At 39.5% G+C, this 270,958-nt stretch overlaps 7 protein-coding genes and 1 long non-coding RNA gene across 13 annotated transcripts; 5 read left to right on the top strand and 3 right to left on the bottom strand.

Annotated features, from left to right (window-relative positions):
- Positions 1–15,178: 15,178 nt before the first annotated feature.
- Positions 15,179–173,644, bottom strand: tspan4a (tetraspanin 4a). 5 transcript variants are annotated; one of them, XM_019352761.2, is made up of 9 exons: positions 173,512–173,623; positions 167,328–167,352; positions 128,774–128,853; positions 70,735–70,926; positions 56,922–56,996; positions 35,456–35,557; positions 33,298–33,429; positions 21,003–21,086; positions 15,179–15,732 (listed from the first exon to the last, which is right to left on the bottom strand). In XM_019352761.2, exons 3-9 carry the CDS (start codon positions 128,834–128,836, stop codon positions 15,664–15,666), a joined length of 717 nt encoding a protein of 238 aa, XP_019208306.1. In that variant the 5' UTR covers positions 128,837–128,853; positions 167,328–167,352; positions 173,512–173,623; the 3' UTR covers positions 15,179–15,663. The 5 variants fall into 5 exon arrangements, with proteins under 5 accessions (XP_019208306.1, XP_019208282.1, XP_019208340.1 ...); XM_019352737.2 differs by lacking the exon at positions 167,328–167,352 and having other exon boundaries at positions 173,512–173,644; XM_019352795.2 differs by lacking the exons at positions 167,328–167,352; positions 173,512–173,623 and adding an exon at positions 130,821–130,950.
- Positions 173,645–177,742: 4,098 nt separating this feature from the next.
- taldo1 (transaldolase 1) lies at positions 177,743–186,994 on the top strand. The gene is made up of 8 exons (XM_003450789.5): positions 177,743–177,942; positions 182,075–182,198; positions 182,858–182,965; positions 183,549–183,680; positions 184,261–184,436; positions 185,484–185,681; positions 186,389–186,534; positions 186,654–186,994. Exons 1-8 carry the CDS (start codon positions 177,843–177,845, stop codon positions 186,684–186,686), a joined length of 1,017 nt encoding a protein of 338 aa, XP_003450837.1. The 5' UTR covers positions 177,743–177,842; the 3' UTR covers positions 186,687–186,994.
- Positions 186,995–187,324: 330 nt separating this feature from the next.
- Positions 187,325–204,091, top strand: LOC102083325 (uncharacterized). 2 transcript variants are annotated; one of them, XM_005455707.4, is made up of 16 exons: positions 187,325–187,511; positions 191,315–191,406; positions 191,854–192,017; positions 193,029–193,216; positions 193,787–193,891; positions 194,503–194,641; positions 196,831–196,978; positions 197,136–197,268; positions 198,118–198,270; positions 198,361–198,398; positions 198,499–198,528; positions 198,631–198,797; positions 199,873–200,348; positions 200,503–200,602; positions 202,009–202,426; positions 203,279–204,091. In XM_005455707.4, the coding sequence occupies exons 3-16, from the start codon at positions 191,886–191,888 to the stop codon at positions 203,359–203,361; spliced, it is 2,310 nt and encodes a 769-aa protein (XP_005455764.1). In that variant the 5' UTR covers positions 187,325–187,511; positions 191,315–191,406; positions 191,854–191,885; the 3' UTR covers positions 203,362–204,091. The 2 variants fall into 2 exon arrangements, with proteins under 2 accessions (XP_005455764.1, XP_013130199.1); XM_013274745.3 differs by having other exon boundaries at positions 191,338–191,406.
- A 676-nt stretch (positions 204,092–204,767) lies between these two features.
- On the top strand, positions 204,768–223,007 carry LOC100694434 (paired amphipathic helix protein Sin3a). Its single transcript, XM_013274744.3, has 21 exons — positions 204,768–204,992; positions 207,680–207,896; positions 208,114–208,299; positions 210,514–210,620; positions 210,763–211,084; positions 211,171–211,422; positions 211,600–211,752; positions 212,608–212,763; positions 213,138–213,224; positions 213,344–213,462; positions 213,778–214,003; positions 214,509–214,625; positions 214,926–215,164; positions 215,242–215,425; positions 215,676–216,255; positions 216,371–216,540; positions 216,853–217,026; positions 217,153–217,245; positions 217,679–217,773; positions 220,056–220,263; positions 220,848–223,007. The coding sequence occupies exons 2-21, from the start codon at positions 207,702–207,704 to the stop codon at positions 221,064–221,066; spliced, it is 3,882 nt and encodes a 1,293-aa protein (XP_013130198.1). The 5' UTR covers positions 204,768–204,992; positions 207,680–207,701; the 3' UTR covers positions 221,067–223,007.
- A 1,330-nt stretch (positions 223,008–224,337) lies between these two features.
- Positions 224,338–231,462, bottom strand: LOC100700844 (cellular retinoic acid-binding protein 1). Its single transcript, XM_003450788.5, has 4 exons — positions 231,236–231,462; positions 229,094–229,272; positions 228,747–228,860; positions 224,338–224,698 (listed from the first exon to the last, which is right to left on the bottom strand). The coding sequence occupies exons 1-4, from the start codon at positions 231,303–231,305 to the stop codon at positions 224,648–224,650; spliced, it is 414 nt and encodes a 137-aa protein (XP_003450836.1). The 5' UTR covers positions 231,306–231,462; the 3' UTR covers positions 224,338–224,647.
- A 1,901-nt stretch (positions 231,463–233,363) lies between these two features.
- Positions 233,364–240,101, bottom strand: slc25a44b (solute carrier family 25 member 44b). Its single transcript, XM_003450787.5, has 4 exons — positions 239,865–240,101; positions 238,451–239,119; positions 238,167–238,294; positions 233,364–235,203 (listed from the first exon to the last, which is right to left on the bottom strand). The coding sequence occupies exons 2-4, from the start codon at positions 239,076–239,078 to the stop codon at positions 235,012–235,014; spliced, it is 948 nt and encodes a 315-aa protein (XP_003450835.1). The 5' UTR covers positions 239,079–239,119; positions 239,865–240,101; the 3' UTR covers positions 233,364–235,011.
- Positions 239,878–250,421, top strand: LOC112843303 (uncharacterized). The gene is made up of 3 exons (XR_003215557.1): positions 239,878–240,010; positions 240,112–240,203; positions 250,308–250,421. It is a non-coding gene; the product is annotated as an uncharacterized LOC112843303 (long non-coding RNA).
- psma4 (proteasome 20S subunit alpha 4) lies at positions 241,102–245,255 on the top strand. Its single transcript, XM_019353115.1, has 9 exons — positions 241,102–241,250; positions 241,654–241,679; positions 241,775–241,817; positions 242,257–242,419; positions 242,508–242,585; positions 242,888–242,976; positions 244,304–244,434; positions 244,758–244,881; positions 244,991–245,255. The coding sequence occupies exons 2-9, from the start codon at positions 241,677–241,679 to the stop codon at positions 245,143–245,145; spliced, it is 786 nt and encodes a 261-aa protein (XP_019208660.1). The 5' UTR covers positions 241,102–241,250; positions 241,654–241,676; the 3' UTR covers positions 245,146–245,255.
- Positions 250,422–270,958: the final 20,537 nt, after the last annotated feature.

Here is a 270,958-nt window from a genome sequence, read left to right on the forward strand (position 1 = left end):
GTCAGCCCTCACTAAAAGTTTAAAACACACAAATATATTCTGAACTATTATGTCTGCTCTTAAATATTTTAAGCCTTTGCAAACTTGCTTTCACATGTTATGTTAAAATACATTTATAACATGAAATATTCAGGACTAAAAGAAATAATCAGCCCCGAGGTTCAAGCAAAAAAAAAACCCATCCCCATGCATTTTTCATTGAAAACTCAGCTAATCCCTTCAGACAACAGGGCAGAAAAACCCCTGAAACAACCAAGACTCTGACGCTCTAAGGTGGTTGTGTAGAGCCCCATGGCTCATTGTATTTAGTAACTGAATGGAATTTTTAATGATTTGTTTATGTCTAATATCTATTTCACTTTATCTCAGTTTGTATTAAATAATGGAGGCTTTAACCCCCAGCTGTTTCCACAAAGCCTGCGTAATTACTTGCTTAAAACACATTTAAGAGTTTTGGAAATATGTCACCATTAAACCATAAAACTACAAGCATGACTACGTACGATGGCTTTGCATGAGAGCAAGTTCACCCCGTTTCCACAGAAAGAAAGGACACACCCCTTCACTTCTAAGGTTTAATGTATCAGGGCACATTCAAACATAAATTATGTAAAAACAACCTCAGATGAACAACAGCACATGACATACCACACCATCCCATGACTTATTTAACAAAAATTCATCCAAAATTCAGAAGCAACGTGTGAGAAACCAAGTAAAGAAGGTCAGTAGGAGCTAGGTGCTGCTAATTAAATGTCTTTTATTAACTGATCATCAGCGAATGTGAGCGCCTTTAAGAAAGGAGAAGTTTTAGCAGTTTCCTGGATTGGAGTGTTCGGGTGTGTCTTAACGTAATGCCAAGAAGGAAAGACGGCAGCAGTGATCTTAGAGAAGCATGTGCTGCCGCCTATCAATCTGGGAAGGGTTATGAGGGCGCTTCTAAACAATTTGAAGTCCATCATTCTGCAGTGAGAAAGATTTTATTCACAAGTGGAAACCATTTAAGGCTGCTGCCAGTCTTCCCAGAAGTGCAAATTCACTCTAAGGTCAAACTGTGCAATGTTCAGAGGAACTGCAAAAACAAAACCCCTAAGAGCTGCATCTCAGACTCAGACCTCAGTTAGCCCGTTAAATGTTAAAATTCATGAGAATACAATTAGCGAAAGACTGAACAAGTAGCGGCTTTGTAGGGTTGCCAGAACAAAGCATTTTCTCTCAAAAAAATAATTGCATCTGAACAAACCATAAGACGCTTGGAACAGTGTCCGTTTGGACAAACAAGGTCAAATTGGAGACATTTGACCATGATGGACAGTGGCTAGTGTGGAGAAAACCAAACACAGCATATCAGCACAAACACTTCATATCAACTGTCAAGCACAGTGATGGAGGGGTGATGATTTGGGCTTGTTTGGAGCCACAGGACCTGGGTACTTTGCAGTCATTGAGCCAGCTATGAACTCGAAGTCCAACCTGATTAAAACACTTTGATTGAACTCTAAGAGAGCTGTGATTAAATGAATTCCTGCAAATCTTAACCAACTGAAGCAGCTTTGTAAGACTGAGCCAAAATTTCCCCACAATGATGTGAAAAACTGATAAAGTCATAAAGAAAATGGTTACGGCTGCTAAAGCTTGATCTAAGAGTTTGTTAAATAATTAATGACATGGTGCAATGTGTCATGTGTTGTTCTTCACCTGGGGTTGTATTTAAATATGATTACAACTTTGTACAGTCAATATTAACCTGCGCTGCTATCACTCAAACCTCTAGTGGAATTATTTTGTTAAAAAAAGAGATTTTTCTGTCATAAATTTGATTTGCATACATTTTTATGCAAATCTGAGACAGTCCAGCTGAAGCCTTGTGCTGGATTGAGGCTGATATGACCCTAATGCTATTAAGTGGGTCGGTGCTTTTTCTTCTATGGCATGTCTGCTGTGTCATATGCTGCACAAAACAACTGCTTACTTTGCCACCCGGCACCACTGCATCATGGTTAAACCAGAGGAGAATCAATAGGCTAACATCACTGTGTTGACCTCTGGCTTGTAAATCAAATACATTTGGATTTAGAGATGTCTTCTTAAAACCCAAAGGAAGAAATTTTTATCCTTTTCTAACATGCACGCTAAAATCAGCTCTTCAACTACAAAAGACACAAACCTTAAAGCGGCACTGATAAATATGTTATGTCAACAGGAGAAAAGATTAGCATACTGGTGTGTAACATAAAAAGAGCTGCTTGTGATGATTAACCCATGTGAGCAGGTTCTGGCGTCTTTCAGCTAATGGTTTTAGTTTTAGAACAACAGCAGCTGTTTTTCTTTTTCTGAGAAAAGTTCCGCTTCTTCTATTTTGAAGGCTCGTCTATGAACCCTGAACTCAAATTACTATAAATAACACCAAGCAACATGTAGCAGAAAAAACGACCAAAAGAAACGTGTATATACAGGGACCGATGTGGCTTGTTAGCCACTTCTACCTTCATGTACTCTTTCTAACCCCATGATGAGCATACAATGCCTCCTGCAAGGCACTGCCCATCACAGATGGGTGATATTCTTCCACGTATCACACTCTCCTTTAAATGGGTGAAGGTCAATCATGTAGAACCACCTCTGGCAACTGTCCATTACATCTGCACTCTCATATCATAAACTTGCAGCTTTGCTGGAGCAGCTGGGAGGCTCAAAGAGATAATTTCATTTCAGATTTTTTGACATGTGGTTATCTGCTGATTCTAAACAGGTGTACTCAGAGAGGAGCCCTGTAGCTCTGTTTCGGAGGGCTGACTGTTTTCACTGAGAAGTTTTTCGCACCTCCGCTTGGTCTGGCCCCCAGCTACATATGGCCTCTCTTAATCCCACTGAGCCAGAGCTAGAGAGCCCCCCCCGGCCATTCCCAGTGCCAAAAGCGACTGAGTCTTTGATGTCGGTGCCCCGGGCTTCAAAACATCCCTCCCAGAGAGCTTCAGCAGCCTCGCCGAGTGTCATACTTTGATTAAATTGCTAAAGCACATTTTTAGTGTTTATCTTATTACCTGGTGCTGGTTTTATGTTTAATGTGTTCCTGTCTGATCAGGTTCTGGCAGTTTGTGAATGTTGAATGTTAAAGAGTTTAACTGCATTGATTTATACATTATAAAGTCTGTCTCAAGGCCTAATTGTCTGACACAGACACTGAAATTTGGCTGGCGATGAAAGTTTTCAGGTTAGTGAACACTCTGCTCAGCACAGGCAGTGTTGACACCTGCCAATGATTTCCAGCTACTCAAGAAGGTTAAAGGAGAACACTTGCAATATATTTCTATATTTTACTTCCATAAAAAATCTACAAAAACCCAAACCAGCAGTGAATGAGAGTGTCTCACAGTACTTTCCAACTTTGCCAACTTGACTGAAGCTTTGACCCAAATCGATTTGTTCATACTGAAGATATAAACCATTAAAACTGAGTGACAGCAAGTGAAGCCTTGTTATGTACAATAGATACACACAAACAAAGCCTATCCTTACTCTTAGGTTACCCTTGCTGGTCTTTGTAGTTTTTAGTCAGGAACACATACTACATTTCTTGGATTAATATACATTTTGTTCATTAGGGAATCTTTAAAGTGTGATATATATGTGATTTTCCCAAACTGTGACTCTGTGTTAAAACAAAACAAAACAAAACAAAATCCCATCATCCAGCACCAACAGTGTGGCTTAGCGATCCATTTTTAATGGTTTTCTTGAGCAACAATGTTTCCACAAATGAAAAGTTCTATAATTCAACCTCTGAATGATATAAGAACCCTCTCCATAAAAATCCCTCCAGAGTATAGGCAGGAATAAAACTGGTGAATGTGTTGCACGCAAGTGAAGATTTCTAGCTCAGAGTGGGGGAAAAAATAAAATAAAAATCATAACTAATTCTTGAGATTTGCAGCCTAAGAATTATGAACAATACGCTGGAGCGCCAGGTCAGACACCATCGTGTTTAAGAATTCATATAGCGGCATATATCTTCAGGCGGTGTCTGAAGATTTTAAGGCACTGATGATGTTGCATTAGGCAGTAGACCTGATAACTGCCACTAATAGCTGGATGGAGAGTTATGTCTGGATTGTCTCTTGAAAGAAGGTGTGAGGTTTCTGTAGAAATGAGAGCAAATGTTCTACACAGACACTTCAGACCGATCATAAATCGCGCTTTATGATGCAGCAGTTCAATGATCTACAAAGTTTGGGTTCTCACAGAGAAAAGTTCTTTAAAAAATAGTAAGAAGTGATAATGGAGGTGTCCCTTCTTGTTAGTCAAACTTAAACATGTGAACCTTTTCATTCCCGCTGCCAATACCTCTCCGCCTACACTTTTCCAGCCTCAGGTTGGGAAACTCTGCACTGCACCTGAGTTTGAAACCCAGTTTGAAACCACCAAAACATTTTCATGTGATTTTCCTTTGACAGCTCTGCACATTTTTGCACCAGCTGCCTTTCATATTGTGGTTACTCGTGTCTCCAAAGAAAGCCTGATGTCTTTGTCACAGATTCAAGCAAGTGGGACTCCACACTGTCCCCAGATAAACGTGTTTCCCCCTCCAGCGCACAACTGGACTATTTTATGGACTCTAAACAGCATGGTTAATGCATTCGACCCTGGCAGGGAGCCCCTACTTTCTGGCACATAATTTATTACTGCCATTCCTGTCCTGCTGCAGCTGAAGGGCTGTCGTGCCCCGTTTGTTGTCTCCTTTCTGCAAGCTTGTGATCAGAGCTGTTTTGTTCTTTGTCCTTTCAGCATTTTCAGTCTTACATCCCAGTCCAGGCCCGAGGTATCTTGTTTGCCGGATGTGTTCATACGAAATGAATTTCTTCCAGGTGTAATTTTGAGAAATTTCAAATGTCAAAATACTGAAATAATTTCTCATTGTGTTGCTGGGAAGAAAAAAAAAGATGTGCACTAATACTTTGAGATTTTTAACACCCTGCAGAACTATTGTGGAATTGGATTACTAGAAGATTGCAGTGTTGCTTTCCTCTCTTGCCTTTCCAATACCACAATTATCCGTAATTGCGTAGGAAGATGGAGACGTGTGCGAACGCTGACAGGGTGATGTGAAGATTTCAGGCAAATGCACGGAACACATGATAGCCCAACTCAAAAGGAACGATGAGCGCTCCTCTGTGTACTAGTGATAAGAGCAGCCATCTCTTTCTTAAATTAGAGGCAGAAATGAGCACAGCTTACGCCGTGAAATTGCAGTGAAGATAAAATTTGATGGAAAACTGTTCTTGAGACCACTAATGCACGCCCTGCACAATCATTTCCGCCCGATTGTGTTAATAATGCAGCGCCTCTAATCGCGTTAACTTCAGATGGGACTGGTTTTGATGCTCGGGTGTACTGCATGAAATATTCAAATTGAGGTGCCCTACATTAGGCAGCAAATCTTTTTTTTTTCAGTTTATTTATTTATTTTTAGTTGACTGGAGGCAAGTGTCTGATAACACCGATTTTCTCTGATAACCATGCTGAGATTGTAATCTGGTAGTAGTCGTGCACTCGCTCAACAGCAGGGAGACAAACAAGAATCACACAGCTTCCTGTGGTGTTGGCTTTGTGTTCATGGCTGTGTCCAAATTGAACAACAACAACAACAACAACAACAAAAAGAAAAAAACTCCAGAAAACCCTAAGAAGGCTGAGTTTTCAGCAGCTTTAGCCCTCCACTGATTGACTGACTTTCTGATTTCTGCTTATAATTCAACCCGAGAAGGACACGACTGCTCATTCACATTTCAACATTTTTGTCAAGACATGTCAGCAAACTAGGGCATTAGGAGAAACGCTGTGGAAGCATCAAAGCTGGCATGACTTCTCCACCGGGAATCTTAAATGTCTGCACACATTTTCATTTTCGTCCATGCACTCATCGAGGTGCTGCAGTCTAAACAGCCCGGTGTAGACGGACCCTGCCTGCTCTGCAAATAAGACCACAATTCGAATGTCTATGAATTATTTTTTGTGACCCCTTCTCACTTAAGGGTATATAAAAGTTTAACATCTGCCTTAAATTGTGCATGTGAGCCTGCTTGCACGCAGCTCAAGGGTCTCCTTAAACGTTTGTATCAGGTGGAAGGTAGTACTCAAAAGCTCATCAGCTAAGTATGCCAAACCTTTATGTAAATGATCTGTAAACCACATCAGCCTAATATGTGAACATCAGGAAGTGAAGCTGAGACACATTTTAAGCCACAGAGCGACATGAAGAAAGTTTTAACCGCTTGCGACAGAGGAAAAGTTTGGTTTTGGTTCGTTTTATATTGATTCTGTTGTCTGACCTCACTGCAGGATTTCTTTGGTGGGCCACTGGCAGTCTGTGCCATCTCCAATTTATCTTCTGACACAGGTTAAAAATACATAACTAAAATAAAGAAGTGCTTCAGAGATGTGTGGTTCTGGAATGGAAATCTCTGCAAATTCTTTAAATTGGAAGCTAAATTATATTTGATCTTTCTGTTCAAAGATGATCATTTAGAGCTTTTGCCACTATGGCCGCCAGACTGTGGAACTCTCTTCCTCAGAACTTAAGATCTGCAGACTCATTGATTACTTTTAAAAAACAGCTAAAAACACATCTTTTTAGAATTGCATTTTGTTAACTTTGGACTGCTTCTGTTTTATACCTTGTGAAGCACTTTGTGATCTTTTATCTAGAAATGTGCTATATAAATAAAATTTTACTTACTTACTTACATTTAGACATTTCCAAGCTCCCTGCTGTCTGTAACATCCACTGTGTTCAAGGAACAAGAGAAAACTAGAAAATCCACTTATGTTAGTCAATCCATGCTCCTGTTACTGTACTTGTCACAAATTCAATTTCGTTCTATTTATATAGCACCAAATCACAACAGCAGTCAAGTCAAGGCACTTCATGTCATAAGATAAAGAGAGAAAAGCCCCAACAATCAGATGACCCCCAGAGAGCTTGCACTTTGCAATAGCAGGAAAGAAAAACTCCCTTTTAAGAGGAAGAACTAGGCTCAGGGTGGGGGATGGGTAAGAGGCGGGACAAAAAACACACTTGGGAAGCAGCAAACATCTAATGTTTAAGTGCGGAGTGCTGTGTGAACATATGAGAGTAGTAACAAGAGTAAAGAAGAAACACCCCCAGCAGCCATTGCAGAGTAACTGAGGGATAATTCAGCATCCAATCGTAAGTATAAGTTTTATCTAAAAGAAATGTTTCAACATTAATCCTAAAAGTAGAGAGGGTGTCTGTCTCCCCAATCCAAACTGGGAGCTATTTCCAAAGAAGAGGGGCCTGAAAGATGAAGGCTCTGCCTCCCATTTTACTTTTAAATACTCTGCCTCTGAGAGTGAAGTGCGCTGTTTGGATAATAAAATACTATGAGGCCATTAAGATATGACAGGGCATAATTATTCAAGACCTTGTATGTTAAGAGGTTTTTAAATTCAATTTTGGACTTAACAGGGAGCCAAATGAATAGAAATACTGTGCATTTCTTTGTAATCTAATATTATTTACCAAACACAAATGTCTGTTAATGAAATACGTAAATGAGTAAATGAAAACCCAAATTATTAAAACTGCTTTTTAAAAAATGACATTTTACAATTCTTCTGTGCAGAAAACCCCCAGCTCTTCATTTGTCGCCAGACTTCTGCCGTGTCCTTTTAATGCACCGGGACAGTATTATCAATGCTGGCATCACAATTCAGCATAAAGAGAGGAAGAGTGGTTCTGGATTGTAAACCAGAGCTTACACAAAGCCCGCATTGTGCAAAAGCAATTGGAACAGTATTAAAATAGTCAGCGCTGTGTGGTTCGTATTTTCTTGCGCTCAGCCTGAGAAATGTAAAGAAAAAAAAATTACTGAAGTCAAAGTTATTTTCTGCTGCTTACAAACTGTGCTGCAATTTGGTATGTCAGCTGATCAGTAGCCAGAGTTTGATTGATGACCACATGCAGGGGAGTTTGCCAGGTCGAACTTTTTACCTCACATGGCTGGTTTAAAGTCTGACCACACAGATGTTGTTCGCTGAAGCACAAGATGGGAATAAATACTTGAAATTATTTAGAATTTGAATCCTTTTTAAAGTTGTCTCAATGAGTTAGAAACCCTGTGTTACACAATAGGATAATGCATACTGTATGATCACAAATCACAATACACAGAAACACCACTACATGTGGAATGATGCAGATGTTAACATGCTCACAAAGTCAAGTGTATTCACTCATCAGCCACTTCATTAGGTACACCTTGCTTATACTAGGTTGCCTTCATGACTGCATTAATTCTTCATGACACGCATTCATCAAGGTCCTTCAAACATTCCTCTGAGATTTTGGCTCATGTTGACATGATAGCATCACACAGTTGCTGCAGATTTGATCTCGCACCACATCTGAAAAGTGCTCTGTTGGACTGAGATCTGATGAGTGTGGAGCCCATTTACAGGGAGTACAGGGAACTCACTGCCATGTTCAAGAAACCAGTTTGAGCATTGTGATAACATCCTGCTGGAATCAGAAGACGGATACACTTTAGTCATGAAGGGATGGACTTGATGAGCCGTGACGCTCAGTTAGGGTGAAATATTTAAACATTTAAAGGGCCATAACTTTGCCAAGGAAATGCCCTCACCATTACATCCCCCACCAGCCTGAACCATTGGTACAAGCCAGGATGGATCCACACTTTTATGATCTTTGCACTGGGTCAACTGACTCTTTTATCTGAATGTGGCAACAGAAATTGAGACTCATAGGCAACCTTTTTCCAACCTTCTGTTGCCCAGTTTTGGTCAGCCACAGCAAACTGAAGCATCAGTCACCTGTTCTTCGCTGACTCAGACCAGCCCAACACCAGCAAACATGCCATGTTCAGAGTCTCTTGCTTGATTTGAACTTCAGCACATTGGCCATGTCTGCGTGGCTAAATGCATTGAGTTGCTGCCATGTAACTGGCTTACTACATATCTGTTTCCCAATGAGCCATGACAGTGAGCCATGATGCACAATATCCAGATACAGTTATGAGCTTTCAGCGAATGCAGTTAAGTTGTTTTTATTAAATATAAGTCATCCCTTTCATGATAAGGGAAAATATCAGATACACGTAGTAGATTAAATCAGTAATTTTCAATGAAATACTATCATAAGTACCGTCTTTCCAGTGAATCAGTTAAATTTGTTATATTCGCCTTTTTCTTTCTTTCCTATGACAGCTATTTTCAATTGGGCCAGCTGGGAAAGCACAGGTGAACAAATTTCATTCATGGTGGATCAGTTCCATCAAGTGTCTCAGAGAGCTGTGACACAGAGCCAGCATACACAATACTAAGACCCTGGAACAGGCTCAACGAAATGAAATGCAGTCATTTTTAATATTATCAGTTACACCTGTGCTTTTGCTGTGATGAGATGCTGCTGTGGGGGAAAAAAAAGGTCTAGGCACCCTGGCCGACTGGGACTGCTGTCATAGTGAAGTGGAAATGTCTGGCAGGTATGAGGCTCAAATGTGAGGCAGGCAACATCACAGACAGCGAGAAGCACTTTAAAACGATAACACACACACACACAAATACACTAGACGAGTTAGCATCAATAATAAATGTTAGTAAGTAGTCGCTGAATTTCTAGCAAAGATGTGTAAATAAAAATCAACGATCAGAGAGCAGTATTAACAAATGAGGAAGGTTCTGATTTATTCATAAATATCTGTGACTCATCAAACTCACCACTTTCTTCATGAATCATGAACTGGCACAAAAATTATATAATAAGGACTTTTTTTCCATTAGTCGGTGCCTCAACATTACTTTTGTACCCCAGAGTCAAGTAATACATCACAGTGAGTTGACGCTAAGTGTTACCTAATTACTGCTCGATTATCTTACTATTATCATCCCCTGTAGGAATGTGGATGAACTGGAACATCAGCTGTGAGCCAGCGAGTGAAAGTGGGCCATGATTGGGCCAGAAGTAGCATATCCCCCTGCAGCCAGATTCTAAAATAGAAAAGCAAATGGAAAGCCTCCCAGAGGAGTGGAGGATGATGCAGCAGCAGGTTATTTCTTATGGTTTTGGAGCAAGATCATATGTAGGTGTAATGTTTGGGTGCATGAATGCCGATGTGGGATACAGAGGATCCTAATCAAATCACGTAATTGTGGAGGGTTTTTTTTTTTTTCACTTTGATGCAATACATTTTAACATCTGGTACGCAGAACATTTAATTCAATTCAGTTTTATTTATATAGCACCAGAGCACAACAAAAGTTGCCTCAACGTGCATTATATTGTTAAAAACAAAAAAACAAACAAACCCTAAAACAAAAAACGCCTGTCCATCCGCTGTTTTATTTTAATTATTAATTTTTTAAGCTTTAGTTTTTCACTCTTTCAGTTTTCTTTTAACCCCACCAGGGTTAGAATACTTTCTAGTTTCTGTATGATTGCAATTTTTGAGCCATTTTAGGCAAAAACTTTCAATAGTACAGAGAAAACCCCAACAGTCTTGCACTTGGTGACAGTGAGAAGGAAAAACTCCCTTTTAACAGGAAGAAACCTCCATCTGCAGCCGTCTGCTACCACCAGTTGGGAGTGAGGGGACAAAACACTGTACTGCATCATATCAGTCTGTTTTGGATTTGCATTTTTAAGAATTTAACAGCCTGAAGATAAACTTCATTTATCTTACTTTGTTCTCTGGTGATAGAATATTTTGGATTGTGCCTCCTCTTTTTTGGAGCAAACTTAGATAAAGGTTGGTTTCTCTAAGTGTGTAACAAATACAAGGACTTCCTTTCGCTAACCAAATTAGAGACGCAACTCACGCTGGTGAGAGATGGCCTGGATTGTAGTCATTTTCTCCCACTTTGAAAAGGCCATCCATCTATGCTGTTTTATCACCTCAGCGGGGACTCAAGGATTTCGCTCTGGGACCGAGACAAGAGGACTGAGGGGTGTAGGGAGCAAGCACACAGGTATGTTTTATTGATCAAGCACAAGATGGGAGAAAGTCCACGAACATGAGCGTGAATAATGCATGTGAAGGTTCCGTGGAGGGGGCAGAAGTGCTAAAATACTGAGGTGAATTTGTGAGGGAACAGAGGGACGTGGAGGCGAAGAGGCATTGGGGTTTGGAGAAGGCTTGCTGTGTTGTAAGCAACCACATTTCTCTGCTAATGGAACTGGCACGTCGCTCCACGCTTGTTTTAGCATTGCTACACACACCTGTGGGCTTTTTGCAGCTGCTGATTTGTCACTTTCTTTGTATCCAGACTATTCCAGTCTGACCATGGACAGGATGTGACACAATGGGCTTAACAAAAACCCTTGACTCTACTACACAGGTGCAAGACACTGAAAGAGACACACACACTAAAAAACAAGTGTTACAAGTTTTTCGTCTGTTTCTGTTTTCTGTCTTTTTGATCACATGTCCCTCGTCTGATCCTCTGACATGAATTTGTAGTCATTTTTCATTTATTTTTGTGGCTCATTGAGGTCTATTTGTGTGTTTTTTCCAAATGAAACCTGATTAAAAAGGCTGTTTTATTTTGTTTAAAGTTTTAAAGCTTTAGTTTTTGAAAGTTAAACCTAGCTCAGCATGAAACTTGCTTTTACACTTTACCAACACACTCTGTCTTTTCTTTTTCTTTGCGGTTTGAGGATAATGATCGCCACCAGGGTTAGAATATTTTCTGTTTTCTGTATGATTGCAGGTTCTGAGCCATTAGAGGCAGGGAGCAGGAATTTTAATATCCAAATTGTTTTTTGAAATAAGGTTTCACCCGTGGCTGCTTTCTTTCACCGAAGGACCGAGGACTATAATTTTCATGTATTGTTTTCATTCATTGTTGGTCCAGTAAAAACTCCAAAAACAAGGTAATAAAGGTCCAATGTTTGTAACTGACAAAGCTGAAATCAATATGTAAAAAATCTAGGGATATTTGTTTTGATATTAGTGAGCTGAGGAAATTCCCACACATGTCTTGCAAATTTAACAACATCTTCGCTCTTGTAAGAGCAAGTCAGGCAAAACAAAAAAGCTCAAATACAAGCCTAAGATATGAGATCTTACTGTGGTCCACTGTTTCCAAAACCGCTAAATTTTCAAAGTTTACTCTCACAGAATACCACCAGCTGTGTGCTGACACCATTCTGAGTCTCCTTGTATTCTCATATGCATTAAATTTTTTATTGAAATGTCACATTTGCGTGCCTTTGACGTTCTGTCAGTATTATCGGTGTCCTTGCTGGATGGTTAAGTTCAATTACATGTTCTAGAAAAATGGAAGTGCTTGTTGAAAATGTGCTTTGTATGAGATTTACTTGAAAATGCTTCAGTTTAACAGGAATATACCACATGAATAATAAATGTGTGAATGTGTGAGTGAAAGCTGCTTCTGTCTCTATGTGGGCCATGGGATTGACTTGTGATTGTTCCATCGTGTTTCCTGTCTTTCACACATTGCATGCTGGGATCCAACACTGCTACAGCAAAAAACTCTGGAGCGCGTACTTTTGACATAGTTCTCATGCACTATTTATGTGTGAAAAGCAAGCAGCAACCTCCAGGGCTGGAAAAACAAAAGCTGCAGTTCCTCTAATGGCCGCTTGAGGCTGACTCGAAAAAGCAAGTGAGTCAGTCATCATAGACTTGCATGCTGTTAAAGCATGCTACAGAAATAATTTTGGTCTCTGTGGCTAATTTTCTTCTTCATAATGACTAGCGATGGGGATTTTGTTAAGCCAGAAAGGTAGGATTATGTCTTAGGGCTCATCTCCCCTAATTAGAGACATTGAACTGAACCTCTAACATGGTGCTTATCACTCTTGCTATATATTATTGGGTCCAAAAGTCAACTGTGGTGATGGAGAAAATGCTAATCTTGAGGCTTCAATGTGAGGAGGAATTACTCAGTGAAATCCTAGCTAGTAATGTGTCAAACCCCATCTTTGTTTTCAGAACTGTCTATATGCTTTGTGGCATCTGTTCCACAAGATGCCGGAAACAATCCTCACCAGTCTGAAATGATGTGAGCTTTGTATCACGATACGTTATCCTGCTGGAAGCAGCCACCAGAAGATGGTACACTGTGGTCCTAAAGGTATGGCCATATTCAGCAATGAGATTTAGTCTTTGGTGTTTAAACACTGTTCAGTTACTAACCTGGGCCCAAAGTGTGCTAAAGGAAATATCCCCACCACCAATACACCAACAGCAGCCTGGATTGTGGATACAAAGCAGCATGGATTCCTGCTTTCATGTTGTTTAGACTAAAATTCATACCAGGCAACATTCCTGTTCTTAGCTGGCAGGAGTGGGACTCGGGGTGGTCCTCTGCTGCTGTAGCCAAGCTGCTTCAATGTTCTGTGTTCTGCATTCAGAGATGCTCTTCTGCATACCTTAGTTACAACTTGAGTTAGTTTAGCTTCTTAATGAGTTGGAAGCAGTCTGGCCATTCTCCTCTGACCTCTGACATCAACGAGGCATTTTTGCCCAGACGACTGCCTTTCACTGGATATTTTATCTTTTTCAGACCATCTCTCTAAACTCCAGAGAATGCTGTGCAGGACAAATCCCTGTATATCAGCAGCATCTAGCACCAAGAACCATGCCACGTTCAAAGTCACTTAAATCACCCTTTCCCCATTTTGATGGTCAGTTTGTATTTCAGCAGGTCACCTTGACCCTTTCTACGTGCCTAAATTTATTGCTGCCATGTGATTGGCCGGTGATATATGATATATACATATATACATATATATATATATATATATATGTATATTAGCAGTTGAACCGGTGCACTTAACAAAGTAATCAGTGAATATTGCTGTACAGTCATATCATTGGGTACTCTTACATTTCCTAATTGGTAAAATAGCAAGAATTGTAGTATTTCCATGCCATTTATGTGAACCAGTGATACATGCTCAGGTCCATTACATGGATGCAAATGGAAGAATGAAAAGCGAGCCATGACAGGACGCCCAGTTCTGACATGCATTAAAAGGTCCACAATATACATTTTTGTCGCCGTATTACTTAAAGATTTTATTTCTTCTCAGAGCCTTCATGCTATCTTTAAGTTCAGTTTCTTCCTCTCTGCAAAGTAGTGCCCGTTTATGCCTCTCAGGTCCAACCATTATCTGCAACTCTCTGGTGGGAAAGTGGTTTAACACTAAAAGCTGTTTTGAAGATATCTCCAGAATCGTTAAAGGCTCTGTCAGTTGCAGAAAAAAAAGAGCTTTTATTGCATTTCCTATTTCCAACATTCCCATAATCCTTTGGAGGGAACAATGCATATATGGTAGAAGAAACACTTATATATATGTCTGAAAATGGTCCATTTGGATTCATATGAAAACAGTAATGAGGCCTGTAGCTCTACCTAGCTAATGACTGTAATTTCTTGGGTTGATTTCAGGAGGGCTATTTCCACATATCTGATAATGTTAGAACTTTTGCCCTTTGAGGTCATGACTGTGTAATTAAAGAAAATAAAAAGAAGCAATGGACCAGAAATCACAATGAAAGCAAAAAAGACTTCTAGCACCTGCAGCACTTTAAATTACAGCTGAAAACAAGTCTTAAAGCTTTTTCCCCCATTGGGGTTATTTAATCAAAGGTTGTCTCTGGTGTACTCACTCAGTGTATTTCTTGTATTATAGTCGACGGTCCAAGGTGAGGAGAAAAAAGGAACTTAGGGAGACATAAAAGGGCGAGAGGAGACTTTAAAGATGAGTCTTTGTCATTGGTGCGCTGATTGGTGCTGGAAGGGAAATTGCCCCAGGGCAGTCTCAAGGCTCCTTCTACTGTATTGTTCATTTAAATTCCTCCTTTTATTCCCGTGTCCCATGAAAAAATCCAGCCAATAAAAAATAAAAAAGGCACATGCTTCAGACTTGGTCGCTGGTTTCATTAAAGTATCTAATTAATGCCTGATTAGTTAGGCGCTACAAAATGTTTTAATGACTGCAGTGTGCCGCGGCAGAGAGGCCAAATTAACAATTTTACGTGGCATTTTTTCCCTTTTTTCCATTATTGCTCCTGTTTTTTATCTAAGCATCCAGGATGCCAGGCAGAAATAAAGCTTGACTACACATTAAACCAGAATGGTGTTTTCTGTTAAGGAATGACAAGATAAGGTTGAGCCAAAACATTTAATACACATCATTGCAGGAGACATGCACTTAAAGCACTTTACACAGTGCACACTGCTCAACTGTAGCTCTCGTTTTGAAAACACATACAAACCATAAAATAATTTAAAACCGAAACACAGATTAAAAAAAGGGTTACACTGGATTTTGTTTTGTTTTCTTTTTTATACATGTTCGTAATACTGTTTCATAAAATGTATCACAGAAATTAGCTTTCAACACAGAGCAAACCATAGGAACTCAGGTATTACACTGACACTGTGCTTGTTGATAGTTAGCAAGAAAACTGACCGGTGACATCCGAGAGCGAATGTCACAGAGAGGACAACCGCTGGAAAGAAGAGGGGGAAGGGGGAGCAGGTGGAGAGGCAGGGAGAGAGGAACGAGGAGAAAAGGGTGGGTCTATGTCCGTTCCTCTCTGATGAGTAACAATCCAAGTGCGCCAAAGGGTGGAAGGGAAGGGTCGATCGCTAGGCGTAGAAGGTCTCCACTTTCACTGCCTGACAGAACATTGTCATGGAGAAGACCAGACCCAGGATCTGCACAAACACAACAAAAACAGGCCGGCCATTAAAGGGTTCAGCGATCTGGGAGTGAAATATAAAAGCTCACTTTCTGGATTGCTGTGTACCTGCTTAACCATACATGACAAAAAGATATTCTCCCACTGTTACAGGAACTCTTAGTGTAGCTAACTTAACTTATTTGACAAAGGACGGTGAAGATAGAGCTGCTAGGGAAGAGAGAAAGATCACAGTAGGATGAAGATGTATCCTACTGACAGAGAAGGATGCTACTAATAGGCTGAGGAGGCAGATGTGATGATTTGCTGAAAGAAGAGGAAGTGTATCTCTGATAATGATAAGGAGACAGTCCCAACACTCAAATAAGTGTAAGATATGTTGGCTAAATATTCTGCTTTATCTTTTTTAAGTAAGACAAAAACAGAGGTTGAAAGTCAATATCATGTATCAGTTATAATATTGAGTGTTGCTTCTTCAGTCACCTTTTCCACTCACTATGTGCTTTTACACCTCTCTACATTTAATCATTACTTATTATTAATCTCTGGCTCGCTTCCACAACATGTCTTTTGTCCTGTCTTCCTTCTCTCACCCCAACTGGTCACGTCCAGTGGCCGCCCCTCCCTGAGCCTGGTTCTGCTGGAGGTTTCTTCCTGTTAAAAGGGAGTTTTTCCTTCCCACTGTCGCCAAAGTGCTTGCTCATACAGGGGTCACATGATTGTTGGGGTTTTCTCTGTTATATTATTGTATAAAGTGCCTCGAGGCGACTGTTGTTATGATTTGGGGCTGTATAAATAAAATTGAATTGAATTAAATTAAAAATGACCACTTTTATTCTTCAACACAGTCTGAACTCTCTTAGTCATGTTTTGTCATTTCTTTAAGCAGTCTTCAGGATGTTGGTTGACTTTTTGTTCAGTTGTTTTTCAACACAATCCCACACTCCTTCAATAATGTTGAGTGTTGAGCTCTGGGGAGGCCAATCCATGACTGATAGTGTTCCACTGTGTTTTTTCTATCCAGCTATGTTTTACTGTAATGGCAGCGTGTTTGGGATCATTGTCATACTGAAAAATGAAGCTGCTGCCAGATTGCACAGTGGATGAAAATCTAACAGTACTTATCTGCAATCATAATTGTTTTGAAGAGATCCTCAACACTACTGGCTGAAATGCTTCAGAGAACAGTAGACAGATTAGTTGAAGGTCCAGATGCACGTGTCAGGTTTTTGCTGGATTTTTTCTTATTCGTTTAGGATTAATTATAAAGGACACACTGCACGCCATTCTAAGATATTTCAAGTTTTCAGCTAATAGCTATTTGGGAATCTCATTGTTGAGGTTGAAAACACTATTTCAAGTCTGTAAAACTATGCTATCTTTGGTATTTTTCATAGATTCAGCTAAAGAAATGAGAACAGATTATATTTTTTGTGACCTGCTGCTAGTAACAAAGTGCCCAAAGATACAATTTAAAATGAGTTGTCTGTTATTTGTAGACACAGCACCATCCCCTGAGTTAGATGACTTATTTATTCTTAAATGTTTGTATAACAAAAAACATTCCCCTGAAAATGGTCAGGTATAAGGACTGGACTCAAAATGAGTACGAAGAATAACTATAATAGAACAAGGACTAGAAAGTTTGGCTCCTTGTGGGCAAAATATAAAGAAATAAGAGGTTTGTACATGATATATAAAATCTTAAATGTTAGGTTGTGATGCAATACATCATACAATATGTATTCATACAGTCATTATTTTATACAATACAATCTACAATTATAGTAACACAAATGATACTAATAACAATGAAACATCGCAATAATTATGATGCGTTTGATACCAGTAAAAAGTAATGATCAATTTACAATTCACTGACACTGGTATTATAAAGTGTTATGTAACGTGAGATCACACACACATTATCCCACCCAGATTCATTATGATGCATTATAGATATGGCTGAACCTGTGTAGTCCTTTACACACCGATAAAGCCAGTCAGCTGAAAGTTATTCAGTGAATTTAGGCAGTGCATTTGTTCTCAGCCTTGAAAGAAACTTTGAAAAAAAACTTCTAAGTTTGGTTTGAAAACCTCTGAAGTGGTTCATTAATAAAGGAGATAGTTCTACTTCTGATGACTTTGTTCTTGTACCACTAAAATCAAACCTGTGCATCTCAATGGTTCTCCACATTTTTCAAGGTGCAACACATCACTTGAGGATGGAGTCTGTTAATTAAGTGGGAGTTGTCTTCTATAATGAATTCACTACGCGTGAAGAGGAGGTAACTTTAGAGCGGGGAACTTGTATCTAAAGTAAAATATCAGTGGATTCATTTGGTAAAAAACTCACTTTTGAATGAGACTGAGTTGTAAAGACTTGGTGATATTTGGGCACTGTTAGCGCTCGGTTTTTGTGCAGGTTTGCACAATTTTTCAAGAGTTGCTAAAGTGACAGTTGCCTCATGGGAGTTCATACAGAGCAATATTTCATGCACAACAACATACTTTTCTTCTATTAGAAAAATAAGGAAGTTTTTGAATCAATCACCTGGCAGTTATAGAGCCAGTATGCTGCTCATCTGCATGCTAATAAAAAAACTCGTTAAAGTAAACAAAGGTGCCTTAATTTAAAGTGTTAACTCGTTAAAAGACTAAAATAAATGCCCTTGTTTCCATGTAGGAGCACGTCCACATTAGGCCAGGTAAATTGTAAATGTGTCTCTTTCTCTCTGTTTCAGCTCTCTGCCCAGACATTCAGACTAAAAGAGCCTTTCTCTCCCCCGAAAACAGACCTTTTACTAAATTGGTCTCTGGAGTGTTTAAAGCTTAAAATGCCAGAGTAGTCGTTTCATTGTGCGCGGGGGACAAACAGAGATGTTGCAAAATGGTGGCATTCAGACATTTCACTGTGGACACAGAAATGACACCGCAATGCTAATGTGCGCACAAATCACTTTGGCACACACAAAAAAACCTGCTTTTCAGATTTAAATGGCTTAATGCAGATGCAATCCAAGTGTGCGTTTGCCTGACTGCGAGTGAATTAAATGACGCAGCTCCATTAATACAGTTCCAACTTTTTAGAATAATAAATCAACATTGTTTCATTATACAGAACTGGCCCTTATTGTTTCTGATTTGTGGGAGAGTCATAATTCAGTGAGCTTGCTTAATGGCTGCTGTTACCAGTATCTGTAACCCATTTTAAAACGTTCCTGTAGACCCTGCTGTGTCGCACGCACCGTAGGAAACCCTGATTAAAGACTTCTCTGGAGCCTTGACCATAAAACTTCCCTAAAGCTAACTTTTGTGCACAGCCAGGATGGATGAAAATATGGTTTTTACACTCCCTTGATTCAATTTTAGTCAACATGGTGTCTTAAAATATAAGTACCTTTTTTTAAATTTCAGTTGCCTGTGTTTATATGAACTACTATTATGATAATCCCTCATTTATCCGAACTGTCTAGTCACTGGTTTGTTGAATTTATGGATATATTTGGGTTTATGTATAAGCAGACTCTTACATGTAGGTTTGAAGTTGCTTTACTGTCACGATTCTCTGTCTCTAATGCTATGAGTAAAAAAAATCTTCTGGGGTTTATCTAAAACTCATCCACTCCTAAAATGCTTATTCCTAAAGTGCCTCCTAAAACACTCTGCACTTTAAGGGATTTTTAGACATCTCTCTCGAGCTGTGTGCAAGCTGTGTGTTGCTAAATAAAGAGATGTCTGCGAGCCTTTAAAAAAACTATGCAAATCTTGCCAAACAGCAGCCACTGATGTGAATAATATCCACTGATGATTAATGAAAAATCTTGTGTAACATAAGCACGCAAGCCTTTTGTTAGATCAAGCAGTAATATGAGCAGTATCGGCTGTGCTCCATCAGTTCATCTAATTCATCTAACATCAGCTATCGTAAATAATTATATGTACCCACAGACTGTAGATAAAAGATGGAGGTCTAAAAACATGGAGCCAGTGGAGATCTTCCTTTTGTGGTTGGTGAGAGCATGCAGTGCCTTCGGTTTCTCAAATCAATATGGTAACAGACAAAATGCTGTAGCAACATCCACTGTTTATATTAGACTGAGATCTGGTGAATGTGGATGCAGAGAAACCAGTTTGGAATTATCTGAGCTTTATCCTACTGGGAGGAGCCATCGGAAGATGGGTATGCTGTGGTCATTAAGGAAAATGAATGATCCTCATTTGGTTCGCAGGAGCCCAAAATCTGCTTTCATGATGTTTACAACAAATTCTGACCCTACCAAACTGAACCTTGTTCCAATCTTTTATTACACAATTTTGGTGAGTTTGTTTGTAAACTGCAGCCTGTGGTCTTCTGCACCTGAAGCTCATCTGCTTCAAGGTTTGATGTGTTGTGCATTCAGCGATGCCCTTCTGCATGTCTTGGATGTAATAAGTGGTTTTCTGAGCTACTGTTGCTTTCCTTTCAGCTTGAAGCAGTCCACCCATCCTCCTCTGACCTCGGACATCAATAAGGTTGTGTGGGAAAATCCCACAGGACTCACTGAAATCACCTTTCTTCCCCATTCAGATGCTCGATTTGAACCTCAGAATAGAATTTACTGAGTTGCAGCGATGTGATTGGTTGATTACATATCTGTGTTAACGAGCAGTTGAACAGGCGAGCGTGGAGTCTATGATTACACTACAAGTCTCTGCTCGTTCTGTTAGATATTCACTCGGTTTTTCACTTGTAAAATTCTTACTTGCACTTATTTAAACCATAAATAATTCCTTGTGTTGTACTGTACCACAGATTATTTACGACAAGACCGGAAGCTCTTCCTTCTTCGATCTAGTTTTCATTTTGCTCCGTGTAGGTTTATCACGTAGGATGTTGCATGCAGGGTTTTCAAGGGCACTGAGACTCTAATGGGTGACTAAAAATCAGCCTACAGCCACACAGGAGCCTCGTGTGATCGATGTTCTCAGGCAGAGCATATTTCTCCACCCAGATTGTGAAACCACATCACGTATCACTTGGCTGGAAAGGAGATAAAAGAATTTTATGGAAAGTCAAACCTCCCTATGTGGTCTTCAGCAGTAACACAAGAGGCTTATATAGGCTCAAGCTGTCCACAAAAATCCTGCGTTCCTACGCTTAATGCAAAGGAAACGGGCAGTATTAGATTTATTTATCTCAAAGTAGGAGCCTTTTTCTGAAGCAGTGCCATAGATAGCGAGGATGGAGCTAAAGGGTCTTGGGGGAAAAAAAAAAAAATCACACAGCATTCCAGCTGTAATTACCTGAGTAAGTGCTGTGCATAGTGCAAAGATCCAAAGTGCCACCAGGTTCTCATTAAGCCAGTCCTTTACCCGCTCGTAGCACGGCTGCGGAGACACACAGAGAAAAAAAATATGCACAAAGGATGAGCAAACATTAGCCCCCAAAAGTAAACTCACTATTAAGATGTCTTGTAGTAAATACATAGGCTAAGGAACCCTTACAATGACTCTTTTCCTCCTGTATAAAGAAACCATGATAGAAAATACTCCTAAGCTAAAGGATCCCATGTGGCAACATCCTTATCTACTAATCCTTTCTCTCTGACCTAATATTCTTTGGGAAAACTTTTCAAATTCGAAGCCCTGCTGTCTCTGTCTCCCTTCAGCAGTACAAACAGCAGTAATGTGAGTACAGGAGCAGCACATATGCTGGCTGTATCACTTAGACATGAGAAGGGCCTGAATTTTTCATGTCTGACATTGCTTGAATTTATTCTGAAGGCAAGTTGACAGAAAAAAAGAAAAAAAACTCTCTCTCCCCCCTCTCACTGCTTCGCCATTTTTTGTTTTTGTCTCCAAGACAGTTTCATCATCTAGACTAGATGTAAAAATCACTTTTAAATGTACAATCTTTGTGTACCTAAGAGGCAGGAAGAAAAGAAAGTTAATTATTAGTCTTAGTTATCCTGCTGCTCAGAAGTGTAAGCAAGTAAAGAAAAGGAGATGTATTATCAAAAGCAAAGGAAGTGGCTGTCTCTGTGCAGATGAAAGCGGACATCAGAAGTAATGGGAGTGGCATTTGCAATGAAAGCTATGTGACACATGGGCACCGCAGACATTTTAAAGCCGGGTGGCGAGCTCTGTGTGTGTCAATATGACAGATACACAGGAGAAAAGCCTGCCTGACACACTGTAGTAAAAGGGTAAGTGCTATCATAACAGGCTACAGTGCTGTTCTAATTTAATTATTCATTTCTGCAGACTTACCTTCCTGATTGTGCTATTTTATAAATCTCCTTACATCAAGGAGCTAATTCAGAGCCAGAGAAAGCAAACACAATCAACTCTGCATTTCACTTGTACTGAAAAATATATATATATATATTTTTTCCTTGGTGCGTGGCAAAATAGTTCTCGGCTGGATCAATATGGAAAGTCATGCAGTAAGCCAAAATTTCAGACATCTTCGGAGTTATTCATCAAAATGCTGCCCAAGTGTAAACCCCTTGGACCACAAAGCTGCATCTGAAAATATATAAATTCATATTTTTATTGTCTGACATTCACTGCAGACTCTCATAAAACCTAGGGGGTGGGGTTGGGGGGGGTGGAAACCCCACGTTAGTAAACCTGAACCTGCCATGCCAGACACTAAACCCATCAACAACGATCCAGAGCAAGCTAAAAAAAAATGTAAAAGAAAGTGCAATCAATGTCTTCACAACAATTCTTTGGCTGTTGTAGCCACTACTTAGTGGACTACACCACGAATTTCACTTTCCTTGCTCCTAATGTGGGATTTGGCAGCTTTTTGTGGCTGCTTAGTTGGCCAACACAGAGGAGGATTTAGCAGGTAAAGTTATTAGAATGGAAAACTATGAGCAGTTGTCTGCTCAGCTTAAAAAAAAAAGATGTATATGTCCAAAAATCCTTTATTGCAAATTTAAAGCCCCATTCAACACATTTAAGAAGCTTTCAACTACATGCTCAAGTGCAACACTGTGCATAACAAGCACAAGCACCACACTGTCTTAAGACAGGGATGATTAGTAACAGCAACAGTTTAGTTTAGAAAAATCCTTACAGTGGCACTGAACTGTAAGGCTGCGACCTGTGCAGTCATTACTACTCATGCTGTAGAGGCAGGCCTGTGATATTGCCTGTGGGGATGGATGAGTGTGCCTGTGAGAGGCTCTAATGAAGAGTCTATGGCTAGTGTGTGTGTGGGCAGGCGTGATACGGAGAGCATTGTGAGTAAAAAGAGCTGGACTGGAAAAGTGACGCGTGTGTGATCACAAGTCATCGCATGCAAGTCCTGCCAAGGTCCACGTCACCTGCATTTTCCACTCATCCTGGTTCATGAATATCATCCATTTCCAGCGAGCGCTGCAGCAGGTTTACGTTTGATGTTGACAGACAGTCTCTCTTTCAGAGCTCTGGCCTTTTCAAGAATTCTGTGGTGTTCAAGTGGTAGGTGTTAACTCTGAACTCTGTCTAAAAGTGCAGCGTGTGCCGAATTTGCACTTTCCGTCCTGGTCTCAGTGGATTCTCATGAATCTTGTTTTGGACTGTACTTTCCCCTGGACTGCCTCCACCTTCATCTATGCATCATTCTCCTCACTGTGAAAAGATGCTCTAACGTGTCAGTTAAAAAAGGGCTCAGCTCAAATAAGAACTAGATGATGTACAGCTGGGTTCAGACTTCAACTTCTGTCCTTAAAATAAAATAGACAGACTCTAACTGCCTTTAAAAAATTCTTTAACAGGGTAATATATATGTCAAAAAAAAAGAAATGCACATTTATGTTTTGATTGATTTTTCAGTACATCTCTCAGGAACCCAAACATACCCTATGAGTAGTTTTCAATTACAGTTGATTTTTAGTCAGTGGCAGGATTATTCATTTGTTTACCAAACACAAATGAACTCACTTGTACACCTCAGAAATGGTTCAATTTACCACATTCTCAAGCCGATCTAAGAATACAAAAACCAGTATATACACATTATCATGTGCCACCATGCTACGCCTGGCTGAAGTTAATCGAGGCCGGGCTATCGGCACGCTGGATGCTTGCATGCGTATCTGAGCTGTAGCTGCAGCCTTGCATGTCGATGAGAGCAGCATCTCTGATCTTATTGTTCTTGGTGGAAATCTTACTGGACTTAGGAACCGAGATGAGGTGCTTCAACCTGACCTTGTGCCACTCTTATGGTTGTGCAGCGATGTCATGGTAGCACAGGCCTTTTTGGATTTGGAGTATATCCAGACACCTCTGATCTATATAATGTAGTTGAAACACAATTTTTTGTTTCTTCATATATATAAATATGTATTCAGTTAAGGTTTCTTATGATCAAGAAAACTATTTGTGTGGTAAAAAATGGCAACTGTGGCAAGAACTTTTCTGTAAACTTTACTGTAAAACTTACTCTGCCTATGTATAAGACATTATGGTAGGCTATTATGCCTACCTTAAATATGACTATATATGATATATATGATATTTTTGTATTTTCAGCATAAACATGATAAAAAAAGTGATTTTCACAGTAAAAAAAAAAGATTTCTACATATTATGACAGTAAAAGTTAAATTTATGTATTGTTTCTTGATTTATGGCCATTAAATGTTTCTACAATGGAGCTATACCATTTTGCATTTTATGGTCTAACACCGTTCCCATTGAGTTTTCACCGTAACTTTTAGAAATACTCTTTACAGCAAACAGAGAACATTTGGCAGTTGCACAAACAAGTGCTGAAAAAGTTTGCTTGCTGTAATGCTTCCTCCCCTTTGTACTAGCAAAAGAATACACACACACACACACATACATATATATGGACTGTACATATGTATATATATATGTATATATACATATATATATATATATATGCACATGTATATGAATCCAGTGCTAGTGTAGAATCATAGATGTGCCAATAACAGGTCTTGGTGGTTACTCAAATATGGCTTCTACCTTCTTTTGGTTCCTTTGGCTATGAACTTAGTTAAAGCCTGTGCTACTTTTTTCCATTCAGTATTTTTATTCCGTTTGTGATTTTAGACCTGAGACCATCACATAAAACGTATTTCCTTTTCTGGGCTTCTATAATGATTGTCTGAAGTTCACAATTTGTTGAAATTGCACTCCGTTGCTGTTGTTTCCATTGCCATGTCTAATAACTTGGTGGTGGTGCAAACAGAATCTGTCTATGCCAGCGATTCATTTACTGGCGACGGCCTCTGGGCTGGCCTCTTGTTGTCCTTTCCTTACTTGCTGTGTCTTTCAATTTCTTACAGGAAATTGGTGGGTGGAGCTGACCTGGTTAGAGATACAGCACACCTAAGCAAGTTGGGCTCAAAAGATTTTAAAGCAACCCTACAGGGTCCTCTCCTGTACTCTGTATTCCCCTGGTTGACTGACTGGCAGAGCTACTCTCTCACTCAAACACTGCGCACACACCGACTTGCTGACAACCACACACTACTGTACGCATTATTTGCTCTGCATCATTAAAACACTGTGCAGTCTCCTTCATTTGTCACATGGGTTTGAGTCTAACAGTGACATTAAAGAATCTCTGAATCCATTCATCCACTGGCTTCGGATCAAGCTTCTGCCTGTGCGGCTGAGATATTTAAAAGATGACCCTGTGCCTTTGTAATTCTGACAAAAGCAGTTTATGCAACTTTTCGCCCTCACGCATAAACAGTTGCAGCTGTGATGTAGTTGTCTACAAAGGTTTTCATAGATCTTAAAACATTTTCAGGGCTTTTAAAATGGTGACTGCGTCTTCGTGTGTGAATGCTGTCGAGCCTTTGTTTGAACCTGTCATTCCGGCCTCGTTTCTGTTCGCCTGTCAGTGAATGCATAACGGGATTTTTTTGACACTGTTTGACACCGTGAACACTTAACCGCCAATGACAAGAGCCACAAAAATACAAACCAAGACAAAGCAGCAGACCTTTATTCCTCCAGTATAACATGCATTATTGAAATATTTACTGAACGGTACTATGAGGCATTTATAAAACTTGAATGTGGGAAAAGAAACACTCCCATCTGCTCCGAGACACTTGAGCAACGCAAACCTGCCGGTGGCCTTGAACAGCATCTGATTTCTACTTATCGCTTGGAACCCGACAGAGAAATTACTCGAGTATAAAATGTGTGACTTCAGACTGGGAAGCTGTTGAAACTGGATTCAGTTGGACAATACTAACACACCGAGGGCAACATCTGAGTACGTGTTCAATTGAAGCGAGGTATGCAACAGATATCCGCATTCAGTGCAGAAGTGAATGCAGGTATTATCGGAAGAGAGAGCTGCTATGCTTCACTGAGAACTACAGGGACTGAATCCTTGATCTGCAGACAAACATGAATCAAAATATAAAACAAGCCACATTAATTTATTGTCAAAATCTCTTTCAAGCCGCAGGCGCTAGTGGAATTCAGAAGGCCAACAAGCTGTCACCTGAAGGGCGTAAATATGCCTTATTTTGAAAAAGCTTTCAGTGGTTTATGCAAAAGCTGATTTCACAAAGAGAAATAGGAAAAGCTTTCAAAGGTTACACGTTTCATTTTGAAACGCGAAAACCATTGTCGTTTGTTGGCTTGGCCCTTTGTGCATAATGGCACTGAATTCAAATTCTGCAGTTTACGAGAGGAAACCAAGATTTATTGGTGATTGCTGAAGCTCATGTCTTCAGTTCAGTACCTGTTGTCTTCTGCAAGAGACTTTGTTTCATAGTTCACATTTGACAACTCCATCTGTAAATCCTCTTCCACTTATCCAATTCAGGGTTGCGAGGGGGGCTGGAGCCCAACCCAGCTGCCAAAGGTTAAACCATAGACAGGCTGCCAGTGTGTCACAGGCCTAACAGAGAGACAAGCAACTGTTCACACTCACCACCCATGTCTTTGGACTGTAGAAGGAAGCCAGAGAACCCAGAGAGAACCCACGCAGACACAGCGAGAACACACAAACTCCACAGAGAAAGGTCCCAGCAGCAGGTGGTGGAGTCAATCCCAGAACCTTCTTACTGTGAGGCAACAGTGCTAACCACCAACATTTGATAAATCATAGACCAATAAACATAAATGTAATCTTTCTTATTATAATGACTATATTCTGTAGAATGAGAACAAAAACTTTATCTGACCACAAGGTCCATTTAGTGGGAAATCAGGAGCATTCTGTGCATTCTGGCTGGATAATATCCATCAGCACATTCATCTAAAAATTGTGGAAATTCAGCATTTTCCAATTTTAAACAGTTCAGAAAATGCTGGTTTGAAAAGCAATCATTTTGAGCAGCTCTTATAAGTACTTTCAAGGGATAAAAGGTTTAGATCAGAATATCAAAATTATACTCCTGAATATGCAACACTAGCTTTAGATACAAAATAAAGTCACCTCACGAGCTTTGAAATGTTCAAGAGATTCACAGCACTTGTTCTACAGCAAGAGTGGGTAATTCATTTCCAGAGAAACTGGGACTGTTGCGGAGGGTCATGCAAAGAAGCTTAAAGGAGATAAAATTAATACTGAGCAGAACTGAGCCCTACCTCCACAATAGTCCCAGGTTCTCGTGTGGCCCCTTGGGAAAATTAATTGCCCACCTCTGATCTCGAACCATGCAATCTGTGGCTGTTTCTGCAGGCAGCATCTGGCACCCTTGATATGATTTCTGAAACGGCCCATTTGCTGTTTTGTTGCAATAACTTAATAACATCAGACGCCGAACGGAACAGAAATCGTTGCCATTACTGTTCATCGCCTTCACTCCTAATGATGTTGTATGACTGGCTTAGTGCTGCTGGACTGCAGGAGTCTCGGTGTGTGAGGTGACCGTGACGCTCTCTGTCCTTAATGATGACGATCAACTTCAAATCTTATTTTTATCTCCTCCATATAGGATGATAATAATCAGATGCTGCAGTTGGCACACCTGTTGTCTGCTGGGAGCCGCGTCTCTCTTTTCTTCTTTTTCATTAAACATAATAGCTTCATTACGCTTAAAGGCTCACATATTATACAGCCACTGAGATACTTTGCCAGTGCCAATTATTCCATTTATATTATTTGACATTTTCTTCCCATTAAAAGCTACTGAACCCTTTCTTTTGCAAAGAGCGGGTGCAACAATCACATTTGATGGATATTCCAGAGAACATCGTGTCCACCGTGGAACAGTCAGACCAAAGTTTGGATTTTCTAAACATGGAGATGAAACGCAAAGAAAATGGTGGGTATGAGAAACTTGAAAGCACTAGAAAGCGATGCCTGTTAATGCAGAAAGATTCAGTGGCAGCAAGTGCTGTACTAACAGCAGGGAGATTCAAGGCAGCCAGGCTGCAGGAGAGGGGCAGAGATCAGAGATGTTCTACAGAACAGAACAGGCACAGCGGCAGGCAGGTGAAGTTAAGTAACTAGCTTTGGGCATGTGTTAAGGCTGGGCTATTTATCACTCACCATCAATAATTAAATCCACAGTTTAGAAAAATTATGAAATCATATAAACCAGTGTGTTTCAAGTCTGCGGTGCTATACAGTGATCAAACATTTAAACCAATTTAAACCGCTGACAGGCTGATCAACAATGTAATGTTCTGCTTGGGTGGTGGCATGAATGTGGATTTTACTTTGACGTGCACCACTTCATAAATATTGCAGACCCCACCCTTCAGCAGGCCAGTGCACCCAGGCACACCACAAAAACATCTTGAAGATTGCAATAGAGAAGCCGGTGCACTGACCCTTCCAGTCAAACAAGATCCTCTGGAACACGTCTGATCCACAGAGGTATATGCTGACAACTGCAGGATCCAGGAGATCTGCTGCTGATGAGCTACATATTACTGGGCAGGGGGTTTTAACACTGAGGTCGATGGGCGTACATATATAAACATTCATGCTGTTTACTAAAGTCTAGCCATAATTGTTTTAATCTGTGCAATCCAAAGATCAATTTGGGTTACCAAAGGTTACCAAAACATTAGAGCATGTGTGAGAGGCTAATAATAAAGGCTAGCTGAAGGGGACAATTTGATGCATCATCCGCCAATAGGAACTCATTAGTCATCAAGATGTAGCCCGCTGAAAGACTACAATTTTGAAAATGGGGTCCTGAATGAGTAACGGCAGTAATTCAATAAAAACTGTTTGGAATCAGAGGCAATTCTGAAAATGAGTGCGCGGTTGTTCAGGGATGAAATTTCTTTAATGTAGGTGCACGACTGTTATGTATGTATGCATGTAAAAGAAAAGAGGCCAGCTGCTCTCGCCAATTCATTAAACCTCCAGATTGATTTAATGATTGAAGTGCTGAGACTAATTGCGTTCAAGAACTGTGTTCATGGCAAATCTAACTGAAGAATATCAAGAGAAGAGGTAGCTGCTTCAGTTCTGAACAATTATGTTGCAATGACACTGCAGTGATGTAATGATACTGTAGTAAAACATTCAGTGGAGCACAGTTTTACAGGGTGATGAACAGGCCACAAGTAGGTGGGGTAATTTTGGTTTTGAATGAATGTGCTATTAATACCGGCTGTCCCTCCATATTATCACAGCATACTCAATTACCTCTCCAGCAACAACATCCAGTCTTGCTAAATCATGTGAAGCTTTGCAAACTGTCCAGACAATAACACGTGTTCCATTTTTATTCAGACAAACCTGCAAAAATTAAGTATACTATATATACTACTACTACTATTTACTACTGCAATCCCACAGCTTCTTCACCTTACTCACCGGTGCATGGACAAGCATCCGTTTATCGCAGTTCTGGCCTTTTGAACCTTTTGGCTTTTTAAAATCCTTTTTGTGTGCGATTTTGCAGCAGCCGAACTGCAAAATAACACTAAATAACACTGACTTTTACCAACTTTTGCCACACAATGCAGCTGCGTCTCTGAAAACAGAATTAGGAGAAATCCTCACAGTCGCAGGCAAAAAAAGCTGGATCTCTGAAGATGAAAGAAACCCTGCTTTTTGAATGCTTCCAGAGATACACGAATCTATTGAAAATTCCCCTTTGATATCAGGCAAAGACAGCCTTATGAAGCCAGCAGTAAAATACATTGACTTTTTCATTAAACCTTTCTTATCTTTATTACCTGCTTTTGTTCAGGACGCTACCGGCGTGCTTAACAAGCTCAAACAACTGGAAAACACTCACACACATACAGACAATTTCAAAACCATGCACATTAAGTAATTGTACACAATTATAGATCATGTACAAGCCCAGCAGCACTCGGCTACTTTTTTGGTGGTCGCCATAATCCCATGAGAATTAGGAGTGATGGATGTTCATCCGAGGTAAGCACATTATTTTTCAAAGCAACGATAGACCTAATCTTAAGCTATCTTTAGATAACAGCAAGGAGCGAATACCATCGTTGTAGACATCTGTATTTAGAGTTTTCATCCAAAGTGGCTGGAGGAAAATGCCTCTTATGGTCAGTTCTATGGAAAATTTGTGCCTAGGACAAGCACTTTGACACTAAATCTTAGGAAATGGTGTCACCTTTTCAGCAACATGGGTACAGAAATAACAGAAACTAACCTTACTACAAAGAAAGAAACAGAGAGAACGTTAGAAATTGGCACAAAGTGGGGGTATGATTGAGAGAGATGATGTATTGATCCAGATCTTACCTGTCCCACCAGTTTTAGCAGGTCTTTGTCTCTACAAGATAAACAGCTACACAGCTATCATGATTGGGTCTAACACCTAGGGGAGGGGTCCTACAAGTGCAATCAATGCAGTCGTTGCACAAACAGATCTCGATCTGGCACAGATGAAGATCTGTTGTTTTCTCAAAAGGAGTTTACTATTAATCATTTCAGTTACTGTAAAACCTCATCGATCATCTATAGGCTACAATGTCCCAGCTGCAAAGTTGTTTACACGGGAAAAAAATGAGACATTTACAAGAGAGCAGAGCACAAACACTCCACATGCACAGGCAATATTAATTAGCCCATGGCTAGACACTACCTGGACCTCCATATTAGTAACCCATGTATACTGTAGGCCTTTGGAATTGATTACATCATTCTTTCCTTACAAAGATGTGACACGTAAAGGAGACTTAACCAAAAGGAAGCGTTCTGATTTTATAAATTACAGGCCTGGGTTAAATGACGACTTAGATTTTACTGTTTTATTCAATCTTATTCGAATCTTATTCAATTTTAAATAGTTAGATTGAATAAGATTCAAATTACATTTATAGTATTATAGCAGTATAATACAATTATACTAGTCATTTGCATTCATATTCTTCTGAGCTTCAACACCTGGCTTAGGTTTTTAAGTTTGCCATTGGTGAAATCCCCCCAAAAAGGAACTGTTTCCATGAAATCTGTTTAACTCCCTGATGAATGCCTGTATGCTGAAATGGAGAGGAGCTTTTTCAATCTGCATTAAACATGGCCAAGCCGTGAGAGTAAAAGTACTTTGAATGTTATTTAAAGATGAGAGTACCTTGAGGTGCTTTGATTTTTAAGCTAAATTGCACTGCTGGCTTTAACCTGGCCAGAATGTAAGATCCCGATAAAAGAAATGCATCTGAAATGCAGTTATTCTGTTTCATGCTTCTTTTCTTCTAATATGCTGAAATCCACAAGGAAAAAAAAACTCTCTGTACGGTCCAGCTGCTAAGAATTAAAAATATGACACTAATAATACATTAGAAAAACATTAGTAGCACCAGCAGTCAAGTCCTTCTGGAGAGAGGTGATTAATTCAATAAGCACTATAATGAATACAAAAATCTCTCAGGCCTCCTGTTTACTTGGTGAGGTGCCGGGCTGCTGAGGTTTAAGCTTCTCTCTTTTTTAAACTGCAAAATGACTGTTGACAATTTGTGAGTCAAACTGTTTTGAAGCAGATGAATTAGATGTTGATTGTGGTCCTGAATTGATCTCCGATTTGAGATCAAGCAAAGAATTGCCCGTTAACGTCACAAATTACAATTACTTACCAAGTACTTGGTATGCTTGGATAATCAAGCGTAGGTAAGATTTCTGATTGGATGTGTGTGTGCGCAATTTTTGCAAAAGCAGCTTTATATGGATTGAACTTTTAGACATTTTAGTAAAAGCTCAGATGCATCATGAAAGAGGCCTATTATGCTTATCCTTATTTTCTGTCACATATACTATATATACATACATGGGGGATGCTCAGGCTGCTCTAAACTCTCGGTTCCAGAAACTCTGTCTAGTCTTGGCTCTGTATGTCGGTGAGCAAAGAAGCCTGTTGTTCAAACCTTCTGTTTGGGAGGGGCAGCCAATTAGAAAACAGCCACTTTTAAGGTTGAATGAGAGAAGCTAAAGTAGTTTGTTTCAGAGAGCAGATGAACCGAGCCTTAGTATAAGGTCATTAATGATTACTTGGAACGATGAATCATGTAAATATAATCTAGTAGAGTCATTTTGTCTCAAATCAACCAAGCCTCCTGCTCGACAATCGCCGATTTGGATAACAATTTTACGTCAGAACATTTGAACATTTATGATGGTAGCTGTGAAATTTTAGTTTCATATATCAAATATTTTTCAAGATATATTTGGTTTGAAAAATGTCCGTCAACCCAATTTTTTTTTCTCCACACGTTGAAATCTAAGGCAATGTTTGAACATGAATGTATCGAAAACTATTAGAGATAAAAGCCTGAGATTTTCATTGGTCTTTTTTTACCATTAAAATGAATCAGAATTTGGGAGAGATGCATCCAAAAAAGTACTGGCTAGTTAAAATGTGAAGAAAAAGCCTGCACAGTCCTGCAAAGACTCAATTTTGAGCATGCACTATAAAAAACCCTGCAAATTCGGCATGGTGTATTACAAAATGCTGTAAAATAAAGCATGTAGAATCCTTTTCAATGTGAAATTCACAGTCACATAAATGAAGAAAAAGTCTATTTCAGTTATGCATGTTGCATGTTGGATTGAACAAATATGATAAGCTGTGCCACAAAAACAAAAGTATCAGTAGACTGCTCGGTCCAAATAGAGGAAAATGCTGGAGGTACTCTAAGTATAACTAAGAAAATTACACATTATGTATGCTTAATAACATTTTGATGTTAAGACTATTAGATATTTACCTGAATCAGAGAACTGCGACACGTAATTGCTCCTCTGAGTTAAGCAAAACCTCTATCATTAAGACCATCTCCTTCATTATCTAACAGTAGGCTGCAATGCTCTCAAGTTTTCCAATTTTCAAGTTTACAACACTACATTTAATTTGTCTTAAAATTTCCAAATTTTTCTCACGTGCAGTTGTGTTTATGATTTTGCAGGTGATTAAAATGATACGTGCCTGCGCTGACCCTTTACACACTAAATATGGCTTCAGCTTCCGCCCCCTTCACAGGTATTCACGGCCCTTCTGCACCCAGCTGCTACAAGGTGTGATTCGACAACTGCTGTTTGAGGAAGGGTTTAGCAACTAAATATATCCTCTGCAAAAGTAAAATTGTGGAAAAAAACACCACAAAAGAAGGAAGATCAGTAGCACAATTTGAAGTTGTTGTATACTTGGGTTTATATGTCTGAACTCACCGCTGTCCACCATGTTCCCGGGTTGTCCAGGCCACAGTTGTCGCTGTACTCCAGGCAGCAGGAGTCTGGCACGCGGCTGGCATTGTAAACCTCAAACCAGTCTGTGTGGTTGGTCACTCCACAGCAACGAAACTACGACGGGAGAAAAACAATGAGCCTTCAGAGTCTGACCTTTTGTTATCAACACACTGAAATCCTAATTCACGGGCAAGAAATATACATCCTCAAGTGATGGGCACGAAAGCTGTTTACCTCGCACAAATTAAGATTCCTTGGGTAAAATAACTGATATGTGCTGAGCATATAAAACCCCTCATCCTCCTGATATTGAGCTGCAGCCCTCTCAAAGCCTTAAAATAACTTTCTAACTCGCCCCGCTTTTCTTTTAAATAAATATTTCCCCGCTTTGAGATTGGTATAGATTTTTTTATATAAGGCATCGTGGCTTTCACCACAATTCATTTCATCAGTGTAGTTGAAAAGATTAAATGCCTCTGAAAGAGATATTTTTTTTCATCTGGTGGACTTAAATTCCACAGGGGAATAATGCTGTCCGAGCTGCGTGGGCACAGTTGGGGATTTTGTGTTAATTTAAAACTTACTCACTTCCTTAAACAATGGAAGCACTAACATGAGGAACTACAGAATTCAAATCACCAGAGAGAGCTGGGAAATAAAGATGTAAACTTTGGTCAGAACACACAGTTAGAATATTCAGATGTTATCACCTTGGAAAGTTTAAGACCAAATGTGCGCAGTCAGTACAGATTTATTATACCTAGGATTCATTTAGTGCCTTGTGGAGCTCTTTCCTGCTCCGTGTAAGGTATATCTGCGTCTACATGCATGCATACATAGCTCCATAGGTGGCCATTAATAATATTCAGGGTGAACTTTGCTCCAGGGACATCTGCTGCATTATCCATTCAGTGAGTCAGCATATATGTAAGAGGCTTGGGAGGGAGTGACAGAATGAGAGCTGCCGTATAATGATCTTCATCTCAGCCAGACTCTGTGGAGACCCATACATACACACAGCGGCACTGATCTGACAAGGGGGGGGGGGGGTGTGCACGTTCATGTTTGTGCGCCAGCATTTTCAGGCAGCGGTTCATTCAGGCAGATTCTTCTTATGGTTTGATCCAACGTGCAGGAAGAAAATCAACTGTGCGCATTTACACCTACACATACAAACACACCTGGATTTGCATACAGTATTTGCATAGCAATAGATTTCTTTGTCATCATTTATGTCTTATCAGTCACCATACGCACACACATACACAGGTAAACACGCACTAGACACAAGTATACACACCAACACAGAGCAGAGCCAAACAACCGGCATGTACCGCACATTTACTAATGGAACACAACTACAAGCCATAACACAGGATCTGTGAGGTAAAAAAAAGAAGGTCCAAAGAGCCCCGAAGTCTGCGATCTATCATTTGATGTCTCCCAGATGCATTTTCTAACAGCAGCATCCGTCCTCTGCAATCCTTAATTCCAAATCTGTGTTTTTCACATTGTGTTTTCTTTGCAGAGAAATATAGAGGAAAAAAACATATATATAAATATTGCAACAGGAAAATGCACATCAAAGTGAGAGCTGGAGACAAAGATTACCTCCGAGAGTCTATGATGTTTGCATTAATCTCTCTGAAAACATTTTACCAGAGCATTTAAACCAGGAATGCTTTAAGTGTTTATTACTGTCAGTAGAGTCATTTCAAGACATGTCTTCTGGTGCCATTTCTCAGATTGGTGGTGTTTCTTTTATTAGCCGACTTATAAATGTCCAGATCCTATTAACGGCTAAAAGGATTGCGATATTTTATTCGTATATTACCCTGAAAGGGGAAATGTAAAACGAAATGGTGTTTCCGCATTTCACTATTCACTTATAATTTAATGTGATCACAGTGGCACAAAAACCCCCCAAAACAAAACAAGAAAAAGAAACAGTGAAACTCTGCCAATAGCAAAGATAAGTACTATAACAATGAATAATGCAGTCAAAATGTCACAGATTCAAGTTTGTGTTGTTGTATTTACCATCATCGGCACAGTTTTATTATTTCTTTTAAAGCTGTTAAATCTGAAACGGGTGCATCCCAAAGCATCGCCTACTCCCTCCGGTGATCTCACAACTTACATCAGTTTGTACTATCATCCAGGCGTTGGTCAAACCCACGTTGCCCTCTGTGCCAAAGAGCTGCAGGCCCTTCTTCAGATCTCTTTGGGCGTAGTGATCAATCTGAGAACACAGGACAGGAAACGCGGTTATTTAAGGCAGGAAAATAGGACAATTTACTATAACAAAACTACTTTTTGCTACTGTGTGGGTGAGATGTTAGAAAGGACATCTTCTCTATACATTTCAGAGCAGCTTGTTTCCATTTTCATCAGCGGAGGACAAATGTGATTTAAACTCAAGTGGCAACAAATAACCACAGACTCTCAGTTCTCATTTGGGAAAAGCACAATCTGTCAGGAGTGAACCAGAACAGACTCAATGTGTTGTTGATACCATATATTTTGATTTTGACTTGACGAAAGACAGTACTGAAAGTTTTTTTATGAATATATATTGTTCTGTTGTTTATCGCAGGATTTCTATAATTAAACATACTTAAAATAGAGAAGAGAAGAAATTGCTCTGTTCTTTCATCAACGCACGAATGTGTCTTTGTCCCACTTATAAAGGCAACAAGTATAGTAAAATAACACAGCTATAATTAGCAATCCACCTACATACATACATACTGAAACCTTACAGCACGGAAATACTCAGTTCATCCTCAGCTACTGCGTATGTGAATGGTGTCGTAAAATTACACAGAAGGTGTCCTTTGGTATTGTAAAGTAAAACCCTTAATAAATGGGAAGGATTACTGGTGTGAAGTGATGCATTTTAACCTAAACCGCAATGTTTTTCCAAATGGTAAATGGATTGATTCTTATACAGTGCTTTTTTACTCTCCCTGAGTACTCAAAGCGCTGTATACAACATGCCACATTCACCCAATCACACCCATTCACACCAGCACTGTCTTCTAAATTTCTTAGTGCTTCATAACTACCATTCATACTCCGATGAACGCATCGGAGAGCATTTTGGGGTTAGTATCTTAGTACACTGTTAGTACACTGCTGAATTTTCTTCTTCACTGGTATTAGTTTAAGTCTGTTGAGCATTTGATGTGTCGAGGAGTTAAGCGCTAATGGAAAAGGTTTGAGGAGGACTCTAGTGTAGCAGGTGGACTCGGTGGGCTCTCAAATCTTTTGAGCATTTATCAAACACTTGCATCTCTGACATATCAAACAAACCAAACACCAGACCCACACTTAATCAGCTGATTAAAGCTAGATTTAGGTTTAGATTCTCAAAGAAGATAAGAATCATTGTTTTCTAGGTGATAAACCTGCAATGTCTGTCACTCCTACAACCTAATGTGGACTTAAGAAGGTCTCTGAAATGGGTTTATCATCTTATCCACCAGTATTTCCATGCCTGTACCTTCTGGCATCAGTGCCAACAAACACCTTGGAGCAAAAAAAAAGGTAATATTTAAAAGGATGAAAACACATTGTCTAAAACTACTTACTGGTACTACTGGTACTGACTGGGGGATTACTGGATGTCAAAAAATAGCTGTACTGTTTTAAAGAGTTTCATTTGAAGGCAAAAAGAGTGCTGTGCTCACAAGTTAAACATCTGCCTACGATGTAGCCTACACAACTGGCCAACAGTACGCCGTCACTGCCGTTGTCATGTTGTCATTTTGTGTAACATTTTGTGTAACTTCCATGTTTTTTTCTTTCCTTTATAATTATAATATTAAAGGTCTACAGTATATAGTGTGAGTGAGTGTAAAATTATGCTCACTGTCATGTGTGTGTACCAGACCATGAGTGGTGTGGTAACATGCAGCTTATGAATGACTGACTCTTAACTGATGACCACAGGTTACATTATGAGCCAAGATGGCTACCATCTGCGGAGGATTCATTCATATTTTCCTTGTCCCAACCTGTCACACCTGCGTAACTTGTGCCTTTTGCTTCTGTATGTCAGTTTGAAGTAGAAAGTAGGAGGTTAATTTGGTTAATTTTCTATATGGATCACCCCTGTTGTATTTTGGTATGCTTCCTTTGTTTCTTTGTTTTTTCATTAGCCCTTACTCTGGCATAAAAGTTAGATTTAGGCACTAAAAAGTACTTGTTTAATTTTAAGAAATCATCGTGATGTAGCTTCAAATTTGTCACAACATTAACTATTTGTGGAAAAAAAATGCCACGGCAACCATCCATCCATCCATCCATCATCTTAAGCCATGGTGCCAGCAGGCTAAGGAGGGTATTCCAGAAGTCGTTCTCCACAGCAATACTTTCTGAGGCATTCCCAGGCCAGCTGAGGCATATAATCATCTGGCCTGGAGGGAGGCACATCCAAAGGGAGACTGGGATTCTAGCACTTCACCTGAACTGGCTCCTTTTGACATGGATGAGCAGCACCTCGACTCTGAGGTCTCTCCGGATGTGCTTATCAACCTATCTCTAAGGCTAAGCCGAGTCACACTAGAGAATAATTTGCTCAAGATTTTTTTTCGGTGAGCATCAGACCGTTGATGACTGATAAATCAAGAGCTTTGTCTCTTAGCTTAGCTCCGTTTTTAGTCTGCATCAGTCTCTCTGTCCCAACCCAGATGGAGAACTCCACTTTTTTGCAGCAGAGAAAAACATTGGCATGCTACTGCAAGTGAAAACCACCGAACTAACGCTGTAACTTGATTATCTTGATATGAGAGGACAGCTGGTGCACATCTCTGAGACACCAGTGGCTGTAGTGGCTGTAGTATCTAAGACCGCTGGAATGATCCCACTTGTTTTCTACTCTTGTTTGTTCACTATATTGATTGGACTGGTTAAAGTGGTTAAACTGCTTCATGGTTAAAGGAAAAACATGATAGGAAATGATAGTTTATGGAAGACCAGTGTTGTATGCTTTGAAGGAATATCACCACTAAACATCGTTTGGATACATGAACTTTGAACACTGAGCTGCTGCAGTCAGATGCTCACTCTCAGGCTATATTCCACACTACAAGTCTTTGCACGTGATATTAAAAGTGATAAGCTGTGGTCAGCAGTGAGAGGACTAGATTGGATTTGGACGGCAGACCACTGAGCCGATGTTCGGTAAACAGGCTCCACGCGGGTTTAGTTTAGAAGGTCTGGCTTAGCAGAGTGAACCTAAACAAACAAGATAAAAACCCTGAACAAAATCAGCTTTTGCAGTGAGCTTTGAATCAAGAGAAAACAAACTGGGGGCGTGAACACAGTCACAGAGGTAAACATGATTAAATACCCTCAAGCCTTTGAAGTTCATAAAATCTAAAGAAAAAAAGAGAGCATGGGCGCTATACACACAGCGGGCAAACAAAAACTCCAAAGCCGCTCAGCCTTATTTACACATTTAGATGGTGGACCCCATCAAACATCAATCACATTGATCTCCACTGACCTCGCGCTTTCCTACACAGTAGCCTTTTAGCATCTGCTGTGCTCCAGACACATAACCCTTACATCAAGCCTGACTCAAAGCACTCAGATACTCAGTGAACACGGCCTTCATTTGACCAAACGACATTTAAATGCTCAATGTGCTTTGCTTCATAGCTCTTCTTGCTTTCTGCATGTTATTATATCAAATATGAGAACATTTTGCTCTCTCCAGTTTGACATTTCCACGAGAAGAAAGTTATTTTAAATTGATGGCAAAATAGATAAGGTCCATACTTCAGTCTTTTAACGCCGTGCCTTCATACGGCTGCGTTTAGTGGCTGGTTTTCTCCTTAAATACTGTCTGAAACTAATTTAATAAAGCTGAATGTCATCATAGTCAAATGCAGATCCTATATTCAAGGATTAATTAAAGGTCATTAATGCCTCCTTGGCTGAATGACTGTGTGAAGCTGTTTTATCAGACTAGTGGCTGTGGGGGAAAAATGTGCCACTACCTCTGGAGCAATGAACCGTGTGCTTTGCTTATAATCTCATCATTGTCGTTTACAGTCGCGCCTAACATCGACACAGATGCTATTTTCAGAATGTAGTAAAACACAAAGAGGCTAATGTTGTGGCCAAAAAATAAATAAATCAGCTCAAAGTGAAAGGACACTGTGCATAAACAGTAAAACATGGTTAATGGTGACAGCTTAATATATTCCTTCAAAGCAACAACAGCGAAATTTTGCTCAGTAAATCTGTCACACACAGCTTTGTGTGGGGGTGGTGAGTATATACCAAATCCCTGAGTGCCAACAAGATACTTTACCAAAAATAATTACTTTCATTTTTTAAAATTAATTTATTTTTTAATATTATTTTCAAGTGAGCGCTGCACTCACAAATAGTCCCAGCTGTTTCTTGGTGCATAGTATGATCTTTTGGACCCCTTAACACATAACCATTATCTGTTACCATGGGGACAACAATGACAATCACAAAAGTGCATTTTTATAATACTTATAATTGTGACATCTCCACAAATTAAATGGGGAAAGGCAGCCCATGCTTAGTTACTTGCTCCTGTCATGCAGTAAACTGCATCTTTTTTTTCTTTTTTTGGAGCCTGCATTATGTTGTGTGGCAGAACTTAACTGGAAACGTTTGGTTTCACAAGATGCGTTTTCCGTCTGGCCTCTCTCATTCAGCCAGCATTCGATGTGTCCTCATCAGACAAGTGAACTTTACTGCTGACCTCTCATACAAGTGGAAATCTCAGCAAACCAACAGAGAAAAACAGTAAACCGTTACATTTAACATTTTACCCCTGCAGAGCACAATGCTCACACTCAGGATGGCCTAGTTCTGAGAAGTAGTAACAGAAGACCTCAAAAAGACACTAGCAGAAAGGAACTGCTCCTTCTAACTCAATAAGCTAAGAATTGCTCTGAAAGTACAAAAGTATTAAAAGCGAAACAGGGACACTAGGAAGGAGAAAATCTGACAACAATCTGACAAACCTAAAGGCCTGGATTATTGTTGCCATTAATTAATTAATAATTCTGTTTCTAGGCCTCCTGATTTATTCTACTTTATCATTTATTTGGAAAGGACAGAGAAATGCCTGTTTCACTTAGTTCAAATGAATCAAATTTCTTCCTTTATTTTTTGCCCTGCTTTGGTCTCCTCCAAACCTCTATGTAACATGAGCATTTTGAGGCTACGATGTTTGACTTCCTGGTAGCAGATACCACACTGTTCTTTTGGATTTTTGCAGCATTTCTTGAAAACCACAGCTTTCAGTTGATGATAAGAAAATAACAGGATGATTCACACAGCAACAAAAAAGAAAAATGGAAACAGTTATAAGCAAAAGAAAAAGACATAAAATAACATTATAAAAAAAGGAATAAAAGGCTTATATTTCACAGGGATAAGGACATAAAAATACACAATGGATATCAGTCGCGCCTTCTTCGAGGTGTAGTACCAACAGTGCTGTCTTCACCTCCTCCAGTTGACACACAACTTTACACAGCACCACTGCAGACGACAGGCAGTAAAAAACATGTGGATCCAATGCAGAAAAATCTTAAACCTGCATTTTATCTTTAGACCACTAGATGGCGACTGCTATGATTCTAAAAAGACTTCCAGTTCTGTAGAAGTCTATGGAAAAGTCTATGGCTTTCTGTCTTGACCTAAGTAAAAGGCAATGGGAGAAATGCTACTCTTAAGTCTTCAAAACTGGGTGATATCACGATAGCAACATCGACTTTTGATACCATCTAGGCAGCTAGGCGGCAAACATTATCAGTCCTGCTAATCTGTAACAGACAATGTTTATTTATCAGGATAACAAAATAATTTGTGTCTAAAAACATCAGGATTCACTTAAAGTCCCAGTCTGGATCTGAGACAGGTCTGCCAGCAACTAGGCCTGTCTTACCCACTCTGTTTGATCAACAATAAAAAATATGAAGCCTGTTCACCAGAAGCACAGCACTACCTCTGACACGCTTACAATATTGTTGTCTATTCTGTTTTTCATTTCGTGTACTCTCTAAGAGAATACCTGCCATATATACTGTGTGTATATACACACCTTACAGTAATGTTACTGCATTTTTAGATAAAATACATCAAAATGACAAAAACAGCAACTCTAACTGTACCAAGTTGCTGACTTTAAATGCTCTGATAACCAGACGCGATGAAGTAAGAAAACATTAAGAATGTGAACAAAGCAGTTCAGTGAGATGTGCCATTTTAAACGACTGATTCTCTTATTACTGATTTAATTTTTTTGAACAGGCAATTTTTCTAATATTGTTCATTTGGGTGTTTCCTTAATAATTGGTGGCATCCTTCTCTGCAAATGACATTGCTCAGTCAAAATTAGACGCTGCATTAGGATCCGCAAACCGTAATTCGGATGCCTCAAAGATATGAAGATGAAAGAGAATTCTGAATGAAAAGAAAAATGACAACAGATGTAATTTCTTGCAACAATAAAGAAGCGCTGATTTCTAAATAAACTGGTGCCACGAGCTACAACATGACATCACAACAACAATGTCTAAAGTGATGTAAGAATCCAGCGCACGGGGCCTTTAAGTCCCATTTGAGTGGACTGAAGTGAGCTGTGAGTCATCTGAAGTGCTGCAAATTAAAATAAAAAGAGAGGGAAAAGAAAAAGTGAGAACTTTTTATTCAAATTAGCATTTTTTTTTCTAAGTAGGTCATTAGTAAAGAAGGACTCTGGTTAAAGTTAATCAAGCAGAGAGTGCACAAGCCACAGCTGCACTTTTAGCTTGGTATTGATGTTGTCCTCGGTACATGGGTCGCCCTTTGACTACACCAGTCGAGTCAAGGATGGGCCATCAATAATTTATATGGCAGCAATACAAGGAGAGATAAGAGATGTATATTGGGAGGAGAGCAGACACAAGATGAGACAGAAAGATGTGGATGTGAAAAAGAGAAGCGAGATGAAGGCAGAAGATAGTGGGTGCAGGAAAAAAGTCAACATGGGAAAAGAGGGGGAGAGAATGAGCCAAAAGGGCACAGCGCAGGTTAGAATGTGTGCAGCGCAAATACACTGTGGGGAAGATGAAGTGGTTATATGACTGCTGGACTCTGGATGACGCAGGCAATACAGCAAGCAAAGAAAAGAAGCTTTCCATCAGTGACAGCCCAGGAGAAAGAAATACAAGACAGGGATTTCAGAGGAGGGGAAATAATGAAAAGAAAAATGCCTCAATTCACTTGCTCCCTCCAAACAGTGGATATCCATTACCTGTGCTATGAGGGGGAAGACAGAGCCAGAATGCAAAAAAAAAAAATGATAAAGGAACTAATAAAAAAAGAGGAAAGATCAATGATAAAAGTCCCCAGGGATTTCCTATGGCCACGTTATTTCACTCTAAGATGCCAAACTGCATAAAAAATGCCCTACTTTTTCTTCCACAATGACATTACTTATTCTAAAAAAGAAGAATTTCAGCTTCACTGATCAAAGTATAAGCTGTGGACTTGAAATCTGGAAGTCATAGCGACTCTAGCAGCTTCATACCTCAGGACCATCCCAAATATAGGTTCTATTAGTTATGTTTCAGTTAAAAAGTCATGTTTCATTTGTTTCATATCGGTGTGATTTAGTAACCTGTTGGTCTCTGCATTGTTGGCATCTGCCTAAATATTCCACAGCACTTCTTCCTTCCTCACCTATCGACTCGCCCTAAACTCACTGGCAAAGGCTTGTTTACTCAAAATACTTCCATTTTATCCTTCTGAAAAGGGAGTCCAAATTACATTCCCAGGACATCCATCAAAAACGAGCCAAAGTCAGGTTTTCAAGGGCATTTCTTTTGACTCCAGAAGAACTTGCTTCCCCTGGAATATGAGCTTAAATCAAAGTGTTACACTGCATTTCGAAAAGGGTTTATAGGGAGATGCTGTCCTTCTGAAGAATCGGCTTACGTTTTGTCTGTGCCTCGGGACAGATTGCTCAATATTTGTTATTTTAGGCAACCTTCTTCTCAAGCTCGAAAGCCAGCAACCAGGACACGCAGGTCTCACATTTAAAGCTGCTGACGGAGTTTTTCTTGTGTCCAGGGAAGCAGTGATGACATATGTTAATTATTAAAGCGGGTGGCAAGCCCCTTTAAGTGACTAATCTCTGTCCTTAGCTGAGGCAAATCAATTACAGCCCCAGCTCTTTTCCATCCCCTGCTTCTAATCAGTTCCTGATTAACACTTGGCAAACTTGGAAAATGAGTAGACAATCAATGCCACTCTCAGAAAGCAGCGAAGCAGTGAAGCAGTGGAATCAAGGCTTTGAAGGATGATACTTTAACAGCTTCAATCATGGCATTAGGAGTTAATACAAGATGCTGCACAATGAAATTCAACTGATATATAGGCATTCCTCTGTTGCCTGGTTTCAGTGTTGATGTTCTAAAAAACCATGTGAAACTATTCTGATGTGCAGCTGAATATCTCTTAAAGTCTTTTGCCTGCAGCTATTGACAGCAAACAGAAGCATTTTTCTGAAGCTGTCATCCAGTGCCTTCAATCTGTCCTTAACAGTTTTACATCACAGATCTATTCTGATCCTTTTTCCTGAGGTCTTATCACCTTTTAGCTGCTGCATTTCCTTCACTCTAGTTCAGAAACCCTCCTGTGTCTAAACAGAGAGTGCACACAGCGTTCGCGCTGACGTCACGCCTTTGCCATTGTGACTCGTCACAATCAAACAGATAATGATGAAAAAATAATAACTTCTCAGCAGCACCGACTATGAGCCTTACAGGTGGATACTGAAGCTGAGGTCGGGTTATTGAAATGCTGCATGCACAGCACCAGCAGCATCAACAAGGAAAAGCTTTCAGGTCAGCATTGTGGCTGCAAAAGAGAGCAGCACAAAATGCCTTTTATATGTGCTTCAGTGAGAGGTGCATGTGCAGGCTGACTGCTGCGGCTATTATAAGTTGGTCTTGTTTGCTGAGGCTTTGACTCTTTTGTTTATCTAACAAAGCTATTAATTATTTAAATGAGAATAAAAAACGCAGCTAATTTAGCCACATCTGAATAATACTAAGCTTTGGCATCCCGGTAACTCTGGTACGTTGGATTGTTTATTCTAAAATTCAGCCGTAGGATAGCTCATTTCATGTGTGTTCCAGAGAGAAACAGCCAGTGACAGATTGCACAAGAATTTCAACAAAAAAAATAATAAAAAAAGAGGCAATGATTGATTATAAACCCCTGGTACAAATTGTGCTGAGAATTTTAAAATCTGAACACACCTATCTATCCATCCATCCATTTATCTAATACCTTTTGCTTCAAACTGCCTTATATCTGTGATCACACTGATTTAAAAAGGTGCTGGAAACGCATCACAGAGCTGCTGCAGATTTGTTGGCTTCACCTCCATAATACCAATCTGATGCGACTCCAAACCATCCCATTGAGATCTGGTGACAGTGGAGGCCATCTGAGTACAGTGAGCTCATTGTGATGTTCAAGAAACCAGTTTGAGATGATTTGAGCTTTGTGACATGCTGTGTTATCCTGCTGGAAGCAGCCATCGGAAAATGGGTACACTGTGGTCAGTAAGGACATGGTGAGCAATAATACTCAGGTAGGCTGTGGCATTTAAACGATGCTCAGTTGGTACTAAAGTGCTAAAGAAAATATCGCCTTCACAAACCTAATCCATTAATACAGGCAGGTTGAATTTTATGATTTCATGTTGTTTACAACAATTTCTGACCTTACCATTCGAAAGTTACAGCAGAAATCGAGATTCATCCAATTGCTGAATGTTTTTCTAATCTTCTGTTGTCAAGGTTTGTTGAGCCTGTGTGAATTGTGGCCTCAGTTTCCTGTTCTGATCTGACAGTTGTGACCGGGTGCTGCAGCCCAGTGGATCAGCAGTAAATCAGCAATTTGTGACATATTCACACCAGTCTTTCTAGCACCAACAACCATGCCGCATCCAAAGTTACTTTAATCACATTCTACCTCATTCTGATGCTCATGTTGAAATCCAGCTGTCTTCATCATGCCTACATGATTACCCAAATAAACATTGCTGCTGTCATGTGATTGGCTGAATAGATATTTACATTAACAATCTTTATTCATTAAAAAAAGGTAACATCTTCTAAATGGACAGATTCCTCCATACTCTAGTGCAGGGGTTGGCAACCTTTAACACCCAAAGAGCCATTTGGACCCAGTTTCCATGGAAAGAAAACACTGGGAGCCACACATACTTTTTGGCATGTAAAATGAAGATAACACTGTACATATATGTATGTTATCTTACTTTTCTCCATACTTGGCCTACCTGGGGTTGAAATGCTCAATAAATGGATGACGTTTTGGCGGCTTCTGCAAGTGTGACGCTTATTTTAAGTGATGAAAAATAATAAAATGTAATTTTATTTTAATATGTCAGATCACAGTAATCTCCCAATTTAGAACTACAAGTTAAAAAAAAAAGAACCAACACGAAAAGTACACTTTAGTTAAATATCTATAATTTATTTTCCCAAGCCACGCGAAGCCGCGGGTTGCAGACCCCTGCTCTAGGGGAATAAGCAGGAATCTTTAGTTCACCATCTTCAGCTACAAACTTTAAATGATACATCTTTTTATTTCATTGGGTCATTGAATACAACAGTGGATAAAACTGAGTATGGACTCTAAACTGTGAGTCTTTTGAACAGAACTCTTTTACATTGTGAGCTTTTCATTCCTACTGATGGATTTCCATTTCCATTATAATCACGTCTTGAAAAAGAGTTGTTTAGTGTGACTTTTGGGATTGATTGGGGGAGGTAAGCTGCACAAATTTGCACAAACTAATTTGCATCTTAAAAATATTTTTAATCTGACAACCAGCCAGATTGGGCAATTTTCATGTTTTTTCAGCACAACCCAAATGAGTTTTTCTAAACCAGCCTAGTAATGTCACACTTTACGCCACTGTGATTTTTCAAACAAAAGAAGCTCTCACACGATCAGAGTGCACACCCAGCTCTATATGTTGTCCTAAAGAGCCAGTGAAGCCTTTGCAATATCACAGATGTTCACCTGAGGCTAACAGTGCTCAGAGGGATTGTAAACCTTTGCAAGAAGCCTTTTTGGATTTTATGATAAAACCCCTCAACTGACACTGTTTTATCAGACATGAGGTGAAATACTCTCTACAGATAAGTAACCACACTTTTCAATCCATAACACCAGAACCACTGATGTAGGCATTGCATGTACCTAAAACATTAGGTGAGTTCTTACTGTGCTGCATCTTAAGGAAATAAATAAATAACCTGAGGTAATAAAAGATACCTTGGAGTCCAACTTCAAGTAGGCTTGAACTTGTTGAATTAACAGGAAGGAAAAATGTAGTTCAACTGAGAGGTGAAACTGAAATTAGAATCCCTTTGACATGCGGGCATGACTTGAAGCATAAAAATGATGCACCGATAGAGCAGAAAAAAACGAGGTTTAAAGTCGTAAAAACACATACGCAATCAGTCAACTTGAATAATCGGCCTGACTTTCAGATTCTTTTGCCCCGTCTTTTACCTCAGAGTAGAAACACGCTGTCCCGTTATGTAAATTCTGATGAAACCAGGTTTCTTCAGTGTAAAAAGAATTCTTGAGGAGACTAAGATGTAAGTTGTAGAATAATTTACTGCGTTAACTCTGTACCAAGCAGAACTGGGGCAATCACACGGCTTTCCACCTCATATTCTGAGACTATCCTTCCACTGGGAGCATTTGAACATAGTTCAGACAAATATTCTGTTCATCCTCTCATTCAGATAGGATACTTCCTAATCTTTTTCCTATGGCTCAGCTTTCTGACTTTCATCTGCCTGCAAACACAAGTAAACACACTCTAGGCAGGTGCCAGAGAAAGGGTTCAAGGTCACCAATACAGACAAGCGCCCTAAAGAGGTGTTGCTATAGAGCAGAGCCCCTAGACTTAACCCTAGACCTTTTGTAAAAATCCCCATCCTGCCATACTTTACTTGTGGATGCTGATAATGTTGGTAGTGGTTTATGAATGTAATACATGGAGACCCTATTTACAAATGAAAAAACACTTCATCTTGTTTGCATGTTTTTAGGAATAAAACTCTTCATTATGTTAATATTGTCCTTATTAGAATCCTCAATTATAAAGCACCGTGATATAAATGCAACATTCTTTATCATATCGGGTTTCAATTACAAGTTGACGAGATTTAAGTATATTTTTGCCTTTTGCCTGATTGCAATTCAAATTACCTATAATAACCATGTTTGCAATTCCTCAACATCATCTGCAGTAATCAAACTGCACATTCCCCCGCTGCACTTATTCCAGCACTCCACAAACAAATGTCTTGTCGGTTTGCCGATCATCTCAATTTGTCTCTCATATAAACATCGCCCTGACGTGGGTGTATTTTAGTAACTTGATTAGCCAGGGGTGTTTACTTAATTGCATTACTGCAGTCTGCATGAAATGAAAATTTCTCACGCTTGAAATGTATTCTGACAGCGGTGTGGCATTTTGATATCTTGACAAGCTAAAATGTTTTGATGGCTGATGCCAGAACAGTAATGATGTGGAAAAAGTGGAGCTATCACACTTTAAACAGGGTTTCAGTGGGTTTCATATGATGCCCGTACCGTAGATTCCTTTACTGCATGAGTGGTTGCTCTTTAGCTGTATTTGAAGTAGACTGTTTACAAGCGGATACATTTTCTCTCTCCCTCCCCTTATCAAGTTATTTCCCAATTTTTCACGTTAAGGCGAACAAAACTGGAACATGGCCAAGAAGACGAGACACTGATGTGAGAGCGCGCCTGACAGCAGAAACAGGTGCTGGATCTCATGAGAAATGATGCGTGTCAACAGAATTTACCACGATCCATTCTCTCGCTGGAAAAACTAGATATTAATTTCAAACCCAACCAACAAGATGAAAGGTGTTTCACTTCATTGTTCACAGAGGCATGAAAGTTCACTTAGGATTATTTAATAATGCTTTACTTTAACCCATCTATTTAGCACATGAATGATTTACAACACAATATATTGCAGCTATGGGTACATAGGAAATGTGTTCAGCAAATTTGTATGGACCATCTGTTCTCTGTAGTCTTTAGAGGCTTGTAAAACAACCCTTAACCGTAGGCCTCCCTCTTAATGACACATTGTGATGCTGATTTGTTCACCTATGCATTCATTCATTGAAAGAAGTATTTTTTAAGTTCCCTTTTTTATCTGAGTTGTTATAAACCATTCCAATAACATTCAATTAACTTCAGTACAAAAACACACCCTCTTTATTTTTTTAATAAGAGAAAGGTAGGACTGAGTAGCACTATAATTCCTTTTGCTTTGGATATGTATGAATAATGTAACTAATTATTTTCTTAATTTAAAATACACAGCTAACCAGTAGTTACATGGCATTGCTACTAATTGATTACACTGATGATTCTCTCCTGTATCTGTGCTAATATGAAGCTCAACCCAGCAACCCACTACACTCATGGTGTCACAGCTTTGCATTCTTAACAAAAACCAAAAACAAAGGAATTTCCATGATAAACTCTCTCTGGCATGATAAGAAACAACCATTTTATACTTTAAGTGGAGCCTGACGTGTTCCTAAAAAATAGTTCAATCAACTGAAAAAGGCCAGAAGTACAAAACCATCCTTTGAACTAAAACATAAAAACATAAACCAAAAGTACAAATTACATTTTGAAGCGTAAAAAAAGCAAACTTAACACATTACAGTCTGACAGTAACTGCCTATTTAGTCCATCACAGGCATGATATGAAATTAGGGCAGTTGCCACTGTCTACGTTTACTACTTTGCTTGGCTACTGTGACAAACTGCACCCCATTCACACACTGTCAGGGAATTTTTCTGGCAGCTTAATGGTTTTAATAAATAAATTATTGGTTTCCAGATTTTTTTTTTTTTTTTTTTTGATGTGTGCACTATTCCTCTGCAGGCCTCAACTATAGCCTGGTTCCCTAAATTGACACTCGTTCATGAAAACTTTGAGAATGTCTGACTTCCTCTGTCATCTGTTGTCTGATTAACTTCAGGATTTAAGTTTACAGGCCACGTTTACAACAATCGTTGAACTCTTTGGGATGACTTCATTTGGTAGTTAGTCCTGGGATCGATGGGAATAACACTGGCTTTTCAGATGTTTGATTGTAAACCAGTAATTATAGGAAAATTCTACCATCATTAGCAAACCATGGAAAATGTTTAAGACAATCCATCTCCTTACTGTTTTATCATCATATGCCAGCTTCTTTTAATGTCAAAATAAAATGAAATGTAAGTGTTTATGTACACATTTATAAAAGTAAACTTTCAGGATTCATTTTTGACAATGCATATCAAACTTTGACTGGAAACCAATCAGTCAAGATCAGTGACTGAATTTATTCCAGTGCCTTTAGTTATATCTCATAGTACCTCCATGCTCATTGCACAACTTTTGCACAACCTGTAAATACCAACTTGTCTTAAATTCTCTAAATATGTAATACTTTTTCTCTTTTTTCATCATCATTATTATTATTACTGCTATGTCCTGTTATTTTCTTCTTTATATAACAGCACACTCTCTATATGCTGATGTAAAGCTGAGGAGCACGAGCCAAAGAATTTCATTATAGGTAAATGTGGCTACACTGTTTATCCGTACATGACAATAAAACTTAAAACTTGAAACTTAACGTACCAAATTTTTTATTAGGTCTGATTGGATCTGTTTATTTGCATAAGGAAAAGGCATGAATAGGTTCTTTATTCATAAAGGATATTAAATATTACATGTTTTGTATATCAAGACTTCTTTTTATCTACATCAGTGGCTCATGATTTAAACAAACCACCTTTATTTGTCACATACACAATCATACAGAGTACAACATGTAGTGAAATGCTTGTGTCGGGGGGGGGGGGGGGGGGGGGGGTATTGCATGGGGGGTCTAGCCAGGACCCTTACTGGATACCAGGTGGAAACCAAGCTTGAGACTCCTGCTCCAAAGGTGTGTAGTCTTACCACTACACAATCCAGCAGTAATTTAGCTGTTTATGTCTGGACCATTAACTAATTGTTTGCACTAATTGTTTGTCTGAGATTAACAGTCTCAAAAACATGTGGCCAGTATTTCATATTAAGCTTTTCGGTGTTACAATACAACAAGAAACAGGGACACTATTATATTTTAATGTTGTATTTTAATGGCCAATATCCTTTTGGTGTAGTGGGTGAGGCCTGGCCATAGCTCTTTGTGACTTCCTTTTTACGATTGCATTACCTCACCTTGACGGGTCCCAAAGTGCACAAGCGTATATGTAATTAGTGCTACCCATGACAGACACCTACTGAGGAAATATCTCATCTTGCTCTTACCTCATAAGTACCAACGTGTAGAGCTGAGGACACAAATGATCCTGACAGGATGAGCTACACTCTAGAATGATGCTCATGTTATGATGAAGCCGCAGCAGAACAAAGCCCAAATCACTTGCTTTTTATGCCCACTTATCAGCGTTTTTGATTTTACGAGAAGGCTGAACAAAACTCCTAAGAAGAGGCTTCATGCAGTCACCAAACATTACGAATGAAAGCTTTGTGATTCTGACACAGCAGAAATATGTTTCTTAAATCCACTCGTGTTGTAGTTTTGTAATCAGGCATAATTACACAAGAACTTTGCTTGAATTCAATTTTTTTCCACAGATAACAGAAAAACAACTACATAAAGAATTATGAATGAGGAAAACAGTTCATATTAATGAAGTCTAAAAAAACCAATCTGTTTATACCGTAAACAACTTAAAAAGCAATGACTGGGATTGCATTTTTAGTAGTGCAATTTTTTCATTGCTGAACTGTGCAAATATCTAAATGCAGATTAGATTTGCATCATTTATATTTTTAGTGGCAACATAAAGGCTTTAGTTATTTAAGTTCAGAAGATTTTAATAGAACATTACTGAATAAACAATAGTAGCACTTGTACAGCTGTGTATCATATCATGGGTTTAGCTGTTCACCCAACTGCCTGTTTATTCCTCACCTTACTGAGAGATGTGAAATCTGTTGTTGTTTTTTTGTCTGAGCACCATAAGAACTTTCATTGTTAATCCCTCAAAGAGTATGGCTTCACAAGACAATTTGCCTTTAATGGTCTTAAGAGATATACTCTTGACTTAAAGTTCTCACTATTATGGCCATTTTTCTTTCTCTCAACCCCTCAATTTAAATCTAAACCTAATGTCACTATTGTAGCATTTTCTTAGCAGAAGCAGATGGAGCACGCCGAGGTGAAATCATTCCAGCTAAAAAGTGAATATGATAAGTGTTCCTAAAAAAAGAACATCACAGGCTGATGACACAGAGCAGTTTAAGAGTATCTGAGAGCAGAGTTCTTCTTTTCATTTTAACTCATATATGTCAAAATGAAACCTTTTTGCTACAGGCCCTTTATTGCAGACTGTGTTTGAACTCAAAAATCCCAGCAGATGCAGAAGTCTGCTGGGTATCAGTGTTGGTGTCAAGCAGATATTAGATTTGAATCTTAAATCAAAGAGCATTCTTGCTTCATAGATATGTCTATTTGATTGATTTCATTTCAGCCGCTCACACAGTAAAGGAGTCTGTGTGTGTCTCAGCACCCACAACCGAATATTGATATCTGGTGGTTTCATTCTGCAGTGGATGGCTGTAAAACCAATACAACTGTACAGTGCATCTACTGCAGTGTACAGGAAGCTAATGTAATAAGCTTTCTAAATCAGTGTACACAAACAGCTTTTTCATTATTGATTGGTTAGGACGAGAGGTCCTATCAACATAGTTGTGCAGCAGCTTTATATGGACCCCAGGGGTAACTTATCAAGAACCCGGAGGAGGAATGGCCAATAATTTGAATCACTTGTATTGACCTTTTCAGTGTTACCACTTTCCAGTGGTTGGCTGCCAAGTATTTACTCTATTACTTGCACTTTGGTTGAGACCTTTTAACACCCGTTTCGCATGTCTGACGATTAAAGTCTACAAACTGTTGCTTACAAACACCTCACATTATTCTCGATGCCTCCAACTTGAAGGTTCTTCCTAATCGGCAGCTTGCAGGTATGGTTTAAATTATGTGTACTGAACTCACCACTGGGACGTATTGAAAATTGTGTTTGATAAGGGCCCCTTGTTTTGTTGATTTTTTGATACTAGGCTTATGAATGGCAAATGGAGAAAGACTGTTTTTTGGGGGTCTTGAAGCTGCTGCTATAAATGATAAAAGGTTCAAAATGAAATTCTTTCAACTTACCAAACTGATCCTGGAATTTCCACTTCCCCTTCAGCGCTCCATGAATGCATTTTATTGGTTGAACTGGCTTTCTCCTGATATTTCCTACTTTAGGATACTTTGGAAAAACAATACACTGTCCACACACACACACCAGACGTCATTTAAATATGTGATTTACACTAAGCGCTTATGTTCATGGCATATTATTGTGCTAACAAGCACTGAATTAACTGACTACACTTAAGAGGTGTGAGAGGCTCATTAGCCTTTATACTTAATTTAATGCAGAGACCTTTGTTGTTATGAGATTAGATTTTCTCTGCGGCTCAACTAGTAATACAGCTACTGTGACGTATGATATTATTGGTAGCAGTATGCATCGCATTATACTTCTTATAGTGCTGGTAGTCTCCTGATCCCTAAACAAAATAGTGCAAGTGATCTGCTGTTTTTGTTGCTTTGTTGGTGCTTGTCTGATGGGGTAATTTTCCCATGAGGTGATAAAAATGCCAAGAGGACAAGGCAGTAAACCCACACGGAGATAGTATAAAGCACCATACATCAATTTTCAGTACCGCCACCCCACCCCACCCCGAGTCAGACTTATTTTTATTCCCTTTGACATTCTGAGCCACGCTGGTTCCACTGAAGTTAACCTCACAGGACCTTTTCATCATCCTTAGGAGCCAACAAAGTGAAACAAACGATGACCATTTCAGGTGCATGCAAGACGTGTGGGCTGTTGCAAGTAGCTTGCAGCTACATCACAGAGCTTTTTATCAGTGCTAAAGCAGGTGTAATAAAGCAGACCACTAAGCGTGACCATCCCTGAAGACGGGGATGGAGTTCATCAAAATGCACCTACTGCTGCACTCGGTTTAAGTTATGGTAACCGGAGGGCTTTGCATACGGGAGGAATGACATTGTCTTGTACTCCCAGCAGCTTCCAGGATATTATTATAGTGATGGAGGAGGTGTTTGTATGTCTGTACTCAATAACATTTCTGTTTGACATCATAACACAGTAAATTCTCCCCAAATAATAAACACCTTACAGTGTTTCTTCTGGGTGGAAAAAAATCTATTTTAAAACAAGACATTTCAAATTTCTACACACTTTTACACTATGTTCTCCTACAACTAAAAAGCCTACGTGAACTACTTGTTTAGGTACAGCTAACTAAAACGGGTAATCACCCTCTTGCACTGTGACAACGGCTCGGCAGCCCTTAATTGGATAAGTGGATGGATGGATGTCAAATATCTTGAAACAGCTTAGAGCTGTCATGTTCCCTGTGGATTCCCCATCCTTTGTTGTTGTTTCCAGTGTTATCTTATTCCCATTTCCTTGCTTGCTTGTCTCTGTCGTCATGATTAATATTTGTCTTCACATTTCAGTGTCTTCATGTTTCTCTTACTTATTTTTCTCCTGGTCACATCATGTTTTTTTGATAAATTTTGGTTTTACTTCCCATTTTTGTTCCTTTCCCTCCACTGTGACTGTGACTTTCATCTGCAGCCGTCTGTAACTCCTTTGCACCTGTACATATCTAATTACCATCTGCTTGTGCTCTGTGTGTTGTCCTTGTACTTTATTTTTTTCCTTTTCTTATTGGACTTTGATTCTTCGTTTGATGGCCAATAGCAGCTCATTTTATCAGCTGTGCCTAATCTGGATTCTGCATTTGGTCTTTCTAGATGCAGCAGGTAACAAGAGTGTTTTTTATGATTTAATGTTCAGTCAGCAATGAGACTAAAGCTTGTTATAAGTAAAAGCAGTATGCTACCCTGTAGGAAAGTGCATTATCCTCTGAGCACCGTACATAAATCTATCATTTGCTTTATGCAGGTTTCTTAACAACAGCAGCAGTGAAGCAAATTGTGCATTAACTAAGAGGTTTGTTTCCAAGTTAGAAGACATTTTTCAATCTGGAAACTGGAGCTCAACTTCCACCTGGAACCATTTCAGGTTTTGTTTTGACCAGCTATGCTTGATTAAGAGTTAAAGTAATGGTTTGTGTTAAAATAGGCCCTTTTATAAAATGTCTAAAAGCTCGATTTTCTAGATTACCACAGAGCCGAGTTCCAACCAGTATTAAAGTGACATCACACGGATGAAAGAATAACTAGATCATAAAAACAGCTTAAACAAAAATGACTTATGCGGTCGTTTCCTGGGGGGGACTTTGTAATATTCACATTTTTTGTAATCATTTTTCCATTAGGGTACAGTTTCTACTATATAAAGGTACAATAATACTCTTAGGTGTCCTGCGTCCGGCCGTTTAAAAAGCGAGAGAGTCCACCCTGTTAATGGCCACCCATTCTTTACTGTGAATGATTTCCCACAGTGCCCAAGCTCTGCAGAATCCCTAACATTTTTTTAAAACTTTGTTCTGTCGTTAATCGCCTCCTGGGTAGACAAAACTGAATTATTTAGAGGTTGAATAATGGGGTACACTCAACATTAGGGAACACAGATACTAAGGTGAGGCGTGACACAAGACAACATTCATTAAAGGCTAAACAGAGTACTGCTGATTGGATGAAAGCCCAGAGGAACCTGCAAGTCCACAAGTATTCAGAGGATTAGACTACCAGAGACAAACTGTGATGGAAATATGACACATTAAGCAATTCTATGATCGTGCCAGAATTATAGCAGCGAAGAGATAAAAGCCAGAACAAAGTACACGCAGGTCCAAGGTCTACGGCTGGAAACATCATCCGAATAAAAACACAAAGAAATATCAAAGTAGGTTGTTGTTTACCAAAATCTACAAGGAGATTACCACCAGGGTTGTCCTTGGCCTAAGTCTTTGGTGATAGCGGTCTCTGTCCCAGCACATGAATAATGTAATGGAAGCAGTTGTGAAATTTCCAGTAATGAATTACGAGGCTCTAAACTTTGCATCCACTTCACTTGCTTGTTTCTCTGTTAAATACCTCTTGATGATTAAATGATTAATGATTTCAATCAATGAAATCAAAGGAATAAAAGAAAAATACAAGGATTATTTTCTCACGAAAATGCTCCAGCGTCAGCTTGCTTGAGGGTTTTTCTTAATTTTACATTACAGTGAAATAAATGCTTTTATTTCTTTTGTTTAGGAACTGCTCATAAGGCAAACAGTCTCTGTGGCTTTCAATTATTGCTACGAGTAATGACCAGATAATATATTGATTAAAAAAACCTGGATAAAATCAAGCGTTTAATCTCCAGTAATGAAATAAAAATACTTAGCTGCATGCTACACAAAATATTTAAAGGGGGAACCATTAAATTATACAAAAGCAAATTGTTTTTATTGTTCACTGCAGTTTAACTTGGCCTCTCATTTTTGTTCAAATTCTAATTGTAATTTTAGTTGTGATGATATGAATAGTTCGAGCAGTCGTTTTATTCCACCAATATAAAGGAACTGCAATAAAAAGCGCTATATTTTAAAATATTTATCCTTTCATTGCATTGACCCAGACTTACTCTGCAGTGTAATTCGCTGAGTAATCTCACTAATCTCATCAAGTCTGATTAAAACCCACTGTCAGAATGACGTCTGTTATTCTCAGTTTGATGGATGTTGGTGGACAGAACGCAGAGAGGACGCACTGTCGGTGCTCTCATCTGTGTCTTTACCGTTAAACAAGGCATAAATCAAGCTGTTTTATCAATTGTTAAAATTTCATACCTATTTCAAAAGCCAGCCCTCAAGCCCATAATTAAGACTAATATGTGAGGTATTAAAATATCCGTTCAATGCATTAATAAAACCTCAGCTGAAAAAGTGAAGGGATTACAAATACATATTAGCAGAGGGATGGCTCATCACCTTATTTACTCTTGTCTGACTTGTTTATTTACAACGAAATTCCTCCAAAATAGATGAGCAGAGATATGATTTATTAACAAGGAAAGGAAACTGTGACACAGACATCTCTCCAAAGGCGCGTGTGCACCAGCCCGAGTGGCGTTTTAAAACCAACCGAGGCAGATCCACTGAGCCATTGTTTATGCAAAATGTCAGCTGACATACGCAGCACTGCTTGTATGAACTTCAAAACAACCTTGCTACTGAGCTGCATCATTTTGGATGCCAGCCCCACTTTGAAACATCGACAATCTCTCTGACATATGAAGGGCATGCACTGTATTGCAGAGTTTCTTCTACAGTCATTAATACCTTGCACAGGTGAGGAAAACCCATAAAATTTAACATGATGAGAGTAATAGCAGCAACTTACCTCATCCTGGTAGATGAAGAAAAGCATGATAGACAGAATTTCCAGGAAGAAGATGAGCAGGAGCAGGATAAAGAACTGTGGAGACACAAAGTGAAGAGGGAAGACAAATGAGTCATTGAACTCATCATTTATCAGTACAGTACAGAAGGACAACAAAGGAGGATAATAGGAGTCTTTATGTGGACACTAAATGAATTGGACAATAAAAAGAAGAGAAAACCAGCGTGTTTGAGAGAAAAGTAAGGAAAGAAAGAAATGAGCAGAGACTGTCAAGGAAAGAAGAGTCAGCCAAATAGGAGTGATTGAAGCCTTTATGTTTCTAACTGACAGGTCAAGAGTACAGAGAGAGACAGAACGAGAAGGAGATGGGCTATCAGTAGCACAGCTTGGGAGAGGTGATATACAGTTTTCCTCTACTTTTGAATTTGTTAGAGGAGCCCCATTTTATTCCTCACCAGTCCCTGCCATCCTCTCCTCTCTATAGAGGCCAGGCGTAGCTGCTTGATGGGCGATACATCTTCTTCCTGCGGGCCCATTTGAGTGCTTAAAACAGTTACGAGCTCATCCATCACCTACTCTGCTAGGACATGGCTCTGTCTCTCACACATGGGAGTGAGTGTTTGAAACGCTGAGGAGTGAAACATTTTGAGAGACAACTGTACAGTGATCCTGAAGGTCATAAAACTATCTCAATGAAACGGCACCACGATTATCGGCTGATCTCTGGAGACAAGTACATGTACACACATCAGCGTTATGCAGCAATTGAAGATTGAGACTGGTTGAGACTTTCTAGCTGGCAGGCTGGCTTAAAGGATGCAGGCAGTCAGCTTCCCAGTCCACCCTATTAAAAAGCTGACATACACTATATCGCTAAAAGTATCCATTCACCCATTCAAATCACTGAAATCAGGTGTTCGAATCACTGCTGTGGTCAAAGATGTATAAAAATCGAGCACCTAGGCATGCAGACTGCTTCTACATTTATGAAAGAATGGGTTGCTCTCGGGAGCTCAGTGAATTCTAGCGTGGCACCGTGAGTGATGAATCATGCTTCTCTGTCTGGCAATCCGAAAGATGAGTCTGGGTTTGGCAGTTGCCAGAAGAACCGTACTTGTCTGAGTGCATCGTGCCAAGTGGAGTTTGGTGGAAGGGGGGATTATGGTGTTGGGTTGTTTTTCAGGAGTTGAGCTCGGCTCCTTAGTTCCAGTGAAAAGAACTCTTAATGCTTCACCATATAATTAGACATTTTAGACAATTTCATGCTCAAAACTTTGTGGGAACAGTTTTGGGATGGCCTCTGAGAGAGCATCAGTGCACAAAGCAAGGTCTATAAAGACACAGATGAGTGAGTTTGGTGTAGAAGAACTTGACTGGCCTGCACAGAGTCCAGACCTCAACCCTTTGGGATGAATTAGCGCAGAGATTGAGTGCCAGGCCTTCTCAGTATCTGACTTAACAAATGCGCATCTGTAAGAGAACCAAAATTCCCATAAAGACTCCTGAACCTTGTGGAAAGCCTTCCCAGACAAGTTGAAGCTATTATTGCTGCAAAGAGTGGGCTGACATCATATTAAACCCTATGGATTGAGCACGTCAAGTTCATATGCGTGCGATGACAGACGAGTTAATACTTTTGGAAATAGAGTGTATCACAACCACCTCTAAAGGAACTCATTTTAAGGAGAGGCTGAATTTGCGACTGCTGTAGTGACCTCAGCTGCAACAATTTTAGAGCCTTATTTATGGGACAATTTAATGTTAATGGATTTTTTCCCTCATTCTTAAATCAAATTCACATTTTCTTGGAACTTTGTTTACATAAAGTCACTTTCTTGTTACTTTGTGGCCTGAAATCTAAGCCCCACATTGTCTGCGTAAATTTGTTGACACCCTTAAACGAGCTGAATGAGCTGTCAGCTTTCGTGTTGGTGATGCTCTCAGATGTGCCGGCAACTATATCTTGTTTTAATATTGAAGAAAGTGTAAAAATAATTTTCATGCAGGGTTTGGAGTTAAAGAGATTCTTTTATGGATATCTGTTTGCTTTATTTGATTCATGTAAGAGAGCTGACTGAGCCATGAGGGACAGAAACAAGCTTTTAAGTAAATTGTGACAAGCAGCAAGCAAGATTTGTTCTTTTCCTTTTCTTAAATAGGACACTTGAGAGGTTCGGGAAACAAGTTGAGAGCCGGCATTTGGAGTGTTAGCGCTGCTTCGTACCAACCCTTAGGTAAGCATTTTAACAATATCATTATGCACTGAACGGAGCATGGGAGCATACTGACCTTAGCATGTAGTTCAAAGCACTGCAGTGCAGCATTACTTTAACTCTTGGCTGTTTTTTTAAACTCAGACAGAAACACTGAAAGAGCATCACAGAGGGTTAAAACACAGTACAAGTAAAGTTTTTTGTTTTTTATTCAAACGAATCATGGCTCCTGTGTCCTGTGTGTATTCCAGGTGTTTTCTTGACAGTGGATGTGAGTGTTGCTAGTTCACAGGACTGGCATCAAGCGGGGCCCCTAAGGTCTTTTGGCAGCACCTGCATGAATGAATCACTAAGCGTGGAAGGGATGAAAGTCTCAGTGGCAACCCTGGAAGGTGATAGACCGACTAGGTATCAAACCGATGGCAGCATACAACCCACGGTGTGTTTGACTCACTTGTGCTCTTTTTCAAGAGGCACTCTCAAATAACCATCTGAAATCAATTTCTATTGTTCTGTCAGCCTTCATTGTCTGAGCGATAATGCCCTGCCTTGTGTAAAATTCCAGTAAACACTAATGTTTTTTTAGTAGCTTATTTTAACTAAAGAAGTAAAATAACATTCTCCGATGTGGATTCAAGAAATTCAATATTTTGGGATAATATGATTTTTTTTCTCTTACGAACTACAGTTTTGCAATAAAAAATATCAACAGACAGTTTATGTGTAAAATTAAGATACACTAATAAATAAATAAAACACACTTCAGCAAAACTACAAAAATAGCAAGGGTCAAGTGTGATTCTCTGCTATTTTGACTTTTGCGATAGTTCTCGGTCCGTTATTGATCCTTGAAGGAAATATTTTTCCCTATTGAGCGTTAAGTGAGTAGAGACTGAGTAACTGTAGGCTAGAAATTCAAATTTACATTCAGTGCAATGGTCAAAACTTTCAGCGCAGACTGATTTTGCCGAAGGCATTCTTCCCACTGTTATAACTGCATTTACCAATTCTTTGCCACAAGAAGCCAGACGGAGTTCATATGGGAGCTATGAACAGAAAACATTTGTTTATCCCAGTAGCAACAGAATTCAGTCATTTTAAGACTTGTTTTTTCTTTTATGTACGAGTGTGTCTAATGCAAACTTCTGGTTAGTTTGGCATCCCAGTGCTTAAAGGAAAATAACCAATAAGAACAGGATCACACCTATCGAAGCATTATTTTGGATCCTGGACCCCAGTTTTCACGTACAAAGTCTGTGTACAGGTACTGGTGCTTAGTAGCATCCATCCATCCATCCATCCATTCATCCTCTTCCGCTTATCCGGGGCTGGGTCGCAGGGGCAACAGCCTAAGCAGAGAAGCCCAGACCTCCCTGTTCCCAACCACCTCCTCCAGATTGTCTGAGGGAACACCAAGGTGTTCCCAGGCAGGGCAAAAGATATAATCTCTCCAGCGTGTCCTGGGTCTTCCCTGGTGGGAATGCCCATAAGGCATTCTTGTCTTATGGGCAGCATCTTTGTCAGATGCCTGAACCACCTTGACTGGCTCCTTTCGATCTAGAGGAACAGTGGCTCTACTCTGAACCCCTCCGGCATGGCTAAACTTCTCACCCTATCTCTAAGGGAGAGGCCAGCCACCCTTCGGAGGAAGCTCATTTCTGCCACTTGTATCCGCAATCTCGTTCTTTCAGTCACTACCCACAGCTCATGACCATAGGTGAGGGTAGGGACGTAGATCGACCGGTAAATTGAGAGCTTCCCTTTTACACTCAGCTCTCTCTTCACCATGATGGACCGGTACAGCGTCCACATCATTGCAGCTGCAGCACCAATCCGTCTGTCGATCTCCCGCTCCCTTTTCCCATCACTCGTGAACAAGACCTCGAGTTACTTAAATTCCTCCACTTGGGGTAGGAACTCGTCCCTGACCTGGAGTGGGCACTCCACCGTTTTCTAGCTGAGGACCATGGCCTCAGATTTGGAGGTGCTGATTCTCATTCCCAACGCTTCACACTCAGCTGCGAGCCGTAGCAGTGCAAGCTGGAATGCTAAGTAGCATATGAGGAAAATTCTTCATTCACCAGGTTACTTGGTCTGTAATGTACACACACATAGCAAGGTATCTTATTTGTCAAATAATTGTATTAGTGCTCCTAGTGGCCACACCCCCTAATTATAAACCCATAATGCAATTTAATTGAGGGAGTTGTAAAAAATAATTATACCGTTTTAAACATGTCCATTTCTGCTGTATTACTGAATATTAAACAGAGGAGGTGTGGAAACTGACTTGCCAATCCCAAGGGGGCCACTGGAAGAACTGCAGTTTTCTGCACTTCTGCTCCGGCTTGATTATTTATTCCTGGAGGTCACAACTTGTTTATAGCTCTTGCTGCTGCTGCTGGAGCCACTTTTCAGTTTTTACAAGTTTTTAAATTTTTTTTATTTATTTTTTGAAAGTCCTGCGTCACAACCCTGCTTTGGGAACACTGCATGCTTTAGTGAAGAAAAACGCAAAAATGCTATTTATATCTTCTCTTTAGTCTTTCAGTAGCTCTCCGTGTTCTTGGGTGTGTCTCGCAGTCTGTGAAATTACAACAGAGAGCCAAGCAAGGGGACATCGTTAAGAACGAGAAACCGGCACTCGCCAGCGCTCGCAAAACAAACAGACTCATCCCCTGTGGCTCTCTGCATATTTCTCCATCACTCTGCTCTTAATAGGAAGTTTAACTCTTCTCCTTTAGACCACAGGCAAAAACCACACTCAGTGGAGTCGTTCCACCACAGAATACTGCTTTCTGCTTTTCTAATATAATACAAGAAAGCTATTAAATAAGCTTGAGGAATTTCAAGCTGCTGCTTTCAGTGGGTTACTATTATCAAAGGGCTGAAGAAATTAACTGTAAGTGATGAAAATCCATTTGTGAACTGCATAGAAATACTAATAATAATAAAAGCAATAACAGCATGCCAGTTAAGTCGAGTGCAGAAGTATCAAGCAGTTGCTATCTTCATGACGTACAATTCATTTAATAGGACAGAGGCAACTTCCCAGTACTTAACTTTCATAGCAAAATGTCTTTTTCTGTGTAAAAGTGTTGTTTTAATTCAGACGTAAAATAGGAACTTTTTTTTCCCAATTTGCTCTGCAAGGATGTTGTCTAAGAACACTCAAACGTTACACGCAGCAGGCAGTGGGGATACATTTTTAGATCCTCATGTTTTAATTGTGCCGTAGTAGCTTGAGCTCAGACTTGTAATGATGTATGTGCAAATGACGTGGAAGCAACACATCACCACCAAACCTTAAAACTGAAGTGGGGTTGTTTTGTCCTGTCTGTGCACTCGTAGCCTCGCAGTAATAAATTATTAGAAACAAAGACTTGGATCCCATTACCGAAGCAGACTCAATATGTTTCCCCTGAAATGTCATTATTCAAACTGAAATAGGTTATTCTGTTTACAGCAGTGGCTTCCAGCCGCATAAGTACAGAAAAAAAGATTTATAGAAGATCAAAGTAAAAGAAAGCAAAATTGGGCTTTTATGGAGGGAAAACAATTACAGCTTACAAATTTGTTGTCAAACGAGGCTGATTTTTAAACTTACGGATAGTTACTCTGATTCTTTGCTTAAGTAAATAAGTCAGTGCATGAGCACCACTGTAGCTGGTTGAAGAGGATCTACTGTTAACACACACAGAGACGTGAAATCTTATAAGCAGCCCTGTGCATTCAATGCCTTTGTAAGGGGTCACAAAGTGGGATGTCATATAAAATTCACCCTTAGGAGTTACAGCAATTCCTGCTTAAATGGAGGAGGAGTAAGACATTTATAATCGATAAGCACAAGTACCTCATGTTACTCTATAAGAAGCAAGATAAAGTCAAATGGTCCTTTCAGAGGTTTTATTCCAGTTGTGGCAGACTGGTGTCCTGCAGGTTTTGCTTCCATTACAGTTTTTCGTTCCATGCGAGCTAATGAGCCACAGCTGGCTTGTATCTAGCTGATGCCTTCAGGGAGCAGCAAAAAACTGCAGGACACCAACTCTGGATAACAAGAATAGATGTCTTTTTTTTTTTTAAAGAAAAAAAGTGTTGTATATAAGTAGAGTATTTCAAAGCACGGTAAACTGTGTTGCAATTACTCACTTGAGATCTGGGATTTATTTTTCTCTTCATTTAAGTAAGCTCTAATATAGCTGAAGAACAGTAGCTTTTATTGGTCTATAAAGACTAAAAGTGGATCGAACACATTATGAAAATTTATGTAATGGACTCCAGAGGGTTCCTTGCATATATGCTCATGTTATTTACATCATGACTTGTTTGGGCAGTACTGCTGATATGGCTCTGCAGCACTGAGTGGCGCCTTAGGATGAGCTTTTCTCAAAGTCTAGGCATGGCGATCAATGCATGCTGTGATTTCCTTGCAGTATGAAAGCGTCAGTAGCTCTTTGTGTCTTGACAGACCAGCAAGACTGGTGAAGCAGTCACGTCAGCCACACAGTCCATGAGAGCCTCCAAAATCAATATCTGAGCTCTTTAGGCCTTTAGCGTACATGGAGGGAAGTTTGAGGTGATAGCCTTGTTGTTTTCATGTGGTGGGTCTAAAAATTTTTACAGTTTCTATCCCTCAGACCATGTGAAGCTGTTCAGTGCAAACAGCCTGCTTCCACTTTCACGCAGTGATCTCACCTTTCTTGATTATCTGTCGGAAGAACCGCCACATTTCTTTAGTGCCCTTTGACTCAAAATATATTGACTTTAGAAACTGACTGGTTTGAAACATGGCTTTAATTACCCATTTCCTTGTTGAAAATGAAAGTGTCCCCAAACGGCTCATATTTTCAAATTAAATGGACAGGGTATTGGATTTGTGTGCAAATCTGTTTTAATGACCAGAGTACACATGGAATTCCAGCTAAAGACACCTTTCTTATCAAGAAGTACATTAGTCTATCTGCAACATGTTTTTGTGACTTAAATGCAACAATTACACAGAAAAATTAATCATAAATAACTGCTCATCTTAATTCCTGTTTGTAACTGATTTATGGAAATGTGATATTCCCATTTAAGACATTTAAGACATTTTTATTTATTTAAAAAAGTCATTAGTTAACATGTTATAAAACTTATTTTATTTGCTCATAAGCTAGAGGCCAATGCTCCATTCATGCACTATGTCAGTAGAGTCAGAGGAACATGAAAAACAGTAAGTGTTCAAACTTCGTCCCACGCTTCTGTCTGCATATGCTAAGTACTAATCTTGCACAGCAATCTCACTTGACAAACAAGTTTAATTAGTTTGTTTTGCTGTGTTACTTAGCAGTTCTTCACCAAATCAAAACAGCTTACAATAGGGCGAATGGATTGTGTTTACTTCTCTGAAGTATTTTTATTTGACGTAACAGCAAGTGGTGGCACATGTAGCACAGACACCACAGACAGTAAGTTAACACAATGTTAGGTCATGCAGGGAGATTTCTTGTTATTTCACAACAACCTCTTGGGCAGAAAAATGATGCCAATCCAACAGCTCCATTTTTTGAATAGCCACTTGAGGCTGGTTCCAATATTGAACGAACATGTTTATAGTCTTGTAAAAAATAGTGTGGACTTTATAGCTATACTGACCAGCCACTTTACTAGTGATACCTTACTAGTATCCGGTTGGACCTGCTTTGGCTCTCAGAACCTTTTTAATTCTTTGTGACAGATTCAACAATGTGCTAAAAAACCTTTCTCTGAGATAGTGGTCCATATTGAGATGATACCATCACACAGTTGCTCCAGACGTTTGGGCTGCGTGTCCATGATAGAGATCTGTTATTCCACCACAATCCAAAGGTGTTCTGCTGGACTGAGATCTGGTGACTGTGGAGGCCATCTGAGTACAGTGAACTCATTGACATGTTCAAGAAACCTGTTTGAGATGATTTGAGCTTTGTGACATGGCACATTATCCTGCTGGAAGTGGCCATCAGAAGATGGATACACAATGCACAATTGTTACCAAGGTTCACAAAATGCGCCAAGACAATATGAGTCACACTATTACACCACCAGCACCAGCCTGAACTGCACCATTCAAATGTTACAGCAGAAATTAAGACTAAACAGACCAGGTGATGTGTTTCCAGTCTTGTACTGTCCAGTTTTGGTGAGTCCATGGGAACTGTACTTTCAGTTTATGTACTTAGCTAACGGGATTGGCACCATGTATTTGAAGGTTCAACATGTTTAGAAATGCTTTTCTGGGAGTTGTTTTCTAAGTCACTGCTGGCTTTCTATCTGCTGGAAGCAGTGTGGCACCACCAACTACGCCATGTTCAAAGTCACCTAAATCACATTTTTGCCCCATTCTTATGCTGAATTTGAACTCCAGCAGATCGTCCTGATCACGACTTACTTGTGATTGGCTTGTGATATATTTGCATTAGCAAGCATTTGCACAGAAGTACCTAACAAAGCGCGGCTCACAAAAACTGTACAGTAGCATAATAAATCCACAGCAGACCCAACCATTTGTTCATGCTTTTCAGCATACACTTTCTTTATTCACAGTTTTCGTACTTTACACGGTCGACTGCAGCTTTCCAGCTCGCAGCCGAACACACACCAACAACGACAATCAGTCAGGACCCAGCACTGGCTTTAATGCAGGTGCGACGTGATCGCTGATGCCACTCAGGTGTGTCCGCCTCACTGCAGCCGCGCCACCGACCATGCCCCGCCACAAGGAGGTTATTTTCTTAGAGAGTGTCTGCCTAAATTATACTAAAGCTTGAATTCATGCATTATCTCACAGGTGGCTGCTGACAGTCTCCTAGGCCTCATATTAGCTCATTTGGGTCACTGTACCTATTAACCGTGTTTGGTGTAATTATCTAATACATGTAAATAATGACGCTGACACAACATTAAAGAATTCTTGCTCCAGTTTGGATGAATGCAACTCATGTAATCAATAAAATGCGGACGATTGCATTGTGGGATTGCTACCAGAAATCTTTCCATACAGTAGCAAAGAAATGGATCGAATATTTACTGTCAGAATACCGATATAGCAGTGGACAGCAATCTAGAGAATAAGAACTGATTTTAGACATGAAGCTATAGTTTTTCTTGACTTGGTGTAGTGACTTTCTGAGGTCTTTCCTGGTTGCTTGGCAACATATCTGTGATGACAGATCCTCAGTAACCTTTTCTTTATATTGAGAGGCAACCATTACACTAATCACACTGAAGTGGCGAGTTTAGTCAGAGTTTGCACATCATCTGCATCTAAACTAGGGTTAGATATTTCATCAACTTTAAACCTAAGCTTTACCTCACTGCGCAAACCTTGATATTTCACAAGTGTTCAAATTCATTCTAAATCTCAAACAGTAACCTCATGCTTTCTGTGCAAGTAAAAATACTTTTTAACAAAATCGTATTAGTATTAGTTTAAAGCTGAATTAAAAAAATTTTTTTTTGAGTTTCCGTAATAAATTTACTCTAATTAATTGAAGTAACTTTATCCAAAGCATTGTTAAACATGAACACTGGAGGGCACATTAGGAAAAACTGGTTATGTATTAAAAAATATCAGGATGTGGTTTTACATTTATATGAAAAACAAAGCTATCACTCTTGCCTGAATTAAGGAACAATAAAAGCCTTGTGTTTTTTGGAAATTATAACTGATGTTTGGTGATACAAATTAAAAAATGTTTGCACATGGCAATGATGTTTTTTCCAGCACAGAGTGCAAAAGTAATTCCTCAAATATCTCACAGCAACACTGCAGTGCTCTGGGTCTCTCATCAGCGATCAATATGCTAATTAGCTCTAAAATTCGAAGAGAGATGAATCTTTTCTAATCTCCGTGAAGAACGTGCTGTTCTGTCACTCATTGATGAAGGCTTATAATTTGCCTAGCCTCATTTTATTGACACGGAGCAGGGATCGGTCCGGTCACTGTCGGGAAAATGTCATGGATCATGTTAATGATCGACGCTAAGACTCATTCCCACAGAGCTCATAATTGCTTTCTCCTGCTGGGCAATTTTCCTAATGATTAATTCTATTTTTTACCCACATAGAATTATTCTTCCACATAAATCTGTGAAATGCCTGATGTGTTTGTCTGTTTTGTTTTTCAATATTTATCAGTCCTTCAAGCATCTGGGTTTCACACCTTATAGGGATACCTGTTCACAGAATTGTAGTTCAAGTTAAAGTTTGTTTAAATCATAAAAGTGGCTGATATTTGATAATTTCATTGGTATGATAGCACATTTGAATGTAGCTGTCTTCTAAAGCAAAATCAGCTTGGTTAAAATGCATCATGGCACTCAGCTTTTAAAAGAATTATGTTTTTAACTTTAAGTATATCTGTATAAGTGGTGGTAGATTATAATATTGATCAAAAGGCTGAAAGTTTGGTGGAAACACTCCTTAATTGTAGTTAATATTTGGACATCTGAAGTGTGCTTTGAAACTGTTGACATAGCCACGGGGAGTTTTTAGTTTTTATCGATTTGAATGCAGGAGAGTGGGCTAATCTGCCATCTAGTACTAATATAATTTTCTAAAATAACTACTACATGAAAAGCCAATTACAGTTTGAAGCACATGAAACCACTGAAGGAATAAAAATCATTTCAACTTCCCGAAAAAAACATTCCACTTTGGATAGTATCCTGTCACTGACAAAATGATAAATGATATTGTTTTCTTGTTTTAATATATGACGCGTAACTCTTTCTGCGATTACAACAGTGCCCCAACAATATTCACAGAGATCGTTTTATTGGGATTAGCAAGGCTACTAAAAGTATTTCTAGGCAATAAACTGAAAAGGTACAAATACTGTATGTCAGTAGGATCCCTGACAATAAGTCTAGGCCCCCATATGGCCCATAAGCTAAAGCTGTGATTTTTCTTTCCTTGCAAGTTCAGGGAAAACCAGGAGCTCCTTATTAACAGTATAAATTTCATTCAAGTTATTAAATTGTTTATTAGTGTTAAATTATGTGGTTCTGTTCATTTTTGCTGAGTTTAAAAAAGTTTTTTGTATATAAACTGTCAGATGTGTCCATAGACAGAACATTCAACCTGCAGCATGTTAGCAATGTCATTCAAGAAGCAGGGACTCCAGTGACCACAGATACTGAATGTTTGCTCCAAGTGTGTCTCGGCCTGGTGGTCAGATCCCCGGCTGCTGAGGCTGTTGGGACATGGAACATCACCTCTCTGTTGGGGAATGAGCCTAAGTTGGTGTGTGAGGTTGAGAAATATCAACTAAACATAGTCGGGCTGACCTCAACACACAGCTTAGGCTCTGGAACTAGGGTCCTGGAAATGGGCCAGACTCTGTTCCACTCTGGAGCTGCCCTAGTGAGAGCCAGCAGCAGGGATGGGTATTCTTCTATCCCCTGACTCATAACCTGTATGTTAGGGTTTCGAGAGGGTTTTTTTTTACCTGCCCTTTGGATTAGGGAGTGGTTCCTGACATTTATCTGCACTTATTCACCAAATAACTGTTCAGAGCACCCAGCCTTCTTGGAGTTGCTGGGTGGGTTGCTGTAGGATGCCCCACCTCATGACTCCATTGTCCTAATGAGATAATTTAATGCTCACATGGGCAATGAAAGTGAAACCTGGAAAGGCGTGACAGGGAGGAGCAGCCTGCTTGATCTGAAACCGAGTGCTGTTCTGGTATTGGACTTGTGTGCTAATCACAGCTTGTCCATAACAAATACTATGTTTAAGCATAAAGGTGTTCATAAGTGAATGTTACACCTGGACAACCTTGGTCACAGGTCAGTGACTGATTTTGTGATTGTATCCTTAAGTCTTTGGCCATATGTCCCGGACACTTGGATGAGGAAACGAGCTGAGCTGTCAACTCATCACCACTTAGATGTGAGTTGAATCAGATGGCAAGAGCGGATGTTGGGGATGTCGGACAGATCGAATAGTCAAATGTATATTTAGGGTGCACAGAGCTGTGGCTGCAAGTCGGTGCCTGTCATGTTGTGGTAATCCCGGAACCAGATGGTGAAACCATAAAGCTGAAGAAGCACGCTTATCGGTGTAGGCTAACTTGTGGGACTCTGGAGGTAGCTGACAGATACTGCCAGACCAAGTGCAATGTGACTCAGGCGGCAGCTGAAGCAAAAACTCAGGTCTGGAGGACTTCAATGAGGCAATGAAACCAAGTGATTTTGGCAAATATTCAGCTGATTCGGGAGTGGAAAGCTATACTATACTCACACAGTGTACAGTAAAAGTAGAAGGATTGCCACTGACTTCAACTGAGGATACAGCTGAGCAGTGGAAAGAATACTCTAAGGATCTCCTCAATCCTGCTGACACACCTTCTGTAGAGAAGGCAGAGTCTGGGGACAAGAGGATGACTGGCCCCTCACTAGTTGTTACTGATGTAGTTATGTTTGACTTGAGGGCCATCAGAGGCCAGGAGAGAGAAGAGAAAGCTAGCACGGCCAGCGATGAGACCGAGGCTAATTATTATAGCTGTACAGAAACATGACTGGGTACTGGATTGTCTTTGCTGGCAGCAAGAACTTGCAGAGAACAGGACTGATTGTAGAGCTGATTTGATGCAGCTCCTGCTCCTGTGATTAGACAGGAATCAGGACACAACTAAAAACAAACAATATGACAAAGACACAACTGCATGAAGTCAGAGTCTGAAATGCAGAAAAACGGAAGAGTTTGGGATTTAAAACACATGTAACAGAAGCCGTTTAGCTTGCAGAAGGCAGGCAAGAAAATGATTGGGCTAGAGTGATGACGACAAAATTAAGTTTGACAGGGTGGAAAAACGGAAGTGAAGTAAAGAATACACCAACAGCCTGGACGGAGTGAATGCAGATCTTCTTTATTGAACTTCATAAGCTTTATTTTGTGGTCTAAAGACCCAGAAAAACCCTGTAAAGCAGTCTATTGTAGCTATGAAGCCTTCCAGTCTGTCAAGCTAACGTTAGCATTAAAACAGCATCACTGTCATAACTATTGTTAACAGTTGTTGTTAGATATTTACAGAGATATTCCCCTTAAAAACAAGACTTTAAACCCCAAAGCATACTCTGATTGTTGTGCTCCAAGTGCTCTTTGCCTACCTCAGATATAAAATGAATGTGCACAATATAGTTTGCTCACCAAAGCAAAACTAGGCAACAGTGGTTCACAGCACTAAAAGCATTTTTATGAAATGGTTACCTGTCAAATAACCACAACATCATATCAAAGACAGGTGTCCCAAAGCTGAAAATCATGCTGTCTAAAAATGCAGCATGATTTTTTAGACCTGTTGCTTTATGAAAACTTCCTTATAATAGTTGTCATGACGATAATAACCCTAAAGGCCCTCTTGCAATCGGATCAAACAGAAGCACATAAAACTGTACTTATGTTATGCACACGCACATGCACACACACACACACACACACACGCACACTAAAAAATTCTAAACAACGTGAGCTATGCTGCTCTGTAAAAACTATAATCTGAAAATATGACATCATCACAACTTTGTGTTTAAAGTCAGCGGCTGAATCCAAAAACATTCTGGATAATAACTTACTGTCAGCAGAAGAGGACGGCTCTCTTTGACAGCTCCCACACAGCCGAGGCAGCCAATCACCATGATGATCGTCCCCACTGCGATGAGCAGGTTGGCTGCAGACAGGGAGGGAAGGGATGATGACAGGGTGGCGAAGTTCCCTTGGGTCACTGAGAGCCAGACCCCGACGCCCAGGATGCCACATCCTCCCAACTGCAGTGGAAACACAAATAGATGTAAAGCTATCAGTGTGCTAGCAGTACAGTCAAGCATGATAAAGTCTAAAGTATTTAAAGATATGTTGTTATTTTCCACTTTTTTTCAAAAGAATAAATTAAAAACTGGTTGGAGTGTGCACAGATTAACAAGGGAAAACCAGATAGCGAGGAGCTGATCAAGTCTGAGGAATGTCTGACAAAATCACCACATACAAGTTAAAGGCTGTGCTGTGATTTCAGCTATGTTCACATGTAAAATGATTACTCACAGAGAAAATTAGGAGTGACAATACACCCTTTTAATTTTTTTTTTCTCACACAGCACGTGTACATCCAGCTCATCCACAGATGCTTCTCACTGAGCAGGGAAGACACCGAGAGAGACACACCTGCAGGGTGACAGCAAGTCCTCACACCGAAGGGGCGGTGCTGGCAGCCATTTGACCAAAAAGTAACTAGATTTGATCTTATGCATTTATTTTTAGTAATTTAAGGGATATGAAAAGTTGTTGCTAAATCTAAAAGACTGGCAACAGTCATGTGAACTTAAGTGTGATGAGCACTGCTGTGAGTGAGAGACTGAGATCATTTATATTATATGCTGAAAAGTTAATTCATGAATGACCACATTTAGCTCCTCCAGAAATATACACGCAGCAGGGTATAACTGTACATACTACACAATAGTGTCTATACTAGTTGATAAAACAGTAGTTCACCATCGTGCGATGGATATTTGTGGCTAGACAGTGGTGTTCTGACTCAAGATGAAGACTTCAACCTTAGGGGCAGAAAATACATCCCCTCCTGATGCCGTGTCCAAAGTAAACATACAAGGAGACTCTCTGTTCCTGTTTTTTTTTTCGTTGTTGTTGTTTTCTCTGTGGGAGAGAAATGTTAGAGAACTTCTGTTAGCAGAGATATGATGAAATGCACCCTGGTGTACGTGGCGTGGTCAATATTAGGGCGAGACACACTGTGATTGCAACATGTTCTGTTAATCTTTGATATATTTATTGAGAACCTTTTTGGTTTTGTAAGACATCTGGGCCTCAAAGTCTTCTAGCGAAAGTGAACCTGCAGCTCACTGCCGATTTCCATCACATGACCAACTGCAGTCAGTTGGGACAAGCGTTTGAAGAATTCAGTTGCTCTGCTGCAAAATCTTCACTATTTTCAGTCCAAAGCCAACTTGGCTCCTTTGAATTTTTGTCCTTAAGACCCAGAGCATGTTTGCTTCAAAGACACAGAGTGATACTGGGCAAAGAAAGGTTTTTAGATGCGTTTTAAAATTGGAGAAAGGGAAATAATATACACTCTCTACGGCCTCATGACAGAACTCCCAAAGGCAATAAGAGTTACATGGCTAAATACATGATTATTGTTTCTTCCCCCTCCATTTTTTTTTTCCTATTTCCAGCTATAGCACAAGATCTTATTTAATGAGCTCTTCAGCCAGAAGTAGGGCAAAGTTAAAATTAAAAAAACAGTCAAGTGGAGCTCCATTTACTGAAAGCAGGTTTCTCTTCAACTATCTACCAAGGCTGGGAGGTTTGAGCAGCTCACAGATGAAGGGGCGTTGGGTCACTATTGCTTGTAACAGACCTTTATTACACCCCAGAGTGTGTTCTCTAATGATGATTGGCTGCACGGAGAAGGGCAAAGGAACAAAAGGGAACGCTGATAATAGATGGTGGTGGTGAACATGTTAAGGGCAGATACAAAACCCTGCTAGAGGATGTGAATGCACTTTGTTTTAGTTCAGAAAAAAAAGAGAATACTTTGCCAAATTACTGGTATCTTTTGCATAAGTGTACTCCAACATGTAAGAACAGGGATAGAAAGAATCTCATGTTTGACAAATGTGCAAATACACTGTGTTGGCACTACAGATGGCAGTTGTTACAGATATGCTGGGTGGTGCTTTCACTTGGTGTACGCCCTCGCTGCTGTATTGTATCACTTACTGTTCTTCTTACAACACACAGTGTTGTAGCTTTTTAATTCTTGTTCTGTGCTTTGTGACTTTTATGTCTGTGAAAAGCACTACATTAATAAATTGTACTTACTTATTTAATTACCTGGTTACAATGGGGTGAATATGCTTGTAAAATTAATCAAATCATACTAATTGTAAGAATCCTTGAACCACAGGTCAAAGAGAAGAAGTGGCAGCAATTTTTCACTCCAGTGTATTTATTAACCAGAGAACTGGACAATTTTTTTTATTAATTCAGAAGTTTAACTCTTAGCCTTGTACACTGTAATTGAAAAACTCAAAAAATAGTTTTTTTTGTTATCATCCAACTGGCCTTTACTCAAAAATTCTATTTAATTTCTCTGATTTTTTATACTGATTTAGTGCTCAGTTCAGATAAAATAATTATTGTAGGTAATTAATGTAGATGTTGTAAATAACAGCCTCAACACATCATTTAATTTTGTATTAGACTCAATTGGCTTCTCTCAAAATGTAAATGAGACTGTCAGCTCTTTAATCACACTTTGAATCTTGAACTGAACTGTGACATAGAACTTTATTCACCAGTAATTCCTGAAAACACTCTTTTGTTTGAACATTTCTTAATAACAATAAAATTACAATAATGGATCACACTGCAATGGAGAATACGTTTCATTACAGAAAATGTCTGAAAGTGCTACAACTAAGGTTAAGGAAGTGATTCCTCAGTTCATATTTTCTTCAATGCTGTGTGCCAACACAATGCAGAACAGCTACCAAAACTGCACTGTTACAGAACATGATTATTTTGATAATAGTGTAACATCCTATGAGAAATCACAGATTCATGACTCCCTGGTATAACTGTCAAATGTAGACCTTAAAGCAGACACACACATAAATTAGAGAGGAAAGGGCATTGCACTTACTGTGTGTACAAGATTTTTGTTTGGTCTGGAAAATATATCAAATAAGTCCTCTATAAAGGATTGATCAAGGAAAACATGAACAGCCCCAAGTTTCATCACAGATAAAATTTTAACACTGTTAACACAAAAATACTGTTAATAATGAAGGACTGCAATGCACAAATTTGTATATAAATGCATATAAATGGGGAGCCTTCCTTACACACAATTACACAGAGTTCCATGTAGGGACCAATCATTTTTTACATTACACACATGTTTCCCTTAGACAACATTATTAGAAAACACTGCATACATTTTTTTCTATGCAGATGACGCCCAGCTTTTTTTTTTTTATCCATGAAGCCAGATGATACAAATCAGCTAGTTAAACTATGGGCATGCCCTTAAGACCGAAATGCTTGGATAATCTTTAATCTTTCTTATTTCTAAATCAGCTCCCATTTTGAATTCGAGAGACAGACACTCTTTAATTTTAAGATTAGAATCAAAACTCTACATTTTGGTAAAGCTTATAGCTAGGGCTGGATCAGATCACCCAGAATCCCCTCTTAGTTATGCAGCATTAGGATCAGGCTGTTGGGGTTTCCCATGACGTACTGAATTTTTCTTCTTCACTCATATCTTTTCATTCTCTGTGTTCATAACCCATTACTGTACTCTCTCTCCTATAGTTTGCCTTTTTCCGTCTTTCTTTGCTCTCATCTCTTTCCCCTCTCCCCCAACCACTTGCGGCAGAGGAATTTGTTGAGTGTGGCTAGAAGTTTTTTCCTGTTGAAAGGGAGTTTTTCCTTCCCATTGTCGCCAAGTGCTTATAGGGTGTCGAGTGATTGCCGGGCTGTCTTTCTAATATTTTAAATATCTTCACCCTACAAAATTAGTGCCTTGAGGTGACTGTTGTTTGACACTAAACAAATAAATTTGAATTAAATAAAATTTAAATGAAGATGAAAATGGTACTTTGAGTATACCAAAGGACATTTTCTATTCATATCTCTTGTGCATATTTGACCTTGTGCTGCTATCTGCACATTAATATGGCAGACTCGAAGATTCAGACTTGCATCTTGCTGTAACTTGTGCAGAAATGTGAACAGCTCTAAACCACAACATTTCTGTTTACAGGGAGTGCAGAATTATTAGGCAAATGAGTATTTTGTCCACATCATCCTCTTCATGCATGTTGTCTTACTCCAAGCTGTATAGGCTTGAAAGCCTACTACCAATTAAGCATATTAGGTGATGTGCATCTCTGTAATGAGAAGGGGTGTGGTCTAATGACATCAACACCCTATATCAGGTGTGCATAATTATTAGGCAACTTCCTTTCCTTTGGCAAAATGGGTCAAAAGAAGGACTTGACAGGCTCAGAAAAGTCAAAAATAGTGAGATATCTTGCAGAGGGATGCAGCAGTCTTAAAATTGCAAAGCTTCTGAAGCGTGATCATCGACCAATCAAGCGTTTCATTCAAAATAGTCAACAGGGTCGCAAGAAGCGTGTGGAAAAACCAAGGCGCAAAATAACTGCCCATGAACTGAGAAAAGTCAAGAGTGCAGCTGCCAAGATGCCACTTGCCACCAGTTTGGCCATATTTCAGAGCTGCAACATCACTGGAGTGCCCAAAAGCACAAGGTGTGCAATACTCAGAGACATGGCCAAGGTAAGAAAGGCTGAAAGACGACCACCACTGAACAAGACACACAAGCTGAAACGTCAAGACTGGGCCAAGAAATATCTCAAGACTGATTTTTCTAAGGTTTTATGGACTGATGAAATGAGAGTGAGTCTTGATGGGCCAGATGGATGGGCCCGTGGCTGGATTGGTAAAGGGCAGAGAGCTCCAGTCCGACTCAGACGCCAGCAAGGTGGAGGTGGAGTACTGGTTTGGGCTGGTATCATCAAAGATGAGCTTGTGGGGCCGTTTCGGGTTGAGGATGGAGTCAAGCTCAACTCCCAGTCCTACTGCCAGTTTCTGGAAGACACCTTCTTCAAGCAGTGGTACAGGAAGAAGTCTGCATCCTTCAAGAAAAACATGATTTTCATGCAGGACAATGCTCCATCACACGCGTCCAAGTACTCCACAGCGTGGCTGGCAAGAAAGGGTATAAAAGAAGAAAAACTAATGACATGGCCTCCTTGTTCACCTGATCTGAACCCCATTGAGAACCTGTGGTCCATCATCAAATGTGAGATTTACAAGGAGGGAAAACAGTACACCTCTCTGAACAGTGTCTGGGAGGCTGTGGTTGCTGCTGCACGCAATGTTGATGGTGAACAGATCAAAACACTGACAGAATCCATGGATGGCAGGCTTTTGAGTGTCCTTGCAAAGAAAGGTGGCTATATTGGTCGCTGATTTGTTTTTGTTTTGTTTTTGAATGTCAGAAATGTATATTTGTGAATGTGGAGATGTTATATTGGTTTCACTGGTAAAAATAAATAATTGAAATGGGTATATATTTGTTTTTTGTTAAGTTGCCTAATAATTATGCACAGTAATAGTCACCTGCACACACAGATATCCCCCTAAAATAGCTAAAACTAAAAACAAACTAAAAACTACTTCCAAAAACATTCAGCTTTGATATTAATGAGTTTTTTGGGTTCATTGAGAACATGGTTGTTGTTCAATAATAAAATTATTCCTCAAAAATACAACTTGCCTAATAATTCTGCACTCCCTGTAAATGAGACTGTTTAACTAACTCAGGGACTTGGATATGAGATTGATGGGCAAAACTATGCATGATTTGTCACAACAAGGTGAATGACTCTCATTAAATGGCTACAGTTATAGAATATAGAATAGTTATAGAAAAACTGAGAACAACCACCATCATTTATGAGAAGCAAAGGTCACATCTTACATACAGTCTAAAATTAGATATTCCATTTAGAGTTTGCTAATAGAGAGAAAGACGAGAAAAGCATTTTCACTTGATTAGCATGTTGACAGAAAATGTTATTTACCTCTCAGTTCAACCTAATAATAATAGCATATATAGCTAAATACTGAGTAAAATATTTAGTATAGTCTTTAACCCTAGAACACTATCGCTGGGTGATTTCCACCCGAGCAAATACATTTACATGATTTCTCTCTCCTGCAGCTGTTTGCGTGTCGAGGAGCCTGTGCCTTCACCAGGGAAGTCTCAAATGTCCCAGGAATGGGTGGACCAAAGACCAGCTTTCCAGAGTCATTATTTTGTTTTAGGAGTTTTTTTTTTTCATTTTGTTAGACATGGCACAGTCGAAAGTAAAAGAAGACCACTCTAATTTGTCATGTGTTGTCATATTTTGATATATTTGATTACTTTTTATTGGTTATATTATATCAGGTAAAAATCACCCGGCATTAGTGATTGTGTTACTATTTATAGCGATAGTGTTCTAGGGTTAATCACAGCAGTTTCCAAAACATGTTTTCGTTTGTGTAACAACTTCGACAAAAATTCCCTCCATCTAGCAGCTTTTACAGGCAGTTTTACGTATGCTATGATCAGAAGTCATCTTGATTAGCACCCATCCCCCAAAACAGCAGCTTAAATCTTTACAGTCACACCGATTTGCAATGTTGGAATTGATGCAGCCATCTGGACTGCCTCCCTCCCAAGCAGCTACTCTCTGTATTTGTAGCAGAGCCTATGAATCTGGCAGCTGAATCAGGTCCATGGCTGTGAAAGATCTGAATGTGAGAACATACAGTTTTCTTCAATAAACATCTATTAATTAAACGGCCCTGATGAGATCTGAAACATGAAAAAAAAAACCTGTGTGCAGTGGAACAGATGTATCCACACTGATCCACAATGATGTTTTGAGCTCACGATGAAAGAGTGTCTGAAAATTTCTTCTAATAAAATATACATGTGCTGTGGATGTACTTGACTCCTGAGTTTTGAATTCAAAATACACGTGCATGTTATAATGATTTTTCTCACGTATGAATATCCAATCTCCTTGCACTTCTGAGCGCTCTATCCACAGAATAGATCACGAGTTCAAATACTTTAAATTAAGTATATCACTTTGATTTAAGCCATTATCTAAATTCTCTTACATATATGAATAACATGTAAAGTCTCAAGGGCAAGGATTAGCCAGGAGAGAGATTTCATGGCCACTGTGCCAAAGGATGTCAGTTTGAATTCACATGCTTCATGTATTATTTCTTCTGAAACACTTTGATGTGTGAATCATGTATGCGGTTTGACCGAGAATCCTTCTTGCTAAATCTGCTCTCATAGCCAAAGCCTGGTGGTGAGCTTTAAAGGTTGCCTGTTCAAAATGTGTCTTACACTGTTGGTCTGTGTCATCTTATCACATTATTTGATTTATAAAAGTGGGAGTGGAAAACCTGGAGTTAGGACTGATCTCTACACTGCCATTTTCTCGATTTACCAAAAGAAAATGGCCACTGTTTGAGGTAACAATATTCATTATTGGAAAAACATTAGAAAAAGCCTCAGAGTCAAATCCTAGATAATTCTGATGACGCATATTCTTGCTAGTGGAAAAATGAGATAATCTCAATAACATTGTTGCAATTGTGTTTTAGAGGATTGTGATGTGACTGTGCAACCCAGGATGGGGGTTTTTCACAAAAGCAAACTAAAGCAACTCAGATACTGGATATTGACTTTGGACTCTAAGTGTTTAGTCAGTGTTTCCTAAATTAGATGCATGGCATTGGAAACTTTGTTGTAAAGAAGTTGTGTTTTTCATGCATGCATTGGTGCAGTATTTGTGTTAAATCCATGATTTCTTTTCAAATGCAAAATGCAAAAGTGATGAAGCTGTTGACCCAAAATCTCCCCTAAATGGTCAGTTGGCTTGAGATCTGATGACAGTGAAGGCGACAGTATATGACTCAAAAGTGGATTCTGTTCATCTGATAGCGTTTTCAGTGAGAGAAACGTTTCGTCACTCACCCAAAAGACTTCTTCAGTCTCAGCTGACTGCAGGTTTCCCCCAATTTTATAAACAGTACATTTGCATAATGACTGAAACTAGCACCACTGAAGGAACAATGGGCTGGGAGGCACTAAACAAAGGACAAATCTTGTGTATACATATAAGAAAAATTTGAATCTTTTAATCATGTCCTTTAATAACAAATACTAAAATGTATGGCACTAAAATCATGTACTAAAATCATATTGGTTTTCTGAGTGTGCATTGATTTCTTGTTTACTCTGACACAGCTTACATGCAACCACATGCAGTGATTTATTGGTATATCAAAGCAGTGAACATGACTGCATGTTGATTGCCTAATTGCACCACGCACTGCACTTGTGTAAATCAGCTGTATTTGTTGTATTTGCAACAACGTTGTTTCTGCATTCATTTGTTCCTGTTGTTTCCTGGACTTTGAACATCTGTAGATGAAAAAGCTACAGTACACTAAATAAAACACATCCCAGTTTCTTAACAGTTGCTTACAAATTGCCCTTGTATTTTGCTCCAGTGACATGCCAGTGCTTTTTATCTATCAAAGACAGATAAAAAGCATTATCAAAAAAGTGGCACTAAACAAAGCAATAAATAAAAAAGAAAGTGAAAAGCAGTAAGACAAATGCAGCAAGAAAAAATATACCATAATGCTTCACCTAGTCATAATTTTAAAATACCCCTGTCATGCACGTTTAAAGAAATCAATAGCCATTATCAGCTGCCAATGAATAATTAAACTGGATGTCATCGTGTTTTAGGGCAAAGATGAGGCACACTTTGGTGTCAAACTAAGAGCAGCACATCAGTAACCCCAAATTACTAAGGCCATTTAGTAGTTGGATGACATCAACTTTAAAGTTTTCATATTTTGGACCTTTTGGTGTCACATTTAAAGCAGGGGTGTCCTTTTTCAGTCTGTAGCATTAATGCTGTGAAGAGGCAAATCTTAATCAAATCCATTTTTCTAGTCATTTTAAATCTGACCGAATAGGGTTTTTTTTTATGCCAAATCAACAGAGTAAGTAAAATTAAAAATTAAAAAGTAAGTGAAAGCAAAACAAAGTGCTAAACACCAAACTCCAAAATGGGACACAAAAATGTTTTTGGCTTATTCCATCACCACACCCACCATCCAACATGCAGACTTTATGATTTTCACAAATGAACAAGTTTTAGTATTGAAGTGTTTTTGCAAAATGCTGTTACTCTACAATATGTAGTTCTTCAATAACAATTTTAATTTAAAAAAAATCTAAATAGTATCTAGGTCAAAATGACCAGGCTCCAAATATCATTGTGCCCTAATCGACCAGATTAGGTTGTTCTTTCCAAACAAACCCACATATAACCAGGGTGGTTAACTCAGACATGTATAAGTCTGTAAAATATCAACATAATGTGCCTTAGTAAGGTCTCAGTACACTAATAGAGGGATGAAAGACCATTCTTCCATTCCATCATTTGGTGTTTTGCTGATGATCATGACTCTAATGTCAATACAAGAGCCTATTTACATGATCATATGAGTAGTGTTCTGGTGATAGTCAAGGACATAGTATATGATTCACATTGTTGTCAGGCTTATTGATCCTCATGCCCTGTTGTTGTTCTGATCACCTTGCCCCAAAATATTGATTAGCGTCTTCATTATTGCTGTGGATCATGCGGAAATCTTGATGTGATGCGACAGACTATTGTATTTATTTATTGCATATTTAGAGTATATTGTAATTTCATTCAAGGCTCGGAATAACCTTTACTTACTGTTGGTAGTGTGATGAAATGAAGAAACTCATAAACTCAAGTACTACAAATACCCACTCAGAGGATGTCAGTTCAGTCAGTATTTGTAGAGGGAAGACTAAGGTTAGGACCTTATATTTGTCCTCTCACTTTAGGTGTGTGTTTTCTTTGAGGGATGTGCCACTCAGGCTCTTTTCATCTTTGCTTTTGTTTGCAATAGCAGCTCAAACACACACACACACACACACACACACACACACACACACACACACACACACACACACACACATCTATAAGCTGCAGTGAACTCATTTGAAACAGGCAACAGAAAATACACTGATGAAAACATAAAGAGCATATGTAGCCAACACGAAATGTAAGTGTCAACTGAACACAATGTTGGACTCTTCTTTGTGACTGAATACAACCACACAACTTCCTCCTTCACTCCTGGAGAATAAGGGTCACATTTGCTATGAGTGATAGAGGGAAAAACCTGCCATTTTTCTCAGGTGGACCACAATCTCTTGGTTCTGAGGATAGTAGCTTGCTCACTGACTTTCTTCACAAACTACAAATTTACTTTGACCCTCTATCTGTTGGGTTGTGCAGGTGGTGTACATTTAGGCTTTGTTGTGTAAAACAACTGCACATGTGGTGGCTTTTTAAAAATTGGTTTAATGCAAGCCAGGGAGAACCAACCACATCATTTATGTACAAAATCAACATGAAAATGTGTTAATTTTTGTGTCTGTATAGAGCTGGGTTGGGTGATGCTTTTTCAAAGCGTTCTGCACCATAGCAGTAGCTATTTTACTTACACAGAGCGAGTTGTTATGTAACTTAATGGAACTTTGAACTGATTAGCCCAGAGAGAAACAAAATGAAACTTTAATATTTTAGACTTTAAAGCCATATGACCTACTTGCAAGATTAATTGGAATAAAATCTTGGATAGTTAATAATGCCATCTGAACTGGCCAAAAGCATTTTTGCATCATTTTAAGGGTCAACACGTTTCATTTGGTTCGTATTTACATGTGACATTTTTATCTACACCCAGCCCACACACTTCTCGGGTGTCAGTACTGAACAACTTTTGTGAACAAGGCACGAATGCCAGCATAAAACTTGCTGCCATGTGGCTCCAGATTGTGGAAACTGCTTGATAATATTTTGTTGTACAAGAAAAAATAAAAACCGTTGGGGCATCAAAGTGTGAAAACAAAGTCTTGTGCAATCTGTGCTAAAAACAAGTTTCCATGCGCACTTAACAAGAAGTCAGCTTGCAAAGCACGAAAAATGATCAAAGTTCAATCAATTCATGGTAACATATTTGTGATGTGCAACCCTTACTGGGGTCAGGTTAAGGTTAAAAAGATTGGAAATCACTGTAGCCAGTAAGAAAGTTTAAGGTAATGTGTGTTTCTCTTTATTCTAGAATTACATTATGTAATAAAACTAAATAATTAATAAATAAACATCCCCCTGACATTTTGTTGGCTGATTCCGCTGTTAGCCTTTTCCTGCTTTAATTCAACTAAATAAATAAAGCATCATTTTTTTTTCCAGCAGACTAATATTCCTATTATTAAGCCTTTTGAAAGCATTACAGAAGAACTAAATATTTTTCTGTCAAACAAATTAGCGATTTTTAAAAAATGTATTTATTGAGGGTATTTGGATGGTCATGATTCCAATGTCAACAACAAATTCTAGTCTGTAACCATGAATCAAACCTTACAGAATCTGACATTGCAGTAAACACTGTGTAAGAGTCACCTGTGCCAAATCACAAAAAACACCTGTTAATGGTGTCTGTGGATCTTCTCAGTCATCCAGGTCATGGTAGTTCGGCTTTTGTCTGAGGTTGTTGCTAAGTCTGAGATGTACCGGGATGTTATGCTTGGAGAAAATTCTTCCGAGTTTCTCTGGCACATCTCTGGTTGGTGTCTGACATTCTTTCCTTTGCATTTGATGATTTAATGAAGGCCCAGTTGGAATAAACATATATTGAATGAGCTTTCTTTATGTGTGTGCTCCTTTTCTTTCCCTTCTGCCTCAGAGGGAATGCTCTCTGCCCGGTGTTGCAGCGTCCTGATCACCCTCAGACCAAACCAGGTTCATCCCAAGGACAAAACACCCAGACACAAGCTAAACAGTGTGCTGTGCAGTGATGAGTGCTCTGACCCCTACATGCAAGAAAACCCACTCCACAAACTCATGGCACAGTATGAGACAGTTACCTCAACAGGACAAAAATCAGCTGTAAATCTGCACCTAAAGGACAAAGGTCACTCTTTCAAGCACGCCAGTTTCGACCAAGAAGACAGATGGTTTGAAAGAGGAATAAAGGAGGCTAACTGTGTACCGTGATCAACCGTCACTGAACAGACGTGGTGACTTACAGTGTGACACCAGCTCACAGCCACCTTCAATGCAGTCCTGAGATCGCCTCGCAGACATCTCAACTCCCACTCACAGCTTGCCTCGGGTGACCTTAAAAGTTTACATGATCGTAAGGTGGGCCGATGTCTCGCAGAGGTTTCACCAGTGACAGGAATGACCCACACGTTTGTTCACATGATTAATAATGACCATCAGAACCACCTCCAAAGGGGACAGCATCCATTAGAGGTTTATTACGTGACACTCACATCCAGCTTTTCAAGTACTGAAGTGGCCTCTTGAACGAGCAGTGAAACGTCTTCAGAAACCTAACGAAGCCCAATTGCTTTCTTTTCAAGCTCTCAAGACCTGTTAGTGATCTACAGTCACGCAGCTTTCAGTTGTTTATTTCTGAGTTTTTGATATAAACAGTTGTTGCCAGATTGCCAGTGAACTGTTTTCTTCCACTATATCCTTTAAGAATAAAATATCTCAGTTGAAAACTCTGTAGTAAGGGCGGAGGATCACTGTGAATGACCTGGATGCCACTCAGTCTGCAGACAAATACCAAAGAGTATCTTTCCTTTTCACATATTTGGCCATGAAGTCACTGAAAAGAACATTTATATAGAAATGTATCTAAGACAACACCAAGTGAGGATGAAAAACCTATTACAGTCTACTGTATAATAGCTGGGTTACATTAAATTTACATCAGAACTGTGGATAATCTAAAGACTCGTGCTCAGATTCCTTCATCAGCCTTTAACATCACTTATCCATCCATGATAGCTGAGAGCGTTTAACTCATCTCAGCTGAAACGTGCAGCCCACTGGCTGATTTCTACAGATTTCATCCACTGCTTCACCTGAGGGCCGTGCAGTCTCCTTTCATGTTTTTCATACAAACAACAGTACCATTCAGCAGGAAAACAGTTCTATCAGTTCTATTTTAGTTTGTTACAGCAGCTTCTAACTCTTTGTAAACTTCTGTGGGTGCAGAAGGTGGACTGTCTCAGTTCAGGTCTATTGGTGCCCTAGCACTACATCCAGTAGACTCACTCTTTTGTGAATTTCTGAATGATGAAGCATCCTGGTTACCGTGGTTAGCTGCGACTGCACTCTTACTACGTCAGCCAATGTGAAAGTGATATTTATGTATCACTTTAATCATGGAGTAAATCTATATTGTGTGCGAGTCGCAAAAAACTCGTTTCTAATTTGCAGTGATGTTAAGACATTGGTTTATTTGCCTATGCAGCACACACAAACACAGAGAGATTGTGATCTTAGTCATAAAGATGGCGAGAGGTGAAATTTCCTGTTTGGTTTTTTTGTTTTTGTTTTTGCATGTATGGCAATCAGACATATCTGAATTAAGCTGGAAGGAACATTAACATAAAAATGACCTTTGAATGACAATTTAAAAGACTGTTGAAACCAGCATGAATGACCAAAGGAGATTTTTGAAAGCACTCGGTAATTATGCAAAAAGACTTTTTTAGTCTTAGTGGTAAAACGCAGCAACAGGCAGAAGAGATTTATCAAGGCTGTTAGTCTCAGCTGGCTAAAAATTTGTGCGAGGCGTTTTGCCCAGCAAGGGAAATGTCAGCGCTGATTGTTGTTGTCTGCCCCATGTAGAGAAGTTTAAAGGAGTTCAAAGTGTTACTTTTTTGAGAGATTCTACAGAAATGCAACAACAAATAGGAAGAAAAAGTACTGTATTGTAATATTCGTACAAATAATATATCATCAAATATATCAATCTTTAGCGCTTGAAATACAATAATTATCATCTTTCATATTAGCTTTGTTATTAAGTTACTTTCAAATCATGAACATTTTTGCTAAAAGTGTTTTGTTTTTCTTAGCCAGTCATTGTGTAAACAGGAAACCGTGCCTCACCTTAGGCTGTTTGCTGCCTTCAAACTGGGAATGTGAAGACGCTGAACATCCTGCCCCTTGCTGCTCAGGAGAGCACTAACATCAAGCTCCCCTCCAGCAACGCCTTCTCTGGTTCTCTCAGAGCTCCGGTGCAAAGAGACGCTTCAACACACTTGAACCCATGCAGCTAGCATCTCATTAGAGTGCTGCCACTGGTGGAATATACTGCTAATTAGCTTGGCTAATTAAATTATGACATACTAACGTCTTTAAACCAGTGCGGTTGAACGTATGTTGCCCAAATAAAACTGGTAATTGAAAACCGCACATTTCTTTGCTTCCTCCTTAAATTAATGGGAGCTCATTGGCACCAATCGCGTCCTTTTTTTTTCTTTTTACAAGCAGCCCATTGGACAAATTAATTCATCAGAGCAAAACTACCCCCCTGTCAGTTTTTCATTTGAAATGATTCAAGCATGCGCCCCCTCCTCCCTCCTCCACCCACTTTTATTCATTTTGCCAAACACATCTTTTACAGGCAGTTTCCTGCAGGAATGCAAATTGCATTTTGTTCATGACTCACAGGAGCATGGTCCTACATTATTGTTCCACATATCAAAGAGTCAATAAGAATGTGCTGAAACACATTCAAGTCACATTGATCTGGATTTCAGCAGAAGGCAGCCTTTTATGACTACTATCATATGGTGTGGACTGCATAAGAGGCCGTTATGACCTCACTGAATGCTTGATAAAGATAATGGACGATCTGCTTTGAAAACTTCAGACACCAAGGACACTTCAAATTAAACTCTCCAGTTTAAAAACTGTGAACTCCACTCTGCAGTTCATCCATACGCTTGTGGCCATGTAAACACTCATCCTGAATGCTTGCTTTAACAAGAGGGGACAAAGTATTTTTCCTGCTGTGGATCATTCATTGTGAATATCTATGGCAGTTATGTCACATGTGGTATGAAAAACTTACTGAATCCTTATAATAAGGACTGGATGTGTTTGCGTTGCCAGATTTCTGCAGCTCGTGGCAGCAAATAGCAAAGATTAGAGCCCACGGAAAATCTTATATCTCTCGTAGGTGGTTTGTATGTCATTGTGACACATAAACCACCCACATTCAGAAAAAGATTTCCTCACCTGTACTATACCTCCACCTTTATGTGTCCTCTAATAGCAGTTTAATTATTATACTCCAAAGGGTAAAGATATACTCAAAGATCCCACGATTATTTTTTTGTTAATGTAAGTGATTTCTATTATTGGGCTGTGGGACGCGCTCCAAAGGTTTGTCCTCTGCTTGTTTGTCCTCTATTAAACCTAGATTCCAGTTTGCAGCTGAGCTTTTATGTGGAGGAGTTTGCTGGCAGGTCACAAAGGTACTACAGATTTCACAGATTACTTGTTTTTAAGGGTGGTGGTTAAGGGTGGCGCAAGTTTTTGTGTGCTTTACAGAAGAACCTGCCAATGTGACAGTGCCACACAACGACTGTGGGTTTATTCTGAATATTCCTCAGACGGTGTGCAAGTTTAGCTAATCTATTTCCACCCCTGACGGAGTTGTGGAGATAAAATATAATAAAAGCCAAGAGGATATAGTGTTATACAATCAAATACAGTAGTCCCTACAGTAATATAATACTGATACAATAAACTTCCCGTGAAGCTGAAGCGTAACATAATATGATAAAGAAAAATCACTAAAGTCACTATAGATCTTTGAATGACACGTCATAAATTACAAGCCTGTAGACAAAAAAAGTGTAATTCAGTATCCAAGCAGGAGAGAAGATCAGTTTGATCATCATTTCGTTTTCAGAGGGACTCTGGGTAATATTGTTTTCAAACCCCTGCTGCATTTACGATGTTACATTAAAAATAGTAGTTCCCCATTGTGTGCGAAATGGAATTTCAGTGATATAGCAGACATAATAGATACGATGAGGACAAGAGGCCACATCTACAAAGTAGAGCACAAAAACAGAAACCTTGCCCATTTTCTACTAATAGGCATTTAGTAAGTCTGTTTTTTTCTGTGCTTCTGTAATTGATGAAAAACAGTATTGAAGCCCAGCTTATTCAAAACTGTCAGCTAACTTTGCAATCTTTAGCTTTCTTATGAAAATTTGCTCTTTTAAGGAGTAAACAGTCCTCAGTACCTCACATCACAGATCTTCTTCGCTATTTTTTTCCCTTTATTTTCATCTGATTACATTCTTGATGTTTGTGCAGTTCAATCAAGCTACATCTGTGACTGGATCCTATATGAGGACCGTTTCTTGCCAAACACGAGGCAGTTTCAGTCCAACTTGGATGCTGTTGTTTTTTTCATGAATATTTGACTTTGTAGGTAATTTTGGTTCAGCACCAAGGAGCATCAATGTGTCTCAAGTCCAAAAAGCTGGCATCGACATGTGGTAAGTTCATGCTTACCTTAGGCTTGACTTTTCCTTATTCAGACAGAGTATCCCTTATAGAAAAATGTAATCACTTCACTAAGATGATGTTTCTCACTAATCTGAGTTCTTTAAGAAGCGAAAACAGCGTTTTAGAAAAATCCTGCTGATTGGACTCTTTTTCATTTAAAAAAAGAACTTTTATGCTGCCTGTTTTCTTGACACATTTCAGGCTGAAGTGCTGATATTTTGCATCACGACTGTCAGAGACGGCTAGTTATAAATGTATCAAGGCTATAGTCTGCTGGCTCTGACAGGCACCGCTTTAACTGCCACCTGAACAATAAACCGCTCTTCACAAAAGCTGCCTGATCTGCTTCACACAAAGCAGAAGTCACGAAATCGAACTCAAGTTCGCCTTATCGTGAGGCCTCAAGGTTAACCACGAACAACCATAACAACCTACCATTATGAAGCGTATCAGTCATTTTGTAATTGCATTTCTTGTCATATAGTCAATAGAAACTCATTATTCCCAGACATTTGGGACTGAAAGGGGACTTCCTGCATCTGTTGGAGCCTCATTAACCTGTTTCTAACGAGTAGCAGAGTGAGTGATTGTGAGTCAGTTGTGTCTTCCCATTAACCGTGGAGACATATGCAAGCTTGTACCCAACATATGCATCAGTACATGATTGGCCAATACGTCTCCTGTTTCAGCTGCTGATTGGCTCTTTGAGGGCAGGAGCAGGACAACTGCCATCGTTACCTTCTCAAAAGTGCCCTATTGAGTTCAATCTATCAATCCCAATAATTTAATGTCAGTACTTGAAAAATCTAATTAAAATAAAAGATGTAGTTATGGCAGGTACTTAGGAAATTCATGCAAGTAAATGTACGTGTTTTGTGAATAATTTAAAATGTTGGTTGGAATCGATGAGACAATAAGACTTTCTATATTACTGTTTTTATTCACTGAAATAATATGCAGTGGGAGAAATAATTATTTGATGTCCTACTGAATTTGTAAGTTTTCTCACTTAAAAAGAAATGAGCAGTATCTAATTTTTAATGGTAGTTTTCATTTTAATGGACAGAATGAGACAGAATATCTCAGAGTTGCAGACAATCAACAGCCTTACCTCTCTGTGCTCATGTTAGCCACTCCATACCTGGAGAAAAAGGGCACACTTGGCACTCTCATACTGACCTACTTTCCACCATAAAGGTCTGACAGCCTCTTCTCAGACTGGAAATCAGTTGTTCTCCTCAAAAAGGAGGAAGGAGTTTTACAAGTTGTGCAGTCTAGTCTGGTCAGCAGAATAAGGGAGTTAAAGAATGTTGGAAAAAGAGCAGGAAGTGCCCGTGAGTAGAGTTTTGTAGTGAGCAATCTTGTGATCTTGATTCAATGCAATCAGATCTAAAGTCACTCTAATCCCTTATGTTTCCTTCCCAGCACCCTTTCTCTTTCCATTTAGCACATTTCCCATTCCAACCACTTAGATGATAGCCCCCTCTAAATTTAGAAATGGTTAAAAAAAAAAGGTTAAAAAAATAAAATAAAATAATAATAATAATAATGAAATAAATCTAAATTTAATTACATCAGAATTCAAAAACAGTCTGTTTTTTAATAAAAAAAACAACAACAACAAGAAAACAAAAAAACCAACAGGTCCACTTTAGCGTCTAGCTATAAATCACAAAAGGCATTTAACCTGGCAGGTCAAACTGTGCTGCCGGCAGTTTATTTCTACGATGCTGCGCGTGTATTAGAGCATCACATTCTGTTTATCATCTAAATGAAATCTCAGCTCTTCAGCTACATCCAAATATCCATTACTGAATACATGCAGAAGGGAAGCTCTGTAAGTAAGAAGCCTGTGTATGTTTCTCATCCAAAAAAATCCATACTAACGCATTTGTTATGGATAGAGGGCATATATCTGTATATCTCTTTTATTTAATGAAGCACATAGATATTTAACCCTGCTCTACTTGAGCTTAAAGCATCTTCACAAAATCATCTATCTGTCATCTATTCTGAATTACAGAAAGACATCTGTCCTCAGATACTTAATATCTTCCAATCTATTATGAGGGTGTAGTGGGATAAAAGAAATAGACACTCCCTCGGGGGTTTGATGTTCTGTGATAAAATCATATCGCAGCAGCTCTCACACAGTCAAAGATGTGAAATACTGCCATGTAGCCTCCACTGTGCTGTATAGCCTCTTCCTATCATCTTCCCACCCCCACTCTGCAAGTCTGCGACACATTAAAATACTCATTTGGGCTAGGGATATTGTCTAACTCTGGCACTGATTGCCAAGATGGAGAATAGGCAATCTCTAAACCTGCAGGGTGTTTGGACAGCTTGCCATTTCTCTTGACAGGTACAAGGCTCGACAAGCTCCATTCAGTGCAATGGATCAGATGTTCTTTCTTCTTTGTGCGTTATTTTCTTTGCTCTGTGGTAAGTAGGGGACTTGCACATAATAGCCAAAGAAGTATTTGATCATCCTGCTCATATCCTCTCCTGGTTTTATCAAAGTTCACTATGTATGAATATAAGTTATAGACTGTAACAGGACACAGAAGTCTATTTATATTTAACACCACTAAAGACAGGACAAAATTATTTTCTCATGCTTTATAAAACAGTGAATAAATAGCTGAAAAATAAAGGCATTTTACAAGTTATAGTGCTATCAAGTTGAAGGACCATCAGATGGTTTTTAGCAAGTAGGAGGACATATTGTCAGCGCTAACTGCAATGCTAGCAGCGGCCTCTTTTCATCGAGGCAACGATAGCGTCAATCAAAGTTTGCTACTCTCATTTCTGTAACGTGCACAATTCACTGTGTTTAACTTGAGATAGCACTGCAGTCACTGTATGTACAGTACACAGTGCATAACATTACTCCACTGAAGTGTAAATGGCAGGAAATGGAAGTCAGCCAGATTACACCTCCAAAATAGTTGGAGGAGGTGGACGGCGAGAGGGAGATCTGAGGGTCTCTGTTTATACAGCTGCCCCAGTGACCCAGACCCTGATAAACAGCGAAAATGGCAGAAATTTTTGCTCCCAAAGGAGAAAGTAATATTTAGAGGCTTGCGGGCTTTGAATTTGACCATATGCACTTTGGAGAATTTGCTGAAACAACTAATACTGTTATTTTTCATCAGAGGCAAATCTCATATTTTTAGCTCATATTGGTTTGGAGCATGAGATCCAAGAGCCCGAGTCCATGTTATACTGTAGGTCTGCATTTATGGCAGACCTCCAGAGCTGATGCATCCTGGTGTAAGAAGCCTGCAGCAAATCTCTATATAAACTGCCAAGTACACCAATCCCTGCCCCCACACCTTTGCTAGCCCCCTCCACCCCCACTGCATTCCTATTCATTTATATTCCAAACGACGTCAATATAACTAGCACGAGCGGAATGCAGCGCAATCATCTGCATGTCTGCAGTTTGCTGTTTTTCATGCACATCACAGGTACTAGCAAAGTGTAACACAGTAAAGCTGCATTTAATGTTACTGCTGTTCAAAGTGCATCTGCATGACATAACAGGGAGCACTTCAATACTAAGAAAGTAGATAGAGGTGTTGCCTTCGTGTTCACCTTCTATAACACTGGTGCTGAAAAACTTCTGAAATCCTGCTTTAAAGAGAATTCAGAAATCCAGAAATTCAAACCCACAATAGACTTCTACTATAGAGTTTCAATTACTATGCACTACTATGCACTACTTCTATACATTGCAGTAACCCTCCAAATCTCTTTGGTCCATCATGCTTGTTTGTGCTGTTGGACCAGATTTTCACCAGTTAAGATGACAGCGTGTCATTCGTTTATTTTACAACAGCTGTGAACGAAGAGCGGACCACAGAGTCATCCACAAAAATTCCAGCATGCTTTGCCATTTCCCCAAAGACCAGGTCAGTAAATTCCCTCAGAAAGTTGTGGGTTTTTGCAAAACAGCTGTGTCTTGCAGCTGGAGCTGTACACTCATCCCCTAGACTTGAGCCTCTACTTTCCCTGGACATCACATTTCCCTCATGTGCCAGACATGAAATTTTTCCACATGAAGATAAACCATACTTTATCCATAACTTGCTTTAGACTACGTTCAGGGTTATTCCAAGGTAACTTTGCCAAAATTATATCAGTTGATTTGTAGCTAGATTTGAGAGAGAGGTGAAAGAAAATATGATCCGTCACACCCACGCAATCTTGATATATGAACAGCGAAATGAGCTGGGGTTTGAACGACTCTCTGTAATAGCTGCGAACACATATTTTTAAAAGAACATCATGTTCATGCTCAATGGGAGACTAAACTTTGATATCATATATGCACCTTTTGCTATTTCAAGCCAAATTTCCTAAGGCTTAAAGAGAAAGGCAGTCACAAGAAGTCTATAACACACTGCAGAGCCAAATACAAAGCACTCTCCCACCCTCTATAAATATACTGGAAGAGAATGGAAGACTCAGGGAAGATGGAGAGAGGAAGAGGAAGGGAGTTAGGGGAGGAGAAAGGGGTAATCAATAAATCTCTAATCTCTAGCGTATCCTCTCCACCTACCTCCTCCCCTTACCATAGTGAAACAAGAAGCACAGAGACATACACACCTCAAGCCGCCTGCAGGTCTGGCCTCATTATATTGACTCCGATTGGGAGGAGACTGATTTGTTGCAGCGGCTCCCCAGTTTGTCAGAACGGTGACAGCAGTCATCAAGTCCCAGGGCAAAGTCAGAGTGGCAGGACCGGCTCACACACAACTAATATGCTCCAGCTTATTTCCCTAATGCCAGGTGCTAAAACTGGCCATAAATCATGAATATGTGGACACTGTAAAAGTAAATCCAGATGGCAGCTTTGAGAAAAGCCAAGCAGCCTCATAGAAACATTACTTTTTCGTTGCTTTTTTTTTCTTTGTTTGTTTATTTAATGAAATACGTCTTTTTGAGTAAATTGGTGTGTGCCTCTTCTCTGAACATGGTAGAGAAGTTGTTTCGTTTGACCTGCACAGATTGCTTTTTCATGCCCTCAAATTGATGACTCAGTATCAAAGCCTTAGAACTCATCAAGGCTCTCATTTTTGAAATTTTCTCTATTTCTGAACACTCATTTTAGAATTCATTATGGAGGAACCATAGTGAAGTGAATTACCATCAGTCCCCAGCCCCCTCAAGTGTTGTTTGATCTTAATGTGCCCTCATTTGAGACCAGGTTCTTTGTACTCAGGTCACATTGGCATATACACATGAGTACTTAAAACTCCCAGAGGACAGTGAGGCATCAGATAATGGCAATAACAAAGGTAAGAGCCACACAAACACTCAAGAAGGGAACCGTATAGACTATAGTGGCGGACTAATAAAACAGCAAATACGCTTTCTGCCTTTAGGAGCACTTTAACTCTTAGGTTGCAGTTAGCACCAACACGCCACTTTTTGTATGTTTTATCACTTCCATTACTATAGTTATCATTTGCAAGACACACTTAGGTGCAATAAAATGCCAACCATGTAAAAACCATACATTTCAAGCAGCTTTGAAAAATAGTAAACATTTTTAAAGATAGAAAATCGTTTCTAATTTTACCTTGAGTATTTATCACTGTGAGCAGCCTTGATTCTTAGAAATGGCATTTATATGCAGCAGAACATTTTGAAGGCAAAAAATGACTATTATGTGACAAAATTAAAAAATACCAGTGGCCACCAGTGCTGCCCCTCAGCATTATCACATCCACAAGACTTTTGGAAAACTTGACCTCTGACCTTGACATTGAGTTCGAGGTTACTCAGATTTGAAGTCATCCAGTATTTTTAGTAGATGCACATCAATTTCAAAATCCTACATCTCCTTATTCTTCAGTTATCGCTTTGCTCAACTTGGGTGTCCATGCCATCAACCTGCCCAGCAGGTTGACAACAATAGCCCATGAGCCTTTTACAGCTGTGGGTAAAAACTATGTGTAGACAATAAAAGCATCAATAAAACTGCAAATGTTGTTTTCCACACAGTACTACTTTGAGTACTAGTACTCACTACTAAGTTATTTTGTTAATATTCTTAAATGTTTTTATATCACATGCTACATAAATGGCAGCCATTGCTCAAGTTTGAGAAAAGACTGCGTCTGTGGGTTGACCCAAAACTCTGTTATTAAAAACTCTATTATTATGATCATTGTCATTATTATTATATGTATATAAGGTGTAAACATAAATCAACAGACAAGCACTCAGGCAACTTAGGCAAATATGAAGGAATAAGGAAAATCAATACAACTTCGAGCCATAAAGTGTTGACACCCACCAAAACAGTTGGCAATAGAAAAAAAAGATTTTAATGCCATGTTTCACTACACTAAGTAAACAAAAATACTATTTAGGAAAAATCATCAAAAATTTCACAGTGATTGGAGTGCAAGGGCCAATGTGGAGATAATAACTGTTAAAACAAAGCTAAAAAAAACCCAAACAAAAAACACCAAAAAAACACACAGCAAATTTTCCCCCAAAAGAAAAAAAAATGTGAGTGTGGAAGACACAGTTTACATGTTGAAGTTGCCAGAGGCACTGTGTGTACAACAAACGTGTGAGAGATTAAACAATAACTAATGTAATCCAAGAAAACAAAAATAGCTAAAGCTGTGTTTGTTGCTTTAAGCTGTTTGGAGGAGTCTTTCCTTTTGAGTTTAATAAAGTTCTCTAGCCTCGCAGGGTTCCTTAAATATGCTGGATCCATTTGTGGCATCAGAATTTTGCACATCTTCAAAACCTGTCACAACAGCTTGGGATGACACCCTTTTTTTCGCATAGAAAGATTGTTCAAAGCCAGAAAGTCTTAAATTCTGTTCACATCCCAGGATACCACATATCATGCTGAATTAATGCATAAGATGTTTCCCTCAATTTAACAATTAGTGAGTAACACTGCGGCAAGCAGCTGGCCAAGCTAAAACAATATGAATATGTGACATAAAATGTTAAGACTATGGGGAAAAGGTTTTATTTCACTCTGGGGGAAAATTTGTGTTTAATACATGCAAATTTTTTTCTATAATATTGTAATATTATCTTTTCCAATGCTATTGAATTACAATGTTATAGAGAGAAAAAAGGGCCCCAAAATAAATGCTGCTGGAAACTTACTCCACAGAAAAAAACTTAATTAAACAGAAGCAAAAAACAGCCATTGTGGACACATAAGTACCCTTCACATTCTTTTATATTTGATTTGTCACTACTGCAACAAAATAAGCATTCACTGATGTTTAGACTTTAAGAAACAGTCCTTGAAAGGCACGGCGTATCCATTAAGCCTCACATTAATTTAATTGTTTAAAAATTAAATTGGTGGGAGTTGATGTCTGTAGAATCCAAGAACATCAGTAGGGAGTTTTATTCGCACTTTAAGGTGCACCTGATGCTATAAAATGTCCTCATATAGCTAGACTTTATATGGGCTTGCAGAATAATCATTGCAGCTAATGACTCCCACGAGATGGGCACCGAGATCTGCAATGATCCACAACCACGTTTAAGGCAGGCAGCATTAACAAAGTTTTCTGCAAACGTAAACTCAACCCAGCTGATCCTCGCAAATTCATCGAGGATAGGCTCCATCCGCACCATCATCCTATTCAGATAAACAATTAAGAAAATGGATGCAACTACAGGAAAAATCCATCTATACTCACTGTTTTTATACTGCAGTATTCAGGCTTTGTCTCATTAAGTCTGAGTGGCAGTCCAGTCATACATCAGTCCACACACTTTAATAGTAGGCGGGTAAAGCTATGTGTATTAATACCGAAATGTTCAGCAACGTTCACCACATTTGGTTTGATGTGAGATTTCTATGGTTACCAACTGTAACAGAGCCTTAAAAGCATTACTCAAACATGTGCGATTTCATGCATTACCTAATAGTTTAGGTAATGCATTATATCGTATTGAGTTCGAGTTTTAATTATAATTCCTATGAGGCCGAGATCTGTGACCGCTCTGGTCTAAACTGTATCATTCTGTCCCTCTACACCCATGAAGAGCTCACAGAGTAAAATGGCATAAAAAAGCCTCTGGTCATTACTGTACTACTGTATTATAATAAAGTTTTGTTTTGTTTAAACAAAACTGCTGAGTCCTCAGTGTTGGCAAAAAGAGAGAGAACAGCAGTTACTCTGTGCTATTTTTAATGCTAAAAGTGCACCTACACAACCTCCAGGTCTGAAAGCTGGGGCCAGCGTTCAAGTGCCTTTCCAGTGGTTTCCAGCGGCTAGCTGGGGGCAACTTTTTGGATTGCAAAAAGTTGTGAGTATGACTCTAATTCTCACTTGAATTATTACCTCAGTAAACGCTTTATTTACATTTGTATATGGTCACAATCACACGTTTGAAGTGAATGTGATTTACCTTACTATTTACAGTTTGAAAAAAAAGCAGGTATATTTCAGGTTGTGGCTACTTTTTGATTTTGAACTTACTACTGTACAGAACTATGCAAAAGTCTTGAGCCACGCTTTTGCTTCTTTTGTTTCCAAGGAACCAGACAATCTTTTAAAGTGGTCTGGAGCGATAACTCTCCCGGCTTTCTAAAAGTCTTTCAAAATTTTTCTTTTTTACTGATTTTAAGTCCAGACCTTTTACCTGACAGTTTTTTGCAGAAAAGACTTGTTTGTTAAGCTACTTAACACTGACCTAATAATTTTTAGGTAATTTGTTACTAGCAGCCTGTTGCAAAAACACCATCATTTGTTCCAATTTCTTTTTGCTGAATATGTGAAAATGCCAAAGATAACACAGTTTAATAGGCATAAAACAGTATTTTTGCACCAGCAAAGTGATTGTCAAAGTGCTATTAGCTGAAAGCTTGGCATATCTCGGCATAGTGTGCAGTATGTCTTTAAACACACTTGAGGAAACTGGACAAGGGGAGGACAAAAGATTAACAGTATATGAAAGTTAGGTTCTTAGGAAATAGGAAAGAAATCGAGCAAAGACCTGACACAGGACCTGAGAGATACATCTGGTCCTTTAGTTGATCCATTTACTGTTCACTGAAAACTCCTTAGAAATGGTCTCAATCAAAGGATAGCTGTCAAAAGGCCATTCTCAAGGAAGGAAAACAGAGACAAAAGGCTGAGGTATGCCAAATTACACAAGAACTAAACTGAAAATCAAAGACAAAAAAATTTGAAATTTTTGATTCGAACTGTCATCAGTATGTACAGAGGAGGTCAAGAAAGAGGTCCAATAGCAAGAATCTGGCGCTATCTGCAAAAAACATCTGACTTTCATGGTCTGGGACTGCATTTCAGTCAGTGGGGAGCTTGTCAAAATTCAGATATTTATACACCATGTAGTACCACCAGGAAAGCTCGTGGAAATGGCTTCATGTATTTTTGAACATGTTTCAATAAACCACTGCATCCATTTTCATCGCAAAACATAAAGAAATGAGGGCTGGCTCAAAGCTTTTGAACAGTACTGTATGTACAAGTATAATCTCTTGTTCTTGATGGGATGCATCCACTTGTCACTTTCAGTTGCAGTCTGCGGTTAGTAGACTGCACCTGTGGTTAAACAGTACATTTATCTGGTGTGACTGCATTTGATGTAACTATCTCATCCTGTTAGTCTGTGTTTTCCCATTCTGCTGATACTGTGTGAATACAGTATCTCGCCACCTAAAGTAGTTTCCCAATGAGCCCTTCACTCTTAGTACCAACAGCTTCGCAAGCACACACAAATTAATGTTGCTGTCACTTTTTTTTTGCGCCCACACTAAAAAGTCTTTGCGAACAATACAACAACCTCATGCTAATTCTGGCTTTGTTACTGGAGACAGTCATTACTTTCACAAGATTAGTCATTAAAGCGCAAACACAACTCACTTGAAGTGTTTGATCAAATAACTGGTGCTGTCATGTAGCGCCCTTCAGAGAAACCAGTGTCATTCCCTTCATGCAGAGGTTACCTGTTCTCTTAAATATCTTCTAGGAGATTAAGATATGAAGTGATTTTACAGTTTCTGAAAAACTAATTAGTCTCTTTAGAACTCTTTGAAAACTCGCATACTAAAGAGAAAATCGTTCCACTTCTTGTAAGGACATCGCCTGCTAATTAACATGGAACTGATTTGCTTGAGTAGCTGTGTGTGAGTTACTGTGATTTAGAGACTTCAGAGTAAGAATTCCTTTGTTATTCTGTCGTATTTTCATAAACTGGCCTCTCACAAATACACACAAACACACAACACGGGCTATGCAATAACGGGAAACAGGAGTGCAGTATTTCACAAAGTGTATGCCTTCTCTGTTTTCCAATAATGGGCCCATATTCCCCTTCAGTCTTCTGAATGCCTTCTGGTGCATTCAGCTGTTACTAATGACAGACTGAAAAGGCAATACCTTCAGTGTGTGTGCAACACTGGCTAAATAATTCTCCCTGAACCAAACTATGGACCGACTAGAAGCTGCTGGCCTCACGTGCAGCAATCCGATGCTGCTCATCCTTTGTGTGCTCAGCTGATAAAGGCTTTCCAGATAAAAAAATAAAACACCTTAGTAGCACGCTGCAGGGAGAAACAAATCTCTAACAGCGAAAGTATGAGATCAAACAACATAGGGAAGGAGTAAAGAGTGAGAGAGGAGTGAGAGAGGGTAATAGAAAGCTCAGACAGTGACCAATGAGACGTGTACGAAGGAATGGCAGTGGCATAACAAATCAGAAGTGAAGGAGAGAGAACTGGAGACCAATGAGAACAAGCCTACAGACCAGGAGAGGCATATCAAATTATTAATGGAAAGCAAGCGAGGAGAGGAGAGAGAGCACCGAGGGAGTTAAAGGGGCAGCGGGTAGAAAGAGTAACAAAGATTGTCCCGTGAGAACCGCATGACAAAATGCAGTGGCAGGCAGCATTACGACAAACACAACAAGGAGACAGGAGATATAACACAGAGAGGCACAGGGAGGAGGGAGGGTGGGCAGCAAGATGGAAATAATAAGAGTCTGTCAACAAAGCAAGGAGAGGGAAGGAGAGGTGACAAATAGACCGGCTAGCTGGATCAATCAGAACGTTGTTAAGCAGCGGGCTGCTCTCATGAGGCTGCATTTCCACACATTTACAGTAACGGATGCTCCACATACCACAATCCCCCAAAACAAATCTACTCCGACGTGTGTTGAAAATCACTGCCAGCATAGCTGCGATCATATCAAATGATTCCACGGCTTCTTTCTGCAGCGTGTCTTTTCTGCTGTCTCCCTCCCCTCACCCCCCAACCACTCACGCCAGAGGGCTGCCCCTCCCTGAGCCCGTTTCTGTCGGAGGTTTCTTCCAGTTGAAAGGGAGTTTTTCCTTCTCACTGTCACCAAGGGCTTAGTCATAAGGTTTCCTCTGTATTATTGTAGGGTCTTTACAATAATAAAGCACCTTGAGGTGACAAATGTTGAGATTTGGGACTATATAACTAAAGCTGAATTGAATTGATCCGCTAATTAGTTTCACGAATGCTTGTTTCCTGGTAAAGAGTAGTAGTAGAAGGCTATAAAGGGGGGCCGGGCTTAAGGAACAGGGAATTCTGTCGTTTTTTCCCGTCTGTGATATAGCGATGACAATAAAAATAGATGCAGCTATCATCAGCAGCTTGCATTTCCTGGCCTGTTGGACTTTGTGTTAGTGCTCTCTCGTATTTCTGAAACAACCTTGTTGAGTACAATATTGTCATGGCTGATATGAATAATGTATGAGCCTTTAAATTAAGAGTCTTGAAGGCAGGGCTATTAGAAACAGAATCTGCCCACAAAAAGAGTCCAATCTTACTTTGTAAAGTTGCCAAATAAAATTCACAGCTATTACTGTGAATTACTCTATGAGCGTAGAACAGCACCATATGGCAATTCAGAAAATATATAAAACGTTAAATACTACTGTTGTTCAGTTCCAGAATACTAACAATGTGAATGCTTTGCACCTTTAAACAGCCACTGGTGTCTGCAAATCGTAACGTACATGTAGTGAGACAGATTTTTTAAAATGCTTTTATTTTCCTAATGACATCATCCATTTGAAAACAGATGGTTCAGTTAACATGAGTATTTCCAGTGCACCTACACTTCTTTGCCATGAAGAAAAGTTTTAGGTGTGTCTTAAATAAGTTGTTATACAATGATTTTATGCAGCTGAGCCACTTGACATCAAATTGGGTTGTATGCAACTGAAAAATGAACTAAATGAGCCAGACACCTCTGACTTAAGGCCTTTGTAACCACAGTCACATCAGTTTTTGCTTGTTCCAGTTTTTCAAATGTCAAGTTTTGTTTAATGCTTGAGCACTGGGAAACAGTTTTGGGTGCACTATTAATTATTTCTTGCCACTTTTTAAATGAAATCGTGCAGTTCTCGCGGTCGTGTATGTGCTCACATTGTTTGGTTTTTTGTCTCAGCCTCCGAGCTCGAGTCTTCGCAGGTGTTCGTGTTAACGTGTGTTCACGCTCCAGCTGCATCGACACACACCGAGGTCACCCATAAACCACTTTGCACTCCTTCAATCTGTCTTGCTGTCTCACTCTTCCTCCCGGACGAATTCACTGACATTTTGATTCCTTGTTTCTTAATTGTGCTGCTCTTTCCCGTCTTTCACACATTTACCTCTCGTCTCCTCCTCATCCACTCCGATCATTAACACCTCATTCCCTTAAGCCTCCCCCCAGTTCTCTTACACCTCAGCATCCCCCTCCTACCTCCCTCTTCCTCTCTTTCGATCATTAGCTGTCTCTTTTCCCCACACGCATCTATCGTTTTTTCATCGCCCTCCTGTCTATCCAATTTTCTTTGCTTCCCTTGCTATCACTACTATCTCACCCTTTGCCCCATCTGCCCTCCCTTTTACATCCACCTCCTCCTTTCAGCTCATCCTCTTTTACCACCTCTGATCCCTCATCTTCCCATTACAGTCCTGTATTTGAATCACTGCCATGTTCACCTGCCTCTTCAATATGGCAAATCTAACTTGGGTGAAATGGGCTTAGACTTAGAGAAGGATCAACCGGCGCAATGCTGCCCAGATGAGCGTACACAGAAGACCGCGTTATGAAAAAGATTATTCAAATAATGGGAGGGTTTTCAGTTTTTTCATCTCACATACATACTCCCACTGCAGCTGCACAGCAGGGAGCCCCCTGGCACTGTATATCTACTTGGATACGCAGGTAATAAGACGGAAGGGTTAGCACTGAATATTTCAAAAGGCCTGTGCATCAAGTAGAGCAGGGCGGGCCAAAAAACGGGGGGGTAAAAAAAACAAAAAGGGACATGAGGGGAGGCAGAATCAGGCGGCTTGTGGAAGTTAAACCAGTGCACAGGAAGAAAAAGGAGGGATCAAACGCAGCCCTGTTCCTAATAAGGAAAGAGAGAGAAGAGTGCCGCTTTAATAGTGTTGTATTATGGCTCCAATCAGTCCCTGTGATCGAGCAGCAGCTAGCTGTTTCAATTAAAGATCGGTGCATTGAAACTAAAACCGGCTTTAGAGATATTAGATTTGGTTTAATAGCTTCCTTACTGAAAGGCCAGCACAGCGTTCAGGAGCAGACTCAGGTTTTCCTAAAAAAAAAAAAAAAAAAAAAAAAAGCCCTGTGACGATCCACGCTCACAGCTCGTGGAACTAAAGTGAAATCATTTGATAAAATAACTGATGATAACAGACATCACGGCAGAGAAAGAGGAAAGCTGTGACCAATTAAAAATCCAGACTTAAAGACATCTTTAGCTGAACTGTCCTCGGTGTCATCAGTGCAGCTCCATGAATGTCAAGGGGCCAATCAGCTAATTGAAGAGCCTCCGCCTGACTGCCCAATTATTCCGTCTACTTCTGTAATTATTCAGATTAGGAAACCTCTTCAGTCTCAAGTGAGCTTAACAGGTGCAAATAAACCCCTTAAGTCTCTACGTGTTGCCGTGTTGATGTTTCAGCCAATTTCATTTTTCACTGCTGTTATTCAGCAGTGCACAAAAGTTAGGTTTTCGCCCCGTTATAAACACTCCGTTGGGGTTTTGCAGAGTCACTGATCAATACTCAGAAATTACTTTTTCTTGCTTCCAACACTTCAATTTGCAAACCTCCCGCATTTTCACTTTGTGAAAAGGAAAAAGAAGAGAGGAAAGGGTAATACAGGTGGATAAAACCTCAGTGACAATAGCGGAATCAAAGAAGAAAAGCAGAGCAATCTAGGGGGGGAAATACAGGATTTAAAGATTGTAGACAACAGTGATTTCAATAAGAAATATGTTGCTGATCTGCCGCTCACACTCTGCTAACAGCTGCCACATATCAAACATCGTCTGCTTTATTTGGATTTTTTTTTTGTTATTCTGAGTATATTCAGTTGTTTCCATTTTCCACCTTTCGTCCCTGTCACTGTAACCAATCCAGAAAGAGTGTGTATTCTTCTTCCTCTTTTTCTTGTCTTCTGCTCCCTTTTTAAGCATCAATTCCTTAAAATGAAATAATCATGTTTATAAATGCCCCATCAGGACAATACATGCAGCACACTTCCGATCTGAGGCCCCTTCCAGCAGACATTATGTGCACGTGTCCGATCATGAATCTTATGTCTGATCTGTCACCAGAGTGGCTACAGGAAGGCGCTGACTTATTTGCTATGACTTAAATTGGAATCCACCCAACTCATCTTTGAAAGCTACACAAGCAGCCGGTTAGGTTAGCCTAGCATAAAGGCTGAAAACAAACAGCAGAGAAGAAAACTAAATCTGCCTACCAGCAAAAACTGCTCTAAAGCCCCGTGATTAACATGTTACATCATGTTTGCTTAATCTGCTTAAAAACCAAAGTGTCGGAACAACAATTTATTTTAACTGCAGGGTTATGTGCCACACTTTTTCTTGGCTTTGCACAGTTACTTCCTGGAGACTCCAGGAAACATTACAGCATATCTCCTTAAAAAACAACAATTTTTTGACATTTTTATTTGGCTTGAAAGGAGAAGAAAAGCATGAGAACCTACACAGACACATGTTAATGAACGAGCTTTAAACGTCTGCCTGTTTCCAGTTTATATGCCATACCTCCCAATTTAACATTGAGATAGGAGAGCGGTATCGATGTTGTTGATAAAAATGCAAAAAAATGTTTCTCAAGAAGTATTTCTATATGTTTGGTAATTAAGGAAGACAAAAAACTTAAAATTAAAGAATTATATATTTCTATATAAGCTGTGGGACATGTGAATATAAACATACAGTCCACTTTTGTCCTTCATCCATTGATCGCATTTAGTTTGAACTAAAACAGTGGATACTACATTAAAGTCTTATAGTGTCACAGGGAAAAAAACATCTGAGATATACAGTTTTTCAAAACACACTGTGACTAAACTGGCTAAGTTTCTAAAGTAATCTGAAACTTGTCAGAAAAATTTTTCCTACATTTGTTTTTTTCATGCACACAAGTTTGAATGCGAGTCTCGTCAAGGAGCAGAAAAGTGTTTGCGTGCTAAAGAAAAAGCCCTTTGTGAGTGCTCAGCAAGTCAGGGATGCTCTCCCGGATGCAGGGGAACACGCTGCTTTGTCAACAACCAACAGAATAGTTCATGAGCAGAAGCTCTGAGGATGCAACACAAGATGAAAACCTCTGGTAAGCCTCAGAAAATGAAAGGCCAGGTTAGAGTACACGTAAACATACCCCACCCCCCACACAAAAAAAGAAGAAGGAGCTGGATAGAGTTCAGCAGTGAAGCTCTGTGGGATGATAAACTACAATTCAACCTGAAAGTGAAGGAGAGAGGAAAGTGAAGGGAAACAAAGCAACAGCTAATGACCCGAAACATCACCTCCGATCGACTTGACTAGTCAAGTTGATCACTTGATCTCAGTCCAGCCGAGATTCAGCCCACAAACTTCCAGACATGACTAAAGGGAGAAAGACCCCACGACAAGAAGGTGCTGCAGTGAATGTCTGACTGAGAGGGCATCAAAAACTTCAGGCAGTCATTATCGCCAACAGGGTTTTCATAAATGTTTAAATAAATAAACGATTAATTCATTTTTTTCATGTGAATCTCTCTAATTACTTTGACCTCTACAATCTTAGGAAACGTTGTAGTATTCAAATTAAGTCTGAGACTTGCCATTGTGTATTGTGGTGCTTGTTACTTTATTTCAAGTTATTGAGAGATCCTGAAGAAGAAATGTATGTTCATATAATCGCCTGGGCTGTGATGGGGTGTGCTGAATGATTTGGTGCTTATTTAAAGGCAAATTAAAAACAATCTCTTATCAAACTTTGGCAAAGACAGTCTGAGCAGACATTAGCTTCACAGACAATCCTGACAGGGGCCGATAACTCATAACATCAGTTAATGGTGTCTCCAATTAGAAATCTTGTTATGAGGACATCTTCCTGATAAACACTGGTCAGTGAAAGATTGCTGAGAAACGGCATGCACCGGCATGTATCAAAGCCTCAGTGTGGCGGGTGTGCACCACATGCCTTAATTGGTTTCCCGGGCACGGAAAAAAGCAGATCTATAATTAAAACCGGTGATCTCCAGCTGCTGCTTTATCAGTTAGCCAAATGGGAGTCTAAGCAACATGACAGATGGTATACTAGTGCAATGTTGTTGCTTTTTATTTTTAAAAAAAGTTAATTTACTTGTATGTTTCATTTCATCAACAAATCAAAATTAGAATTTCCTGCTGGACTGTTTCAAATCAAATGTGACGTCTGCTGAAAGAGCGTCCTGCTTCGTTTTGGTTTTTGAGGGGTGGGCTAACGGATATATACTTGGGGAGCCATTCTATATGTCACAAACTAGACAGAATGCAGATATAATATGCAGTCAGAAACATACGACATGTCTGATCTGAACATGTGTTGCATGTTTTGTTCTTCATGGTTCACGATTCGTGAGCTGCTTTCATGTGTGTGTTTTGTTTTTCGCCTGTGTGTAATTGTGGTGTGTGGACCGGGTGTCAGCTCTGCAATTTTCCACCAGGACAGCTTTGGCACATATCTCAGTTCAGCTTTGCAGTGAAAAGTTGAATATCTGTTGAATAACAAACAAGGTTAAGAAATACCCTGATAGACTCTGGATTGTTTTATTATGATTGATGCCCCCCCTCCGCCCCACAACACTGATTAATAATGTGATCGCCAATATTAATAGTAGTGATATTATCTATTTTGGTCATATCTAGATGATAGAGGGATCCATACTTTGGTGGTTATATCATATTTGGACTAACATTACAGTTAGTTTGTAAGACGACTGTCACAATCATAGAGATTAAATATTTTAAAATCATCACAGTCATGTAATACAGTTTTCAGAATCAGCGTAAAGCGACCTTTATGGCTTTCATAGGAATTCAGAGGGTAAGTATCAGTCAGTCACTGCTAATCAAATACACTTGATTAACTGATTATCAGAAAGTGTGAACAGCTGTATAAAAGCAGAAGTTCTAGCAGTTTGTTTGTGTCTATCATTCTGCTTGGGTTTAGCAAATTTGCATCTAAACCGCAAGACTTCTGGAATAAGTCTGGCTATAATTCACAGAACCACATTTGGAGAAACCCAAACACAACGTATCAGCACAAACACAGAAGCACGAAGGTGGAATTATGATGATTTGAGGTCGCTTTGCAGCCACAGGAGCGGGGACCCTTCCACACATTGAGTCAACCATGAAATTCTCCGTATAGGAAAGTATTCCAAAGTCAAATGTGAGGCCATCTGTCTGACAGCTAAAGTTTGGCTAAAACAAGATTATGTGACAGGACAAGCTTCTTCTTCTTCTTCTCCTCTCAGCTGCATCCTTTACAGCTGTCACAGCAACCTCCATCCCGTTTTCCCACCAACCTTCTTCATGTTCTTCCTCTTCACTACATCCATGGACCTCCTGCCTGGGAGCTCCATAATCAACATCCCAGTGTATCCACTATCACTCCTCTGCATGTGTCCATATCTCAGCCTTGCCTCACTTATTTTCTCACCAATATAAAAGGGCCGCGATCCCAGCAAGTCTACAACAGGATGTATGGGGAAAAAAAGAACCTTTGCTGCAATGACAAAGTGGAGACGTCAGCATGACTGAAAAGCTATAGCAGAACCTGAAACGAATGCCTGGAAACCTCAAAGAAATGAAACAACATTTTAAAGAAGAGTGGGCCAAAATTCCACCACATGACTGTGCAAGACTGATGAAGTCATACAGAAGAAAAATTAATTCAAGTCATTGAGAAAAAACTATTCTTTCTGCACTACACCAGGTGGAATAGGTATATGAAAATAAATCATATTCAAGCACATTATATAAAAGTAATTACTCATTCACTGTAGCCCTCACTCTCTTTATAACAACTTGTCCTAAAATTGATCAAAAAGTCAACCAGCAAGCTTCAAAGTAATGTTTGTGTGCTGTTACAGGTGAGTTCAGGTTTAGACAGTAGGAAGAACAAAACAAGCAATTAACGGATGTCACTGGCTGTAATGTAATTTTGTAATGTTCTTCCATTTCAGAGTTTAGAAATTCATTCAAAAAGTCGTTTTAAAATTTCATCTTTTATTAACTAATGCAAAAATTAATGAATAAATAAATAAAAGATGTAGGGTTGTAGTGCTGACTGCAGTTTTTTTTTTCCTTAAGCGGGAGCAGAGCTGTATCAGATGAAACATTTTGTAAAGAACATTTATATTCATATTATAAAAATGGAGAAAATAAGCCCACTGGTGGATTCTCGTGTTCTGGCACTTGCTACACGCATCATGTTTTTATAGACATGCCCCATATCCCTCTGGAAAGATACATATTTCATAAGGGTTTGGACTCCATGTTTATCTTGTCACTATTTAACAAAACTGCCTTAAAGGCTATGGTATCACTTCATATCCTATTGTGTGACCACAAGATGTTTGCTTCAAAGAGTCAGACAGAGCATGTAGTAAGAATGGATTTACTTTATTCTTATTTTAAAAAAAGAAAAAAAAGGAGGGACCGGCCTTTGATCAGTGTAAGACGCTGGGGATTTCAGCTACAAAAAAGACTGGACAGAGGCGCCTCTTGAAAATACTCAGACAAACCTTCCTTTGAGACTGACTGGACGTCGTCTCCTTAGAGAAGCAATTTCTCTGTCTGACCAGAGCATATTATTGTGTCTTTTCTCTTTTCACCAGGACAGACTAGAGCGCGGGGAAGATGAAGGTAACGATAAGCCAAATACTCCGGCAAGACACTTGAATACTAAGGCATCAGTATGTGTCAGGTGCTGAAACGCCTGGCCGAACTCGTTGGCGTGTTCCCATCATGGCGCGAAGAGACAGATGGCACAAACCTGATAAATGTGACAACAATATTAAGCAGTATTTAATGTGATCAAACTTATTCCAGACCGTGCAAAAATTATGGGGAAAAGAGGAGGTCAGAAAAGGGCTACGTATTCTCTTATTCCATTTACGCCTTGTGTTTTATTACAGCCAGAGGAAAAGAAACACATCAACCATGTGAGAGGTGATTTTTACAATCAAGCAGCTAAGGCTTTGGGAGAAAAAATGATAAGATGAAAAAAAATAATGCTGGAAAACGTGTAATACACACTGTTGCCAAATTTCTGTTATTATACTTCAGCTTGCATCATTACACAGTTGTGCAGTGGTTAGCATTGTTGCCTCACAGCATGAAGCCCCATTGGGGCCTTTCAGTGTGAAGTTTGTATGTTCACCTCGTCTGTGCGGGTTCTCTCTGAGTACTCTCGCTTGCTTCCTAGTCCAAAGATAAGCATTAAGTTATGTTAACTGGTGATTCTGAATAAGCCACAGGCGTGAAGCACAGGTGTACCCTGCCTCTCGCTCAGTGACAGCTGAGAATGTCTAACCATACATATGTTCTTTGTCTCTTGATTAATTTACTATTGTACAACAGAGTGTTTAAGTATTACATTTAATCAAACATCAGTAGGCCTGCAATGATTATGCTTGGCTGTAGCAGGGGTGGAAACAAAGGGTGGCCACAGGTGCCCACAACACCACTACATGCTAAACAAATGGTGAAGTTGATTAGGGGACCACAAACGTATGTATAGAAACAAACTCACATCCAAGAACCAGGTGACAACAGGGTGTTCCAGTGGTTAGTACTGTTTCTTCACACTAAGAAGGTCCTGGGTTCCAAAGGCCTCTTATGTGAAGTTGGCAGGTTCTCCCCATGTCTATGTGGGCTCTCTCCAGGTACTTCAACGACACACGTTGAGTGAGGTTAGATTAACTGGTGATTCTAAATTGGCCCTAGGTATAAATGGTTGTCTGTAAGTCTGTGTTAGCACAGCAGCACATTGCCCTATGATAATGGATAGGCTTCAACGCTGAATTGGATAAGCAGATAAAAACGGATGGTTAACTGCTATTACTAGCAGAGCAATTTTGGACAACCTGTTCTCTATTGCTGCTTCTGTATTGTTTTCACGTTCCCACATGCATTTTAACCACCTAACTGACTATTAAAATTAAACTTATCTTACAGTAATCTTACAGCATTAGCTTATCAACTGGTGACGAGTTCAGTCTTTTGGAAGGGGCTTGGCATAGATCCACTACTCCTCCACATCGAAAGGTGCCAGTCAATTTGGTTTTGGCATCCGACCAGGATTCCTCCTGTATACCTCCTAGGTGAGGTGTTTCAGGCATATCCTACCGCGGAGAGTCCCCTGGGAGGAGATTATATCTCTCAGCCAGCTTGGGAAAACCTTGTAGTTCCCCTAGAAAGGCTGGAGGTGGTGTCTGGGGAGAGGAAGTTCTGGGAATCTCTGCTTTATTTGCTGAACTATCAGCAAACAATAATTATAGGCAAAATTACAGTTTCTTTTTTAGTTAGTTGAGCGGTGCCTTAAAAAACAAAGCCTAATGGATGCTTGTCTTCCCAGTGTACTTCCACATGGCAGTCCCATGTACTAGAGTGAGTGATGAAAAAAAACACTATTTCCCCTAGAGATACGTGACAAAGAAAAAATACACAACATCAGGCTCTGTGCCAGTAAGTAGTAGTCTTAGTCTAGCCACCCTAAATAAAAAAATGCCTGGTTCCACAACTGAGCACATAGGTCTGATCAACATACATCTTTCTGCCTCCACAAGCCTGAGATTGTTGCTTTCACTTCCACCTGACACTGACACAAGCCACATTTATCAGACTCAAATATGCAGCCCAACTTTGAGCATGTAAACAGAATTTCATGTGTAAAATTAGCTAAGGTCCCCTTTAGGTTTACCAGTTTTTCCCGCAGTCAACAGTGCATTATGTTCTGGGGAGAGAGCACACTTTTTAATAAATCTGGGAGGTATGGTCTTTTATGTTCACCTAAAGAAGAAAAAAAATGTGTCCAGTCCCTCATCATCACACTACCAAGGCAAGATAGATATAAATTTCGCGCTCACCAGGGGAATCAACAGCAATATCATGCTCTGTAAATTATCAAGGTTTTTAATTCCATGTATTTTTAGTTAATTTTCCACATTCGGGTCATTAAAGCATCATCAAGGTGCTTTATGAAGCAGCCTGTCTGGGCTCTTACCACGACGATTTTTTTTTTCTTATCCCCTCACCACCTGCTGTTTTACCACCTGTTCCTGCAACCTCCACGTCTCCCCTGCTACCTCCCTCATCCTTCACATATCCCCAATCAAAACTGGCCCCACCCTCATCCTCTTTTACCCTCCCCCTCCTCCCCCACCAGCTCGTCTGGCTCTGCACCACTCCACCTGCATTCAGCACAGGTCCCAAGGTGTACTTGCATCCTCCAGTGTTTCTTTCCTTCTTTATTTATTTTTATCTTCCATACTGCCACTGCAGAACCTCGCTTACACGTACAAGGGCAGTAAAGACAAACCCTCACCCCTTTTCCATTTTCTCCATCTGTCTTTCCCTCCATTTCTAACTCTCTATGGTAGTTAGCTTTCTTTCCCTTTCTCTCCATTCCCCCCCAACTCCACAAGTACCATCTGGTCCCCTTATTGTCCATACCCATTTTACTTCTGTTTGGCTTTAATACCGATGCTCACGCCCATTCCTCCCCCTCCCTATAATGAAAACATCACCTTTTCCCTCTCTCCGTGTCCCTTGCATTCCCTCTGCCCAACGGCATCCTTATGCAGCACTGCAGCAAAACTCTCCCACCCTTCTGTATTTCTGATGCCGATAAAAAGATGGATTTGTTTTCAAAGCTCTGCTTCTATAGCCACATGAATGAGCAAGAGTTCATCTTCACATTCTCTCACTGCTGTTAATGGGTCAGACCAAAAAAAACAAACAAAAGAAACATTTGAGTGTCTGTATGTGAAAGGAGTTCTCAGAGGGCAAGACAAGGAGAGCAGCTGTGGATAGAGTCACTGGAGTTGCTTTTTACGAGATGTATCTAACAATATGTGGCGAACAAGTGATTTCTGTTTGAGCTCTATGATAAACGGCTCACTGAAATACGTAAAGACTGAGCAAAGGTTGAACGCCAAGTGAATATTCAGTGCACTGCTATTGAAGAATAAACAATAGAAGCAGTATGTCGCTGAAATACTGAAAAACTACTTGACTGCAAAAAAAGAAAAATCCTAAGTTCAGGCACTGTGACAAGCTATATTTTAAATCCCTCAAGAGCTCATTTGAACTAGTTTTATTTTGAAAGGGCATTATTTCGCCATAATGGACTGCGACAAATTAAAAAAAAAGGCTACTCAATAACATGTGGCCATGTCAAGTGAATGCAAATGGAAACGTATCACCTTTTCTCTGCATTCTGACTCTGTTTTCGAAAGAGCACGACAGCTCTTAAGTCGACGTTGAAAGCAATAACAACCTTAACCTCGTCAGCTTAATCTAATTAAACTAATTCACACTTTTGACGTTGGTAAAACTTGCATCATAAGCTTTCCTGACACGAATAACGTACGTGTGTGACGACCCATGGCATGACAGATTGCTGTGCCATGCACTCCCTTCAAAAGGTGATTGTAAGGTTGCAAGTGTGAGAGTGTACTTAGGAAAAAATGCACGATTTTGATTTGATAGGGATTTTCACTGGTGGTGGTGGTGAAGTTGATGTGGGTGTGTATGTTGTACTGCTGCCAAACTTACGAGGAAGGAGTTGGTTTGCCGACTTTACACTGACTCATTCCTCACACCGCCTCTTCATGCCTATGACACTATGTCTTATGCTATTTTCTACTGTGAAGGTGATTTCTTTGGTTTCTGTAAGTGGATTCAGAGGTTTGTGTAGGACTCTTCCTCTACGGGCACTTCAAATTTAAACTTTCACACCATCCCCCTGCAGTCTGTGGTTTGGTGTAAGAAACAAAGGCACGGATGTTTTTGCACAGACCAGTGCAGTGCTCGCCAGCAGGCAAACAATAGCATCCTGAAAAATAAGGTCAACGTGGTCAGGCTGAAAGTTAGGGGCGTGGCTGCTTTGACTGACGGTGTCGATACAGGCGTCTATAACCCACAGCTATCTGTGAGGCCTCACCTCTGCTAATTCAATGAAATGGACTTCTTGACTGGACTGTGATTAACAGACAGGTCAAGATTAACCATCTGTACTCACAGGGAGCTGTGCACTGTCAAAGTGATAAGGACGCCTTCACTGTGCTTGACACTTTCCCTGTCTTAAACTTACTGTGCTTAGTAAATGTACTAGACCACCTGTCATTAAAAAAAGCACAAATATTTTAGAAATCTGTCCAAAATTTTAAAAAAAACAAACTACAGAATTCACTTTTTCATATCTAAATTTGAGGAGGTACACTGGACGTCTCAGAGAAGTCGTAAATTAATCAAGTGTAACATCCAAGCAGCACGCTGAAACCAATTTTTCTGTTCAGCGGAGCAAGTAAATAACTGTAATTTGGCTTCTTAATAAAAAATAATAATGTGTCTTAATACTTTTTCTCCATTTTTATAAAACAGTAAGTTTGAAAATTCACGGATAACAACAACAATTATATTTTAGCACTTTAGGTTTTAGAAAAAATATATATTTTTTGCTTTCACAGAGGGTACACAGAAGGGTTTGCTGTCAGAGAATTGTGGGATAAGGAGCCAAATGAAGACTGAAATGAACAAAACCGCACCTTTACTGGTGGAAAGCCCATAACAAAGCCACAGTTAGAATCCGAAAGGAACAACAAACAGAATCCAGGCAGAACTCTCATACAAGGGTAGCAGTATGACAAAGGGAAGACAGCGCTCCTTATGCACACATGACACACCAATCAAGCATGGATGGGAGGAAACCAGACACAGGCGTACACAAAATACCCAGTCACAGGGGAGGAGCTAAAACTGAACACAACATGCAAAAGACAACTAAGTAGCAAAGTAAAACAGGAAGTAAGTAACAATAACTAAACCAGGACACACAAGGACTTCAACGCCGACAGGAAAACACTGAGGGAACAGACACAAGCAATGCTGAAATATGAGCAAACTGAAAGACTCTTCCCAATAATATCAATAACCCAAACTCACACACCATGACATTTCCAACCTAAGCAAATGTGCTCGTGCATGCTCCTTCAAAAACCCAGCAGCACATAGCTTGACGTGGGTCACGCTGTGACGTATGTTGAGTGGTTGAGAAGTCGGCAATAACAGGAAGCGAGTGATACAAGACTTCACCAGAAAGGAAGAAACACAAATAATAATAACAGCATGAGACACTAGGGTTTCACTTTCACACCTTTCACATGATATGATTTCGATCTTATCAATGGCCGCCAATGACCACCAACAGCACAAGCAAGAGTCGCCCTCAGACTGCTTGTTTGTCACACTGCCACCTTGTGGATGTAGATGACAATAACAACATATACAAAGCTATCCATGTGTACGACTGCCACAGAACCATGTTTTCCCCTTTCAAGGTGTCACTTTGGAAGTTTGGGGGATTTTTTTTTTAAAACCCAAACAATCAATGATTCAAGAATCACCAAATCAGTTTTAAAAAAATCATAAAAATAAGGATGACATATAACCACAAAAGCTGTTGTTTAATTCTCCACGTGTGTGACTAATATTAATACAACAGACAAAATATTCATAAGCAGACAATACTTACCTTTATACCTGCAACACTTGACTTTGGTTATTATACAAGATTTTTGATTGATTTTTGATTGATTAACAAGATATTAAATCTTGGATTTAAAAAAAAATCTTTTAACAAAAAGAATAAATAACAAAAAATAAAGTTTTATTTTTTGTGTACAAGGATGCCCCTGGTTACACAGTAACCCAAGGGTCTAAGTAAGGCCTGAGTCCCTGTCCACACCACCACAAACCTTTAAAGATGTTTTGTTGGATACTTCTCTGACCTTTAAAGCTCAGCAGAGTTTTGAAGGGCAGCTTTTATCATCACCATAGCCAAACTAACAGAAACCATCATCCACGCTTTTACTGCCTCTTAACAGGACTACTGCAATTTCCTGGGAATAGGTTTTCCAATTCAGCCGTTCCTAGAACTATTTCAAAATGTAGCTGCTGGACTCAGTGAAATGCAGAATTGATTTCAAAATCTGACTTTCTATAATCTGTCTCAAAGTCACCCGGGTCATCCTCTGAGCAGCTCTTCTCAGTCCCCCATTCTCTTCTTAAAACCAAAGGCAAACAAGCTGCAGACCCACATATTCTACTGTCTCCTGTCTGAAGTGACCCACAGTTTGTTTTCTTCCTGCAACTTTTATCCGTTATTTTCGTTTTAGACATTCACATTTTTATTTTACCCCTTTTCAAATAATAATTTTTATTAATTACATGTATTTCTGGACCGGCTACTTGGGTTTTTAATCCATCTGCTATGACTGGGAAGCACTTTGGGTCTACTTCAGTTGCTTTTAAATGTGCTATACAAACAGATGTGACTTTAGATATTGGATGTGAGCTGCTCATAAAAAAAAGATATTTGGTTTCAAATGAAACTCTCCAAGACTCCCCTCCTTTGGTTGAGCCATCGCAGTGATGTTAACTGTGTAATTTCATTAAAGTCATATCATACTGACACATTTGGAACAGCAACTTTTATTACATAATTAATCCTGTGCAAATTATAATTATACACTTGAGAGCTTTATTCCTTCTCAAAACAAAACTGTCCGTGTTTCCACACTAACAACAACGCACAGCCACAACGCGGTGCACTTCTTTTCTGTTTAGTCAGGGAGGCAGATGCGTGGAGAAGTATAATTGATTTGTTTATTTGATTTTTTAATTATGCACAATGATTCTAATGATTAATAATGGTTTTAATTTAGAGGATTCTGTTATCCCAGCCGCAGTTTCCCCTATAAGACGAAAGATAAGCTGTTAGAGAGGGAGGAGGTGAACGCGGGTGAGAGGGCTGATGAGAGGTGAGGATGAAAGAGATGACTGAAGCGCCGTGGGAGGAAGGGGAGATGGGGATATATACAGGTGGGATTGTGAGCGATAGAGGAATGACAGAAAGGTAATTCTTATCCATCAGTTCTTACTTTCCTCTTCCTTTTTTTCCCCAGCAGATTTCTCATCTCCCTCTTCCCAAACCCACTTCTCCTTCTCCACTTTCTCTCTCTCTTTGCCACCTCCTTTCTCCGGCTGTCCTCCACAGCGCTGTATTTTGGGATCCAGGCCTCGTCTTTCTAAAGTTTTTTTTTTCAGTGAACTTTGCAGAGAGACTCTTCGTCCCTTGCTGCGTTCAAGGACTTCACTGTCCCTCTGGCTCAGCTCCTTCTTTAGGTCTTTAACCGCCTGCTGATGGTTGCTGGACTTCTGGGTTGCTAAACAGAGCTAGTCCTTCTGCTGTTGTTGTTTTTTTCTTTCTCTCTCTCAGCGGTATGCCCAGCATTATGCATTCCTGCTGGTACAATACTGCCAACGAGGCCGGCAGCGGCCTGTCTCGACAACAATACAGGCACCGAGTTTAAAGCAGAGCAGGTCAAATGTTGTGCTACTTTTAAAGCTGGAACTACACAGAAACAAACAGATTCCTTGCTTTGTTAGGAGACGTCTCTATTCGAGTCTATTAAAAGTTGTGCCAGCGCCCCGAACTCTCGAGAATAACATAGTTAATCAATCACCGAATAAAGAAGTCAGTTAATTTCAAGCATTGAAGCTTTGGGCTGACTCAGACAAGATAATCTCTCAGTACACCAAACACTAGTGTTATTTGTTGGGAAAAGTGCATAAAGAATAATTACATTTGTTACATTTAATGGACTATGTAAATGTGGCACCAGCAAATTGAATTTCTGGATTTTTGAAGCAACTTTCTGGGAAACTGAAAGAAAAGAAAATCATTTTCTTCTTTTATTCTCTTAAGCCTGTCTCTGCCAATTCTAATGAATTTTAAAAGTTTTTTCCATGTGAAGCCCATTGTGTTTTCCTCATGCGTGAAATGTGGTATATAAAGGTTTGACTTGGCTCACCCTATCTTACGCATACAAAGCCTCACAACCAGAAATATTTCCTGACAGTATGGTGAGCACAGCTCCTCAGAGGTAATAGAGACCATGGAGAATATCACAAGAAAGGCACTTTTGCACAGGGAGAGAGCGCGACTACCAAGTGCGTGGGAATATCACAGCCACATATCAGACAGAAAATCTGCTTCTATTCAAATTGACATTACTTATCCACCATTGCTTGTTCTTTGGCATAAATGACTTGTAACTGTAGATTTGTACCCACCCCTTCCATCCCCTCCTGATCTCTTTTGATTTTTTGCATGAAAGTGTCTCACTGCGACTACGGCACATCCTTAGAAATAATCGGATGGGGAAAAACAGCAAAAGGAACGTGTTTAATATTGTTCTTCAAGCACGAAAGGATCCCCAGGTGTTGCGGGACACCCCGAGAGCTATCGATAATTAACGCTGTCTTTGTTTTCTTTTTTTGCGTCACATAACAAGAAGTTTTGCTCCTGCTCGACCCCCTTTAGCATCTCCTCAGCTGCCACAGAAAGATCCGCTCGGCTCTGATTAGTGTCACTTGGCTGTTTATGCATTCCACTTGGGACTCTGCTGCACCTTAAACTAAAGCTCCTTCATGACACCGCGCTGTCAATTAGGTGTATCGAGCTGCCTCTTTCTTTTTTTTCCCTCCCTACGTCAGCAAAGTCGGTGGGGTGTTAGAGCTCACTGCCTCCATCTGGTCTCCATCTGTAATGAGACAGACCAACGGGGATCTCTCGCTCATGCGAAGGTTAACAGCCCGCTGCTGTATACTAACACACAAACTCTCTCCATATGTGCAGTCCTAGATACAGTACATCCTTGTTTTACATGACGGAGTCTCCATCTCCCCGCCTGCTTTGCAGCGAAAGTTCTCCACCTTTCACTTGTGCCTCGCGCGACTGCACACGGGCGAGTAAAACAAACCAGGAATCGGTGGGATTATACTGATGGACGAGCACTTGATTCTGGGTAAATCTCATTTAAACGGATGATTATTCAAATCAGTGTATTCTCCAACTTCCCAGTGGGCTTAAATTCCAAGTCTGCCATTTGACATCTTAATCCTTTAATGCTGACCTAAAAAAGAAAAGATAGAGAGTGAGAGAGAAAAATGACCCACCTTTAACAGTGTAAGGCTAACCTTTCACAGCTCTGCAGATACATGCTGTTTTCACCCTGTGCTGCACATCGCTTTGACACATCCCGACTTCAAGTGTCCTTTATGAATATTTTAAAATTTCATGACTCAGATCTGTCAGCTGTAATTGCTCAGTGTATATTAATTTTGACACAGTTGCAGCGACCGCTGGGATTACAAGACGCACACATTTTCGAACCTGCTGGCTAGTGCATGGGCTGTTTCGTTTATAAACGGAGTATTACATCATTATTATTGTTATTGCATTTTACTTTTCAAATATGTCCACCCAGCTGTTTGAAGAGATGTTCTGTATTGGCATCAGAAGGTCATCGGTGTGATGAGCAGCTTCACTGCAGTCATGCCAGACTGATGCAGTGGATGAAATATTCACTGTCAGAAAACTGAGCACATCCCGCTGTAAGTACATCCACTCAGTCTCAGGGCTAATCTGGAGATGTGCTGGAGGGAAAGGAGAGCTCTTCTTCATGAATTAAGCGCCACTGATACTGAATTCTGATTTAAATGGATTAGTCAGTAAAAACATATTCTAGTACTAAGCAATTATCTAACGGCAAGAAGCTTATTTAGCAAGGTGCGTTCAGCGACTGCATGGCTACATCGCACAGACACAGACACTTGCTAATCAATCCTAAGCAACATGCCGTATAAATAAAACATTAATATTTCACCACAGATGAGCTGTACAGTTAACCACACAACAAGCCGTATCAGATGTTAGATATTTGCATTAAATCACTTCAAAAAGCTCCAACACCACAAGCACAGTCAAATGGTCAATTCACTGACTCAAAATACCAGAGGTGACAGTCTAGCAGACAGCTAGGAGCCCGGTTGGAAATCATTTCCCACTCAGCTGCGTCATAAAACAAAACATTCCGCCTGTAAAGTTGTTAACAAAGCTGAAATTGCCTACTGAGACCGAAAGAAAAAGGAAAACTGTGCATTTCAGCACAAATATGGAGAAAAATTTATGGAGAAAGCCTCGAGTGGCCACTGAGGAACTGCACTTTTTGGCCCTTCTCTTCTCGCTTTGTTTTTCACCCTCAGGGGTTCCTGCTTAGTGGAAACAGCTAGCCTGAAGCTGAATCCATAGTTCTGCTTTTGTGTCAGTTTGCGTAGGTATTCGGCTATGCAGAGTGAATGATTTTGGGTTTACAACCTACACAAACGTGCTTGAGCTCAGGGGTGATGCTATGCGTAGACTCAATGCCGCGTTGAAATATGAGCTTGAATGGGGGAAAGGAGCAAAAGCGGTGTTCACCACGAAGAAGGAGAAATGTGAAAAATAAATAATCGAAGATCAACAAAGCAGCAGCAAAAGTACAGACAGTTTTTATTATTTTTAACACTCAGTTTTGCCTGCAAACCTGAACTGGATAAGCCCAAAAAAGGATGGATTCACTTCACTACAAAGAAACTTGTTGTTTTGCTCTGACTTTGGGTTTCTCTGCAGCAGGTGCTAAAGGGCTAAAGGACCAACAACAACACAAGCAAGAGCAGCCCACAGACTGCCTGTTCCAGATATTTTCATCACTGCCCTCTGCCCCCCTATTGACAGCACGGAGCTCCAACATGCAGACCATGACCTGCAAAGATCTGTGTAGGCTCTAAACAGGATCAATGCACAGCCATGCCGGACATGGAATCTGACTAGGAGCACTTTTACCTTTCAGTGATTAACATGCCTAATAGTTTGCCATAGTTAATTTATTGTGAGGAAGAGATTTATTTGTTTATTTTGGGCCAGCCAAGTTCATTACATATCTCTGCTGCAAACCAAGTTTTCCATTTGGAAGCTGCCATAGGTCTTGTCAGAACCAGTTTTGCACTGATGAAAGATGTGGGAGTTATCCTTTCATATAAATTCAGAACAACTTGCACACTCACATCTTTCTCATTCACAGTTGTTGCCCTTTTTCTGTCATTCTTAATTCTACTTACGAACTCTGATTGGTAGAGTCGTTCTCTAACTGCCAGAAACAACCTGCAAAAAGACGTGCATGGAAATTCAGAGGTCTTATGCTGACCATGATACTAAATATGAACTAACACACAAACTGTTAATGTGTATTTTTATGTTTACATGTCTCTGAAGAACACAGAACTATACATTTATATTTCAATGTAGAGGAATGATAACAGAGACAAATTATGTTTATCATTACAGCAATCTTAGAACAACATTTTAGTGAATTTCTATAACCGCAGGAAGTGGCCATGTATTTTGGTAAGAACAGTAAGTATGGATTATGATTTGTGCAAAGTTGGCAGCCTACAAAGGGCACAATTCATGTTTTCTATCAATACATTTTTCAACTTTGTTCAGCCGCTGAAAAGCATCTGCAAAACGTCAATGCAATGTTTGATTGTGCAGGGAAGCAGGCAGGAGAAACTCACCTTCATGAAGGCAGAGTTTAGCTTTTAGTCGGGTTCATTAACTGAACTGAATCCAGGTTACTCGTTGGTTTGGATTTTTTTTTTTTTTTTTTACTCTGGGGCTTCCCTCGATGCCTTGACAGTTTTTAAACAACTTTAAACATCACAGATTGAAAACCCATAAAGCCTAGTATAGCCCTACTGAATCACAAGACAGAGAGAGAAGCAACATCGTCTAGAATTTCATTCACTGATTTCATTTTTTATTTGCTTTTTGCACATAAGGATGTGGAGGAAAGGCTTTGGTCTTTGCACATTAAAGTAATGCAATCGAATATTTTTTTTTTCTGCCACTATTACAAGTTAAAGAGGTCGAAGGATAAACATGCCTGATTTATTACAGCTTTTAATCTAGAATCCCATCATCCCTAATCATTGCAAATTGTGCCATTCCTTTCATTACATAAGAAAATGAAACTATGCATAAATATCGCTGCTATGAATGAAGTCATGACTTCAAACTGAAAAATTCATGTGACGGTTGCTTTTTATAACCATGGAGACATGAAGAAAATCGGATTTTTAAAAAGCTAAAGAATGCCTCAAGTAGGTCAGTGTTATGGCAATGCCAAAATCTAGTGTCTAAAAAAGCTGAAAACTGGAATCAAAGAGGTTTGAGTATTAAACTGGCAGCGGTGATAAAGCCAGAGCAGCCGTGCAGAGGCACCACCTAAGCCTCTTTCTGAGTCAATAAAAACCCCGGAGGGCTTTTATTAAAGGGTATCTTTGAAGGAAAATCTGTCACAACATAAATTTACTGTAGTCAGGTTATATTTGACTGAGACTGTGCAACACTAACTATGCACCATGATGCTACCTACACTACTAAAAAGAAAGATGTGTCAGACCTGACAAAACTTGATTTTGGGTAAACACAAACACATAATTACTGTCCAAAAGTCTTGAGTAAGCCCTCATTTCTTTTGCTTCCAAGGAGTCAAACTTTCCTGTAATACTTTCTTGCTCATAACATGGTGAACTGGCACAGGCAGGACTTTTACTTTCCATAAAGAACAACTCCTCATACTTTCCCACAGTGTCACACTTTATTTTCCAGCTCTCGTTGATTGACAGATGCTTGCTGCTCAAACTTTTTATGCCTACTGCCTTAAAAACTACAGTGTGACTTCAGTGCCTAAAACTTGAGCTTATATAAAATAATCTCCAAAAGTCTTGAACCACCGCTCATTCTTTGTGTTTTGTATCCAAGTTGTCAGGCTTGTAAATTTTTAGTGGTCTTTATAAATAGTTTTTTAGGTTTTCTGCAGTTTATTCAAAGTTTTTCTTTGGCTGCTTTGTCACTCATTTTGAGTCCTTGTACTTGACCATTTTTCAGAGAATATTTTTCGTTAAACCACTTAACACTGAACTATGAATCATTCAAGCAGGAAAAAAAAGTGGACTAACTTACGGAATGACTCAGTGTTGTGTCTACACATAACAGACAATTTAGCAGAGAACACATTTTAAATTGTATCTTCATCTCATGTGGAAGGTTTTGGTGTCTTTGTATTCTAGTTCTGTTCTCCTGTTCGATAGGTTTTATGGTTCATTCTAGGTTATGATGAGCTTTGGGTTGGAGCTCGATACTCTTCTGTTTGTTCTTTTCTCCTAGTGCCTCTGAGTTTCATTATCTCTATTTCTGGTTCACAATTTCTTGTTTATGTTAGTTTCCCTTTGTTTCCAGACTATGTTCCTTATTAGGTTAGGCAATGTTTAGTTATCATCTTGTGTGTTCCCTTTCTTTTCCCCCCCAACTCAGTCATGTCTTTGTGTGTTTATTCTCCTGTCGCTCTGTCAAGTTCACATGTCTTGGTCACGGTCTCAGTGTTTGTACTCCCTGTTTTTTTTTGTTAGTCTTCCGTCTTATGTGTATGATGCTCAGTTTGCTTCCCCTGTCTTGTCAGTAGATTAGTGTCAGCTGTGTTCCCACCTGTGGCCTGTTCCCTTGTTATCCTCTGTGTGTATATATTATCTGATTCTCCCTCTATTCTTTGTTGCATCATTTCTTTTGCTGTCTGTCCTGTTTGTTCAGCGCCTTCATAGTGTATCCATGAGTAGCTGCCAGTTAAGTTCCTTGTATTTAGTTATTTGTGTTTTTCAGCAATAAAGCTGTTTTTAAGTTCAGTCCAGCCTGAGAGTTCTGCATTTGGGTCCTTAGCTGCCTGTGTTTTATAACACTTCAGGCATGTTGTTACATATTTACCTTCGAAAATACACACTTTGTTTCTATTTCTTTAGATGAATCTATGGAAATACCAAGCAGGCAAAAAATAATGTTTTTGTATCAACAAGATGATTCCACAAGAGCTATTAGCTAGAAGAAAATTGGCATATTTCAGGTGTGCAATGCTATCTTAAAAAACATGATGAAACTGGAAAAGAAGAGGAAAGGGCGTGGCAGTTTTTCTTTGAACAAACTACCTACGTCAGATGAACAGTATTTTAAAGGCATGTCCTTAAGTAATAGGAAAATTACAGAAAAGCCAAATTTTTCAAGAATGTGACTGAAAATCAGTTTTAATTGTTGTTTGTATTGTGTTTTATTGTGTCTTGTTTTTTGTATTCAAATTCCTTGCACAGTAATCAGGTGGAGCACCCACAATTTCGTTCTGCTTGCACAATGACAATAAAGGGCTAGTCTGTTCTACTTCAGCCAGTAGTTTGGGGGATCTTGTCAAAACTGGTGTAATAGTGAAAGAAAAGTGCCATAAGATTTTGATCCACCATGCAATGCCAGCTAGAAAGCTTTTAATTGGCAATGGGTTCATTTTTCAGTATGACAGCGATTCCAAACACACTTGGACAGAAAAAACACACAGTGGAACACTATCAGTCATGGATTGGCCTCCCCAGAGCCCAGATATCAACATTATTGAAGCGGTGTGGGACAGAGAACAGGAAAAAAGGCAGCTAACACCCAAAGAAGAGCTTTGAATGTCCTTTAAGAAGCTTGGAGAACTTTTCCTGAAGACTTAAGGAAATGACAAGAAAGCTTTGCTCAGAGAGTTCAGACTGTGAAGAATAAAGGTGATCAAACCAATTATTGACATTCACATTGTTAAAACTGTACAACTGTTGTTGCTTTAAATACTATATTTCTGTGTATGTTTGCATGTTCCAATAAATCACTGCCTCTATTTCCCATTCTCCTCGTAAAATATAAAGAAATGAGGGGTGACTCAAGACCTTTGCACAGTACTGGAGGAATTCATCTTTGAACACAATGACGTATAGAAAAGGAAAGAATGGAGAGATTCCCCACTTCTCTCCCTATTTCACAAAGTTTCCACACAATTAAATGACTTTTCTGCCTGTGAGCTGTGTGCACAAACATGCCATACTCAGCAAATGCAAACTGCAGGCCTATTATCTGAACTGCTCATGCTGTGCACGTCCCCTCCGGTCCAGCTGCAAATCGATGGACTGTGTGGCAGCAGAGCCTGGGCGGGGCGGGGCGGACAGATCTCAAATCAGTAGAAAGGCAATTTCTATTGATCCGGCTAAATCACTGGAGACAGATGCAACCCATTCAGAACTCTGGCAATCTATGGATCCTCCGTTGGGCTCTGACCTACATTACGATGACAAGTAAACACAACTTCAGAGGACACATCTTCCGTCTCTTCCTTCTGCCTCCTCTCTTCCTATCCCTCCTCTGTCCCAGGCTCAGCCGCTACTGCTACTGCCGCTGCTGCTGATGCTGAGGATTCCCCCCACCCCTCCCTCCCACCCCTGCAGCATGGAAAAGACACGTTTGTGCTAACAAGATTAATTAAAAAGTGGCTGTAAATGAGTCTTATTTTGGTATTTTGCAGCTGTGGGGTGTATTTTTCCCCCCTAGCTCTGTGGTGGTTTCCGCTCAAGACGATTAGCTGTTGTGAATTGTTGCATATTTTTCCGAGTTGCCCATTTTTGCATTTTTATGGTGGAGTCATTGCTCCTACATTTAGGGGATAATCAGCATTTGTCCTGGAGCACAGAAATCTGCTTCTCTCTTTTTGTGTAGATTTGTTTGACATTTTGTCTGCGAAGTAGAGATACCCAGGCTGCTCCCCACCCACACAGACGTTAACGTACGAGGTCAGAGCGCCGAGCTCATTTTCACACACTTACAGTAATGGGAATTAAAACAAGAGTAACTGACTGTAGCCCTGAGTAAGTGAAGAGTCACTGGATTCCAATTTCAAATGGGATGTGATAGCTGCTGTTGGCTTCATTTGCACTAAAGTATGTGACATATACTATGTAAGCACACATACACACACACAGATCTTGTGTTTCCTTTTTATGCAGTGCTTAGAAAAAGACTTGTTTCCATGACAATCTGGAAGTTGATGCACCTTTTAATGGCATGAAAGCATGTAATGAGAATTCATCCTAATGGCTCTGTTACACATTTCTGCTCTGTGAGAAAGAACTAAGAGACTAAAAAATAAAAAGTTGTAATAATACATAGTAATAACAGTTATAACATTACAGGCTAAATTACTCATATCTCTGTATAGGGCAATTGTATTGTACATGTGGAATGAAGAGCATAATTAGGACCTAATTTGTGTTTTTCACCCTCATTTTCTATTCTCTTTCTATTACCAGAGCAACGTCTGAGCTGACAGATCTGCAAGAGTATGCTGTCTCATGTAAACAGAGGTGATAAAACTCTCAAATGCAGACTCTAAGTCAGTTGCTTGGGGAAATAAAATCCGAGAGAAACTAAGAAAAAACAAAAACAGGAGACTTTTGAGTTCAAATAAAACAGAACAAACTGAGAAATCGGGGAAACTTACCTTCAAAGATCAGTAAGTTACAAGAAAGGCATGAATAACAATTTGGCCTGAGAGTGACACATGAGCTGCAATAGTACAATTTGATGTATGTGCCCCGCTGTCCTCCTGTTTCAAAGCTCTACCAGCCTACTGAGCGGGATGCCACTTATGTCCCACCAATAGTTACTGTTATCATCTGTGCCTCTTACCACCATGCTCATCTCCTTCATCTGTGACAGACCAGCAGGTCTGGCCTCAATCATTACAGCTATTCTCACAAACCTATTTCAGGTTTGTCTTCTTGACCTCTTCCAATTCCCTTTTGGAACGATTTAGTTTTTGATACCAACATAAGCACAAAATCCTGACAGTCCTGCTTGTTCTACCATGACTCTATTGTCTGAGCATAAGCACAGCCATGGTCACTTAAAAAAGTGTCCGTGTGTGCCACTTCAGTGCAAACCAAAGAAACGGGAAAGAATAGCATCTCCCAGCAACAGAAAAAGATATTATCTGCAACTGAGCATGAATGCCCGCTGATCGACACCATCATCAAACAGACACAAAATCTTTTACATGTTTGAGCAGCCACGTCAGAGGAAGTTATCATTTCACGTCTCTCTCTCTCACCCATTTTAACAGTCACAGTAACAAAAAGCACCCTGCCCTCTTCCAGCACAGTTTGGTTCTCCTCCACCTCCTGCTGCTCTCGGAGCTGCACAGATGATTGTCAGTTTCTGCCCACCACAAGGGAGCCGTGTGATAACAAGCTGAGAGTAAAACAGAGCAAGGAGGTCTGCCTTCAATCTTCGGCAGTGTCGTGCTCATTTGACCTGAAAATATTCCTCTGAGAAACTGTGCCGGGTTACACACCACAAGGCCTGCTCTTCAGCTTTTTTTTAACAGTCCTGATTTCAGTAAGCAAGGCTAGACACCAGTGGAGGTGGTCTGACAATATTTTGTCATATTTTGGGACACAAAAAATGTTTTCAGTACAAATGTTTGTTTTTTTTGTATTTGGAATCACAGAGAACTGTCAGTAGAGTCGTCTGTAAGTGTTTTGAATCTTAAATGTCTACAGTCGCTGCTCTTTAAGGACAAAACTAACATCCAGAGAAACATTTTCACCTTGCAATTCACTCAGGTCACTTTAATACAACAAAAAATCTCCTTGGAAAAAGTGATTTTTCTCAAGGAAGCTACTTTCCTTCCTAATTAAAATCAAATATGTTGCCAAAAGGGGTCACCACTTCTTTGACTGGGTAGATTTCTATGCCAGATGCCTCTTCTGACACAACCAGGACGGGATTTGTGTCTATTCCTTTGCATCTTTTGCTGGTGAGGTGAATGTGTAAACCACTATGTAAACCACTAAACTATGGACACACTGGAAAAGGAAAAATTCCAACCGAGAGCACTTCTTTTGTCAACCTTTTATACTTGTAACATCTCTGAAGGTCATCACAAACACATTACAAGATCATTTAAATAGAGTTTATAAAAAGAAACACTGTACTCTCACACAAGACAGTGTGACTTCTCACAGTACGCATGCTGTGGGGTTTTTTTATTCGATCTCCACCTGTCAGAGAAAAGTGGTTTAAATTTAACTCTCATTGTGTTAATTAATGTTAAATCTTTTTCTGTTTATATGAATAAAAAAGGATATCATCACATGAAACTTTTTGTTTAGCCTCTTTCCCAGTCATCAGTGAGTCATCTGTATCTGCAACAAAACAAATAATTACTTATCTTTGCAGACAGTCTTATTATATGCTAAGGCATTATATGTTAATTATGTAACTTCACTAACATGCTCATCAGTAATGCTCCAGTACGACGTTAAACAGTCGTGGGCACAGTGGTGCTGAGCGGGTATGTCCGTAGGTAAGGAAGAAACTGGTTGGTGCTGTGCTGAATTATTAGATGAATGTTTAGTTGGCATTCTTCAAATACAGAAATAAACACCTAACATTATATAAGGTATTCTGAGCTGTTACGATATGTTTTGTCATCTCTCATCAGTGTGTTTTCCTCACTCTATATCCCCATTTTATCTTTGACGCATTGTAATTTACCGTTTCGCTTTAACCTCATTTCAAGGAAAGTGGGGTAATTAAATGGAAACTTTATCGCCCGCCACCTTTTATGGAGAATTATAAAAATGTATTTTAAAATGAGAGAAGTGCTGTTCACAAGGTTCCTGTCGTTCTCTGTAATACTTTAATTTTTTTTTAATTGAAGACTATTATTTTCTCTGCTAATTGAAGAAAATTCATACCTGAGTAGCTCGATGTAGAAGTATATTAGTGGTGCACTGAGATGCAATGTAGAACACTTGTTATTGTTGACAGCAAGCAGCTTAATACGCCTCAAAGTTGCATTTTATTATGAAGAAACCCTCTGATGCTCACATTAGGAACAAGTCCCAGTTTAGTAAGAAGACGTATTTTGTAAGGAAGGATATCGAGGTGGATGGACGGGTTGACAAAACCTTTGACTTTAACACATTTTACTGAAAAAAAACCTTTAATACTCAAATTTTAACTTCACTGGAGAACTTTTGTTCTTAAATCTAATCAAGCTGTTTTATACCTAATTCGAAATGGTAAATGGACTGGCACCTATGTAATGCTTTTTTACTACAAGGCTCATTCACCCACTGACACACAGAATCCTTTACTATACCTAAGCTCACTCACATAGATGCATCAGAGGGTTCGGTATCATGCCCAAGGATACTTTGACATGTAGAGGAGCCAGCGATTTAACCACCAACCTTTGGTTTAGTCAACAACCCTCTCTACCTCCCGACTTAAGTCTTACCAAACCTTTAACATCATTTAGGTGCAAACAACCTATTTCATTATTTCCTTGGAGGCAAACACTTTAATTATGGAGTAAGAAAAAAATGTATGCATTTTTTGCAGATAGGGTTCAAATCAATAACAAAAGCTGTAGTTTTCGATGCTGTGAAGTACCACAGCGAAGTGTCACGGAAGATGTTTTCACTTGATTGTGAGGTAAAAATGTATCTGATGTGACTCTGGCAAATCACGTACACTGACACATTGACAAAGTTTAATTCAAAAAGCTCAAACGATTCCAAAGAAACAGCAGAAAGTAGTGTTGGCAAATTCAATATTAGTTGCTAGGATCAGATCAGTCAACTGGCACTGGCTGGCATGGGTAAAGGAGATATGGCCCCATTGACTGGCAAATAAAAACAACTGTTAATAACCCAAAAAACCCCCAGATTTGATATTACTTCCAAACATTTTGGATAATAAAATGACTAAATTTAATATGATTCAAAACACCGGTCTGTTCTATTACGCCTTTAACAGCGTGAGATAACTTTGTCAATGGAAACATCAATGCCAACCACTTTGCTGTCAGACTGTGGCAAATAAGCAATAATGCCACCTTAAGAGATGATTTCCTCAGTGGATCAATTTGTCAAGCACTGTGCAGAAGCCTCAAGTCTTGGTGCGTTAAAAACGGTGGGTAGCATATAAATATATTAACACCGCTCAGTGAAATACGACCAAACCTTTCTTCTCACTGCACAGAGATGCTATTTATGTCACTCTATTTGCACACATTATTCTCATATATTTAAGTTTATTTCTACACCTGAAGAAACCTATGCACTTATAGGTTAACCTATAGCACTTATTTATAGAACTGATTAATGCCATGAAACTTTGAGACAAATAATTTCCCACCTCCAGTTCACCTGGTAATCTCGCAAATATAAAAAATCTACTGTAAGAGAGAGAGAGCGCTATTGAGAGCTTTGTTTTCAGGCAGGATGTAAACTGTCACATTGTGTTTCCTTCTGAAAGTGAAATTAAAGGGCAAACATATTTTCATCAGGACACTGTTCATACAATCTATGCAAAGGGTGTCAAACATAAGGCCCTGGGGCCAGAATCATCCCGGTAAAAACTTCAATTTGGCCCACTGGAGGGCTTTGGAAAAAGCATGAATATTAACAGTATTTTCATACATTTTACAGCTTTTTCTACTGGTAAAGACCTCCCCCAAGGCCATTCATGCTACAGCAAAGTGGTTAAGTAATGAATAAACAACTAAATGAGAGAAAAATTATTGTTTGTTTTGTTTTTGTTTTTTTCACTATCGATGAAAATAGAGCCACTGTGTAAAAATAGAGCACTTTCTGTGAACTAACAAAGGCTGTGAGCAATGAGCTAACAGAGCTTGTGCCACATTAAATTTTTACAATTTAAGCCCAAAGACTTGTGCTGCCACATTAATTTACTGCAGCAGCATTTCTTTAACATATTGAAAAACTGAGACATATTGTTGAAACTGCATTTCTTTTATTATAAATAATAACAAATATATAGTTAAAGTTCTTTACACCAACAGAAAGGGCCAGTTTCACTTCACTTAAGATTAAAGTGGACTGTATATGGCCCACAACGTAAAATAAGTTTGACATCCCTGATCTATGCTGACTGTAAGTCATGGTAAAAGCCATCCCATCCACATTACGATGTATAAAATATTCAGATTTAAGGATATGAAGTGTCCCCTTAAAATTTAAAAATCATCTGCAAAAAGTTTTGGGATGAAACAGTCAAAATGTACCATCCTTAGTTTTAAATTGGCAGAGCAGGTCTTACCTAATACAACTGGCTTATCAGAAACAGGTTCTAGCTACCCTTGGTCAAGTGGTCATTATTTATCCCCAGTGAAAACACACACACAGTCACACATGCACACCGAGTGCTAATAACAAATACCGCGACCCTTCTCTGACAGCCGTTTATAGCTGACTGAAGATGTAGAGGTGAAAAGGTCACTCATTCCTTGAGGGAGATTGCATCTTGGCAGCTAGATTGCATTTCAGTGCCCAAGGCCTCATCTCATTCTGTTACCAATAAGAGCAGACGTATGACAAATCAAAGTAATCCCAGAAAGGTAACCACAGAGGCCAAAAACCCCATAAAGCTCTGCGAGAAGTTACAAGTGAGTGCACAACAGGAGTCTGCGAGGAAAAAAAGAACAACACAAGCTTGAAATCTTTACAGCTGGGGAACATGACAGACTTCACAATGAAAATGCAAGTGATCGGTAACAGGGGCTATCAGAGATGGATCGAGACAGGCAGACGCAGCGGAGCTCAACCCTCCCCGCAGCAAAAAGATACGATCAACTGGATTGAGCAGACTGACAGCAGATGCCTTGGCGAACTAAGAAGTGCTGCTGTACGGAGAGGAGGGCGAGGCAGAGGTAGGTGAAGAATTACAACACAGTGGTAACACTGTGATTAACTAGTGTACACATAATGCAAGCTCCAAATGTGCCACAGCTTAACACAGCAAACAATGCAGTGCACACCCACACTCAAAGAACTGTATAGGGAACAAAAAGGCTTCACTCACCCACACAGTGGGCTTTGTACACATGATCTAAATGCATGATCTGTCTCTTTCTCAACTCTGCCCCCTCCTCACTCCTCTAACATCACTGTGGTTACAAAGACACACATAAGAGAGCTCCTTCGAAAAAAAAAGGGGTAAGAAAAATCTGAGGCGAGCAAGCAAAGCATCACTTTCAGCAAAACAAACACTCCCCCCTCTTCAAAAGTCATGCACAAGAATACATATATTTATATAAAAAGATTTTTCTTTTTTTTTAAAAAAGACAGAGAACTCACCCAGAAGAGGAGATTGAAGAAAACCATTCCATATCGCAGGGCCATCATGCAACCCTCAGCCATCCTGCAGCGCCGCAGTTCTAGGAGGAATATGAAGGAGAGGTCCAGGTAAAACACCACATACTTCTTGCCCTGGGCATAGCGTCCCTTGGACGTTTGCGGCCCCTTTGTCGTGTGAAAGCCGAACGCAAACGGTGGCCGCTTATACTCGAACTCTCCGCTAAAGCGGTGAAACCCAGAAGTGAACGGCGGCGTGTCGGGTTTGCTGTCCAGAGATGGACTGCGCCGATATGGAGTCTCATCTGTGCTCGAGCGTCTCATAATGGAAGCTGAATGAGCCTTTAGGAGTCTTTAATAGTCACTCTGTGCACTTCAGGTCTGAACAAAGTCCACAGCGAGGGACAAAGAGGTATTCCACTGAGGGGGGGCTGAGAGATGGATTTCAGTAGTATTTCTACCCTAGCCTCAAAATAATTAACAAACTCCTGAACTACTGAGTTAATTATACCAAGAGTGGGATCACACGTGATCTGATGTAATCTGTGAGAAAACAATATGCTGCCATTCACTTCAACTGACTTGCTATTTTTGAATCTTATATATTATATATTCAGCAGGACAGTTTGCATAATCCTGCCACAACATCTGTGTAAATCTGAACATTTAGGACATAATCCCAACATACACGTACACATCTGCACATCCCTATCTCTATAATCCCTCGCACACAGGTGTGATGCTCCCAGATAAGCTGATCTGCAGTTTCATCTCATAAAGGTTCAATCAGGTAAATGCCTGGAGAGCTCGACCTCTCTAGCACCTTGGGCTTGCCAAAATGATCCAGAAATGGTCCTACCTGGTCTCATGAGAAATTCCTGAGCAGGTGCTTCCTGGCTGGCAAATAACAGCACCCCTGCTTTGGTTAATCAACTTCTTTTACTCAGAGACAGAGCGCACGTCCGCTGAGAATGAAACACTACTCTCTGGTCTTAGTTGCGTCTGAGTGTTCGGCATGTGGCTGTGACTGGCGATGTGCTTTTGCTGACATGCACGGAGCAAAAAAAAAAAGAACTAAGATAAAAAAAAGGAGGCGAGCGGGAAGAATGGTGTTATGGATGTGAGAGGAAGAATGGAAAAAGGCATGAAAGGATGAATGACGCTGATGAGCAGACCATTCTTTGGCTTCTTCAATTTGTATCCCTGTGGAATTCCTGCCTTGCCCAATTTCCTCCTTGCTTCTTTAGTTCCTGCCCTAACTTGAACCTTTTGTCTCTGAAAAGTGTCTAGGGGTTGTTCTGCGTCTCTCCACTCTCATCTAACAAATCACTCTCTTCAACTCCCTCTTATTCTATTCCTGAGCCCCTCTCTGCTCTCCCCCCCTGTGCTGATGGTGGTTAATTAATTTCCAGACTCTCATCAGAGAAGCAAAGTGTGCGGTTGTCCCCTCCTCTCGTCTCCCTCCTCCGCTACAGCGTTTTCTCTCCTCTTCTCTAGGTGGGCAAGGAGATCAAGGTGTCCACCAGGGTCATGGCCAAGCAGCGAGAGAAGAAGCAGCAAGAAGGAGAGACAGGCAGCGAGAAGAGAAAGACAGCTTCCTCAGAGAAGCAAAAGAAAGACTGCAGTGTTTGAGCGGTAGTCCAGCCTCGCTGCCTGAAGCTCCCTCCCTCCCTCTCTTCACAAGCTCCTGTTCTCTTTCTCTCTCTCTGTCCTCCTGCCCCCCCTTTCCCTTTTTCTTTCCTGCCTTCTCTCACAGGCTCCAATGCTCTCTCCTCCACACACACAGTCTCACACACCCCATCCCTCCTCAGAAACTGTCCCCAAAAACCTGGCAGCGCAAAAGGAAGGAGCAGTCATTCACATTCTGGCCACACCCTATGAGAGTGCACAACCAATCAGTGCCTCGCAGCTCCATCCTCCCTCGTGCACACGGCAATCATACCCTACCATCTACTAGATAACTCTCTCTCTCTCTCACACACACACATACGCACACATGATGTACGTGCACACAGAGGCGCACACAAAACCTGGCGTGTTGTTAACATACCAGTGCTGAGAAGCTTGCTGCACTTGCGCTAGTGCTTCCTCCTCCTCTCCTCTCTGCCTCCCGCCTGGAACTCATTCCACATGCAGAGGTTGTTCTTGCTCACAACCCAGGCTGCTCTGTGCACGCTTCGCTTCAGTCATGTTCCTCTCTCCCTCTGTCTCTCTCTGGACCTGAACTTGGGTCATACAATATCTGTGTGCGTAGCCTCGCACTGCACGGATTTTCACACAACAAACAACTCACCTAAAGTGTGTCTCTGTGTGTGCGGAGGCACACACGGCCGCTGACATTCACACGAAATAGCATAACTGCATGCTCCCCACAACCTGGGAGCCATCTGGGTCACTGGTTTTATGAGTCCACAGAGACATTTCAAAGCTTCAGAGGTACTGACTTTATTCAAGGCTGCATCAACTATTTAATGGATTTTTGTTTTGTCTCCTGTGTGTATTTTGGTCAGAGCGCAGAGGCAGTGGCAACCTATGGTAGGAGAATGAATTTGGCTTGCTGAATGACTGACGTTTCTGAAAAGATTTTTGGGCTACTAGTGTTTTCATCAAAATTTTGTCAGGCGTGAAAGAGTAGGAAAAAATACCTTTTATCCATGAAAAGAAAAACAAGGGCAGACCTTGTTAAGCAACATGAAGTAAAGCCAAAGTGCAAATATCATATCTGAGTTGGCTGCTGTTGTAAAAAAAAAAATATATATATTTTAAGCACTTCATCTTCACAGCCGAACGTTGCGATTTTAATAACCAGTGCAGCATAAGGAATGACGTTCCAATCAGTGAAGCTTTAATTACGTGCAGATGTTGATGTCACAGGAAAGTGTGCCCTCTATCTATACATGCTATCACATGGCTGTCACGTGATATTTTACATCTCCCCCTCCATCTGCTTTCAACAGGGGTGGCAGGCTCACAATAGTGGTCACATGCTTTCTTTGCTTGGTTTTCATCTTCACCAACAAGATCTACACAAGCACTTCTGCTGCAACCCTGATGCTCCAACTGCATTTGCATTGCTGTGAGTTATTCATCATCTAACAGAGGATTTCCTGGATTTGTGAGCAATGGCATGTGATAAAGCAGCAGACTATTCCAAATGCATTAAAGTTCACTAAATATAATATGTATAATAGTCACACAGAAATAACAGGGCACCTCTAATCTATGTCATAAACCGGCTGTGGGGCAGGCAGGACGTGGTCCCAGATGCAGGACTCGGGAGACAAGGGAGACAACTGAAAACTAGGAAACCCAAAGCAGGGAGACACAATCATGAGGGAGGACACGAGAAAGGACACGGGACAACATATACTTACAAGATATTGAGGTGAGAGAGAACAAGTGAGAACATAGCCAAGGGTACTAACATGATGACTCAAGAGGGACTTAAACTGAACAACACTTAGCAAAATAAAACAGGAAGAGTAAGACACAACTGATTGAAGAGACGATTATTTGACACAACGAAATGAGGGAACAAGACAAAAAGACAAACACAGAGAAAAGAGGAACAGAATGGGGAAACAAAGGGGGATTAACTGAATGAACCTAAGGATCTACAAAACAGAAGCTCAGAATTGAAAGGATGAAATAACAACACCATGAAGAACTTGTATCAGGCATAAGAAAATAAACAAGAAATAACAGAAAGATAAATTGCGGCAGAATACAGAACCCTAATCCAAAGATAACCAAAAACACAAACCTAGAAAGAACCTGGTGCATCCAAAACTAAAAAACATCACACTGACAGATGGACATTCATGTGTCATGCTAATGTTGTAATACATGACCCAGTAAAATATCTGTGGATGAGGTTTTACAGGTTCAACAAGAAACTTAGAAATTCATTTCTTTTTTCCTCCAAATATAAACTAACCCTCTCTCTCTCTCGTTGAGCATATTTATACCATTTATTATATATTTATCAATCACAGCATGTAAGGGGAAAAAAAATATTTACACAGGATGTGGTTCATCTTACTTTTACGTCAGTTATCCCACTAATTGGTGCAATCTGCTGTCACTTTCATTAAATATACAGACTGAAATGAATCATGCAGCAGGAAACTTCAGCAAGTGCAGCAGTAAAGTGGATTCCACTTCAAGTCTATATTTCCACTTACAAACAGCTTCATCCCAGACTCAATCACATTTTACACACACACATCGGTGCACAAACAAAGTAAATGTGCATTGGCACTACGGGGCTCACGGTGACTTTGAGCTCCTCATCATGTACGAATGCATGGGGAAACAGAAACATGGCAAGCAGCATGATGAAATTTAGCTTTATTCAGATTGAAGGTTTGTAGATGAGCCCACATTAAAACGCTTTATGGATTGTTGTAATGTGAAAGCATAATATGAACGGACAGCCTTGCTCAGTCAGATGCACAAAGTGCGCTGCGCTGCACTCCGGTCTCTGTGCAGCCATAAAGGGGTAGGAGTCTGGCTTGCTTTCCCTTGTTTAAAGCTGGAATATGAGTCTCCTATGAATATCTCCACTAAATGACAAAACAGTCTACAAGGATGACTGCAGTGCGCACAGAGCAGTAATATGAGCATATGAAATGAGAATGGCTTTCCACAAGCCTGGCAAATTATTTAGAGCTGTTTGCCTGGTAGAATTTAAGCTTATGCAATCACAAAAAATATTTCACTTCACACTTTTAAGATGATGCAGTTCTTGGACGGTCAAACTTTCACACTTTTTATTCTTACTTTAAAGCAGCGCGTTTATTCTTTAGACATCATTGAGAGTTTACAAAACAGGGCTCAAGTAAATGTGTGAATGAGATGCAAAAATCGTAATGTACTTAAAAAACATCAGTAAGGCTAAAATCAAACTGGACACAAAAATTGTCATTAATAACAAAAAGCAACCGCTGGGGTTAAAAAGTAGATCATTGATGTGCCAAAAACTGTTGTTCCTTGAATTGGTACTTGAAGTTGAGTCCCTGTAGGCAGCCTATGTTTACATCCTGGTCTCTTCCTTTAATTTTCCTGCTCATGAGGCTGTGATTTTTTTAATAACCTACCCACCTCTCACTTAAATCAGGGAATGAGTGAGATGTGGGTGCCAACTAGGCTGCTTGCTGTCTGCTAGGATTTACCTGAACTAATTCAAGAGTGTTTGTAGCTTTGGTGCCTTTTGTGCCAAAGCTAATGCAATTACATGCAAAAATGGTCTCTTGTATGGTATAGAGGCCATCTAAGAAGACAATGGTCAAGTTTTGGTGAGTAAAATTCTATTTAATTTTTATTTACCCGTAATTGACAGAATTTCTGGTATCTGGATTCAAATCCAGGACCTTCTTGCACCACTGTTCCACCCTGGGCCCTGGGAGAGCATGCAAAGTCATCCCAAAAAGGCCCTAAATAGCCTGGCATGTATGTATCCTAAACACATCCACACTGGGTTAACTGGTGATTCTAAATTGGCCATAGATGTGAATGTTAGCATCTGTCTCTTTGCATTTGTCCTTTGACAGATTGTTGATCTGATGAATGAATGGATGGATGGGTAATGCACTCATGTAGTATAGATGCATCTTACAACCAGATCTTGCTAGTGTTATGATAACGTAGCACCTCTTCCAAATGCAGCCACTTCAGGCTGCAAAAGCCAAGATGCCAAGCAATCGTGCTAACATGTAAAACCCCTAAACAGGGCTTCACAAACCACAAACAAGCGCTCAACGTAGGGTGACCATATTTTGATTTCCAAAAAAGAGGACACTTGGCTCAGTCATGAAGAACTTGCCTAAAGAAACATATTTAACATATTTAAATGATGCCTTCTCTGCGCGGTTAATGAATTGTGAAATAAAATATGTCATGTAGGCTTTTACAAGTCAACAAATGCAAAAAAATAACTTAAAAGCCTCTGGAATTAAATAATGGTACAGAAATAATGCCTCATCTGCATAAGAAAAATTACCAGTACTGTGTTGGTACCAGGGCTGGACTGGGACAAAAAATTGGCCCGGGTATTTTGACTAGAGACCGACCCACCAGGTATTATAGGAAAAGCCATAAAGCCTTTGAATGAAAACAAATGCTGTTGTGACAGTGATGTATACTGTCTTGTTGGTATATGTATGATTTCTATACATTTTAGATCAGATAAAAACTTTTTTTACGGGACGGTTGGTAACTCTACTAAAAGTTCACTATCAGTAACATCACAGCACCCACCCAGCTGTACAGCAACTCCGTCATGCTAGCTAGTACGCAGTACGAGTTATTGTAACTGACTGTAAAAAGTCAGCACAACGAAAATAAACTACACCTAAACTTGGTTTCTGTCTGACCCAGATAGACTGCAGGTCATAACTTCTTACCTGAAGTTCAGTTCACCTGACACTCGGACCGGCAGCCGCCTCGGCTCGCTCCTACTCCTGCCTCCCCTTTCCCTCATCCACCTGCTGGCCTCTGTGGAAGCTCCGCCACAGCCACCACCAAACAACTGAGTTATTTTTTACACATCGGCCAGCATCTGGCCAATCCACCACCTGTCATTGTTTATACCGCAACAAAAAAAACCATCGGCCCATAAAAACGAAAAATCACCATCGGGCATACCAGGATGGCCAGTCTAGTACTGGGTCGGTAAGAGGGAAATTTCTTTTGCAGTTCATCTGAAAGACGCACTTGCGCTTTGGGATCTTTTAAACATCATCAGGCGCGTTGCTGCGCGCTGTCTGTCCCGTCTGTGAGCGCAGCAGTTTGGGGATGAGGTCACACACCCGGGTCCTCTGTCAGACTATAGGAAAACCCGGACATTTTTATCAATCTCGAAAATCCCCCCGGACGCCCCGGACGGAACGTGAAAAATGGACATGTCCGGGGAAAAGAGGACGGTTGGTCACCCTAGCTCAACGGCGATTTCCATCTTTTATATCCTATTGATGTAGTTTGACTGCTGTAGCTAAAATATAGCTTAAATCACTGAAAACATGTTTTTTAGGTTAAAAAATATCTTAAGAAGTAGCTTTACTGTGGGTCTGCACCGCAGATCCTGCAAATTTCTGTTCATGGGTAATGTGCAGGCCTAAATATCACACTATTATTAGTGTTTAATTATCACATACTGAGAATATGCATGGCTCAGGTGCTGTCAGGACATCACTGTCCAAAAACACAGCTGTGAGTGTGAGGCATATGAGCTGACTGAAAGCACATTTTCACAACATCATGACACCATGACACCATTGAAGACTCAGGGAAATGAAGATTAATAAGAGCCGCTCCTGTGAGAAATAGCCATGTTTTTACCGAATCAGCTGACTAAGAGGGATTTAAAATTTGCTTTGCTGACAAAGAATTACAGACAATAAGACAAAATATATGCATCAAGATACATGACTAAAGGGTTTAGTAAAAGCTGAAACCAGCAATGCAGAGTAAAAAAAGCAAATCACAGAACAAATAGAAAATAAATTATTTAGGAGCCTTGTAGTGGAAATGGTAATCGAACATAATAAGAGATACTATTTAAAACAGAATTATTGGGAGAAACAGATTATTATATCTGCTTTTGGTCTTCAGATTTCTTCCAAACACACTGGGGTCTTTTTTGTTTGTTACTTAAATAATAAATAACACCTAAATATGTAGACGTAATCTGAAGCACAGCAACAACAGCACACAAAACAACGTTCTCTGGATTCAGGGCTGAATCTACAACCTTGAGTGTCTAACATTACCTGAAGGAAAGAACAGCTTCACATTTCTTCTTTCACGGTCAGAAATCTAAATCGGCTGGTTCGTGTTTTGACAAAAAGATAATGCTGAATTCTGTTATCAGTAGAAAGTTTGCATAACCGCTTGTGGAACATACTAATAGATCCAACTTTGCCTGCAGTCTCACTGAGATCAAGATATCCTTTTCAAAATAGGCATAGAGAGATAAATAGAATAGAAAAAAACATTTAAAAACAATTTGAAAAACTACAATTCTACAAGTACAATAAAAAACACCCAAAAGAAATACAAGATATGCAAAATACATACAAATAAAATAAAAAGAATCTGAGCTTCAAAAGGTTATGTACACATTTACACAATTTACAATTTAGAATGCTCATTATTGGCTTCTCTCCATTGGCTTCCTGTTAAATCCAGAATCAAATTTAAAATCCTTCTCATCACATACAAGGTCTTGAATAATCAGTCCACATCTTATCTTAAAGACATCATTGTATCACATCACACTAATAGAGCACTTCGCTCTCAGACTTCTGGTTTACCTGTGGTACCTGGGATATTTAAAAGCTTTCAAGCCCCTCTTCTGTAGAACCTGCTCCCAGCTCGGATTCAGGAGATAGACAAGGTCTCTACTTTTAAGATTAGACTTAAGACTTTCCTTTTTCACACAACTTAAAGGTTGGGCTGGACCATGTGGCCCTGAATCCTAGGCTGCAATAGACGTAGGCTGCTGGGGGCTTCCCATGATGCTGAGCGTTTCGCCTTCTCTCACCCCTTTTTACTCACCATGTGTTTATGAACCACTTACATGATTTATGAGTTATTATTAATCTCTGGCTCTCTTCCACAGCACAGCTTTAGTCCTGTGTTCCTCCTCTAACCACCAGCCAATCCCAGCAACCTGTCGAGGTTTCTTCCTGTTAAAAGGCAGTTTTTCCTTCCCACTGTTGCCAGAGTGCTTGCTCACAGGGGGTCCTCTAGTTGTTAGGATTTCTCTCCATTATTGTATGGCTTTATCCTACAATATAAAGTGCCTTGAGATGACTTTTGTTGTGATTTGGCACTATATATTTAAACTGAATTGAATGAATGCAGTAGACAGACAGTAGTGAGTACGCAAGGGGTTTTAACTGTATAAGTAATTTAACCTACTGTCCCTATTCATTCTCTTACTGTAAGGCTCTGAAAGTTGAAACTGACACTGAACTTCACAAAGCCAAAATCAAATGTGTATTTAGAAGCAATCTAACCAAAGCTTATTAGCAATTTTGAAAGGCAGGAATAATTTTAATGTCTATATAACTTTATCTCTCACATTAAAAGAAGCGCAAATTATTTTAACTTTAGAGTACTGCTGAAATTTTGGTGATATATTTATATGTAGTCATAAAATATACAGTTAGTAGATTTATAAATATATATATGTATATATATATATATACATATATATATACATTTTTAAAAGTAGTGTAAAAGTTATTAATAGGTCCATCCTAAATAAAGAGGTGAATATTGAGTCCAAGTCTGTTTTAAATGTACAGGTCAGTACATCTAATTTTCACTTGACACTGAAGAACTCGATTAAATTGAAGTTGAAAAAAAATGATGATGGTTTGAGTTAGAATTAGACCCTTTATTTTAAGGGATGCAGGGTGCCAAATTCTGCCCTTCTAAAGGTGATGACACTGCGCACATTTTACATACATTTAGTCATATAGTTTGCATGAAAGGCCTATATGGTAGTCTTCGGAGGAAAGACAGTGTAGGTAGCTGACAAGACTCTTTGTTTTTATCAATAAGCAGACAGAAAGAGTCTGCTTATCCGATTCTGTTTAGGTGAGACTGTGCTGGCATACAGAACAAGGCAGAGTTGATGCATCCTGCATGGCTAATAGTGCAAATTAAGTGCAAATTTTAAAATATAATAATAATAATTTTGACATTCAACCACCATGAATTCATAATATCACTTCACAAAGCCTGAGAGGAAAATGACTCATACCTTGGCCCACTATTAGTTTAGTGTGGCGACTTAATACCTTTGTACTTTCTGATTTAACAGCATGAGTTATGCCGTTAACTAAAAGGTTTAATTAATATAATGCCAGAGAGAGTGGGTTACATGAGAGGACACAAAACAATTAAGTAACCATGAAAAGCATGTGAGCCAGCCTATTGTTAATCAGGCATGTGTCTGTGGATGAGCCCACTGAAGTCTGCAGTTGTGAGACCTGACACGGCAAAATGCAATTATGCAGTGTGCCACGCTCAGAGCCAAAACACAAATACTGTCTATGCAAAGACCTGAACAGTGGGCAGAAGAATGGAATGGCTCTGCGCCTACTTACGCTGAAGAAAACAGAAAGGAGACGACTGTTCTGTATTCTGTGCAACAAGGCAAAGGGCTGAAGCTTAAAGCTGGTCAGTTTTGTAGCCTAAAATAAAAAAATGAGTCTCTGTGGACCTGCTCTTCAACAGCCAGAGCACACCACTGGGCAGTAAAGGCCATGCACTACTTAAAAAAAAGGCTGATGTTTTAATATTTTCTTAAATGTACCTGTTAGTTGTTCGGTCTGACAGTGCCACAGTAGCATATGTAAACCCTGACGCATCTCTTGAGTTCTTAAAGAGATTTCAGGCATTTAAGGCAGCCTATTCAGTGAATGAAGTTTGGTCGGTTGTCATGGAAATGAAACTGAATGTGAGGCGTACACTCACCAGGTGGCCAGAAACACTTAAAAATCTTTAAAAAAGGGATACTGAGGGAGCAGACATGCTTGCTTTCTTTGCACCATTGAGCGCCGCTATTGTTCACAAACAATCAAAAACTCATCAGTGAACTATGCCAATGTGTTCTCCCTGTTCACTTTGAACAACAGTGAAAGATCCAGCTTTGTGTAAATGTTCAATGGCGCCACTGAGCAGGACTAATGCAGGATACTGACACTCGAGCAGTTTGGCACTCAAATATTAATAGGCTTTAATGCACTCACACAGATATATAAACTGACCACACTGTTATGTATGTCATTATCAACCGTCTCAAATCATTTTGTGTCATTTTCCATAACTCAAATCACTGTTCTTTCAGTTTACTGATCGCCTTCTCTTTCTTTTTTTTCTTTTGAATGGTTGCCATAAAAGATCATCTTCCTCCATCTCGCCCTATCCCTAGCATCCTCTCCTGTCACATCAACCCTCTGCATCTCCTCCTATGATATAGTGAAGGGGGACAGGGATCTTCCTCTCTAACTCCTGCCTGGCAGCTCCATCTTCAACATCAGCTATCCCTGTGATATAGCTGCCCCTCTGGTATACTCAGTTCTAATCCTGTCCCTCCTGGTCACTTCCCAGAAAAAATCCTAACATCTTACCTCTGCCACCTTCAGCTCCACCTCCTGTGTTTTTGTCAGTGCCACCATTTCCCAACCCAACAGATCAATGTAATAATAAAAGCATTTTTGGTAAGAAAAAAAGAGAGAGAGAGAGAGAGAGAGAGTAGGGGGAGAGTATATGCGTTGTAACCACTTAGTGTCAGATTTATTTATTTGAACTTCACTTCAAAAAATTCAACTCTATGACAAGTTGATGGGGAAGAGGTGCTGCTCATTTTGAATAAACACAAAAAAATTAACAATAATGTAATTATGCTTTAATTACATGCTATTTCAAAATATCTTATTTGAAATTACAATGTAATTATATTTACCTAAATAAAGGTAAATTAAAGGTAAACAGACTGGATCAGGCTCTAATATCATGCTTTCAAAATCTGTTTAAGCACTTAAAGCATTTTATACAACATTCCTCATTGACCTTGTTTTTTTATGCCTAATGCTTCTGTATTTAGAAGAAAAGAAAAGATTATTGTGTTGTAAGTAAAAAATAATGCCTAAATTCTGGGTATTATACAGGAAAGGAAACATAAATTACATGTTCCAGTTCAAATGTAGAAACAGTTTTAAACATCTTACATTATAAGATGATATTTTAAGTTAATTAGAGGGAAACAGTCAGTACAGTGGTCCCTCGCTATAACGCGGCCTCACTGTTTCGCAGATTTTTTGTGTGTGCAAATTTGCACGCTTTTTTTTTTTTTTACAGTGCATTGTGTTCTGCTTCCTGATTGGCTGTAGACCATTGTCTATCAATCTCCTTCATGCCGTGTCTCCTGTACAGTACAGAATGAGTTCAGCTTGTCAAATGTACATAAATCTTCGATCGCTAGCAGTGTGACTCTGAAGTGCTGTACTGTATGCTTGTAAGTTTTCTCCCCAACAAACACAACAATGTCGACGAAACGTTTTGCTCCGTCAAAGGCACCTGTGGTAGCACCCAAAAGGCAGAGGAAGATGCTACCATTGCACAAAAAGTTGGACTTCTGGACATGCTAAAGGAAGGTAAGAAGTTACCATATTTTTCAGGTTATAAGGCGCATTAAGTGAAACAAAACAGTCAGATAAGACAAAGTTTCATCAACTCATTCTTCTTGCTTCCTCTTCTTCCTCTACTAGCATTGATTCATTAATGTTGAATTCTCTCACAGCTGCTCTATTCCCATGTTCTGGACCTGAAAACAGGGTTTGATCTTTGGTTTCATTCTATAATACTGGACTTATTTTTCTACGAAGGTTTCAACTTTGAGAGTGTTTAAACAAGAAAGAAAAGTGTGAAATGTTCATGCCTGTCTGAGAAAAGTGTATAAAGTGTGTAATGAGGGGTTTTACAGCCTTAAAACATCTATAATAACTGCAAAAAATAAAGTTGGCTACTTTGCGGATTTCACCTATTGCAGGTTATTTTTAAAACGTAACTCCCGCGATAAATGAGGGCCCACTGTATTGCATTTATATTGATAAAACAAAAGGACAATTAAATAACAGAACATCCATTATGCACATCAACATAATGACTCTTAAATAAAGATGTAAAAAAGAAAAATAAAGATGTAAAAAGCCAAGATTAATCCACCCCACAATGCAGCCTGTGCCTGAAAAGTACAGTGAACTTACAGCATCTTGAAAATCCATTTAATTACAGGGGAATTACACCCTTTACATAGTATAAAGTGTTACCGGGTACACTTTCAGACCTTTGGGCAGCAGGTTAGAAGCCCATTTGTTGTACAGTTGCTAATCAGTTTTTCCTGTCACTCTCTCTGACCTTCCATCTGTTTGTCCACTGCAGCTGTCACATGTACAGGGAGTGAGTGACAAAGGCAATTGCTTTAAAAGACGTAGCCCACTTGCTTAGGTTTGGTAATGGCATTGTATGACCTTGAATTTAATTGATTCTCTTACGCATGCATGCTATTACACTTGCCTGCTGACACATGAAAAAGGCCTCTCACTAAACTGCTGTTTGCAGTCACGTCTGTGGCTCCTTGCCTGGCCTTACAGCTCACAGCGTGATGCTGCTGTTGGTTAATAAATTTACTGACCCCATGTAATTCCCATCTTAGCTCAACCCATGCTTAATACTCAGCCACAGCTGAAAAGAAGATTAAAAATGCGAGTTTGCAGTACATAAAAAAAACAAAGAAGAAGAAGAAATGTATTTGTGATCACTTTAAAGATTTATGCCTTCAGTAGGATTTTGCCTGGAGGGTGACTGTCACGGATGAAAAAGGAATGTTGGAAAGCACAGAGCGGCAGCTAAAGCTTTATCACTTTGGCTTTTTTCACAGGGTTCTATAGACAATAAGGGGAAAAAAAGAGACTTTTTGCTTCCAAACTTTTGGCTCTTTTGTGTCACTGTTGGTCAGCAAAGAGAGGCGATAGTGCATCTGTAGGCATTTGTTTTGGTGCTTGTTCAGACAGCTTAAGGATAAATTACCTATCATCAGTAAAGGTGAACTGAGGAAATTGAACTTAAATTATTAATGTAGTTTTTATAGCACAGGGTCCCCTTCTCCAAAGCCTCCACAGTAAAGACAAAAAACAAAAAACAAAAAAACAAACAGAAAACTAATTAGGTTTTAAGCTGTTATCAGCTTGTATGTGTCTCCTTGTGTTCTCAAATGAGACAACACAAGCAGCAATGCTTAGTCTAGCCTGAACTGAGTACCTAATAAGATACAAGAGTGCAATTCCCATGTATTTTTAAAGGAGGCTTGTAATTATGCTACAATCACTGACTCCAACACTGTCTGTGGTGAAATGCTGGGGAAAAAAAGCATCTTAAAATATTCATATATTTTAGCTGCAAGACACATAGCTGTCCTTTTCCTCTACTGGGGCCGAGCAGCACTGACAGACACAGGCTACAGGAGGCAAATCTGACTTTATTTTCAAAATGTCCTAATTGCAACTAAAATTTGTGCAAAACAGGTAAGAGATTAGTGCTAATTAGCAACACGTTTGATCTGTAAGAGAGGTCATTTACAAACGAGTTCCAAAGAAGCCAAATCATTTGTGACCAAACTGAAAGGGCTTCGACCAAAATAAACTGAAAGACTGTAATATGCCAGGGGGGGAGCAGACTGGAAAATCATGACAATCTGCATCATCAAAAGGAAAAAAGTGCCAGCTAAATAAAAACCAAAAAAGTGCAAAGCCAAAGAAAACCCCTGATGGACATGGAATATAGCATTATTTTTGAATTTTTATAATATACATATTACTGTTACAATCTATAAACTCTTGTCCACACATTGTAAGTAAGTAAGTAAAATTTATTTATATAGCACATTTCACAGATAAAAATCACAAAGTGTTTCACAATAAAACCAGAAATACAAATAAAATAATATGAAACAGTGAAAAAAATAATTAAAAGCTTGTTTGTATAAAAATGTCTTCAGCTGCTTTTTAAAGGAGTCAATGGAGCCAAACAGCGTAAAGACAACGGCAGGGAGTTCCACAGCCTTGGTGCCAGTGCCTGAAAAGCCCGATCCCCACGTGTTTTAAACCTAGTACGTGGGACAAACAGTAACCTCTGACCTGACCACCTAAGTGCTCAGGATGAAGCATGAGGTTTCAACAGGTCAGAGATATAGCTTCACCGTGCAGAGCTCTAAAAGTTACAACTAAAATTTTAAAATGAACCCTAAAATTTACTGGCAACCAATGAAGAGAAGCCAAAACTGGAGTAATGTGTGACCTCTTGTTTGTGCCAGTTAAGTCTTACCGCGGCATTCTGTACAGTCTGAAGGCGATCCAGAGCTGATTTGTTGAGACAAGTAAAAAGACCATTACAATAATCCAAACGAGAAGCGATAAAAGCATGAATAATCATCTCAAGTTCTGCTTTTGACACCAGTAGTCTGAGTTTAGAGATGTTTCTTAGATGATAAAAACAGTTCCGGGCCAGTTGTTTAGAGTGTTTCTCAAGAGACATTGAACTGTCAAATATAACACCTAAGTTTCTGAGACTTGACTGAAATGAAGGGTCTAAAAAACTGATATGCTGCTTAATTTCTGAGAGCATGTGTGGCACCTGTGATTGAATCTCAGATAAAAGAAGATGAAAAAAAGCTAGCAACCAGGAACTGCTAATTGCATGTACTCAATTAAAAGATCATCAGAAAGTGTGAGCACCTCTATAAATACTGAAATTCTGGCAGTTTGCTGGTCTGAAGTGTTTATGTGTGTCAACACAATGTTTCAATCTTCCCAGGAGTGGACATCCCAGAAAATCCACCACAAGGTCAGACCGTGAAACTGCAAAAAGCCTAGGAGCTACATCTGGTGGAGGGGTGATGATTTGGAACTGTACAGTAGGACAAAGGACCTGCACATTCCAGTCACTCTGTTGGCCATGAACTCCTCTGTATATTAAAGTATTCTGAATTCAAATTCGAGGTCATCCACCCAACAGCTAAAGCTTGGCCCAAACCGTATCATGTAACAAGACAAAGATCCCAAGCTCGGCAGCAAATCTACCTCAGAATTGTTTTTCACAGACCTGTGAAAGCTTTTTTTCACATCTGTAAAAGATGGATACCCTTTTTTTTCTCTTAGCCTCTAGCGGCCTGTGTGTCCCTCCATGGATATGCCTCCCCACACCATCACTGACCCACCACCAACCAGTCATGGTGAATAATGTCGTCCACGGCTTCTCCAAACCCTGTCACATCTGTCACATGTGTTCAGGCTGAACCTGCTCTGTGGTGGTGAACCTGCCAATTCTGTTATTCTATAGCAAATGCCAATTCTGTTCGACAGTGCCAGGAACTGAGCACAGGGCTTACTAGAGAAAGTGTGTTTCTGATTGTTTAGTCAGAGACGTTCACACCAGTGGAGGTCATTTTGAAGGGTTCTAGCCAAAATTCCTCCACAACAAGGTGAGCGACTGATAAAGTCATACACAGAACGATTATATTATATTTTTATTTAAGATTTTGCTGCTAAAGATGGTTCGACAATCATGGGGTGTATTCAGTTTCTCACAGTCCCTTGAAACAAATTTTTTTTCCCACATCTGTTAAAGATGGACTAAAAGGTCTAAAAAGGAAAGCCACTGTGGAAATGCCTTAAACCAGCATCAGCAACTCATAGGTCCTTGCTTTCCTGGCTCTGTGATCTCAGTAAATAAGTTTTTCATCTTAATTGCTATTTTCATTGTTCATTTGTTACTCAGTGTCCCTCAGTATCACAATCACATGTGCCCCCGCTTGTGACATCAGCTCGTGACATCTAAAGTCCATGACGGTCACAGCAAAAACACTCAGCTTCTTGCATCATAGCAGGATTTTAATAACTGATGGGTTTTGTCAGGGTGACTACATCCATCTTTTATATAAAGACAATGGTGTCAGTGGTTCCAATAATTATTCTACACTAAACTGACTGGCTGTAGCAAATTCATCACTGAGACGTGAGAAGGGCATCAATCCTCCTCTCTAATGCCAGAAAAGGAAGTGAATAAGACTATTGCAGATTCTGCCAATAGTGTGTTTAATGCATCCTTTCCAACTTAAAAGGGTAAATCTTGGAATTTACCATCAAAATGTTGCACTTAAACTGCCACAAAAGTGGTAATCTGCAGCTGTGGGCTGGAGTAAATGGAGCTGTGACACATCCCTTCAATACATCATGCCTAAAATATCCATTCTGTTTGTCAGTTTGTGTGTAAATAATGGTACAAAGCTGGTGATTAACATATCCAAGCTGTTGAATGACAAAACTGGATGACTGCTTAATTATTTACACCGTGTAGCTCTTTCCCTATTCCAGTGCATATGATATAATTACCCACGGACGATGATCATGCAAAAGCGAACTACTGGTATCTCTGCCTTAATCGTTTCATTTTTTTTACACTTGACAAACTGACAAGGAACACCAGATGCAGCAGTCAGCCTGTGACAACTGCAAACATTTTCAAACCGCACAGAATGGTAACTTACAGCTGTGATTGCCTCCATCTATTCATCAATATCTCCATCGATTCATCAGCTATTTCTCCCATATGGGTTGCCAGCAGTTTCATGACAAATTCTGTCCTCTCCTCCTTGCCTCTAAACAGCCCACATAGAAAACCTCTCTACCTGCAAACAAGATGTATGCACACATGTCACATCTGCCATTTGCATTCTGCAGCTAATCCCTCCTAGCGTGAAGGTTATTACCCGGCTTGCCAGTCAAACGCCGCGGAAAAGCAGGCAAATACGGTGTCTGCACGGACATGTATTTATGGACATGAAGGGAAGAATAATCACCCCTGGAGGAGGGGGTGAGAAGCAGTGGGGGGTTTCTTTAAAATTATCCCACCATTCTGCAAACAGGCATCTGACACATGTAATAACTCACTGAAGCACACATGCAGCGACCACCCCCACTGCCTTAACGTACAGCCAGGACACTGCCAGTTCCATACAGTACATGACACCCCCTCCCAGATTATGACCATCTATTGACGGCTTTTTAACAATATACTCCTTTACTCAAAATATCCTCCTAATCTTCATTTTCTAAGTAAAATTGAGTGAGCTGTGGTCCTCTAAGTGTTTTAAAGTATTTACTTAAAAGTGTGTATCCAATGAAGCTGAATGAAAAGGAAATTAGATTGTCTCATTTCAACTGAACACATGCCCACACGCAGGGTAGTCTGAAATGTGATTTGTGCAGTCAGGCTGCAACAGACTTCTTGAGTTGAATATCAAATCAATGGTTTAAATCTGATTTGCGAAAACCTATTTCCAAGTGTTGTTTTGCTTTTTCTGCTTGCAAAGCATGAAATGTTTAAAATGTTACTTGGGCTGCCAATTAAGCCTTTTACTGTCCCATTGGCACTGATCATTATACAGAATATTTGCAGCAAGTAAATTCATTCCCACTGCCAATGTAGTCGGCTCTTAATGGACTCTGTGCTTAAAGCCACAATGCATCTCTGAGACAAATTGATACGCTCTCACCTTTTTGTGTCTAAAAAATATCCTCGGACTGTTTAACAAATCGTATTAACATGTAATCAAATACAGACAGTATCTTTGTGTTGAGAATAAATACAAAGTGCTTTATATCAATGTGGGCTAATGTAATGATGCAAATCATTTAAACCAATCATATTTCGTAGAACTTACCGATAATAAACTGTTCAAAAACACTTTGAAAGCATCTCAGACCTCAGTGGGGAAAAAATCATGCTGGGTCTCTACACTGATATGGACTGGGAGATGTGTTAGGAATGAAAAGATGCCACATGGTTTGATGGAAATGAAAATTATCAACCTACTGAGGGGTGAATTCAAAGACACCCTGAAAATCAAAGTGAAAAAATGATTCAGCAGGCTAGTCCATTTTGTTGAAGTTTCTTTGCAGCACCACACAATGGTGCTCAGTAGTTTGTATGGCCCCCACGTGCTTGTATGCTTGTCTGTCAGCGTTGGGGCTCCTAATAAGACGATGGATGGGGTCCCTGGGGATCTCCAACCAGATCTGGACCAAGGCATCACTGAGTCCCTGGACAGTCTGAGGTGCACCCTGGACTGAAACATAATGTCCCAGAGGTATTTTATTGGATTTAGGTGAAACAAGAGTGGGGGCCAGGCATTATCATATACCAGGAGGAACCCAGAACCCACTGCACCAGCATAGGGTCTGACAGTGGGTCCAAAGATTTCATTCCAATACCTGATAGCAATCAGGCTGAAACTGTCTGGCTTGTAGAAGTCTGTGTGTCCTTCCATGGATATGCCTCCCCAGACACAGTCACAAACCAGTCACACCAAACAATGTTAGAGGAAGCAAAACATTCTCCACGGCTTCTCCAGACCCTTTTATGTCTGTCACATGTTCAGGGTGTTCAGCACAGGATGCCAATAGTGGATCTGCCAGTTCTGGTATTCTATGACAACTCATAATCAGGCTCCACAGTAGGGATGTGCGGATCGATACTGAAATATCGATTCTTCCGATACCAGTCATTTATGTTCTAGAATCGATTCTCATATTAAAATATCGATATTTTAGTAATTTAGGGTAGATTTGTAGTTTATCATTAACAGGAACACAGTGGAAAGAAACTATATCATTCAGAATGTCTACATTGGAAGGAACTACTTCCTCTTCCGCCTTTCATAGTCATGTGCGAAATACAGCTGTATAAATGTGTCCAGTCCCTTGGCGTGCGCACTCACAACAATGACTGAGCATAAATGGAGTCATGTGCGGACATATTTTACCTCCACAAACAGCCGAGACGTGGTTTGCGATACATGTGGCGAGACAGTGAGGTGTTGTGGCAACACCACTAACCTCGTCAAATACCTCACAGAAAATCATATCACAGAATATGACGAGCGTATGTTGAAGCGAACTGAAGAGGAGGAGAGGGACAGGTGCTGCTAGGGCGAGACAGACGTCTCTCACGGAGTCCTTTAGTGCTGCAGGCAGGAAACGTGTTCAAATAGCGCACAACTTCAGTTTTTTTATTTCTATATGATAATTCTGCATTGTCAAGAGATAAGAACAAGTAGTCTAATGTCCTGTAATCATTATGAAGCTATAATTTGAGATACAATGAAAGACACAATAAATAAAATAAGTTTTTGTACAAAAACGGCATCGGTATCGGGTCAGTATCGTCAATACCACCCTGAATTTTACTTGGTATCGGATTGGAAAGGAAATCAGTGGTATCGCACATCACTACTCCACAGTGCAGGGCAGTGAGCACATGGCCCACTAGAGGATGTCAGGTCCTCACACCACAATCATGAAGTCCATTTCTGATTGTTTGGTCAGACACATCTACATCGGTGACCTGCTGGAGGTTCTTTTGTAGCTTTGGTAGTGCTCAGATTGTTCCTCCTTCCAGAAACGAGCAGATATCAGTCCAGCTGATAGGTTAAAGACCTTCAATAGCTCTGTCCAGCTCTCCCACAGTAACTGATTGCCTCTGAAATCTCCTCCATGCTCCATGCTGGGAGACACAGGCAATGGCACATATTGATGTGTCATCCTTGAGGAGTTGGACTACCTGTGCAACCATATCACCTCATGCTAACAGCAGTGACACTGACCCTAGAGAAATGCAAAACTAGTGAAAAAAAACAGTCAGAAAAGTTGAGGGGAAAAAATGTGAGTGGCCTCCACCTGCAAGATCATTCCTGTTTTGGTTGTTTCATTGTTGCCACTCTAGTTCACCTGTTGTTAATTTTCATTAACAGGAAAACAACTGAAACTGATTAACAACCCCCTCTGCTACTTGACTGACCAGATCAACAGTCCACAAGTTTCACTGACTTGATGCTACACCATGATTAAAAAGTGCTCTATAAATCTATTAAGTGTATACACATATGAAAACATTATATTTCAAACAAATCCACAGTGTCACCTTTGTTTTTTATCCAAACCCACATTCAGATAGAGATATCTGTCCTCTCTCGGTATTATGAGTATCACATCAAAACACATGCACACAAAAAAAGTGCTTGGTGGAAATCCCAATGTGAGTAATCTCATCAGAAGAGTGTTCAGACAGGTGGCTGTGTGTAGGCAGATCGGCTTGATCCAGGAGACAGTGAGCACCAGAGAGATAAACAGTGATAAAGTCCCCGGAGCAGACATGAAACAACTTGGATCAAGCCACATCTTTGTGCAGGTGTGTATTTGCATTGCCGTGTGTGTTAGTTAGCTTCGCATATTCTGAAAGACCTTAATCTGCTTGGCTAGTGTTTCAACTGGACACCATCATATATAGCAGGCGAACCAATGACTTCCATACTTCCGATGACTTTTATTCTATACTCAAGGGTCGCTTAACACCCGTTACCTAACTCGACCTTCATTTTGATGTGAACTGTACGGACACCATGCTACTGCATGGAGAAATCTGTCTACAGACAGACACACAAACAAATGCCAAAATAAAACTTCCTGCTGCAACAGAAAGCACCATATTTTGCCACAATTACACACACACAGGCTCACAATGTGAAACAATACCAGCCACACTGTCACAGCTGGTAAATAGAGTACAATAAAACTTGCTGCAGTCTGAGTCCCGAGGGCACCCAGACATGGCCTTATCTAACCTGACAGGCTGTGAGGAGCTGAGCTGGTACTGTCCAGAAATGTTAAAATCATGTATCTTTGTGCATGTTTTTGTTCGAAAGTACTACACTATGTTCCAAAGGACATTCGAGCGACTCGCTTACCCTTGTCTGTTATGCAAGGTGCTGCTACCTTTTGCAAGTTTTAGTTATAAAAGACAAGGCTGAAGTGCATTTACTACCACCAGGAGAGCCGCAATTCAATAACTACAAAATGATGACAAAGTTTCTTTTTAATCCTTTTAGCTGCAGTGTTTTGTAGTGCTGCTGGAATAAAGGTCCAAAACTGTAGACCTGAAAAGTTCACAGTAAAAGTATCATAGGGAGTTTTCATTGTATGCCAAGTACTAATTGCTTATCTTTTTGTTGTTGTTTTTCTATTTTGCTTTTAGACAATGAACCTCTTAATCATCATAGTGGGGTGAAGAGAACTAGAAAAGACATTTATAGCTGAGTACTTGCAGCTGACCATAAGCTTACAGCTACCACATACCTGTATGACATATGTCGAACCCTTAAAATTTGTTTCACAGTCATGGGTATTAAAAAATGTCATATAATGGAACATGTGAGATAGCTTGGCCAAAGTGGCTGAAGAAGGGTAGTAGACAGATGCTGCCGAGTGTAGCAGGTGATTTATTATCAAACATTGTAACCAAAAATTATTTACAAAAATCAATTTCAAAACGTTAACTTGGTGCAAATAACCATAACTGAACTTAAACCAACCAAAATTAATGTCAAGGGCACTCAGCTAAACTCACCTGGCCCTCACTTCCTGAACAACTGAGTTCTTCTGTTTAAATACTCTCAAGCTATCCAAACAAAATCATCTCCAATGGTTTATTCCATGCAACTGGTGACACTAAATATTACAATCACCCACTTATTGATCCTGCTTTATACCAGCAACAAAATCAAACTAGAGCAGACAAAACCCTACATTTGAATTTTATAAAATACAACAGTTTTCTTTCCCCTCTTCACCTGGTCCCTTCCTGTGACATCAACAAACAGCGTGTTATAAATACAGGAAGTGAAGCAGCGCTTCCTCCTTTTGCTCTTGGAACACACACGGTAAAATGCACAAATTAACATTTCTAAACAATAAATAAAATGTCGACTTAACACAACTTGTCAGAGTTGATTTAAACTAAGATGTTATATTGAGTAATGTGTAAGAGTGTGTTTTTAATTAGAGAAATTGGAACTGATGAAAATTCACCTGTTGGATTGTAGCTGGGGACCCCTCTGTAGGCCCACAACTGTTTTATAATAAGCTGGGAAAAAATTGATACACTCCTTAGAGCAATGTTTCCCATACACTGATATATTTGTGCCAGTAAGCCTTAATATCTGCGCTGACAGCCACATATTGATTTTCTATTTTTGCTTTCACTATTGAAAATGAGTAAAATCTTATTTCACTGCAGGGTTGCATATTCACTCTCACGCACGCACACACCCAAACAAATTGGAAACAAACCCAGCTGTGAATAGCTCCTCCTCCCTGTGAACACTGTATGAATCAAAATATGAATGTGAGATGGAGGAAGGGTTGTTGTTGGCATTTCCCTGCAGAGAAGACAGCCTCCTGAATTTCTGAAGAGAATCAATCCAAAGTTCACGCATTTTTACACCTCTACACCAGTTTGTCGAGAATCACTGCACTCCAGTTTAACTGTGATTTTACATCAGCACTGTGAAACTCAGGCTCAATTCTTTAAACAACTTATTAGCAAACAGGGTAGCAAGTGGTGTACTGGCAATCAAACATATGGGAACAATTCCCATGGGCCGCTGAATAAGTGGCCTGAAGACCGGAAAACCAAAAATCCACAAAGGATGTTTATGGATGTTTTTTGGAACTAGTAAGTAAACTGTAAGGTAAAAACCCAACAATAATAGCGAGAAACCCCCAGGGAGACAGTGGAAAGGAAAAACTCCCTTTTAACAGGAAGAAACCTCTAGCAGACTCAGGGAGGGGTAGCCATTTGCCATGGCCGGTTGGGACTGAGGAGAGGAAGATGGAACAAAAAACATACTGTGGAAGAGAGTCAGAGATTGATAATAACTACTTCTTAAATGCAGAGTGGTGTATAAACACATAATGAGTGAAAAATCGGGATGCTAATCGAGAACCAGTTCTTGGTCTACTTGCCTATTGATTCCATTTACACTTACACTTGCACTACAAGCACTTCAGCTGATTTCACTTTGTGTGTCAGAGTAGGAAAACAGCGGTGCAGACTACAGCATGGATATCAACATTACTTTTATTCTTTATGGATGCAAGGATGAGAGTGCAATGGTAAAGTGCAAACTGCATCCAGGACAGAATCAGCTGCATCATTCTGCTAACGCAATTTCTGCTCTTTGCAAACATTTGCACAGACAGCATGCTAACGCTAAGCTAGCCAACAACCCAAAGTAATATTAAAGCTGAGTGAATACAGACCTCAGCCCAGCAGGCAGACCATCAACTTTAACAGGTAACAAACTGATGAGGAGTCAGGCTGGAGCCTCTGTTTGTGCTTGTTAATGTTTCTAAATTATAATCACCATGGCGATCACTTTGAAGTCTCTGTGTGTGGGTATTTTTCTCTGCTTTATGTTTTTGGCGTTTGTGTTCATACCTAAACACTAAGAGAAAGATCATATTCATCTCCTGAGTTGAAAAGGGATTTGTGATGATGTGTGACTGCAGCCTTAGGTTTATATTGTGAAATTGCAATTATTACAGTGTGTTTCAAGTCATTTTATGGAGAAATACAAAAGTATTGTAACAAGTAGTATAATGAATTACTTTCTCCTGGGAGTAATCAAGTAATGTACTGCATTACTTTTAAGAAAAGTGTTCTGTTTAATAAATTACATTTTTCGGTAACAACCCCAACACTGATCACAACAAAGAGGGGAAATACCTCCAACATGCACAAACATTTGACCTGCAATTGATTTGACCAAAGATAATATCTTTGATATACTGCTTAGTGAAGGTGGTCTCTCTCAAAGTGGAGAATATGAGAACCCAATGAGAATCAATAAGAGAATCAATAAGGAATCAAACTTGAAAAGCGAATGGATAAAGGAATTGCAAAATTCTCATCAATTTTCATTCCTAGTGAAGAAGAAACACTCATCATCATGGGAAGCCCTCAGCAGCCAAGTCTATTGCAGCGTAACTAAGGGAGGATTCAGGGTCACCTGATCCAGCCCTAACTATATGCTTTGTAAAATAAAAAAATAAAAAAAGACAATTTTAAGCCTAATCTCAAAAGTAGAGATTATTAATTGTTTATAATTAACCCTCAACAACCTGATCACTGACCACCCTGATGGCTTCAACCAGCACAACTGACAAAGCAGCAAGTGAAGACCAGTGAAACTGTATGTGTGGCTAATCAAGAGAGAGATGTAGAGCGGTAAAGTGAAATAGTGGATCTGCATATCTTGCTGGAGGCCTGAGTATTCGCTCTTGCCTCTCCTTCTTTGTTGAATGCAAATTAGCATCTTCCCATCCTTGTCCAGCATTGCTGTTTCTTGTCTGCTGCCTTTTTCCCCTGACCTCTCGTCTGCTCCATTACCTGACTGTGCCAGTGCCCAAGCCCCTTCCTTACTCAACCTGCACCTGCAATCAACCACCTGCTTTAACAGCTAAGCTGTTTATTAGAGAGGTGTGAGTTCATGTGAGCAGCTTGCCAATGTGTCTTGTTTTTTTTTTCTGTGATCGTTTGTCTCTGCTCATTTGTTTGTTCTGATTTAAAGGTGTTGCAGAGGTACCCTGACTCTGGGTGAACTCTTCACTAATTAGCCAATTAGCTACTCATAACCACGTGTACATTTTGTATAGTAGTTTCTATGTCTTCACTGAGCCTGTAGACTGTCCTGGGGATTACATTACACCTTCCACACACACACTTCTATTTCACTCTGATAGAGTAGGCAGGAGGCCTCGAATAACTGTTAAGTTAGGTGTTGGTCGTATTTATTCTGTTCTTATAGTCAGTGAGTGCTACTCATTCTTTGCGCTGCATTGCTTGTAAAGGCAACAAAATCTACACCGCCAACTTTGCAGACCCCTGCGCACTTACTAATGCATGAAGCGTAAGAGCATATGCGTCCATGAACCCAGGACTCGGGGGATGCAGAGCCCTTATGGTACAAAACCCGATTTCAAATTGCCTGTGTGGCGCCACACCAGTTTGCACTTTGCAACAAAGGCCCGCAGAAGGCAAAATTGAGCAAAGGTTGAATTCCCCAGAATGACAGAAAACATTTTTCTTTGTAGTGAGACCTTTGCCTGGTTTCCACTGTACAGGGGAGACGTGTGTTAGAGCCAGTTTGTTCTAAGTAGCAGATATTTGTGAGCAACACAGCACATGTCTTGTGTCTTAAAACTGTACAAAAAAAAGACTGATTCTTTACTTTTCTAGCTACCTCCTATCCACAAACGTTGAGTGGCTTTAATAACAACTTATCAGAAGCTAGTGGTTTCTGGAATACCTTAAAAACTGGGTATTCTGAAGCGTTCTTTCAAGGGTGCAGGAGTCCTCTGAAACCAATCAAGTCATTAACTGAGCATTTGTTATGTGTTAGGCTGAAGTGGTTTATTGTGAATTCAAGCTACCGAGAGGTGGGCATCTTGCTTTAATTAAAAGAAGAAAGAAAAGATCCGTCTTACAGATTGTTTGTACTACATTTCTTATTTTATGTCAATAAGTCCTTCAACAGACAGTGCAGTGCTTGAAAGGAGAGCAAAGTTTTGAAAACTACACACTTTTTACATGAAATGTCTTCTAAACAATTTAAAAATGGCTTTTCTTTTCAAACACTGATTAACACAGACCAAATTTGTCAGAACTTTGTTACAGCAGATTAACAGTAAGGCCTTGTTGTGTATTAAGAGCAGTCTTCAGCAAAATCTAAACTCCTTCTTCCCAGTTGCTCAGTTTGATGTATCTTGACAAATGCAATGCGTAAGATTTGCTGTCTGCTGTATCCAGTATAGCACACTGTAGCTAGTCTATATAAATGCATTGTTATTTTATATTGCTGTCTTCTGTATTATTTACAAATCCCATGATAAGACCAAAACCAACCAGTATCATTCCATCTCTCAGCAATTTGCAACACTAACGTGACTGGGTTACTTAGTGTTTTTGTGACTACTAAAGCATGTATATTATATAAAGCTGGTCTTAAAAACACAGGTTTAAGTGATATTTTAAAGCAGCTTTTTTTTAGAAAATGGAGCTGGAACACTAGTATATCAGTTCAGCAGAGTTCAGTGTATGCTCTAGTGCTGGTGCTGTATTTACAGCAATCAGATGATGGATGTAAGACAGACATTTACTTAAACCTGCTAAATTTAGTTCTGACATTAGTGGAGGTCTATGTCTGTGTGTGTGTGTATATATATATATATATATGTGTGTGTGTGTGTGTGTGTGTGTGCCTGAAAAATGGCCAAATCTTTGCATAACTGGCTTTTTTTGCCTTCTTTTCCCTTCTGTTAATCATATGATGACTCATCATGATCCATGCAGTGACAGACTGCTTGTTGGGAGCACTGGGACAGTTCCTGGTGGCCTGAGGGTTGTTTTGGCCCGCTTGAGAAGCAATATCATAGGAAGCAGCAAAAAGATGACGGAGCTCAAGTCCCAGTCCACCCATCAGGTGCAGCTCTGTCACCCCTATAAATCGCCTGCTCTTGTCACATTGAACCTGCACTCTCGCTCACAAGGCACGAAATGCCTGCCTGCTTCTGTGCACGTAATGATAGACAAGTGTCATAATGGATAGTTAAAGGAAAGGTGGAGGGGAGGGAGAGAGATGCAGACAGAAATGCACAGCTGCCTTATTAAACTGTTTACCTGTTCTTTTTGTATATCACACCTTTTGTAGTATACAAAAAGTTTGTTGTTGTTTTCATTTCTCTACTTGATACCCAATAATGACTTTAATTTTATTTATTTATGCCATGATAATCATGAAGAAAAAATAGAAAATCTATCATTATGAGAGCCCTTATACATACATTTTGGCTTTACAACCTGCTGTCTGTTGGTGTGCTTGGGTTAGACTCAAAATCATAGCCTGAAATATTGTTTCAGTTCTGGATCCATCTATTTTCTTAAAGGCTTAGGTCGCCAGAGGGCTGGAGCCCATCCCAGCTGTCACGGGACAACAGTTATTTTGTGACTCTTTGCAGGTGCCCAAACCTGCAGGTGAGAAAACACTGGTGTATACCACAGAGAAATAAGCTGGTATATGTCAGTCTCAGGCTACAGAGGGAACAATGTTATTTGGATAAAATATTTTGTTGCATTCTTTTCTTGGCTTTTGTTGCAAAGAAGAAAATAAAGAATATTTTCTTCTCTAAGGGCAAAATTGAAAACAGATACTCTGACGATATTTCTTTTTCTATCCTTGGACTGTTTCATAAACATATTTAATACATTTCATTCAGTCCACCTATCTAAACATCCCAAGTCACTGAGCTCTGTCCTTGCACTGCTCGATCACTTGGTGGCTCATTTAACCCCCAGTGGCCAACTTAAAAACTGCAAGTTGGCACTTCAGTCACTCCAGTTTATCAGGGGGAAAAGAAGTTATTACATCGCATTAAATGCACCAAACTGCCCTGTGTTAACAACCCCACCTAAACAGAAAGGACCATCAACTCATATTTTCAGAAGCAGCTGTTCACACATAGCTCCTTTTTATTCATTATTTATGAAGCAATAACCAGTTTTATCCTTCTGTGATTATTATAGTGTGCTTTAAAGATTGTTTCAGGCTCTGTGTTTGGCTCTTGATGAACCACAGCAATTTAGGTGTAAAAAGTAAAATAAAAATCAACCCTGAACCAGCCCCGTAGTGCACGAGCTGGATGGACAGGAAGAGGAGAAATATTCTGAAGCTTTCCTGTCAGAAAGTAGTGCTTCCCTGAGAGCTTCACTGAGACACTGTCAACACAACTCTTCCAACTTCTCTGCAAAGTATCCTCCACCGGAGGAAGCAAACATAAGTATCTGGTAACGTATTCCTCCTGACTTCCTACAGCTTTGTTTCCATGGTAACTAATCCGCAGGCTGTGGCAGTAAAGGAGTACCTTGTGAACTTCTCAATGAGAACAAGTCACTGTGGACTGAGGAGCGTTAGACTGTGAATGTTAATTATATTACAGACCTAGATAGGAACACAACAAATAAGAGTAAACTGAGGCATTTTGCCCGTTGTCGCTTTTCGTTGTGTGCGTGCGTCTTCCTCTCCTCTAAAGTATTTTTTTTTTAAAGGAAACATTTAAGGTCCTTTTGTCTCACAAAAGCAACAAAAACAATAGCATTCTTGCATCCACATGGAAATATTACTGAACAGTGTTCTCTCTGGTCACACACATGACAAGAGACATTGCTTTGTAGTCATTTTGTGTCCTTTTGTGGTCATTTTAAATGCCTTATGGTTGTTGGCATTGTTTACTAGACCAATCTAGGTGTTGTTTGGCTGTTGAGTTTGTTTTGCACTTGTATGTAGACATTTTGCATGTTCTTGTAGTTGTTTCTTCATCTTTTTATAGTCACTCTGTGTCTTTTCTTGGTCATCTTTTCATCTTTCTAAGGTCATTTTGCATGTGTTTGTAATATTTTTATTGATATCCTACATAAAGAGATGCAAACAAATGCTCTTGGCAGGGGGCCCTAAGTGTACACATAGTCCCTGCGCCCAGCAGGATAGCTCAGTAACCTATTTATGTCTGTAAGATGATAAACAAAGCATGGATATGTGCGAGCTGTGTGTGGGCGGGTTTGACCAGGATGCAGCGGCGTTTACAAAGAACGCCATAATCAAGACAACAAAGGTCCCTACATGGGGGTTAATTACAGTGCAGGGAAAATTATTGCTGAATGAGGCTAATGGTGTGTGACATTAGCCACTGTGAGCTGATTGGGGATATAATTACGCAAATCAACCAAAAACAGCATGAAAACAAGATATTCAGTTAGTCAGCATTCTCAATATGACACTTCTTTAAAAAAAAGACACAAGCAGCATCCAAAAAATTAGTACTATTCAGGAGAAAAACAGATACCGTAGTTACAGCAGTTACACTGAAAAAGAAAACTAAATGCCCGACTATTACCCCAGGTTTGTCTATGGAGTTGTCTTTTTATATCCAATCATGCAGAATGGGTTTCTACACTAAACAGAAGAGCCAAACTATTCACACTGCACTCAAAACACGTTTTATTGTGAGTATAAGTTTATGGTTCAAATGTAAAAAGCAACGTTTGAAGATCAAAAAGAGAAAATTTTGTCTCTTTTTTAGCCAGACATCTTTGTTCATGCAAATATATTTTTAATATCTGCATTTTCGTCAGAATGTATTCTTTGGTATTTTGATCAGTTTAAAAAAGAAAGCCAAACACTGACAAAATAATAAGAATTGATATGAACACCAGTTCCTGCATTATGTTCTTGCTGTTACTATGATAGATGTGAAACATACCTGATTATTGATTTACTGTCTTCTCCACAGACCATCTCCTTCATTAAGTAACTGCAGATGTTGCCCAGCTGTCATCCTGATCAACACTGTCCAATAAAGACTCTTTCAGTGTAGGTTGTACCCATGAGATTCATCTCAACAATGAGCGAAACCTTTGGATTCACATTTTAATCATAAATTTAGATTACATGCAGTGAGATATTGTTTGAGTGCAGTCCAAAGTCTCGCTCTCTGTTCCACATTGATTGCAAGCCTGTTCTGTTTGGTTATGAAATGATACACTAACTGCACACAATCTGGACTTTCTTACTAACGAGGGCAGTGTAAAGCAGCTCCAGAGAGTTTTCTTCCCCGAAAAACTAGAATATTTTCTGTTCGTGTCTGAAACACATAACCCATAATTAATGTCAGAGAATCATTTCTCTTTACTTTAGAGTTGGTTATAGTTAAAACTTAAAAATCTGGGTGCATCCATCCACGTTCTCTTAAATGTCTTTTCTGGGACTTCAATTAACTTGTCGACTTGCGTGCATTACAAATGACTGGACAGCATACTGTACATGGTGTCAGAGACGACAGTAAAACTAAGCATTAAAAGCTAAAGTTTGAAAGTGCACAGCAGGCTGCTTCATTAGGAAATAGAAAACTACAACTACACAGTTTCTTCTCAGTGTTGACCATCAAAACAAACTGAGAAACCAAGAAAAATGGAGCAGGGGACAGATCAGGAACACAAACAGAAGCACAGAGTTGCTTTGATGAGAAAATCTTCAGAAATGTACAACAAACCGTTTATTTCACATATTTCACAGAAAAAAGAAGCATGTCATGGCAGCATGGACACTGCGAAACATAACAGGCAGAAGTGTTAAAAAGCAACATGAATTTAAAGTGTATTAACGCAATAATCAAGGTAAACTTTATAAAATAAATGTAACATCATCCCTGTGTCCATGTAGTCAGTTCCACAACATAAATCAAAGCTTAAAAGAATATGCAAATAACTCACAGATATCTATGTCCTTCATAAAGGCCTCCAAAAGACCTAAAAGCACCTCAAATTTCATTAAAGATAAAAGACTGTCAATAATTTACTTAATTATACTTGCATGAGGGCAGCGCTGTGATTAGCACTGTTGCATCACAGTGCATGACAACAAGAAGGACCTGAGTTCGACTTCATGATCTAAGTTTGCATGTCCTCCACGTGTTTTTGTGGGTTTTCTCCATGTATTCCGACTTCCTCCCAGAGTCCAAAAATATACAGTTAGTGGGGTTAGGGTATTTGTGGATTCTAGATTGCCCATAGGCAGTGATGAGAGGTGTGAGAGCGAATGATTGTCTGTCTCTCTTTGTTAACCCTGTATGAGGCCGGCGCCTGTCCAGGGCTTTCCCACCTGTCGCCCTATGGTAGCTGGGATAGGCTCCAGTGACCCCAGCGACCCTGTTCAGGATAAGCGGAAGTGGATGTATGGATGGATGGATGCATGGATACTTACATGAGTATAACACTGACATATTGCCGTGTATGATGTATGATATAATGTTGTCAGTGGATGTAGTATATAATGCAACAAATGATTTGATTTAGAAAACTCTAGTTAAACAATGCCATTTTTGTGATTGTTTTGTTGATTTGCCTTATTTGAAACCAAAACAGCACATCAGCACAAACACCTCATACCAGCTTTGAAGCACAGTAGTGGAGGGGTGATGATTTAGGCTCATTTTGCCACCACAGGACCTGTTCACTTTGCAGTCATTGAGTCTACCATCAAGTCCTCCTCTTACTGGAGCTAAAGGTGGTTGTACATTTGACTTGAATACTTCTTTCGTTATATTTATCATTTTTCAGTCAACTGTTCTATTTTTATACATCTTATTGTATATATTTTTTAACATTGTCTACATACAATATATTTGTAATTTTAAAGCTGACTTTTTTATTATTAATGCCTACTCCATTTCGTTTCTCCTTGTTTCATTTTTTTATTGTCAAGAACCGTCATCTAATACTGTACTATTAAAAAACAATACAAATTTAAATATTGATTCATTTGCAAGGTTAAATACCTACTATACTTTATCTCTGTTGAGAAAACTTTACCTTCTAATACAATGCTGCACTATAATTACTTCCCTAGCTATGCCTGCCTGCTGTTTGTGCCATAAATGCTCCCAGTAACTACTCTGATTTAAAATGGTGTTGCCAGACCAAGATATAATCCCCATTTTCCGACATGTTTTGGCGTCATTTGGGGGCGTTGTCATTATGATGCCCATCTCTATTTACAAGCTATTCATTTGAGAGCAACTGGAAAACAGTTACCTGGAAACAAAGCCAATGAGAGAGAAGAGAGTGAACCAAAAAGAGTAAATCTGAGTGCAAGACAATAATAGCAAAAATGCTCTAAAGAGGTGAGGGAACATGCAGAACTTAATGATAATTCTTTGCAGACTTTGTATTATTATATTGCACATAGTCACAGTTACAAAAAAGGCCCCATGTGGCTATATAACTGCTGCAACCCTAACTTGGATAAGTGGTTGAAAAACTCATTCAAACTCATCTGAATTTTTTACTAGATGCTCCCATGGTACCAGTTTGAAAACCCAACATCCCCTCTTCACAAAGTTGGGTGTCCACATCTGCTCGGGTGGGTTATGACAACACCCATTTGTAATTTTTGTTGTCAGCAAAAACAGCAAAATTAGCAGCAAAAAGACTAAAACAATCGCTCAAGTTCCAAGAAAGTTGTTTGATTAGTTATCACGGTTAGTTATCGCTAAGACAACATCAGACAAAGTCTGAAATGTGGACAAAAACCTCCCGCTTTCTGTTCCTGAGTTATGGGATAAAATAACCTCCAGAAGAGGGTTTTAGCCAGAAATTACTACATCACCATGATGTCCGACCCTTTGCCTATAAAATGTCATTATTTCGTCATTTTATTCTGTTAGACATGTCTGTGAAATTTTGTGGTATGAATTCTTGAATTATGCCCAAAAACTAATTTTTGAGAGGTCACAGTGTCTCTAAGTAGACAAGCATGCCAGATGTAATGAAATTCCCTTCAGGCATCCAAAACCATGGCAAGTACAAGAATGAGACAGTCTGCTGGGCGGACAGAAAATCAAACGACATAATACCTCCAACGGCTGTCACCAGTGCAGAGTAATCAAATGTAATGAAGCTGCTTTAAAGGTAAAATGGTAGTTTTTGCTTATGTACGGTGCCTGTACACAAAACAATATTTAATCACCAAGCACCTGATTACTTCGCCAATCATAAGACCAAATCAAAGTGAGTGGTTAATAATTTGTTGGACCAATCATAAAGCTTTTTTAACATTTCACATTAGCAGCTTCTTCATTTTTCATATACCTTCATCAGATCAAGACATACTGTGTTTGACGACAGCAAACTTTTATGCTGGTAACTGATAAAACTGTAATAGGCTACAGCTCTGCTCTTGAAAAGTGCATGGGAACCAGTCGTAACACAAAGTAGAGTAGCTTCAGCATGAGAACGTCTAAGTGCTTGAGTGGCTGACAAAAAAGATTCAGACTCACACACACTTGAATGAATCCTTATCAAAGTCTCTGCAGTGCCTTGAAGATAGCTGTTCACACAGGCTCCCTATTGAGCTTAAAAGAAACGTCACATTTTGAACTGGTAAAAAGAAAAAAAACAGATGTGACAAGTAAACAAGGGCGTCTAAGAAGAGTTGATGCTATAATTTAAACCACAATTTGTGTTAAATGTTTAAAAAAAACTAGGGGAGGCACAAAATTAAAGCTGTGTTCAATTTTTCATTATAACCTCCTCTGTGTCGATTGTCAACAACAAATTCCTCTTCCTTTGTATTCAGTCTGGCACGCTGCAGGATGTCACGGGGTTTGAAAACTTTCTGAAGGCATTTTACTTCTACTTTTAGAAGACAGATAATCTCTATTTTAAAGTCATGAAAATTGATTTTCACTCTGAAGCTATAGAATGATCCACGTCTGGGGAGCCAACTTCAACAAAGTTAGACTAAACGTATTAAGATCAGCAACCACGAGTGGCTGCCAGAAATTAATGTAAATGAGAGGCATGCTCTTACTGAGACCTTTTCTCAATTCATATTAGGAAACAGAGCTGGTGGAGAGAAAGCTTTGCGAGAATCTTTGACTAAGGACATCGGAGTGTGAGGGACATCTACATGTTGAAGAATTGAAAATTACACCCTATGTAAAGATTAGTCTACAGTTGCACCACCAAGAATGCTAAAAAGATTCAGCTATATACAGAGCGTAAATTCTTGCTGCTATTTTTATCCTATAAAATGAAAGGCAAACCATTTAAACAGAAAAATAGAATGTATGGCTGGGCATGTCGGGGTAAATGGAGTAAATTATGGTGGACAGAGGGAGATGAAGGGTGTGCGGAAAGGAGATAACATCAAGAAAAGCAGCGTGGGGGGAAAGAAAACAGCCTTGTATTTTTTCTGTGTTAAACTGGGCGTGAGACCGGGAGTTAGCAGCACTGAAAAAGTGTGTTATGGTTTGTGGTTTTCACTCAGCGCTAACATCTCAGTAGAGCTCTCAATAAGGAGGAACAAACAAAATAGACCCTTCAGAATGTAAGAGGTCATGCTGGTGCCTCACAGCCGGAGAGGACAGGCAGGAAAAAATACAACAACTACCAAGTGGGACATCGAGTGTGAGCTGTTAACTGAAAATTATTGTCATTGTGACAATGGCTGTCAAACACACTCTGCCTCAATTTCCTTTTCTTATTGTTGACAGCAAACTTAAACACATTCAATCCATACAGCAGCAGTCCCACCACTTTTAATACTTCTGTTGTTGTACAGATAATGTAAATGAAAGTGCCTTAGATATGCTGGTGGACACTTTGGGAATTGCCTAAGTCTGCCTTATGTTCCCTGTTTTCATGCTAATCTGACATAATAGCTGCTTGCTAGTTTTTTAGTTAGCATATAGATATGAAGATGGTTATAACTTCTCTTGCAAAACATCAACTGCTCCCTAAAGAAAAGTTGATACCGTGGGATGTGGACCTTTTACACAATGCTATGCTTTTTAGTTAAAGTGAAAAAAAATAGATAAGAGCCTACTGGTTTATTGATGACATCCATTTTTCACTTATAAATTCAGACTCATAGTCCAGTATCTATTACAGAGGAGAATTTCAATCATCTCTGAGACATAAAGTCCTCCATCCAACAATTCCATTCGCTTATCCTTTTCAGGGTCGTGGGGGGTGCTGGAGCCTATCCTAGCTGTCATAGGGCGAGAGGCGGGGTACACCCTGGACAGGTCGCCAGCCTGTCGCAGGGCTAACACACGGAGACAGACAACCATTCGCACTCACATTCACACCTATGGGCAATTTGGATTAATCAATCCCCACAAACTGCATGTCTTTGGATGGTGGGAGGAAGCCGGAGTACCTGGAGGGAGCCCACGCAAACACGGGGAGAACATGCAAACTCCACACAGAAAGACCCCGTCCTGATGGTGGAATTGAACTCAGGACCTTCTTGCTGTGCGGCAACAGTGCTAACCACCGTGCCACCGTGCTGCCACAACTCCGTACCACAACAACAATAACACAAAAAATAAAAGAACAAGAAGGGCATAAGTAGTAGTAGAAGTTTTAACTAGTAGAAGTAGCTTCAAGCACTTTCAACACTCTGTTTACCTCTAGGCTTACTGCTGGTTTGCATAGCTATATTATGACTTGTGTCTTCTCCACAGAAAGTAACAAAGTTAAAGAACCAACAACACCACAAACATGAACAAGAGTGTTACACACTGGCTGCTGTTCAAGACACTTTTAACAAATGACACTAGAAGTAATACTGATAGGCTACAAGTTCAGCACCATGCCAGGACTGTAAGCATTACGTACAATAGGTGCTGTTTTTTATTTTGCAATAATATAAATGCAACATAAATCAGAGCAAAGCCTGTGAGCTAAAGTGCTGCACATCACGTGGCTCACTCGCCTCACATCATATAAGAAGCCACACCCTCCCCATTTCAGGATCTGTTTAAACATTTTAAAACACACAGTTACAAAGTGCTTCAAAGTTTGGATAAAGCCACATTTTAAAGATGAGAAGCACTCAGAGAGTGCAGCCTGCTGCCAAGGCAGCTCACTCTCTGGGACTTATTTACTTTTAAGGCAACATTACTGTATTTTCCATATATTTATTTTGTTTTGTTTTTTACTTTAAGAAGTTTGTGGCGCAGTAAAAGTTAACGCATTTGGGGTCAACTTCAAAGAAAGGCAGATGTGAAACGCAAACATGAGATCGGAGGTCAAATGTACTTTAATGTACTTTATGCCATACTTTTAATATGTTGAAAATAAACACCACACTTGACCCCAATCTACACCTCTACAAAGTTTTATCAAAATTCAATAAAAACCTTTAAAGCTATCGTGGTTACAGACTGACAGATTCTACCAAAAACATCGTCTGCTTGGTCCCAACATACAGACACACAGTCACGCATACGGCCTCACATTCATTCCTACATACTCACATCATCACAGATTAGAAACCACTGATTCAGGCATCCTGGCTTAGGAAGGCTGTTCCCAAGTTTAAAAGCTGCAACCTTGTGGCTTCCTCTGGATTTTCAATAAAGAGCGTGGAACAGTTAAAAGACCCTGATCAGATGATCCGAGAGGCCAACTGCTGGTTTGAGGTCTCAGCATGTAGGCCTTTATATTTTATTAATAACACTTTAAAATAAATTCTGAATTTCACTGGAAACCAGTGAAGGGAACCAAGAATGAAAGCACCAGCTAGGTTTTGTCATAATGTTACTTTTAGGTTTGGTATTTAAGTGCAGATGACTCTAGTTATCAACGTGTCATTAAAATGTAAGGAAAGAATTTGACTATTTGTTCCACCATCACCTTTACACCTGCTGTCTTTGCAGGGATTTTTAAATATGTACAATAAAATCATTTTAAAGAGCCACGTCCTACAGTTGTGATTATCAGTATTTCACTGAAATGCATTTTGAGTGGCCAGAATACATCATGGAAATATACATGGCTTATATACTTTTTAAAAAGGTTAAGAATTTGTGTATTTACCACAACCAAAAAGGTGAAATGTAAGAGTATTTTTAAATACTTTCTGCTGCCTTTACTTAGTTAAACCCATCAAGGCCATTAAAGTTTAATGTCTCTGTATCTTATCTAGTAGTGTGCCTGTTTGGCCCAATAATTAATTTATACTGGCCTTATCATAGCAATTTATAATTTGCTCTGATATAATTCAATAGTCTGCTGTGTTGCTTACTATTAGCGTTTATTATTCTGAATAATAACCTTTTTCTTTTTTTTTGAAACACGGTTTTTGCTCTGCTTCACCTTGATTTACCCAAGACGTCCCATTTTTTCCTTCCTGATATCAAGCAATATCTTGTTTCCTTGCAGGAGCAAAGATTACAATCAGACACACAGGAAACGCCTTGCATGTTACCTATATTCAGCATAATACTGAGTATTTAGTGCTGTGCTTCTTGGCTCTTTTTTCTTTTTGCAGGGCGGGAGAAAAGTGCACTATAAGAACACAGAGCTGAAAACTGCAGGAATAAAATATACTAGGGGAAAAAAGCTGGAGAGGACCAGCTGAAATCTGGGAAAAAGAAAAAAAAGCTGCAGTGAAGGAACATAAAACTGAGGGAAAATTGGTAAAGTGAATTTAGAACAGAGCAGTGCACACATGCACACACACAGAGAGCTGCAGGCGGCAGTACAATGCAGCCTTGTTCCATACACCTTCAGTACAGCCAGTGTTCAGGGCAATTATCCAGGGAGCAGCCACACCTAAGCCCACAAGTCGATCACAGAGCCAGAGTTGGGCAAACATCACCAACTGTGACTATTAAAGAAAGTGCTCAGCACCTCCTCTCCCAAACACATTTTCACAGCTCCAGTCGGAGCTAGGTGCCATGTGCGCCGTAAAGCAGTGAGGGAAATGCAGACAGAGAGAAATGTCAAATTGAAGATTCTAAATGGAGAGAGCAGCTTTGGTCTTGGACACTTTTTGCAGGCTAAACGTAAACAGTGGGGTGGCAGCTGCCAACTGTCCAGAGCCATCAGTTCATCAGTTTAGCCATGCTGGAGCTGATGAAATGTGTGAGGACACACTGGGGAAAGGAAGCTGCTTACTTCTTTTAACTCTGTGCACATCCTGGAATATGTTAAGGTAGCCTGACTGACTGTCACTGTGAGATGGGTAAAAGCAGGAGATTCCATGAGCAGCAGTCATTAGGCTGCATAAAGAATGTAAGCATAACATTTTTTCCTTTTTTCTAAAAGGGAAAAAGTGTCCAAAACATGCCGGTAGATTTACTGATCACGCAATTTGCTGAGGATTTGCCTGTTTAATATGTTTGTTCAAAAGTTTGTCTTATCTCTTGTATTTGTTACCACATTTACAAACTTGAAGTATGCATTTTGGCAATCAGCCTGATTCATATTATACGCATTATTTTCATTAACACTGAAAAAACGCACCCTCACTGGCCACTTTTTTACGTATCCCTGTTCGACTGCTCATTGACGGAAACACCTAATCAGCCAATCACATGGCAGCAACTCAGTCATTTAGGCATGTTGACATGGTCAAGATGACCTATGAAAGTCCAAATCAAGCATCAGAATGGGGAAGAAAGGTGGTGAAAAGGTGGCTGTTGGTGCCAGGTGGGCTCATCTGATTGTTTCATAAACTACTTACCTTCTTGGATTTTCTCACACAATTTCTGTAGAGTGAATGGTCAGAAAAAGAGAAAACATCCAGTTAGCTGGAACAGAAGCTACAATTCACACAAGCTCACAGAAGTTGGACAACAGAAGATTGGAAAAACATTTGCTGATCTGATGCATCTCAACATCTACAACATTCAGATGGTAGGGTCAGAATTTGGCATAAACCATGTAAGAGCATGAATCCATCTTGCCTTGTATAAACTGTTTAGGCTGGTCGTCGTGAAATGATGTGGGGAACATTGTATTGGCATACTTTGAGTCCCTCAGTACCAACTGAGCATTGTTTAACAGCTTATCTAAGCACTATTGCTGACCATCTCCATCCCTTTATGACCACAGTGTACCATCTTCTGATGGTTGCTTCCAGCAGGATATGTCTAAGATCAAATCATCTCAAACTGGTTTCATGAACATGAAAATGACTTCACTGTAGTTAAATGGCCTTCACAGTCACCAGATTTCAGTCCAATAGACCTTTGAGATGTGTACAGGAGAGTGTCAACTTGGTACTGGAAACAAGTATCTAATTAAGTGGGCAGTGAGTGCAGTGTTTGCATTTTGGATTTAAGTTAGGTGCTGGAATGATTATCAGAAGAGGACAGGACAAAGGCATCGCATTAGCTTCTTCACGATATTGTCAGGGACGGCTTTGTGGCAGCAGAGTAAGACCAAAATGCAGGACTCGAAAATGAGGGATGAACTTAAAGGCAGCTACACTGTAAAATCTAATTAGTTCCCAGAACTCAAAAAAATTATGGAAACTCGTTGCCTCAAAAAAATTGAGTAAAGCTTAGCTAAAAATGACTAAGTTAGGACAACTTATTTACTTTGAGTACTCTGTACAAGCTCATTTGTTCCCAGAACTCAAAAAAATTGGATCAAGTTTACGTAAGATGACCAAGTTAGGGCAACTTACTCATTTTGAGTACACTGTACAGCCTTGTTAGTTCCCAGAACTCAAAAAAATTATGGAAACTCGTTGCCTCAAAAAAACTAAGTAAAGCTTACTTAAGATGACTGTTAGGACAACTAATGTATAAGTTGTCCTAACAGTCATCTTAAGTAAGCTTTACTTAGTTTTTTGAGGCAACGAGTTTCCATAATTTTTACTACTTAATACTGCAGACTTGCAGTATTAAGTAGTAAAAATTATGGAAACTCGTTGCCTCAAAAAAACTAAGTAAAGCTTACTTAAGATGACTGTTAGGACAACTTATACATTAGTTGTCCTAACAGACATAATACTGCAGACTTGCAGTATTAACAATAACTTGATATTTCTGACTGTACAATACTAATTGTTTACCTACTGACAAACATGTTAAGTTCAACTAAATGAAAAAACAATTTGTGGTACCATGAATATTTTTAAAAATAATTAACAACAATTTTTGTAATGATGTTAAAATCAGCCCAACTTTTATTTTCAAACACAACAAAGTATAACAGCCAACATACTGGACACTGTTCTGCTGAACAACAAACAATTATATTGCCATCACTGTTATAATCTTACAATGAAACAAAGTCTCAGATTTAATTATTCTGAAAATAAGTTTAGGCCTACCACAAGTTTGTTTTGTACTTACATTACTTATATAATCAAAATAAAATATTTGTTGTTCTGTCACAAGTGCAGTCTCTAATTTAAACAACACATTTGTTTTCCATTCCAACACATGAGCTGGAATGTTGTATTATTTTAAGGATGCTTGTTTCCAGTCCAGGCATTACTGCCTGAATGACTGTCATGGATCGAGGTGATCCAAATGTAAGTGCAGAAGAAAGTCTTTAACTTCCCTTAAGTACAGTGGCAGTGGATGTGGGTTGGAGATGCAATGAGCTTGAACCTGCAGGCGACCATCTTCACTGACCACACCATCTGTGACGGAGGACTCATCTCTCCTGTTGTCCTGCAAGCAAACAATCATATTTTTTGGAACATGAACTTAATTGCTTTCTTAAAACATTTTTTTCTGCATTTGGTATAAAACAGACTCCAATTTAGACAATCTCAGGCTCCCTCCCCACCGGAGAGGTGACATTCAATGTCCCAAATTGTCAGTCTGGATAACCCTGACCACCACCCAACACACAATAATGTCATGAAAGCATCATTTTAAAAAAGGGCTATGCAAACATGGCCTCCCCTCTGTCGGTGCGCCCCAGGGTGGCTGTGGCTACAACGTAGCTTGCCATCACCAGTGTGTGAATGTGTGTATGAATGGGTGAATGACTGGATATGTAAAGCGCTTTGGGGTCCTTAGGGACCAGAAAAGCGCTATATAAATACAGGCCATTTACCAATAACTTTCATTCCAATGATGTGCAAAATGATTTTGGGCACAAAACAGATTTTGCTGTTAGAAAACTTGCAGACTTCACTATATACAGTGTAGACCCTCTAAACTAAGTTTGGGGGATGTGATCTTTCAAGAAATGCAGACCAAACTGTTGTTGTTTGTTTACTTACACAGCATGTCTTGTAGAATTAACTGTGGTCACCAGCAACAGCATAGTGCAGTCATATCTCAAGTCTAACAACAGAAGACAGGAAAAGATCAGTAAAGAAACAACTTCCCCAAACCAAAGCACAAATAAAACAACAAGTAAAACAGGCTGATCTAAAGTATGATTAAAGTTCAGCCTGATTAATATAAATGTCACTGACAGTTGCTAATATATTGGAAAACCAAAATACTTACTGATGTCTTTCTGTCCAACAGCAGGAGTGCTGGTCCCGAGCCTCAAAGACAGTAAGAAGCAAGCAGAGGGAGAAAAAACAGAACATTTTTCAGAAACTGATTTGATCCTTAATGGCTGTGCAACCATTGTAACATAGAGTTTGCTTATGTTGTTAAATAAAGGCTAGATTTGACATTAATAGATGCCACAGATGTTCTAAAGCTGCCACAAAGCATGAAAAAAAAAAAGACGCCTCCGAAAACGTCGGAGCATTTTTGCAAATATGTGATGTCTTGATAAATCGAGCAGATATTTGAAATTTACACAGCTACATTCTCGCCTGAAAATATCTTAAAAGTTTATTTTGTGACCCAGAAAAAGTAATAAGTTTTTCAGCGGCGCTCCTCTGCCATTGCCGCGCTTACAAGTACGCACAGGCTCCGACAACCGTGGCCGACAAATGCGATCCTCCTTTTCCCCAGACTACCCTTTCTGGGTCACAAAATAACCTTTTAAGATATTTTCAGGCGACAATGTAGCTATGTAATGCTCAAATATCTACTTAATTTATCAAAATATCACATATTTGCAAAAGTGCTTCCACGTTTTCGGAGAGCTCTGTTATCCACCCCCCACCCCTAACGGCTGCACCTCCCGAAGAATTTTGTCTGGGCTCTTATCTCACTTATTTATTTCAAACAATCAACAGAAAATTTCACCACATAGTTTCATGTAAGGTTTTTAAGGCTGTGGTGTTAATTTTTAAGTAAGACGAGCCCAGCGGCAGCAGCAACGCTAGGCTAACACTAACTAGCTAGCAAGATTTTAAACCTAGTGCTAAACTAAGAGAAGCCACAAAATCAGTTTGAATAAGAGTAAACATTTACTCACCAAGTCAGTGTATCAGGTAAAGATCCACAGCAATGACAACAATAATATCTTGAGCTGACGCTTCTCCAGGTTTGCTCAACATATTCCATAAAAAATGCACCGTGAACATGCGGACTGATCCGAGAGGGAGGAGGACGGTAGTCACGTGGCATTTTCAAAACACATCTTTCATCCTTCCGCACTGAGAAGCAAAACTTCCAGCTTACTTAGTTTTTCTAAGTTAAGACAACTCAAATAAATGGAGTTTATCAGCGTTTTTGCATAAAAAGTACTGGTAACTTATTTAAATTGAGTTCTAATAACAATTTGATAAAAATTGAGTTCAGCCTATTTAATATTTTTAATTAAACACAATATTACATTTTACAGTGTACAATGCTGGACAGTTCTGTTACGTCTGACAATGAAGCCCCAAAATCTATGTGGCACATTCAAATCATGCCCGTGTCGAGGCCTCTATTGTCCTTCAGAATATCACGTGACCAAAGTTTTCTCTGAAATGATGCACAGGACATCATATGGGTACTCTGCAATTGATACATCATCACATTTACATACCCACTGGTATATAGCCCACATGTATTATCACAGCAGGGCTGCTGTACATCAAATCATCAGGAGATGTCAGTACTTCCACATGAGCTGTTGAACAGGGCTTCGTGTGATCTTTGTTTTGGCAAAGGAATTGGCTGGAAAGATTCAGCACATTCACAGGGCTTCATCACACCATCACTAGTGCTAAACTTACATTACCAAAAAACACATAATACGAACTCAGGTGAGGAAAAACCAGGAACTAGACTATAAGGAGGAAACTGAACACAACAAAGAACAGAGAGAGACTCAGACAATATGACACACCAGGTAATTAAGGGGGTGGGGAACACCAGGGAGACCAGCTGAACAGAATCTGACTGAGGAAACAAGAAGAAGCCAAACAGAACATAGTGTGCACAGGACGAGATACTATTGAGACAGAGAGGTAGCACAAAAAATGAAAACTAAATATCACATACCCTAATGTTTCCACAGACTGGAAACAAAGGGAAACTCAGTCATGAGGAAATAATATTCTACTGAAAGGATAGAGAGCTAGAACATAAATCATATCTCTAAACCCAAAGGAACAAATCGTGAGCTCACAGAAAGCTTGACCATGGCAGATACAGCCATGATTTAGGTCAGTTTGTGCTGCTTTTGAATAGCATTATGTTGCATTTTGTGTTTCTAATATTCCATCCTTGGCATTTATATCAGTTTGGAGAAATAACTGAAAAGCCAGTCAATGTCAACAAACTGCAGCCTCCGAGCGAGCGCACAGTATGCATGAACACTTCGGTCAATACAGTTTGAATATGATAGTCTTCGTGAAGGTAACAGGGCTTTATACAGAGGTGTACCTACTGGAATAACTGGCAGCTGCATGGGTGTATATTACAGTGTTTAATCTGTTTTGTTTTGTTTTTTTAAAGATGTGGGCAGTAGTTTAAAGGTCTGCGTAACACTAACTAGCAACTCTAAAAGGAAGAAAATGAGCTTCAGATCCATGTTTGTTTAGCACAGCAGCTCTATAAAGAGTGGGAGTTTTTTCTAGCACAGATTTTTCCTATTTAAAAGTCTTGTAGCTGCATTGGATTGTGGTCACAACAACAGTGTGGTATCTGTTTGTGCGCATAAAATTGCTTTTCTCGCTCTATAATAATGTTTATTTACATGTGTGACTTTTTGGCACAAAATGTATATGGTTTTTTTCAAGCAGTAAGAATAACACAAGATGGGGCCCAGAGGTACAAGATTATCTCCTGTTTTAGACTAGATTTCCAGAAGCAATTTAACTCAATCTCAGTTGAGTTTAATGTTTAATGTGCCACATGAATACTGGGGCAGCTTCATATGGGAGGATTTAAGCTCTCTGCTAACCTAACATAAGGGTTGTATTGTATGGCAGGGAATTCCTCTGCACTTTGCCAGCCCAGCCACAGCTTTGAGAAGTTAGCGAGGCCTTAAGTTCCTGTAACCCCACATGGAGAAAAAAAAGGAAAACTAATGGGAGGGGATAGCTTCAGGAATGGTTGGTATTTCGAAATGTTGTTCTTCTCCACAAGTTTATTTTTGTCTCTTTCATCGAGGCCCAGGAAAACCTTCCTCTGCCAATCAGAGAGCTCCATCCTCACACATCCCCAGATTTCCACAGTCATAACATACAGGAGAGCTAGTATGGACAGTAGCTCACAAGTATTAAAAACAGACAGGCCAGTGTTAGAAAGAGGGCTTTTTTTTTCCTTACTGGTGATGAGTGAGCTCAAGTATGATTAATCTAATCCCACCTTTAAGTAAACGGAGTGCAACGTTCATTAAACAATTCACACAAGATAAACGGGACCAGAATACGGTTATACCCTCTAATTAGACAACCTCAGCCCATGAAAGCTTCCTATTTATCAACGTTAAATCTCTATAATAAGGTCACTGACATCTCTATTGGAGCTAGAAAATCGACAGAACATAGAAAGTAGCAGAGAAGAGGAGAAGTTAAAAGTAAGAGCCTAATAGTTATGACAAGAAAAGTGACTTACCGCTCACTTCTCTCACAATCGGCACTCTCTCACGGCTGTCTCTCTTCTTTACTCAGTCTATGACAAAACTTCTCAAGTCGGTCCCTTAACCACACTCGGTCTCGCCCTCTCTCCCTCTCCCTCTTTACATGGACGCACATGTGACAGCCGCCGAACAGCCGAACAGCGAAATGGCGACATCTAGTGTTCACTAGCGCTACAGCACTGAAAATCAATAATCGTCTTTTGTGGAGCGGAGCGCCCCCTGACAATTTCCACAGGTAATTTATGGGCTAATTTGGTCTGACACAGTGGGTGATTTCAAAGAAGCATCCGATGAATACAAATAACTACATAAAGTAAAGACATTTTTTTGTCCACGCACAAACATATTGATGGTTTCCAAGCTAATACTTGATTTAAAAAAACAAAAAATCAACTAACACTGATATTTCCATCAGATACCTGCAAAACACTGATTTTCGCAGCTCACAGTGTTTTGATAAATATATTTTTTTCAGTGAGCTTAAACCTCAAGCAAATCAAAAGAAATTTAAAGGGTCTGTGCCTTGCAATACATTTTCAGCATAACTATGTCTGCTAACTATTTAACCATTTCTCAAGCTTGGCAGTAATTTCCCATTAAAATTCATTCATACTTAAATGAAAATGTCAGATGTGACATTTCAAAACATCTAGCATTTATGCAGACATTTCGCGAGTGACGCCAGTAATAAGGACACAGAAGGGAGGTTTCTGGCTCAACATCACTGACTTCCAAGGTGGAGAAGAGCTGGGGTGTAAAGAGGCCGAAGCTCTCATAAAATAAAGAACAGTGAGTAATGAAGCTGTTTTTACACTACAAGTGTCGCTGATGCTAGAAGAGAGGTCATAAGGACACATCACCAGGAAACCTTGAATAAATTTTGCTCTATTCCCATGTGAACTTTGACCTCCTGATGGCAAAAGTCAGAAGATCTCCAACATCGGTAGGAGTCAACCTGTGCGGACCATCTGCACCACAGGCTCCAAGTGCTCAGCACTAAAGGCAGACCCTCTGAAGGCTACTCCACCTGTGGGGTTCAAATATTTGATGTACTTTTTCTTTTCTAAAGTGCTGACAAATTGAAAGATGGCAGCACAAGCTGAATGACATGGTTGAGAGATTGTGATTAAGTGTGCTGAAAGCTTAAAAAATGCTCAAACAAAACTAGCAAACATGCTGTCTGCTCCTGTGGAAAAAGTGTTGTATATTTCAAAGTCAAGTATCTAAGTGACAGCCCTCAAATACTGATGGGATCCATTTTTGAGGAGTATCACGAGTAGTTTTTGCTACACTTTAAGAAATTGGACACGTGTTCTCAGTAGATCTCGCACACAGTGTAGATGAAAAATTTGCATGTAAGCTCTATAAAGATTGATCCTTTATTCCTTCAGCCCTGCAGCCATTGGAAAAAGAAAGCTTTCACAGAACTCTATGCAGCCCTTTGAAACTAAGTACACACTATGATTCAGTAGCTTGTAAAACCACCTTTAGTGGCAATAGCTTGAAGTAACCATTTTTTCTATGACTTCATCAGTCTCTCTCATTGCTGTGAAGAAAATTTGGCCCACTCTTCTTTGCAGTGTAGAGAGTTCTAGACTTTGACTGGGCCATTGCAAAATTTTTCTTTTTTAGACATTCTGCTGTTGATTTGCTGCTTGGGATCATTGTCATATTCGACTCTAGAAATACTTTGGTATACAGATAAATTCAGGGTTGACTCAATAATTGCAAAGTGCTCACATCCTCTGAGAAGCCCACACCATCACCAATCCACCATTGTGCTATTTTGTGGTATTTTGTGTTTTTGCAGACATGCTGTGTTTGTTTTGCGCCAGATGTGCCACTGTGCATTATGGCCAAACATCTCCACTTTCATCTCATCTGTCCAAAGCACATTTTTCCAGAAGAGTTGGGGTTTGGCTCAGATGCATCTTTGCAAACAGAAGCTGTGCTGCCATGTTCTTCTTAGAGAGAATAAGCTTTATCCGCGTAGCCTTTCCAAACAAACCATACATGTTTGGCCTTTCTCCGATCATATTGTCATGAAAGTTAATGTTTAACTTGCTAACTGAGGCCTTTAAAATTCTATATAGAGTCCAGTGAATACATTTTTTCTTTTTTATTTTCAGCATGAATGTATGTCCAGCAAGGACTTTACCAGAGGTAAAACACAAAAGTTACATCCTAAATGCAAAAATGTAAGCTTTATTTGCCCTTGGGGTAGCCATTGTTCAATAAATATGCTCAATGTATTTTATTTGTGGTTTGTGGTTTGATATCACATGTCAACTGTGAGGTACCCCAGAATATAAATCTTCCAGTCAAGCAGCCCTACAGGCTATTAAATATAAGCGACAATATTATTGTGCTGCTAAAACCTGGGGATTGACGTGCTACTTTTGAATACAGACAGATTTGCTGAAAGGCAAGAAGGGTAATCACACCAAATGTAATGGTTTCTAAAATGAAATTATTCCCATATTACTGTAAATCAGACTGAGATACAGGTGGCTGTTACTGGAGGGCTCAAAGATTTTCAGCAACAGGTGGCCCAGTGGAGTTACAGAAGTAATCAAGCAATCAAAATCACATAAGACCATGGCATATTGTTAAAGTGCAGAGCAGACTCTCTTCCCAAAGTGTAATTAAATATTCAAAAGGTTAGACTTTTCATCCAATATTCTATCATTCACACAGTAGTTTAAATGTTACTGCACAGTGGGTAAAAAGTTCAAGTCTGTAAGTGATTTTTTCAATACGCTTTATTGCACCAAAGCATTTCAAAGCAACTTGTACTATAAGGCAGCAAATAAATGAATAACAATTTAGAATATGTAAAACCCATAGAAACGGTTATGCTAGCTACTTATAAGTCCACCATAACTAGTGCATCATCTTATATGATAAATACACAGGATTAATATAAAGTATTGTCCTAAAGAAACTCTGGATGGATGGATGGATGCATGCATGCATGCAAATGATGTATACAAAGTGAACAGCAAGTCTCAACAATACTTCCACCAGTCATTTGACAGGTATGATACTGTAGACATTCGTACGCGGAATGAAACTTAAAGCGACGGATTTTATTGCTGGAAAGATTTTTCATAAGAAATAAACTTGACAAAAAGCAAACCAAAACCTCGAACATGAAAACTAGAAGCCAAAAACTAAGAAACAAGCTAGGAAAACAAGCCAGGAACACGAAGGGAGAAAACACAGCACGGAGAGGGTACGACACGATAAATAACAGAGAAAAACACAGGGCTTAAATACACAAGCAGGACAACGAGAGGATGGGGAACAGGTGGCAACAGAGCTGGGACAAATCAGACCTAACGAGACAAGAGGAAGCAAATCCAGACACACTGCACACAGGACAGGGACTATCAAAATAAAACAGGAAATACACGACAGGCACTGACGAGACACTGAACGGAGGGAACACGGAGCACAGCAACAGGAGTAACAAACTACGACATGAGACACAAATGAGTGGGGAGACAAGAAAATAAACATGAAGACAGAACTAAACCTACACTAACTAAACCTACATGAGGGGCACAAGAACAAAACCCAAGAACTAGAAATCACAAAACAAAGTAGAACTAGAGAAATACAAAACCATACACCAAAAGACTAGTAATGATAAACCATGATGAAATCAAAGATTAATAATAACACAGAACACAAACCACTGGATCACCGACCCAGGACCGTGACAATATTATAGCAAAAAAAAAAAAATATATAGCCAAAAAAAAAAAAACCCCAAAAGAAACACAACACAAGAGATAGAATTTCTTCAATAATGATGGAGAAGGTATTCATATGTTTTAAATAAACAAAAGTACTAATATTGCAACACAATAATACAACATCACAAGATGATGGTGTGCATTACAGTGTAATTAATTAAGTGTAAGGAGAATAAATGGTTATCAAAAGTACACACAGGTCTGAAAACTGGCTCCTATATTTGGGAGTAGTTGACTTTTTTTTTTTATTTATGACAGGTTGAGCCAATGCAACAGATTGCGAAAGATGAAAGAAACAGTATCTGAGCTCTCCACCACTGAACGAAAAGTATTTTTTAGATTTGGTGTTGTATAAAATAAACTGTAGACAGACGTTATAAGTTAACTTTTTTTCTGCGCACTTCCTCCAACAGGTCTCTGCGCGCCCCGGATGACGCCTTCCTCTTTTACGCCGCGCGCTCCCGTCCTCTTACGCTAGACGCTGTGACATTCCTCCCGGTCTCACGTGTTTTGTGTGTATAAAAGGGTCCCAGTCTCGGCTCATTATGTCTAGTGGGTCACCAGACAAACGGCGAAAGATGGAGTCGGCGCTGAACCAGCTGAAGAAGCACACTGTGGTGGTGGCAGACACCGGAGACTTCAACGGTAAAACCCGCTTGATCCCATGCTAACGTTAGCTGGTTAGCATGCTAACTAAGTGACGAGGAAAGATCCAGCTTTGATGTGAATGACCGCGGTGGTGTCGATGTCATGAAGTGGGTGTGAGCATCGAACTGACTGTATTTAGTTAGGCCGGCTAACGTTAGCTATGTAACTGTTTTATATCAGTTGGAAATTAGTTTGCTTGTTAACTACTGAAGTAGATGATCCCATTACTGGTTATTAACGTTACTTAACATGTGTCTACGTACTATTAGCTGCACTAGCAATCAATGCAAACTGAATAATAACATACCTCTCTTTAATCTATTAAAAATGACATTATAATCTTTATATAAAAGAACATGTATACGATGTGAAAACAAGGTCGATTAGGCAAACCAAAGTTGCAGACTACTGTGTGCACACTGCCTGTGTAAGTGGTTGTAAAATAAGATTATCCTTCCTCGTTTGTCCAGTTCTTGTAACAGAGGTAAAGCTCATGTTTCTCAATAGGTCAGAATGAGGAACAGGGCTGGAAAAAACATTAGATTTACACTGTGATGAAAAACCAGATGGTTCGTCGTGCACAGCCTGCACAGTCAGGATGACACGACAGAACTGGACTCATGTTGCCAGGCATGACTCTGGAAAGCTGATATCCCCAGATCTGTGTACCTTTTATTTCTTTAGCCTTTTGCTGAACTATAATCTTAGTTTAGTTCCTGTAATTTAAACAAATGTGTTTGTAATGCCTCCATACTAAGAATGGGCATAATAAAAATGCTGTGCAACATAGTCTAGTCCATTTAAGTTAAAATTAGAGTTTTAACAAGAATTGGTCAGTGGAGAGAACAGTAAGCAGGCGTTGGCTTTTAAGTATATATTAATCTAATAATCACGAGGTATTCATAGTTGTGTACTTTTAGATTTAATTGTACTTTGGAGAAGTATGTATTTTTCCTAGTAGAGTTTGCAGATGCTTTACAGCAGGCGTGTCACGTTTCACTGGTTTGTTGAGGCGACAGTTGTGATTTGATGCTATATAAGTAAGTGAAATTGAATCGAATTGGTCTGATCCACTTTAAGATCAAAGTGGGCTGTATGTGGCCCATGATGTGAAATGGGTTTGACATCCCTGCTTTACAGGAAGAATAATGTAACCCAACAGCTTGTACTACAGCAGGAGTAAAAACAAGTAGAAGAGTTTTCCAGAAAGAGCAAACACTTTTTGTAATCAGCTGTCTCTGTCACACAATGCTGATATACACATGTTAATCTTAACTGCTGTGAATACCTCTGTCACCATCACCATCAATAAAAAAACAAAAACAAAGATGTTTTGCAGAGGGCTGTGAAAAGAGAAGTGGTCAGTCAAGATTTGCCCAACTGCTCGTCTGTCTTTTATGAAATGCAGACCTGGTTCTGGTTTATGTAATCTAGGTTTTAAATGTGATTTCTCGTCTTTCACCTGTTGCAAGTTCAGACATGCGTGTTGCAAGACCAGGTCAAGCAGAAACAGGTTTGTTTTCACATGAAGACATGGTGAAACACAGTTAACCAACACAGTCTTGCTTAATTTAATGAAGTGAGGGGTTAAAAAGTTCTCAGCAGTGGACTAAAACTTAGTGGAGGTTGCTCTTGTGAAATTTGGCTACTTGTTAACTAATTAGCCGGCATGAATATTGACGTTTTAAAGGAAAATGTGCATTTTGTTAGGGTTTCTTATTGAACAAAGACTCAAAAGTTTACATAAGAAATATGTGATTTGTCTACTAGGATCAGTACAGACTTTGAGTTGACATTCAGATCAAGGCAGTAATGTTTATGTATTTGCAGGTAGATTATGGATATATGTTTAGTATACAAACTTGTCTTTAACATTTTAACTGACCAGTCAAATTAAACGCATTCACTGATTTAAAAGATGTTTTCATTTTCTTGTGCTGTGAGTAATTAGATGTGATCTCATGTGCTTTAAATGTCCCTCACCTACCAAATTATGCAAGTGGCAACACTGCCAATCTCTGCACATGCCATCGTCAGTTTATTTGTAGGAGCTCTGAAGTAGAGTGTGTGTAAATGTAATTACACTGGCATATATATATATATATATATATATATATATATATATATATATATATATATATATATATATATATATATATATATATATATATATATATATATATATATATATATATATATAGATATATATATATATATATATCTTGTTTATGATCAAATTTATGTCAAAACCTGAAACTTTACTGTATTTTACCTGCTTAAACACCTCTGGCAGTGGAAGTTTTTTGGATTCTTTTTTTAATGTCAAACCTTAAGTATTGGACATGTTGTCATAATCAGCAGTACTTGAGCAGATGATCATGAGTGTCCAGTTCAGACCCGCTGACCTGTAGAAGGAGGGGGTTGAGAGATAACGTGCAACAGGACAGACACAGCCTTTGTTCGGTGGATGAAGAGCTGGCAGCTCTGACTGAACCATGCTGCTACTATTCAGTGCTGACATAAAACCCTGTGGTGTGTGAAAAGGCCGCACCACTCATGCATTTCAAATAAAAATTTCCACTTCTGTCCTGTGAACTGCAACAGGTTGTTTTCTTTAAGGCCTCTAGACTCAGGCATACATTTATTATATACCTTGAGACTTGCTATGCATCAAAGACATTAGGTTCTTTTAATTTATTGTAACATTTTTGGGATTGTAGTAATTTGATGTTTTTCTGCCACTAAACATTTCATGAGTTGAATATTAATTATTAGATTAGGTTGCACAACAGCCCTGTGGCATATTGGCGACCTGTCCAGGGTGTGCTCTGCCCTACGCTTGGCCTGGTGCAATTAAAGTCTTAATCAGTGTAGAATATAAGAATTACAAAAATCAGTTTGTCTTTTTTTTCTTTCCTTTTTTTTTCCTTTTTGGCGACTGTACATGTTTGCACAGTAGATGGCACCATTTTCTACCTGTAGGCAGCAGTATGTTGAGTCAGGATGAGTGAGTTATTTTCTTGTTCTGTCAGTTCTTTCAGTCCTCTTTAACAGTGATATAAATTTTAGTTGAAAATAAGGAAGATCTAAACTGTAGTTGTTTAGTGGGATAACCAGTCTTAACTGTGCTATTGACACACAAGAATACACTTGTCCTTGTTGCAATACACTGTCTTTGTTGGCACGTCCCAGCTGTTACAACTGACGCCCTAGCTTGGGAGTTAAAATATAAATTTGTATGGCAGGTTTGGGTATGGCAACAGAAAACTATTGTTTTTAATATAGATCTGATGTGTGGAAAGGCTGGTGTTTATATAAGGTGATAAATTAATTATTAAGCACAGCAGCCAAGAGTTTCTTGTCCTTCTGTTTTGCCCCATATGATCAACAGACGTCCTAGAACATTTCCAGGTATAATGTTTCCATAGGCCTTTAGTTTTAATTATACTTTGTAAGCTAAGGTGGTGGAATATTTAAAATAATGTTTTTGCTTCATGTAGTATTTATCTAATGGTAATAAAGTTTGCTATGTGATCTGTTTATTGGCCATCAGTGGTACAGTTTGCAGGTAAGTTGGTGGGTACTTTCAGTTGCATCATTATTTCCCCAGAGCTCACCACAGTAGATGGATCCACATGTTGATTTCGAAAGGATTTAAAAAAAAAAAAAAAAAAAAAATTTAAACCACCACATGCTCTTCCTGACACAACTTTGATTTATCCAGGTTCAGGACCAACATCAGTATAGTAGGTTGTGCCCTCCATCCTCAGGCTGTATTTTTGGGTCACCTCCTGACCTCAAACCAGGGCTCTTTCATGTGTTAGATGAATGTGTTAACCACTGTACCACAAAGGCATTGCTTTTAGTCACTTCGCAGCAGTTTTTAAAGGACTACCAAATAGCATAGCATGTTTCAGAAGGGGCTGCGTCTGAAACAGCATCCCTCCTGTGGTTAATGCTGTGTTTGGTTTGTTTTTTTGTTTCATCTGTAATTTATTATTGCAGATTAAACATATTTAATATATTTAAACGCACGGTTGGTACCTCTCTGTACTCCTGCTTTAATCTAGCCTGGCTAATGGGGTGTTTATGTGACTGAACTGTTTTGATCTGTGTTCCCATACGGCAGCCATTGACGAATACAAGCCTCAAGATGCAACCACCAACCCATCTCTTATCCTGGCTGCTGCTAAGATGCCAGCCTACCAGCAGCTGGTGGATCAGGCCATCAAATATGGCATCGCCAAGGGCGGGTAAGTATAGTGCACAAATGGGTCAGACACACTGTGGCTAAACCGTCCTTTAGTTAAATAGATGTTGGACTACACTGGGGGATATTTTGTGCCTCTTAGATGTCTGCACATTACACAGCTCCTCTGTGGAAGCTCTCGGGACATTCTTTAACTTACAGCAGTGAATCCAATAAAATGTGCATCTTTTCTGCTTAAACCTGATATCTGATGGATTTTTTTTTTAATATGATTTCATGTGGTGTGGAGTTTAATTAGACTTTATAAAACTAAATTAATCATATTTTGTGAGGCTCAGTAGTTTAATTTCCTGTGGACTAAAAAAACAACATGTCATTGTTCTCATGCCGATGAGGTTTTAGTATTTAAAAACACCTTTCATGACTCTGGGAAAATATGACGAATGATGGAAAACACGTTTGTCTTGATTTCCCAAAGCTACATGGTAAACTAAAACACTGTGTGAACAGAACATGTTAAAAACACAGTAAACACATAGCTAGAACAGTAGTCTATGATTTTACTGATGTGGACTTCTCAGCCATTGTGTAATGTGTTCTAAAATTAAACATTTTGAAGAAATGTTGATTGGTTTTCTGACTTGTTGTCATTGTAACTGAAACTTGGAGATGATCAGCCTTTTTGTCTCTGTCTCCATTAAGAACCGAAGACGAGCAGGTAGCAAACACCATGGACAAGCTGTTTGTGAGTTTTGGGCTTGAGATCCTCAAGAAGGTCCCAGGCAGAGTCTCAACTGAAGTGGATGCCAGGTATATGCAAACCTATAACAAAGTGCTATTAATGACACAAGATGTGAAATGTTTACTGGCTTGAGCTTTTCAAATCTACACAGTAGACAAAGAGAAGCTTTAAGCAATGAGGCAAATTCAAGGAGTTTCAGATAAGATGCCATTCTTGCACGAAAAACCTTTTATTAGAGGGCAGCACGTAAGTGTTTCCTAATATGTTAGTGTCATTCAGAGCATTAGGGAATGTTTAAGAGCCTGAAATTGGAGATTTTAACGACTTTCTTTTTTCTTTTTAACCAGCTCTAAGTTGTGTTATTGATAATAAACAACTGGTAGAAGCTAATCAACTTTCTCTGAGAAATACAAATTGATAATTTATGTGTTCTCTCTAAAACCAATGGGGAAAAAAGTACCTGAATAGTGAACTGATTGAGATAAAGAGGATGGCATTTATAGCAATCTCTTAAAAGCTGTTTACCATTTAACTTCTTGTCACAGGAAACAGATTAAATGACCACAGACGCAAAACAAATAATGCAAAGAAGACTTGCTCTTAGATTTTTAAAATGCCAAACAGCTGTGTTGGTTCTCATTTATGTCACAGATTGTCTTTTGACAAAGATGAAATGGTTGCAAAAGCCCTGAAGCTCATTGCACTTTATGAAGAGGCAGGCATTAGCAAGGAACGCGTACTCATCAAGCTGTCATCAACATGGGAAGGAATTCAAGCTGGGAAGTGAGTATGAAATGTGCTATTTCAGTCCTGTTACTGATAAAGAAACCCCAACATATGAGCCCTTTAATTGAGCTCAGATTAAGCACTGCTTTCCAATATTTGTTAAATGAATTATAGCAAACATATAAACATTGAACATCAGAACACATTTGCATAAAATCACAGCCGGTGTATTTCACTGGTCAGTCACGTCTGTGTTTACTTCTCCCCACAAACAGGAGCACATGTAGCATGAGTGCAATAACAGCTACTCAACAAGTGTGAAACCCAGCAAACAAACCACTGTTTGCTGTTAAATCAGCAAATTTTGTTGTAAACCAGTGTAAACAGGAACATGATGTAGCTTTTCCTCTGGCAAAATGGCTGCTCATATCTAGTGCAACAGTACCCATAGGCTAAAAAGTGAAAGAAAGAAACCCCTCAGAAGTCAGTGGGCTAAAGAACAACATGTTAGTGTTTTCATGATGATCTTGATCTTGGCTCCTTGAGAAGATGCTTGAAATGGGACCTGGTATAACATTTTGTGTAACTTGTTACTGTTATGAATGTGTTCTAAAAAATAACGTTTTTGTTTGTTCAGGGAGCTTGAGGAGAAGCACGGTGTTCACTGCAACATGACGCTGCTGTTCTCTTTTGCTCAGGCCGTAGCCTGTGCCGAAGCAAAGGTAACACTTATATCGCCCTTCGTTGGACGCATCCTTGACTGGTATAAGGAGAATACAGGTCGCAAAAGCTACGAGCCCCATGAAGATCCAGGTAAAAACACTCAAGTTATGGGGTGATACAAAAGGGTGAAACGGACTTGCAGTAAATCCTGTTTTACTTTATTCATTGACTGTATTATTCTGTGGTTGCTTGTGTTAGAAACAAAACAGGAAGTGATGCACAACAGAAATTAGGCTGTGCATCAAGCCTTTGAACATATTGCCTTTATTGAGGCAGAAATTAACCATGTTCCAGTCTTGATTGTCATGTGCAGTGACTCCGTCCCTGGAGGGGACAATAAAAATAAATCTTTTAATTTTGCTAAAGTTTCTATTAAATATTCATATTAAAATAAACTGAACTAATGAAACAGACAAATAGCAGTGTCTGCCAGGTGCTGGAGGTAAACCAGTTAATGCAGAAATAGCATCAGGAAGCCATTCAGTGAAAAGAAATGTATAATCACAACTCTGCTCGTCAGATGAGCTGAAAATGGTTTGATTTGTAGGTGGGTGTGCATCATATCCTCTTTTTTTTTTCTGCATAATTGTATTCTCACAGTTTGTCTCTATTAGCTCTGTTATCAATGTGTCAAAAAGAGCTGTAATTAAAATAAATGAAACTTCTTTGAAGCTTCTGCAAGTGGATAACAAATTACTGAAGAAAACGGTCAGAGACCCAGTAGCTCACTTATAATGCATGTGCTCAGTGTTGCTTTAGCTTTGTGGAGGTGCCAGATGATATGCAGTTAGGGGAAAGCATTTATACAGGCTTTAGTAAGTGGATGAGACAACGATTAAATTGTAACTTCTACAGTGACACTGTGACAGCTCACCTGTCTGAGGTAAAGTAAAGAACATGATTTGGTGTTTGGACCAATCACCTCTGGGATAATTCATTTATGTAATTAGAGTTTCTGATGCTGCAGGTGTATAGCGTGGTAACATAATGAGTCAGCCATGTAACTGAAAACTGGATTGATTGACACCATTACCTTAAAAATCAAACTTTGCTGTTCAGCTACAAAATGCTACAACAGTTGTATCTTGATCATTTGGTGACCTCTTCTTCTTTGGTTGTGTATTTATTCTTTCCCAGGTGTGCTGAGTGTGACCAAGATTTACAACTACTACAAGAAGTTTGGCTATAGCACTGTTGTGATGGGGGCTTCCTTTAGAAACACAGGGGAGGTGAAAGCCCTCGCAGGCTGCGACCTGCTCACCATCTCCCCCGGTCTGCTGGCAGAGCTCAGCCAGGATCACAGTGCTGTCACGGAGATGCTGAGTGTGGAGAAAGGTACTGCTCTCTGACTTGATGCAGAATATTGCTCTCTGAATTAGTTTTACCAGTTTTGTGTCAATTATGTTTTGGTGGATTAAAAAATGAGAACTTGATTGAATCTTTGATCTACCCTAGATGATTGTGGTTTGAGGCTTTTAACTGGATTATACCAGAAACAGCTTTTCATTCAGTTTTAAAATAATTTCTGGCTACAGCACATTCTGTACTACTGATGAGAGCAATGCGGTTCTGGTACCTGTTTTAATTTACATGCATCATCACACCTTTTTGTTGTTACGAGACGTTTCCTTGTCAACAGAAAGGGCGTTTGCTCTGTGAGCCACACTGAATTAGTGACATTGCACTAAACTCTAGTACCACAGTCGCCTTATCTAAAAACTAAACAGACCTAAAAATGCACTTTGGGGGTTTTTGGACCAGTCACAAGTCTGCCAACACATCCCATCTTGTCTGGAGAGTATCACCTTTTAAAACAGATTAAAAGATCCGAAGCACAAGCTTTTTTAAAAAAATATTTTCTATTGCTCTATACAAGTGGGACTTGTTTAATTATCTTCTGGTGTATGTTTCCCCAAAACCTAGGGATACTTTCCCTAATGCAGAGAAGAGTATTCTAGATGCATCAGGACAGCTCTTGATTGAAATCTGTAAGCAGCCTTTCTCTGCTGCCACATTGAACCTGATGTTTTTGATTTTTGCAGCCAAGGCCTGTGATCTGGAGAAGGTCCACCTGGATGAGAAGACTTTCCGCTGGGAGCACAACGAGGATCGCATGGCTGTGGAGAAACTGTCTGACGGCATCCGCAAGTTTGCTGCTGACGCCGTGAAGCTGGAGACCATGATCAAAGTAAGATTGATTGATTAAACAAATAAATATTACACATGCATTATGCTGTCTGCCTAAGCTATCTCCAAGTTATCCTGTTTCTTAATACTAATTTTTTTTTTTTTTTTTTGCCTCTGAAGGAGAAAATGCTGAGTGTGAAGAACGGGCAGTAATTGACACATGTGGGTGTGTCTGGCCCTGTGACAGGAGGTATGAGGAGTTGGGGACCAAGGCAGTTAAGAAGGTTACCTCCTTCTTAAAAGGTCCAAAGCACCGGTGGGCCTTCCCCTCCTCATCTGATCAAACTCCAGGGATCCTTCTCCCAAATGAAAACCTTTCCTCTCTTGGGCTGGTACTGACCAACAAGCTTGTTTATAAAATTGTCTGACTATTAACAGAAATTTTTACCTGAAAGGAAAAAATAAACGGCTTCATTGAAAAGATGTTATGAGGCTTAACCAAGTCTCTGTGAATGATGTCATATGACTACTAGAAGGGACCATGGATGCTTTTTTGTTTTTTTTGTTTTTTTTGGCAAGACAGGACCACAATTTTGGTACAAACATTATTTTTTTTTTGCCCTTGACCATGTAACAATTACATTTCTACCAATCATTCCTCCAATTGTTTAATCTTTCAATAAAAAAGCATCTCAGTCTTCAGAGTTGTGGTGTTTTGTGTTTTTGTTTCTTTTTGGTTTTTCTCTTGCTGTCTTTAACACATAAAAGAATGCCACAGGTGTCACATGCACAGGGACAAGACATACCTCATGCAGTGTGCAATAATCAGAGCTTAGTCACTTCAGTTACGCTTCTCTTGGCATGCAGTAATTTTCATGTTTGTTTTAGAAGCTCTGGTTGAACCAGTTTAACTTCATTCTGTCATCACTCAAATTTAGTTTGCTTACATCTCAGCGCTCGAGACTGTATAGAAAGAGCATGGAGGCTGTAAGCTCCTAAGTTGGACTTTTGAAAATGAAGAGCTGACGACTGATTACGGTAAAAATTTGTTCGTTATCTGACATTTTCATTTCTTTATGTGTTTTCTATATCTGCCTTTGGAGTGTCATTGTGTTATTCACCAACATTTGAAACCTGATACTTTTTAACAACATACAGTTCAAAATTTACCTACACTCAGCATGGGCATGAATGTCATGGTTATTTGGGCTTTTAGTTATTTAATCTTTTGTTTCCCAGGTTTGTACAGGTTACATTTTTAATCACTTTAAAAAAACAGGAATTGGATGTAAAAGTTTGAATTTATTTTGGATTTTCAACACTGTCAAGAGCATACATATAGGCTCAGATAGATACACTCAAATCTTTTAAAGGTTCTGTAGTGTCTTTTGACTTGACTAGCCCAAGACCTTTGGCTTCTCATTGTGTAAACCTTATGTAGAGGTGCTCCGAGAAATGTATTTTTAGCCGGTGTAGCACATTATAGTCTGCTGCCATGTCTCAAAGCAGCTGCATAGTTCACTACATGGACAAGTTTGTTACTGGGAAAGACCTAAATGTTTTCCACAGGACACAAAATTTAAGTTAAATGTAATTTCTTATGTTTTCATTACATATACCTGTCACTATAAAAATCAGTTCTTTTTTTTCCAGCTCAGTTTGCCTCACGATATCTTTGACAAACATGGATCCAGCTCACTGGATATATGTGGACTAAAAAGAAGGGCAAACATTTTTGGACCTTTGTGTGTTTTTTCATTAGTTTTGCCTTTTTACTGACAAATAACCCTCTCAAGCACCAAAGTATGAAAAAAAAAAAAAAAAATCTAAATATTAGTGTATGCACAAGGAACTGGGACTTTCTTTGTAGTCAGCAGCATTTCTTCACATAGTGGAAAAACTGAGATGCATCTTTAAAAAAAAATTTCTGAAGATACCTCAGAGTTTAAATGTGTAGCTTAATCTTTATCCTGGAAATAAAAGAAACTTTAAAAACAAAAAAAAATGTTTACTGATAGGCAATAGCTTTACAGGTCAGGCCCACTTTGAATGAAACTGGGCTCTATGAGGCCCATCATGTAAGATGAGTTGACATCTCTGATTTAGATTCTAAAACTAGAAAATCTGTCACAGAGCTTTTTAAAAGAATGGAAATAAAGATATACACCATAATATGTTGAACTATTTCTCCAGAACAGATTTTTATCACACCATAGACTTTTATGTACAAAAGCAGTGTCCCACTTTGCACACAGACATCACAAACAATTAAAAAATTTTCAAAAAATTAAATCAAACTCCTGTCATTAGAAACTTAGTGAAGCTCAGAAAAAAAGCTAAATAATGCAAGTCACTACCACCCACTTGCCCCTCCGTGCCCACTGCCTGCAGGTATTGCTGCTTTAAAGATAGAATAGAATAGAATAGCTTTTTATTGTCACTGTTACAAGAACAGTGAAAGGCAGTTTGGCATCTCTCCATGTGTGTGGAGTACACAATAGCGTAAGTATTTACACAATAACAGACAAATTTACATTTACACAAGAAAGATATGTACAAGTTATACATACACCTGCAAACATACATGCACATATGTATATATACATATATGCATCCGTACATACATACACACACATATTTCCACATACATGCTTACATCTATATGCATACACATACATGCCATCTAACTAGCAGGTGCATTGAGAGGTGCAGTGTGATCAGTGATATTGCACATTGAGTGGGGGGGGTGCTGTTGGAACTATACTAAATAAGGTTATAATAAATACAGTTTAAAGAGGTAAGGGTGTTGGTTGCATTGAAGTATAAACAGAAATACGATTTATAAATGAGGTGTAATGTCCATGAGTATTGGCAGTGCAGTTATCCTCCAATCAGGGTGGAGGTAGGGCATGTTTGACAGCCTGTGGGTAAAAACTTCTGTTGAGTCTGTTTGTCTTTGACCTGATGGACCTGTAGCGTTTACCAGAGGGAAGGGGGGAAAAAGTGAGTGTCCAGGGTGTGAGGGGTCTTTGATGATGATGCTGGCTTTCTGCTGAAGTCTGCCAGTATAGATGTCTCTGGGGGGGGTTAGTGAAGTGCCGATTGTCCGCTCTGCTGCCCTCACCACCCGCTGCAGTTTCCTCTTGTCCTCCGCGGTGCAGCAGTTGAACCAGAGTGTGCAGCAGTAAGTCAGAAGGCTCTCAATGGTGGAGCGGTAGAAGTTTACTAGCAGTCTTTGGGGTAATTGGGCCTGACGTAGTTTCCTGAGGAAGTACAGCCTTTGTTGTGCTTTCCCTACCTGGTGGGAGATGTTTGTGGACCAGGTAAGGTCGGCCGAGATGTGGACTCCGAGGAACTTAAAGCTTTCTACCCTTTCTACCTCCTTCCCATCCATGTAGAGGGTAGAGTGCTCAGATCGCTTTGTTCTTCTGAAGTCGATTACCATCTCCTTGGTCTGGGCTGTGTTCAGATGCAGGTTGTTGTTGTCACACCATTGCTTCAGATGCTGAACCTCCTCTCTGTAGGCTAAATCATCGTTGTTGTCGATCAGTCCTATGACAGTGGTGTCATCAGCAAATTTTATAATGGTGTTACTGGTGTGGATTGGTGAACAGTCATGGGTGAAAAGTGAGTATAAGAGGGGACTGAGGACACACCCCTGTGGGACACCCACATTCAGAATGAGGGTGGAGGAGGTGTGCTCTCCCATTCTTACGTTCTGGGGTCTGTTGCTCAGGAAGTCCAGTATCCAGCTGCACAGTGAGCTGCTGAGTCCTAAGTTGCTTAGTTTATTAACCAGTTTGTGGGGTTGAACTGTATTGAAGGCAGAGCTGAAGTCCACAAACAGCATTCTCACATAGGTGTTACTACAGTCCAGGTGTGTGAGGGCTGTGTGAAGAGCTGTTATTATGGCATCCTCTGTCGACCTGTTTGCCCTGTATGCAAACTGGTATGGATCGAGGTTTGCAGGGATGGCAGCTTTAATGTGTGACATGATGAGCTGTTCGAAACATTTGGCAATTATGGGTGTTAAAGCAACTGGACGATAGTCATTCAAGCAGCTCACTGTGTTCTTCTTGGGCACTGGAACGATGGTGGCTGACTTAAGGCAGGATGGTACTACAGACTGTAGCAGTGAGAGGTTGAAGATGGTGGTGAAAACCTCTGCTAGTTGGTCTGCACATGCTTTAAGCACTCTACCGGCTACACCATCAGAGCCAGCTGCTTTCCTCGCGTTGACTCTGCGCAGTGTGGCTCTGACCTGGTGCTGCTCCAGCTGGATGGGAGCGTCGTCCCTCTCTGTAATGGTTTAGGGTGTCAGATAAGGTGATGTCTGGGGAGTTGGTTTGTGTGCAACTGTCTTTGTAGCCAGTGAGTGTCTTGATCCCCTGCCACATGTTTCTGGAGTTCTTTGTGTTAAAGTGTTCCTCAATGCGCTGTTTGTATTTGCGCTTGGCTTCTTTTATGCAAAGATGACGCCGCTGCCTCTGAGCCTCCAGCTTTAGGTTCCTAATTAACAATTCATGTATTCCAAACACCACCAAACCTTGCTGCTCCCACCAACCATGTTTCACGTCAGGAAAGAGTTTTTGATGTGAATCTGTAGTAGTGTTTTACATCCAGACATCATGTTTTGCATTTTTGTATCAATACAAGACTTTTTTTATTACTTAATTGTTTCATTTTGTCCCACCATTCTTATTTAAGGTTTTGCACATGGTGGGCATATGTTTGCTGGCTGTTTTATACTTTTTAAGCGTGAGTTAGTCTATTGCTACATTTCTTGACAACAGCTGTACTGTAATTGGTTGCTCTATCAGGTTGTCATTTGTGATTTCCAGAGGTTGTTTGCTGTTGTCCTCAGGTTCTTGTACCCCTCTCTGAGGATTACATATTTTGATTTGTGGAAGACGCCCAAGAGCAGAAACAGCAGGTATGTCACGGTCTTTACGATCATAATTATTTTACAAAACTGCAGGTGTTTTCTAATTTGTGACTGATAAAATGGTTTCTATTCAAGTGAGTTTTGATACGAGATTGATGTTTCACTCTTCAACCTATCAAACTTTTATAACGTGGTATTACACACCTTGAATTGCAGAGCTGCCAGTTACAATATCATTATTAAATCATAAATAATATAGTGAGAGATTCCGTAGTATCATCTCTCACTATCCTGTCAGATATGAAACGACAGCCTTGTTTCAGAAAGACAATGCGGGATCAGTCTTGGATTGACTTTACTTAAAAGTCAAATTTACTTAAAAGTCAATCCTTGAGTGAAGTGCAGATAATTCCAGTTTTTTTTGCAGCTAATGAAAAGTGAGTTAGTGCTCTGACTCTTGACTACTTCACCTTTCTGTCTTTGTATTTCCCAAAGGTTCAGACTCGCTGCTTGCCTGAGGAGCTGAGATGCTGGACAGATACAAAATGCATATCTTATTGCTGGGCCTGGCTCTGTTGATGCTAGGCCTGGCCTCTGACGCCTCTTCTCTTGGCCTGACAGTGCATGTTGTGCCCCTGAACAGTGATGGAGGAAAAACAGTGAGCAACGTTTTCCCTCTTTAATTTTTTTTTTCAGAGTCCTAAAATCCAAGATCTCCCCACTCTCAGCTGTTCCTAATTATACATTTTTACTATCACATTTTAGTCATGTGTTGAGATTTTCATAAACTCAAAATTATGGCAGGAAACTAATAAAAGACATTTCCCATGATTTATAAACCATATTATTTTATGCCTCAGCATTATTATTTATTACAAACCAGTGATTTAAAATGTGTGTCAAAACTATGCTTCTATAATTTTACTTTACTAAAATTATACTTTTCTCGAAATAGCCTAATGAACGTGTTTACCACTCAATTAGTTAAAACGTTTCAGGATTCACTGCAAGAACAAAAAACATTAAAATTTACATGCTTGAAAGTATCCCTTCCCCTTCTTTCTTTATTTTAGTTACTACTTACTTATGTGTGCAAATAATTGATTCTTTTAGTTCTAAAAAACAATTCAGTGTCAGTCATTGTGTAGTGTGTTGGGTCTGTTGTAATCTAATTAGGCATTCTTCTGAGCCATATGCAGTCCTGTCAGCTGTGTACGTCTTAATTACTCATGGCTCCATCTATCCTCAAAAACGAACCCTTACTTTCATATGGATTTAATAGCTGAACTAAGGATAATGTTGATATTGTTGTTGTTTTCATAGTTGTTGCCTCCCATTGTTACATCACACCGGGCCACAAACATCCCATAAATTAGTGCTTCAACCCAAATTCTGTTATTTTTAGTTGTTTCATTTGGTTGATGGGAGTTGCAGTGTAGCATCCTACTAATACTCAACATTAGTGGGGAAAATAAAGGTAACAAATACTTTATTTATCCCAACAGGTAGGAAATTACAGTCACTAATAATTAATTAATAGTCAATTAATAGTCAACAAACTAGTCGTGTGGTTCTCAGATTGATATTTGGTGCCTCATGAACTACATCCAAATGTTTGTAATGTTTGTTTAGTGCAGACATGAGGGAGTTTGTCTCTTTACTTCTTGCAGGTGCGGGCTCATTTTACCGTCATTGCTCCTGGTCCTTGTCCGTCTTTGTCTGGACTCTGTGCTCCAGGAGAGGACTGTCTAGTCCACACCACCCCGTTACCTTTCACTGGGACCAAACCCTCTGACTGGTGTGTCCGCCAGTGGCAGAAAACTGTCCCCAGTGACTACAGAGCTACCATCAGTTTAGGGTATGAGACCAATAGGCAAATACGCTTGACTTCAGACATGCTAAATTTTGTATATTAATTTTTACATTTTAAGTGTCAGCTCCATTTTTCATCTTTTTAAAAGAAATTTGCGCAGTCTATTTGGAAATAACTCTGAGATTATTCCATGTGACATTGTTTTGTTTTTTTCTTAGAAAACTATGGAGGGCTTTTATTTGTATTTATTTTTTGTTCTACTAGATCAGCTTTGCATAATTCAGAGTTTTTTCTGATTGGTAGCCCTTCGCAACAAAGAAGGTGTGAAGCTGGGGCTTCTATGGTCCCAGCGAGAGGTTTGTGCTTGAAATAACCATATTAGTGATATCCCACAATATCTGAAATCATAAAGAGCTAAGAGTACACAAAATCATTTAAAGTGGACTATTTCAAGCAGTCTGGACCCCAAACAAACTGACTTATGATTCTTCAGGCCTGTGCGAATCAAACCGTTTGCTATGAAGCACTATGTTTACTATCTGTGACAAGATCAATGATGTTATTTGTTAAATTAAAGGAAGAAGCCATTAATGCAATTTTTTTGGACTGTTTTAGGTCCAGCACAGAATTTTTTGTGTCTATAAATGCAGGACCAGTGATCCGAGCAAACAGTGGGAGACTCAACCACCCTGCTTTTGTGGCTCTCCCTCCTCCACTAAGGTAGTGCAAAGAACTACTCTCTGCTCTCCTTCCTCCCAACTCCTGTATTCAGACATGAGCTGAATTTGTGTTAATTAAATTAAGGACATTTAAGCTGTCATAAAGAGATATAAGCTACATATATCTGAACAAGGATCCATATAAGATTTTACATGAAATAGATTTTTAAAATTTCACTTGGGTATTCAGATGATTTAAATCTGAGTGTAATCATTGTTTTGTTAAAAAGTCCATGTGAAATCAAAGTGAAGCCTGAGTCTGCAGGTTTATGCGATCAGTTTCAGCTGATTGTTTATCTGTTACTCATGCTCACCACTCGCAGTGGCTTTTTCAGCTCCAAAAGGCAGCTGTTGCTGGGGGCCAAGTTTAAGATCACCCTTTGGCCCCAAACAGGCGTCACCAAAGAGGCAACACTTCGAGAGGTTATTGACGTCAGCCAAAGTCTTTGCTTCTCAAAGATTTCTTCAGAGTGATGCCTTGCCCTTCAGCTGTACAGACTGCACCAAATCCACTTTCATTTTCGTTTTCTCTTTTGTTGTGATTTATGATTCAAGAGGCTGATTATCTCTTTGTCCTGCATGCCACCAATACTTCCTGTTCTGTGAGAACAGGGCCCATGTGAACTGTCCTCACGACTTCCATCTGTCAGTGAAAGACTTGGATGGGGACAAGGTCCGATGTCGATTTGCCAGTTCTGACAAGGGAGAGTGTGTCAGCTGCACCCAGCACTCCTTCATAGAGCTGGATGGGGTGAGTTGTATTTCACCAGTTCAAGGATTTATTATTGTAGGCACTAAAATCAATTTTATTCTCAATTAAAAACATATTTTACTATTTTAAAGATGATAAGTTTATATGTCATTAACAGAAAAAAATCTTATAGTGTAGTAGATGTAGTATACCAATAAATGTGAAAAAAATAAAATATGTGCACGAAAGTAAAAGTACCAATACTGCAGTCCAAAAACAGTATTCACTGCCCAAGTTCTACATTTGTTTAGAAATTATTTGCTAAATTTAAGTACACAATGTGCAAAAATGTAATGTTCTACTTGTGTTTATTACTGTATTATTAGTGGTGCCTCGATTTGTCACTGTAACTCGACATCTGAGAAAGAATTTGAAGCAATTTAAAGCAAATGGTTACAGTACAAACGCAGAGCATGGGAAATGCTAGTTCCCACACACTATAAACCTAAAAAGTTGCCAGATCTCCAAAAAGTTAAGGCTACTGATTGCCCTAATTTTTTTTAAATTAACAAATTTAAAAGTAATCGTTTTATATATGTGACATTTGATTACAGTTAAACCTCAGTGCGGATTAGACTAACCTACATATTTAAATATGTTCAGCACCAACCAACACCCAACCCACCCCATCATCTTTGGGGTTTCATCAGGACAGAAATCTGGCGTAAAACTCTGCCAAATCAAACATGTGGAAATACCTACTGTGGTGAACGGTGTCTTAAATTTGTCTTTAAATATAATCATTATTCACAGCTCTCATCTATTAAACCTATTGTGAGGTATCGTCCATGCTTGATCATAGACTATGTAGCTACTGTGGCATCACCAGATAATATTATGACTATATTAGCTTTTCTACAGCAGATGTAACAAGCATGGGGTGGATCTGAAAGTGATACCAGTTCATGCTCACTGGCTAATAACTTGTCAGTCACTTGATCATGAATCATTACTTGATCACCACAAGTCAAGAAGAATAAATCAAGCTATAGCAGCTTTGGTGAGGTTTGTAATTTACACCGCTGCTTGTTCAGCTCATTAGTTTGAACCATTATCTCATCAGGTAAGTGTTTACTGAAGTCACAGAGCAAAGGCCATTTTTCCATAGATTTACATAGATTTACATACCACCAAGAGTCTTTTTGCAGCCATGGTAAATACCACCTGCTGGCTTATGTCCATCTTTTATCTACAGTTGAAATGTGCCTGAGTAAGAAGCGATAAGCAGGCGATTCCCTACATGTGTTAAACCTAGAACTGCCATGACACATCTGTTTATGATGTTACAAAATTGATGGAAAAGTGCAGACTGTAAAAGGTGAACGGAGAAGATTTAAGTAGAGCTTGTTTATTCCATAGAATGGCCCAGGTTAATTAAAATTCAGTTTAATTACGTTAAAAGACACTGAAACTGAAACAGTTTTTTTAAGCTTCTAAGTCTATAAAAATACATCTTAGTGAAGAAAACCCACAAAAAAACAGGGAAAAAAGGCAACTCTCAGCTATGGTGAAAAAAGAAAGGCTAGATACAAAGAGGTTGCAGGTGAGCTGGGAGGAGCTGTAGGTCACATACTGGCAAGGGAAAAGTAAACAGCAGGGAGTGTTAGACTGAAATGACAAAAGCACAGTGTACACAGTGAAAGAACAAAACATGTAACTACGACAGTGACGTAGAGCATAAAAGTATAAAGTAGCTTAAAATTTAAACACAGTAATAAAATATTTTACATCCTTGCTCTTTAACAGAATTTAATCTATTGCTTCCTTTACCCAAAGTAATCTACCTCCTCCTACCAATGAGAATCTGGAATTCTCAGCGCCCATAATGTCAAAGCTATTGTACTCTTGAAGACATCAGGTCACTCTGTACTAGCAGAAGTCTGCCTTGCCAGAAATCACATTCCAGTTAATTTGGAAATGCAACTGAATTCTCTTTGGTCCTTGATCAGTGAAATGGTTTCCACAGTAAAAACTTGTTTGGTTTAGCCATAATTTGCTCAGCAAAAAGCACCATTGTGTATTATCGTTTGCATACAGTCAGGAACAAGTTTAACCACTCAGTTTTTTTGTTGTTTCTTTGTTGTTTTTTTTGTCTTGCTTTGATGTCATTTACAGTCAAACATTGCCCACACATACCATTGTGGAACTTGTTCATCTCTGTTGTTGACATTGCTTCATTCTTTTACCAGGAGACATGCATTTTGTCCTTCACTGGACAGGCACCCGCAGGACAGTATTTTATTTACCTGATGGTGGAGGACCTGATTCCTTCGCCCAGAGCAAACCATGCCACAGATCCGCCCCTCAGCTCTGTCCCTGTCCATCTCGCTCTAACTGGTGAGGCTGACAATCGCTTAGATGACATTTCGGTTCAAGTATAGAGAATAATAATTGCACTTTCTCTCATCAGCTGCCAAAATGAAAACAGTAATGTTGGAAGATTAATAATAACTTATAGCGTAATGTAATAAACGGTTTCATTTTGTCTTTCCAGTGGAAGAGTCATATTTTAGGTGCTCTGATGAACCAGTGGCCATAGACAGGACCCCAAAAGATGACTCTGTACTGTTTGTTCTGCCGTACCAGGAGGAGATAATCAACATTGACTATAGGTCGGAGAAGGAGAGGTGAGTCCTGGTGGCTTTTCCTTTGCCGTCCCTCCCACTGCTTTTTAAACATCCCAACATGGTTTATTCTTTTATTTTCTGTTGCTGTTGCTGCATTTTTGCTGCATATGCATGTATAGGTATGTGCATATGTACATGTACAAATATACTTGTATAGAAAAGTTATATAAGAGTCTGCTTGTGTGTGTATATATATATATGGATGTTTTGTAATCTTTTTTACCTCATTTATTTGAATTCTTTTTTTTATTTGACTACATTACCCCTCTGTTCAGCACTTTGGCCGACACTTGATGTCTTTTAAATGTGCTATACAAATAAAGCTGACTTGTTATGCAAAAAAAACCCCATGTCATGTAAAACACATTGCTGTGTTTTACATGACAGTCTGCATATTGAAAAACAGACCTCTGTTTTAAAAAATTACAACAGGGGACTGAAAACGGTAGCATGTGTGTCAGATACACAATGTAAGTAAGCACATTTTATATAGTACATGTAAAACCAAAGTGCTTTAGACTAAAATAAAATAGAATGATTTCATTTAAACTCATTTGATTTCATTTAGATTTTCCATGTAATTTGGTCACATAAGTACAATGTAAAATGTTAATATAATGGTTTGGTCAAATGAAATTCATTCAGTTGGTATATATTCTATTTATACCAAGTACATTTTCTTACATTTAATTTTATATGTTTCAGTTTCATTTTACTAAAAAAAAATATTCCTTCCTGTTTATTGAGGGTGAAGAATTATTTTTTGAGTGTGCCTGTGTGGCTTTGCAAGAGGTGTGAAGTATTTTTAGGTGAATCAAACATTATACAAGGTTCTCTCAATATTTACAGAGTTTTAGAGTTTGCCGTGGTTGGGACCCATGACCTCTACAGGACTGGCTTCACATCAGTCGGCCCCCTGGCCACTATGGCCATGGCCTGGATCCGCTCTGAGAACAATCTGACTCATCTGTTGCCCATCTGCTTTGCTGCAAATACCAAGAGGTCAGCTGATGCTTTATTAAACCTGTATTTATACATTTGCATATATGTGTTCAGATGAACCGCTCTGATCTGCATGTTTTATCCTCTCAGTTTACAGTCGGAGCCAAGCTGTGTGTGGCTGTACCAAAGTAAGAGCTCCATAGAAATATCTAGCAAAACAACTTCCTCACAGAAGGGTTTTATCTGAAAATACTCACTGCTTACATGTACCTTCTCAAACTTTTTCAGGGGAAACCAGAACATTACCTGCTGGAACAGGTAATAAATTCAGGTCTTGTGTGTGAGATTCAGGTGATTTCGAGTGTGATAAGTGTGGTTGTGTGAGTTATTATCAATAATTAACCTTCTGCTCCTGGTCAGAACTGAAGTGTGAGAAGACAGAGATGACTCTGGTGCTCCCCATCACCTCGCTCACAAACATCGACCTTGCCGAACTCCAGCTCAACAGCCCCACCTGCCCCGTCAACTACAACAACACACATGTGACTGCAACCATCTCCTTGGACGGCTGTGGGACAAAGACTGTGGTAAAATACTACGCAAATATGCCTTCCTTTACTTTTTTGGTAGCTGTGGCTTTCTTCTTTTATTTTCGAGATATGAAAGGCTTTTATTCAAGAAAGGAATCACAGCAGTATTTAAAGAGCAGCTGAACGTAAACTGAAACTCTTGTCTTTGCTGACACCATGTGGTTTCCTTTCTTCTTGTATATACTTGTTTCAGGAGTCTTTAGAAAGCAGTTTTAACTAAATCACGAATCAATAACTATGAACTATGAGTTGATGAATATCAAAATGGGGAAATAAAGCTTAGCTGAATTAGCTTAGTCAGCTCTGAGTATGTTCACTGTAAGTTAAGCTTGTAAGAAGAGTTCCATTATTACAGTTCAGAGATTTAGGCTCAAACAGGCAGCCTAAGGGTTGTAGCCTCGTGACTGTACCTCCGTCTGGACTGAATCAAATGTAAGACATTAAACAGTCATATCATTCAGTAACAATTCCAGCATAATGTAGCTTTAACCCCCAGCAGATTGCTCTTTCAGCACACATAAATGTCCTCTAGCCTAATATATATTGCCTACTGGACTTGACCTCTGTTCAGCTAAAAGAAAAGGAATTTACCTCCATCTATCAAGACACATCCATGCTGTGTAATATTAGTGCTGTAAGGCTAGATAATGCTGTTCAGTGAAATTATAGTGGGATTTTTTTTTAAAAACTATAAAGTTTAATTAAGTAGTCATCAGAGAATAACAGCAATCCTTCTCGTGTTTGCTTCAGGCCATGCAGGAGGGAGAAGATATGTAAAAAGTGAGGTGTTAAAATAAACTTTCCAGCGACCAGCTTCACAGAGTCACTTGCAGTAGACCAAGAGTTTAAGATATCTGTCTTTCTTAAATGGAAAAAAAAAAAGAATTTCCCTTATCTGAAGCTCTGTCATCTGGTTACACAGAAGATGAAACCGATTGGAAACCTTGTATTAAAAATTGATTTTTTGGTCTTATATTAAAAATTATTAGTCAAATGATGAGATATTTTGCAGTGATAGATTATTTGTTTGGATTTTTTCATTTTCTCTTTTCTCATTCTCAATTTTTCCCAGCACTCTGGCCCAGAGCTGGTTTACACCAACACCTTGAAAACCGTGCGTCCCTATGCTATGATTAGCCGCCAGCCATCACTTATCCTGCCTTTGGCCTGCCGCATCCCAGGAGTCCAGGTCAAGGGTCCAAACGCTTTAATTGAGATGCCCACAGAGAAAGAGACCTTTGGTGAGTTTCGTGTTTGGATTGAATTTTACCTCCCAGGAACAGGTCCCCTGGCAAAATTCACCCAAAATCCCAAGTTTCGCTCTAACGTCAACTCACCACAAAGACTGCGTAGAGATGTTGACTCAGGAACAGGAAGCAACTCCAGTAACAGTGCCTCTGTAAATGAAGAAAGTGGATCCAGGATCAAACAGCTGGACCTCTATGTCAGGTCCAATTGCAGTGTGCTTCGAGCCGAGATGATAGTGAACGAGTGCATCGAGTCTGAGACTGAGGACTTTGCAATAAGCCGTCCTATTCTAAAACAAGGGTCAGTAACATTCAGCTTGTGTGCTGTCATTTATTCAAAGTTACCACTTAGGAGAGGACAGATGCTCTTAGAAAATCGCCTCAAAGAAATGTTGTTTTCAGTACATGAAGCATATCATACAAACTGAAATAGCAGTCGCATTTCTCTCTTTCAGGTGCTTGACATCCAGCAACACCTTAGAGATTATTACTACCCAAAATAATTCCAGGGTTTACCGCCTTGATTTGAGTACAATACAGACCAATGGAACAACTGTAAGTGATGTCATATAACACACACATAAGCATAAGTGTCACTTTGCTCTACTCTTTCTGTGTACCAGAAGCTTGTTTCAAATAAAAGTTGAAACTGAGAAAGAAATTATTTTGACCAGCAAAATAGAAAAAAGTATTCAGGGTCATTCAGTGTCAGTTCATCAAATCAATGTTAAAGATCAATTTCTTAAAAGACATTATGCAAAATTTCAGCAATTCTTCTCAAACTACTTGAGTAAGCTTTTTTCAAAATTTTTGACTCTAAGAATACTCAGGAATGTAGCTCAAGTTAGGAGAGAATGAAGGATGCTTGAAGTCCCTAAAATATTTGGATGCCAGATCTCCAACAGCTGATTTGTATTCCATGAGAAACCACAGTTTTGTGCACAGGGGGTGATATTTTGTTTACAGCTTGTCAGATACAAGGAGGTAATACAGTTCAAGTCAAGTGAAAGGATCTAGCTCAAGTAGTTTTCTAGATAACTGAATTTTAAAAAGGGGCCTTTACAAAAACGGTGTTAGAAAAACATCTAAAGCAGCCCTGGGAGAGAAATAGTGGCATGATGTTTTTCATGCTTCCTATTAAGCGTGTATTTTTGCCCTCAGTTTTGTTTTCAAACAAATTTGTGATGGTCGACTGGGAAGTTGACAAATGAGGTGCTCCTTAAAAGTGATGCAAGCCCCTGTTAGTTTTTTTAAAACATGTTGTAGCCACGGGACTCATAATAACTCATAATAACTCATAATAACTGTTTACTTAATTAACAGTTCTAACATTTGAAAATGATTTTTACAAGCTTTCCAAAAAACATTGTGTTTAAATTTAAATTGCGATCTATTTTTTTGTATGTTTTACCTTATTTATGTTTTAAAATAAAGTTGATATTTTTAGTTTGGAAGCCAGTTTTAGGGAAATCCCTAAAATTTTTCTCCTGCTCAGTTGCAGAGCTGCTGTTTTCCTCTTTTTTTAATTTATTACATTCTCAGATGGAAAAATAAATAAATAAATAAATAGAAATGAAATGGTGGTGTAGCTGGTTCTATCCACCTGGGCCAAACAGAAACATTTAAACTGATTTCCATGAGACTTGGTTTGATCTAGCACCATCATCTGCTCAATGTTTGAACAATATGTTGATTAGTGACCAAATACCTCTAAAGAAAATTGCAGATTTGAAATTAATCTTCAGTAATTAATTTCTGCTATCATGCTAGCATGCTATGGAAAGATACTGACCACTGCACACATCATGTGTGGTGGCTGTCTTGTTCTGAGCATTTGTCTTGATTGTGCTTTAGAATTGTTCCAGTATTAATGCTTTGTAAACAGCTATAGTACTCTATATGCCAATAGCATGAAATACTTTGATCTGAACACTGCTGAGTGTAGCTTTTTGTGTTTACAGCTGTATGTCCAGTGCACAGTCAATCTGTGCATTACCACCATGCCCTCTCAGACATGTCCAGATCTGTGTACCAGCTCCAGGAGTCAGAACACCCTGGTTGGCAGTGTGTTCACCGGCAGCTACACAGTCAAATCAGGACCTGTGAGCCTTGTGTTCACCGCTCCAACCACAACAGCCGTGGCAAACACAACAACCGCAGCCAATACGACAAGTATTACTGTAACAACCGCTACTACAGCCACAGCTACAACTACTAGTACAACCAATACTGCAAGTACATCAGCAACTCCAGCTGTTACAGCTACAACTACTACTACAACCAGTAGCACAACCAATACTGCAAGTACATCAGCAACTCCAGCTGTTACGGCTACAGCTACGACAGCTACTACAGCTGTCCAGAACACCGCAGGAAGTGGTAAGACAATTTCTTTTAAACAAGACTTCACCTCTCCTCTGTTTTTAAGGACCTTTATAAAATTAAACATTAATTCACTAACATGTAAAAGACAATATTAATGACAATAAAAGTCAGTTTTAACCTTTTAGGTTTCCTGCAACAGTGGTTTTGATTTTCAGGAAAGTAATGAACAGTGGCTTATTTCAGGGCCTTTTTAATATTATTCACTCCTGGCCAGGTGCCTAAATATTAGCAAATTAAAACATGTATGTCACACTCAAGTCAAAGATGACAAAAGTGCTTTACAGGCTATGCAAATTATACATTTAATTAATGGTTGGTCAACTTTTAATATTTCCATCATTTTTAATAAACGTAATTAAGAAAAATGTAAATGTTCCTGTCTCTGAAGCATTTTGGGTCAACTTCTGCTGCTTAAATGTGCTCCAGGCTCTAAATAAAACAAGTGTGATAGTCAACACAAAAAGATTTTAAAATTTTTCATAGTTCATGTTTGATGTACATTTTTTCATTTCCATAAAACAGTTCAGTGAGCTGCATACTGAACTTGAAGGATAGAAACAAAGTATCGATCCTATCACACTAGTGTCAACCTTACACCGATACAAGTGTTGGAATCGATACTATCGATATTTGGATTGATCCGCCCCTCTTTACCTTCTTAAAGGAGTCCCAAAGAGATTTGTATCCCTTCCCAGTGTCAAACTGGAGATCTTTCACTTGTTAGGCAAATGTGTAAAATATTACCATATTCAATTATATAATCTGGCTTTTAATGTTTAAATGTTAATAAGTGCACAGTGTTAAGTGTAAACTTAACTCACTGACCTCATCTCTCTTCTACTGCAGCTCCATATCAGGCCTCATCTCTGGCAACAGGAGTGATTTTGACAACTTTCAGCATATTTCTTCAGAAAATGCTCCTTTGCTGATCCTGCATCTGGAGTTATCTGTCACATTAGGGAGCACCTCATTCGTTTCCTTTGGACATTTAGAGACAGAATCACACAAATGATTCCACTGTGTATTTTGAGCTGTTTCAGATTCCTACATTAAAGTGAGATCACACAAAATACTGTCAAAGGGAAAAGAAATAGAATTGCATAGAATTTTCTTAATTCCTGTATCCCTTTTATAGTTATAAGATGGTAAGAAATACTTAGGACGCAATATTAGAAAATGTTAAACTGCTGTATTACACTTTACTAGTGAAATGGTGGATATATATGACCTTCATCGACACAGCAATTTGTCAGTTTGTTTTACAAATCAGGACCATTGTGGATAAAATGTTTTCTTCACCATGAGTAAAACTTTAAAAAAAAAATTTTAACTGGCACTTTAGGATCCACTTTATGTATTTTTTTCATGGTCCAACAAAAACCTGTTGGAGAAAAAGAACTTGAGCTTATCATTATCTAAAGTGTATCCATCTTTACTTCAGATATAAAAATTAAAATTGTATGTGTCTATACGTTTATAATGTTTTGTTGTTAGAATAACATAAATATATTGCTAAGTAGTTATTATTATTAACCACTTTGATCTGTTTCTAATAATTTTCCTTTACAGTTCTATTTTATTAATCTCTTATAAGGCCCTTCAACTGTGGTTGTTTGCAAAGGCCAATATGAATAAAGCATGAATTATTATTTGATGAAAGCTGTACTGGTACTGTATTGATTTCCTAGCTATTGTAGGAGATTTCGTGAAAAGAAGCCACTTTTTTTTCCCTTAATCAGTCTCTACTGATGCCAAAGAAAAATAGAAAAATATTTTTTTCTAGGAGCACTAATCAAGGTCCTAGGTCTAATAATAAGATCAGTGGTATTAGAAAAAACTCCAGGGTGGTTTTAACAATGAGGCAGAGAACAGCAAGTAGGAGGGTTATACAGGTATTTTAATTGTATCTAAATATGTCCTCAGCCTTGGAGATCAGTGTGTGCAATTAAATTGTTTAGCTCTAAGGTACACTTACTAGCCATATCTGACAGTATTTTTCAACACGTGTGGTGTCATATCAGAATCAGTTGTAGAATAATGTATATACAAGCCTAAATATCAGTGCAAATAAATACTTACTAAATGCACTAACTGTATACGTTAGTCATTGTAACTGGCAAGAAAGTTACTGAGCTTATCTGTTGAATTCAGTATATCGTGCCGTACACGTAATACCATGGAATGCGTTCTGCTATAGATCACCCTGCACTTGGCATGACCATAGACGCCTTTAACCAAAGGTATGGTACTGGCCTGGCCCACAGCCTTTACTGTATTTGTTTTCATTCTGTAGAGCTGACCAATCCCGGTTCAAACTGGGAGGAGACCAGCCCGCCCTTCCCAATAGACACACCTCTATGTTCAAGGAACACCGCTTCACACACACACTGTTGTTAGCGACGTAGCCACTACGGCCAGTTTGATTTTCCACATTTCCAATTACGGCCACTTCTTAAAACTTCGCTTTTTTTCACCGCTGGGTGAATGAACGAGTAGCGGTGTGTTGGTCGAGATCCCTTCCACTGGTGGGTGAAGTTGTTGCTGGTGGCGGTTCCCCGAGGTAAGTTAAAGTGGTGTTAGCTGGCTAGCCGGAGAGAGTCTGTAGTGATGAGGGGGGTTGGTTGTTGTGCTAACATAGCAATCAGTTAGCTACTAAATAACCTTGTCTAGTCTCCAAATAGTGAGCCAACGCTGATTACTTTCTGTTGCTGGTGTAGTTTAGTGTTACAGCAGAATAATGTGGGAGTTTATTTGCGGTTGCGTTAACTTGCAGTGTCGACAAGTTAGTGGAACCAAGTCGCTGGTTAGGTTAGCAATCTAAGAGCGGCGACCATGAACTAGCTTACAGGCTAACCTGACAACATGTATTTTTGATCACAAATTGTTCTTGCTACAACTGATTTTTATTGCTGGATCGGGGATGATGTCAAAGTAACGTAACTGACAGATAAGTAGTTTTGACTGGGAGAAAAAAAATCCTTTTTGCAACTTCTAGCTTAACTTGCCGTTTATGCGACATTTGCATTAGCTGTGCAAAGTGTTAGCTTGTTGGCTAGCTGGTGTTCTTCTTTAGCTAACCACCTAGCATAGCCAAATTAATTACTGACCATGAAACTTAATTCAACTGTCCCAATTGTACCGGTAGCCCGTACGCTACAAACTAAGCCACCGACTGTGTTGCCGCGTTATCTGATGCGATTAGGCATGGCTGTTTTCTTTTCGACGTCTTCTACCCAACGGCAAGGGTAACGTCAGGTAGCCAGTATGTTTTGCTCGTCTAATGTTTTACTTAGACTCCCGTTTACTGAGGACTGTTAGCGAAGACCCGGCTGTGACAAACTGATATGCTCCGGTTTTCTCTAACATTTAACCGTCAGTCTGCACGAAGCAGAGGGTAACTTGCTTGCCACATAACTTTGAAGCTAGAACTGAAGTCAACGTCAGCCATCTGACTAGCGAAAGCGGTCAGCTCACCGAAAACCGATAGCCTTACAAGCTCGGTGTTTGGGAGAGAGGGGGAGGGGATACGGCAGGGCTACAGCCAGCGAGAGAGAGAGAGAGAGACAGCGCCTACATGCCTGCAAAACGTTGACTGTCGGCGAAATTTCAAGTTTCTTTTAGTCCTACTTAATCAGTTTCGACACAATTTACTATCTGCCGTATTTGCTTAGCGCTTCGGCATAGAAATTCTGAAGCTGGATACGCTACAGACACGATCTCGGCGAATGAAGACCGTACGCTCAGTCACCGTGTTTTCCGAAATTGGTTGTGCGCGGCAGTGAGGCACAATGTCTCCACTCCTCTTAGCAAATGCGGTGACGTTTGCTTAGGAACCGTCGATAAATTTCTTTACTGTATACTCAACGTGGGCGCTGTGCTTGCAGCCACAAGTTTAACTTGTTACGTTTTCTCAAACGTGTTTTTTTCCCTACACGCCCTGTGTATTTTTTAAGTTGTAAAATAAAACGTAAAAATGTTAACTTAAAGTCTAGTCACCAGCGGTGTTCGCATATGCTTAAATGCTTGCGTGCAACGGAATGCGTACAGGAGAATGAATGGTATAACCAATAGGTTTGTACTTGTGTTATAAAAAATAATTACAGGAGAAAAAAATGCAGACAATACATGTGCATTGAACGTTATCATTATCATCTGTCTCACTGAGTCGACTCAATGACAGCTTTGGCAGCGTCACTCTGTCTTAACGTCTTTTGAAAGACGGTCCCTAGCCAGCCGCCACAGTCAGTCTGCTGAACATGATGGCATGTCTATTTACGGACAACCTTAAATAATCACTTTTGCTCATAGCTTTTTTTTTTCTACTACTTCTTTTATGGTGGAGTGCGTTGGTATCTGCATTTGTTTTTATTATAATAACTCAGTAATAAATAAATACAGAATTATTTTAGTCAATTAAAACATGTCACTGTAATGGTTGATTAATTAATCTATCTATCAGTTAAATTAGGACTGTTCAGCCAAAAAATGTACACAGACTATATCTGTCAAAGAAGTTGTGTTTTCACACCACTGTTAGTTCTCTCAGAAAACCACTAAATATAATTGTGTTTAACCTCTCTCGCTTAAGTCCTGTAAAGCCTCTGTGTACACTGAGGAAGCACAATGAAGCAAAGCAGATTGGTGTCACATTCGGAGCTTAGTTATGTCAAAAGAGTGTTGTTTGGAAACCACTTTTCAACAATTGTCCTAATAGTTGTTGCCGTTAAGTATCTGTGTGACTTGTGAGAAAAGTTTTGCTTGAGTTCTTTATAGTGAAACTCATTGTCATTCAGGATGATCTTAGAGTTTAATTGACTGAATTTCATAAGTTTAAGATTTAATTTGACTACTGTGAATGAATGAGTACTTACTGTTGTTGTCACAGTTTATTATCTATTTAATCACATGCAGTGGTATGTTAGACAGCTTTGGAGATCACTGTGTGAATTCACAAAGATCTAAAACAATCAGCTACCCAGAGAGAAAAAGGCTAACCAGCATGTTGCAGTTTCCACTTGTAAGTTGCTTGTTAAAGGTGAGAGGCTGACCAGCCCTGAATTTGTTTAAACAGTTGATGTCTTTGCATTGCGTGATGATTTGTACAATTATTATTGCTTAAAAGTAATCTTCATATATATATGAGGCACACGTGTGTGTGTGTGTGTGTGTGTGTGTGTGTGTGTGTTAAAAAGAAATTGGCAAATGCTAACAGCCTGTAAATTGTCCATCATTGTTTGCCCCCTTTAGCCCTTTTGACTATGTGTGTATAATGAAGAGGCGTGTGGAGGACCAGGAACCAATACTTGCGCCTCAGCAGCAGCTATTACGCCGGCCTCAAATACAAGGAATTACAGAAAACTTCCAGCACCGGGCCCTTGCCCCGGCCCCTACTGTAATAGAGGCACCTGCAGACAAGATGCAGCCATCGACCAGCATCCAGTACTCTCTTCCCCAGGGCTACCAGGTATGATAAATCTGCACAGATACCTGAAGAAGTGTTTATATTCCAGATGGCGAACTTATTTAACAATGTGTTTAAGAAGTAGGTGTCATTTTGATTGTGATTTTCTTTTCCTTTATTTTGTAACATTGTTGTCTATAATGTTTAGAATCCTGCTAGTGACATGGTTAATCTTGTCTAAATGTCTATATTATATAAAATATCTCTTTCTTCCTCAAAGGTTTCTGCAATGCCTCAGAGCACAAGTGGACATGGCCATGGACACAACAGTACAGCACCACACGTTGGTCCTCACTCACACGCTCTAGCAGTGCCGTCACAGGGCCCTGCAGTGGTCCAAGGTCATGTTCATCCACCTGCACCCATGCCTTCAACCACAGGACAGCAGCAGTTTCAGCGACTGAAGGTATCTGTACATCACCACATATATGAAAACATGAGGACCAGAATAAACCAAAACAGCTGTTCATCCCAAGTGCACAAAGGCAAAAAGCGAATGCCTTTAAAATTACATTGTGTCTGCATGCTGAAAGGATAAAGTGAGGAGTATGTTTTGCAGAGCAGCAACAAGTTTCATCTTTCTACACAGGAGGCATTCAGATACATACACATTGTTCACCCTTCGTTAGAGGTGAACAAAGTCCAGTAGACAACGGCAAAAAAGGGAAACAGTCTTGAAGTTGGCGTACTTGTTATACATGGCTTGTCATAAACATCCTAAAACTTTTTCACTTATCAAATTATAGGGTTGGGCGATTAGTCGGATTTTAATTCCAAATTAATTACCGCTGTGGCTTCCAGCAGTTTAAAAGAAATCAGATGAAACAGCTACTTATTAGCATTCATTTTTGCTACATGGACATCTTTTCTCTCTCTCTCCCTTATAATGAAGTGCATCACTTCCCTTTTCACCATTGAGCTCCCCCTCCCCTCTCTAAAAGCTCAAAGTCCCTGGCTAATACAGCAAGAGCAGAGATTATAGACATGGAGCTAAAAATTCACAATATTTTTGAAGGTGGAGCTGTTAAAGGATTATTAAAAACTGCCTGCAGCGACCTTTGTCTCTACACCTTTGAAGTCATATACCTAGTCCACATTGGGCGATGCACAGCAGTAGGGCTGTTCGATATAACGATATATATCGGATGACAATATAGAAATGTCTATCGTCTCATGTTATGCTATCGTTTGTTTCGTGGTGTCACAAAATAAACTGTTTACGGCAATATTTTTTCATCGTTTTGATGGTCACTGTAGTGGCTATATTAATTTCTTAAAGTTCTCTCTTTCTCTTATATTTAATATAACCACACTACTGACGGACAGGCGCCTGTTTTTATGCGTTGTCGTTAGCAACAACGATGGTAGCACCATCGCGTGTCCGCTTGTTTATGTTCCACATAAACCTTTCACAATAAAGCTCAAGATCCTGTTGAGACTTTTCAAAATAAACTGAAACACGTGAAAGAGCAGATTATTTACAGATGAGAAGTATAAAAGAGCCGTCAGGTGCTAAAAAATAAACCTTCGACTCAAACGTTAGAACAGGCTTTTCCCCGCAGCACGCTGTGTAATAAATACTAACAAAGAAAACGGCGGCCGTTACAACTTATGTCTAAAAATGTATCGTTTCATGCATCTGTTAAAACACTCGACTCCAAGTACATGACGCGCAGCTCAAAACACTTCACGCAAGTCGAGCTGCCCGAGATTCACAGAATTTACAGAAAATGTTACATTTTTGTGATTTATATCGTTATCGGACGATAGAATTCTTATATCGGGATATGAGATTTTGGTCATATCGCACAGCCCTACACAGCAGGTAACAAATCTGCACAGTTGACTCAATCTTGAGACAAACTAGAGTAATATGTACAAAACAATAGAAGGGCACACAATGGAGAGCAAAGTGACTGGAGGTAGTGCAAAGAAAAGACTTGATCTGAATAGGGTCCATGTGTGAGTGGCCTGAGTGATGAGGGTTACTCAGACCATGTCTCAGATTGGTGAGGCAGGGGCCTGTTAGTGAGTCTGGAGGTGTGGGACCTGACTGTCCTGATGCACCGACCAGAGGGCAGAGGGTCAAACAGGTGGTTTGCGGGATCCAAGGGGTCACCTGTGATGGCCCTGGTTTTTCTGAGACAGGAGGCTCTGGAGATGACCTCCAGGGGTGGCAGAGGGTGTTAATTGCCTTCTCCACAGCCTTACTGTTCTCAGTAGTGGCCCCTGCGCACAAAACACCCAGGCAGTAGGAGAGCACGCTCTCCACTGAGGAGCGGTAGAAGGCCAGCAGCCGTTTCTGGTCCAGATTATTCATCCTCAAGACAGCCGCTGTTTCTTTATCCAGGCGTTGGTGTTGTGGGTCCAGATGAGATCATTGGAGATGTGGGGGCCCAGAAACCTGAAGCTGGAGAACTATTCCACCCATTTTCCATTTATAATGAGAGAGGAATGGACCTGTCTGTGCCTCCTGAAGTCCATTATGAGTTCTTTTGTTTTAAAGATGTTCAGCTTCAGGTTGTTTTCTGAGCACCACCAGGACAAGTTCTCTGCCTTCGCCCTGTCTTGCCATTTTGATGGTGATCATCTAACAATCTTCTCCATTCTCTTTTTGTAGGTTGAAGATGCCTTGTCTTATTTGGATCAAGTAAAACTGCAGTTTGGGAATCAACCTCAAGTTTATAATGACTTCCTTGATATCATGAAAGAGTTCAAGTCGCAAAGGTGAGTTTTTGTTTTATTACCAGTTTTTCTTAACATCTGATAAGAAAAACTGGTATTTTACCATGACACCTAAGTGATCTCTATGAACCCAAATGACAGTGTTTCAGAAACTAAAGTACCAAAACTTATTCTGTTACTACAGCATAGACACTCCTGGAGTCATCAACCGTGTGTCTCAGCTTTTCAAGGGCCACCCAGACCTCATCATGGGTTTTAATACTTTCTTGCCACCTGGATACAAGATTGAAGTTCAAACCAACGATCTAGTCAATGTGACCACGCCAAATCAGATCCACTACATCACACCACACGGTGTTTCTGTTCAGAACATCCCTGCAAGTGGAGCACCCAGCCAGCCTGCCCCCAGCCACCACCAGCACCAGAGTCTGCCACAGACTGGCTCACTCACTACCACCACCCAACCACTTATCCCTGCCCAGCCTGCTCCAAATAAAACCAGCAAGGTAGATAACGATGTTCTTTATTTGTTCACATGTAGTATGACGGATGCATTAAATGACCTTTTTTCACTTGTTGTTCTTCTAAACAGCCAATTCAGTCTCCAGCCCATACACCCACCAGCCAACCCAATCCATCTATCCCATCTTATGCTTCACCACGCTCGCCTTCAGTTCAGTCCCACACTCCTGTCAGCAGCACACCATCCAGTGGACCGCCTATCCAGAACAACCAACCTGTGGAGTTCAACCATGCTATAAATTATGTCAACAAGATCAAAAACCGCTTCCAGGGTCAGCCAGACATCTACAAAGCTTTCCTGGAAATCCTGCACACATACCAGGCAAGGAAATATACGCAGCATTAAACTGTTATTAAGATATTGTAAGATATATATAATTTTTTATTATTTTTTTTTCCCAAGCAAACAAATAGTTTTACATGCAACTGCAAAAATAAACGTGAAAGTAAATTTTAATTATATCATACCTTGTATATTTATGAAAATATATATTTTTAGAAGGAACAGCGAAATGCTAAAGAAGCTGGAGGGAACTACACCCCAGCACTGACTGAGCAGGAGGTTTACACTCAAGTTGCAAGACTTTTCAAGAACCAAGAGGACCTGCTCTCAGAGTTCGGACAGTTCCTGCCTGATGCCAACAGCTCAGCGGTGAGTCTCCAGACATCACGGTCAATTCTTTTGTTAAACCTCCCTGCAAATATGTGGTATCACTAGGAGTTACTGCAGCCTTGTAACTGTCTGTCTTTTGCACTTTTCCTTAAAACCACTTGTTTGCATTGGATATGAAATTCATTTGCAGATGGGTGCCAAGTTAAAAGTGAAACCAGGATAAAGTATTGTAGTATTGTGTTACGGCCACCATGTGTTACCAGATCAGCTTTGGTGCACCTTGGTATGGATTCTCCAGGTCTTTAAAAATCTAGACTTTGCATCCATGCTTCCAGAAGATATTCCCGAATACTGTTAAGAGTTTAGGGAATACACTAAGCTCAGGTCTGGGTTGTTGCAAGGTTTTGTTCTGTCCGTCATAAGATTTCTTACAGTGCAGACAGTGTTTTATTCTGAAAACTCATTGGCTGTTATATGCCATTGTTGCGTTTGGCTTCCTGCTTTCAGGAGGCACTTTTCTAACAGAAAGCTGCTGAGGACATAAGAGCTCTTAGTAACTACAATCAGCTTCAACTCCACAGAACTACTTTTTAGTATGTTTACAGTTTTTTTTACAGTGTTTGTGCAAAACAAGCAGAAGAGCGTTGCTTTGAGGAGTTGGTGCTAAAGGGCTTGAGTCACACAATAGGTGCACAGAGGCCCAGTGTATGATGCATTATTTTTAGCTCAGAATCACACATCACTACTCCAGTAGAACCGAAGCATAAAAATAGAGCTTGGACGGAAAAGCACGGGTTCACTTAAACAAGTCAATGGTATTTACATAATTCTCTTTGCATACTGTTAATTTTGTTGTCTCGCTTTGTTGAGATCATGTGTATTGCCCTTTTTCAGCTGCTGAGCAAAACAACACCAGACAGGGCCGAGTCGGTCCGTAATGATCATGGTGGCACAGTAAAGAGACACTTTTTGAACAACAAACAGAGGCTGAGCCAGAACGGCCTTCCAATCAGGAGACCCTCAGGCGTGGGTACCACACCACCTGTCAAGGTATGTAACCATCTACTCTGTGACTCTGCATATATTCAGCTGTTTGTACTTTAAACCAGAAAGGTAATATTTCATATATTTTGTATGCATTACATGTAGGGTGAAATAGGCCTTTTTTGTTTCAATCAGTGAAAGCCTACAATTAAGAAGTAAGGACAATACATTGACTCCAGATATCAGCCCCCAGCCAGTTTTGACAAAAGCAGAACATCTGTAGTTTCATAAAAAGAGGATTTACTACAGAACATGTTTATTAGATTGTGTTAGTACAACCCATGTTCATCAGACAAACTGGCAACTAGGGTTAGTAAAATCTACCCAAGACTCAGTGGTATGAGGCCTCCAACAGTCAAAATCTCTTTATACCATTGCAGAAGAAACCTAAAATAACGGGGAAGGACCATGGCATGAGTGACGTGAGCAAACACAGCACCAGCACTGAAACGATGTTCTTCGAGAAGGTCGGTATTCTCATTTTGAGTGTCGGTATAAAGATTTGTACTGATCTGTGATGAAATCATCTCAAGGGAAAATAAATCCCATTTTGCTTTTTTTGGCATGGCTGCAAACACTTTACCAGGTGAAGAAGGCTCTTCGAAGCTCTGAGGCATATGACAACTTCCTACGCTGCTTGCACATCTTCAACCAGGAAGTCATTTCACGCACTGAGCTGGTCCAGTTAGTTATCCCATTTCTTGGGTGAGTTTAAACATACAGTGTTTAGGGGCATACCTGGGGTCCAGTTTTGTGACTGACTGGATCAGTACGTAATTCTTAATGAGTTTTTGTCTCTGTCTCTTTGGGGGTTTTTCTTCTTCTTCTTTTTTTGCCAATAAGTCAGATTTGACTTGGAAGCAAACACTGTTTTGATATACAACATTACATAATGAAACTTTAATCACCCGAATGTAAACCAGTAAACCATCTGCATTTGTTTGAAATATCTTGCAAACATTTGAACTCTAACCTCACCAATAACTCTGTATTTCACATATGTTGTGGCATGACTGACAGAAAATTCCCCGAGCTTTTTACATGGTTTAAAAACTTCTTGGGCTACCGAGAGTCCAGTCACGGAGAGTCGAGCCATGCAGAGAGTTTACCCAAGGAGCGTGCTACAGAGGGCATCGCCATGGAAATCGACTACTCCTCCTGCAAGAAGCTGGGGTCCAGCTATAGAGCGCTGCCAAAGAGCTTCCAGCAGCCCAAATGCACAGGAAGAACACCTCTGTGCAGAGAGGTGAGTTGTTAAAGGAAGTCAGTTTAATAAAGGTATTTGTCTTATAGTGTACATTTTATCCTTTGTTCTCGAGCCACCACGTACAACAACTAATGTATTTGGCCCAAATAAAATCCTCTGGAGCAGGAACTGATGTAACGTTCAGATGGTACCTGTAGTTAAATATGGCTTTAGCAGACAGTAGATGCCAGCGAACTTGTTCTTAGTCGATCAGTGGATTGTGTCAGTGATCATTGAACTGTTTGGCTACATTTAATGATACCTTATTATATGTCTAGATAATAAGTTGTTTTTGGCTGTAACTAGCCATTTAAATTTAGGTAATGAGTGACTCCTCTGATCAACTGATGTCACTGAACGCAGTGTTTCACCACAAAATTGAGACATTTTTAACTAGATTAAGTTTCATGCATTTTTATTTTACTGCTACATAAATATGAAATGCATCTCATATTTAGAGTAAAAATAATGTGTTTTCATTGCATGTTGTAACATCCTGTTGCAGGTTTTGAATGACACATGGGTGTCATTTCCTTCATGGTCTGAGGACTCGACATTTGTGAGCTCCAAGAAGACTCAATATGAGGAACACATTTACAGATGTGAAGATGAGCGCTTTGAGGTAAGAGATACTCAGTCCACCCACGCTCCAAATGAAAATAAGACCCTTGGATGTAGAAGAGGTTAAGAAGATGGAATAATGGAGGTTCTTTTACATAAGATATGTCTTTTACATAAATGCCAGTGTGATGCAATTTACTCAGGAGTCAAAAAATCACAGGAAAAGATCTCACACCACATGAACTTTCCAGGTGTCTTAAGAGTCTTCACAAAAAATGTGGTACATTTCCAATGCAGGTGCCAGTTTCCAAATCTGGTTCTGTTGAAATTATTCATTTGAATGTGATTGTGTCTTGTGCAGCTGGATATTGTGTTGGAGACCAACCTTGCCACAATCCGAGCCCTGGAGACAGTGCAACGACGGCTCTCTCGTATGTCAGCAGAGGAGCAGCTGCGCTTCAAGCTGGACAACACAATGGGTGGCTCCTCAGAGGTCATTCACCGCAAAGCCATCCAGCGGATATATGGGGACAAAGCTCAAGACATCATTGAAGGACTCAAGAAGAACCCTGCTGTGTCCGTCCCCATAGTTCTAAAAAGGTAACAGTTAGATTTTAGTGTGTCCTCCTCAGCTCACACCTTTACAGTTTTATAACATCTATTTCTTCTGTTTTCAGATTAAAAATGAAGGATGAGGAGTGGAGAGAAGCCCAAAGGGGCTTCAACAAAATCTGGCGGGAGCAGAATGAAAAGTATTACCTGAAGTCACTCGACCATCAAGGCATTAACTTCAAGCAAAATGACACCAAAGTATTACGCTCAAAGACCTTGCTCAATGAAATTGAGATGTTATATGATGAAGTAAGTAAATTGTTTTTAAACAATATCATTTATTTGTTGTTTGATATTTCTGGACTGATTCTAAGTTTATTGCCTTTTTAAAAGAGTTTGCCGCAGTTTTCCTTGAATTAAACAAGGATGTTACACTTTGTTATATATTATGATTCTCTAATTGTAAATAAAAATCAATGGGTAACAGATTTTAATGTATTTTACCAAACTGTAAATGGAAAACATTACAGTCTAAAATGCTCCTGTATTTGTCCTGTAGCGCCAGGAGCGGGCATCAGAGGAATCTGCTACACCGCCACCAAATGGCCCACACATGACTCTGACCTACGACGACAGCCAGATCCTCGAGGATGCTGCTTCCCTCATCATTCACCATGTCAAAAGACAGGTCGGCATCCAGAAAGAAGACAAGTGCAAGATCAAACAGATAATCCACCACTTCATCCCCGACCTGCTGTTTGCACAGCGAGGTGAGCTCTCTGATGTGGAGGAGGAGGAAGAAGAGGAAGAAGACACAGAGATGGATCAAGATGGCAGCAAGAAACACAATGGCCTGCCAGGCAGAAGCCCAACCAAGTCCAAGCTCCTGTTCAGCAACACGGCAGCTCAGAAGCTCCGGGGAACCGACGATGCCTACAACTTGTTCTACGTGAACAACTACTGGTATGTCTTCCTTCGCCTTCACCACATCCTCTGTTCTCGTTTGCTGCGAATTTACGGGCAAGCTGAGAAGCAGATCGAAGAGGATTCTCGCGAACGAGAGTGGGAAAGAGAAGTGTTGGGGTTCAAAAGGGAGAAAAACGAAAATCCAGCCATCCAGCTGAAGATGAAGGAGCCAAGTAAGTGAAAAACTGGCTTTTTAACTGTTACGTTTTGCTATGAGCCTTCTCAGTCATGGTGTGTCATACTCAATTCCTCCATGTATTACTCACCGTGTGTAATTTCTGTCTGCAGTGGATGTTGATGTGGAGGACTACTACTCAGTATTTTTGGAAATGGTTCGTAATCTTTTGGATGGAAACATGGAGCCTGCTCAGTATGAGGACTCCCTGAGGGAGATGTTTACTGTCCATGCCTACGTTGCCTTCACCATGGATAAACTCATCCAAAGCATTGTCCGGCAGGTCAGCACATTTTAAGATTTTCTCATTTTATTTTATCTATTTGTTTACCCATTCATTTATTTAATCGTGACACAAAGTCTTCATAAAAAATAAATTTTCTACCTTAGACTGGCATCATGAGCGGTAGGCTCTCTTAAATTTGGAGAAGAAAAAGAGGGGAAATAAAATAGACATGCTCCTCACGTCAAAACTCAGTAATGACTCTAATCGATGACCAAATATACACATCTATAGTCACTGAAAGTGCTGCTGTCACTTTGATTCTCCATGCTGATGTGGACACACCCGTTGCATACTAACCTACTTTTACAGCTCCAGCACCTTGTCACTGATGATGTGTCTGTGCGTGTGACGGACCTGTACCTGAGCGAGAGTTCCAATAAAGCCACGGGGGGCACACTGCCCACACAGGCATCGAGGGCCACCGCAGAGGCGGGATACCAGCGCAAAGCAGAGCAGCTTATGCCCGATGAGAACTGCTTCAAGGTACAAAAACAGCACAGAAATGAATAATTATATTTTAAAACAGTCTAACTTTATTTTATTTTGTTTTTCTCCCTCAATAAGTATTTTTTCTAATTGTGTGTGTGTGTGTTGCTTCGTTTTATCCAGTTGATGTTTGTGAAGAACCAAGCCTCTGTCAGTCTGGCAGTAGAGCTCCTGGATACAGAAGAGGAAAACTCTGATGAGCCTGCAGAGGCAGAAGTAAGACTCACAAAATGCAATTCATGCACACAGCAGTTTATTAAGTAGACATGTAGTATATGTGATGCTGGGGTGGCATTGCTTCATGTATATGTTTTGCCGTCCGAGAATTTTTAGCTGATGCACTAGTTATCAGGTAATAGTTTGATATTAGTAAATTGTCAAGCACTAGTCATCTCAGTTTTAAACTATTTTAATCATATTCCTGTATTATAAATTCCTTGTACTTGGCGCTTTACATACACATGTACCTCTACAAACTAGTGTTGGCTATTAATTTGTGCACCTATGATTCTAAACCCTTCTACACTCTGAGGAGTGTCACATGCTCCACACTTAAAGGCTATAACCTCCAAGCTGCTTTCATACAGAACCTAAATGTATGTCTTTGTCATTTACATGGTTGGTTGCTGTTCTGCTCTGTCCTCCACAGAAGTGGTCAGACTACGTAGGCAGGTACCTGAACTCAGATTCCTCATCCCCAGAGCTGCGTGAGCATCTGGCCCAAAAGCCCGTGTTCCTCCCCAGGTGAGGCTCCAGCCATGTCTCCCTCTTGTCTGCACACTTTAAACTTCTGTCCCGAGGCGAGGCTCTAGTCAGCTGAGCAGCCACTCAACTGTTGCCGAGCCAAACCAGCTGCCAAACACAAGTCATTTTTTTTCAAGATAGAAACAGAGGCACCTCAGCACAAGCCTGACTTTGAAAGCTAATTGAAAAAAAAGAAAAGGAGAAAAAAAAAAAAAGAGGAAACGGTGTGGATGTGAGCGTGCTGCCTGTTTTTTGTAAGAGGAAATTTGAGAAGTTATTAGTTGTGCTCGCGGTGCCTGAATGTCCGCCTGCTAAGAATCTCACTGGCCGTCAATTTAACTTCTTCAGTTTGTTTTGTGACCTCCCCTCACATGGAAGCACTTTACACGATCATCTTTTTTCCTTTTCTTTTTTTAAAAATGAATTTATTTATTTATTGATTCCTTTTAATGGGAATTTTATTTATAGTGAGTAAAGTTTTTATAGATGGTTTTTGGCTTGCTTGTGGGTTTTGAACTTTTTTCCCCTTAGAGTGCTAAAAGAAGAAGAATCATTAGTTCGATTATTCACATTGTATTGAACTGAAGTGATGAATGATTATGTGACGCACGAATAGAAGTCGATAAATGCAAAAGCTTAACGCAAAACAAAGATTTGTTCCCTTTTTATTTTCCTACGATGTTTTGACAAAAACTGATTGAGAGAAACTTTTGTTAAAAGAAGAGAAGGGAAGTCATGGTTTCCTTATCATGCCCTTTGTGATTGTATTCAGATCAAAGGTCCTGTATGTGACTTAATCACTGTTTGAAACTGTAAATGTTCAAATGTTCACTTGTTCACAACTGTTATACCCAGTGTTATGTTTGTAACAATTTTCAGGGGAAGCAGTGCACTCACGTTGCAACTTTTTGTTGTCGGTGAGATTTTTTTTTTTTTTTTTTTCCTGGTTTGAAAGAGATTAGTGATCTTAGGTTTTCTGTTTGTTTGTTTTTTAACTCTGGTTAAGCACATTATCTGCAGCACTTGTACAGAGGAGTAGGGTTTGTAAATAAAATGATTGTCTAAATTGTATGCTCATATGTTGGTGTATTTCTTTCCTGACACCTCAGAGCTGTGCATGAAGGCGTGAAGGCTGAGTGTTGCACATGAACATCTTTGAAGCATCTTTTTTTTGGTGTTTTTTGTGTTTTTGGTTCTGTTTTCTTCTCGTTACTTTGAGATGGCTGTCCATTACCATATACGTATCAAACAACTTCTTAAAAAGGCAAAAAAAAAAAAAAAAGCTCTTGAGTTTTCTCTTTTTTAACCCATTGCATAAATCTGACTATGATTTCCTCAGTGGGCTCACATCATGTCTTCTTTTTTCTTTCATCAAATCTATGAGAGATCAGCAGCACAAGAGATTTTAAAAAAAATAATAATAATAATAATTGGCCTTTCCTCACTCAAAAAAGAAAAAAATCAATTTTCACTTCTGTTGGGTCTTCATCTCATTTTCATGACACTCTGGTCAAAGACATTGAAATACCCTCTGCTCATATTTTTTGGATTTGGTATCTGGTCAGGCAGCAGTTTCCTTTTTTAGTGTTTGTGATGTGACCGTTTTTACTTGAAATTGGCCTCACTGTCATGTCTTTTAAGTGGAGCCCTGAATGCAAAAAATGCTTCATGGTTTCAGTCTTCGCTCACCTTTACCCTCTGTGGTAAGTACACATTTAAACCTTTCATTCAGGTGGGGTGAATAATTGCATTTAAAAAAAAAAGAAAAGAAAAAAAAATTGCCTGCACAAAATCGGGATGAATCCAATTGTTTGCCAAGCATATTCAGATTTGGAAAAATGTGGCTGTGCAATGGAAGTGCACTGTACAGAGAAATGACCGCTGCCTCTGCTGCTCTTATAGATCCACATTTCCCACGAATGATTTGACTCCCTAACTAATTATCGCTGGTTCTTGGTGAGTTGGATTGCATGGGTTTAAAAAAACTACAATTCTTTTAAAGGGACAGTCCTCTCAAATTTGGAAATACTGTTCTTAAATTTGTGTACGTGTATCGTCTCTGACCTTACATCTTAGGCTTTAAAATTGATCAGTAAGTACTCTCAAGCACAAAATCGTACCATAAAACTTTCTCAAGTGAAATTGGATATTTCCTTGTGTTTTTTAAAAAAAAAAAAAGAAAAAAAAAAGTGATGTATTCTTTTTATGTGTGGCGTAATCAAGAAATTTTCTGTAGCGTTGGTCAGTATTATTCATGGCTCTCGATCTTCTTTGGCCTTTAGGAATTTGAGACGGATAAGGAAGTGCCAGAGAGGATGGGAGCAGCTGCAACAGGAGAGAATGACCAAAGGCTCCTCGGACAAGTCGCAGGACGGCAGCAGCGAGCTGAAGATGGAGTGCATGTTCAAGCTGAACTCCTATAAGATGGTTTATGTCTGCAAGTCAGAAGATTATATGTACAGGCACACAGCGCTCACACGGGCTCATCAGGTAAGGATGGAAAATAAGAAGCTCTTTCTGGGGTTTTTTTGTCTTGTCCTATAAGCTTTAGTTTTAGAATTGTATGGTAAGTAATCATAAGGCAACCAGAAGTATTTAAATTTGCCTGTGTGGTCATGCAGCAGTTTTTTGTGATGGCTAGAAGTACAAAGGAATATTTCAAATAACACTCTTGGGTTTTGGGGGTTTGTTTGTTTTGTTTTTTTAAATTTAGATCAGTTATAAAAATGCGTTTGTCATATTATGATGTACTCCACATTTTTCTCATACAGCATAATGTTCACTTGATTCATATCCAATTCTTGATGGATGAGAATAATATGAAAAGAATAATTTTTAAAGAGTCTTTTGAGACAATAGCTGTTTCCCCCAGACTTTACTTGGGCAAGACGCCCAAGTACATTTGGCAACTTACTTTAGCATTTTTCATTTTTTTGTCTTTCGTTCCACCCCCCACCCCACCCAATGTCACTGAAAGCATCCGCAATCGATTTTGGCTATAGGACAGCCCTTGCGCTTCATGTACACACAGTTTGTGACGTTCCTTTGTGCCATGTTCCTGTTATCTCTTTCAGTCCCACCAGCTTGTGAACACACGTCTGCACAGACGCTTTCACGCCTGGCTGGATACTTGGGCCAAGGAGCACGTGACCAGTGACATGGCTGCTGACAGCCACAAGTGGTTCATGGGAGATGGACAAGAAGGCCTGTTGGCCTGCACCACCACTTGCAGCCCTGAGGTGCTCCATTATCTCAACATTAACAAGTACCGGGTGAAGTACAAAACACCGTAATACTTGTGTCTCAGCAAACTGGCTGTTAACGTCTCCACACAACAAGCTGCCAAGGATGAATTCTCAGAGCTGCCGTTACTGGATTCAGTTGCCAAAATTTTTGTGAGGGTTTTTCAATCCATGATCCACATGGGATCTAAGTTTTCTTTTTTTTGCACCTGTTGCAGGAATTTGTCTGTCAAGCTTATGCTGCAAACTCTGCAGCAGATGTAATATGGAACCTTTTTTTTTTTTTCAAAATTTGCTGTCAGTATATTTGAGTGGTTGGCAGCAATTTGTAATGTTAAAGGCAAATTTTTACATGAAATGACTATACAGAGGAAAAACACTCAGAGCATCTGTTTCCATGGTGCAATTCAGTGTAAAGGTTTTCCTAACTAAAACTCAGCAGCTTAACAGTGAAAAGTGTTTGATAAGGAGCAACTTATCATTTTACAGAAGATAAAAACAAAACGACCTCAGCTTCTGTCTTTAGGTAGCAAAAACAAGTACAAGTTACCTCTGTTAAAGTGTGTGGACTTGGAACTTAATGTGGGTTCCTGCTGTAAACTTGTATAGCCTGTGAATGTTCTCCCTTTTGGTGGTAAAGGTGCAATGGTGCACTCTATATATTAAAAAAAAAATCATCTATAGTGATTGCTGGGTAGATGCTCGGCATTAGTTCCAGCATTGTGTATCGAGTACAATAACTTATGACTGCCCAAACACTTTGTGTAAATATGTTTATAAAAGTAGTTTTTCGGGTTGTGTTTTTTTTTTTTGTTTTTTTTTTGGTTGTTTTTTTTTAAACAGATGTCACTGAGGTGTAGCGTACATCAGAGCGCACAGTAATCAGTCTTTAGATGGAAATTGAAGAAAATTTTTATTAAGAAATACAAAATTTTAACCTTTTTTTTTTTTTTTCTTAAACCAAAGGCTGTTGGAAACATTTAGTTTTTTCATGTTCTGCTGAACATGTGAGCCCTGAAGTCTTTGTTTGTAATGATTGGATCAGTTCTGTGTATTTCTACCTTTAGTCTTCAGATGTCACTCGTGGTTTTAAGATGATTGAATGTAGCTGAGCAACAATTTATCCTTTTTTTTTTATATATATATATATATAATTTTTTTTTAAGTTCAGTATACTGTATGTATATAGTACTGAAGTCTCATCAGTACTATTCGCTTTTTGTGTATTTAAGCAAAATGGTTAGAATCTGTAAGACAGGTTCAGTGATGTTATGCCACCCATGAAGACTATATTTTTTTTTCTTGTGTAAGGTAAGTGCTAATGACAAACACTGACTGATGTATAGTATGAGACTGTCAGCTGTGTGACTTGTGTACAGATTAAGGAGCAAGGAAAAAGCAATAATTCCTTCAGTCGCAGTTTATGTCTGTTTGTATTTGTGGCTGAAGTACAAATGTGAATGTTGTATGCCCTTAAAAGAGGGATGTAAACTACGCATTTTGCCTTTTCCTCTCAGCAGTTTAATAAAATTGGAATTGGCCCTGTAGATAATGTAGGTGAGGTTAGATGGAAGATGGATATCTATCACATTAAATGCTGGAAAGCATGTTTCACATTAGAAATATACATATTCTTAATATAAACTTCAACACATTCAGTTCATTCATTGTTAATACTTTTCATGTGGATCGTTACATAAGCAGGATGGAGGTCCAGAGAAGAAGCTGCCTGGCAACATGTCACCCTTTGACCCTTTCCTTAGCTCCATTAAAAGCAGTGGTCAGTAACCTAACCAGCTGCAGACAATCTTGGAACAGTTTATATATTACTGTGTTTAATATAGAATACCACAGGAAGCCCCGGGGAGCTGATTGTACATTAAGACATTGTTTGTACTGCGTTTAATATGTCTCTTCTCTTTTATGATGTTGTACATGAGTGTTAGTATGGTGTTTTGGCATTAAACTATCCTTTGAGTAGACAGAAGTTCAGTTCATGGTGTCCTTTTTCATTTGTGGCATTGTCACTTATGTTTAATCTTATGTCCCAACCCCCACCCCATCCCTCATTCTGGGTTCAGGTTTGCCATAAAAGCCTGTTAGTTACTGTTTAGATCACAGGTGTCGAACTCCAGGCCTCAAGGGCCGGTGTCCTGCAGGTTTTACATGTGTCCTTTATCCAACACAGCTGATTCAAATGGCTAAATTACCTCCTCAACGTGTCTTGCAGTTATCCAGAAGCCTGGTAATGAACTAATCATTTGATTCAGGTGTGTTGACCCAGGGTGTTATCTAAAACCTGCAGGACACCGGCCCTCGAGGCCTGGAGTTCGACACCCCTGGTTTAGATAGTAGATTTACCATCACTGGGTTATTAGGCACACATGATGAGCTATTTACTAATGTAAGTATGACATGACAGCAACTCAGTGCATTTAGGAATGTAGACATGGGCAAATTGAGCATCTTTGGGCTGATTCGTTTCTGAAACTGACCTACTAGGAAGCATCTAGGGCAGGGGTCTCGAACTCCAGGCCTCGAGGGCCGGTGTCCTGCAGGTTTTAGATATCACCCTGGGTCAACACACCTGAATCAAATGATTAGTTCATTACCAGCCTCTGGAGAACTACTACACATGTTGAGGAGGTCATTTAGCCATTTGAATCAGCTGTGTTGGATCAAGGACGCATCTAAAACCTGCAGGACACCGTCCCTCGAGGCCTGGATTTGGAGATCCCTGATGTAGGGGTTTTAGAGAATGGTCTGAGGAAAAAAAAAAAAAAAATCTCCAGTTAGCGGCTGCTTCAAGCTGATTGGGGTGATGCCCAGTGTGGTCTTCTGCCGCTGTAGCCCATCTGCTTCAAGGCTGAATGTGTTGTGCATTCAGAGATGCTGTTCTGCATACCTTTACTGTAACAAGTGGTTAGTTACTGCTGCCTTCCTGTCCGCTAAGAAGAGAAACTGAGGCAAAAATTTACATGAGCTTGTCAAAACTGGACGATAAAAGATCGGAAAAAAACGTCGCCTGGTCAGACGAGTCTCCATGGCTGGGTTGGAATTCATTGTAAATAACGTGAAAGCATGGCTCCATTCTGCCTCCTATCAACAATTCAGGCTGTTGCTGGTGGTGTGATGGGAGAATTTTATTTATTTACTTTTTTGAGGACACTAGCAAGGTGTACCTAAAGTGGTCATGAGTGTATATTCTCTGTCTAAAGCGACTCTCATCCACAGAACCCAAGGGTGTTCATGCTGACCTCGCTTTTAAAGCAATTACTGACTCAACTATATCCCCCAAGAATTCAGTGTGCTCCGTGAATATTGTTTTAAAAAATTTATTGAGGGAAAGTTTTGACACTAGCAAGTTCTTCATTACGTTTTCCCTGTAGTATTTACTGTGTGGCCTACTGCTGCTGCTCTTTTTTGTATAAAAGAAATCATACTGAACGTTCACTTTGCTAAAAACAAAAAATATATACAAAAATGGGGGTAGAACTAATGTCTAATATCCTGCTAAGATAGAGACTTGCACAAAAACGTAACATGCTATTGAAAACAGATTACTGGCAATTTCTCACACTGACAGACTATTTGCTTTGTGAACTTTGAATTTGGACAATCGTGGTCCTCTCCTATGCACGTACGTAGATCCGTGTGCAGATCACATCATCGGCTCCAAAGATCTGAAACGAGATTTGAAAAGCAAAATTGGAAAAAAAATGTGTTAGTTTCTAAATTTGAGGACACATCAAAATGAAACCACGTCTTTGCTTTTTACAGCCCACTTATCATCTAAAAAACAGGCAAATAAAGCCCTTCTTCAGAACTGTATCTGAATGAAAGTGCAGTGTAATATGACAGGACCTTCAGCTTTCTCTATCAGTGTGGCTCATTGCTGGAAAGAAGAAAACCCTGTCTTCTAATCAATGTACTCTAATGTCAGGCAGGTGTAAATCATTTCAGTGAAGTGTTGTTTGATTATTATTTCTTTTCTCTTTTACTCTTAGCTGCATATTGTGTAGTAACTATATTTTATCATTGAAGTGCTCATCCTCTGCCGCACATTTATGGCATCATTTTTATTTTGATATTTTGCTAAAAGAGACAGATGCACAAACACTGATATCAGAATAGAGGGTGGGTGTTGGGGCGGTTGATATTGGCTGTAGGGGCGTGTGCCTGTGCGTGACAAAGCCCAGTGATTTATGGGAGTCCCTGGGGCGTAGCATTATGGCCAACTGCAGCGCTACACATCATCAATATCCCAGGCAAAGCTGTGTGGCAGGACGGCGAAGAAGCAGAGCTGTGAAAAATGAAGCCGAGGCGACTCCATCTGGCACGTGGCGTGATGCCGAGGGACACATTAACTGGAGGTAACACCGGGGTTCATTGGCACTTCTCCACAGCGTGATCAATGAGACCAATTAACCCACATGAGGACATACAGATCCGGAACCCCCCCATTCGACAGCCTCGCAGTTTCTCCCAGCTCCTAAACCATCACAAATGAGTCGATGCAAGACTCTATTCATCTTTCCTAATCAATTTATTGGCTTTGAAGTGAAATAAGAGGACATACGTGAAGTTCCTCACATGGACCACTAAAAGACCTTTTCCATTTTTGAGCATTTTTCCCCATCTGCATTTTACACCAGACTGCCCTGATTATAGTCCACTCATATTAGATGACAGTGAATGCAATGAGCCACCACATGGAGTCTTCATTAAGCTCCACTTTCATCCATCTCTTGCCTAGAGCCTCATTTCCTCATCTGCTGCACGGTGCTTTAAGTCAGCCTCATGTGTATGTTGTTGGGGTATTTTGTGTGTTTACACTAAAAGCATCAATCCTCTGTGAAGTACAAGATGGGATGTGGTTGCTTTTAGTTCTCCACAAAATGAGCTTCATGTTTACTGATGGGCAGCAGAGGAGGGTTTTGACCTTTTCCCTTATTTGAAAAAGGAAATTTAAAAAAGGCTCAAGTGTTGCTATATTAAATAATGTTTTCAATGAGTTTAAGAGGAGAATAAATGGACGTGAAGGATTAAAAGCCTGAAATATTTACAATGTCTGATTAATCTGCGTCTTAATGATGTGACGTCTTCAAATCTCTTTCCGTCTGGCAAATATTCCAAAAGTCCAAGAGAATCATTGCTGACACAAAAGTAAATATTCACATTAAGGAAGCTGGAGCCACCAGATGTAAGGACGATTTGTCTGACAGAAATGACAGCCTCACGGGGCAAAGCCAAAATTCAATGTTATTGCTTCAAACTCATTGATTTCTTGACTAAACAGTCCTCTGCAGCTGTACCCCAGACCGCTGGCCCTTGAGGAAATTACGTGAGTGTGCAAAGCAGGAGCTGGATTGTTTCATAATTATTTAACTATAGGCTCTAAAGACTGCTTTGAAGCAGCTACACTGAATTTAGCGCCATTTGTTCTATATTTGTCTTTATCGCTCCCTTTAAAAAGCCCAGAAATATACACATCTTTAAAGGGGATCGACTTATATTCTGCCCGTGTATGTACAAGTAATCCCTGTGTTTCCAAAGCTGTAGCTGTAGGCAGAACAAATCTGCATTCACAATACACTGACACTCGGTATAATTGAGAGAGCATACCTTATATGGACAATTCTGCCTGTATTCATATTGTAGATTTATCTGTAATTTTTCTCAAGGTAATTACAGTGTGGTTACAGCCACTGAGCTCATAGCCCAATTCATATTGTAGGTTTTATTTTACAGTCTGTTTTATCTCTCATTATTATCTGCTCCAACATCAAATCTTCACATCTAAACAATCCATTAGCTGAGATGAAATATGTAGGCGTTTTGCTTAAGTTACAGACAGCAGGGAATCTGTCTGATCTCCCCGTTCCCACCGGAATCACACATAAAGTCATGATCTTTTCTTTGAAAAATCACATTTTTCTCCAGTGATTCATTCCCACATGCCTATTAGGTTACAGTCCATCAATCCAACGTGGACAGACATGCACGCCCTCATCTTGAATAAAAACAGACTTGGCCCGTTCAAAGCTTTTTGTTACGCGTTTGAAAACCTGCATTCAATCCAAATAGCAGGCCATCTCAAAGGTTTTCATGATTGCCTCTCTGCAGAGTCACAGCCAGTAAAGAGGAGCTCTCCATCAAAGCCAAACTGGACACAGCTTTGTTGTCCATCTGGCCAATAAACCCCAGGACCAGATGTTTACAGGAAAACTGCTTTGTGTTAGTGATTTCAGATTGCCAGGGACAGAAGGGAGAAGTGTTTCTGATAGAATGCAACAGCGAACGTATGGCAGTGAAATCTTAATTTGCCCCTTTGAAATATACAGTAAGTTTTCCCGCAGGTTATCCAAATCGCCGTTGCTTCAGAATCTAACAAATGATTGTTTGTATCTATCTGAAAGGAAGAAGAAAAGAACCATTTTGGTTTTAGGTAAACCGTTCTGGGTGGCTTTTGTTTTGTCCTTGATGCACATACATCATTAGTCATGCATCATTATGATGGGATGTCTTAAAGACACACCCTCCTAAAGGGAAAATGAGGAATGGATGGTTTCTCCAACTGACCATGGGAGCTTAAAGACATTTCCCATGAACTACACAGTATTTTAGAAAATTGGTAAAAATTTCCACATCTGGTGTCACCACCCATTTATGAACTCCCTTGACCATCTGCCTGGTTTGGGCTTCTGCCCTGTTTTTCTGTGGAAAATGACTACTTTCTGAGAGCTGAATAACAAGATTGATCCTATTGTTAACTGTATATACTGATTTTCATAATAGATTGAGCTACTAATTGTTTTTACTGTTAACAGATTGATCTGTTGGACTTTTTGGTAGTCCCCAAAGGTAAAGTCTGGCCACCCCATATACTCTTTGACTCTAGAATACTTTGGTACAGAGAGGAGTTCATGGTCCACTCTGGGACTATAAGGTGCCCAGATCATCACCCCTCCACCACTGTGCTTGACAGCTAAGTGTGTTTATGAGTTTTTGAGGGTTTGAGTTTTACCAAATGTGGCGCAGTGGATCATGGCCAAACAACTCCACCTTTTTATTTGTCCAATGGACATTGTTCCAGAAGAGAGAAGAGGCTTTCACCTGGCAACCCTTTCATACAAAAGCAATGCAAAAACCATAATGCCAAATTTCTGCTTTCATAGAAGTGCTCACACTTGCTAATATTTAGCTAATCATGCTCATTTGATTAGCAGAGTGTGACTGCTACTTTCCCTCCGAAATCCTATGGAAGCAGCAAGAGTGTACTTAGTTTTTCACAGCTGCATTTTTATATACAGTCTGTGATAGAGGTAAATATTAACCGTCTAACTCTTGTGAAGAAACTCTCCAAATGGTAAACTATTCCTTTAAGAAAATGCTTTGCTGAACTATTTGAACTGTGGTTTTGATTTTTTTAATGCACCCATGTGAATAAAGACCTCCAAATCTGACACCCCGTCCCACTTTGCAATACATCCAAACATCTGTTCATTAATCTGCTGAGGGATTTCAGCCTCCAATGTTGATAATACTTCTTGACGGTGAAAGTTTGGGAGCCACAATTTCACAGAAATTTAATTTTCTTCTACAATGAAAAACAAATGTGATCATCTCAGAAAAGACAAATGCCCGCAGTATAATGCATTCCCTATACTCTACAGCTGCACACACTGTCACCACATTTCTAGTTAGAGTATAAACTTAAAAATTGCTCACCAATATGAGTTCATCCCCTCTGAGTTCTCGGCTCCAGAAGGTCTTCGGGCCGTTCCCGCTCAGAAGAGTCTGTTTGCAGTAAATCTTGTTTTCCGTTTCCCAAGTGGCCAAACTCTGTCGAAAAGCATAATTTTAATGAGTTTTCCTGTATTTCATCACTTTGGCTTCACCTGGCTGGTAGCACAGATGTGAGGGTTGTTTATCTCTGTCCTGTCACACTAATGTCTCATTTTTTACTACTTCCTGCCACTTTTAAGGCTTTGCAGTTTGTTTGTTTTCCCCCAGCATCCATTGCTTCAGCATAGGTAGTTTTCAGAGTTCAAATTTTGACAGGTCAATTCACTTACCTTACACTTTCTGCCATCCACTGTCTCCTCATTAAACTCCTCGCCAATACAGAAGTTGATCTCCGTGGTGCGCACTGTGGTTGAAGTCTTGATGTAGAAGTGCTCTCCGTTCTGTCTTATCTCCACATGGGGCTTGGATGCGGCTGCCACGGCTACCTTCCTCAGCATGGCATTTACACCTGAAAGCATGGACCAATTTCCCAATGAGGCACTTTGTGACTCACCTATCTCAACAGCCAGTCATACAAGTCCTCCAAGGAAGTCCTCTGCCTGCTCCACTCTGTGTGTAGGGGGAGGGGCACACATACGTACACGCACAGGCTTTTTGGTTGGCTATCTTTGTGATGACCTTCACTGAAATCAGTGTCAGTGAAAAAACTCCCAATCAGTGCCATGATCATTGTATAATTCATGGTTTTATTATTTATTCATTTGTGTTTTTGAATGTTGCTTCTTTAATTTTTTATTTATTGTAATTTAGTTAGTTGTAATTCTCAATTGTTTTTTTTTCTATGTACCTACTGTTCTCCCCTTTGTCTGGTTATCGTTGCCTGTGTGAGTTTGGTCCAGGTCTTTTCTTTCTTTTTATTTTGTAGTTTAGATCCTCCAGTGGTTTTCTGTGTTTCTTATTTTCCTCCTTTGCTCTTTTCCCACCATTGTTAGTGTCTAAGTTCACCATCTCTTATTACTTTTCCCTCATTTTGTGTGTTTACTTTAGTGTGTTTTTGCTGTAGCCTCTGTCAGGTTTTCATTGTGTGCTCCATGTTTTCTCTCTGTGTTTGAGATTAATCTTATTTAAAACCTGGTTTTCAATATAACTTTTTCAGGTCTTTTATCCTCTACATTTAACTATCAAATCTAAATGCCACACCCTTACATAGTCCTAACCTAATTTTTTTTTAACCTGAAAAACCAAGTTTTAACTCTAAAGCAGGCTTTAAGAAAGAGAACCAGGCAGAAAGGTCCATCTTTTACAGAACTCCTCATGACACCGACGGTCTAAAACTCTATCTGGTACCAACTGGTTTGATTTATTTTTTGTTTCTCCTCTTTTTGAAAAAGAAAACATAACTGTAGTATGATTGCACCTATAAAAACATGGTTGCCCTCTCTGCACAACTACAGCACATAACAGTGGTGTTCCATCTAGGTAAGCAAGGAGAGCATCTATTAAAGCAAAGTGAAAGTGATCTCTGTCCTTGCATCTCTGCTTTATTGTCCCTGTTTGCCTTTGTTTAGAAGTCACCCCATGCCACTGGTATATACATACATTAAAGTGTGTTAATGAGTCCGTAGAGGACTAAATGAATACATTTCAGATATCTACTTCTTACTGCTTTCTCCATATTCTATTGTCTGGCGTTGACTTGTCACCTTACGTTTTTCTGCGCCCCTCTAGGGCCAAAAGGATAGTAAGAAAAAAATCTGAGCTCATGTTTCAAAGTAAAGGTAGAAGATTCCTGTCCCATCTATCTCAGTCAAACGAAAAGTCATCACCTTTTAGCTGTCGGGAGAAGATGTTAGAGTCTAAACTTGTTGGTTTAATTATTTAATAATCGAAGCGTTTAACATGTACAACTGAGATTTTTATCACCAGATGTTGTAAATATGGAGAGTGCAGTGCCAAGGTGATGACATGGAGGAATGCTTATGTTGTTTGATTTGTTTAGCTGTCCTGCAATACGTGATAGATTCTGTCTTTCAAATTAGTGGAAAAACCATTAACCATATCTGCTGAAGTACAAACAGTCAGATGACAGAATATTTCAGTCTGTTTCCACTCAAGTGCACCACTAGAGCTTAAGTGCGGTGTTTGTTCCAGCGTTAAATTTGTCTCCTGTCACTATATTTTCCTATTAAAAAAATAAACAGCAAAGCACCAGACTAAAATTAGGCATATGTGGATTAGCAAATGACTTATATTTTTATCAATTTAAACAGCCTTTTGTTGTAGCTTTTTGTTTTTTTAATTTATAAATCACAATTTCACTGAACTTGCCTTTATTTCAAAGTAATGCATTTCAGTTTAATTGGGGTAATAAAAGATAATAAACCACTAACTGCATTCATTTTCAGTTATGTTTGAAAAAAACCTTTGAACAAAGTCACACCTTAAGGTAAGTAAGAGTAATTTGTCCTCACCCAAAGCTTTGAGAAGCTCATCGAAGTTCTCGCTGCTTTTCATTTTCCAGGTGCCTGTGAAATTCTGCATTTTTCTCGTGCGGTTTTGATTGTGTGTCAGCCGAACGCCTCCTTTCTTCTGTCTCCTCTGCTGCCTTTCTTCAGGCTTTCTCTCTCCGCTTCTCTCCGTCTGTCCCTGTGCTCCCTCCCTTTCTCCTCCCTATGTGTAATGATCCCTCATGGCAGACCAAACCCCCTCGACCTCTGCCTCCTCTCCCCCTCAACAGACACATTTATACACCTACACACACACACACACACATATCTCTGATGGTTTGTTCTGATTAGAGAATTCTTTTCATGACCTCAAACTGCTGTTTAGTTTCAAGGTTTTCAGGTCGCATCTCATCTGCAGTGGAAATAAATTCAAATCTTTTTCGCTAAATTTCTCAGAGCTGAATAAACAAAGAGCGCTGTCATGTACTGAACAGCAAATCCAATTTTAAAGGATGTGTTTGAAGCAGCAGAAGTCATGTTTTTGATTAGTTTCTTATTGGGGGGGTTGGGGTTCCACCTCTACAGAGGTGAGCGTGGCGCATTATAAGCTGTTTTCTGGATTTGTTACAAGACAATAAAAGCTGTCCATATGAAGACACTGTTTCCCAAATTTTAACAACTACGTGGAGTTTCCTTGCAGAAACAGTGTCATAATCACGCTGCATGACCTTTATTTTTGCTTGAAATGAGGACTGATTGAATTAGGACCCCCATCTCATGTCTCTCTTCTGTTTTGTTAGGCTGCAAAGGAATCGCTTTACAGTACGAGGTGGAGAGGAGAAAAAAATTACAGCATTCTTCTAAAGATGAAATTTCCATCCAGACACACAATGAACACATCATCATCTCATCACTTTCACTGAAGATGAGACATAGACTTATGTAATAAAACTCCTTTGTGGTGACTATTTGCCCTCTTCACATATCTAAAGGACAAACATTCTTGTGTAATCATGCTCATGTGGATGCTTTCAGTGCGCCACACACCCTCACACAGCTACCACCAATACATCCCATGAGAATGAGGGGCCCTCCCTTTAACCCTGGCCAAGTCAGATTTGTTCTCCGTCTGACGGCCCCTCATCAATCTTTTTGACAAAATGCCTCCCAGACATGGCTTGATAATTAATGTATAGCTCAGAACAGGGAGCACTCTGTCATCCCACCAGGAAATGTCAGCTCAAAGGAGGCCTCTGCCGTCTTCACTCGGCCTCCTTGTTTGTTTCATTCATCAGTAGATTTGTCCGTTGGTCTCTGGGTGGCTTTATTTTCAAAAGGGAAAGTGAACGTTTTGTTTGGCATAGAGAGACAGTTGGAGGACGTGTGACAGGCTCAGAGGAAAGAGTGTGCGCTGTAAGAGCATTGCCTTTTGCCATCTGTTGTGCAGCTCATGCAAATTTAGCTTTTTAACGTACGTGTCAGTTACGTTGGTGCTGCGATCTGTTTAATCTGGTCTTAAAGAGTCAGGGTTTTTCACTCGTGTAGGTCTCCAGTGACCTTTCTGAAGAACTGAGAACGTGTGACTGTACACCAACACTTTTTTTATTATGATAACAAGCATTCCAGTCTTCACACTAAAATATTTGCATAGGCATTCTGTTGGGAATAACACCATTTAAACCCAGTGGACTTTGCTCGGTAGATCCTTTCGTCTCATTATCTAACTAACATAATGAGATATGACCTTTGGTGCCAGAGCGTCACCTTGGATAAGATCTATGGATGCCCTATGGTTAGGTGAACATCAAGGAAACACATTGTCCCCTCAGACCCTCTTCTCTGCACGTTGAACTCCCCGAGGACAGTACACAGGAATGCACAATATTGACACACTTTTGACATGCACCCTCAATACAATAATAATTAAAAAGAGATTTTAATCTCAGTGATATTATTTCCTTGAATAAATAAGATAAGAACAATATCAAGAATAAAGCCAACACTGAAACTAATACAAAAACTGAACTTAAAATAAATTTTAAAAAAATGAACAGAAACAAGAAAACTCAATATGGAAACTACTGAATTAAAAACAGTCAAAAATTTAAAAAACAAACAAAAAAAACTATAATAACTGACAGACTCCTTTTATCAGCTTTTACGTTTTATTGAACAAATACCTGAAGACACACTGACACATGATATGAACCCACGTGTATTCTGCATGACATAATCAGGTTTAGATTTACAGTAAAAGACAAAAATATATCACTTTCATTAGTCACTCGAGGCTCCACAAATAAAAACGGGAAAAAAGTATTAATCTTAAACACCATTTTGCATTAATTCCCAGCTCATCTCTGTGGAGTCTTAGTTTTAGTTCATTCCAAAGTCCAACTGGGATCCCATGAGTTATTCCAACACAGCAGATGTATGTGTAACTTCCATTCTACAATCTGACCATATCAGATTATTTAAACTAAATGTTTTGTTTTGTAATTGACTACCTTCCTTAAAGTGCAACTCTAATTTAAAAACACCTATGTGAGCCCAAAGTTACTCCTCTTAAGCAAATTTTAGTCACCATATTCCCCAAAAGAAAATAAACCTGAAAAAAAAAAATAATAATTTAGGTGTCTTTTTAAAATTCACACAGCTTAGAGGAAACATACAAATACATTGTGCTGAAATGGACAAAGCATTCACATTATTGCACATATACTGTTACAATAGCGAAACAGCAGTTAGTTCACAACCAGGTTAGCCTCACAGCCCCAGCATAATGGAAAGATTTCACTTGTAGTCGCCTTCCCGTTAGATAACAAAACACTAAATGAGCCTTTTACTAACCAGCTTGATCACAGTGATATTTTCAACACTGCTAATAAAACCCCTCAGTAAAGTCAGTAAAAAGTGTAAATTGAATATTATACAGTATATGCACTATGTTTTGGATCGTGTCAATTGCATGAAGACTTTGAATCAAAATTAAAATCTGTCACATTGTAGATTCTAAAATGAAATGTTTGAATGCAACCTGGCTGATGCACACAGCTTTAAAAAGCATTAAAAAGGCAGGTTTAAAAAAAAAAAAAAAAAAAAAAAAAAAGGCCAAGAAAAAGGAACTGCAAAACGGAGAAAAAAAGCCAGTCTGGTGAACATAAGGACACAAACACTTGGGAAAGATTTGTTTACTGCTGATGTGAATGCGTCATCACCAGTTAAATGACCTTTATCCAAACCATCATCAAAACACTTCTTGGCTTTTTTTAGAAGAGCACAAACACAGGTTACTACAGTAACCATCTGGTTACTCTCACAAATGATCAAACATAGTAACTGTCAGCAATCAACTATCCACAGCAAAGGTCCTCAAACAAGACTTTCAATCATCAAAATGCCAACACATATGAGGATCAAATATATAAAGCAAGTCCCATTAGGCTGCATTATTTTCATGCCCTCTCCATTACTGAAACAAAATGGCATTCACCCCTTTAATTCGTACCAAACAGCAGCAGGTTCTGTTAATCAGCAACACATAAAAACTGTAAACCTGGTTGATATTCTTAATAGCCAGGTAATTCATGTTTAAGTTACTGGTTTGTTTGTTTTTTAAAGTTTGAAGATTAAAATTCATAGTGTGTATTTAAATTACTCCATTTTGACCCCAGGGCTGTTAAATGCAATTAAAGCAAACCCCTTTTTTCACTTTGTGCTTACACTCAAAGTCTAAATTAGGGTTGAGGGCTACAAATGGCACAATAAAATGGTCCTTATATTGTCTCTCCAGATATCTTCTACCAGTGTCTTGAATCCACCAGCTCTGGTCGCAAACTCAGTTTCTTTAGTGTCTCATAGCCAACCACCATGACGATGGCGGTGGGTGTGGATGAAATGATGCGAGCAGACAGTCCTTTGGTCAGTCCCCAGAAGCCCTCCTCTTTGATCAGCTCCCTGAACGTCTCAATGATGGAGTTCCTCCCTTCAACCTAAACACATACAAATCCCATTATCATTTAGAACCACACAAACATCACAGCTAAGAGTAGGGCTGGGTAATGTGTTTAATCTAGTCAGTCAAGGCAAACATTTCCTTATTTACCTTTAGTAATGTAATATTTCTGCTTTAAGGGAGAAACTGTGAGTTAGTTAAAAAAAAAAAGTTTTACTCTTTGGTCTTGTTTTTGTTTGTTTGTTTGTTTTACAAGCTGGACCTGATCTTAAAGTAAGTGCTGGGAAATTCATTATTACCCCAAGGGCTACCAGACCATCTATGGTTTAGAGAGAGCTTAAAGAAGAATAGCACCGATCCTAAATAAATAAATGACATTTCCTGATCATGTTTGACTCTAATGAGCCCATCCATTAAAGGGTGGTGGAGGTGGAGGACGCCTCGGACAGGTTGCCAATCTGTCACTGTGCTAATAGTTGATTTTGACTTCTGCATTGAAACATCACTGTAGGTATGTCATAACCACAAACACCTCTGAGACTTTACACTATCACCCGTGGCATAACCCGACATGCATCTCTCTGGAAATGTAACTACACGTCACATCGATGTGCATTTCTGGCTACATTTTCTCTGCAGTTCTTCAGTTTATCAGTGAGAGAACCATCACCACCTCAGTATAGAGAATAATAATCACAGCATTATTTATAATGACTTTATAGATTTGTTTCTATTAAGGCTGCCATCGCATATAAGACACCTGGACATAATTACAAGGTGGTTAACACGTGCAGGTATGAATGCTGGTAACAGCCTCGGCCACATGTGTACGTTACATCACAGACTCTACAAGAATTCAACTGTAACACACACCCAGACAACTCCTCACATTTACACTTACAGCCAATTTATAACTACTATTTATGCTAGCATGGATGTTTTTGGACTGTGGCAAGGCAGCCATGTGGGCAAGAAGGCCACGTAAGCGCAGAGGGAACATGCAAGCTTCACATAGAAATGTGCAGTAGACTTATGCACGGATTGTGTTGGACTCTGTTATGTATATAAAATGTTTATGTTTGTTTAGTGTAACACCGAGGGCCGTGGGAGCGCTGCAATTTAAAATTCCTGTGTATAATCTGTACACATGGTTTTTGAAGATAAAGCTAACTTTGACTTTAGTGCCATTTTTTGCAACACATTCAACTTGCTATACATAAATATAACCGCTATATCCCAAATTTTAATCATATGTTTGCAATAAGTCCACAGTGACTAAATAAATTGCTTAAAAGTGGAACAGACCACCAAGAAACTTAAAATGTTTTTTTAAACACATTATTCTCCAGATACAGAAAAGTCATAATGTATCCCTCAAAATTGTAAATGAAAAGAACTTGCATAAAATCCTTTCAAATCACACATTTTATTCATTCATTCATTTATTTATTTGTTCATTTATAACTTCATTTTTGAGGTATTCTTGCTATAATTTGCAGCAAAAATGAAAATAAATGCATATTGTGGCCAATATGCAAAAAGTATGCATGCACATCAACATAGACCATTTCCAAAAGTGCATTCAAACCTCTAAGGCACAAAAGTCAAACATGACTTTTTAATAACACAAGTAGGGATGGGTACCGGTTTCGGTTCTGACATAAACGGTAGTAACCAGACTGAAAAGCAGCGCACATTTCGGTGCTTTATTTCGGTGCTTTTTTTTCCTGAGCTGTGATACACTTTGGATTTTAGCCAATATTTTACCTTTCCAAAGATAGTAGGCGGGCCCAGGTACGTACGTTCTTTTAGAGCAGAGCTACAGATTAAAAATGCCCAAGGCGAAGCGGTCAAAAGTCTGGCTGTACTTCACAGCAAAAGATGCAAACCCAGCAGCCTGCAACAAGTGCTTTAAGCTGATACTGTGATACTGTGCAAATGAGGTAACTCCTTGAATCCGATGAAACACCTGGCGACGCATAGCGTTTTTTTAAAAGCCGAGAAATGCGCCGTATTTGATTGCTTGCTGCGAGACCTCACACCGTGCACATCTACTGCGGGTGTGGTGCCTGTTATCGGACCCGGAGTTAGCAACATCCCCCAAGAACCCGAAGAGGAGAGTCCTGGCCCCTAGCCCTGTCAGTGTAGCAGAAATGATGACGGATGATGATGGCAGCAGCAGCCGTTCTTCTCTGGGTGAGTAGCTTAATGTTGTTCGTGTGTAATTTACGTTGAGTACGCTAACACGTTATTAAATTAATGCATGTAAGGTGAACTAGCAAACACCGTCGTAGTTACATGCGGCTGTCTTCTTGTTTGATGGCAGATACTCCCTTCACCCTGGCCAAAAAGGCTAAAATGACCAAAGAAAAAGTGGAAAACAGTTAAACATGAGAGGTTTTTGGACAAAGTTTGTGTTTTTTCCATTGATTAAGCACTGCTTCCAGCCAAGAGTGAGACCATATATGCCCTATAGCTGCAGAAAAGGCTAACATTGTTATCTTTTTACAAAAAAACAGCTGAACATGAGAGGTTTTTGGACCAATTTTGTGTTCTCCATTCTTTAAGCACCGGTTTGAGCACCGGTTTGAGCACCGTTTAAGCACCGGCACCGTTTCAAAAGTACCGGTACCGGCACCGGTATCGGATAAAACCTAAACGATACCCATCCCTATGATTGACATTAGCAGAAGGAAAACAGCTGTCTGGGACATAGTGAAGGCGCAATATGTAAGCGCAACTCCTGGAGTTTTATATGCAAAAAAATAATGCTCTAACTCATTTGATTGCATTTCTACCAGCATTTAAAAATAGATATGCAAAGCTGGAAGCGCAGGCAATCCTGCTGGTGATAAAGAATAGGAAGGGTCATTTTCACACAGACTTCTTTTTGCAACCAAAGGTGCCACCACCTGTTGGCCATTCGACAGGAAGCAGTTTTCCTTTATATACAGTCTATACTTCCAACATTTGTATTTGATGAGAAATATAATAGCTTACCTGGACTCGGGCTCTGACCACATCCATTGGATTGGTGACAGTGGAGGCAGTAGCAGCAGCTAGTGGTCCAGCCATGGCTTGTAAGATCAGATGAGGACAGTCGCTGGGAGCCAGTTTAGAGAGTTGCTCTGCAGAACATTACACATGCAGATATGTTATTAATCACATGTTGACGCCACGAAGCATTCATTCACACTACAAATTTACTAAAACAATGAAAACACAAAAGATAAGACAGACTTACAGCCTCAAAGTTAAGAAACTGCGCTATAGCTTCCACTTACCAGCATAAAAGTGATAGAAAGGCCACCACACAGCACTGTTCGGGATATAGGTGAGTAAAGAAGCCACATATCCCCTGTAGAAACCCCTGAACCCATCAGCAGCAAAAATCTGAGCAATAATGTTCCTGGTTTGGCCAAACACTTTCTTTGGCTTTCCAGTCTCAGTGTTTGAGTAAAGCCGAAAGCGTGTGAGGTGCTGCCCTTGGCCCTGCATCATCAGCTGCTGAGATATGACATCTATGGGAACAGTGATGCTCTGAGCGACCAGGGAGGCCGAGCCCCCCGCCACCAGTGACTTGACGGTGTTGTCCTCTGAATACTGCGAAACGTACTTCCTCACCAGCTCATAGGTGGTTATGTATGCTTGGCCTGAGATGAGGGTGAAGGTGTTGACCATGAAGCCACGATACAGGCCTCGTACGCCCTCCACCCGCAGGATCTTGAAGAAGGCATCGAAGGTGCCGCCATAGAGTGACTTGCCCTTCTGCACTTGCAGTCGAGTCCGGATCAAAGTGGCCGGGTAGACTGTGGCCCGGATTGTCATAGTCATGAACAACCCAAAGGAGTAGAACTTCTTTTTGTCGAGGTCCTCCCATTCGATGATCTGGATGTTCCTTTTCTGCTGCATCCTGACAGCTGTAGGTGCCCCCTCATCAGACGGATTCTTGTCTAACACACAGAAGAAAAAGAAAGAAAACAGAACAGTCTTTAAAGTGGCAGCTAAAAGAAACTGCGCTTGTTTTTTATATTCAAAATGAAAAACTGGCAAACATTTTGTGTTCTGAAACTCTATTAGACACTGTATTCTGGAGTTGAAGGGCAAGTGCAGAAACTTCATGAAAATCCTCCCGGATGCAATACCAACATCTCTAATTTAGGTGATCTTGTACCATTTTTGCCATTCCTAATATTACCAAAATATATGACGAAATACCTTTAATACAAAACTGGTTGTTACTTCTCCTTGAGCAGTAATGTTTAACTTATATCCAGTTATCTACGACTGAGTTCAAGGGTCATGCTGAAACTAGCAAATCAAAGCTAAAAGGCTGTTTCTAAAGAAATAAGTGTCTTAAGCAAAAACTGTACTGCCATGCTCTTACAAATGTCTGATTATATATATATATACACACACACACATTATAGCAGAATGTAGCTGACCCCGGTGTCAGAGGACACCACGTTCCGGAGTCAACGTGGAGTCAACTGGAGCGCCAGTGTTTCATCTGAAAACAACACGTAAACCTAATATAGCAACTAACACACTGAGCAAGCCAAAAGCTTCACAAAACGTGCCAGTTGCCACCTGCTGGTTTAGCGTTGTTAGCTAACATATTTTAGCTTAAGCCGCGCTAGCCCCGGGGTAAACGATGTTAGCATTGGTTGAACGTTAACTAGCTTAGTGACTACTTACCTATTCGGACATATGTTTATTTCAGAGTCATCTGCTTAGTGTAAGTCGAACATGAAACATCGCGTCAACAAATGACTGGGAATGTGTAACTAAAGCTAGCGTGGGTGCAAGACAAGAAAACACGGAGTTGGCTAACTTCCCAGCTAGTAGGCTAACTCTCTGAGATCTTCCTGCTCCCATTCAAACGCCATGCTGTTCAAACACCCAATCACATGCAACGTGTCTTCTTCGCTTTCTTTTACATTAGGCTTCCGGATATTTCAGCTGTCTCGTTACTGTCGCGCACCACCAGGGCTGGAGTAGTAAATGTATTTCAGCAAGTTCAAGAGGCAAGAAAAGGTAATTTACCAGACTTCTGTTTTGAATATATACTTTATCAGGGCCCAGTTTCTGATATTAGTTTAAGTAGCGTTTATCATAGTGAACGCGACTTGGTTTAATTTATTGATCATTCATGGTATAAAATATGTTCCCAATGATATTATAATCTTGGTGTTCCATTGATTTTACCAAATTAATAAAAGCAAATATTTACAATCTAAAGAAAGAAAGAAAGAAAGAAAGACTAACAGCTTACTGAGTATAACTGAAAACAGAATAGTAGTTCAACTCAATGACAACAATGACCCACAACATGTAAAAACATACCTAATGACCTTATGACTCTTAACTGTGTCATGTGCCATGGCTCAGAAGTCATTTGATATTTTTGCTTCTCCACAAGACAGTGCAAGGGTTATTTGTGACAAAAACATGGCAGCAAAAGTGAAAGGGAATGTTTACAAGATTGTACTGAGACCTGTGAAACAGTGGTGCTGACAAAAAGAGATGGAGGTAGCAGAGTTGAAGCTTTTCACTGGGAGTGACCAGAATGGACAGGATTAGAAATGAGTACAACAGACGGTTAGCTCAGGTTGAGCAGTTTGGGGAAAAGTTAGACAGGCAAGGCTGAGATGGCCTGGATATGTGCAGAGGAGTGACAGTGGGTGTATTGGACTAGGAATGTTAAAAATAGAGCTGCCAGGCAGGAAACAGAGAAATACCTCACAGGAGGACATGCAAAGGGTTGGTGTGACAGAGGAGGCAGTTTATCCGCTGTGTCTACCCCTAGAGGGAGCAGATGGAAGAAGGAGGATGTACTTTTGCTTCGGTAAAGTTGTCATTTTTAAAAGTGCCATTAGGAGGTGTTCAAGTACATCACTAACCAGCAGTCAGTGAGCTGTGCACTGTGTTACAGACTGATCGGTCCTCCCACTGAGAGGTGGCGCTGCTGAGCGGCTACTTCACTGACGCGGTACGCCGGTGTTTGTGAGGAAACGCCAAACTGAAAGTAGTGGACCTCTCATCCTGGGCAAAAGTACGCCAAGTTAGACTCGTTCACCAGAGGTAAATAATACACAATTACTATATAGTCACTGCAGCACTTGTTATTTTAGCATAATTTTACATCTTTACTTCCTTTTGTCGTGGAGCAGCTTGGCGACTTCGTTTGTTATGAACTAGCTCGTTAGCATGCTAGCTAACATGCTGAGATATTGCAGATTCATTCTGCTGCACCAGTTAGCCGACTAGCTGCCAAGGGCTTATTAAAGCACGCGTTGTTTTTATAAACCAGCTTCAGAAACTTTTAGCACCTATTTTGGTTTCTAACTTTAGCAAAATATATGTTGACTTTCTTTATCTCTGAATTCAGATACGTCTTGTGTCGATTTTAAAAAGGCATCGTTTTTGGGTCTTGTCTTCTGCAGCTTACGCCTGTCTGTAACTGCTGCTCTTTTTACTTTTTCAGGATATTGCCAGCGACTTGAGAAAATGGTACGTAGCTGTTATACTTTTTAAAAATCTCAAAATGTTGTTTGTTAGTTTTTTTCAACTAGTATAGGCATTAATTTTGTGTTGTTGTTGTTTAGTCTCGCAGATATGATTCCCGGACAACCATATTTTCTCCAGAGGGTATGTTTTATTTCTTATCTAAGACTTTGTAACCAAATACTGGTCAAAATAATCCAACACAAGAGGCCAAATACTATCACTCTATTATTACATTGTATTACAATCTCATGAGTTTTTGTTATTTTAATCCCTCTATGAACTTCAAACCAAATACAAACTATCAAAATACACCAACTCATGACTAGTACTTAAAGCAGGAACATGTGGATTAATGAGCCTAGTTCAACGCCCTAGAAATAAACACTCTGGGTCAACATATGAATAATTTGAGTTTAGTATTTTACTTCAGGGGCTACCTGTGAGCTCTAATCCATAGTGAAACTGCTGTAAAAGTATTTTTCTTTAGTATTTTATATAGCCACCGTTTTCCAAAAACTGGTCTTAAAGGGGTTTTTTTTAGTATTGTTCATTTAAAAACCCAAATTTTTGTAATTTACAGGACGCCTGTATCAGGTGGAGTACGCAATGGAAGCAATCGGTCACGCTGGAACGTGTCTGGGTATCCTAGCAAATGACGGGGTGCTGTTGGCAGCAGAGAGACGCAACATCCACAAACTGCTCGATGAGGTTTTCTTCTCTGAGAAGATCTACAAACTCAATGAGTAAGTGAGCTTCACTAGATTCTTACCTTTAAAATGTATTCAATTATTTTGTTTTTGGTTAACATTGCGTTTGTGGTCACATTTTCAGAGACATGGCCTGCAGCGTTGCTGGGATCACATCAGATGCTAATGTACTGACAAATGAGCTGCGGCTAATTGCACAGAGGTGAGTTTCAGAAGGAGACAATTTTATGGCTGTAATTAGAAACAAAGGGATGATGGTGAATGCAGGCTGATGTAACCACCACCACCAGCAGTTGTTTTCATACCCACAAATAAAGAAAAAGCTAAATATGTGTAGACTGGTGCACTTTCAAAATGAGTCTTATTACTTGAGTTATGTTATTACAAAATGTGTTAAATAGTTGGTGATCTGAAATTTGAGATTACAGCCTTAAACATGTGTCTGTAGTTTCTAACCATTTCTCTCATTTACACCAACCACTAACCAGTTTGAATTCTTCTTAGGTATTTATTGCAGTACCAAGAGCCAATACCCTGTGAGCAGCTGGTCACAGCTCTGTGTGACATTAAGCAAGCTTACACACAGTTTGGAGGTAAGATGCACTGTCTGTTTTAATCCTCACAGCCTTTTACATTGCTCACCACGGCAAATCTCCTCTACTTATTGTCAGTCCTTACATTTAAAGTGTTTTAAATGGGGATGTGCTTGACTAGTCAACTAGACATTTAAACACTGCTGCCCTTGCTCTTTAACACCAGAAACACTAGTTAGTTAAACATCCAGCCATCCGCTTATCCTTTTCAGGGTCGCTGGAGCCTATCCCAGCTGTCATAGGGCAAGAGGCGGGGTACACCCTGGACAGGTCGCCAGTCTGTCGCAGGGCTAACACACAAAAACAGACAACCATTCGCACTCACATTCACAACGATGGGCAATTTAGATTAATCAATTAACCTATCCCCACTAAGTGCATGTCTTTGGACTGTTGGAGGAAGCCGGATTACCCGGCGAGAACCCACGTAAACATGGGGAGAACATGCAGACTCCATACAGAAAGACCCCAGTTTAATGGTGGAGTTGAACTCAGGACCTTCTTGCTGTGCGGCAGCAATGCTAACCACCATGCCACCATGCTGCCGGTTAAACATAATATTCTTATTTTATTATTGTACAACTGTAGTTGCCGGTTCAAAGTCATTACTGTGCCAACAGCTGCTAAGCAGGGCTACAGCCTCTGACAGACAGCTACACCACCCTCATAGACAGACCTGTCTGTCTATGAAGGGAAGTTGTGAATGAGAAAGAGGTGGGAGTAAAGAGAGGACAGCCATGCTAACCCGTGTGGTTCTGCAGTACTTTGATTTCAAAAAGAATTAGCAGGTGTATGTCAGCTGTGTATGGAAACAGTAACCAAAGCCAGGTGTAACCACAATCCACAGCAAGGTGTGGAGGCTAGCATGTTGCTGTTGCTGCTAGCACTGCTAAGCTTAGCAAGATTCTTCAAATTAATCTGACACTTTGTGTTTTTGCAGTGTTATACATCCATGATACAAAGTGACACACATAACAGCAACATTTAAAACATGATTTGATTAACAAGAAACGCGATTAACAGTTTCTTCTAGCTACTAAAATACACCAAATATTTATCTACGTCCATTAACGTGTGTGCAGTTTTCAGTGTTTTCTCAGTGTGTTTTGTATTCGAGACTAGTCAATTAGTGAGATTTTTTCTTCTATCATTTAAGTGACTAGTAAATTAGTTGCCAGGAACATCTGTAGTTTTAAATGTCTCTTCATAACACTGACTTTTATACTTTTTTTGTCAAATCTCATATCTGTGAAGAAGCTCTCCTCTGCTTAAAACACAAAAGATGTATATAAGCATTTTCTAATAGCTGTGTGGTTTGTCTTGACAGGTAAGAGGCCATTTGGTGTTTCTCTCCTCTACATGGGCTGGGACAAGCATTACGGCTTCCAGTTGTACCAGAGCGACCCCAGTGGCAACTATGGAGGCTGGAAGGCAACCTGCATTGGCAACAACAGCGCTGTAAGCCTGAAAATACTCTGATAATGAAAATCTGTGAAATGATCTGATTACATACACCAGGTAGTGGGAAGCAAACCAGATTGTAGTCTTAAATCTCAGAAGCTCATGATAATCCTTTATTTACCTTAGTTTCTTTGATTTTTATTTTATTTCTTTATTTTTTTGCCTTGGATTTGGTTAAACCCATGTAATAATGGATATTCTAAATGTTTGTCTTTTTTCTAGTGAAATTCTAGAGGCCTAAGTGACATATGTATACACATTTTTTTTTTTTTTAATACATTGTTTTTGTGGCGTTTGACACGTTCACTTCTTTGCTTCAGGCTGCCGTATCCATGCTGAAGCAGGACTACAAAGAGGGAGAGATGACTCTGTCCTCTGCACTGGCTTTGGCTGTCAAAGTCCTCAACAAAACAATGGATGTCAGCAAGCTGTCGGCAGAGAAAGGTGAGGTGCAAAAGGACTTTTTTACTGTTATTTCCATTTATTATAATGGAACCTAAATCGGAGCAACAGCATATGATAATAAAACCCTGTTTCGCACTGACTGTTTCAGTGGAGATTGCCACCCTGACACGGGAAGATGGGAAGACGAAAATAAAAGTGCTGAAACAGAAAGAGGTGGAGGAACTCATCAAGCGCCACGAGGCCGAAGAGGCGAAGGCCGAGAAAGACAAAAAGGAGAAGGAGCAGAAGGAAAAGGACAAATGAGCAAAATAATAATAACTTTCTTTTCACCCGTGTCACCAAAACCTGTTTTGTTTTGTCTTTTACATTAAACGTTTGGAAACTGATGGAAATGTTGGTTTCTTTGTACATGTCATACATATGACCCTTGTTTTATTTACACAATAAAACACGCTTTAGAGCAATATCAATGTAATAACCAGTATGCTGAATTTTGAAGTCAATTAAAGGCCATCTGTATGGCTGTGTTGTCATAAGCTCCCCTTGTTTTTTGCCACTTGATGGAGCCATCGGTCTTGTGGATGAACACTTTTTATTCAACATAAGAGAGACTAAGAAAACACTCTACTTTTGGTAGTATCGCAATTAATTGTGAAACTCATTTCAAAAATAAAAAAATCAAGCATGTTCAAGCACACATCCAGTCACCAAAATCGAGATCACAGTTTGACTATTATTCCAAAGAAATAGAAGTTGTTATGTGCTCTGTTTTCCCAGAGAGGCAGATAAATATTTACCACATGTCTTACATAACCTTTTCTTCCATGACACTGAGCGTTAAAAATAAAGTTTCCTGTGTTTACTGTTGGCCCATTGAGCCTCGCATCCTTCAGCCAGCTCCATCTGACTTCCTCTGTAATGCGATCTGCTTACCACTTGATGGCGAATGTGTTCACCTTTCAAATATACTCCAGCCGATGTCCTGGTATGTGTTAGGCAACACATGTGCACTTAATTCTTCTCATAGAGTTGTAGCATGGCTCTATCATTTTTATCTCAAAACACTGCTCAGTTTGCACCATAAACTATGAAAAATAACCGCCACAATTTGGTTAACAGGCGAACAAGACGTACTGAATACAGAGCAGCGGAGCCAGACTCACAGATGTAAAAGTTTAAAATAAATCACACACAATCCTAAGTGATCAGGCAATAGTTGTCATTATGCCATCAATTTTGTGTACACAAACACTCAGATTTGTTGGATTGCATGGTATAAAGAGCAGGTGGTTAATATGAACACAACTCAGTGCCTGTATCACTGGTGCGTGATCAGTAAAGGGAACTTTGTTACAAATGATGTAGGTGGTCACTAAAACCAGCCGTTGTTAACACTATAGAACCACTAGAAGGTTGAGCTGACCGACACCATCACTTCCTGTATAGACAGAAAATATCTCAGCAGAGCTCCAATCAATAAAGCAAATCTTCTGGTCAGTGTTTTTGTTTTGGACTGTTCATTTCTATTTTTCTTTACATTCTTTGCTATAGAACTTTATAGATATATATATAGATAGATAGATATATTTTATATGTATCTTTTTAGTCTTTTCACATCACCTGGAAAGATTGTGGTGCACTAACTTAGTTTTTAATACAGCGGTTGATTGCCAGTTTCTTCCCTCATATTTGCTAAAGCGAGGTTGTGTATATTGCATTGTGTTGTCAGCAGTACGTGACAGAATTTGTTCACGAGTGCTTTTGCACATTTTTATTTATAATATAGGCTCAAATTCACAAGTGTTTGGACGGTGGCGCAGTTTAGGAAATCTTGCGTCTGCATACCAGCGCAATGAAGCAATCAACACTGTTTAGTTCAGATTTTCAGCTTTATTTTAGTGGGTTTAAAAATACTGCAACATTTCTATAAATAGAGAAACAGTGGAGTGACGGCATCCTTCACAGAGAATGGGGTTGTCCCATAAATTTGCCCTCCCGTTGAATCTGTCGGCTTTCTCTTTGTTTATAATGAGACTCGAGTATGGCCTCCTGAACTGCATTGTTAAAGCAAGATGGCAGAGTGCTGTCCAGAGCTTTCAGATTTTCATGTTTTGGTTATAAAGGCCTCAGACAAAGAGGAATGAGAAGAACAAAGTCGATATTGCTCTGCCTTTTCTTGCATGGAGAGCTCTTGGAGCTACTGAGGGTCTCTCAAGTTAGTTCTGGTTTCTGTTGGTTTTTTATTTTTGTTTTTTAGTCTTTTTTTCTCTTTCTATCTTTTTATTCTTGATAACAAAACAGGATAGCAATTAAATGAAACATATCCATGACAAGGACATGGAGGACTTGCAAGAACAACAGAAACTGGAAAACAATCATTTTAATACAAAGGATGGTGTAATGCACAAAGAACTGCTGTGCAAGTAAGTTTAACTACATTCCCGTCACTGATCAAATAAAAGATGGGATTAAATAAATGTTAATATTAAAATTAATAACATTAATAATTATCATCTTTATCCCCTATATGCTGTGATGATAATTATAAATATATACACCTGTGTCATAGTGATAATTACCAAACAACCTCACACATAAGAAGATATGTTTATATGTAAATGCATAAAAACACATCGAGCAATTCAGTGCTGCATATAGGAATTTTACAAGTTTACAATAGGTTAATGTTACAGATTTGCCTTAAAACGTTCCTTTTTGATAAAGCATATAGTCAGGGCTAGATCATGTGACCCGGAATCCTCCTTTAGTTATGCTGCAATAGGCCTAGGCTACTGGGAGCCTTCCCATGATGCATTAAATGTTCCTCCTTCTCTCACCTTTTTTTACTCAAATTTTTTTATACACCACTCTGCATTTAATCATTAGTTATTATTCATATTCCAAGCGAGAACACTTGAGCAGACAGGGTTATCATGGTCAACATCTCCAAACAAGAGACACCTTGATCGATGTAAATACAGAGGAATAAAAAATAGTCTGCAAGGTTAGTGTCTCACTGGGGTATCTAAAACAGCCTGTTCAAATCTGGATTCTCTGGACAGATTAACCAGAATGGGGAAAATAGAGAAGTGTGGAAAGTGAAAGGAACAGCTTTCTCACAAACATATGTCAAACATGGTGGAGGCAATGTTATGGTATGGGCAGCTGCCAGTGGAACTGAGTCACTAGAGTTTATTGATGATGTGACTGTTATTAGAAGCAGCGGGATGGACAGTGTGCAGGGTTGTACTCTCTGTTCGGATTCACCCTGTTGCTGCCAAACTGATCAGATGGCCCTTCGTACTGCAGTTGGATAACGACGCAAATAATATCATGATGAGTTTATTAAAGTAAAGGAACAGAAATGAATGAGTCAGTCAAGACTGTAGACAAAACTGAAGGCAGCACAGGATGCCTGGCAACAAGGATTTGCTTTGAAAAATGATATAAGCATACATTTTTGCTGGGACTCTAAATATCCTTGGAATGAATAGATAGATAGATAGATAGATAGATAGATAGATAGATAGATAGATAGATAGATAGATAGATAGATAGATAGATAGATAGATAGATAGATAGCCACGATGAAGGGTTCTAACCCCAGAATCTTGGAATGAATTATGGATTTGACGGGGAGCCTCAGTGGATGGATCAGCAGTGTGGTTACCTGAGAGCTCCTTGAAAGGCTTGTCAGTAAATGATTCAGAGATTATTTGCAAAGACAGAGGGAGTAGTGAATTACAAAGGTTGTCAGCACTCGTCTCCATCTCAGCCCCTGAGACACAAACGGGTCTCCTTGCAGCTGTGTTCCTCAGCTAGAAAACAAGCAGGAGTAAACCAAACACTTTAGATGCCTGGTTAAATGTCTTGCCAAATAGAAAATTAAATAAATAAATGAATGAATAAATAAATAAGTAAAATTGCATTGCTTTGTTTATGCTAATCTTGATTGTTAAACCAGATGTCAAAGTGAATATTATGAGTCATGCAGAAGATAAACTGAGAGTAGATGAAAATATCTGCCTGGTCACACGTGCCAGCTTAGCTGCTATCAAACAGTGGCAGCCAGCTGCTGGCAGAACGTAACTAAGAAGGTAACTTTAGGTAAACTAAGAATGGAAAAACACACTCACACAAAAACGCAATGTTTCTTCTTCTTCAAGACAGCTTTCTAACAGGAGAGTTTGTGCGTGTCCCATTAAAACTGATGTATTTGAGCTACGTCCAAGATAAAGGCTACTGAATTGAAAACTTCTTTTTGCTTGACGTCAGTCTTTCAGTTTGGATCTAACATGGACTTAAAATGTAAGTCAACAGCACTAATTCATTTAAAGGCCAGGCGTGGTGTGGCCATAGTGTTGAGTGGGAGGGTTCTTGGAATCTGAATGACTGTTGGCCACTTGGGGGCTTCCCCTCCTGGGCCCGGGCCAAAACAAATTGTGGAGCAAACATGTCCAGTGACCTCCCCCTTTTTCTAATTATGTAAATCTAAAGTTTTGAAATAGGAATTTTAACTTCTCGGTTTAAAATTTCACTTTTACAGAGAGCAATTCATCTTAAGGGTCACCGAAACGTCGTTGAACTCGCATATCCTCCAAAACAACCCGAGCATGTTGGGATGACTCTCGTGGAAGCCAACCACTGTGATGACACAGATAGGGAGACCATGGCAATCTGCTGCAGTGTAAACATAGCACCAGAAAAGCACTGGAATGTCTCTGCAGTGGGAGCTGGAGTATGAGGTCAGCCAGAGGCCAAGGCAGGTGGTATATATCAGAATCGAGGCTGACATCTCAGCATTAAGTTATCCAAACAAGAGGCAGGCGGTATGTTATTCTGCTAGCGCTGGAGGAGGAGCAGCAGGAGCAGGAGGAGGAGATGATTGAGGAGGAAGGAAGAGTGAAGAGAAAGGGGGGGGCTGAAGGAGAATGAGAACAAGGGGGAGTGACCCTATAATCGTCTTCTCATCTCTCCCCCAGTCCCAGAGGAGAGGCACACCAGTTAGCATAAAAGGCTAAACATAACATCAAACTTGTTGCCTTTTTGAAGCCTTTGATCCCATCGCTGATCCTGAGAGTCTAAGCCACCTATCACTGGCAGCAAGTCCAAGATGGTTTACAGCACAGGAGACCCCCAGCCATCCAGACTTTAGACTTGCACTGATGCAGAGCTGGGACCACGTGTTTGACGACTGACGACATCAGTTCAGTGCTTCTTCTAGGCCCACCTGGATTGCTGGCTGGCTCAGAACGGAGTAGGCATGGTTTGCAGTCATGCCATGCAGCTCATCTCTGAACCTGAGCCATGCAAAGATCAGCTCTTCTTAAATGGCTAGATTCAAAACAAATAAGGACACATTTATGTTATTATTGCCACATGTAAAAGCCTCAATTGAGTCAAAGCGGTTTGTGCTTTTATTTTTAGTGTAATCTTTTTGTTCTTTTTCTTCCTTTTTTTTTTAGATAGGAGGAAATAACAAGATGACGGGAAATGAGGAGCACACAACAAAGGTCAGAGGCCAAACACAAACAGAGGAAGGCACCAGCATCTTAACCCCTAAACCACCAGGATGTCCCAGGTCTGACTTTTACCTAAGAAGGATCGAGACTTTTAACACGAGTACCTAAGCACAGTGTGAACCCAAGGATCATTTATTTATTTAACAGCCATTTTTATTATGGCCTTTGAATGTTAACTCTTAATCTAGAAACTGAAGGAGGAGGTTGGCTTCAGGTGCATGAAGTGAAGCTCAAAGTTCAGCATTTCACACCAAATTAAACTCATTCAGCTACTGAACTGGAGCTGCTGCTTCTTTCTGGATAAGATGAAGCATGTGGCTATAAAAGACTCACTGGCTGTGTCATATAGCTTTATCATCTTTAAAGTAATAACTTCAGAAATCCGCACTGCACAGCATCCACTTTGAGGTATTGTAGGTAACTCCTGTAATCGCAAACCTGCCCTTACACCAGGTAGTCGTCATCTTTAAACTATGAAACTATGTCTTTAATCAACATTACCTCTTTTACTGACTGTACCATTTACCATCAGGCTCCTATTTAAAGCCAAGGCCATTCAGCGATGTGTGAAATCCTGACCTTACTGGGATTCAGGAATTAGATAATCTTCTCATCCGTGACAGTAATTTTGCGAGCAGCCCGCAAATCCAGGAGATTACAGGCTCGCCGCTCACCACCAGATCAAGACGGTTCACCATAAATGGAGTCGAGGAGCAGTAAACAATAATTACAAGCCGAGCTCCTGATATGACCTATTATGGAGAGGCAAATGAAGCTATGTTGCTGCTGGCACATAATAGCAGGCTTTATGGGGCATTATACTGGATTGGCATAGGCTGATATTTTGGGGAAAACATTTACATGGCCTTGAAACAATAATACATGGTTAATGTAAAAAAAAAGTTTAACCCCCCCCCCAAAAAAAAAACTTTAGTCATTTTTCTATTTTAATTTCAGTGACTAGACTCAGGACTCCTCAGTGAGGCTTTCAAGTCAGTTGTCAGGTCTGTAAAATATGTTCTGATTCTAATCAAGCTTATATAAATGTGTAATCTTTGAAAAAAATATCAATGTCACACAGTTTACACTCAGACAAACACCACAGTGTCAGTTTGTTAGAGGTTATTTATTTGAAAGCGTTTAGGCGGTCTGTTGTTATCATTTTCACTTGTTTTTCACCACAGTTAGATATTATTCACGTGCCCCTCTGTTTCTGCTTCCAACACCAGCCACTTTTCTCTGTTTACCTAATAAGGTCCTGAGAATGAGCTCCTATAGTGCAGAGAGGCGATCCAGTTACAAAGGTAGGCTCCTGAGACATCTGTTTTTATTACTGCAAAAAAAAATTCTGCTTTTGTCAAACGTGTCACATGCTTATTTCAACACAGAAGAAAACTTTACACCTTATTCACACCTGGAGAAAACAATCCTTAGATATTCAGTCTGTGGTCAAGGTTGTAAGCTTTAGCAAGAATAAGCATGAATGTAGTTTTCATTATTTGCCCCCTATTTCTGTGCCACAGCCTTCAATAAAAATACAACAAATGTACACTGAAATTTAGAGTAAATATAGAGAAAATCTAAAGGAAATTAAATCTAGAGGAAATTTTACCTTTATATAACCAGGTCAATCCCACTGAGATGTCTTTTAGAAGGGAGACCACGCCAAGAGGGCAGCAACATAGATACACAGAGCACACATCAAATGAACTTAACAACTAAAACACTTGCACACAGACAAGGTTAACTTTAATGATCTCACCAGAACTTTTTTCATCAGAACAACGTCTTAAAATTAAGTTCAGATTGTAATTTATTCCCAGCACTTGGTGCCAAAACTCAAAATGCTTTCTCCCCCAATTCAGTTTTTATTCTGCGGATTATAAAATGCAGAACATCCGTAGATCTGATATCGAGACTTCCATGTTTCCTTGTTAACAAGCATGACAAATAAGATGGGACAATAACCAAAATAATTTTAGAAATAACCTCATACCAGTGACTGAGGCTTCTAATGCATGAAGATGTCCAATTGACTTTAGAATGAAGTACACAATGGTGAGTAAGGGGACTGCAGTTGGTGATGAATCTCAGGCCTCGTGATATACTCAGTCCAGCATGTGAAGACAATGAACCGAAGCATTCAGATACAACACATCTCCATAATCAACGATGGGCAAAAAAAAGTTGTCTCCACCGATAAAATCTTTATTAAAGTTTCTTTTTTTGTTTTGTTTTACAGCATCTTGAATATTCTCCTTTAAAGACAAAAGATCATCCTATTTAAATCCAAGATAATTACAAACAGACACAAGCTTAATTTTGTTACCTCAGACAATACCGATTTGAAGCTGTAAACAAATTACATTTTGCTTTGTCTACATTTAAAACAACTTGTAGATGACAAAGTTATACTTGTATTCTATCAAATGAAAGTTGTAAATACTCAAAGGCCTCAGCAGGAATGGGCGATGCACAATATATGCACAAAAACCCAGACACCAATCTGGGTTCATTATTAACTGCAGAGGTAACTCATTCAGTGGGGAAATGTCAAACGCAGCTGAATATGGAGTTAAAGCAGACACACCTGCACTCAGACGATCTGAAACCTGCTTTCTCCTGTAAAGAGTATATCCTGAGTATGATCAAAACCAGGATACACTTTCACCGGATTTTATGTAAACTGTACTTGATGCATTGCCTGGCTGCTTTTCAGCTTTTAGAAACTGACAGACCCAAACTAAGCTAAACCTCAAAAGAACCTGACTAGCTCCGAGCGCTGGGCAGCGGAGGGGTCTTCCATTGTGTTTCTTCTTGGTTAGATTCTGATTAACCACTAAACCAACATAGCTTACGTGCTACACTTGCATGCAAAGCAAGATCTACAGCACTGCATGTGTGCTGAGAGAAAAAAAAAGGCACCATGATCACCCCCGATTCACTCAATATCACAAGCCCAACATGATGTATAAGTCATCCTACTTTCTGTCCTCTTCTCCCCATAGAAAGTAGACCCAGGTACATGAGAAAATGTATATTTACTTCCATCTGCCTGATTGTTCACATTGCCCATTAAAGCTATTTTCCCCCTCACATCCAGCCTTTAAAATTTATGCATTAAATGCTTCAAGTTTGTTCTTTGTTTGTAACCATGTCAAGCTTGTGATTCGTAGTTGTTCCGATCATGGATCAGACCAACTCTGCTAACCTCTATCTGTTTATGAAAGATGCTACAGCCACCAGCTAGTTACTGAGGTCATTACTGAGGGTCCTTGGATTTAAAATCATTTGAAATGAAGGGCACTCATATATTAGTGGCATTTACACTGTTTCTGATTTAATAGATAAATAAAAAGATTTTTATGGAATAAAATGGCTTTTTCTATCTTAACCTTTATTAGAATTCCACAGTGATGATGAAGTGAAACAAAAGAAAACTTCCATCTACACAAGCAGATCTTTTCTTTAACAGAATGAAGTCAGATAATTTCAGCAGGTGTTCTCCTCCTGTCTTAAATATTCCTCTGTCTTTCTCTCCTTGTGGCCTCACTCACCTTGACCTTCCCTGGCTGCAGATGGCCACACCGGCTGTGTGAGTTTCCTCAATGGGCCCTTTTGTTTCTCTTTATCAAATACATTGAAACAATACTCTCGTTTATTTAATGTGATATACTTTGATTCCCCCGTTCATGCTGAAACACAGTGTTTCATGCTTAGTCATTTAAAAATATGACATATGTAGAATATTATTCTACATAGGTCCACAATTTATTGGACAGAGATGATTTTTTTTGTAGCTTTGCTTCATCCACGGTCCCCCACCATAGTGACTTTTAATATAAAATGGCATGGACATCACCACATCCTGCATTGCCTGCCTTGAGATGCTCTGCTAGGTGTTGCTGCCACCTTCAGTTGTTGCTTGTTTGTGGGTCTCTCTGCTTCCAGTTTTGTCCTCGGTACCTGAAAAGCAAGCTCCGCTGTGATGAGATCAAGTCCCTGACTTGGCCATTGAAAAATACCCTAATTTTTGGCCCTGTGAAATTCTTGGTTTGCTTTTGCAGTTTGCTTTGGATCATTGTCCGTTTGCTCTATGAAGCTCTGTTAGATCAGTCTTGAAGGATCTGGCTGAATATGAGCAGAGAGTGTAGCCCTTTAAACTTCACAATTCATCCTGGTGATTCTATCAGAGGTCACATCATCAATAAACACTAGTGACTCGGTTCCACTGGCAATCATAAATGCACATGTTGGGCGTCAGTTTAGCTTAGTGCTTGAACAGGCGACCACATGCCATATGGCTGATTGTGGCCGGCCTGGGTTTGAATCCGACCCGTGGCGCTTTGCTGCATGTCTCTCTCCCTCCACTTTCTTGTCCTTTCTTCACTGTGTCTGTCAATAAAGCTGAAAAAGGCCTAAAAAATTAAATGCACATGCAGGAGCAATGCTTTTGCTCTGTTTGACAGATGACGTGGTATGCTTTGGTTCACCAGCTGTTGCGCTACTTTCATACTTTTCTATTCCCAGTATTCTGGTTCAATTTGATCTAGGTTTCAATGAACCAAAGAAACTTTTCAGAACTGTGCAGGCTCTTTTAGATGTTTTCTGTTGTGTAACCGGTGGGTTGCACCTTGTTGTAAACTGTCTGTATTTTCATTCATTAAGGCGTCTCCTGATTGTAAACTTTGACAATGATATGACAACAGTGTTTCTGACTTGATTAGATGTTTTAAAGATATTTTTCTTAGCCATGGAAATAATTCTGTCATCATTCACTTCAGTTGTCTTCTGTGGTCTTTGTGGCCTTTTAGTGTTGCTGAGCTGGCTGGTGTATTTATGCTTCATATGAATGAACCAGATTGTTGATTTGGACACTACCAAAGTTCTTGCCATGGCTTTCATATTGATTGTTTGTTTAAAAATCAACTGAGGTATTGGATTTTCCAACAATATATGGTCCTCACTATGTCAAGTAATGATTTCAAATTGTACAGAAAACCACAAGTGCAGCAAAACCCTTTGCTTTTTAATAGAATACAACAGATAAGTCTGTGCAAGCTTAGTCTTAAATATAATTCTGTTGTTGGTCATTCAAATTAATCTACACTGCTTTTGTTTTTAAGGTACAGTGTACGTCTCTGTTCCTCGTCCTTAAGGCTTTATGAGTTGCACATATGTAGGCAGCAAAACATGACATCATCACAGTTTGGAAAAGTTGAACAAAAAAAGTTGGGGAAGTTTTAGCTGATGTCTCAGTCCATTGTCTCAACTAGAGCATCTTCCATTGCCCCCTTTAGATAAAAGTCCCCCAGAAACTCTGTGTGTTACATTTTTGATAAGAGATGAGCCCTGAAAACAGCGGGTAGCATCTAAATTATGCAACCGTTTGCATCCTCTTAGGGGCAAAAGTAGAGCTGGGCTGAGTTGTCGAAGGGAACGAGCCATGACAGGCCGGGTTGTGGGGGGGAGGGTGAGTATGCATTATGAATGGTGCTAAGTATGCCTCAGCTGGCGGAGCTGAGTGGAGGCGATGGAGAGCGATGGGATAGTGCCAACCTATTGGTTGCCCGTGGGTAATGCACTTCATCTTACCTCCAAAAACATTTTCTCTGATTCTGTTCACCCATTAAAGCCCCCCAACCCCCCACCCGCCCACTTTTCAACACATCACCTGCTCTGGGCCTAAAATGTTCACCAGAAGAACAGAATCTCCACTTTCTCCAAATAAAATTCATGCAGTCGCTTAATGCAAGAACAGCCAGGAAGATGAGTAATAGCTTGTAACAAACGGCACTTTCTAGGATTGAGTTGGATGTTCAGAGAGCTTCAGCTGTTTTGTAGATAACTTTAACTTCTTTGCATCAAAGAAGCCAGACTACCTTAGTGCTTAAAAGTTCATCATATATCCATATATATTTTAGGTTTGTTCTCATCGAGAATGCTGAACAAAAATGAACAAAGTAAGACATAAATTATTTCTATCAATTGATAAAAGGTAAAAATGAAATAATGTCCACAATATGATTATTTTACTCAATTTAAATAAATTTGATTCAAGAATTTTCAGCATTTTTCTTGTGTTTTTTATTGCCTCGTCACTAAATATTGCCATATATATATATATGTATATATATATCTATATTGTATTAATTACTTCTCAAAATGGCAACCCTCAGTCCTCTTCCTGTATGAGATGTCCCATGATCCTTCAGCTTTCCTCATGCAGTCAGCCTTGGGGGAGAACTCTCTCTGGAATTCTGCACTGTTCAGCCGAGTTGCTAAACCAAGTTTAATATTTGATGAAATTAGTTCTGCTCACTGATTCTGCACTCTTACTTCTGCTGAGTGACTCCAGCCCCAAACTGCAACCTGATTTTTCCTTTCTGGTTTTGATTGTTTACGACATTTTGCACCTAATGTGAGACAATTTAAAGCAATTTGAAAAGGAAAAGCTACATTTAGAAGAAACCAACTAAGCAAGAACTTAATTTTTGTGTGATGACCAGTCTCTAGACTGTAAACATATACTGCACATGACAAATTATGTTTTAGAGCATAGTAGATGTCTATGTTTACATCATCTCTAACATGGAAGAGATGGAAAATTCTGAAAAAGGGACTGTTCAAAATATGTTAAAAGCATAGTTCTTACAGTGACCGTCTTCAATAAAATTCAGAATGTTTGATGAAGTTCGGAGACGTTTCCTCCTCTGAAAGTTCTCTGTCATAAATCTGTGTACACATGTGCCTCACCGATACTGCCTACAAAAAACTTTTTCATTTCATAGACATTATGAATGGAAATTACAAAAAAAATATTAACATTGATTTTTCTTGTCAAATTTTCCAACAAGCACAAATATAGAAAAGAAAATATTTGCCACATCTGCCTCATTAAACCTAGAAACCTAAGTATTTGTGCACGGTCACATATCCCTGTGGTTGCCGGAACACATTTGTGCACATAGAGCAGAATGTTTCCTCACAAGGATGCATTTCTGTTTGCAGATTATGTTTTTTGACTGGCATGGCTTTTTGGTGCATAAGACTAGTTAAATGCCATTAAAAAGTAATTTCCTTGTTTTCTTGTCCAGAGTGAACAAGTTTAGTTCAGTGCTAGTACTGAACCACAGTGTACACTAATGCGAAATCATTATTTTTTTAATACCACGTCTTTATAATTCATAACATGGGCTTGATTGCCCTACTACTCAGTCTCCCCGAACTCCCAGCTCTCACTCTCTTTGCACTAAACCAGCTAAACTGTAATTAATTAAGCTTAATATAATAAATGAGCAAGCACAATTAAAAGAAAAAGGGTTCATTTTATGCTTTAGTGTGTCTGAACCTTGGAAGACGTTTGAACTTAATCATAAAATTCCAAAATTAGTCAGTTTTTAAGAAGTGCAAAAATTTGTGCAAAATACAATTTTAAAAAAGTCTGAATTGAAACATTTCCCTGTTTGTCTGAAAGATGCTGAATCCCTAAAAATAGCTTCTCCTTATTCCAGGAAGGCATGTTTAGATTTCACGGACAAAGAAAAATGATAACCAGGAGAAATGCTGGGAAGAGCAAAGATATTTCAACTCACGAGTGCACTGACAGCACAGTCTTACTTCTAGGTAACATAAAGTCTTCATCCGTTTGTAGCTGGATTGTAATAAATTAGAGATGTTACTTTCCAAGCTCAGGCTTCAGGATGAGCAAATGGCGTAAAAGCCTGGTGTTTATTTGGGACAGATTGATTTAGTGTCTCTGAGTAGGACTGAACTCGGTCCTGCTGCTCTTAACTGCCTTGTTATTGTCCATTAGATGAGAGCCATGCCTGAGATCTGTGGCGCAGAGAAGGAACAGGAGAATGTGCGTTGAACATGTGTTTGGACTGGAGTTTAGTGATTGATGCTCTTTGAGATTTACCCACCATTGCTACCAAAGGACTTGCACTGCACTCAAGCCTGGGCTGAGGACACAGTAAACGTGACAACAAAGAAGAAGTAAGAAGTATGTGCAAAAATGATTAAAGAACAAATGACGTTGGGGGTTTTTGAGATACTTCCTTTCTAACTTTCTAACTGCTGAGCGTCTGATTCTGAACACCTCTGAAATACAACTCTCAGGCATATCTATGCTTGGCCCCGCTTATCTCAAAATGCATTGAGGAGTAGATCTGACTGAATAGCTAAGACACTGTGAGATCATCTTGGCAGCATCATCTTGCTAGCTGTTAACAGTGACGAGTACTTTTGCATGTATAATGTCTACGTTTAGAGTGATAGCATGCTAACATTTGCAAATTAAACATTGGTAGAAATCACACACTTTATAACAGATGGAAAACTGAAATTAACTGTCAGTGGCTACATGTAGCCTTCACTGGGCTTTTTGGCTGTCACCATCTTGCTGTCTGGAAAGTGGATCTGACCGAGGAATAAAGAAACTTTATACACAATATAATTATTAAAATAAATTAAAACTTAAAACTAGGAAAATGTTTTCTGATGTAATAAATCAGGTGAGAATAAGGATAATTTTGTCATAGACATGTAAGCAATCACACCTGCTGGCATCTAGGAAAGAATACGATGTTTGCTAAAAGTGTTTTTCACAGATCTGGATTGTGCCCGTGGTTTTAGTGGCGGTTAAATGTTCCGTCATCCCAAAGAAGGCACACAGAGTAAGCAGTTACCTTATATAGGTCTTTCTCTCCAAGTAGTTCATTTGCAAACGCTTTGTGAAAACTGTCACTGATAGTATAACCAGCTGCCTCTCCAGACAGTCTTTCCTGCCACAGATGGACTCCAACTCCACAGACTGCACTTCATAGTCGTTTTTCTACTCTGCAGTCTTGCTGAGCTCACCACGGCAGTTGTCCACCTGCTGCAGGTTTTGTCCCTCTAGGTCATGGAGAACAACAAGGACCAACATCACCAGCTGTAATCCAAGGCAGTGGAACAAGAGACAGGAAATGAGGCTGATAGGGCTAATGACCAGCACGTTAGCCGCAATTGAACTTAGTAGTAAATCAGTTGCAGTTGGTGCTACAAAAATGGCAAATCTACATGAATGGGCATTAATATATCAGGTTAGGCAATCCAAGTGAGTCTATTTATGAAAAGGACAGGTGAGAAATGGCAACAGCTTTACAATAAATGGAGTTGCCTGCTGCCTGCTGAATAGAAAAAAAAGCAATCTTTGCTAGCGGTGTTTCTCACAGGTGAACAATTTTCAGCTGGATGTTGGATAGGTTAAAATTTTTAACCTACGAATTTTATAGAAAATGAAGGCTCCGGAGATTGCCAGACATATTATCATCATCATCATCATCATCATCATCATCATTATTATTATTGATGTATAACAGTGACATGAATGTGAAGCTATCCAAGCGCTTTCAAGATACTTCATCCTTATTTAGCCAGTGTTGTACAAGTTCAAGTTTTGCAAGTTTAGTTCATATTGTTTAAAAGGAACAAATTCATATTCATAGTTCACAGTTTAGAATTTACAACTAACTTGACCAAAAATATTGTTTATTTCTGCATTTGTTTAACTGAGCTGCTCTGAGTTTTTCCTTTTCAGTAGACCACACTTCAGACTCTGACAATTCCCAAACTAAAAGAGCTGTTTCAAACTACTGAAGAATCATAGACAGAATACTTTCATAAAAGAAGTAGACAAATGCACAGTATACAAATGTGTCTCACAACTACACTATAGAAACAAAAGTATTGGGTCACACCTCTTCATCTTTATATTCAGGCATTTCCTATCCCATTACCACAGGTGTATAAAGTCAGTCACCTCTTTAAATCTGACGTCACCATTGCAACATGTCAGGTTTTTTAAATTTCTTAGTGGTCTAATTAGATGATTGGGAAGATTTAGGAACCAGCGCAACTCAGCCATGAAGTGTCTGAACACATAAAGTTCCAGAATGAATTCATTAAACCCAATAACCGCAGAGATCCAAAGGCCCTCTGGCATTAACATCAGCAGAAAAATTGTGCACCAGGAGTTTTGTGGATTGGGTTTCCATGGCCGAGCAGCTCCTACAGGTGTAATTATTAGGTGGCCCACTACTTAATCATTAGGTATTTCCCAAGCCTTAACTCAATGAGACATTTCAGACTGGCCTCCAGTGTGAGTGACATCCTGACTCATGCACGTTAGCTTTTTTGTGTCAGGATGTCTTCTGATTTTGTTCTTAAAACTCCTTCATTGGACTATCTTCAGTGCTATCTGTCTGAAGTGCTATTAGCAGTAGCTACACCAACAGGTCGTATTACTGTTTACCGTCCAATACACGCAGCATGTGCATAGATCGGTAGAATGTTCTTTAGTAGCAAGAGCTATTTGTTCAGTTCACTGACAACATGAGCACATCTGGGCACCATAAATAAAAAACATAAGTAAAAAACATAAATGGCAATCCACTCAGAGGGTGTTGCGAGATTTCAGTCTGAACTTAAATTGGACTTAAGATGGCTAAATAAAATCCACTGGTCCAAGTTCTCTGGATAAAGTCTTACAATATGAGTCACTTTTTATTCTGTGATGATATTATGTGTATTTGTATATTGGTATAAAGTCAAAAGGTGCATTAGATTTTCTCTGTTTTCAGGAAACCTGAAATGTGGATTTGAATTTCACTCCTTTTTTTTCAGTGTCACAAACTCGCTTGAGCTGGTGCACCTTGCCACGCTCAGCATCACATATTTCACCCATTTTTGCCAGTTACAAACCAGCACATCACAGGTTATAGCCTCAGTGATTTTCTGGAAACTTTCATATCATCTCCACAGTTGACTCATTCGTCACACCACAAAAATAGAACACCGCAGCTCTCGGCTGGCACTGGCACAGAGGCCCGTTTAACTGTCGTCACAGCGCTCTGAAAGCCTCTTAGAGCCTGTATATGTAACATCCTGGGAAAAAGGGGTTTACAGTTGTTCGACCATATTTGGATTTTCCATCTTTGAACGGGCCAGCTTTAAAGTTGTCAGAAATATAACTCAGTTTGTGTTCTGAGGTTGGTTGGTTTGGCTTTAATAAACACACGGAACTCACAAAACATCTGGATCATATGAAAGCGACTAAAACAGAGGGGAAGGGGTGTTGAGAAAAGACAAACCGTTTTAGTTCAGTGGCTAAAGTCTACAGAATGTTTACACAAACCCACACAATCACACACACCGCTAGTCTAACAAGTGGAAATGACCACAGTTTATTAAAGAAATTCCCTGTGAGAAATCACTAATAATAATGTTATCTTTCAATAAATGACTGCAAATGTGATGAGATTTACAAGTGAAAATTGAGATTTAACCATATTTCATTAGGCTCCCTAACACTGCTACACAGCTGTTATGAAGTCTTCTGTTTATGAGTGGGCAGCGGGTCGTTTACATTCCAGAGGCGCTGCCCAAAACAGAACATTATCATGTCTCACAGCTGAGAAAAAAAATGTGTTCAAACACAGTCTAAATGTGCGGCACAAGATGGTCTGCTTGTTTTGGGTGCTACAAAAAGTGCCCACAAGTGAAGGAAAAGGGTGAAGGGTGGGGGTCTGATTGTTATCTAAAGGTCTTCCCGTGTTGGAAATCCCTGTGATGACCGAATAGTTATCCGCAGCTACCCTCTACCATCCTCCTACTAGCTTTAAATATTACATGCAGCAAAGATTTTAACAGAAAATCCTCACAATAAAACATCGAGCAAGAGATCGCAGCCAGTTTTCCCTTCATATTTTCTCTGTCATTCACGCTACGCGTTCATCTTATTTGGTCTCTGGAGAGACTTTGAATAGGAGCGCATTCACTTTATTTACAGATTGGAGATTGGATTAAGGAAGCAACAAAATAGTTTAGTTAACGTGTCTTTCCGCTGCTTGGACGTCCATCCCTGAAGCCTATTTCATGAAGCCCTTTTCATTCACTTGTCTGCTGCAAGGATGATTGTTTTATTTACATATTAAGCTTTAGTGGATTATTTGAAAAATGTATATGCTTCATTCAGTAACAGGCAGAGAAGTGATTTGGAGTTTTAGTAGAGGCAACACAGACAAAACAATGTAGCCATCTTGGTGAAGAAAATGCTTTTTTTTTTGCTTTTTTTTAATTGCACATTTGCCAAAAAGTAAAATAAATATGAATTTGCACATGGCTCTTCTCTTCCCAGCTGAACTTTGTGGGGGGGAGGGTGGGGTGGGGCTCCATATGTTTTACTTCAGTTCCTTTATTTTATCTTTTCCCACCCGTTTTTCATTCCCTTGAGAAGCTGGCAGCAGACTTTCAGATCCCACCAGACCCTGTTAGATGGGAATCTGCTGCCCTTTGGTTTAAATAGCATAACCCTCCGTGTCCCATACTCCATACACAAACAGGAAGTTAAGGCCTTAATTCTGTGGGAGGATGTTGTGAAAGTGTTTGTTTTTCGCTAAGTTCATAGTAACGTTGCATTTCACAACAGCACCACCTCTAAAGTGCAGTAAAGCCAGGCAGTTTGCTGTGTTCAATTTGCCGACTTTTATTTTGGAGTATGATTCAGAAAGGCCATTTCATTCACATTTTCCCATGATGAGGAAAATCTCAGTGGACTTTTCCCCCCCCTTTATCTGCAAGTTTGACTTCATGAGAAAATTACTATTTAAATGGTCCCGGCGGGTTATTTCTTCTACACTTCCTCTTGCTAGGAATGCTCAAAGTGGGAGTGTTTCAGCATAATAGGAAATACCTTATAAGATTAAGAACATGATCATCTCTGCTCTGTCATTTCTGCAGGACTGAAAAACGAGTGTGAGAAAAACAGAGACCAACAGACTGCCAGAAGAAGAAAAAAAAAGATTTGTTTTTATTTCAAAGCTGCAAACAATATGTAACACACGATCTCGCAGTAGTGCCCTGATCTGGCAAATCTTTCGGAACATTTTTTAGCTCAGTTTTGTTTTCTGCTTTGTATGAAACAATAAACATAGTCACTGCTGGCACCGACTTTGTTGTCATTTTGGAAAACATAACAATTCTGAGATCCAAGAGTGGTGGAGGCAATGAACTGGGGTTACAGTGTTTAGCAATGATAGAATATCATATTTGTTGTGCCACGAAGTCCTGATGTAACCGAGACCTTATTTTTCTTAAAAAGTGATTCATGCTGACACGTTCGGTGATTTACAAATTCAAAGGCCTCTGCAGTAAAGCTGTGAACACAGGGATGTTACCACAGTGGTCAGTGCTGTACATCTGGAGCGAGAGATGAAGAAAGGTTTGACATCTAAAAATAATAAAGAAAAAGAAACCAGCAATGCAAAAAGTCTTGTGTTTGTCTGCTTTCATTCCTCCACTGCAATGAATTGTAATTGATGTTTTTAACAGATACTAAATATAGCTGCAAACAGCAATGATGGGACCAAGCAACTTAGCAGAGCTCCTGGTTGCCATGTTAGCTCAATATGAAAATGCTTAAACCATGGTTGTAGGGCCTTTTGGAAGTCCATACACCAAGTTTGGGCAGCTGGATACTGTAGTGGGAAGACTACACACTTTTGGAGCGGGAGTCACAAGTTTGAGGGTCCTGGCTAGACCCCCCCATGCTAAAACCAAGCCCTGGAATGGCACGGCTATGTCTGCAGCCTGTCCAGAGCTCAGACAAACAAAAATTTGAATTTAATTTGGTGTCAATGCATTAAAATGGTTGCTGAGATATGACCTCACTTCCTGTTTGGTAGCATCACTACCCACATCCTGTTTGAGTGGTTTGCTGGTTGACCATTGTGTTAACACTGGTTAAAAAAAGGACTTTAGAATCATCAATTAACCTAACCCCACAGTGCTACAGTGGCTAGTAACACCGCACCGCCATGCTATACTCAACCTCACACCCTATGGCAGCTGGGCCAGGCCCCCGACTCTGAATTGGATGGATGGACAGATAGGCAGATGGATGAGAGTTCTTCCACCTTGATTTCATCCAAGAAGCCAGTAGTATGTCATTTCTTATATTTAGGCATAAGCTTCAAAGGCTGTGTGCATAAATGAACCTTCAACTTTGGAAATGCTTAAGGAAACTTCATGAAAATGATAAGGTGACTGTCCAAAATCAGTGTAACAAAGATGTACTGCACCTTGGAGAGACAGTGAGGTCTATCAATTTAACAATAATCAATAAATACTCTTGTAAACAATGTTTTTATTACATGAACAAAAGTCTGCTAAACAAAATTAACACAACACTTTCCCCCTTTATCAGGTGTTAATGTGGAGAATTAGAGACCCAAACTAACAAAAAACTTCATGCGCTGCTTTCTGTCATGAAACCTAAAATTCATCCAAAGTGAGATTCTAAGAACTGAAGTTCTCAGAAGCTGAATATGATGTTGTTGAAGCGACAGCAGAAGTGGGCTTCCTCTTTTCTCTCGGGGGATTTGTGGGTTGATCGATAAAACTGATTTTAGTGATGAGTCATCCAGGAGAGTTTTCAGTCAATAATGTCTCCGTTCTTATCAGTAAACTAAAAGTTGTGTGGGGTACAGGTGCTGTTGTAAAACTCAACAGTAAACATGGCATGGTATCCACATAGCTACAAAGCTGTGCAAAAGTCTTGAGCCACCACTCTTTCTTTATATATTGATTACAAGGAGCCAGAATTTATTTTCTTCTTTTTAAAGTGGTCCTGACCAGGCTTTCCGAAAGGTTTTTTTTTGGACATCTGCTTTTGCATTCATTTTTAGTCGAGTCCTGTGTGTAGTGTACCTGACCATTTGCAGAGGAATACATTTTTTTTCTTTTTTTAGCTCACTTCACTGACCAATCATCAATCATTCAGCAGAAAAGAGGGGCCCTAACTCAAGGAATGACAGACAACTTAACAAAAAGACAATTTTAAGTTGTATCTTTAGGCACTTTGCAGCCTGTCACAAAAACAGAAAGTTTATTACAATTTTTTTTATTGGAATATACAAAAATACCAGACATGACACAGTTTGACAGACATAAAATAGTGTTTTTGCACCAACTAGGTGACGGCTAAAGAGCTATTACCCCTTGGTATATCTCAGATGGTGTGAGATAAACTGGATAAATGGAGGACAAATCTTTATCTTTATTGCAAAAATTTAAATTCAGTGGCAGTCTTGCCCCTGTGCAACTTTGGTTTTCACATATTCATAAGCTTTATTGGCTGAATTACTCGCCTGAATTACTATGTTGCAGACTTTAGATTCAATCTTTCTCCACCTTCTCCTGCTAATGGTGGGATAAGGCCATGCTCAAGTACACTTTGGTACACAATAGGTTGTAACTTATACAATTTAAGGTATTAAACAGAGTTCACTTCTCAAAGTCTCATTTATCAAAAACTGAACCCAACATATTGGACCAGTGTCACCGATGTTATGCCTTATTTTGCCATCTGAGACACAATGTCTTGTGTTATGTCATCTCTCAGAGGAAAAAAGCTTATGATCCTATCTTATATTTTTTCAAAAATTTCATTGATTATTTTAATACTTTACAAACTCTCACTGTAGACTAACCCACACAATATGTGTTGATTTCAGTAACTTTATCCCTACTTTTAATTCTTTAACATTATCTTTTTTCTCAATTAGAATTTTTTTTTCTTTTTAAAAAAGAGATGGTAGACCTAAAAACCTATCCACAGGAGATCTGACAGTCAGCTTCTTAAGAAATATGAATTACCAAAAGATCTGGCACAGGAGTTGAGAAATGGATCCGGCCCTTCAGTCGATTTGTATCCCTTGTTTTCCTTTTAATTCAGTTCAATTCAATTCTGATTTATTTATAAAGCATCAAATCACAACAACAGTCATCTCAACAATATTGAGTGAGTAAGCACTTTGCAATTGTGGGACGGAAATGCTCCCTTTTAACAAAAAGAAACCTTGAGCAGAACCACACTCAGGGAGAAATAGCCATCTGCCACAACTGAAATGGTCATAAATGGTCTCAGTAGAAGGGTGGCTGTCAAGAAACCACTTTTAAGGAAGGGAAACAGGAAGAAAGGGTTAATGTATGCCAAGTTACACAAGAACTGGACTAGAACCCCATGGCAACAGGTCTTATGGAGTGATAAAATTTGAAATTTTATCTTCAAATCATCGTCAATATTTAAGGAGGAGGTCAGTAGGGAGATACTCCAGTGAGCTACAGCCATCTGTGAAACACGGTGGAGGTTCTGTCATGGTTTGGGGCTGAATTCCAGCAAGTGGTGTTGAAGGTTACTTAAAGAAGCTACAAGAAAGCTTCCCTAAGAGAGTTCAGACTGTGTTGAAATAAAAAGGTTGTCAAATCAAATACTGAATGTTAAGATTATTAAACTTGTACAAACTCTGTTTTTGCCTTATGTACAAACTGTATTTCCATGTTGGTTTGTACATTTGTACAGTAAAATGTATATTTGTAAAAACATACATGGAATTTGTGTTTTAATAAATAACTGCACCTAATTCCTGTTTTCCTAGAAAAAGGAGATGAGAGGCAGCTCGAGAGTACTATATTTACAACATGAATTTATTTTGTAATAAATAGTTGTAATAGCAGAGAATTAAAACCTAAAACTTTGACCTCTGGGACCAGTTAGGTTACTTTTAGCTTGATGTTGAAGGGATATTTCTACTGCTGTTTGAACCAAACCTGCCCCAAAGTTTTTCCCTATCTGTGGAAGAAAGTGAGTCCACTGTTTACCTCAGCTGTCAATGCCGGGTGACAAGTGTCCACGGATTAATCTGGAGGAGCCTTGCAAATGTTTTGAAATAAGTCCAAAACTAGTCCATGAGTCAAAGAAATGCTCACTTCTGACAAATGACAGCCATATTGAGTTGAGTTGCTGAGGATCTGCTGAGGTTTTCTGTCAGTAAGCGCTGCTGTTTTTGCTGCTGTTAGCTACTGTTAGCTACTGTTAGCTGTTAGCGTTCACCACAGTTAGTGAAACATTCTTTGAAGTGGACGTAACTTTGTTGGACTGTAATGCTTAATAAATAAACTCTCATATACTATCTGAGAATGTAATCAAAAACTGTTTATCAGAGGCAAAGTTTGATTTTATAACTTTTAAGCCTAATGTTAGCTGGCATAATGTTAGCTTGTAACCAGATGTTGTTGTTGTTGTCTAACTGGCTTATTGTCAGCTGTCTAGAGAAAAGAGGGTTGCATGTCTAATCTGCTAACAATAAGTGATTGCAACAATATTGGGAATAAATAAGCATATGAACATATTTGCATCTTAGAGTCCTGACTTCAGTTCAGGAGGTGAGGCAAGAAAGAGGAGAACATTTTACTAAAATCCCGGTAGCATTATCTTTTTCCCTCTTCCCTACTATCTGGGGTCTAAAGGTGCAGGGATAAATTTAAATGTCTCTTCATGGCACATAAATGTCTATGACTTTTCATCTCATCTGACTTATGCATACTATGTATTTGGATGGTCGCTAGCCACATACATAAAATGCCATTAGTCAGAGGGTAGACGTCCTTCCCAGCCACTGTATTTAAATATGGTATGGGAACAAACTGGCTTCCACAAACCACAAATCTGCTCCTATCGACTTTTAATTGAATAACTATAAGTACTGTACCATTAAACAACAGAAAGAAAAAATCTTACTCACAAAGGTAGTGGCAAACTAATGAATAAATGGATCTCTTTACAGCATTATTTTGCCTGAAGACCAAAATTAAGCCAAAAAGAGCATCAGTACTAGTCTACGTGATCTGAATAAGTGAGTAGTACTTATTTTTGGTGACAGCTTCATAGTAGCTCAAAAGGCTACTTTAAAATTCTGTTGGTGTTGGTTAAGATTTCCCTGACTTACAAAATAATATCTTGAAAACTCAAAACATTACTCCTGTTTTTTGTTGGGGGGTTTTTGTGTGTGTTTGTTTTTTGCTAAAAATCACTCAACAGCTAATGAAGCTAGTTCTGTCCTTTCAGCCATTAATACATATTATTATTATTATTATTATTAGCATTATTATTATTAATATTATAATTATAATTACAATAATTCACCTTGTTTGCACATTGTTTGTTAAAAATATTGCAACAACAGAGATGTGACATATGAAAGCATTAACTGTTACTTGTGCTAATTAAGGATTTTTTTTTTTTGGTTCCGTGAATTGTTGATAGACTGTTGACCTAACTTGAGCCCAGCAGCCACAGAGTCCGCTGTTGCCACTATTCAACAAATGTTGCTTACTCTAAATGGAAATTAACAAGTAAAAGGTTATACCCAATGAATCTACGTAGAAGTGTGGGTATGTCTGATGCATGTATCTGCACAGTGCAGTATATGCAGGTTGATTGATTTCCACCACAAGAAGCTGCTTTGTCACCCCACTCTTGTCCACTCTGGCTCTCACAGCAGGTGTGACAATGTCTGACAAGTGTTAGCAAAAAAGGCAGGAGATAAAATGTGGCAACCAAATGGATAAATGGTGCTGTCACTGGTGAAGAGCATCCTACACATTTTAGTGGCATAAAGCTCTTTCAATAAAAGCAAATTCAGTTTATAAGGGATCTAGAATGAAAGCCTAGCAACATCCATGCCTTTGATTGGTTTTAATGTATTCATGAAGGGAGTTATTTATTGGACAAAGTATTCATGAAACGTCACAAATGTATCCTGCGCCTCCCTCGCTCAGTGAGTGGGTGAAAAAGCTTCAAAGTTTCCTAGGACCTCAAAATGGATGTTTGGCTGTACCACAGAGGACACGGAGAACACAAGCTAAGTGCTTTAGCAGCGGGTGACGCTAACGCACTAGGACAGGCTCAGTGTGGCGTGAAGCAGAAGAGTGCTGTGCGAGGTGACTTATGGGACAATGGGGCCGCTTTTCGCAAATAAAACATGAGGCTTATCCAGAGCCTCTGAACTATACAGGCTCTGCTTCTGTCAGGTGTTTGTGGTTTGAAAGAGAGGGCGGAAAAATCTGATTTAATGGTCCTGAACTGTGTGGATTATCTTGTGGATACAATGAAGGGTAATTTAACAAAACACTTTATTGATGGTAATGCCCAGAAGCCATATTTAAAATCTACTTTTGCACTTTTTTATGTTAATTAATGTCTTATTTCACAGTGTCTTCTGATTGAAACTAAATAATTTTTACAATAAGTGAAACATACAAATCCATATATTCATGGCTGAAACACTTCCTGAATTGGAAATATTCCTTAAAATTCATGTGCTTTAACTTTCTCTATGATTTGTGGTTTAGTAAAAATACAATCTAAACTAGAATTTGAAATTAAATTCTGAACAATGTTTGCAGGACCCTCATCAGGACAGAGGAGATTGTGAGGTTAAATAATGTGTTGAAATATCACATGAGATAGCTTAAATAAAGCTACATTTGTTAACATGTGAAATATAAAATAGATATGATATGATATGATATGATATGATATGATTAAACTAAGAAGATCACTAGATAGGATGTTGCATTTGCAAGATCTAATATTTTGGATTCATATTTTGTACTATATGCTTATCAAAAATGACAGTAGCCCAAGGAGTGGAACCAAAGACATAATAAAAAACAAATCATGCTACACAGAAAAGACCACTTTGAAACTACAGATTTAGTTGAAAGGAAACATTTTTTGACAAATGCATTCATCAATAAAAGCAGGCGGCACTCATCCAGTCCAGAAGAGCAGACTGATTTTCCCATATTTCTTCAGCTCAGAAAAAACATACTCTAATGTACGAAAGCAATCCACGAATAAGGAATAAAAATAAACATCTCTTTTCAACCATAAATGGCTCAGCCCTCAATTATGTAAAGCCTCCATGCACAAAGGTCTACAAGTGCACCTCCAAACAACATCAAGTGTTCTTTTAAATTCAGCCGAAGAGACATATAATAAATAAGACATATTTTGTGTGGTACATCTGCACAAAGTTATCTTTAGCTGTGACATGTAGGTATATAAAAGGTTTAAAGCCTCAATGACTTATTTCTTTTTTGCTTTTTGAATGGTTATCTCTTCTGCTTCTGATTTCTAAGCAATTTTTTTTTATTTCTTTAAAATGGTTTGGCAAACTGATGGAATTGATATGAATTGAATGTAATGAATGATATTTGTAAAAGGGAACATCAGAAAATGATCACTGAATGTGATGCAGATCAATACTATTATCTATGTAACCACGTCTTTTTAAAAAATGTTTTTTAATGTTTTTCATTTTTAATGTTTTTTTAATGTTTTTCATTTTTTTAATGGAAAAGGCTGAATAAATTAATGATCATTCAGCAACGCAGTTAATATTTGGTAGGCAGTGAGCGTTACTAAAGAGACAAACAGAACATAATACATGTCATTTTTTTCACATCTTCCAAACTCAAGCATAATCTAGCTGCTAGCTTCTGGTAGAGAAGAGCCAGACTTCCACTTCCATAATGTAACTGGGGGGGAACTACATCCTGCGGCAAGGAGCTTCGTCTCCAAATGAGAAATGTATCCTTTAGGAAGGAGATTTGAGTAAAATGTAAAAGTCCATTAAATTGTGTATGTCCAGTACTGATTACCTGTCCAGTTATAAGAAGACTAAGTGGGTAGCATTTTACTGTAA

Source organism: Oreochromis niloticus, linkage group LG1 (assembly GCF_001858045.2).
Source record: "Oreochromis niloticus isolate F11D_XX linkage group LG1, O_niloticus_UMD_NMBU, whole genome shotgun sequence".
Taxonomy (NCBI): Eukaryota; Metazoa; Chordata; class Actinopteri; order Cichliformes; family Cichlidae; genus Oreochromis; species Oreochromis niloticus.

Excerpts from the sequence above, each read along its gene's own strand:
- tspan4a (XM_019352665.2), bottom strand. The coding sequence starts at position 129,094 with ATGAGACGCTCGAGCACAGATGAGACTCCATATCGGCGCAGTCCATCT. Across the intron at positions 33,430-35,455 it reads GGATGATAGTACAAACTGAT|TTTCGTTGCTGTGGAGTGAC; the intron begins GTAAGTTGTGAG and ends CTCCCGTCGTAG. Across the intron at positions 15,733-21,002 it reads TATGCACAGCACTTACTCAG|ATCCTGGGTCTGGTCTTCTC; the intron begins GTAATTACAGCT and ends GTGTTTGTGCAG.
- taldo1 (XM_003450789.5), top strand. The coding sequence starts at position 177,843 with ATGTCTAGTGGGTCACCAGACAAACGGCGAAAGATGGAGTCGGCGCTG. Across the intron at positions 182,966-183,548 it reads TCAACTGAAGTGGATGCCAG|ATTGTCTTTTGACAAAGATG; the intron begins GTATATGCAAAC and ends TTTATGTCACAG. Across the intron at positions 184,437-185,483 it reads CGAGCCCCATGAAGATCCAG|GTGTGCTGAGTGTGACCAAG; the intron begins GTAAAAACACTC and ends ATTCTTTCCCAG.
- LOC102083325 (XM_005455707.4), top strand. The coding sequence starts at position 191,886 with ATGCTGGACAGATACAAAATGCATATCTTATTGCTGGGCCTGGCTCTG. Across the intron at positions 193,892-194,502 it reads GCTCTCCCTCCTCCACTAAG|GGCCCATGTGAACTGTCCTC; the intron begins GTAGTGCAAAGA and ends CTGTGAGAACAG. Across the intron at positions 197,269-198,117 it reads TATAGGTCGGAGAAGGAGAG|AGTTTTAGAGTTTGCCGTGG; the intron begins GTGAGTCCTGGT and ends CAATATTTACAG.
- LOC100694434 (XM_013274744.3), top strand. The coding sequence starts at position 207,702 with ATGAAGAGGCGTGTGGAGGACCAGGAACCAATACTTGCGCCTCAGCAG. Across the intron at positions 211,423-211,599 it reads AAATCCTGCACACATACCAG|AAGGAACAGCGAAATGCTAA; the intron begins GCAAGGAAATAT and ends ATATATTTTTAG. Across the intron at positions 217,774-220,055 it reads AAGCCCGTGTTCCTCCCCAG|GAATTTGAGACGGATAAGGA; the intron begins GTGAGGCTCCAG and ends TTTGGCCTTTAG.
- LOC100700844 (XM_003450788.5), bottom strand. The coding sequence starts at position 231,305 with ATGCAGAATTTCACAGGCACCTGGAAAATGAAAAGCAGCGAGAACTTC. Across the intron at positions 229,273-231,235 it reads TGAGCTTCTCAAAGCTTTGG|GTGTAAATGCCATGCTGAGG; the intron begins GTGAGGACAAAT and ends CCATGCTTTCAG. Across the intron at positions 228,861-229,093 it reads TGGATGGCAGAAAGTGTAAG|AGTTTGGCCACTTGGGAAAC; the intron begins GTAAGTGAATTG and ends GCTTTTCGACAG.
- slc25a44b (XM_003450787.5), bottom strand. The coding sequence starts at position 239,078 with ATGCAGCAGAAAAGGAACATCCAGATCATCGAATGGGAGGACCTCGAC. Across the intron at positions 238,295-238,450 it reads TTTCTATCACTTTTATGCTG|AGCAACTCTCTAAACTGGCT; the intron begins GTAAGTGGAAGC and ends AATGTTCTGCAG. Across the intron at positions 235,204-238,166 it reads TGGTCAGAGCCCGAGTCCAG|GTTGAAGGGAGGAACTCCAT; the intron begins GTAAGCTATTAT and ends GTATGTGTTTAG.
- psma4 (XM_019353115.1), top strand. Across the intron at positions 241,818-242,256 it reads AACCATATTTTCTCCAGAGG|GACGCCTGTATCAGGTGGAG; the intron begins GTATGTTTTATT and ends TGTAATTTACAG. Across the intron at positions 244,882-244,990 it reads CAAGCTGTCGGCAGAGAAAG|TGGAGATTGCCACCCTGACA; the intron begins GTGAGGTGCAAA and ends TGACTGTTTCAG.